At 43.3% G+C, this 288,358-nt stretch overlaps 2 protein-coding genes and 2 long non-coding RNA genes across 15 annotated transcripts in view; 1 reads left to right on the forward strand and 3 right to left on the reverse strand.

Annotated features, from left to right (window-relative positions):
• Nucleotides 1-1,466: 1,466 nt before the first annotated feature.
• On the reverse strand, nt 1,467-124,370 carry rc3h2 (ring finger and CCCH-type domains 2). Of its 10 annotated transcripts, XM_085965702.1 has the most exons (22): nt 124,130-124,370; nt 90,734-90,820; nt 76,320-76,496; nt 75,802-76,112; nt 68,263-68,380; nt 63,834-64,067; nt 62,526-62,701; nt 60,316-60,516; nt 57,849-57,981; nt 56,596-56,714; nt 55,969-56,081; nt 46,399-46,707; nt 44,780-44,988; nt 42,956-43,386; nt 40,694-40,867; nt 32,381-32,539; nt 26,039-26,243; nt 20,931-21,027; nt 19,359-19,440; nt 15,836-15,937; nt 13,111-13,253; nt 1,467-7,189 (listed from the first exon to the last, which is right to left on the reverse strand). In XM_085965702.1, the coding sequence occupies exons 4-22, from the start codon at nt 76,030-76,032 to the stop codon at nt 6,988-6,990; spliced, it is 3,438 nt and encodes a 1,145-aa protein (XP_085821828.1). In that variant the 5' UTR covers nt 76,033-76,112; nt 76,320-76,496; nt 90,734-90,820; nt 124,130-124,370; the 3' UTR covers nt 1,467-6,987. The 10 variants fall into 10 exon arrangements, with proteins under 10 accessions (XP_085821828.1, XP_085821831.1, XP_085821827.1 ...); XM_085965705.1 differs by lacking the exon at nt 76,320-76,496 and having other exon boundaries at nt 90,762-90,820; XM_085965701.1 differs by lacking the exon at nt 76,320-76,496.
• Nucleotides 122,875-125,460, forward strand: LOC147101776 (uncharacterized). 3 transcript variants are annotated; one of them, XR_015073363.1, is made up of 3 exons: nt 122,875-123,313; nt 124,561-124,657; nt 124,754-125,460. It is a non-coding gene; the product is annotated as an uncharacterized LOC147101776 (long non-coding RNA). The 3 variants fall into 3 exon arrangements; XR_015073362.1 differs by lacking the exons at nt 122,875-123,313; nt 124,561-124,657 and adding an exon at nt 124,373-124,457; XR_015073361.1 differs by lacking the exon at nt 122,875-123,313 and having other exon boundaries at nt 124,464-124,657.
• Nucleotides 125,461-168,166: 42,706 nt separating this feature from the next.
• Nucleotides 168,167-193,311, reverse strand: zbtb26 (zinc finger and BTB domain containing 26). The gene is made up of 2 exons (XM_085965712.1): nt 193,189-193,311; nt 168,167-170,711 (listed from the first exon to the last, which is right to left on the reverse strand). Exon 2 carries the CDS (start codon nt 170,699-170,701, stop codon nt 169,325-169,327), a length of 1,377 nt encoding a protein of 458 aa, XP_085821838.1. The 5' UTR covers nt 170,702-170,711; nt 193,189-193,311; the 3' UTR covers nt 168,167-169,324.
• A 14,628-nt stretch (nt 193,312-207,939) lies between these two features.
• The window catches only part of LOC147101778 (uncharacterized), a 102,526-nt gene continuing 22,107 nt past the window's right edge, over nt 207,940-288,358 (reverse strand). Inside the window, exons 2-3 of the long non-coding RNA XR_015073403.1 lie at nt 214,124-214,212; nt 207,940-208,336 (exon numbers count right to left, since the gene is read on the reverse strand). This is a non-coding gene — a long non-coding RNA (uncharacterized LOC147101778). The remainder of the gene's footprint in view (nt 208,337-214,123; nt 214,213-288,358) is intronic.

Here is a 288,358-nt window from a genome sequence, read left to right on the forward strand (position 1 = left end):
GAGAACTTTCAATACTTGTATTGTTATAAAACATCTGACTCACCGGAACAATGTTACAAGAAATCTGCTAATATTTTAAAAGTTTTGTATATTGCACACACCATTGGATTGTCACTTATTTCATGTACACATTTTGCTAATTGCTATTTTCATCACTATTTCCCGTCATGTCCTATTCATTTCTTATACCGAGTTCTGATTCCGATCTCCTGGCTGAGTTGCCAAGCTACATGAACGCATGGTGCCAATCTATTGATTATAATTATGCCTGATCAGCATATATAACTCTAGCACCAGGTATATTCCCTGCCTTCTTTTTGGGGAGTCATGAAGAATCAGTGAAAAAACTCCCCCATAATCATATCCACGTATTTACCCATATATACAATGAAACCTGTGCAAACAGACATTCCCAAAAAACAAACACTTGAAAAAAATGGACACTTAGAGACTCAAATAACTTAACGTGGTAAAATATACAAGAGACACTTAAACTACAGACCTCAATGCACCGAGCCCTTTTATAACTTAAAACACAGGATACGCATCAGTGCAAGGCAGCAATGGGGTTTGTGAAAGAAGCGGCTTTTGTGGAATGGGGAGCTTTTTACCCAGCATCCATAGTAGCAGAGAAACCGCTTAGTAGCAGAGAAACCGCTCTATCTCTGGGATTGAATACTTGCACCCCTCTAACCCAGGGATAGAGCGATTTCACTTATGTTATGGATGCTAGGTAAAGAACTCCCCATTCTACTGAATTAAAAAAAACAGTACAATGACCAGTTTGAAAATAAGGACAGCTGCAAAAAAGACAGCTGCAAAAAAAGAGACAGCTGATGACAGCCCCCAAGGTATCCATAATTTACAGGCTTCACTGTACTCCCTTTCACAGTAATGTAACCCATTAATGTGCATTACAAAGTTATATGTGGGTCCAAGTTGGTTTGGAATTACAAAAACAGTAAGATGGTTCAAGCAACATGTATAAACAACTTGAACTTTATGACTCCTGAACCATTCAATTGTTATTGCCTTGTTACTGTTCACAGCCATTATATACCGTCGTCAATGCATTCAGAATATCAAGTTACTAGCAGTTGTTGGATTGTCACCTATAATGGCTGCTACCTCTTGATATTAATTACATTCAAATTACACAACTGGCTATGTTTATATTTAGGAAATGTTTCCTTTAATGAATTGGACTATTGCAGTTGCATTAACCATTGTTTAATGTGTCGAATAATGTTTCCAATATATTCCACACACATACCACCACCCCTCCCCCCAACCAAGCTAAAGCCCCTTTTCACAAAAGGCTGTGTCTGTAGGAACAGCAATGAGGAAAAACGTTAATTGACAAATAACCTCGAGGGCAATTAGGGATGGGCAATAAATGCTGGCCTTGCCAGCGACACCCACATCCCATGAACGAATAAAAAAAACTTTAAGCAATGAGGAAAAACTTTAATTGACAAATAACTTTATTGTTATGCATGCAAATACATTTAAAGTACTGCAAACTGTCCCATCAATCATCTTTCAAACACTGAAATTCATGATACTCTATTCTAGTGTACAGCCCAAGCTATTAGCTCTTCAATTCAGCGCTACAGCAAACAAGGTTTTGTACACAGAGAATTCAACCTTTGCTATTCAGTATCACAAAACTAATCCATTACAGACCTAAATGGCCTAGCATTCATATTTCACCCTATTCCTAAAACAAAAAAGGTAACAGATTACCAACAATTTGGAAGTCAAATTGAAATTAACAAATGGAATAGAATTTATTCCCTATTTAATTAACCGAGCACTTTAAAAAAAAATTATACATTTTAAATATAAGCCAAGTAGGTGTAGTAAAAGTGACCATTAAATCCATCTTATCGATGGTGCCTCCTTTATACATGACGGATGTGTACCATCTTTAATTTCATTTACATTTCAATCGAACAATAGATTTGCAAAGAAAATGTCTAATACAGACGTAAAATATTCACACTTGAGCTCCACAATCGATTGTACAATTGACAAAACAGGCCTCTTTTCCCAACTTTTCCAGCTAAGCAATTTTTCTAAAGATTTTAGCTTTGTAGCAAGAAAACTTTTTCATAACTTCCAGGGAAAAGAATATGCAAAACGGCATAAATGCAGACAGCAAATGCTGCAAGCTAACCACAATGCTTCAAGTGGCTGTACAGTGGGCACGTGTAGTACAAAGAAGAACCACGTGTGTTGTATCACAACTACAGTATAATGTACTTTTATTTGCCCAGCTAAGGAACTGCATGCATTTCCATGCCTTTGATTAACCGAGGCCTTCACTGGATGGGTTTATGGGCTATGTGCAGGTGACTCAATTCTGAAGTAATGCATCTTGGGCCCATGCAGCAGAGTAACAGCATAGGAGTGGATTCCATTTAAATATCTTTAAAAAAACGAATGCTGGTTGATAATCAAAAATGCTGATACGTTACCATAGTTAACGTGCATCAGTTATAAAAAAACAAATTTCCCCAATCCCCCTCCAGCAGGGCACAAAAGAATGTAATTTTAAAATAAAAAGTTAAGGTACATACACAAGATTAATTTATGTAATATATATTCACCCTCAGAAAGCACTGAAGATGTTATTTGTAGTTTTGTAGCACAGAGGGTGGTCATTTCCCTGAGGGCTGCAATCAATTTTCAGAGGGCTATTGAGATATTCCTGGGCTCCGGTTATATCTTGGTCATATTCAAGTAACACAACTAGTAGCATATGAAAAGTCCTTTAAGATTAATATACTTAAAAGTTATCTATGTGTTTACTTTCCTGGATTCAAGCATCAATAAATAGACCCTAAACGATATAGTAGGCATTTTCATTTTTTGCGGGGGTGGGCGGGGGTTGGTTACTTCCAAAATAAACATTGGATATTTGATGGGGCCTGTGGCTGTGAACATTTATGCAACAGGACCCGTTTTCTACCACTGGAGGGAGAAAGCAACTACTGTACTTACAATTCACTGAGGCCCCATAGTGGCAGAGAATAAGTACTACTGCAGGACCTTTTGTACAATTCCTTTTGAAATTCTATATTCCAATCTGATGGTTTTGATCCAAAGCTTGATCATGTTTGCACTACCAAGATGTGGACCAATGTGCCTCAGGCAGGGATAAGAAAATAGGTTTCAACGACCTCTGTGTTCCTGTACTTTAAATTCTGTCAGTGATTATGAGCTTGACCCATATTTTTCAATACCTATGCCTGCCTGCTGTGTTGCCAGCAAGAAAGCCCCACACACAGTTAAATGTAATGATTCATGAAAAATAGATAATGAGCTCAATTAGGCATTCACCTATTACAGCAACATAGTAACTGTCATTTATAATTAACACATTCATAAGCAATAATCAGTACTGTGTGCAACTCTGGTGATTAGTGACTATTCGATTTATGGAGACCTTTAAGGTCTTCCAGTTTATTAATAATGCAGCTGGACAGCTGAACTAAAACTGGAACTTTTAGATGGAAACTACAGCACACATCACTTGAAAACATTATGTATTTTTACATAAAATTTACATTAAATATTGTTCCTATGCTACTTATTTTAATGACTTACACCACCTGCCTAAAGCTTTGGTGCATATTTTGGTTTACTCTGAATCTACATTGTTAAGAGCAGCTTTGGTTGAAAATTAAATTACTGCAATAGAAGAGTTTGTAAAACGGTCTGCAGTCAGTTTAGCTTTAGATTGCTTACTACTGTCATCCCAGTATCCAGATTTAAAAAAAAGTTAATGTGTACAAGTCCAGAGACATGGACTAAAGACCATATAAACACATAAAGACTGATACTTCAGACTAGAATAGGTGCATAGATCCCAGTATCTATAAGCTTCGGTATATGATACTGAGTACAGAGGCCCACAAAAATTTTAATGTACAATATCACTCCTTCATTACAAAAACCTATATAAATCCTATTATAAATAGGAAGAGATTTCATGATACTGCCTAATGCAATCATAAACATCAAGCAGCAATCTGTCTCATCACGCTGTGCAAATATCCTCCAGGAAAAAAAATGTTCAACCCTCAGGGAAGTGCACAAAACTGTTTTAGAAATTCTGACGCTTTGTGGTGGTATTGTGTATCACTTTAACAACTCAGACGACCAATAACATGATCTTGCAGAAGTTGTTTACCAGCAGAACACCTCCTTTGCAGCTACCTGGTGAAAGTCGCGCTTGGTTTAAAATATCCCAGTACGATTTTCAGAACAATCAACTTCACAGAAGTCATCAAAACATAAAAACGCAAAATGTAAAATCAAGACAGTAGGACAGCAAAGATAGAGACTGGAGGACACTGTTAAACATAGGCAAATAGCAAATGGCAACCCTACATAACAGAAATTACTTGCATGCAACAGCTGACTTTTTAAAAAAGGGAATTATTAACACACAGTTCTATTACTTAATTTGAAATGGTTTGATCCAAAACATTCTCATTATAAAATTAACAAGATGAACACAGGCTAGGGAATCAACAGAATTGTAAAAAATAAATGAAGGCTAAGACAGTTAAACTTTTAATCAGCTTTTATAAACAGATGCTCTTGTTACTCCTCTTCAAAAACTGACTACTGTACTATGGTCTTAGCTATGTAAACAAAGCCACTTGTTTAATTCTCAGAGCTAGCTCAGAAATTTTATTTACAATTAGCTCATTTAGAGAGTGAAGGAGAGCCTGCTTTTCCCCTCAATTTCTCAGATGTGTGTGTGTGTAAAATTGTGAAAAGAAAGTTTACACAAAGTTAAAACAAACAAAATGCCTTTAACATCTTAAGTATCACAACTGCAGATTTATGTAAACAAATGTTAAATACTTCTACTGTCAGTGCCCCAGCTATTATATAATAAATCTATCAGTCTCCCTGAATCCAGGAAGCATATGTGAAATGGCAGAGATAAATTATGCCTTGGATTAAACAAAATGCATGATTATTACCAATAGTATCTTATTCAAATAAAACTATTGATATTGTTGGCATTTACTTCTAAGTTTGATCAAACTGAAGATGGTTGTTTTAAACTGGACTGTGAGACTCTGGATTGCTTATAAATTTATTACAGTATTTTTGGGCTCTTACTGCAACCTATAACGTTCATCCATTATGAAGCAAATACAGAGAAGCCATTAAAAGTTATTAGACTAGACAGGGCAGAAAAGAGACCAGTAGAACTGGCTTATCATTCAGTGCAAACACCACACAATGCATGAGTTCCAAAATACAGCTTTCACTCTGTACTTTATATACAGCAAATGTAATGGCAGGAAAGTGTAGTAGATACTTTCTTTTTAAAAAAAAACGAAAAACATCTCCGAATATCCAAGTATTTTAAACACAACTATGATCTGCACTAAAAAACTTTGCAGTACTTTATGTAAACCAATTACAGAGATGCATTTCAGTGTAATTTACTAGTGGTGAAAGTTCATTATTGTCATTACAGAACATTTCAGTATCTGAGGTACTTTTTGTTGATAAACTCAGTAATGAAAATCTCTACAAGAACATAAGAAAAGTCAAGGACAAGACAAGGCTTTTTGATGTAACTGTTACAAAATGGAACTATTTGCAATTTTTGTCTTTGGTGTGTTTTTGGGGGTAGAAGGCAGTGGGCGAGGTTTCATTACTTACTATTCTGTATCCAGTCACTGTGCTCATTACTACCTGCTCAAGTACAGTAATGTAGGCAGTGATGTTGAACTCCCTGATGCTGCAAATCCACCAATACCAGGATGTAGCAGGTTAAATTTCTATCCTAGGAGCACCGAGACCAACAGAAGTGCCTCTAAATGAAATGCAGAAGAATCGATTTTATGCAATTGCTGCTTAGTCTGTGAACAAAGGAGATGAAAGCATCCTGCCACATGAATCAAAAGGCAAAATAATGCAGATGCTGGAAATCTGAAATATAAACCGAAAATGCTGGAAATACTCAACAGATCAGGCAGCATCTGTGGAGAGAGAAACAGAGTTAATGTAAAAGGTCACGACCTGAAACATTAACTTGGTTTCTCTCTCCACAGATGCTGCCTGACCTGAGTATTTTCTGTTCATATGCCACATTAACCAGTGCTTAGTCAGCGGTTAATCTTGTAGGATACTTTCACCTCCTTCGGAGGCACACCTTGGCTATTCAGATAATAAGTGACAATGCCACAATGCTTCAGCGATCCTACCCCATTTTTTTATATTTGCTTTATAAATTTGTTTAACACTTAGCTAGGGATATTTCTCAGTTTTTCAATCTTATGTTAACATCGCCTATGGAATCTGTTGGAAACTGTATTTTGAAACTCTATGCATTTTAAAAAGGTGAAAAGTATGCTCCTTCCACCATTTAACAAACAATACAAGTTTCCTATAAAAGTGCAACAATGCCATGAAACGAAATCTTACAATAACAGCTCGAAAATACAGTTTTCCAAGCCATTATCTTCTTACAATTTTGTGCGAATTGTACACAAAAATATATAAAAGAAATAGAAGGAGGTAAAGTCAGAGTTAGCTTTCACCAGGTATGTTGCTGCAAGGCCCTGCTGGTCAACAACTGAGTTGTTTATGTTCTACATTTGCCATTGTGAATAAGAATGGCTAAGTTACTGCACCGGCTCACAACAGACTCATAAAAGGCTGCTTTAAAGCATTAAGTAGAATGATGTCCAAATCCCAAGGTTCATTGGAATTTGAACTAGTTATCCGACTAAAGTTAATTTTATTTGTCAAAATGGTTAATGCAGGAGGGCTTTTGTAGTATCAAAAAAGTCCACAGGAATTTGATGCCCCCATATTGTTCTTTAAAAAAATACATAATATAATATACACACACACATATATACAAACTCATGTGTTATATATATTATATTATATAATATAGAAAGCAAAATTAATTGCTTTTGGATGTCGGTGTAAGCACAAAGCCCTTCAGCTCCCATTGACTAGAGCCTCGCCATTAGTTGCAGGTTTCTTGTCTTTCTTATCTTCTGACAGCTTGACTGCAGATGTTTTCAGGACCAAATTATTGATGCTGAAGGAAGCAGTCACAGCCGGGGAGGTGATGAAGCCAACTGAGGCTGTGGTGGGCTGGTTAAAGCCAGAAGTTATAGGTATCATCTTCTGTTCCTCTCTGACGGAAAGGGAAATACAAGAAAAAGCTAGTTAAAACAGTCAAACTGGTTTCCATCAATGTCTTTTGTTAAGTTATTCTGCATTTTCTCCCATTCCCTGATTTCGTGTCTCTCCATACAGGGCCCCCACTCTATAGCTGACACCGCAGGCAAGTGACTCATTTCTGGGCCTTTGCAAATGCTGGTCTGTAAACTGGGTGCTAGGAAGTGGATTCAAGCTGCTCAACTTGCAACTTTTATCTTCCTCTGTAGAAGCATCCCTCCATACAATACTTTCCACAAATGCCCTGCCCGAGACTGGGAGTACACATATGGAGGGCCACTAGTGTAAACCAGTGCCCCATCACGTGATGGCACAACACCTTAATCACACTCAATGGTACAGTATTATCGTACATAATTCATGTATTCTGCAGAAATAAAATATGTATCGGCATCATGTCGAACATACTGCCCAAATGGTTTGCTATGAATTCTTAACATTGCCTATTAAAGCAGCTGACCCGTCATAATTAAACTGTTATCAGCAGAATCATAAGTATCTTCTGATTGGAAGGGGCGGGATGGGAAAAATATAAATACAGCTTGCCCTGAAATCAGACTTGCCATCCTAGAACAGAACTACACTGAAGTGCAGTTGTGTACTACTACCCCCTAAATTGATTCTGCTGTTGATTTTTTTTCCAGTAAGGCTCATTGCTGCATTTGTCTCTCCTCAAATCAACATAGCCAGCCATTTAAAACCTTTCTTTTGATAAGTAAACTCCTGTAGGTATTGTAAGGGGAACAGATAGGGTAGATAGAGAGAAACTATTTCCGCTGGTTGGGAATTCTAGGACTAGGGGGCATAGCCTAAAATTAGGTCGAGACCCTTCAGGAGTGAAATTAGGAAACACTTCTATACGCAAAGAGTAGTAGAAGTTTGGAACTCTCTTCCGCAAATGGCAATTGATGCTAGATCAATTGTTAATTTTAAATTGGAGATTGATAGCTTTTTGTTAACCAAAGGTATTAAGGGATGTGGGCCAGAGGCGGGTATATGGAGTTTGGTCGAAGATCAGCCGTGATCTCACTGAATGGCGGAACAGGCTCGAGGGGTTCAATGGCCTACTCATGTTCCTATGAATCTACAAAATAGACAGATTAAATAGAACATTTACAGGTAGGGTTTAAATGTGTTGCCACCTGTCACCACATGAGCAAGACAGATAAACGTTAGTTGTAAATTAAAAGGTAAAAAGTATTCAATACTGAATTCTGAGGTGATTTTCTGCAGACAGCCAGATACGTCATTAAACATTTGTTCAACATTAGATGTCAGCCATGGCTCAGTGGTAGCGCTCTTGTCTCCAAGTCAGAAGGCCATGGGTTCAAGCCCCATTTCAGAACGTGAGCACGTAATCTAGGTGGACACTTGGCAGCACAGGAAATGCTGCATTGCCAGAGATATCACCTTTTTAAACCGTGGCATGTAGAATATTCATGGCACTATTTGAAGAGCAGGGGAAATTCTAGCAGTGACCTGGCCAACATTTACCCTCAGCCACCACCAAAAACAGACTATCTGGTCATTTATCTCATTGCTGTTTGTGAAAACTTGCTGTGTGCAAATTGAATTATATCAGTAATTATACTTCATTGCTGTGAAGTACAAAGAATGTACAGCAAAGAAACAGACCAATGGGCTCAACTGGTCCATGCTGGTGTTTATGCACCACACAAGCCTCTTCCCACCTTATTTCATCTAGCCCTATCAACGAGTTCTACATTCTAAGCAAGGCTATTTTTTTTTTTTTTTTTTTTTTATAAATAGTCTTATTAACCTGTGTCGCTAGTTTTAGTGATTTGTGTATCCGTACCCTTACCCCATGGTCCTTTTGCTCCTCTACCCCATTTAGACTCTTATTTTCCCCAAGGAGTATGCGGTCTCCTTATTCTTATCAAAATGCACCACCTCACACTTATCCATATTGAAATTAATTTGCCAATTACATGCCCATTCTGCAAGTTTATTAATGCCTTCTTGTATTTTGTCACAGTCTTCCTCAGTATTAACTATACTAGCCCCGAATTTGGTGTCAGCACTTTGGGACATCCTGAAAACATGAAAGACGCTATATAAATGCAAGTTATTTCTTGCTTTACTCAGGAGGTAGTAGATGTGAATGTTTTGTTCATGCACAAAATGTGAGTATAAATTGAGACATCTTTATACATTATAGGTGGATTAAACCACTTCTATGAAAAGTGCCTTTTTTCAGATTATAGATATCAAATGAGCAGATTGCTTAATTTTGCTAGGCTGCCCGAAATTAAGAAATAATCTACTGAATCTTGGAATTTCATGCACAATGATGATAGAATTATTGGTGCTCAGCATTTTTACTATTGTGATGTTTATCCTTGGGACCAGGGTGATAGCTAAGCAAGCAGTGGGAAATGTGCACCGGTCTCTAATTTGCGAAATTAAATCCTATTTTGAGTACATAACTATCAACCATTACTTCTCGTCCTGAACATTACACAAATGGTTCAGACCTTGTAGATCTTGGAGATTTCATTTATATAAAGCCCATTTTCTAAAGAATTTTCCACTTCAATTTGCTTGCTTCTGGAGACCTGGATGACAAAGAGCAAGGGACTTGCCTCTTGATATCAGAGTCACAGAAAGTTTCAGCACAGAAGGAGGCCATTCAGCCCACTGCGTGTGAGCCTGCTCTGCCAGAGCAGTCCAAAACTAATCCCGCTGCCCCGCACTCTACCCATAGCTCGGTGTCTTACTCGGCTTCAATTATTTATCACATTTTCCCTTGAAAGATGCAATGGTCTCTGCCTCATCCAATCCATCCTTTAACAATTCACTGTGTAAACAAAAACTATTGTCCTATATTATGCATTCATCTAGCTGCACCTGCACTGTCAGAAAATTATGTATTTGAACTCCCAGGCTTCCCTTTCATCATCTTCCTATTACGTGTATACTCCCATTCATTGCTTTTCCACCCAAAATGTATGACCCACATTAACTTGCACCTGCCTGTCCGTTCCACTAACCGGTTTACGTCTCCCGGAAGACTGTTAGAGTTGTCTTAACAGTTTGCCAAATCTCTGATTTATAAGTGATTAGCAAATTTCAAGATTGTGCTCCTTAAGCCCAAGTCCAAATCATCTCAAATAACCCAGAGCAAAAATGGACCTAGAACTGACCCAAGGTACACCAATTCAAATCTTTCTCCAATTTGAGCAACATTCAATTACTTTAAATCTTTGTTTCCGGTCAACCAACCAGCTTTCTAGCCATGATGCTACATTTCCCCATGGACCATATACCTGAATTTTTCTAACAATCCTCATGTGAGGCACTTTATTGAATGCTTTCTGAAATTACATACACGTTACATCTACTGCATTCTCTTTATCTAACCAATCGGTGACTTCTTCAAAAAATCTATTACGTTTGTTAAACACGACTTGGCTTTAACAAATCCATGTTTGTTGTCAGTTTGTTGAACCAGTGGGTGTGGTGTGGTGTATTTGGATTTTCAGAAGGCATTCGATAAGGTGCCACACAAGAGGTTATTAAACAAAATTAGGACTCATGGGATTGGGGGTAATGTACTAGCATGGATTGAGGATTGGTTAACGGACAGAAAACAGAGTAGGAATAAACGGGTCATTTTCGGGTTGGCAGGCTGTAACTAGTGGGGTACCGCAAGGATTAGTGCTTGGGCCTCAGCTAGTCGCAATCTGTAGCAATGATTTGGAGGATTGGGGCCAAATGTAATATATCCAAGTTAGCTGATGGTACAAAGCTAGGTGGGAATGCAAGTTGTGAGGAGGATGCATAGAGGCTTCAAGGGGATATAGACAGGCTAAGTGAGTGGGCAAGAATATGGCAAATGGAATATAATGTGGAGAAATGTGAAGTTATCCACTTTGGTAGGAAAAATAGAAAAGCAGAGTATTTTTTAAATGGAGATTGGGAAATGTTGGTATTCAGTGGGACCTGGATGTCCTTGTACACAAATCACTGAAAGTTAACATGCAAGTACAGCAAGCAATTAGGAAAGCAAATGGTATGTTAGCTTTTATTACAAGAGGATTTGATTACAAGAGGATTTGAGTACAAGAGTAAAGACGTCTTACTGCAATTATATAGGGCCCTGGTCAGACCACACCTGGAGTATTGTGTACAGTTTTGGTCTCCTTACCCAAGGAAGGATATAATTGCCATAGAGGGAGTGCAACAAAGGTTCACCAGACTGATTCCTGGAATGGGGGGATTGTCCTATGAGGAGAGATTGAGTAGACTAGGCCTATATTCTCTACAGTTTAGAAAAATGAGAGGAGATCTCATTGAAATATACAAAATTCTTAAGGGCTTGACAGGGTAGATGCAGGGAGGATGTGTCCCCTGGTTGGGGAGTCTAGAACGAGGGGTCACAGTCTCAGAATAAGGGGTCGGACATTTAGGACTGAGATGAGGAGAAATTTCTTCACTCAGAGGGTGGTGAATTTTTGGAATTTTCTACCCCAGAAGGCTGTGGAGAGTCAGTCGTTGAGTATATTCAAGACAGAGATCGATAGATTTTTGGATATTAAGGGAATCAAGGGATATGGGGATAAGGCGGGGAAAGCGGAGTTGCGGTAGAAGATCAGCCATGATCTTATTGAATAGCGAAGAAGGCTCGAAGGGCTGAATGGCTTACTCCTGCTCCTATTTCTTATGTTCTTATTAACCTATGCTTTTCTAAATGTTCACTCATTTTATCTTGAATTATGGATTTTAAGAGTATGTCTACAATGGACGTTGGACTAACTAGTCTGTAATTAGCCAGTTAATCCTCCTCTCCCACCGCACAATTTGTGGCCAGAGCCTCGGATAACACCTTTCTGCAGTCTGGGGTGCATGTCACTCGGTCTCAGTGACTTACGTTGAATAGTGCTAATTTTTCAGAACCATTTCTTTTTCTACCATTATCTCCATTAACTGTTCCATATCCTTCACTAGTTCACCGACATTCTCACTTCCATCATTATTTGTAAAAATTGACAATAGTTAATATTGCTGCCATATTTAATTCTCCATAGTTAGACTCCCTCTTTCATCCCTAAGCAGTTCTATGCTCGCTAATTATTCTTTTACTTTTTATATGCTTAAAAAAAACCTTACTATTTCCCTTTATATTAGTTGCTACCTTTATTCTCGTTTCTTTTCAGCTTTTCTAATCTCCTTGAACCTCTCCACTACAATTTTCTTCAGTATTGTTCGCCTTTATTTTATCATATACCTCCCTTTTAAGTTTCGGTTTTGTTTTAAATCTAATTATCCATGGAACTTTGATACGCCTCCTTTTTGCCAAACAGAAGTTTTTAAAATATTCTCTCTCATTTGAAGATTTTACACTGCTGATCTGTTGACCGGTTTGCTAACTTATCTGCTCAGATAACTTGGGCCAGATCCCTTCGTGCCTCATTGAGTTTTGCTCTTTTCCTGTCTAGCATCCTCATCTTTAACCCTTCACTATCCTTTTCTATTTTGACATTGAACCCAACTATATGTGGTCACTATAGTTTTCGGACTGTCACATCAGTTATTTATCCCATTTCATTTAACAGAACTAAAAAGTTAGGCAAATGCTTCTTTCCTTGTCAGTCTATAAACACAACAATCTAGGAAGGAGTCCTGAATACATTCCAAAAAGCATACCTCATTCTGACTACATGCATTACCTTTATTTCAGTCTATCTTGAGATAATTAAAATCATCCAATTGTACAACCCTGTTCTTGCACGTTTTTCTAAACTGTCTGCAGATTTCCCCTTCTATTTCATCTCAACAAGATTTACAAACCCAAATGTCAAAATACACTTTAAGGAAAAACAAAATCATGATATTCTTTAACTATATGATTCTTACGTGATAGCAATCTGCTCTGCAATCCTGCGGCCTTGCTCCTCCTGCTCTTTACCTTGATGCTTATGATGATGTCCATTTTCAGACATACTGTCATTGGTCAGATCACCTTGGGAGCCGATACCCAAATGCCGATCAAGGACACCCTGTGTGAACAAAAAAAATATTGCTTTAAGCCTGGCACTATCTTTGACCCAATGTAATTTAATATGTGGCATAAATTATACAATCTTTAAACAAATATTACAAAATATTCCAGATAAATTTGCTGCACTAAAAATAAATATTTTCTTCCAATCACCTTGCAGGCATATGAACAGGTTGCAGGACCTTTTTCAAACTCTGAAAACTGAAAGTGTTGGTAGTTTCGACAAACTAGCTATTCTCATGAGTCATCATAAACTACTGTTTCAAGCTGAGCTCACTTACATGGAGTGTTCCTCTCTTGCCTGACGCAAGGTGACCAGCAGCAAGATAAATAAAAGTTCCAACCAGCTTACAAAGGTTATATTTGAGCCAAGGTTACTACGCTGGTTCCTACAAAGTGTTGTGCATCAGATTTCAGATCAGCCCCGTGTTGCAGCAGAGCAATTTATTTCTATACGCTTTTATCCTTTTGGCTCATTCTCCACCACTTGGTCTGTTAAACTGTACAGTTCATGAATTCTTGTTTGTTAAAAGATTTCCAGAACTGTTGTTTCAGCATCTGTGATGTGATAAGTAGAAGGGATAAAGAAATCAAGTGCTACAAATGTAAATTAAAATCACTGGTGAAGCATGTGCAAGGCTCAAGGCTACTGTACAACCTGGTTCTCTCAAGGAGCTGGTTAATAGACTGGTAGACCAGAATTTGAAATGCAAAGGATTATGAATGATCCTATTCAAAGTATTACATTTCAGGGCTTAACATGTGGAAGATATATGTAAATAGAGAATTAAGACTGTTCCTTACAGGGGTAGGATGCTTCAGTCTTTGAATTAAGGCTATTCAACACATCAGAATCCCATTCAATTTGCGCAGCATCGTGTTAGGTAGTACACACCATAGGAGCTTATGCACCTCATGTACGGTAATGGATTTCTTGGTTAACCATTTTTTTTGAAGCAGAACTATAATTGTCTCTCAGATAGTACAATGAAGCTGATTAGGTTTTATGCCTGCATTCCAGCGTAAGACATTGATTAAATAAATTGAGCTATAACACACATATCGTTGTATTAACTATATCAGTTTTGTCGAATAGAAATTGCTGACTAGCCACAGGCATGAATATGGCAACACCGTTTCCACACAATCCACTAACACACACACACAGATTAATGTACATTTACTTAAATATCTACCACAATTCAGTGCAAAGCTTTGCAGTCTTTCTCTTTCAAAGTTTTGAATTCTGGCACGAATTTATCAGACATGGCACATCTTAGTGCAGCTTCTAGCTTTTTCTCCAGAAGTTGTGAGCAGTACTTTGAGTTCAGAGTGATTGCTGAAATGGTTGACTCGCACAACAAGATGCGCCAGACCCACCCCTACTCTCCATCCAGAACATGGTCGAATGCGGCTTGTTCTTTGCCATGATGTGCCCTGTTGGAGCTGCTCATCATTGGCTGGACTTGCTTTCTTCTGCTGTCCTGGAGCAGTTATTCCGAATGGTCGAGCTGACCACAATGACATGATGTACAGCGCACACAACGATCAAAAAACAATCACATGTTCTGCTTTTCGTCTTACTATTTTACCAACAAATGTACAAAAAGTTTAAAGCACACATGCATACGCTATGCGAATATAAGTATTGAGATCACCTGCCCAACAATTACATCTTTATTAATTTTTAATTACTAATAAAAATGCAATTAGCGAAATCTGGATTCCCAATTAGCCACATTAGTGGCTAACGTATTGGACAACACTGAATTATAGGATTGTTTATTCAATGCAGTTCATCCACCCCCTCATTTTTCTCTACTTTAGAGCAGTTGTGAATTTTAGATACATGTGCATTATAATGTATATGCATGAAAATTATTTGTTTGTAAAGTGCTACTCCAGTTGTTAAAACTATTAAAATGGTCAAAATAAAAAAAGTACTGGTCACAGAGGTATAGTATTTCAATGTTGTGGGAACACGGGAAAATAACCTTAACATCTAAATTAAGGACAGATGTAGCAAACAGCATACCATCCTTTCCAAGCCAATTAAAATAATACTTAGCAAAGGAATCAGGATTGCTCCATGTGGCTGCTTCACAAATCGAGAGACGGCAACTCTCAACAAGAGTTGAGCAAATGGCCATGGCTCTTGTAGAATATGCTTTAAATCACAGTACAGGAAACTTTGTGCTATCCGGCACCGACGGGACCGAGCTGTTGCCGTTCCCTAAAAACTGCCGGACACTCCAGCTCTAATGTTGAAAGATACGGAAGCTTGAGCTCCATATCTGTCAACAAACCCTACAGCTTCTAAACAGTCCAAGCGTCTCTGTAGCTTAGCAACAGCTTCAGCAGACCTTGACTGTTGAGGAAAAAAGCAATGAGAAGAAAAAAAACCTAACGAAAACGGCACCTGATTTTTGCCAGTGGCTCAAGCATTCCGAACAGTTAGCCTCCGGATAACACAAAGTTTCCTGTAGGTGCTTTCCATCTGCTAACTGGGAAAGTCAAAACATCTCCCCATCATAAACCCAGCAGGTGACCATTTCTTTAATATGTAGTATATATCCATACCTCCAATCCCTCATCTTGATCGGCATCAGTATCCAAAGCAGAAAGCTCCAATTCTATATCCCGATCAGGTCTTGCATCCGCGGAATCCTCTGAAAATTCCCTCTATTAGTGAGCAAACAATCAAGTTTATGATTGTGAATAAATTAAAATGCCTGTCTGGTACCAACAGGATAATTGACAGCAAAGTGTTAAAATATATCAATACACAAAACTCTGTGCTTGGATGAAGGAGTAGATAGTGGTATCTGCAAACTTCGATATAAAACTAAGTTGGGAGGCACAATAAGTAGTGCAGATTTGAGCAGGAATTTACAAAGAGGCATAGACAGATTAAGTGAGTAGGCAAAACTGCAGCAAATGGAGTTCAATGTGGGGAAGTGTGAGGTCACCCACTTTGGATCCAAGAAAGAAGATCGGAGTATTTCCTAAATGGCGAAAAACTAGGAACGGTGGAGGAGCAGAGATGTGGGTGTCCATCTACAAAAATCACCAAAAGCTAGTGGACAGGTACAAAAAGCAAATCAAAAAGGCTGACTGAATGTTGGCCTTTATCTCAAGGGTAATGGAATACAAAGGGGAAATTATGCTTCAGTTGTACAGAGCCATGGTCAGATCCCATCTGGGGCACGGTGTTCAGTTCTGGGCGCCACACCTCAGGAAGGATATACAGGAAACTTTTTTTTAATCTGGCACCGACGTGGTGCCGGTTCATCAAAAATTCCAGATAACCGAAAGCTATAGTAAAAGATACGGAGAGCTGAGAGCTCCGTATAAAGCAACAAACCCTGTTGCTTAGCAACAGGTTCAGAACAATGGCCACAAGTTCCAAGCGTCTCTGTAGCTTAGCAACAGCTGCAGCCACACCCTTGCACAGCAACAAATGGAGGAAGGCAAGTCATAAAAGTTACCTGAACCTACTCCTGAATTTTGCCGGTTAACCGAGATTTCCGGTTATTTAGGTGCCGGTAAATCGAAAGTTTCCTGTACTGGCCTTGGAAGGGGTACAGCGCAGATTCGCCAGAATGATACTGGGCTAAAGGGTCAAATTACGAGGACAAGTTACATTAACTTTGCTTGTACTCCCTTGAGTATAGAAGATTAGAGGGGGGATCAAATCGCAGAGCTTAAAATAAATAAAAGGATTTGAGATAGGGTAGACAGAGATTCTAATTCCTCTGGTGGGGGAAATCCAGAACAAGGCGGCATAATCTTAAAACTAGATCCAGGCCATTCAGGAGTAAAATCAGGAAGCGCTTTTCTTTTCCTTTTTTTTTTACACATAGTAGAAATCTGGAACTCTCTCCCCCAAAAGGCTGTAGATGCTGTGTCAATTGAAACTTTCAAGACAGAGATTGATAAGATTTTTGTTAAGTAAGGGTATAGAGGGATATGGAGCAAAGGCAGGTAAATGGGATTGAGGCACAGATCAGCCATGATCTAACTAAATGGCGGAATAGGCTCGAGGGGCTGAATGCGCTAATCCTGTTCCCATGTTCCCAAGTGCATTTTTATTTATTAATTTTTTATTTATTTATTTATTTTTAAACACCATGGTAACACCAGTAACATTGTATGGAGAGGGGAGCTGTCATCACGGTCAGCTCGACCAATCGTAAAAACTGCTGCAGGCCAGCGGAGAAAGTGAATCCAACCAATAACGTTCAGCTCCAAAGGGGCACCTGACGGTAATGGGCAAGCAGCATTCAACCCCATTCTGGATAGAGAGCAGGGGCAGGACTGGCACATCTTGTGCGAGTTAACATTCTCAGCAATCACTCTGAAGAAGTCTAACTATGGCTTGCAACTGCTGGACAAAAACCTAGAAGCTGCACTAAGATATGCTATGTCCGATAAACTCATGCAAGAATGCCAAACTTTGGTGACGTACATTTACCGGTATTGTTTGTAAGGAGTTATGTACGAAATGTGGCTAAAACGTCGTCACTGTGGCTATGCTAATGTGGCTAGTGAGCAATTTCTATTGGATGACACGGTTGCACAGAAACCAAAATTACCAGCAAAGCTTGGTTAAGCGGCACAGGTAAAAAATATTTTCACCATTACAAGCTACTTTTTTTTTTAAAAAAGCCAATATAATGGTTTTCCCCTTTTTCCATTTCTTCAACACTAAGTCATGGATTCTTTCCATTTGCTCGGTCAATGGAAAATACTCTTGCTGTTTATTCCTTGCCTTTTAGTTGACAGGACAGAATAATCACAAGTGTCATATATATGCAGTAAAAGGAGTTTATGTTGGTCCTGTCTGGAGGAGTAAACTCTTAAAAGGGGCAAGTACATCCAGTTTTTCCCTTGTGTGCCATGCAAAATATAACCAAATAAACAATGAATCTTAGCCAAAAATTTGAGGTGGAGTTTTGCTATAAACGTGTTGACCCAGAATTTGCTGGAGCATGGCATCTCACTGTATGCCCTGTTAGTTAGGCTTGTTCCTGCAACCATCAGCGCAAAACATTTTTTGCCCACAAAGTTGCTGGAAGTGCGAGCAAGACCAACAGGGTATCTGGGACCTTGGTGAACAATGGGACAAACAGTGTATCTCCTTAACCAATGAGATTTAAGGATTGAGAAATAATGAATTAGCGTGGGTGAATTCAATGTCAAATCAGGTACAGTAAATAGAGAGGGAAAGAAAGATTGGATCGAGAGAGAAAAAGAGACAGAAAGGAAAGAATTAAAAAAGACATTTTTAAAATCTCCAACAATTCACTACCTGAAGGAATAAGACTACACACTTTTAATTGTTCACTTTCTGGGCGAGAGGTCAATTGGAAGTCATTAACAATTATCATGTTGTTAAAAGGATATTTATACTATTAATTACTACACTTAACTTATTGCGGCAAGTTTAATGGGCAATTAATGTGCAAATGCAGCAACTTCATGAAATTCACAGGGAGGTTAAGGATGAGATCCTGTTTTCCTGAAGCCAACGCCAAAGTGGCGCAAATCAGGCAGCAACATGTGGTGATTCGTAATTCATGGGGTATCTCTTCTGTGCCACAAGTTGCTGGCCGATTAATAACGTGCACTTTTTCAGCAAATTCTGGGTCAATACTCTGCTCTAACACAGCAAAACACACAGTGTGAGTTCATTGAAAAAAAAACTGTGCACCAAGGAAGAGCCAGTTATGCTGGTCACTCACTTCTGAACCTGTAAATTTGCATAACATTGTGATGCAGTGTGAAATAGACTGAACTGTATTCAGCAATTAAAATGAAGGAATACAAAAGCAAAATAAAATACAATGGTCTGGGGACAGGATAGGATGCATAGGAAATTCATGCAGAAATGTATTATATTCTGTATGTGGTTACCAAAGTGGAACAAAGATGCTGGCTACAGTGTCAAATCTTTACCCTATGGTGAGTCTATCTCTAGGAAGTGATCTCACTTGGCGTGATCCCATGAGCACTGGGGATTTCTATAATGTATCTTTGGAATGATTTTACAGGGAGGAGTTTTATGATGTGAATTTCATGATCTCAGTCACCATGTCCTCACCTGCTGCAGTTCAATATTCAATTGATCTCCACCATTAGAACGTTTCCTATGACCAGACAGGTCTATCACTCGCAATCTGTCCCTGCAAGAATAAGTTACCAAATGTTAATCAAAGTCATCAATAATACTAATTAGCTGCTGAATGCACCACATCGTGGAGGGGCAATGGGTTCATGAGCATAACACATCAATCTCAATCATAACATTTTGGGGAGACACTGAATAAAAGTCAGGGGCTTCTCCACAATTCCTACTGACTAAAGTGTAAGAGGGGTCTGGCAATAGGTGTCCTGCCCACCTTCTCAACACAAAATGGGACTGCTACAGGGAAACCTTGAAAAACTATAAATAAAAAACCTTTAAGACATACCTTTGTAATATTGAATTTTTGTCTTCATTGTAGCATTGAATGGATGTTGCCAGTCTCAAGTCCCATTATACTTACGTGTATCAATGAATCTTTTCAATAAATTGCACAGAATATTTGAAATACCACCTGAAGAAAGTCACCTATGTAGGAAGTAAACGCCTCTTGATTCTTTAACTGATTCCTGGCAGTGTGCTAAGTTATTAAGGTGGGTAAATGCACATTCATACATTATTCATCATGCCCATTTGTGAAAGAAGACAGTGTTGCAGAGGGAAATCAATATGCTGAAGTAAGTTAATTAATGTGGTGTGGTTAAGATCAGATGAGTACTTGTATAAAGGAGATTGTTGTGTGCAATAAACTCCCTGGTTCTCCAGAATTAGGTTAAAAATAATAAAATTGGCAACAAAAAAGGCAAACCTAAAAATATGGACCAAAAATAACCATCAGATGCACCTTGATTGGTAAAATAGCAAACATTATTTTTTTGGGAGAAATTATGACAAGTTTTATAATGATTCGTACAAATGTAGCATCAGTTGTGTTCCTCCATAATTTCCAAAGAAGTCATCCAAATTTATGTGGGTGGAGGAGAGAAAAAGAGAAAGGGGAAATATCTCTGATTACAGCTTTCTCTTTTGAAACGACTGTATTTCAGTGTTTCTAAACAAAGATGCTCACCATTATTCCATATATTTGTGGTGGACCCATATGCACACGAGTAAAGCAATGATAGCACTATACAGTAATAGATAACCTATTACAGATCCAGGTTATCTATTACCGATCCAAATGCAAAAAAGAGGATTGAGCATGTAATATGGAAAAACTTCAGCCTGGAACAGATGTGAATTTGCAGCTTATTCTGGTGACCTCAAGTTTTATGAATACAACCATTTTTTATTTTTATTTTTTATAATTACACAGTAAAACAGTTTTGAAACCAGACATTCAGAATTCATAATGAAGCTCTCAGTTGCACCTTTAATTTTTTTTTTTTTAAGTAACAGTTGCATTTAAAAATAAATAGCTGTTGACAGCTTTATTTTACTCTTCAAGGAAATTTGCCAAAAATGGTTCCATTGCAATATATTTTTCCATCAAAGTCATTACATCTAAAATAGCTTGTTAATAGAGATATAGGACAAGAAAACACACAAAGTAATTAGAGACTGTTAATACTAATGGCATTTTGTTATTACCTGCTTAGGTATTGACCAGTGGTAGAATTTGATCCATAGGAAAGGGCATGGGAACTCCAACTACTAGAATCTGCATGACTCACGTGTGGACTATAATCTGTGGAAAACATTTATGTTTTACTAAATTGGATTTGGATTTTTAAAAATCACTATTAGAGATTTATGCTTGATCTTTTAACACAATACTTAATCAGAGACAACTTTTGAGAGTAAAAAAAGTGACCACCAAACTATGTTGTCACTAGTTTACGTGCATTCATAGCAAGAGGTGGAACTTCCAAAGACACATTTTTCGGTTTTAATCTCACTCCACCTTGGGAGAAATTTCCAAAACATATAGCAATACATGTGAAATGAATATACAAGTAACAATGTAGAACTTGTATTTAAATATTGCATTACATGGTTTGTCACCCAAAGAATGGCACGTAATCATTAGTGTGCTGTAGATAAGTTTATTCATTCAGATACTACTGGGTTCTGCAAGCTGATCAGTTAGCTTGTTTTTTTAATACAAGTTGCTATTGCCTCCAAAATGGACAATGGGAGCCAGCATCAAAAAAGATAAGAAAGCATTAAGAAAAAAAAACTAGCATTTTTAAAGTAAGTTAAATAAAACAATAAAAGGGATATTAGGAACAAAGAATTTCATATTAAGGTTTTAGTAATTATGTGTGTTGTATGGGGTTAATATTCCAGTAATAAAGACATAGAAACATAGAAGATAGGAGCACGAGTAGGCCATTCAGCCCCTCGAGCCTGCTCCGCCATTCAATGAGATTATGGCTGATCATCCAAACTCAGTACCCTGTCCCTGCCTTCTCCCCATATCCCTTGATCCCTTTAGCCTTAAGAATATATCTAACTCCTTCTTGAATATATTTAATGAATTAGCCTCAACTGCCTTCTGTGGTAGAGAATTCCACAGGTTCACCACTCTCTGGGAGAAGAAATTCCTCCTCATCTCTGTCCTAAATGGCTTACCCCTTATCCTTAGACTGTGACCCCTGGTTCTGGACTCCCCAGCCATTGGGAACATCCTTCCTGCATCTAGTCTGTCTAGTCCTGTTAGAATTTTATAAGTTTCAATGAGATCGCCTCTCATTCTTCTAAACTCCAGCAAGTATAAGCCCAATCGACCCAATCTCTCCTCATACGTCATTCCTGCCATCCCAGGTATCAGTCTGGTGAATTTTCGCACTCCCTCCATGGCAAGAACATTCTTCCTCAGATAAGGGGACAAAAACTGCACACAATACTCAAGGTGTGGTCTCACCAAGACCCTGTACAACTGCAGCAAGACATCCTTGTTCCTGTACTCGAACCCTCTCGCTTCGAAGGCCAACATACCATTTGCCTTCTTAACCGCCTGCTGCACCTGCATGCTTACCTTCAGCGACTGGTGCATAAGGACACCCAGGTCTCATTGCACTTCCCCTTCTCCCAATCTATTGCCGTTCAGATAATAATCTGCCTTCCTGTTTTTGCCACCAAAGTGGATAACCTTGCATTTATCCACAATATACTGCATCTGCCATGCATCTGCCCAATCACCCAACCTGTCCAAATCATACTGGAGTTTCTCGGCATCCTCCTCACAGCACACATGCCCACCCAGCTTTGTGTCGTCTGCAAACTTGGAGATATTACATCTAGTTCCCTCGTCTAGATCATTAATATATATTGTGAATAGCTGGGGTCCTAGGACCAATCCCTGCGGTACCCCACTAGTCACTGCCTGCCACTCGGAAAAAAACCTGTTTATTCCAACTCTTTGCTTCCTGTCTGCTAACCAGTTCTCTATCGAAGTCAGTACCTTGCCCCCAATCCCATGTGCCTTAATTTTGCACGCTAATCTCTTATACGGGACCTTATCGAAAGCCTTCTGAAAGTCCAAATACACCACATCCACTGGTTCTCCCTTATCTATTTTACCAATTACATCCTCAAAAAATTCCAGTAGATTACTCAAGCATGATTTACCTTTTGTAAATCCATGTTGACTTTGTCCGATCCTGTCACTGCTTTCCAAGTGCTCTGCTATTACATCTTTTATAATGGACTCTAGCATTTTCACCACTACTGATGTCAGGCTTACCGGTCTATAATTCCCCGCTTTTTCTCTACCACCTTTTTTGAATAGTGGGGTAACATTAGCTACCCTCCAATCCATGGGTACTGTTCCAGAGTCTATCGAGTTCTGGAAGATGACCAGCAATGCATCTACTATTTCTAGGGCCACTTCCTTAAGTACCCTAGGATGTAGATTATCAGGCCCTGGGGATTTATCGGCCTTCAGGCCCATCAATTTTCCTAACACCATTTCCCTACAAATACTGATTTCTTTCAGTTCCACCCTTTCATCAGACCCTGTGTTCCCCGGCATCTCTGGGAGGTTATTTGTGTCCTCCCTTTGTTGAAAACAGAACCAAAATATGTATTTAGTTGGTCTGCCATTTCTTTGTTCCCCATTATAAATTCCCCTGATTCTGACTGCAAGGGACCTACGCTTGACTTCACCAATCTTTTTCTCTTCACATATCTATAAAAGCTTTTCCAGTCAGTTTTTATGTTCCCTGCTAGCTTACTCCCATAATCTATTTTCCCTTTCTTAATTAATCCCTTTATCCTTTGTTGAATCCTAAACTGCTCCCAATCCTCAGGGTTATTGCTTTTTCTGGCCAATTTATATGTCCTCTCCTTGGATCTTATGCTATCCCTAATTTCCCTCGTTAGCCATGGTTGAGTTACCTTTTTTGTTTTATTTTTATGCCAAACTGGGATGAACAAATTCTGTAGTTCATCCATTCGGTCTTTGAATGTTTGCCATTGCCTATCCACCGTCAACCCTTTGAGTGACATTCCCCAATCAATCCTACCCAACTCGCTCCTCAGACCATCGTAGTTTCCTTTATTTAAATTGAGGACCCTAGTCTCTGAGTCAACTACTTCATTCTCCATCTTAATGAAGAATTCGATCATATTATGATCGCTCCGACCCAAGGGGCCTCGTACAGCAAGATTGCTAATTAATCCTTTCTCGTTATATAATACCCAGTCTAAGATGGCCTGATCTCTGGTTGGTTCCTCGACATATTGGTCCAGGAAACCATCCCGTAAACACTCCAGGAATTCCTCCTCCACAGTATTGTTACTAATTTGGTTAGCCCAATCTATATGTAGATTAAAGTCACCCATGATGACTGCTGTGCCCTTATTGCACGCTTCTTTAATTTCTCTTTTAATGCCATCCCCAACCTCCGCCTTACTGTTTGGAGGTCTATATACCACTCCCACTAACGTTTTCTTCCCCTTAGTATTTCTCAATTCTACCCATACAGATTCCACATCATCAGAGCTAATATCCTTCATTACAATTGTGTTAATCCCTTCTTTAACCAGTAATGCTACCCCACACCTCCCTTTCCTTTTTGCCTATCTTTCCTGAATATCGAATACCCTTGGATGTTGAGTTCCCAGCCTTGGCCATCCTTGAGCCACGTTTCCATAATCCCAACCAAATCATATTCGTTTACCTCTATTTGCGCAGCCAATTCATCCACCTTATTATGAATGCTCCTCGCATTAAGACACAAAGCCTTCAGGCTTGTTTTTTTAACGCTCTTAGACCTATTAGAATTATTATTTACTGTGGCCACGTTTGATTTAAATCGTTGATTTCTCCGGCTGCCACTTTTGTTTTTCTCCTTCCTATCTTTTGCTTTTATCCTGGTTTCCCTTTCCTCGGTCTCCCTGCTCAGGTTCCCAACCCCCTGCCATTTTAGTTTAAACCCTCCCCCAGAGCACTAGCAAACACTCCCCCTAGGACATCGGTTCCAGCCCTGCCCAGGTGCAGACCGTCCGGTTTTAACTGGTCCCACCTCCCCCAGAACCGGTTCCAATGTCCCAGGAACTTGAATCCCTCCCCCTGGCACCATTCCTCTAGCCACGTATTCATCTGAAATATCCTTCTATTTCTACTCTGACTAGCACGTGGCACTGGTAGTAATCCTGAGATTACTACCTTTGAGGTCCTATTTTTTAATTTACCTCCTAACTCCCTATATTCCGCTTTTAGGACCTCATCCCGCTTTTTACCTATATCGTTGGTGCCTATATGCACCACGACAACTGGCTATTCACCCTCCCCTTTCAAGATGTTCTGCAGCCGCTCTGAGACATCCTTGACCCTTGCACCAGGGAGGCAACACCATCCTGGAGTCTTGTTTGCGGCCGCAGAAACGCCTATCTATTCCCCTTACAATAGAATCCCCTATTACTATAGCTCTCCAGCTACCAGTTACATCCTCAAAAAATTCCAGTAGATTAGTCAAGCACGATTTACCTTTTGTAAATCCATATTGACTTTGTCCAATCCTGTCACTCTTTTCCAAGCGCTCTGCTATTACATCTTTTATAATGGACTCTAGCATTTTCCCCGGTCTAGAATTCCCCGTTTTCTCTCTACCACCTTTTTTGAATAGTGGGGTAACATTAGCTACCCTCCAATCCATGGGAACTGTTCCAGAATCTATAGAATTTTGAAAGATGACCAGCAATGCATCTATCATTTCTAGGGCCACTTCCTTAAGTACCCTAGGATGTAGATTATCAGGCCCTGGGGATTTATCGGCCTTCAATCCCGTCAATTTCCTTAACACCATTTCCCTACAAATACTGATTTCATTCAGTTCCTCCCTCTCATTAGACCCTATGACACTCCTGACATTTGAGTAGCTTTTAACCACAATATTATTGCTTTAGCACATTATGTGGGCTGAACATTTAAGAAACCAGCCAACACAGGGACAATAGGAATCCCTGGGTCTGCTTGCAGCCTGAATTAAGAGTTATGCTTATAAAAATAACTTTCTCAAACAATTAATCAAAGCTACAATGGAGGCATCCTATAGTTCAGAGACAGGTAGGAGTGATACAAAGAATGTTACCATTTTTACTTTAGTGTCACATTTCCTTCCCCTTTATCCCCAGGTTTGATTTACATAGAAGTTATCACTAATATTTATATTTGAAAACATTCTGAATATACTTAATTGTATAAAACAATGACAATCCCTTTTATTATGGAACACAGAGAATAGACCAACCTGTTACACTAATCGGCTTTGTAGCACTTCCTTGGGAAGCTGTAGCCTGGACTGGGTCTGTGTTGTGATAACCTGTGCGGGCAGACCTAGAAATTGCACCCCACTTCGAGATGATCGGTCCGTCACCAAATGGAATTATGGGATCTTCATCTTTTCCCCTTCTATGAGGGTCAAACAGATTTAGCCTTCGTTTCACATTAAGGTCCTGAAAACAGCCAAGAATGTTGTGAAAAATTAAACGTCTGAAATAGCCCACTTAAAGTTTCAATAACAAGTTTTTGAAAAAAATCTTTTTTCAACTTTATCTTTTAATGTATAATCAACATTTTAAATCCTTTCACTGTGGATAAAACCTGGGTACATTTCACTATGGGGTGGGGAACCTAGATTCTTATCCCCTCCTTCACTAAGATGTACACCAAAGATTCTTGTGCAGGTAATTAACCACTATTACAAGCAGAATTTGGATACCTAGATGAAACATTCTCTCAGCTCAAGTCCAAGATACAAAACACATACAATTAGAATATCTAGACAAGTGTCAGTCGTGGCTCAGTGGGTAGCATTCTTGCCTCGGAGTTAGAAGGTTGTGGATTCAAGTCCCACTCCAGAGACTGGAGCACAAAAATCTAGGCTGACACTCCAGAGCAGTATTGAGGGAGTGCTGCACTGTCGGAGGTGCTGTCTTTCAGATGAGACATTAAATCGAAGCTCCGTCTGCTCTGTCAGGTGGACGCAAAAGATCCCATTGCACTATTTCGAAGAGGAGCAGGGGAGTTATCCCTGGGCCCTGGCCAATATTACATAGAAACATAGAAGATAGGAGCAGGAGTAGGCCATTCGGCCCTTCGAGCCTGCTCCGCCATTCAATGAGATCATGGCTGATCATCCAAATTCAGTACCGTGTCCCTGCCTTCTCCCCATATCCCTTGATCCCTTTAGCCTTAAGAAATATATCCAACTCTTTCTTGAATATATTTAATGAACTGGCCTCCACCGCCCTCTGTGGCAGAGAATTCCACAGGTTCACCACTCTCTGGGTGAAGAAATTCCTCCTCATTTCAGTCCTAAATGGCTTACCCCTTATCCTTAGACTATGACCCCTGGTTCTGGACTCCCCGGCCATCAGAAACATCCTTTCTGCATCTAGTCTGTCCAGGCCCGACAGAATTTTACAGGTTTCGATGAGATCCCCTCTCAATCTTCTAAACTCCAGTGAGTATAAGCCCAATCGACACAATCTCTCCTCATACGTCATTCCTGCCATCCCAGATATCAGCCTGGTGAATCTTCGCTGCACTCCTTCCATGGCAAGAACGTCCTTCCTCAGGTAAGGCGACCAAAACTGCACACAATACTCAAGGTGCGGTCTCACCAAGGCCCTGTACAACTGTAGCAAGACATCCTTGTTCCTGTACTCGAACCCTCTTGCTACGAAGGCCAACATACCATTTGCCTTCTTAACCGCCTGCTGCACCTGCATACTTACCTTCAGCGACTGGTGCACAAGGACACCCAGGTCTCTTTGCACTTCCCTTTCTCCCAATTTATTGCCATTCAAATAATAATCTGCCTTCCTGATTTTGCCACCAAATAGAGAACCTCATATTTATCCACATTATAGTGCATTTGCCATGTTTCTGCCCAATCACCCAACCTGTCCAAATCGTACTGGAGTTTCACGACATCCTCCTCACAGCTTACCCTCCCACCCAGCTTTGTGTCGTCTGCAAATTTGGAGATATTACATCCAATTCCCTCGTCCAGATCATTAATATATATTGTGAACAGCTGGGGTCCTAGGACCGATCCTTGTCGTACCCCACTAGTCACTGTCTGCCACTCGGAAAACGACCCGTTTATTCCAACTCTTTGCTTTCTGTCCGCCAACCAGTTCTCTATCCAAGTCAATACCTTGCCCCCAATCCCATGTGCCTTAATTTTGCACGCTAATCTCTTATGTGGGACCTTATCGAAAGCCTTCTGAAAGTCCAAATACACCACATCCACTGGTTCTCCCTTACCTATTTTACCATATTTATCCCTCAATAAACATCACAAAAAAACTGAACATGGTCATTATCACTGTGCACAAATTGGCTGCCGCATTTCCTACATTACAGCAATGACTCCACTTCATTGGTTGTAAAGTGCTTTGGGGTGTCCTGAGGTTGTGAAAGGTGCGATATAAATGCAAATCTATCTTTCTTACATACATATTTTAAGATTAGTTATAGTTTAGTGGGTAAATGCACCATTTGATATGATACTGAGAAGTGTGTATCAGCAGGATCCCAGTTACTTGATCTCAGTCAGGGTGGTGGGGAAAGAGAGAGAGAAGAAAAAGTCAGCCACTTGTTCCCAAAAGTCACTGCATGCTCCCAGGTTAGCAATGCTGAAGCACCTGTAGGTAGTAACTGATTAGAGGGTCAATCAGCTCTTTGATAGGGCTATTCAATATCTATAAAGTCATTACCCTAGATCTCCCTCAAAGATAAATCTGGTGGACTCTTTGTGAAGGGAGTGTAACCAACTCCAGGAGGGCAAAATTACCTGATCATCAACAATTACCAATTACATAGAGCAATAAAACTCTCTGCACCAAATGGTACTAAGCACCCATCCCCTTTCAGGTTATGATGATGAGGGCGGAGAGAATGAAAAAATCCACTTTATACCATCAAATAAAATACTTGTGCATAATGTTAAGAGAAAATAAACAATTGGTGTTGACTATTGGAACAAATAATGTCAAAACCTTTTGCCTATTGTAGTCCATTCTGGTGCTACAGCTCTATATCTTCCTCATAATTCCTAAATCATGTCCATCTATATTACAATATCTTCCCATCATTACCAAATCATGTCCATCTAGATTACAATATCTTCCAATCATTACCAAATCATGTCCATCTAGATTACAATATCTTCCCATCATTACCATTCTCTTTTGCCCTTGCTATTTTTTTGGAAGACTTAGCATGCCAGCAAATCTCACCTCAAAGTATTTATTACTATTTTTGTAACAATTCCAGATAATTAAAAAAAAATGAAAGCAACTAAATGGATAGATCTTTAGAGAGCTGATGCAGATGCAATGGGCCAACTGGCCTTCTATGCTGGAAATTCCTATGGTTCTACGAATCTCAGATGCCAGAGTGATAGGAAGCAGCTGTACACCTGCAATTTTCCATAAGGTGAGTTTATACATCACTCCATGAGGAGGCCATTCTGAGTGGAAGATAAATCCACAAGGGAAAGCAACAATGGGAAGAGTTCCCAAGCAACTCCCAACAATCTCCTTGCAACCAGTCTTTGAGCAGCACAGGCAGACACCTGGGAGCAGGCCCCTTGCCTGCCGTCTCAGCTGGAGAATGTAGAACAAACAAAACTCGTAATTTCATAATACATGTTCATACTGGTCTTGTACTGCGTGAAAACACGTCGACTGTTTAGATTCTAAAAATATATGTGGCAGATCAAGCAAAAAAAGTGAAAAATGAAATTCAGCTTCCAAATGCATCATAAGCTATTTTCAGGATCTGGCATAATGCAAATGTAATCTTAACTATCATCTGTTCAAATAGTGAATGCTGAAATCCACACAACGTTGGCATTGTGTTTTCTTAGTGACAAAAGGCATGATTTAACAAAAGATGAAGCACACTCATTACTAGTTATGTTAAACAGAGACTTAAATATTTTCAACAATAAACAGAGCACATCCTAATTGTTCTACAGCTGAAAACCAGCAGGGGCTTTTTCCACAGATCTCACAGAAGAAAAAAAAATGTATTGTAAATGCCAACAGATGCTACATGACATGCTTATCCCACCCCCACCAATCTTGTTTTTCATACAAAATTCTCTACAAGCCCCACAGCTGCTGTACACCACCCAGTTACACTTTCCAAAAATAACTTCAGCCCGCACCTCCAGTGTAAGCAATTTTTTTAAAAGTTAATGCGATGATCAATGACGGCCTCACTCTTAATAGGCAATTTAGAGTACAACCCCTTTTCAGGGTCATAATCTTTGTGGCACAGAAACATTTATACTGATTAAAAAAATAAAAAAAAATAAAAAATAAAAGTAGGTATAATATTTTATTTAAAAATGTGCATTTCAACAACAACAACTTGCATTTATATAGTGCCTTTAACGTAGTAAAACGTTCCCACAGGAGCATTATCAAAGAAAATTTGACACCAAGCTACAGGAGGCGATATTAGGACAGGTGAACAAAAGCTTAGTTAAAGAGGTAGGTTTTAATGAATGTCATAAAGGAGAGAGATGTAGAGGCAGAGAGGATTAGGGAGGGAATTCCAGAGCTTAGGGCCTAGGTAGCTGGAGGCACAGCTGCCAATGGTGGAGCGATGAAAATCAGGGATGCGCAAGAGGCCAGAATTGGAGGAGCGCAGAGATCTTGGAGGGCTGGAGGAGGTTAGAGAGATAGGGAGGGGCGAGGCCATGGAGGGATTTGAAAACAAGGATGAGACCTCCCCCACTAATATTTTCATTAGAATTTTTATTTGTCCAAAGCAAAGATAATCGCACTTCATTTGAAGAAATTAAAAGCCTGGAAAATACTACATGCTCCCACTTAAAAAAAAAACTTAAAGCATCAAATTTTGAACAAACTTACAAAAGGGATCTACCATAAAATCCAGTACTTATGTCAAGCAGGTTGCTACGACCGGCAAATCTAGATGAAATTTCTGTACTAATACAAGTACAGGAAACTTTCGATTTACCGGCACCTAAATAACCGGAAATCTCAGTTAACCGGCAAAATTCAGGAGTAGGTTCAGGTAACTTTTATGACTTGCCTTCCTCCATCTGTTGCTGTGCAAGGGTGTGGCTGCAGCTGTTGCTAAGCTACAGAGACGCTTGCAACTTGTGGCCATTGTTCTGAACCTGTTGCTAAGCAACAGGGTTTGTTGCTTTATACGGAGCTCTCGGCTCCGTATCTTTTACTATAGCTTTCGGTTATCCGGAATTTTTGATGAACCGGCACCACGTCGGTCCCGTCCGTGCCGGATAAAAAAAAGTTTCCTGTAATCTTTTTCCACTTATGCAAGTGCCATCATTTTAAATTTTACTATTAAAGCGATATTTGCACTCTCTCCCTTCCTGAAGGTGTAGACTCTGACTGATGTAGGGTTCCATGATCACTGGTAGCCTAAGTATGTATTCTCCATTAGTCTAGTGTGTTTTGGTAGGCTATTGGACTGTGGGAGGCATTAAAGCTGAGCCTGATCCTGTTTTCACCCAATATGCAACACCCCCCCGCCACACACTTTCAGCAGGGATCACTGGATAATCAGAAGGCTGATTTTTTTCCTTTCTAACCCATTAGTGCTGAAGCCAACTAGTGCACCAGCTTCAGGCAGGAGGTAACACTAGAATCTTCGGGCCTGTGTCTTTGTGCCCTAATGCCACACTGGGTGATGCTTTTACTTGCTAGCCCGTCAGAGAGTAGTTTGCATGGTTTTTAATGTTAATTTTCTAGACTATAAATATTCCTTTTGGTGACTTTTTTTTTATAGTTTGAAACTATAAAAATATTAGCAGTAAAATCAAATGTAACACAGAAACTTTGCTGTAGTAAAATGCCCCCCACAAGCTTTTCAGCAGCAAACTCTTTCCAAAGATCATAACATGACCTCATAAGACTAAAAGACAATGGATTTCAAAACAAAAGCATGTATGTCAAGGCTGCAAAAATATTCTCCTAAATATCAAGGAGCAGGTAAGATTTACAAGTACTATTTTGTTACACCTGACCAAAGTTTTGGGGGAGGAGAAACTCATGTGGATAATGGTATATATTAGTAAAAGGCATGTCATGCACATTTTACTTTTGTTGGATTTAAGTTAGTCAAAAAAAAATTATTTACTTTATACAAAGACTGTACAATTTGAGTAATTATACATTTTCACCATGTACTGTGAAAAAAACGTTTTACTGATTAAAATAAGCTTTGTAACATGCCACCTTAAAATTGTGTGCATGTATTTTGTTATTTTGAAAATCAAGCCAGAAAAAAACAGGGCAGTAGAACTTAAGGATGGAAATATTGAGAACATTTTCTTTTCAGAGTTCCAAAATTGATCTTTGTTTATTTCTCATAGTACAGAACCTTTGCAGTAAAAAGTGATTACAGCCTCAGCAGAAATAATGAAACAAAGAAAAAGTGCATTATTGCTTTAGAATACCATTCCTCATCTCATTAACAATGTTATTTAAAAAGAACTCTTTTAATTTGCAGTCATAACCCATATAATACAATGTAGAATTATGAAATGTGAACTCTTTTGAAGGAGCTCAATGTGTCTTACCATTATTTCCACACTGGTGGTTGCCATGGCGTCATTTGGATCAGACTCCATTGCACTAATGCAAGAGCTGATAGTCCCACAGGACCATGGAGAATAGTGGGACATGTTGTCATCCTCAAATTTAGTGCCTACACTCAAATCACTGGTATTCTCAGAGAACTGTTAAAACATAAACAAACGGATTTACTATTACAATAGTTGATCAGAATTTTTTTTAAGTTGTAACTTCCGTGCACACACACGTTCCAATGTTATTTTCTAGGGTCCACATCAATTCTGAATAGCTGAAACAATGGCACATGGGGGGGGGGAAATAAGAGAAAGATTTCTTGTGTGCTTTGAAATCATAAACCTTTTTATAAAGCGCAGGTTTACAACTTTGTTGCACATAGTAAACAGAAGAAATCTTCCCCAATGGTATCTTTCCCGAACCAGTCAAGCTAGTCTGGCTAAATATACACAAGATGCATTTCTGGAAATTGAAAACAGTAATACTTTGTAATTGACATTTATGACAGGTTCTTCAAGACTCCCACCTCAGATCAGTCTCAAAAAGATTGCAACAGACCTGTTGAAGCAGGTTGGAGTTTTGTTAAAACAATTGCTAACTGAGCAAAAAAAAAAAAAAAAAAATTTCAGAGTAAGATATTACAAAAAAATAGAAATCTGTTACTTTTAACTACAGTATTACATTGCAGCAACTCGTAGACAAAATGCACACAACATTTTGTTTTCTGTGACCTGTACAATGCATGGTGAAACCCATCTCTGATGAAATAAGAACATAAGAAATAGGCCACATGACTAGTGCACGGAATTCCAATGAAAGGATTTTCACTGTTGTCTGAAAGAGGCAGCTAACTGAAGCATACCCTCATTATAATTTCAGCAATAAATATCTGAGCTTTTCTACAAGCTGGTGATGCTTTTTCAAGTATTCAGCAGGCATGTAGTCTACAGAGAGACAGATTGCACCATAATATTACTATTTCTCCTACAATGAACTAGCGGATACAGAGAAAGAGGAACCGCAACACCAGGGACACCGGCACCTCAGTGATGGGGGAGCCCAGCATGTGAGTGCATAAGACAAGGCTGAAGCATTTGCAACCATCTTCAGCCAGAAGTGCCGAGTGGATGATCCCTATCGGCCACTTCTTGAGGTCCCCACCATCACAGAAGCCAGTCTTCAGCCAATTCGATTCACTCCACGTGATATCAAGAAACGGCTGAGCGCACTGGGTACAGCAAAGGCTATGGGCCCCGACAACATCCCGGCTGTCGTGCTGAAGACTTGTGCTCCAGAACTAGCCGCGCCTCTAGCCAAGCTGTTCCAGTACAGCTATAATTCTAGCATCTATCCGAGAATGTGGCAAACTGCCTAAGTATGTCTTGTCCACAAAAAGCAGGACAAATCCAATCCGGCCAATTACCGCCCCATCAGTCTACTCTCAATCATCAGCAAAGCGATGGAAGGTGTCGTCGACAGTGCGGCACTTATTCACCGATAACCTGCTCACTGATGCCCAGTTTGGGTTCCGCCAGGACCACTCGGCTTCAGACCTCATTACAGCCTTGGTCCAAACATGGACAAAGGAGCTGAATTCCAGAGGTGAGGTGAGAGTGACTGCCCTTGACATCAAGGCACCATTTAATCTGAGTGTGGCATCAAGGATCTGAAGTCAATGGGAATAGGGGGGAAAACTCTCCACTGGCTGGAGTCATACCTAGCACAAAAGAAAATGATTGTGGTGGTTGGTGGTCAATCATCACAGCCCCAGGATATCGGGAGTTCCTCAGGGCAGTGACCTAGGCCTAACCATCTTTAGCTGCTTCATCAATGACCTTCCCTCCAACATAAGGTCAAAAATGGGGATGTTCGCTGATGACTGCACAGTGTTCAGTGCCATTCACAACTCCTCAGATAATGAAGCAGTCCATGCCAGCATGCAACAAGACCTGGACAACATTCAGGCTTGGGCTGATAAGCGGCAGGTAACATTCGCGCCACACAAGTGCCAGGCAATGACTATCTCCAACAAGCGAGAGTCTACCCACCACCCCTTGAGATTCAACGGCATTACCATCGCCGAATCCCCCACCATCAACATCCTGGGGGTCACCATTGACCAGAAACTTAACTGGACCAGCCACATAAATACGGTGGCAACAAGAGCAGGTCAGAGTCTAGGTATTCTGCGGCGAGTATCTCACCTCCTGACTCCCCAAAGCCTTTCCACCATCTACAAAGCACAAGTAAGGTGTATGATGGAATACTCTCCACTTGCCTGGATGAGTGCAGCTCCAACAACACTCAAGAAGCTCGACACCATTCAGGACAAAGCAGCCCGCTTGATTGGCACCCCATCCAGAACTTAAATAAAAGGGAATTACGAGGGTATGAGACGGGAATTGGGTAAGATTGATTGGGTGGTGTTTCTGGGGGGATTGACAGTGGATAGACAATGGCAAGCATTCAAAGATAGAATGGAAGAATTCCAGAACATGTTTATACCGGTTTGGCATAAAAATAAACCTAAAAAGGTGACTCAACCGTGGATAACGAGGGAAATTAGGGACAGCATAAAAGCAAAAAAAAGCACCAGACCGGAAGATTGGGGGCAGTACAGGATACAGCAAAAGAGGACAAAGGGATTAATCAGGAAGGGGAAAATAGAATACGAAAGTAAACTTGCAGCAAACATAAAGACAGACTGCAAAAGCTTTTATCGGTATATCAGGAAGAAAAGACTGGTAAAATCCCAAGTCGGTCCCTTGCAGTCCGATTCGGGAGAATATATAATGGAGAATAAGGAAATGGCAGACCAATTAAACTCATACTTTGGTTCTGTATTCACAAAGGAGGACACAAATAACCTCCCAGGAATATCGACAAACATAGGGACTAATGAGAGGGAGGAGCTGACAGAAATTAGTATCTCTAGGGATATGGTGTTGGGTAAGTTGAGGGGACTGAAGGCCGACAAATCCCCGGGGCCTGATAAACTACATCCTAGGGTACTTAAGGAGGTGGCCCTGGAGATAGCAGATGCTCTAAGGATCATCTTCCGGAACTCCATTGACTCGGGAACAGTACCTGTGGATTGGAGGGTAGCTAATGTTACCCCAATATTTAAAAAGGGGGGTAGAGAGAAAGCAGGGAATTATAGACTAGTAAGCCTTACATCGGTTGTGGGCAAAATGCTAAAGTCCATTATTAAGGATAAAATGGGGAAAGGATCGGACAGAGTCAACATGGATTTACAAAGGGTAAATCGTGTTTGACTAATCTGCTGGAATTTTGAGAGGAAGTAACTGGTAAAATAGATGGGGGAGAGCCAGTGGATGTGGTGTACCTTGACTTCCAGAAAGCCTTCGATAAGGTTCCACACAAAAGATTATCATGCAAAATTAAGGCTCATGGGATTGGGGGCAAAGTATTAACGTGGATAGAGAACTGGCTGGCGGATAGAGTTGGAATAAACGGCTCGTTTTCGGAGTGGCAGGCAGTGACCAGCGGGGTGCCGCAAGGATCTGTCCTGGGACCCCAGCTGTTCACAATATATATATAAATGATCTGGATCAGGGAATTGGATGCAATATTTCCAAATTCGCTGACGACACTAAACTAGGAGGAGGGGTGGGCTCTGATGAGGATGTCAGGAGGCTACAGTGCGATTTGGACAGGTTGGGGGAATGGGCGGATACGTGGCAGATGCACTATAATGTGGATAAATGCGAGGTTATCCACTTTGGGGGTAAAAACAGGAGGGTAGATTATTATCTAAATGGCAATAGATTGGGAGATGGGGAAGTGCAGAGGGACCTGGGTGTTCTTGTGCACCAGTCACTGAAGGAGAGCATGCAGGTGCAACAGGCGATTAAGGCAAATGGTATGTTGGCCTTCATATCAAGGGGGTTCGAGTATAGGAATAGGGATACCTTACTACAGCTGTACAAGGTGCTGGTGAGACCGCATCTGGAGTATTGTGTACAGTTTTGGTCGCCCCATCTGCGGAAGGATGTTCTTGCCATGGAAAGAGTGCAGCGGCGATTCACCAGGCTGATACCTGGAATGGCGGGAATGACCTACGAGGAGAGATTGAATAGTTTGGGCTTGTACTCACTGGAGTTTAGAAGATTGAGAAGGGATCTCATCGAAACATATAAAATTATGGCAGGCCTGGACAGGCTGAATTCAGAGAGAATGTTTCCAATGGCAGGGGAGCACAGAACCAGGGGCCACAGTCTAAAAATAGCGGGCAAATCATTTAAAACAGAGATGAGGAAGAATTTCTTCACTCAAAGAGTGGTGAGCCTGTGGAATTCCCTGCCACAGAGGGCTGTGAAGGCTAATTCAATAAATATTTTCAAGAGAGAATTGGATATATTTCTGAAGGCTAAGGGGATTAAGGGTTACGGAGAAAAGGCGGGGACGGGGTACTGAACTGGTAAGATCAGCTATGATCTCAGACGAAGATCAGCCATGATCTCATTGAATGGCGGAGCAGGCTCGAAGGGCCGAATGGCCTACTCCTGTTCCTATCTCTATGTTTCTATGTTATGCATTCATTCCCTCCACCACCGGTGTACCGTGGCTGCAGTGTGTACCATCTACAAGATGCACTGCAGCAACTCGTCAAGCTTCTTCGGCAGCACCTCCCAAACCCACGACTTCTTCTGCCCAGAAGGACAAGGGCAGCAGGTGCATGGGAACACCACCACCTGCAAGTTCCCCTCCAAGTCACACACCATCCGGACTTGGAAGTATATTGCTGTTCCTTCATGGTCACTGGGTCAAAATCCTGGAACTTCCTCCCCAACAGCACTGTGGGAGTACCTTCACCACACGGACTGCAGAGGTTCAAGGCGGCTCACCACCACATTCTTGAGGGCAATTAGGGATGGGCAATAAATGCTGGCCTTGCCAGCGACACCCAGGTCCCATGAACTAATATTACTGTGACAGAAAAGGAGTGGGATAGAATGCTATGCACCTGAACCAGGCTTGGACCAAGGTCCTAGAGGAAAGGACTTTAAAGTAGTAATTTAGGAAGAATTTCTTTACACAGAGTGGTGAGAATGTGGAACTCACTCTCACATGGAGTGGTTGAAACAGATAGCATTGATGGTTTTAAGGGAAGGCTTGATACACACGAGGGAGAAGGGAAGAGAGGGATGGGGGAGCAGGATGGTAAGAGGCAATTAGAGTGGGAGGAGGCTCGTGTGGAGTATAAACAGTGGCATAGATTCTATGGAACGACTTTTGAAATGCAATGACTTTTTATGTAGGCAAAAATTACTAACATTTCTAATAAGTAACATAATATGTGTAACGCAGGTCAACGTAAAGGGAAACTGGAAATAAAGATGTGTTTGGAAACTCTATACAAGTTAGGCATAATATGATTAGAATCCAAACTACCAATTTTTATTAAAAAAATGTAAAATCAGATTTGAATTATTACAGGTGCACACTTGAGGAGCCATAATCTAAAAGCCAGTTAGAAAACTACCATTGGAGAAAAGCTTAAAACAGTCAAGTACAGTATTTGCACTGGTTAGCTGAATGGGTAAATGAAAACTGAACATATATCACTTTTAATGGTGAGAATTGTTTGTAATGGACTGTAAAATTATACTTCAAGATAATCCTTAGTGTCCATCAGGCATCTGTGCAATATTAAATGACGTGAAATTTTGAAAGACATTGCATGCCGAGGTAAATTTACTCAGTCACACTGATTTCAACTGAATGCTAATCACCGCATTACTTAAACAGACCCTTCTTCTGGTGTCACTATATGCCTTAGGGTCAAAAGTATAGCCATTCTGCATTGAACCATCAGGCAAAAGTAATCAGGGATTAAACTTAGACGACTTACATAAGAACATAAAAACATAAGAAATAGGAGCAGGAGTAGACCATTTGGCCCCTCGAGCCTGCTCCGCCATTTAATGAGATCATGGCTGATCTGATCCTGGGCTCAGCTCCATTTCCCTGCCTGCTCCCCATAACTTCCTTATTGTTCAAAAAGCAGTCTATCTCCACCTTAAATATATTCAATGACCCAGCCTCCACAGCTCTCTGGGGAAGAGAATGCCACAGATTTACGACCCTCGGAGCAATTTTACTCCAACCTGTAGGACTTGAAATCAACAACAATTTGCATTTATACAGCATCTTTAACACAGAAAAATCATCCAAGGTGCTTCACAAAGTAGAAAAGGAATGGTCACTAAGACTTCGTGGGTGGGTTACAAAAGCTGACCAAAAGTTTGGTTGACAAGATATGTTTTGGGAAGACTTTTAAAAAAGGTGGAAAGGAATTTGTACATGAAAATGAGGATTTCAAATTTGATGAATTGGGAAGCTAATGGACATGGTGGGACAGGAAGGCAGGAGGTGGGCGGCATAATTTAAGCCAATTTGGAGTTTGTGGAGATTGGGTAACCAGCAAGGAAGATGTTGGGACAGTTAAGTCCAGAGGCGAGTGGTGTGGATGAGGGATTTGGTGGCAGTAGGGGCAGAAGCAGGCAATACAGCACAGGTGGAAATATGTGATTCTGGTAGTGAATAGGATGTGGGGTTTGAAACACATTTCTGGGTTGAACAGAACATTGAGGTAGTATGCAGTTGGGTTTGGCCGAGCGATTAGCCAGTGAGGAGGCAATGAGGGTGCAGAGTTTTTGGTAGATGTTGATAACAATAACTTCAGCTTTCTAATGTTCAATTGTAGGAAATTCTGGTTCATCCACAACTTAACAGGCAGTTGCGGAGTTGAGAGAAGTGGTGGAAAGTTAGAGCTGGGTGTCATCAGCACAAGTATAGAAACTGATCTAATGTCCAGGGCTGATGCCATGCAACAATGATCTACTGAATTGAGACTACTAGTGCTTTGAGACATTGCCTTCTACCCAAGGAGCACTATACAAATGCAAGTTGTTTTCATACTTTTAGCAATAGACCAACAACAACAGAAGCATATTTAGTCAGCCTTGGCTCAGTGGTAGCACTCCCACCAGAGTCAAAAGGTTGTGGGTTTGTCCCACCCCAGAGACTGGAGCACAAAATCTAGGCTGACACTCCAGCGCAGTACTGAGGGAGTGCTGCACTGTCAGAGGTGCCGTCTTTCAGATGAGACGTTAAACCGAGGCCCATCTGCCCTCAGGTGGACCTAAGATTCCATGGCACTATTTTAAAGAAGAGCAGCGGAGTTCTCCCCAGTGTCCTGGCCAATATTTATCCCTAATCAACATCACTAAAAACAGATTTTCTGGTCATTATCACATTGCGGTTTGTGGGGCCTTGATGTGCGCAAATTGGATGCCGAGTTTCCCACATTACAACAACAACAAGTACTATTATATAGCGCCTTTAACGTAGTAAAACGTCTCAAGGCGCTTCTCAGGAGTATTAAATGACAAAAAAACAAAATTACAACAGCGACCACACTTCAAAAGTATTTAATTGGCTGTAAAGCACTTTGGAATGTCCAGTGGTCATAAAAGGCGCTATATAAATGCAAGTTTTTTTTAGTCCAACAAAGCAGTGAACGTGCTTTTCAACCAACCCATTCTCACTTATGCTACACAAGCTGCAACTCGTACATGCTTTTCAACAATCCAAAGTACAGTGTTACATTTGTGGACCTGTAATTTTTATTAGTTTCAGATCCTACTGATCCTTGTTCTACAAACTAATCTCAAATCGTGATGGTGGGAGTAAACTAATCTAAACTCATGCTGTGTGGCAGCAAATTTAGAGACCTCCTTTATTTATTCTTCTCCTGACAATGGTGATTCATGTTGGAGCGTGCCAAAGTAGCTATTTTTCCACGTGTGGGCCTTGAAAGGGCATTTCATTTGTAGAGGGCATCACAACAGAGCCTGAACCTGTCCTCACCCAACATCCACACTTTCTGGAAGTTATTAGATTGTGATAAAGACCAGGAACCCTGGCTCATTTTTTTCAATCCTCTATAATGCAGGTATATTTAGGACCACTGCAGCACTCATACCACTGCCCTTGATGAGAATAGTTGCTTTAGCACAGACCAGAGATTCAGCCAGAAATTCTGGATCTTTATGGCCCAGTCTCAGTGGACAGTGCAACTATGTACTGAACCATTAGGAGAGCCAGGGACCTTTTAAAATGAAGGGGGAAAAAATCATATGTATGGATCTATAAACTCACTACTTTCAAAATGTGTTATAGTCTACATATTAAATGATAACAAAAAAAGAAAAAGCAACCACTATATTCAGTTTTTTTTTATACTACAAATTTAAATTCCAATTTGACATGCATACCTCTGAGCTGAAGTCTACACTGAACAAAGGGGATGGAGGAGCAGAAGGTTGGGCTACTGTGGACAAAGTAGAAGAGACGAGAGGTGGTTTCTGAGTGGAATAGTGTGTCCATTGGTCTGGTTTCCGTCTCAATAGGTCATCAAAGCCTGGTTGCTGTATTCGGCTGTATGCATCCTACAAGGAAGGGAAGAATGACAATTGAACAAACTTAAATTCCTAACTTCAAAATTCTAAAAACATTAGCTAATGTTTGCTATTCACATTTACTTTGATTAGAAGCTGCAGTTTTTAAACTCATATCCAGAATCCAAATAAAATTATACAACATTTTACCCCCTCGCCTAATGGCTCAGAAGTGTGACATGACATTGAGTCATAGGGACTGAGAAGGTTCCAGGTTCAATCCCTGCTAAAGACTTCCAGATCCCTCACAAAAGTGACTGTTTTAATTACTATAACTGCCTCTTAAGAAAAAAAAACAAAAAACCTCAATCTTGCTTATTTAGATGGTCAGTTTATCCTACAGCATAGTTTTAACTTGGCTCATTAACTTTTCAGGTCCAACACACTATACACAATTAGTATCATACATGAACTACAGGAAACTTTCTGGTATCCGGCACGGACAGGACCGGCCTGGTGCCGGTCCATCAACAATGCCGGATAACCGAACGCTATAGTTAAAAGATACAGAGCTCAGAGCTCCGTCTAAAGCAACAAACCCTGTTGAGCTTCAAAACACTCGGCACAACTTGCAAGCGACTCTGTAGCTTAGCAACAGCTTCAGCTACACGCTTGCACAGCCACAAATGAGTAAAAAAAGTAACTAAAAGTAAAAACAGTTATCTGAACCGACTCCTGAATTTTGCCGGTGGATAGAGCGTTCTGGTTATTTAGTGGCCGGTTAATCGAAAGTTTCCTGTAATATGATTTAACAGTGTTGTGATACGCGCAATACATGTTGCAAAATTGTCAGCTTTCTACTAATGGAGATAAAGCTCAACACACTGCTTACTAAAAATGTATTTATCTATATATATATATAAAGGAATCGTTCTGTCTGTCTATCCTTCTGTCGGTCTGTCTGTCCTCGGGTGTGCGTCTGTCCGGCTATGCGCTCGAAAGTTATACGGCGTACCTACGCGCGCGTTACCTCCGAAGAAAGCTTACGCTTCCGGGACACTGGTAAGCGTATTTACTTTTCGGTCGGACGAAAATTGTTCGCGCCTTATGCAAAAAACCTTCAAAATTAAACTCATTATCTGCTAGTATTGATTGACTGACGTCAAGGTTCGACCAATCCTGTGCCGTCACGATTGACCAATCCTACAGTACGGTCCCCTGATGGTTGGCCAATCGGTGTGTGTGTGTGTGTGTGTGTGGGCGGGACTAATCGTTTTCATCTCGGGGATCTGGCAGCCATTGTTTCAGTGCCATGACTTCAGCTTCCAGCTCAAACTACTTTGAAAGTTAGTATCTCTTTTAAAAATAACATAAGATTTACCAAAAACGTTTTATAAGTACTTTCACTTTCATCTTTCAAGGTATTAAGTGTGTGTGTGGGCGGGACTAATCGTTTTCATCTCAGGGATCTGCCAGCCATTGTTTCACAAAGGGACACAGACAGGGCCCCAAAGCCTGGCACTCGATTTAAACCGCCCGGCCCAAAACAGCCCTGGCAAAGCCGGGCTCCCCCCAGCTAGTAAGCTATAAAGCCACTTCACTTTGTTTACCAGTATGGAAGTACTGCCACTACAAAACTGACTCTCAAAAACTAGAGGTAGTGGGACAGAGTAAAGAACAAATTAACTTGCATTTATATAGCACCAGTCATGTCCTCAGAACATCCCAAAGCACTTCACAGTGAATTACTTTTTGAAGTGTAATCGCTGCTGTTATTGGATAAATGCAGCAACCAAGTTTTACATAGCATGGTCGAGCAATGAAATAATGGACTAGTTAATCGGTTTTGTTGGTGTTGGTTGAGGGATGAATGTTGGCAAGGACACCAGGAGAACTCCCTGGTGGTAAACAGAAGAGATAGAACAAAGTGAGAAAGAAAATGTAAAGGGAACTGAAGCAAGTGCTTCAAATGCCAGGGGTGAACATCTACCATGAGGCTTTACCAAAATCCTAATGAAACCCCATCTAACCCAAACTGTATTACAACAATAAAGTAAATAATTCTCCATTTATTGGCAAGAAAGTGAAAAATGTGATCCAGTAGTAACAGAGAAAAGCAAAAATGCTTCAATGCCTTACCCTCTGCATGCTGACGCTCCTCTGTTCATTTGATGGTTGTCCAGCCATAGAATAATATCCATCAAGTGAGCTGTATCTTTCTCGTGGTGGAGGATGGTAGGCAGCTGAAGGCACCATATCCATTGGAGGTAAAGAATTACTCCGCATGACATCATCCCGTGGGTACATCTGTGGCCTCCACATGCGCCTGCTATCATAGACTGGTGCATACATTCCAGAATGCACTGTTGGGACTGATCCATAATGTTGGGGAGGGGCTGATGGGTAAGGAGAAGATGCTAGTCGTTCCCGAGGTGGATATGCATTGTAGTGGTCAGTATATGGCACAGTGGGTGGAAGCGGGGATTCTGGCATACTGTTGGGACGTACATAGCGAGGAAGGCAGGGAGACACACCAGAAGGTAGACCAGGATGTGGGGGATAATACCCTCCTGCATAAAATTCAGAGAAAACAGAAAAGTTCATTAAATTAAATAATCTGAAATGTAAGCAAATGTCATGTTAAACTAAAATATCTCTACTCTTGCAGAAAGAGTGCAACTTTGAATCAAACATTAACGAATAAATCATATAGATATCTCACTAAACAATGCTAGTACCATAACACATTCTCTTAAACTGCTTTGGCCAATTGGAACATTCTGATTATAATGAAAGTTTATCACTGTAAATTAGAGGCTGCTGCTAATTTAACAACTGTTTTAAAAGGGCAATATTAAAACATTTTTTTAAACTTGTGCTTTCACCCTCTGCCTCCCGCCCCCCACCAAATTCAATCGTGAAAGCTTACAGCAATTTTAGTCTTTTATTGAAGCAATGACTAATTGGATAAATGGAATGCTGTACAAGGGGAAATGTAGCAGCATGGAGAGAAAGTTGGTTGACAGGCAGGGGTCATGCTGTGTCCACTTTTGTTCTCGGTGATAGGAGATATATATCATACACACACTAGGGAGTACAGTATCAAAATTTACTGACTGCAAAAGTAGGGGCTTGGAAAACAAGATGGACTATGAAAGAGTTGAGGAAGAGACAGGTTTGTGGAATGAGCAGATAGGTGGCGGTTATAATGCAAGAAGAAGTATGTGGTAGTACATCTTGGGAGGAAAAACAAGAAATGGGAGTATACAATCAAATAGAAAAATGTTAAAAGGGGTGGATGGAGTGAGACCGCTGGGTTAAAATACATAATTCCTTGAAACTGAGAGTTCAGGTAGGTAAAGCCATATAAAAAGACCAATAGCTTTTTGGGCATAGGGCATAAATAGGAGCATAGAGTATAAGAGGTAATGATAAAATTTGCACATGGCAATGGTTAGGCCACAGTTTATAATAGCGTGCAGTTTTGGGCACTCCATTAAAACCATAGGTACAGCGTAGATTCACCAAACTAATACCAGGGATGGGAGACTACAGTTATAGGGAAAGTCAAGATATTGGGAGCAGAGAAGACGAAGAGGAGTTTAATAGAGGTTTTTAAAATGATAAAGGGCTTTGATAGAGTGAATAGGGAAAGACTATTTCCTCTGATTGGGGGTCAATGAGCATCATCAATTTAGGGTGTGAAGAAAGATGTTAAAGAGTAATTTCTTTACACAAGAGAGTTGTTGAAACATGAAATGAGTAGTTGAGGCAAAGACCACTTTTAAGGAAAACGTGGTTAAATATTTGAAGCAGAGGAAGATATACGGCTACGGGGAGCGAGCAAGGCTGTGGGATTAGTTTTGGATTGCTCCAGCAAAGAATAATTACAGATAAGATGAGCTGAATGACTTTCTCCTGTGCTGCTAACTTTTATTGTTTATCGTTTTGGTTGCAGCTTACCTGGCTGATGATAAGCAGTCAGTTCATATGAAACTGGTGTCCTAGGGTCCTGATAATACACATCAGATTGCTGGGATGGGTACACCGACACTCTTGACACAGATTTTGAAGAGGGTAGTGAAGTCGCGTCTGGTCCAATATGTGATGACATTACAGCCGAGGTAGAGAGCACATGGTTGAGAATGGTCTTGGGAGGTGAGCCAATTTTACTGGAAAACAAATGTAAATGTTTGATAGCAAAAATGCAGTATCAAATTGCTGGTCCAGAAAAAAAATGTATACATCATTCGCAAAATTTTATTCATTGTGTTAAAATCTCTTAAAAACAAAGATTTCTTCTCGACACACTGCAAATGGTTCCATGGAAACATGTTCGACTAGAATACCTCCCCATTGTCTTTCAAAGCTGGAAGCTGATATAATGAAAATATTTAATCGAGCTGGCTGCTAAGATCCTGTGCATGCATACTAACATAGAAAACTACTGAAGGCTGTTCCCAGAAAATTGATTTTTAACACTATTTAGTACACCTTTTTGGAACCTACTGTAATTCAGCCTTTCAAGCTAGAAATATTTTCTCCTGGAAGGGTTACAAATATTTTATATATGAAAATAAAAAGAGTTGTGGGGATTGCAATACAATTTTAATGGGTCCAGTTCCTTTGTTAGTAACCTAACCCAAATACATCATGTGAATTAGTGAACTTAAACCTCTTACAACAGTCACATTGAATAATCCCAGCTGGCAGTGCATTCTACATTCACAAATCATAACCAGCTCCGCATCACCTTGGTTCCTTCCCTGGACTCTAGAACAGCCAAAGGTCCAGTCTTAAGCAATTTTTATTTTTAAGTGACTTCAGGAGGGATGAATCAAAATCTCAGAACTTAATTCTAATAAAAAAGGTACATACTGAAACATCAAACTACCTTTTATCTTCTGCATGCTAATTATACTGCTGCACATTTAAACCTTAAAATTACTGTTGGCAATAGAAACTGTTCAACACATTAATATGATATGCCTTGGTCTGCAATTTTCAAGGAGGAATTAATCCACTTAAAATAACAAAAAAAGCCAGTGAATGCATTCACACTGGAGAACATCCTGAGTACATCAAAAATCAGCTGCAATCAATCTTGAAGAAAATAAACTTTCACATGAGACAACAGCCAGGAATGCCCTAGAAATATCTTTTGAAGAAATAAAAAAGTCTTCAAAAGCTAATTTTAGCACAGCATGTGTAATATATACTTCTTTTGTGGGCAAACACTACAGTACTACACATGTAACTGCAACTCTTAGAAAACATCAGCTCACCGTAAAATTTTCTGCCTCAAGTTTGTGCGTAAATAGTAGGACAAAGTAACATCTGATTGTCTCCAAGCCTACCTTCCAACTGATCTGATTCAAATGAAAAGAGCTGATTTTCTTGTGAAATATAAACTGACATGTTGAAACACTGTCGACTTAAACGCCGATGGTCAGTATGTATGCCAAATCTGGGCTGTCACAATGGATGCCAAAAGTGTTCATTGTACAGGTGAGATTGTAGAATAAAAAATTGTAGGGAACTAAAGTTTTACAAAAGGAAACAGATATATAGATATATCTTACTTCTCTGGTGGTGAACCAGATAGTGATCCAGGTGTACTCAGACAGTTTTGTCCAATTTTCTTCACGTTCTCCAAAGAAGCGGAGGTATCTGCACAGCGTGGTATTAGTTGTGGGGTACTACTTTCTGGACTAATGATCCCATTTGGCGGCTGTACCATTTTCACAGTGGTTTCAGTGGATCCCGTTACAGAGACTATATTTCCTGCAGAAGTTGTGACTATATTAGTGATTCCAACTTTGTTCTGAAGAGCTTGGGGTAGAGGAAAGGGCCTGACAGTAGCATTAATCTTCTTATTCCGCATCCGATACCTGTTATCAAGGATACAAATAACTACTTTTTTTTTTGCACAATACAACCAATACAATAATACTGATGTAAAATGCCATCTATGTACAAGTGATCAACCGTCAAAATACAGAATAGGTAATACTCCCAAGTTGAACATAAACACTACCTCCACTGTGCAAAATTTGACCATCTGAAATAACTTGCTGCTATCTTTGTAAATTAAGTCTCACTATATGCTATGATCATCTAAAGCTAATCATATTCCAATGCTGTCCTGGCAGGCCTATCATTTTCCACACTTTATAAACTTAAGCTCATCCAAAACTCTGCTGCCCGTATCCTGACTCGCACCAAGTCCCATTCACCCATCACCCCGTGCTTGCTGACCTACATTGGCTGCTGGTCCACCAACACCTCAAGTTTAAAATTCTCATTGTTGTGTTCAAATCACTTTGTGGCTTTGCTCCTCCCTATCTCTCTAACCTCCTCCAGCCCTACCACCCTCAGAGAACTCTGCATTGGCCCAAACTCTGGCCTCTTGTGCAACCTCCACTTCCTTCGCCCCACCACTGGTGGCCGTGCCTTCAGCCATCTCGGCCCTAAGCTCTGGAATTCCCTCCCTAAACATCTCTGCCTCTCTATCCTCCTTGAAGATGCTCCTTGTAAGAGCCATAAAAGCTTAAGAAAATACTTTAAAATAGTGGTTAAATGGCATAATAGTTAATTTACCTGACCGACTTATTGTATTAAGAAACCCCCTATTTTCTTGCTCCAGTAGTATAGTCCGAGACACCCCCTTCATTCTTGCCATAATGGAACAGTCCCTAAGCCACACATGGGTGCAGCCATTTTACAGTTTAAACTGCACGTGGTTGAAGGAGGCAGAAGTTGTGAGGTTTGGAGCAGTACAGTTTTTGACCGTGTTCGTTTATACGTGTTTGCTTTGTAATTCCGTTTGTTAAGGGTTATAGTAAACAGTTTAAAAGACAAAGCTACGTTTGGGAACGTTTTATTTCGACACGCGTCTACTCGTTGTTAAAAACCCCACAGCTCAGTGGCTGCCTGTTTGGAAACTAAGAAGCGCCACTACATTAGTCAAAAACTTGCTCCCTAAGAAGGAAGGGACGGAATCGTCGGCGAACGTATACCCGAATGGTCACGGAGCCAGACGACAATATAAGAAAGCAAAAGGTACAGTGACTGCTACTTGCTTTGTTCATTCTATTGAGAAGCTAAATAAGAGCTGCGGGTAAAATGGCCGAGGCCTTACGGAGCCAGGAGCTTCCATCAGCCAGAAAGATTGCTGGCCAAAAGAGGGAAATAAAGCTCACCCCAAAGGCAATGGAAGAGAAGTTACATAGAAGCATAGGTGCAAGGAAGGCTAAATTAGCTCAGATAACTGGAAAAATGAAGATAATCGATCGTCTCATGGAAGATAATGCTAATATTAAGAAAGCTGAAGACATGATGTATTACGATTTCTCCAAGCTGCATGAAGAATTTAATGTACTCAATGAAGATGTATTAGCACTTCTGCCTGAAGAAGAGGGAAACGCTGATCAGCACAACTGGTTTGATCTTAAATCAACCAGCATTAAGGACTATATCAAGGCCACGGAACAGTGGATGTTAAAGATTCGTCAAGACGCTGATACAGCAGAGAAAGATAAAGTTGACGATGAAGTCGGACCAGACGATAGCATTTCAGAGACTTCCGCCAGACCGAGCAAAAATCGAAAAGGTAGCAGCTCTGTTTCTGGACGCAGGTCAGTCGCTTCTACCACAAGCTCGTCGCGACGCATGAGAGCGGAGGCCGAACGGGCGGCGTTGGTGGCGCGCGCAGCATCTTTAGCGGAGAAGCAAGCTCTTGAACGGGAAGAGGCCCAACTGCAGGTCCAAGAGGCCCAACTGCAGGCCCAACGGGCCCAGGTGCAGGCAAAGAAAGAACAGCTGGAGATAAAAACAGCTATCGAGGTCTCAGACGCCAGGTTGAGTGCGTACGAAGATTATGAAGGCTCACGGGACGGCGGGAGCCACTGCCAGTCAACGTCGTCACATAGAGTTGGATCCAGGGCACCTTCAAGAGTTACAACAGAGCCCGAAGGCAATCCCCTGGCATTACAGCGTGGAAGAGTGGCCTCTCCACTAACAGGAGCACGTGATGCTACCCCAGACGTCAGACGGTCTAGACTAGACCCTGCTGATGACCACCAGAGGCCTGAAGACACAGGGAGAAGCCTATACCGAGTGATGCAACGTCAGAACGAAATTACAGAGATGCTTGTAAAACAACAGAATCTGTTTCGACTCCCTCAAAGAGACATACCAGTGTTCCAAGGCGACCCACTCAAGTATAAGCCCTTCATCAGATCCTTTGAACAAGCCATTGACTCCAAAACAGAGAGCAGCAGTGATAAGTTGTACTACCTGGGACAGTACACCAGTGGTAAACCACAAGACCTGGTCAGAAGCTGTGAACACATGAGACCGGACCGGGGATACATAGAAGCCAGGAAGTTGCTGCAGGAGCACTATGGTAACGAGCTGAAGATAGCCACTGCATATAGCGAAAAGGCTACCAAGTGGCCACAGATCAGATCGGAGGACGGAGAGGCATTGAACGCATATGTTCTTTTCCTCATAGGATGTCGCAACACCATGGAGGATGTTGAATTCATGGAAGAGATGGACAATCCTACGACTATGAGAATCATCATCTCTAAGCTTCCTTACAGGATGAGAGAACAATGGAGAAGAACAGCCTTTGAGATAATGGAGAGACGGAAAAGTAGAGCCAGGTTTGCAGACTTAGTGAACTTCATAGACAAACAGGCTAAAATTGCTAGGGACCCATTGTTTGGAAACATCCAAGATGTCAGCCCGACCACCGATGGAAGAGTGAAAGCCAAGCCTGTTGAATCAAAGACTCTCAGGAAAGGTGGTTCCAGGGGAAGCAGCTTTGCAACTATCATCACCCAGGCCGAGGAAGAAAGGCCCCAGAACTCATCTCCCAAAAAGAGCAGCACAGTGACGTCTGCTAATGCCTTTCAGAAGCCATGCTTATTCTGCCAGAAGAATCATACATTGGATTTCTGCAGCGACATCAAAGCACAGCCACATAAGGACAGAATCGAATTCCTGAAGTGCAACGGCCTATGCTTTGGATGTCTCTCTCAGGGGCACCCGAGTAGAAACTGTAAGCAAAGAACAACATGCAGAGTGCGCACTCGGAAACATCCCAGTCTGCTGCATATCCATAAAGAAGAACAAGTCTTTAAGAAGAGTGAAGAAAACAATACCGACGAGAAGGTTGTTTCAAGTGCTCTGGTGTCGCTAGAACCAGAGACTTGTGGACTCACTGGGGCCGGTGACAGTGACTGTATTCTTGCCATCGTACCAGTAAAGATCAAGTCTAAGAGGAGCGAGAAGCTTGTGGAGACTTACGCCTTCATGGATCCAGGTAGCTCAGCAACGTTCTGCACAGAATCACTCATGCGACAGCTGAACGTTAGAGGCAGAAGAACAGAAATCCTATTACGCACCATGGGTCATGAGAAGTCAATGCAAAGTTATATCCTGTCAGACCTAGAAGTGTGTGGACTTGAAGAGAAGGACTTCATAGACCTGCCTAATTTTTTCACACAGAGGGAGATTCCGGTTAGAATAGGGAACCTAGCCCTGCAGAAGGACGTGGATAGATGGCCTTACCTAGAAAAGGTGCGTCTCCCATACATTGAAGCAGAAATTGGCCTATTAATTGGAACCAATGCCTACAAAACTATGGAGCCATGGCAGGTGATAAACAGCAAGGATGACAGACCCTACGCCGTCAGGACAGCCCTTGGATGGGTAGTCAATGGACCGGTAAGGAGAGATGATGGCCACAAGTCGAACAAGGAGGAACGACAAAACGTCACAGTTAATCGCATCTCTATCGCAAGCATTGAAGAGCTGTTGATACAGCAGTTCAACGCAGACTTCTCAGAACGCAGCTGTGAGGAAAAGACAGAGATGTCACAAGAAGACCATCAGTTCATGGGTTTGATGACAAGGTCTACACAGTTCATTGATGGCCACTATCACATTGGTTTGCCACTGAGAAGACAGACCGCGAAGATGCCGAACAATCGCTGCATAGCAGAGCAACGCGCCATCAGTCTAAAGAGAAAGCTGAACAAGAACCCCGACTTTCACGAAGACTACAAAGACTTCATGAGAAACATCATAGCGAAAGGCTATGCTGTAAAGGTGCCCGAGGAACAGTTGAACAGAGACGATGGAAGGGTCTGGTACATTCCTCATCACGGGGTGTATCACCCAAAGAAGAAAAAGATCCGTGTAGTGTTTGACTGCGCCGCCTCATTCAGAGGAACTTCACTGAATGACCAGCTGCTTCAAGGTCCTGATCTTACTAATACCCTCATTGGCGTCTTGACTAGGTTTAGACAAGAGCTCGTTGCCATGATGGCAGACATAGAATCAATGTTCTACCAAGTTAGAATCCCTGATGAAGATGCTGATCTTCTGCGCTTCCTTTGGTGGCCAGATGGCGACGTTAGTCAAGCGATGGTGGAATGTAGAATGGCCGTACACTTGTTCGGAGTCACATCATCTCCCAGCTGTGCAAGCTACGCTCTCAGGAAAAACTGCAGAAGATGGCAAAGGCAAAGCACCATCAGAGGCTGTGGAGACAATCTTCAGAAACTTTTATGTCGACGACTGTCTGAAGTCCGTGTCAACAGAAGACGATGCCATCGCACTGTCAAGAGACCTTAGAACTCTGTGTTCGAATGGAGGATTCCATCTGACTAAGTGGATAAGCAACAGCAGAGCAGTTCTAGCTTCTATCCCAGAAAAGGAAAGAGCCACTGAAGTCAAAGATCTGGACCTGAGCCACGATGTCCTTCCTATCGAGAGAGCTCTTGGTGTACAATGGTGCATCGAGTCAGACACGTTCAACTTCAGGATAATGGTGAACGAAAGACCATCCACAAGACGAGGGATTCTCTCCGTGGTCAGTTCCATCTACGACCCTCTTGGATTCCTGGCACCACTCATTCTGCCGGTGAAGCTGATGCTACGAGAGCTGTGTAGAGACAAGAGAGGATGGGATGAAGATATCCCAGAAAGGTCAAGCTCAGAGATGGCACAGATGGTTGACAGATTTGCAACAACTTTCTAGCTTCAACGTCAGTAGATGCATCAAGCCCGCGAGTTTTGGAGTTACAAAGACGGCTCAACTACATCATTTCTCGGACGCCAGTGAGGGCGGCTATGGCACGGCTACTTACCTCTTGCTGACAAATCAACAGGGCCAGAAACATTGTGCCTTCCTCATGGGGAAATCCAGGGTGGCTCCGCTGAAGCAGGTCACCATCCCGAGACTGGAATTGACGGCAGCGGTTGTTGCAGTTAAAGTTGACCAGGTGATGCGGAAAGAGTTACAGCTCCCATTAGAAGAATCTGTCTTCTGGACGGATAGCACGATGGTGCTGAAGTATATAGAGAATGAGAAGATACGCTTCAAGACCTTCGTAGCAAACAGAATCTCATCCATTAGGAGAAGCTACACAACCATCTCAATGGAGGTACGTAAACACCTCATTAAACCCAGCAGATCAAGCCTCACGAGGATTGAAGGCTGAAAACTTCATGAGGAGTGAAACTTGGATACAAGGCCCAAGTTATCTGCTGGAAACAGAGATCATGGCCAGAAAGACCAGATATGCCAAGTCAGATTGCTGAAGACGACGTCGAAGTCAAGAGATCAGTCACAGTAAATCTCATAAATACGAAAGAGAACTTTGACACAGTGAACAAGCTTGTTAACCATTTCTCAGGATGGCACCAGTTGAGGAAAGCAGTTGCATGGTTTCTAAGGTTGAAAGAGTTGCTGCTACACCTGAGCGGTAAGAGAAAAGAGTACCGAGCCACTATCAGTCAGTCTGAAAGTAACCCTGATAAGCAGAGAATGCTTCTACAGCAGTATACGCATCATCACAAGACCACATTGGGCAAGAATTCATTGACCGTGGAGGATTTGGCCAAGGCTGAGAAGGAGATAGTTCGCTTCAGTCAAAGACAAAGATACCCAGAAGAAATCGAAGCTCTACAGCGAAATACTCCAATCAAGAAAGGTAGTCATGTCTACAAGCTGGACCCTACACTGCAAGATGGAGTACTGAGCGTGGGAGGGAGACTAAACAAATCTGCTATGCCAGAGGAGGCCAAGCATCCTGCTATCCTTTCTAAGGACCTCCGGGTTGCTACCCTCATTCTTCAGCATATACACCAGAGTATTGGACACAGTGGGAGGAATCACGTGCTTGCGAAGCTAAGACAAAGATACTGGATTCCAGGAGCTAATTCCGTAATAAGAAAAATACTCTCTGAATGCATTGTTTGCAGACGGTTACACGCTAGAGCTGGGGAGCAGAAAATGGCAGACCTGCCTGAAGACCATTTGTTACCAGACAAGCCCCCATTTACAAACGTAGGGGTGGACTATTTCGGGCCTTTCGAGGTAAAGTGAGGACGGAGCCTTGTCAAGAGATATGGTGTGCTTTTCACTTGTTTGGCCATCAGAGCTGTTCATATTGAGGTGGCACACACGCTTGACACTGATTCCTGTATTAACGCCTTGCGGCACTTTGTCTGTAGAAGAGGACAGGTGTCCATTATGCGTTCTGATAATGGCACTAATTTCGTCGGAGCGGAGAGAGAACTACGGGAAGCTATTGAAGGTTGGAATCAGCTTAAAATAAAGGAAGATCTGTATGCCCGTCGGAAGTGGAGGCAAGTTCAGTATATGTCAGACCTTTTCTGGACCAGATGGACAAGAGAATACTTACCTCTGCTACAGGAGCGTCAAAAATGGTCCAAAATAAAGAGGAACTTCATTGTCGGAGACATTGTCTTAATTGTGGACGATTCAGCCCCTAGAAATTCTTGGTTGATGGGAAAAATAATTAAGACCATGCCAGACTCCAGAGGCGTCGTTCGTCGCGTTTGTTTGCAAACCAAGACCAGTACCCTGGAAAGACCGATCACAAAGCTCTGCCTGCTACAAGAAGCAGCGTGAAAGGTTCCCGAACGAAAAAAGTGGACACTTATATTGTAAATATGTTGAACTCATTAGTTTATGACTCTTAATGTTTGAGTAATTGATATGCTTCATGTGCCTAGTCAATTAGGGGCCGGAATGTAAGAGCCATAAAAGCTTAAGAAAATACTTTAAAATAGTGGTTAAATGGCATAATAGTTAATTTACCTGACCGACTTATTGTATTAAGAAACCCCCTATTTTCTTGCTCCAGTAATATAGTCCGAGACACCCCCTTCATTCTTGCCATAATGGAACAGTCCCTAAGCCACACATGGGTGCAGCCATTTTACAGTTTAAACTGCACGTGGTTGAAGGAGGCAGAAGTTGTGAGGTTTGGAACAGTACAGTTTTTGACCGTGTTCGTTTATACGTGTTTGCTTTGTAATTCCGTTTGTTAAGTGTTATAGTAAACAGTTTAAAAGACAAAGCTACGTTTGGGAATGTTTTATTTCGACACGCGTCTACTCGTTGTTAAAAACCCCACAGCTCAGTGGCTGCCTGTTTGGAAACTAAGAAGCGCCACTACACTCCTTAAAACCAAGTTTTTGGTGATCTTCCCCGGTATCTCACGTGGCTCGGGGTCAAATTTTGTTTGATAACGCTCCAGTGAAGCACCTTGGGACGTTTTACTACATTAAAAAGGTGCTTTATAAATACAAATTGTTGTTGTTGTTAAAACCTATCTTTGACCAAGCTTTTGGTCACCTGACCTAATTTCTACTACTTTGGCTCAGTGTCATTTTTTGTCTGATTATGCTCCTGTGAAGCGCCTTGAGGTGTTTTACTATGTTAAAGGCACTATATGAATGCAAAGTTGTTATATTATCCTGAAATGTTGGCAGGCACAAAAGATGTCTTCACTGAAAAAACTATCTTACAACTTGGTACAAAACTGATGATTTAAAACTTACAATAGTATTTTTGCAACAACCTCAAAATAAGTACTATGACTCACACAGAAAACACTTAAAAATGCTTGTTTACTGTAAATAATTACTGATTTTTAATAAGCTTTAAAGATTTTCTAACAGTGAGTAGCACAAGGGGCCTAATTATTGTCATAGCTCAAACTTAACCCAGAATGGTGGCATCAAACTCTCCTCCGCGCCAGCAATTTCCCTCACAGCTGACAGAGCGTGGCTGGTGTGGGAAATGGAAATGTTCATACTAGCGTAGTAAAGATTGCACTTCTCACATTGAGGAATTGCATTGTTGAGGTACATTAAAAAGGAACTAAATGGCCCGTATGTTCTGATCCCTACAGGTGTGGACAAGCTGTGTACCCATCCGTCGGGACCTCGCAAATGCCGGTTTCAGGCATGCGAAGCGCATGCGCTGAAAACCGGCATTTCCGATCTGTCAAGAATGCTCTTGACAGATCGGACGCCTGCCCTGGAGAAGGGCCTCTGCGGGTGGAGAGTTCCGCTTTCTGCAGAACCTCCGCCTGCTGAAATCACTTAAAAATCTTACGCCTGGTAAAAGCCTGCGTAAGACCTGCTTTTACCAGCATAAGATTTTTAAAAAAGTAAAAAGTGTTCTACTCATTTATAAATATATACTTTTAAAAAAAGTTTATTTTTGATTGCCCTGTAAAAAACTTTAAACAAATTTAATTTAAAAAAAAAATTAAAATATTTAATGTAATTTTAACTAATTTTAAAAACGTGATTTAAAAAAAGGTAATGTTTTGATGTCTTTTTGGAGTGATTGCCATTCATACTTTTGACAGGTCTATCTGTCAAAAGTATGAAGGGAGATTCCCTTCTCCCATTGGCTCCCAGGGACGCTTGCGAACTGCATGCACCCCTGGGATACCTGCGCCCTGCGTATTTCGTCATGGAGAGGCCCAGGATCGGAAATGGCCGGACCTCAGGTAAGGGTGTAGATTTTTTCCAGATCAGAGGCCTGCGCACGCAGGAAGCCTCCGATCGGAAAATACGGGCCATTATTTCACCTGGCCACGCTAGATTGAACCTGAAAGTACGTGATACAACACCGCCCAAAAGTGGAAAGTTGTTACATTTCTCAGCACGAACATTCCTCATCAGAGCACATTTTCACGACTGAATTTGTAGGGGGAAAGAAAGGAAGCAGAGAGTGAGAAAATAGACTAGTTTCCCACAATGACTAATACAAAGACATAATTTGAAAGACACAAATAATTAAAAATACATACTTTTCCAGCTCCTCTTGGGAGTGAGCAAAGGTACAGTTGGCTCCACGAGGACAACCTCCTTGTTGTCGAAGATCTCGGCACATGCTGGTTTTATATTTGCTGTTTGGCTGTGGCTGAAAGCAGCAATGAATCAAGTACTTTTATAACAATGCAAGTCTGGTTTTTGCCATGGCTTTAGCAATTACAATTCACCATCATCAATATCAATGAATTGTTCTAGTTCAATACTGATCAACAATTACACATTAAAATTTTTGCTGTGAAACAATGAAAAACTATTTTCAATATACAGCCTACTCATTTAAATAGCAAATTACATCAATCTAATGAGAAAGTTAAAAGCATAAGATCAATCATGCACTGAAATTTATTTTCAAGAACAGAATTGAGGGCAGAGTGACTGGAAAATTCTTCAAGAAATTTTTCTTTCTTTCTTGAAATCATTTGAAAAGCAATAAATAATAATTCTGTGCACGTCTTTAAACTGGTTTTGAATAACTTATTCTCTTGACGATCACAGGTAGTTCCAATTTTGTTTACATTATTTTCACTCATTTAAAAAAAAAACTAGGACTGCAGCAGCAAGGAGCTCCATTTAAAAAAACATCACAAAACAGAAGGTCTTACTTGTGGTGCTTCATGACCTTTTTTACTGAAGTTCTGGATGAAATCCACAAGTCCGTGAACTACTGTCTTTACAGCTACCATTGCATTCTCTAACTGTTCCCATGTTGGAGGTGCTGCATCTGAAAGACAAAGGCATAAATAGTATATTTTCTCTCTGCAACTTCTGAAACAATATACAGGAAACTCTCTTATCCAGCACCGACGGGACCGGCGTGGTGCCGGTTGATCAAAAAGTCCGGATTACAGACAGATATACTTACTAAGGCACGAGAGCCCCATACATGGCCACAGGTGCAGGGGCCCCGGTTACACGGCCACAGGTCCAGGAGCCCCGGTTACACGGCCACTAATATATAATAAAACTTACCTGAACCTACTCCTGAATTTTGCTGGTTAAGAGAGATTTCCGGATATTTAGGTGCCAGTTAAAAGAGAGTTTCCTGTAGTATAATCTATTAAAGATTCATAAGTTATATTGAAACACTGGTAACTGTTGCTTTAGATTTCTTTGGCCTTTTACAAGTTGCAAAATTTATTTTTCTCCTCCAATTTGCATTCGGTTTTCCTCCCTTACCCCGCCTCTCTAAATGCAGTAACTCATACACACATATATGGTTCCACCTGTGATAAGCAACTTTCTGTGGTAAATCATCCAAAATGGTGCAATCCAGGATGGTGACCATTTTTGGTTATTCATTGTGGAATTATCGTAGACAAACCTACGCCTATCCTAGTAAACACACTTCCAGCTGGAATTATTGGATAATGATCAGAAGTGTAAACCCATCCTAGACGAAGGCCAATTTTAGAATCTTTATTGCTGCTCTAGTAGAAGTCGGCTAACTTAACATAAAGCACCAAGAATTAATTATAGGACTTTCCTGGGTTGTATGGCCCAGGGCCTTTCCAACTGAGCCATTCAGGTCCCATTGAAACAACCATGTTCTAAAAGAATAATGCTTAATAAAAATAAAATACAACATATCTTCCCATGAAAACAGGAAAGTGTCATTTAAGAAGTTGGCACCAAGCAATCTAAAACACTGAAAAATGTACTGCTTAAGCAACACACAGGCAGACAGTGAGAGTAATGGGCACAATGTTACTGGGACCCAATTACTGTTAGTTACCTGGAAGAAATAAAGTAGCTCTATAAAATAGCCTGAAAACATCAAGAGATACATATATACACAACATATTCCCATTTAAGTGTGTCTGTCTTCTAGTTTAGAAACATATTAAATCATACATACCCGGGTTAGGATCTATATTTGCCAAAAGTTCGAGATGGGATCGGAGTCGGTTCAGGTTAGCTGGATCTGTTGTCCGTTGCAGGACAATCGTCAATTCCTGGACACTCTTTGCAAAAGATTCTGGGGATTGGAGCTAGATACAGAAACAGAAAGAGAGAGAGAACAGAAAGAAAAAGAGAGAGAGAGGTAAAGACTTGTTAAAATAAATAAGTATGATTTCTGTAATTTCTAAACAAAATTATCTGTTGCACAATTAGTTTACTAGGTACAGATCAGCCATGATCCAATTGATTGGTGGAACAGGCTCGAGAGGCTGAATCCTATGTTCTACACGCAGAGAATAACATTTGAAATTTTAATTCCCTGAAACACACAGTGACAGCCAAGTGTAATGTTACAACCATAAAATGGGTTACGATTACATGTACATACAATTTACAGCCACATTGGGGATGAAGAAGGGTTCAGGGTGAATCACTTTACACCGACTTCATAAAAGGTAGTGATTTGTTTTTTTTTAAACCACGACTGGCCTGATCAGTCAGCTCCTCTGGGCGTTGTATACAGCCCCTCGAGCCTGCTCTGCCATTCAATAAGATCATGGCTGATCTTTGATTTCAACTCCAATTTCCCGCCCGATCTCCATATCCCTGGAGTCCAAAGATTTATCTATCTAGCTCAGCCTTGAAAATACTCAGCGATTCAGCATCCACAGCCCTTTGGGGTAGAGAATCTTCTGAAGAAATTCTTCCACATCAGTCTTAAGTGGCCGACCCCTTATCCTGAGACTATGTCCCCTAGTTCTAGATTCTCCAGCCAGGGGGAACAACCTCTCAGCATCTACCCGGTCAATCTCCCTCAGAATCTTTTGTTTCAATGAGAGCACCTCTCATTCGTCTAAAGTCGAGAGTATAGGTCGAGTCTACTCAATCTCTCCTCATAAGACAACCCTCTCATCCCAGGAATCAATCTAGGTGAACCTTCATTGCACCATCTCTAAGGCAAGTATATCCTTCATCAGATAAGGAGACCAATACGGTGCACAGTACTCCAGGTGTGGTCTCACCAAGGCCCTGTACAATTGTAGCAAGACTTCCTTACTCTTGTACTCCAACCCCCTTGCAATAAAAGCCAACATGATATTTGCCTTCCTAATTGCTTGCTGTACCTGCATACTAATTGTGTTTCCTGTACGAGGACACCTTTGAATCTCTTTGAACACCAACTTTTAATAGTTTCTCACCATTTAAAACATTTTGTTTTTCTATTCTTCCTACCAAAGTGAATAACCTCACATTTCCCCACATTATACTCCATCTGCCACCTTATTGGCCACACACTTAACCTGTCAATATCCCTTTGCAGGCTCTCTGCGCCCTCCTCACAGCTTAATTTCCCACCTAGCTTTGTATCATCAGCAAACTTGGATACATTACACTCTGTCCCTTCATCCAAGTCATTAATATAAATTGTAAATAGCTGAGGCCAAGCATTGATCTTTGTAGGACCCCACTAGTTACAGCCTGCCAACCTGAAAATGACCCATTTATCCCTGCTCTCTGTTTTCTGTCAGTTAACCAATCCTCTATCCATGCTAATACATTATCCCCAACCCCATGAACCCATATTGTGCGTAACAACCTTTTATGTGTCACTTTATCGAATGCCCTTTGGAAATCCAAGTCTACAGCACCACACTGATATTGTAAAGCCACAAACTACACTCATTCTAAATTGCTCAGTTCAAGTCAGTTTGGTCAGAATTTCTGCTTTTAGAGGGAATAAAGTTCAAACATTTTTCAAAGGAGCAAGACTACAAAATATATATATATATATAAAAAATCAGATATTATATATCAGAGATATCATTATTGCAAGAATGAGTTGTCACCGAACACATCTGAACAGCAGCATCAGGTCCCTTCATGATGTGCCTGTTAATGCTGAACTATTAAGACATCAACCTTGTGCAGCATTTAAAGCCAAACTGTGCGTCAAATAACTAAGAACTGATGCAAGATTACTAGAATGACTTTCTGGCTACAATACGACAGGACTGGGGGCATTAATTTACTGCTATGCCACATTTGGAGTGAAGTTGTTACGTATGAGCAACCTTAATTGGGTTTGAAAGTGTAGCTTTCAGCCATTTAAAATGCTGAACTATTAATAACGATGACTGAGTTGCCTAATAAATCTGACATACAAGAATTGAAATACTTCGGAAAAGATCATATTGTATTATTGTTGGATTACAAAAAAATGTAAGTCTTAACAAGGTAGGAATTAAATAAATCTGGCTTTTAATTAACATTTTATTCACAAACTAAACTTTTCACATCTGCAAAAGAAAATAGCCAATTTGTGTTTTACAGATCTGTTCTGGGATGAAGACAGTGTACATTGGAACTTTTGAAATTCCGCTGGTAAAAGACAGTATTGTTCAGAGGTCTTCGACAACACGCACCTTATCAATGATAGACTGCATGTGTGATTTATGTGCCAAGTCTCCATACAGAAGGGAAGACCACTGCTCAGGGGAAATGCGAAGTCCTGCCTCCATGGCAATATGAACAATTTGTGCATCATGCTCCCTGCGCAAAGCTTCATAAGTACGAAACTCTTCTTTCAGTTGCATCAGAGAAGAGTCTTCATCCCTTTTAGTAACCTACAGAAAAGCAGCCAACAATGAGTCATGGTTTTCCACATACACACTTTGTCCCTGTGGCAAATGGAGTTCAATGTGGGAAAGTATGAGGTCATCCACTTTGGCCCCAAGAAAGATAGATCAAAGTATTTTCTAAATGGTGAGTAGTTAGGAACTGTGGATGAGCAGAGAGATTTAGGGGTCCAAGTATAGAAATTATTAAAAGCTAGTGGACAGCTATGATTTTTTTTTATTTTTTTTTAAAAAGCTTAAAGTTGGCCTTTATATCAAGAGGGTTGGAATACAGTGGGCTTAATTATTGTCCTTTCATTGCTCAGAGCTGTACAGAGCTCTGGTTAGACCCCATCTGGAGTACTGTGTTCATTTCTAGACACCACACCTCAGGCAGGACATACCGGCCTTGGATTGGGTGCAGCGCAGATTCACCAGAATTATATTGGAGCTAAAAGGGTTAAATTATGAGGATAGCTTGCATAGACAAGGCTTGCATTCCCTTGATCATAGAAGATTAAGGAGTGATCGATTGAAGTGTTTAAGATGATAGATCGAGAGAAACTATTTCTTCTGGTGGGGGAGTCCAGAACAAGGGGGTATAAGCTTAAAATTAGAGCTGGGCCATTCAGGGGTGGTGTCAGAAAGCACTTCTTCACACAAAGGGTAGTGGAAATCGGGAACTCTCTCCTCCAAAAAGCTGCTGAAGGTAGGTCAATTGAAAATTTCAAAACTGAGATTGAAATATTTTTGTTAAGCAAGGGTATTAAGGGTTATGGAACCAAGGTGGGTAGATGGAATCAAGATGCAGATCAGCCATTATCAAATTGAATGGTGGTACAGACTTGAGGGGCTGAATGGCCGACTCCTGTTCCTATGCTCCCTTCCAAGAACATGCATTGTCAACTTAACTGCCTGCAAATGGTTTCTTTTGAATAACATGAAGCTGTAATTGTATTTAAATAATGACCTGTCATTGTAGGAGAGATTAAATCATAATCTTTCAAAATAATCCATGATGGTTTTGCTTTCCTGGCTAGGCTGAATACCAATTTGAGACCCCACAAACTAAAATGGATATTTTTAGCACTGCATTTGCAACAAATTAGCCACTATCCTTTTTAAAATGATCAATTTTTATCTTTATGTGCCAGAGACAGTGGTAGCGCTTTACTTAATATCAAACAAGGAAAATAAACCACAAAAATAACTGAAATTGCCATCAGGAGGTAGAAGAGAAAGAAAGAAAGAAAATAAATTATTCATATGAAGACAAGGAAACAAGAAAAATCATTTGCAGTGTGTATTGTTAACTATATGTTCCTTCAACAAATTCACCACCTCTAATGCTAACCTGACAAAGTAAACAATGTTTAAGCATTTAATTACCAGAATGTGCCTGGAGGTTTATATGGATATTAAGCACATATTTCCCTGTTAATATAGTAGATGATGGCAGTTTCTGATTGCAATGAACGGTGCTGCTATGAATATAGATCCTCAGCCATCATTTCCCAGGCAGTAAGTTCATAATCTGATGTACCATCAGTTGAGGTAGCAGGAAGATACTTTTCCACCAGGAGGAACACGGGGGGGGGGGGGGGGGGGGGGACAGAGAATATCACCACAGGATGTCCCTCAGCATCTTCTAGTGGCCAGTTCAAGTGTGGCACTAGCAAAGGCTTGAGAGCAGGTTGCCTGTGCCCCCTTTCTCACAATGTCATGTAAAACTTAGAGACTTAAGGAATTGTGGAAACTTAAAAACAGAATTTTTAAAAAAGCAAGTAAGAGGTTGGAGAATGGCAGTGCTTTGGAAAAACAGTAACAAACATATTCATACATGTTGTACATTAAAAAGTCAGGAGCAAAAAATATACAGCTTGCTAATGCAATTCAAGTTATACACAATCTTCTACTTGAAACAAAAGACTTGATTTTTTTCCCCTTAAAATCTAAATTACTTTGGCTGCTGAAGAGAAAAATCTAGTAAATATGGTAAATACAGATGAAGGCTGTACCTTGAAACATGAAGCACGGTACAAGAGTTGTACCACATGACCAATACTAGTTTTAGATGCCTGAGGGAACCGTGGTTCAAGCCTCTGAACAACAAAGAGAACCAGTACTTTCCTAGAGAGTGCTGACCCATCTTCCAAAGCAAGTAAGACCAGTTTAAGAGCTTCTTCCTGCATAGCTGACAAAAGAAGAATGAGAGACACAAGCATTATAATTCAGGCATACATAAACATTCTAAAAAGTATTTTGTTAGGTAAAGGTATCAAGGGATATGGAGCAAAGGTGGGAAGATGGAGTTGAGGTACAGATCAGCTTTGATTTAATTGAATGGCAGAAGAGGCTCAAATGGCCTACTCCTGTTCCTATGTATTCACTTACACTATACAATAAATATACCAACAAAAAAGAGGAATGTCTCCCCACCTGGGATGAACGAAAACCCAAACCATCAACACTTCAAAGCCACCCCATCCTTAGAGAAATAAAGTCAATCAAATACAAATGACCCTCAAAATGGACAAGTATGCACTGTTAGCCAACTTGTGGTACCCATCCTGCAAACATATTCGCCCATAATTTGCTGTCAAAATAATGGCAAAGCTAATGGCGCTAACCGTTATGTATGCGCAAATGCTACAGCAACTTCAGACGAGGGCAGATGTGCTATTAAACATGGAACTCCAAAAGTTGCTGCCTGAGATGTGAAGCTGCACAAAAATGGCATCTTGCTGTCTGGCTCACCATTGAAATGCATTGAATGGCGTGAAGTTGCTGTACGTGCATGGTAGATATGATCTGAACTCGCCAAGAAAGTTAGAGCTAGTCTGAAGTGATGCAAGGAACCTATTTTGGAGGCATATTTATTAAGCCTGGATTAGCTGCCAGAGATTCTTTTAACGATGTGCTAATTATTAATTACAGCTAATGAACCTCTCTAGCACCAAAAATTAACTATTATAAGCGTGGATTCTCATTCCCTCAGGTTTTAATCGTTGTTGGATATTTTAAAAATGTGAAATTTAAAGTCTCAGCCTAGATTTTTGTGCTCAAGTCTCTGGAGTGGGTCTTGAACCCACCACAGCCTTCTGGCTCAGCGGCAAGAGTGCTACCAACTGAGTCAGAGCTGATACTCACACTTGATATGTATATAGCTTCAGTTGCAGGACAGCACAAACTAAACAGAATAAAGGTTAGAATAACAGATTTTGATCAAAAAATTGTTTTTTTTCTTGTTACAAATGGCAATGTTAAAAAAAAACTTGCTAAACCATAACCACTTTGATGAATAGGATTTCTTTCTCACCACTTACCTGGTCCCAAAAACTGGCAACCTCGAGCCCTGACTGCTGCCCACAAATTGGCCGATAGCTGCTGGGGATTCTGATGCTGCAGAATGAGCTCAGTAACTGTCCTTTCTCCCAGTGATCTTGCTGCCCGCATTGCCCGAACACGACCTTCCTCCTCTATCAACTGACAGTTAACCAAGGTAACCAGTTTTCTCTGCATTGGTCGACTCAGTGCACTCTGATTTAAACTTGCAACACCTGAACAAAGTTAAATTACTAAATCAGTTACAAAATTGTTGAAGCTCATATTACAATGCATATCCTTTGGTTACTGAACTTCCTTTGTGCCTGTAACATGCAACAGATAAAAGTGAAAAAATGCCACACACCAACATTGAAGGAATTTGCAAGATCAAGTCTTCAACAATTAGATAAATATGAACTTAGTTGTGTGAAAAAATAGCAATTAGTTACCACTGTGGAAAAAGTTGCCACATTTGCAGCCTTTAACTTTTGACAAATGGCAGGGATTGCCACTGAAATCAGCATCAAAAATTCACAGCAACTAGTACAGTATATAGTTTTTTTTATATAGTAAACAATGTAAACTGGCATAGTTAACCATCTGTTCTGCTACAAGAAACACACTTCAAATTGAGCATCAAGAATGATTTGTGCAAGTTATCATTTTATGACCGCTTTCACAAAATATTAGATGAATAATATTACACCTGGGAATCTCAGTTAGAAAGGTCTTGATGTTGTGCAATAATCTACTGAAATGGTGTACATTTTTGTTTTTCCAATTGTAAAACACATTTTAAATACAAAGAATACCCATGAGTGAACCATCAATGGAATACTGTGCACCACTTTAAAGATGCCTACAGAACAGTTATCACATATGGCCGCGCTGGGGTATTGAGTTTAATAGCTCGAGAGGTTTTCTAAATGAGGGTGCAAGGAAAGAAAAGCAACAACCGTCCTAAAGGTCAGATCAGTAATGATGTTAATTTCCAGATAGAAAATACTGATCAATGAAATACCTTCATTTTAATTTTAATTCCTACAATACAATACATCTATCAATTATACAATAGAAACAGTGAGCGGTTGCAAGATTGTGAAGACATTGCACCTTAGTTGCACTGTAAACATAACCTGGAATAACCAACTGATTTGCAATGTAGCCAGATGTGGCAGCTCTTCACAGAACACAGGTATCCCAGACACCAGCCTTTCGGGTAAAAATCATGCTAACAAGAATATGTAAACTGTAAAAGTGAACAAAAAAAAAGTGCCACAGAACAAAAATATTCCACCCACCCCTGCCACTGAACAAGATTTTGTCCCCCTACCTAGTCCACCCACTTTTAAGCAAGATCTTGCCAGCTCCCTCCACAGCTTGCTGTTCTATGCCTCAATTCTCCTATTCCACTGATCTGAATTTCCCTTCCTCACCACTCTCTTCCTCGGCCATGGCCTCTTCCCTCTCCACCTCGACCTCTTTCTTCCCCACTCCCTTTTGCCTTCTCTCCATCCCTCCTGCTTCCCAGCTCTCCCACACATTCCCTTCTCCTCCCCAATTCCCCTCTTCCCTCCCCCCTTCTCCCCTCATTGGTTCCAATATTCCCCATCCTTTATCCCTGCTTGACTTGGAAAATTTTAAATTGGTCTGTTCCAAAATGCTTTGAAAACTTCTGAGTCAGGCTCACACTATGGCCTGTAGGCGGTGCTGTGATAGGGATCTGTAATTAAAAGTTCTGCTTTTGAGCTAACTTTATGGTGACAGGCTGGCTTCATACAGATCGCACCTAATGATTGATGTTTGTTTAGCAGAAAAGGGGATTGAAAGATCCAAAAATTGAGGAGTGAATGTGTGTAACAAAAAAAATTTGGAGCAAAAATCTTTAAAACAGTAATCATTTGCAGAAATTGGTTCACAGCAAGAAACATAAAAAAGCAAAACATAGTTCAAAAATCAGGTGATGAGAATAATTTAGGATTGTAAAGGAATAAACAAAACTTTAAAAATCAGAACCAGTAAACAAAAGAGGCATTGCTCTGTAGATGAAAATTGATGCCCCGCCGCACAAACACCCAATGACCCTGAATTTTGGTTCCAAGGTCCCATTGCGCATCCATGCCAACCATAGGCTCCAAGGTCATGGCAAACTGCAGCCGAATGAATCATGGCCAAACCATATTTAAAGTTCACTGTAATGCTAAGAGACTGTGGCTTTCCCAACAGACTGCATTTTCTGGCCTCTGCCTCCTCCCCCCCCCCCCCCACCCAGATTGGAACAATCACCGCCCTTCTCCTTATAGACCTGCTAGCCTAATTATAGGCCAATTAGCTTAACCTCTGATGTCGGGAATTTGGTATGTCAATAATTAAGGATAGGGTGACTGAACACCTCAAAAATTTTCAGTTGATGAGAGAGCCAGCATGGATTTGTGAAAGGTAGGTCATGCCTGACAAACCTGATTGAGTTTTTTGAAGATGTGACTAAAGTAGTGGACAGGAGAATGCCTATGGATGTTATTTATATGGACTTCCAGAAAGCATTTGATAAAATCCCACATAAGAGACTGTTAACTAAGGTAGAAGCCCAAAGAATTGAGGGCAAATTATTGACCTGGTTAGGAAATTGGCTGAGTGGCAAGCGACAGGCAGTAGGGATAATGGGTAGGTACTCAAATTGGCAGGAGGTGACTAGTGGTGTCCCGCAGGGATCTGTGTTGGGGCCTCAACTATTCACAGTATTTATTAACAACTTAGATGATGGCATAGAGAGTCATATATCCAAATTTGCCGATGACACAAAGATAGGTGGTATTGTAGATGAAAGCTTAAAATTACAAAGGGATATCGAAAGATTGCAAAACTGTGGCAAATGGATTTCAATGTAGGCAAATGTGAGGTCATCCACTTTGGACCTAAAAAGGATAGAAATGGGTACTTTCTAAATGATGAAAAGCTAAAAACAGTGGAGGTCCAAAGAGATTTGAGGGTCCAGGTTCATAGATCATTAAAATGTCATGAACAGGTACAGAAAATAATCAAGACGACTAATGGAATGCTGGCCTTTATATCTAGAGGACTAGAATACAAGAGGGTAGAAGTTATACTTCAGGTATACAAAACCCTCGTTAGACGGCACCTGGAGTACTGTGAGCGTTTCTGGGCACCACACCTTAGGAAGGATATATTGGCCTTGGAGGGAGTGCAGCGTAGGTTTACCAGAATGATGCCCGGACTTTGTCGAAGTCTCGACTCCCGAGTAAGACTCTTTAAACTTCCACAACTTCAAGGGTTAAGTTACAAGGCGAGATTACACAAATTAGGGGTGTATTCCCTAGAATTTAGAAGGTTAAGGGGTGATCTGATCGAAGTTTTCAAGATATTAAGGGGAACAAATAGGGAAGATAGAGAGAAACTATTTTCGCTGGCTGGTGATTCTAGGACTAGGGGGCATAGTTTAAAAATTAGAGCCAGACCATTTAGGAGTGAAATTAGGAAACACTTCTACACACAAAGGGTGGTAGAAGTTTGGAACTCTCTTCCGCAAACAGCAATTGATGCTAGATCAATTGTTAATTTAAAATTGGAGATTGATAGCTTGTTGTTAACCAAAGGTATTAAGGGATATGTGCCAAAGGCGGATATATGGAGTTAGGTCGCAGATCAACCATGATCTCACTGAATGACGGAACAGACTTGAGGGGCTGAATGGCCTACTCCTGTTCCTATGTTCCCAGGCTTGGAGAGGATTATCTAGGCCAAATAGAGAGACAGTTTGCTGACCAGCCCCCATTCCCTTCCTCTTTCCCACATTACAACAGTGACTACACTCCAAAAGTACTTCTTTGGCTGTAAAGCACTTTGAGACATCCGGTGGTCACGAAAGGTGCTATATAAATGCAAGTCTTTCTTTTTCTTTCCCCTTCCCCATCTGTCCCACTACTTTTACCCCACTTACCCTCTTCCCATTCCTCTTTCCCTCTCAATCTCCATTCCCCCTCCACGGTCCAATTATTCTCTCTGCCCTCTAACTCTGCTCAACATCAAAACTGCCCTTAGTCTTGACTCTGTGCAACACCACGGGAGAGTAACTAGTAATTCAATAAATATCCAGGAATAAAGGAGCAGTTGGAAAATTGTAGTCTGGCTTACTAGAGCTGGTTAAGTTAACCAAAACATCCCAAAGTACCAATTTTAACTGCTTTATATGGTTATATACAAACATTTTTTTTTAAAACCCTTTAAACTTGGTTGCTTTTAAATCTGGAAGGCTGGCATTGTGATTAAATATCTACAAATGGATTTTGTGCTCATATAGATGAAACCAATAAGTGCGTTTTCCACCATCTAAAGTTACAAAATGCAAGCTGAAAAAGGAAATGTTACTTCTTACGATTACTACTGTAAATCTTATTCTGTACTACATACCTTTTCCTCCACTAAGAGGTTTCAAGTAGAGTGCCAGCTCCTCCACACACTTCTTTGCAACCTCATAATGTTTATTTTCAGCCAAGTTACTCAGGTTCACAGTCTGCTGGTCTGGGACCTAGATACAGTCAAAACATTTGCAAATTGGCAAACCTCAATAAAACAGTATCTTTCAATACTGCAAGATGTAAAAACAGTCATTTTTAGCAATGCACATCAAACTGAATATTGGAAATTATTCTACACACCGAAGGTCAACAATAACAAGGTGTCAATGCAGACGTAAATCAACTAAATAACATTTGGATGGCAGAATGATGCATATGCATCATTCTGAGCGGCGAGAGCGGACCCGGTCGGGGTCAGAGCAGAGCCAGGGAAATAAAGAGCGGCAGAGAGAGAGAAAAAAAATAAATCAAGGAGAGACATCACAGGACAGCAGGTAGGTGATTGGTTGCGAGTATTCATTTTTTCTAGTCTCTAAGCTAACTAAGAAACTGTAATTTGCTATAACTTTACTTTATTAAATTAGTAACTAAAACTAGATAAACCAATTAAGTAATAAAACTAAAATAATTGATTAAAACAATTAAATAACTAATCAAATAAATAAAAAAGTTTAGATAGACACGGCAGGGCACGTGGTGTGCTGTAACTGCTGCATGTGGGAGTTTGTGGAGACCACCGAGATCCCGAGTAACCACATTTGCGGTAAGTGTCTGCAGCTCAAGGAACTTTAGCCCAGAGTTTTTTGAGCTGGAGTACGAGGTGCAGACATTGCAGGGCATGGGGGGTGGGGGAGGAAAGTTACCTGGACACTTTGTTCCAGGAGGCAGTCACACCCCTTAGGTTAAGTAGTACTTTAGAGTTCATCAATGGTCAGGGACAGGAGGGTGTGACTGCGAGTCAGGAGGTATGGGGACCCAGGAAGTAGTGATGGAGGAGCCTCGGCCCTTGACTTTGACCAACAGGTATGAGATACTTGCTACATGTGGGGATGAGAACAAGGACTGCAGGGTGGATGAGCAAACTGACCATGACACCATGGTGCAGGAGGCTATTCTTGGGGTGGGGGGTGAAAAGGAATGTGGTGGTGGTGGGAGAGGGTCAGAGGGATAGATACTGTTCTCTGCAGCTGCAACCGGGAGTTCCGAAGGTTGTGTTGCCTGCCTGGTGCCAGGGTAAAGGATGTCTCCTCGTGGCTGGAAAAGAACTTGGAATGGGAGGGGGAGGATCAAGTTGTCGTGATCCATGTAGGAACCAACAACATAGGTAGAACTAGGAACGAGGTTTTGCTGAGAGAGTTTGAGGAGCTAGGGTCGTAATTAAAATGCAGAACCTCAAAAAGGTAATAATCTCTGGATTGTTACCCGAGCCACATGCAAATTGGCATAGGGAGAAACAGATTAGCAGGTTAAATGCGTGGCTCAAAGAGTGGTGTGGGAGGCAGGCGTTTCAATTCATGGGGCACTAGCACCAGTACTGGGGTAAGAGGGAGCTGTTCCATGGTGACAGGCTCCACTGGGACCAGTGTCCTGGCGAATCGAGTAACTAGGGCAGTAGATAGGGCTTGAAACTAATGAAGTCGGGGTTGGGGGGGGGGGGGGGGTGGGGAAGAGGATTCAGAAAAGAGTAAATTCAAAAGCAGTAAGAGAAATGTTAAGGCTGTAGAGCAGAGTAGTGATCTGGATAAAACCAAGCAGAGTGGGTCAGGAAGGGACAGAACGATTAATAAAGGTAATAGGGCATTAGTGACTAAAGTGACATCAGGGAAAAATAGAAAATAGTTACAGCTAAAGGTACTTTATCTGAATGCATGATGCATTCACAACAAAACAGATGAATTAATAGAGCAGATAGAAATAAATGGGTTTGATTTAATAGCCATTACAGAGACGTGGTTGCAGAGTGACCAAGGTTGGGAACTAAATATTCCAGGATATTTGACTTTTAGAAGAGAGGCAGAATGGGAAAGGAGGAGGGGTAGCCCTGATAATAAAGGAGGGAATAAAGACAAGAGAGAGAAAGGATCTTGGTTCGGAAATACAAAATGCAGAATCAGTTTGGGCGGAGCCAAGAAACAAGGGGGGCCGGAAAACACTAGTGAGAGTAGTCTATAGGCCCCCTAACAGTGGTTGTAGTGTCGGGCAGAGTATAAATCAGGAAATTAGAGATGCATGTAACAAGGGTAATACAGTAATCATGGGGACTTTAACTTTCATATAGACTGGCCAAACCAAATTTGCAGAAATAGTGCAGAGGAAGAGTTCATGGAATGCATTCAAGATAGTTTTCTAAATCAGTATGTCAAGGAACCTACGAGGGAATTGGCTATTTTAGATCTAGTACAGTGCAACGAGACAGGGTTAATTAATAACCTTGTAGTAAAGGAGCCTCTGGGGAGCAGTGATCATAATATGATAGAATTTTATGTTGAGTTGGAGTGTGATTTTGTTAAGTCCGAAACCTGAGCAAAGCAAACTACGTAGGTATGAGGCGCGAGTTGGCTAAGGTAGGTTGGGAAACTAGATTAAGAGATATGACAATAGAAAAGCAATGGCAAACATTTAAAGAAATAATTCATAATTCGCAACGAATATACATTCCCTTAAGGAATAAAAACACCATGAGAAAAATGGTCCAACCGTGGCTAACAAGAGAAATTAAAGATAGTATTAAAGGAAGAGGTTTATAATGTTGCCAAAAAGAGTAGTAAGCCTGAGGATTGGGAGGATTTTAGAATTCAAAGGAGGACCAAGAAGTTGATAAAGAAAGTGAAAATAGAATGAGAGTAAACTAGTGAGAGACATAAAAACCAGACTATAACAGCTTCCATAGGCATGTGAAAAGGAAAAGATTAGTGAAAGTAAACATGGGTCCCTTACAGACCGAGACAGGAAAAATTATAATGGGGAATAAGGAAATAGCAGAGAAATTAAACAAATACTTTGGCCCCGATTTTCAGCTTGTGTGGGAAATGGTCGGATTTCCCCGAATGTGGGGTTTCTGACACACATAAAAAAGTGTCAGCCAGCCCCACGCAATTTTCCCTCAATTGGCCAATTAATTCCCAGCATGTGGGAAGCCTTGCTAATTGTCTAAATCGAGTCAGAAATCCCCACAGTATGATGTCATCATTCGTGGTGCTTTCAACGTCCATGGCAAACACTGCATCCTCTGAAGGCTTCCAAATGAACCATCCAGGATGGCAGAGGAGCCTGCAGCAGCTGTGGCCAGTGCCAAACCCCGAGCTGCCTTCAAATTCGACGAGGCTTCACTGCAGGCATTATTGGATGGGGTTAGGGCCCACAGGGAGGTCCTCTTCACTAGGTCAGGGAGGAAGAGGCCTCCCACTGAGACCAATGCTGCATGGATGCAGGTGTCAGCAGATGCCAACTCGCTGGGAGTCACCAGAGGAACCTTGGCATTACATCTGTAACTCCTTCCTTTACTCCCCCACAGTACCATCCAGAGCCCCCGTCCTCACTGTGGAGGAGGAAGAGGCTGTGCAGCCAGACTCCTCAGAGGAAGCTCCAACCTCTGAGGGCGCAGCGTCAGCAGAAGTAAGCGCACCCAGCACCAGCGCAGACACTCACACCTCGGGGGGACCTTCAGGACATAGAGCAGTGTTGTCACCTGGTGTTTCACAGCTGACAAGTGAGCCTCAGCAGATTCTGGAGACAGGGACAGCAGTGGAGAGTCCTCGGAGGGCGCAGGGCTCTGCCAGCTCAGCTGCGCTGCATCTCGACCCTCTGCCTCGGAGTCCATCCGCAAGAGAAGAGGTGATGGATCTCCATGCACAGATGCAGGAGTCTCTGGCAGGTTTTGTCTCCAGGGTCGCTGTGAGTGTGGAGCGAATGGAGGAGTCCATAGCGACCATGAGCAGAGCCTTTGTGGAGTCATTGGTGCATGAACGCAGCACCATGGAAAGGTTGGCAACCTCCATGGAGGAGCTAACTCGCCAGCATACGGAAAACATGGTGAGTGCTCATAAGAGAATGACATCTCTTGAGGAGCGTTGGCCATCTGTTGAACAGAGAAACCAGATCTTCATGGAAGGCCTTCGGAGTAGGACTGCCAGTGCAGAAACGGGTCCCACTGGCCCCCTAAAGCGCAGCAAGGTGCTCTCAAGCCACTTCCAAGCGCTGGCCCCTTCTGGCTTGTGCAGCTTCAGGTGAGTGAGCAGCAGCCTGGTGCTCCTGGTAATCATCCTGCTGTTCCTGGTTCTGCTGCTGCCACCTCTGCTGTTGGAGATCCTCTAATGCCAGGAAGGGAAGGTGCCAAAGGCCTCCCATGCTTCTAGCAGATGCCTCGGTTGAGGAGGTCCTGAGTTAGGGTGGTGAGAGGGGCTTCTCAGGAGCTCACACTGAAGAAGTGTGTGAGGCTCCAACTTTCTGCAGCTGCTCCTAAGGCTTCAAATAGTTCCCCCAAGCCTTGATCAACAAGGTCCTGCAGCCTGCAAATGCTGCCTCTAAATATCTTCAGCCCTCAGCGACCTGCTACTGCAAGCAAGCAAGCCAGCTGTTTTCACGCCAGCTCTCATCGGCGGGGTTCCCCGCAGGCGGGTTTCAGGTGGGGAAAGCCCCAAAGTCGCAGCGGCACGGGAAAATCGTCCTTAACAAGGTGATCATTGGTGATTAGTGTGCCGCCGAGCAGTCCCGCCAGCGGCGGGCGGGACTGAAGCGGGGCGCGTGGAAACGGCGGTCCGAAAGTCGGACGGGGCGGGGAATCAGGTGGGGGGGGGGGGGGTCCCAACCCGATTTTTCTGCGATTTTCGGACGACGGCCGCATGAAAAGCCGCCCGACAGCTGCCCCAAAATCGGGGCCCTTGTGTCTGTCTTCACAGAAGATGCAAAGAACCTCCCGGAAATAGTGGAGAACCAAGGGTCTAGCGAGAATGAGGAACTGAAAGAAATTAGTAAAAAAATACTGGAGAAATTAATGGGACTGAAAGCCGATAAATCCCCTGGACCTGATGGCCTACATCCTAGGGTTTTAAAAGAGGTGGCTATAGCGATAGTGGATGCATTGGTTGTCATCTTCCAAAATTCCACAGATTCTAGAATGGTTCCCGTGGATTGGAAGGTAGCAAATGTAACCACACTATTTAAGAAAAGGAGGGAGAGAGAGAAAATGGGGGATTACAAACCAGTTAGTCTGACATCAGTACCTGTAGTAGAGAAAATGCTAGAATATATTATTAAGGACGTGGTAACAGGGCACTTAGAAAGTAATAATAGGATTGGGCAGAGTCAACACGGATATGAAAGGGAAATCTTTTGAGGACGTAACTAGCAGAATAGATAAGAATGATGATATAAAGCTAGGTGGGATTGTAAGTAGTGAGGAGGATGCAAAGAGGCTTCAAGGGGATATAGACAGGCTAAGTGAGTGGGCAAGAACATGGCAAATGGAATATAATATGGAGAAATGTGAAGTTATCCACTTTGGTAGGAAAAATAGAAAAGCAGAGTATTTTTTTTTAAATGGTGAAAGATTGGGAAATTAATACAACATAACACTATTGCCGATATGGAAGGAAAAAAAAACTGGGTACCAAATTTACAAATCTCTGACACATTAGATAAAATAATTTTTTATTTGGTAGCTAAATGCTAATTTATACTACGGGCTCATGATTTTTTTTTTTTTTTTAAAATGTAGATTTTGCTGAACAAGAGAAATAAAGCGAACTTCTGACCAGGATATTTTGTAGAGAATTATCTGCTGGCTAAAAGTGGGGAAAAAAAATCTGGAGGCTAAACTCAACATTTTCCCAACAATGCTGAGAAGTTGGGATGCTAGGTTCTTCTTAGGCAGTCCCTTGGAACCAAGGATGACTAAAAATGAGTTCTCAGGTGACTGATGAGTCCAATGCGGGACCTACAGTCTCGGTCACAGGTGGGGCAGACGGTGGTTGAAGGGGCAGGTGGGTGGGGTGCCGTGCGCTCCTTCCGCTGTTTGCATTTGGCTTCCGCTTTCTCCCGGCAAAGAGACTCGAGGTGTTCGGCGCCTTCCCAGATGCCTCTCCTTCAGTTTGAGCAGTCTTGGGCCAGGGATTTCCAGGTGTGGTTGGAGATGTTGCACTTTTTCAAGGAGGCTTTGAGGGTGTCCTTGAAGCGTTTCCTTTGCCCAGCTGAGGCTCTCTTGCCGTGTCAGAGCTCCGAGTAGAGCGCTTGTTTTGGGAGTCTTGTATCGGGCACGCGGACAATGTGGCCCGTCCATCGGAGCTGATCGAGTGTGGTCAAAGCATCGATGCTGGGGATGTTGGCCTGAGCGAGAACACGGACGATGGTGCGCCTATCCTGCCAGTGGATTTGCAGAGGTAGCATTGGTGATACCTCTCCAGCGCTTTGAGGTGCCTGCTGTACATGGTCCATTTCTCTGAAGCATAGAGGAGGGCATGTATCACTACTGCTCTGTAGATCATGAGCTTGGTGCCGGGTTTGAGGTCCTGGTCTTCAAACACTGTCTTCCTCAGGCGACCTAAGGCTGCACTGGCACACTGAAGGTGGTGTTGGACTTGGTCATCGACGTCTGCCCTTGTCGACAGTAGGCTCCCGAAGTATGGAAAGTGGTCCACGTTGTCATGGATTTTGATAATCAGGGGACAGTGGTGTGGCGGGGGCAGGTTGGTAGAGGACCTTTGTCTTAGAGATGTTTAGTGTACGGCCCATGCTTTCGTACACTTCGGTGAAGGTGTTGACGATAGTTTGGAGTTCGACCTCCGAGTGTGCGCAGATATAAGTGTCGTCTGCATACTGTAATTCGATGACAGAGGATGGGACGACCTTGGATCTGGACTGGAGGCGACGGAGGTTGAACAGTTTCCCGTTAGGTACCCAGCTTATGAATAATAGGTGGTGAAGAAGAAAGTAATAGTGGGTCACAAGAGGATCTACAGATACAGTAGTGTATAATTTCATTTAGCTGTCCATTGATCCATCGTCGATAAAAATATTGTTTCTCATTTGTGAAACAGTTAAGTTTATTTCTGGTTACACAACATAGCAGCATCTGGAGCAGAATGACTAATCGACATTACTGTAACTGAAAATAAAACAGAGCCTTGAACAAAGTGGTTATTTCATACGGATGTCGTCATTTCGCATTCCTATTGTAACAGACTTCCCAGGAAATCCTATTAAACAAGTACTTTCAACACTGGCATGAGTTTACAAAGTCGTAGCATAAGTTTGACTTTTTCATATATGCAGGATAACTCCAGATCAGTTACAGCATAACAAACATTTATACCCGTACATGATGCATCCTGGATAGGGACATTATTGTTGTTTACCAAAGTCTTTGAAGTAAATTAGTAAGTAGATCATCACAAGGATTTAACACTCCTACATTTGTTGAAGGTTGATTTAATCAGATCAGTAATTCAAATTTAGACAGCACATGTTGGTACATTAAAAACATTCCTATTTTGGAATTTCAGCATCACAGTCTACAGCTCCAAACGTCAGCTCCAAAGATGCAATTATACTACAGTGAAACCTCAGCATTTGATACAGTTTAAGTAAAATTTACCTGTGCACCGACTAACTGCAGAAGTGCAAAATTCACAGGAAGAACATCGATGTCCGTGTTGATGGCGGTCTGGTCAAAGGGACACGCCTTGCGGTGTAGTTTGTTCAGGCAGGTTTTGCAGACAGTATGCCCACAGCCCAAACTAATGGGTTTGTGCACGTTCTCATCAAACTCGTTGTAGCAGATGGGACAGGAGAGGAATTCTGTCCACTGCGACGCTTGCACAGGCATTCTGAAAGTTGGTCTGGGTTCTGTTTCAGTGCTAATGGTTGACTAGCATAACGCTATTGTACTGTCAGAGATTTAGACAGCTGCAAGGAAAAAAGAACAAGCATTTACAAAACTGTAATCCACAGCTAAAATATTGGTAATAACTCTCCACTCTCTTTTCCTTCCTCTCTTCCTTCCCTCCCTCCCACCCCACCCCAAATGTGATCCTGGCAGCAATACTGGGTCATTACTCAGTCTTTAGAGAATGCAAAGATCCATTAATGAGTATTTGTTTTATTGTAATATACCTGTTCAGGATTGCTAATATTTGGCCCTCTTTTACTTCCCATTTGTAAGTCAATGATCAAGTGGATGTCATCAAAAGTTGAGACTGAGAGGTCGCCCATCCATCTGCACTCTGCAAGGGTTGCAAACAATGTGGAGCTATAAGCATTCAGCTTCTGGGTTGAAAAATCATATTTGATCTACAGTGGGGCAAACAAATGATGAGATGGATGGAATCCTCAAGAAAAGAGAGCCCAACATGTCACCACAGAAGAGAAGAGAATAGCCACATTTTGTTCTACTTAGTACACTGCAGACATGCAAACCTTGTACTAGATCAAATAACCTGCTCCATATCAAAGCCCATTCTCCCAAGCATCAGAGATGGGGCCAGGCAGCCATTTCCCTATATCATGATTGCAGCAGCACCACCATAGGAATTTCTGGCAGTGAAGCCAGACATTTTGTTTATGCTAGGAAGACAATAGCTGTGCCTTTGCATTGTGCAACGAAAAAAAAGTGCCGTAAACTCCAACAGCACACAATCGGCTACAGCTTTGTCCCTTATATCCAGAAAATTAAATGTAGAGTTAACAACTTGCTGAACCATGCATGGGAAATTGCTTGCTTCTCATTTTCGCAGTACAATTCCCCAAGTCTTGAGCACTCAGCAACTATCAGAGTCAATTTCATCAGACATCTGTCTTGTTGCAGGTGTCATTGGCTGCACCCAATGATACCATACAAGATGTAAAAACTTCAGTTGCACAAAGATACAGGTTAATTCTTCAAGAATGTTACTATTTCATATTGGGAACATGCTTAGAAGGTTCTACACTATGTAAAATAATTTTTTTTAAAGATTGCCATGGCTAAATCTTAAGGTCCCCCCCAAAAAATATATGTAGCTGCCCCATACTAAACAATCATTTCATATTTATTAGCTAAACATCAACCAAGGAAAAGAAAATTAAGACTGGATATTGAAAAGCGAGTTGATGCTCATATTATTGTTTCAACTCCTGTACCATTATGCCTCAAAATATGTCAAAAATATCTTCGGTAGATATTTTCACTTTTCAGGATTTATGAATTTGGCAACACAGCGTCACAGCTACAAACACGGGGGCCCGGAATTTGCGGTTAGGGCGACGGCGCACTGGCAGCGTTCGCGGTCATTCTGCTTTTGAAACTGACCACAACTTCAGGATTTGGCGCATGCACAGGCGGAAATCACAAAGTTGCAGTCAGTCACTGACAGCTCCAAAACAGGCTGCGCTGTGCTCCCACTCCCCCCCCACAGAGCCGGCAATCTGTGTAATCACCCAAATCAGGGAAACTGACGAAAAGTTTGGCTCTTCCGCAGTAATCACGCTGTTAAATTCCCTACTAAAAGTTAGACCCAAAGGGATTAGGGGTAACTGGGGTATTAACAGCATATTGACTGCTAAGCAAATGTTAAGGGCCTGGAAAACTAATTTTAAATTTTGTTCAATGTGAAACTTGTCCATTTTAATAAAAGTTAAAATTTAAGAAACTTTTCAAAAACATTAAAAAAAAAATTTAAGTTTGTCCATCTTTATTTCAGGTTTGCCTTTTCCCCGTGTGAGCGCCCCAATTTTTCTTTTGCTCTCTCTAACATTTTAAAAAAGTTAGAATTTTAAGAGCTTACTCACTTCCTTGTTCGCTGTGTGAGAATTCTGCCTTTTGACTGGCTGCTTAAGGCAACCTGTTGACGTCACAGCAGCTCGCACAAGGGGATCCCCACTACAGTCCGTTGAATTGAATTGAAGGTCGGAAAACCCGATGTTCTCAATTGTGAGATCCTTGTGCACGGTGTAATTCAGGGCCAGCAGCGAACGCCTTCACTTCGCTGCCGAGCGCAAATTCTGGGCCAGGATCTCTTTCACAGAGTGCAGGTTATGTCCACAATTGTTATTGAATACCATCTGCTAATCAACCTGCGTGTGTTTAATCAAACAAAGGCTAAATACAAGACTCTCTCCTCCCACCAAACTATATTCAGTTACAGCATCATATACTCTCAATTCAGACTAGAACAAGTAAAATAAATGCAGAGCTTCCTATGCATCACCCCGACCACTCAACAGTACCCTTCAAAAGTGCCGAATATATTTCCTTTATTAAACATATATCTTTATGCTGAGCAAGATTAGATAGTTTGCTAAACCATAAACACATTAAATTCTGGCCAATTCAACTTCCAATGGAGTTCAAGGTGAGCATGATCACGGCTGTTGGTGCGCCACGTATTTCAATGGATTAATAAAGCAATCAGTTCTTATGTAGGGGTTTCTCCCAGGGTCTGATGTATAAATCAGTTTAGGATATTGATATAGTGAAGAATAGTGGTAAGAATAAAAAGAATTAGTAGTTGTATTTATATAGCACCATTCACAATCTCGGGATTTCCCAAAGCGCTTCACAGCCAATGAAATTCTTAAGTATAGTCACTATGGTAATATAGGAAAACATGGCAATCAATTGCCACACAAAAAGGTCCCACAAAACAGCAATGAAATAAATGACCAGATAGTCTGCTTTAGTGATGTTGGCAAGGAGACCGGAAGAACTTTTGAATAGTGCCATGGGATCTTTTACATCCGCTTAAGAGGTCAGACAGGGCCTCAGTTCAACATCCCATCTGAACGACGGCACCCGAGACAGTGCATCACTCCCTCAGTACTGCACTGAAGTGTCGGCCTAGGCTATGGGGAATGGTAGCATAGTGGTTATGGTACTGGACTAGTAATACCGGGGGCCTGGACTAATGAGCCCGAGACACGAGTTCAAATTCCACAATGGCAGCTGGGAGAAATTAAATTCAGTTTGTTAATTAAATAAATCTGGAATAAAAAGCTAGTATCATAAATGGTGACCATGAAACTACCAGATTGTTGTAAAAACCCATCTGGTTCAGTGCCAGCTTTTGGGTCACCCCTCCCAATAGCTCCGTGATGTGCAACAAGATGTTTTTCTATATTAAAAGCACTATACAAATGCAAATGTTGTATGAGCCTAGACAGACACTGGCTGGACATTTGACCATGGAGGGCATCACATTAGAGGCTGATTTATGTTCTCACCTGCCATCCTAGTGTACTTTACAGAAGGAGTCACTGGATACCAAATCAGGAGTGACTGAATGCAGCTGTAGTGCCCAACTGGAGCATCTTGCTTAGCACAGTCACTGGATTTAATCAAGGCCTGTATACACAGCAGTGCCATTGCCCATTAAGCCATCAAACAGTTCAGGATCTCAGCATTTTTTTTCTTTTCTTCTTCGGATGGTGATTTACCTAACATGGTAGGCTTCTTTTAGTTAAACAGCAAGGAAAATTTCCCACTTTGCTTAACCCTAAACCGCATCAGCTCCTTAAATACAGTAGTTTGACATAGACACAATCTCCACTCTGCACAAGTTGCTGAAACGTGCACAGTAGTGAGTCATGGACTAACAGGAGAGCCTGATCATTAGCACTTCAGAAAAAGATCCTTCTGCAGTCTGGACTTGGTATTAATGAAAACCTCAGGATTTTGAAAAAAAGGGCCACATAATGAGGAAAGACAGGAAAAAAAATTAACAGAACTTAAAAACATCACCAGCAATTTTTTGTGATGGCATGCAGACTTTACGCATATTATGGCATGAGGAAAACAGCTTTAAAAAAAAAAAGCTGAAATGTTTCTGTAATCCTTTAAAAGTCATCACAAATTTGGAATTTTAGAAGTGTGCACATTAATGTAAAAGCCAACAGTTACAATTCCATTTCTCCATTTATATTGGAAAATTTCCGTACTCGATGAAGTGCGTCAACCCTCTTTCAGTAGAGAAGCTTTTTACAACACCAAGTGATTTTTCAATTTCCTTCACCAGCCAACCCTGGGGTCTTCCTGAGTAAGATTGCCAAGTTACATTACAACAGTGACTACACTCCAAAAGTACTTCATTGGCTGTAAAGCACTTGGAGACATCTGGTGGTCGTGAAAGGCACTATATAAATGCAAGTCTTTCTTTTTTTTTTTAAATACCAAATTTTGTAGTTCTATGCTGTGGACTCATGCAAAGTAGGAACAGAGTTGGGAATGGCAAGATCTTTTTGCATTGGCTCCTTATAGTCAGAAGAGGGGAGAGATTTGCACCTAGCAATCTACGTTGATTTTAAGTTAAATCAGAGATTAAACAATAGTGATTTTAACATAATCCCATTTCTGTAGACCTTAATTTTTTTGTGGAATAAAAGACTAAAACAATTCCATATAGAATGAACTCAAAATGCTAATACCACAAGAAACATTGTCACTGGTTACAAAAATGCCATGAAGAACAACCTCTTTGATTAAAAAAAAAAGTAATAAGCTATGAACAGTTTGCAGGGGTGAAAAAAACCTCTTAAATCAGCCAAGCATGTTAAAAAAACAGGACATCCGCTTCTTGTATTTTTGGGCTCAAATCCTAATGTTAACAGCCATGAACAGCCTGTCATATGACGGCCATTATGAGTTTTTGGCTTGTTTTAGAATCCAAGGATCCAACAGGAAATCAAAGGGGAAAAAAAAGTGATTTGCAACCTCCGATAATTATGGGTTGGGTGGGAGGGTAGGAGATGAAAAACAAAACAAGTTACATACTTCAGCTAGACAAGAGGAATTGGAGAACAAATGTCTGTACTAAAGGTACCCTGAGCGGTCGACGGAGAAATGCTTGGAGGGAGATACACTGCAAATCCATACAAGCATATAGATCTGCACTCATTTTTTCCTAAAAAAAAGAGCTTGGTACATTAAAATCTATCAAATTTTTAAAAATCAAAATAAGCGATTTATCATTCTTAAAGAGCAACACTTGCCAGTTTTGTACTTTGTGGGCAGTTAGTGATACTGGCAGAGAACGCAGAATGGAAGGTAGTGGCGAGGAGAACCAGTACAATGATAATGCTCTCCTCCTTAATCTGTGACTGTAATACGAGTTCTGCTTGGCTAAAACCATAGCACACATAGCACTTTCTATAGGTTCTACTGCTTGATCAAAAATATGTCCACGCTAATGCAAGCTTCATGTTCTATTACTGAAGACAATTTGGTCGCTACAAATATCATCCATGCAGCCAGAATATGTAAATTACATGATCTTTGAAATCATAGAAGAAAACATCACATCTTAAAACCACGGAACAATGTTGGCGTTAACAGATCACAGCAAAAATCCAGTCAGCACTCTCGCACTGTTTTGTATAGCTTCGCATCTCGGAGCACTTTGCTTTTACATCGTATTTCAATATCTGTTAACTGTGAACTTTTTAGTCCCTAGTCCTCAAACTACCCCTCAATCCATTTGCTTTATCCCTCAACTTAACTTCGGTTTAGTGACCCCCTCCTCAATTTCTGTTGGTTCTGTTATCATCCCACATGATGCATGGAAATGTATGGAAGTTGCATTGTGTGCAGAAAATTCACTAAAGCCAATATTCTGGATTAAGCATTGTACAAAATTAGAAATTATAGAATTTTATAGCAGGCAGCTATTCAGCCCAATACGCCTGTACCTCTGAAAGAGCTATCCATTTAGGTCCATTCCCCTCCCCTTTCCCCATACCCTTTCAAATTTTCTTTTTCAAATATTTATCCACTTCTCTTTTAAAAGCCATTATGGATTCTGCTCACACCCATTTCTGTTCGGACATAGGATGTCCTAACAACCATTCATGTAAAAATAATTCTCCTCAGCATTCCCATCTAACTTATGTTCTTAATTTTATGCCCTTCAGTTACCAACTCCCTGACCAGCGAAAATACCTTCTCCCTATTTACCTCGTATAAACCTTTCACAATTTCAAACATCTCTATCAGATTTCCTGAGGAGTTGGCCTTTGGCTTAGTGGCAGCATCCCCAGAAGGTGAAGGCTTTGAGCCCCGCTTCAGACAGCTGGGTTGACATCCAGCAGGCTGCTCACGTCCAATGGGTGCGGGTGCAGGTGCACCCGCCCCCCACCACCAACGTAAAGGGTATATGGGGTTCTTTAGCCTTGGTTGTAGCCCTAGAAGAAGGTACTCCAAAAGATAAAAACATTGAAGGCAGCAACAGGAATCCATCTCAACTAGTAAGTGGCTCAAGAATCTCATGTGTAAGACTCTGTATCCGAACTCACACCGTATCCTAATTCACACAAAGTCCCGTTCACCCATCACCCCAGTGCTCGCTAACCTACATTGTCTCCCAGTCTGGCAACGCCTTGATTTTAAAATTCTCATCCTCGTGTTTAAATCCCTCCGTGGTCTCACCCTTCCCTATCTCTGTAACCTGCTCCAGTCCTATCCTTGGCCTTAACCATGGAGAGTATAGAAGAGACTCACTGAGATGATACCAGACTATATGGCAACCAAAACTAGACACAATATACTAACTGTGGCCTAACGAAAGATTTGCAGGAGTCTAGCATTACCTCTGCCATGGCTCAATGGTAGCAGTCTCGCCTGAGTCAGTAGGTTGTGGGTTTAAGTCCCACTCTAGAGGTTTGAGGACAAAATCTAGGCAGACACTTCAGTGCAGTGCTGAGGGAGTGCTGAACTGTTGGAGGTGCCGTCTTTCAAACGAGACACTAAATCGAGGACCCGTCTGCCCTGTCAGGTGACCGTAAAAGATGCCATGGCACTATTTCAAAGGAAAGCAGGGAAATTATCTCCGGTGTCCTGGCCGATAATTATCTCTCAACCAGCATCACTAAAACAGATCCTCTGGTCATTATCACACATGTATTTTTCCCTCATTCTTTTCCCAAAATGTACTACCTCACATTTCTCCATATTAAAATCTAGTAACATCTATCTCCCTAATCTGTCTATATGCTCCTGAAATCACTTAGTCCTCTTCACGGTTAACAATACTCCCGATTTTTGTCATCTGCAAATTGTGATATTGATCTTCCTATAACCAAGTTTAGAACATTTATATACATCGAGAAAAAAAATCCAGAGCCTTGGGGATCGCCACTGTTTACACCTCTCCAGTCTGAAAAATATCCATTAACCATTCTTTTCTGTTTTGTCCTTTAACCAACTTCCTATCTATGGTGTCAGATTCCCTTTAATACCCTGCTTCTTACTCTCGTCAACAAGCCTCCTATCTAGCGCCATATCAAATACATTTTCTAAATCCATATAAACGACATCCACTGCTTTTCCTTTATCAATCCTTTCCATTACTTCCTCAGATAATTTTCTTATCAGACACACCCTGCCATCTACAAATTGGTGCTTGCTGTCCTTAATTAACCCATATCCTTCTAAGCAAGCATTGGCCCGGATTTGCAGTCAGCTGCGAAGTGATGGCGCTTGCCGCTGACCTCGAAGAAAGCTGCCCACAAAGATTTAGCGATCTCTGTGGCGTCGATTTCACCTCTCCGGACGTTAATTTGATTCTGGCACCAAGTCTAGGGGATCTCTAATGTCCAGCAACAGTGATGTCATCAAGCTGGCTAAGCAGCCAATCACACTGAAAAATTCTCAGATAGCAAACCAAGAAGTAAAATGCACTGGGTATCCTTCACTTTTTAATCATTTTACAGAGAGCAAAATAAAGATTGTGACATACACATGAGATTAAGGTAGAAGCTAAATAGCAAACAAACTTTAAAAAAAAATTAAAAACCATGGAATTATCAATTTTTTTTCAGGGCCAGTACGGTTGTTCAGCAGTAGTTATGACTCAGTACGCCGTTAAAAATCCAGTTACACCTCACTGAACAAGGTTCAACTTTTTGGGAGATTTTTAAACAGTGTTATTACAGTGTAAAAGGGGAAGTTCTCATCAGTTCAGTGATTTTAATTGATTGCTGCTGTGGAGAGTTCAACAGCGCTCTCTGTGGAGGAGCAGGAAATGACTGACAGCACCTTCTGGATTTCTGCATTTAACTGCGCATGTGTGGACGCCAGAAGTTGGAGTCAGTTTCACAGTTGTAATGACGACGAGCGCTGATAGTTTTGCCGTCATTACAACGGCAAATTCCAGGCCATTGATTTTATCCCGTGTTATGGCCTCGAAATGCTTATCCACTAACATGATAGGACGACTAATCTCCCTTTCTGAATATTGGCAATCCTCCAGTCCTACGGCACAACTTCCATGTCCAATGATGTTTGTGGAGAGCCTCTAATTTCCTCTGACTTGGTTCAGCATTCTTGGGTACTCATCAGCAGGACCCGTTATCTTTTACATTCAGAGTTACACCAATTGTTTAATATATTTCATAGTTTTTAAGTTATTCTATCTAATTGCTTCACCTCCTCATTTTATACTCCTTCATTCCGATTATCACTCTTTTGTGAAAACCAAGACAAAGGGTACTAGCAACATAGAGATCAAGGCCTAGAAATTGGGTATAGCCCCGCTTGGGGCGTTAGAATTGGCACAGCGCAAAGTTTATAGCCAGACACAACTTATCGCCACCTGGCGCGATATTGGGTTGCATCGCCCCTAAAGGTGATTGAGGCGCGAATTCAGGCGTTACACGGGACTCCTAAGGCGCTAAACTTCCGGCGCAACCCAATATCGGAGCGGACGGGCGCAGCGCAGGTGCTCTCAATTACCAATGACCACGAGACTTCCAGGCGCCGACCAGCTCTTAAAGGGGTGGGTCAGTCAGCTTCAGCATCCACACACTGCACCTTGCAGGCCTCAGAGTCGGCGCAGGCCCTTCTCTGGCGCTAAAAACTTGGACCGGATGGAGAAGGTGAGACAGAGAGCAGAGCGCTTCACCAATGAGGCTCTGGAGCAATTGGTGGCCGCAGTGCAGCACCGGCGAGATGTTCTCTACCCAGACAATGGCAGGAGGCCGAATCATAAGGACTACCGACGAGCTTGGAGGGATGTATACCAGAGGGTCAACTCCAGCAGCATGGTGACCAGGAGCCCTGTCCAATGCAGAAAGAAATTCAACGACTTCACTCGGGTCGTGAGGGTGGGTGTTGTTTCTGCAAACTTCTGCATCCCTTCATTTGCACCTGACTTTAATGGCTACAGGGTGGCCTGTACCACATTGGCCATCTGCCAGCAAGCACCCATGGCACTTTCTGGGCACACACATGCACATTTGACTCAAGGCGTCATGCAAGGGCTCTTGCACCATGGGGGGCATGAGATGATCACTCACGGCATCAGGTAACATAACTTCCCCTCCTTTCCCCTGCAGTCCAAGCTGGCGAGGATTGGCAAAGACCAGCTTCGCACCGGTGGAGGACCTCCACAAGTGGTCACTCTCACGGATCTCGAGGAGAGAGTCCACCAGATTCTTGGAGGACGTCTGAGTGGTCCTGTAACCACTGCAGCTGCCGACCCCATTGTCGACAGCGATGGTAAGGTTCTCATCTTTTACAACTGTCTCCTTCCACTTGTTCCCCCCCGCCAGCATGCTTTCTCACTGTGGACCCATGTCATAGCCTTGCCGCAATCTGGCATCCCTTGCTGCCAAGCTGTCCTTTTGCTAAAGCCACTCTTCCACCTCCCTGCTTTCAGATGCTGAATCACCAGCTTGGGAGCCGGGCCCTCAAGCTGCCAGTGCCAGTGCCTCCAAAGGCTCAATGAGAAAAGTACTGTCCAACAGAAGGTCAGCAACTCTCTCCAGCAACAATCAGAATGGCCAGCCCAAATGGCTGCAGCTTTTATACTAGTGCTGTCCCCTTTAAGTAGCGCCCCCCCGAGTCCGAGAAGGGCCTGGGAACACTCCATCCAACTGTCACTAATAGCGCCAGGCGGAAAGGTTGCGGGCGCCACCGAATATCCGGTCTGGGGCGCCAAAAAGGCGTTGCACACTGAAATGACGTCATGATCTGCCTGCGCCCGCGCGCAAAGAGTTAGCGCCGGCGCTAAAAGGATACTCAATATGGGAGGTGGCGCTATATTCACTGCACCCGCCCAAAAATTGGGTAACGCCCCAATTCTCGGGCTCTTTAGGCGCTAATCGCTGGCGCTACCAACCAAATTTCTAGGCCCAAGCATTCAAATCCCACCATGGCAAATTGTGAAATTGAATTCAATAAATCTGGGCTAGCACTAAGCAAAAAACCAGGTCATAAAAACCCAACAGGTTCACTAATGTCCTTCATGGAAGAGAACCTGTCACTCCTAACCAACCACTCTGATCTACAAGTGACTCCAGTCCCACACTATGTGGTTAACTCTTAATGCCCTCAAGGCAACCAGGGATGGGCAATAAATACTGCCTTGCTAGTGCCAACCACTACCCAAAAATGTGGTTTTTTTTTTTTTTTTTTAAACTCAGCTTGCATCGCTGCCTTTCCTTCATTCTCCATAAGATTTCCTTTCTAGCTCCAAATCAGCCTTATCCTTTAAATGTGCTTTTACATAACATTCCTTATAAAATCCTTTATTATTTCCCTAGCAGTCTTTCCTTGTACCCTCTCTTAGCAGTTCTAATATTTTGCTTCCTTGCTATATTTTATCCTCTGAGGAATTTTATTGTGCCATTAGGCCTAGATTTATCATATGCTTCCAAGTCTCATTTTAAATTTCACTGTCTCTACTCATCCAAGGGATTTCAGTCTTTGCTGCACCCCTTTTACTTCTTGTGGGAATACATCTAGTTTATACCCTAAGCATCTCATGTTTGAATGTTTCCCATTGTTTTATCTATTTTATCTTGTTCAAATTGTTTATTGTTTATCATTATCTCCAAAAACAGATTATCTGATCATTCACTGGCTGACTGCAAATCGACTGCGATATTTGCATACATAATGGCCCAGATAGTCCGATCCCTACGAGTGGGTACGCGCGGTGTACCCACCGGTAGGGACATCGAAAAGGCCGGTTTCAGGCATGCACAGCACATGCGCTGAAAACCGGCATTTGCGATCTGTCAAGAATGGTCTTGCCAGATCCTTAGGCTGCCCTGGAGAAGGGCCTCTGCGGGCAGGTAGTTTCGCTTTTTGGAGCCCCTCTGACATGAATCAGTCATTCATGAAAGAAAGACTTATGAAATACTACTGAGCAGCTTATGGGTGGCGCAGGACATTAACAGGAACTAGTGAAGGACACAACTAGACCTCCATGTTGTAAAACAGTTGATTAAAGCTTTGTTTAACGCTTAGACCAAGTGCCTAGTAGTTTTCTTACGTCACCCTTTGCCCGCAGAAAACCCTTACAATTCTTACACCTGGTAAAAGCAGGCGTAAGGCCTGTTTTTACCATAAGAGTTGAAAAAAAGTTAAAAAAAAACATTTTCACTAATTTATCATTTAAAAATACTTTAAAAAAGGTAAATTTATTTTTAGCCCTGTAAAAAGCGAATTATTTTTTTCAAAAAATTTAATTGTTGTTTAAAATGCTTAATTTATTGTAATTTCAAGTCATTTTAAAAATGTGATTTAAAAAAAAATGTATTTAAAGTTTTACTATGTTTTTGGGGTGATCTCCATTCATACATTTGACAGGTCTTCCTGTCAAGTGTATGAAGGGAGATTCCCTTCTTTGATTGGCTCCCCATTGCCCATGTGATCCCAGGGACGCTGCGAACTGCCTGCGCCTCTGGGATACGTGGGCCCTGCGCACTGGCAGTTTGGAGAGGCCCAGGAACGGAAGCGTGTGCGTCCCAGGAGCCCTCAGGTAAGGGCGTAGATTTTTCTAGATCGCAGGCCTCTGCCTGCGATCAGAAAATACGGGCCAACATATCTAGGCAAGTTTGCTGCATGTATAGGGATAAAACCTCCACTTTATTTCATCACATACTCTCATGTAATCTTCCTCATCTTCAGAAGGAAGGAGAATAACACTATAGTGGACTGTGACAGACAAATTTAAACAAAAGAATAAGTGAACAGCAGCAGTAATACTATAGATTTTACAGTCGTTAATTTTATCAAGTATGTAGAAAATAATGAATCATCACAGATAATGCACTAAAACATAATGTACATAATATTCTCAATAAATATTGATAACTAATATATAGCCATCCCACAAGATGTTTATATTCAAATTAAATGGCTTGGCCCATCTTGGATACCTGGCTCAGGCATGATGTTTAGTTTTAAAATCAAAATAATCTAGGGCATGCTGCTCTGTGAATTAAGCTTCTTTAAAACCCTTTGTATATTATGACACAATTAATTAAGTCAATACTACAATATATTGTATATAAAAATACTTTCTCATAGACACTTTAATCAATTTTTAAAGAAAATATTGTAACTAAAGGAATGCAGACCGACAAAATTAGAGAATGGGTGCCTAAGAATGATTAAACAATCATAACCTAATGAAAAAAGCTCAGGTTACACATTGCATGTGCAAAGCTTAAGCAGTTTATTATTCATCTGAAGACCAAGATTATATTCCATTCTGAACTCTGTCACAGTTATAAATATATACTATGCTATCATTACTGTCTGGAATTAATGTATGGCTGAATATCATGTAACTTCTTGTTCACTTGATTTTAATTTAACACAGGAAACTTTGGTTTATCCGGAGGTTGTATGGCCGGAAACCTCGATCTAACGGCAGAAATCAGCAGCTGTTTTGTTAGGTTTTTTTTCTTCTCCTAGCATTTTTTTTAATTTTTTTAAAAACAGTCAGTCTCTGGAAAGCCTCTCTGAAGCTGTTGCTAAGCTACAGAGACGCTTCCAAGGTACGGGCCGACTGGTTACAAGCCGACTGGTTACAAGCTGTTGCTAAGCAACAGTGTTTGTTGTCAGATAGAGAGATGAAAACCTCTGTATCCTTCAACATTAGCGCTGGTCTGTCCGGAAGTTTTCATAGATCGGCATCACGTGTCGGTGCCGGATATCGCGAAGTTTCCTGTATATAGCAAGAATAGAATAGAGCTACTAGCTCATGAAGTAGAAAAAAATTGAAGGAATAAAAACATTGGAAACCAAGGGACAACTACATAAAGCAAGTCAAAAGAATGAAATGATCAGTGTTTAGTAAGAACAAATAGCAATGTATAAAATGCAACGTGCACATGCAATATACAACATTCCTTAATACCAAATGTTATGTTGCTAATCTCGTTTGGAATTAATCTAAGAAACTGAGATCATACATTTCAAGATCCCAGGCCTCTATATCGGCCCTGTTCTCAATTTTGAATGGAGCTCAACTTGGCCACCCCTTCCAGTTTCTCTATTACCTACACCATCACCCCCAGCCTCTAAAACCACATCATACGTGCAGAACATTTCACAACTAAAATATGCTAACCATGTAGAGTTTTATCAACACTCACAGGCTGATCATTCCCTCACCTGCAATAAAGTGAGATTCAAAACAAAAGAGAGAAAATGAGCTGAGTTCAGGAAGTTGCTCAGTCTCTGAAAAATAGTATAAAGTTAGAAGGCACAGAATATGCACATCCATTAACTGTTTCAATACTAGATATTTCTAGTGACATTCACATCATGGTAACATATCTGCTAATGTACAGAATCAACAATTGCAGATTGTGCCTTTAACAGAAAAATATCACGTGCTTTACAGAGGGAAAAAAACAAAACAGGTGCTAAGCCAGAATGAGAGCTGAACAAAAGCTTCAGTGAAAGGTGAGTTTTAAGCAAGTTGTTAGAGAGGCAGAAGGCTTTAAGCAGGGAATTCTAGAATATGGCCAAGGCAGCTGAAGGCTTTGGTACCAAAGGGGGGCAAGGGGCTGGAAAGGACGCACAGGAGGTCAGAATCGGAGGAGGGGCAAGGTTGCAGGAGGCTACAGATGTAGGTTGAATGAGGTTTTGCATCGAGAGGAAGGTGAGGATTTTAATATCAATGCACTAGGGCACAAGGAGCCACTGTAGATCAACAAGAATTGGTGGCAATGGGCAAACCAGATTTAATACAAGTAGGTAGCCAAGTTAATGGAGGATGGAAAGCCATTCTCATTGGAGAAATCAAGTCTAGAATTGTGAAAAATATGGATAAGGGTTTCAGTGGCACTAAGTAGTGGTGCAAGTAAGCAGTCTTTGAAGATAGATAGGAAGTAGAGTTCAAAAACTCATTTCCAGGCCACACAATGTTACCGACTATCCAAGAACAATTTAAAAAATGAATAAATGAAATTGGTCTGTGCAGGAAACTAATTTTCTTGTATTTCTGATCATCCTCCAGATTGGTCTTCCTATATGGTCAGTTATCTAAAATCTAAATTAAAACTAATAGTCCCTGGTTTCAATCACTGGGTATTTAATGCATCTGACTACTTCACACTCACACAGAGAAAGTGTCACGGTGTGGGGATGGGAAAAATCCTCCTCTTAGGATTTCTTGGTTTGATAAACTGGATTTCTGGCAGTAATTTTTCACACAATTATGCCATCAGGCAGATGTTGAATATATATATATATATATATATATATATATATATATATATACACATGGGGGTGGAGCAAAAGAAAGGTCCTTGGACATCACCTGGGGCTGGTTACAAAGTGGCACTGACCAAGGTTTGGACCAGGTCTCCTTCTCATCTCCCTTCATCTGGGTCACAGGGTGCAAAATCTAAGAGGAGGAAAGAAACACATTTAAAGAAGAAAAAAAAATCTGTCCATAATTACAGCGGTCCCCTGCTGCACAGTACAGTACATCTGCAATATTCAGGCATTTTGCCAAAAATTATCTTCCTTCCCTCCCTCAATAAATACTGTTATTTAAAAAGAGGTCACCTCTCATCTCATCTGTAGGTAACTTGCGTAATTATTTTAATTAATCGGCGTAGGTGGGCTGGGGTTGCTAGGCTAGTGATGCCAGTGATCTATTTTAAGAAAACCACACCGTAGAACCCACTATCATCAGGTACCAAGAACACACTCCCAATAACAGCAACACCCAGGAAGCAGAATTGGGTGGGCATCATGCCAGATCTGCTGATGTCTTCCAGAACATTAATTTTGAAGTGTCTTTAGTGTGCAGGAAGCATCTTTGTCAAAGTATCTGATGTTGCTTGAATGTTTTCTTATTTAAAAAAAGGACGTGCCATGTAATTTGTATACAACTAAACTTGGTAATCAGCCTGATCACTTCCTTTTGGGGCTGTGATGAAATATGCCGTTCATCAGGCACTGTATTCTCTGTGTTTAGTTTAGTTTCAGTTTCATTTCCCCTCTGGTACTGTATTGTGTGTAGGGCTCCGCCCATACCTGGCCACTACTTAAGCAGGCTGCACTGTCTCACAGACAGTGCAGCAGATCTTTGGATGGGAGACACTTCTCCACTGTGTATTACTTTCTTAGTTAATAAAAGCCTTGCTTTGCTCCGTTAACGTCGAGTCTCGGATTCATTGAGGCACATCAGGGGCTAAGAAGATGGAGATCCAGGATGGGTCAATAATCGCTTACTGAAAACGCGAAAACATTATTCCGTTAACTAAACTACTCGGAAATAGAACTACTCTGAAACTTCTATGTTCAAAGACCACAGCTGCCTGGTAAGACGATTCTGACTAATTCAAAGAAACAAAAGCCTTTCAATTAAGGGTGCCCTTTGACAATATTTCTTGTCTCTAAATCAGACAATGAAAATCATACTGCTGAAAGATGTTGGAATCTTCCCACTTATTAGTGGCTAAACCAGAGGCTAACAAGATTGTTGCTGAGATGCTACAACAGGGAGTCCAGGAAGGCCTTTTTTCTATTTTTTGTTCTGGGTTAGTAGTTAGTATATTTATCAACTGAAGGAAAATTATTTTACTTCAGCATGCCCTAATGGCCTACCACTTTCAGGAGAGGGGAGAGGGAGCCAGTATAGCTTTTAAAGTAATGAGTGATTTTTAAAATGTAATTCTCTGATGCAGTAAGGCCAGCATTTGTTCATCCAAAGTTGTCCAGCGAAGGTAGTGGTCTACCTTCTTCTTGAGCCATTGCAGTCCATGTGGTGTTCTTTTGATGCAACTGAGGGGCTTATGAGGCCATTTCAGAAGGCAATTAAGAGTCAACCACTTGGTGCATTACTGAAGCCACATATAGACCAGACCAGATAAGGACGCAGGTACCGTTCCCTAAAAGGACATTAGTGAACCAGTTGGGTTTTTACAACAATCCGACAGCTTCATGGTCACTGTTACGGATACCAGCTTTTTAAAATGGAATTCAATTGATCAAACTGGCCTGGTGGGATTTGAACTCTCATTCTCTAGATGACTAGTCCAGGCCTCTGGATTACTAGTCCAGTAACATGACCACTACAGCACTGCCCATGTTTTTGTAAATTCAGAGTTTATGATTAGAAAGTGTCTAACATAATCCCAATCTATTTTGAAAAATCAAAATACATACTAGGAAAAAAAATAAGTTTAAGCTTACTAAAAAAATTTCAAACAACCTTGGAACATTGTGTAGTGTCCGTGTGTTGATAAAGACACTGAAGACAGGAGTTGGTTCATAGGTATTTACTAAGCAAAGTCTGGGGGAGGGGGGGGGGTTCTAACGGATATACACAATACACAGGCTTATATAGACCGAGTGGCAATCACCGGCACCACAGCACACCTGGGGCTCTTCAAGGCACATACACTACAATTCCTCCCCTTTTAGCTAACCAGTACATCATATTTTAAGTAATTATTAATTACATGTTATAAGAAAATAATATACACATTGCTGTAGTTAATTAATTATAAGTCAGTCTCTCAGGAGGCTTCCTGACTCGGTCCGGATAACGCCTCGGGGGTGTAGTAGTTTCTGGTGGTGTAGTAGGTTCTTCTGGCAAGGCTGATTCAGCTCGAATGCCAGTGTCGGGTTCATCGGGTTCCAGTATCACCGGATCGGAGGTAGATATGGGTATCTCTACTTCATCGTTAGATGTATAGAGTGGTGGTGTAGGTTGTCCCTTTTCGGATGACTTTATGATTTGGTCAGCATGGCGCCTTATTATGCTTTCTCCGATGTCCACGGTATACATCAGTGGTCCTAGTCGTGTGCAGCTAGTTCCAGGCTGCCATTTCTCGGTACGGTAGTCCCAGTTTGGTTGGTAACCATATGTGTTGCATTCCTGTATGCGAATAAGAAGTTATCCACCTTGTGCTGAAGTTATGTCTTCATTACCCATGGCCTTCTTGAAGGTCTGGACAAACCTTTCAGCCAATCCATTGGTGGCAGGATGGTATGGGGCGGACGTGTAGTGCTTAACCCCATTGTTTTTTTTTTAAATTTTTTTTTAAGAACTTCCTGAATTCTTCGGACACAAATTGCGGTCCATTATCAGAACAGATCTGTTCCGGCAGCCCATTCCTGGCAAATATGGTCCTTAATACTGTGATGGTTTTTTCCGTGGTGGTGGAGGACATCTTTATTACCTCCGGCCACTTGGAGTATGCATCAACCGCGATTAAGAACATTGAGTCCATAAATGGACCAGCAAAGTCGATGTGTACCCTTTGCCAGGGAGATGAGGACCACTCCCATGGATGTAGAGGGGCTTGTTGTGGAGCGTTTTGGACCTTCTGGCATCCTAGGCAGCTCTTGGTCATTTCTTCGATGTCTCCATCGATACCTGGCCACCATACAAATGCCCTGGCTAGGTTCTTCATTTTCACTCCACCCAGATGCCCCTCATGAAGCTCCTTTAGCACTTTATCCTGGAGTTTGGGTGGAATCACCACTCTAGATCCACACATCAAGGTTCCTCGGCACACTGACAGCTGTTCTCTTCTTTGCGAGAATGCTGGCAACAGTGGTTCGCCATGTGCTGGTCATCCCTTCACTGTTAAATCGTAGACCCGTGAAAGAGTCGGGTCATTTCTCGTTTCCCTTTCAATGGCAGAATTTGTTACTGGTAGACATTCCACTATGGTAGAGTGGAACATCTCCATTGGGTCTACTGTAGGTGCCTCTTCTACCGTTGGCAGCGGTAGGTGCGATAAACCGTCAGAATTCCTATGCTGTTTTGACCCTTTGTATTCTATGTTGTATTGGTGTGCCCCTAGAAAAAGGGAGCACCTCTGTAGCCTTTGCGCTGTCATAACGGGAACACCCTTTTTAGGGTTGAATATGGAGACGAGGGGTTGATGGTCAGTCAACAAGGTAAATTTTTGTCCGTGTAGGTAATGGTTGAATTTCTTTACTCCTCATACCAGGCTGAGTGCTTCCTTGTCGATTTGGGCATAGTTACGCTCAGCTGAGTTCAATGAGCGTGACGCAAAAGCTATAGTCCGTTCCGAGCCATCAGGGAATTTATGCGATAATACTGCTCCTATGCCGTAAGGGGATGCATCGCACGCCAGTCTGATTGGCAGTGATGGGTTGTAATGAGCCAAAACTTCTTTGGATGTGATTAAGTCTTTGCATTTATGGAAGGCACTTTTGCAGTCTTCGTTCCATTTCCAAATTACTCCTGTTTGTAGCAGTTCATTAAGAGGGTGTAGAAGAGTTGATGCAGTTCATTAAGAGGGTGTAGAAGAGTTGATAAGTTCGGTAAAAATTTATGATAGTAATTTATTAATCCCAGGAACGACCTTAATTGTGAAACATTTTCAGGTGCTGGGGCTTTTATGACTGCCTCAATTTTTTCAGGTGACTTATGCAACCCTTCCTTATTTATTATGTGGCCACAATATGATATTTGATTTCGGAAAAATTCGCACTTGGGGCGATTTGCTCGTAGGCCCCGTTCTCTCAGCCTAGTGAGCACCTGCTCTAAATTGGCAAGGTGCTCGTTGTAGTTTTCTCCTGTTACAAGGATGTCGTCTAGGTAGCATTGAGTCCCCGGAATCCCTTGGAGGACTTGCTCCATAGCTCTTTGCCAGATAGCTGGAGCGGATGCTACTCCGAAAACCAGTCGATTGTACTGGTACAGACCTTTGTGTGTATTTATCGTGAGATATTTTTTTGAGAGGACTCTTCAACCCCCATCTGTAGATATGCCTGTGCCAAGTCAATTTTGGTGAAACGTTTCCCTCCGGTTAGTGAGGCGAAAATATCTTCTATCCTCGGAAGAGGATACTGTACCGTGTGAAGGACCGGGTTTACAGTCACCTTGAAGTCTCCACAGATGCGAATTTTTCTTTGTTCTTCAGATTTATCATTCTTCAATGATTTCTTCATGACTGGGACGATGGGTGTTGCCCACTCGCTCCAATCTATTTTAGATAATACGCCTGCCTTTTCCAAATTCTCCAGCTCTGCCTCGACTGCTGGACGAATTGCGTATGGCACCGGTCTTGCCTTAAAAAACTTGGGAATTGCTGCATCTTCCACTTTTATTGAGGCGGTGATGCCTTTCAAGGTTCCTAGTTTCTCTTGAAACACTTCCTTGGCGTTGGCCAAGATGTCTTTTAATCGTTCAGGTATGACGTCATCATCATTTTTTTCCTTACTGGTCACCGTCAGTGCCTGAATGGAGTGCCAGTCTAAATGTATTTTTCTGATCCATTCACGTCCCAACAGCGGTGGACCACCATCTTGTAGAACGTATAAATACAACTTCTGTATTTCCTTGCCGTTGTATACAACAGGCACCCTTATTTTTCCTTTGGGGTATACTTTCTGCCCCGTATATGTTTTCAAGATAATGGATGTGCCTTTTAAAGGTATATGCGGAAATAGCCGCTCGTAATCCCGTCGATTTATGACGGTCAGAGCTGATCCTGTATCTAGCTCCATTTTAACTGGGGACCCTGCTATTGAGGGTAACCCAAATGGTCTGGTAATCTTCTTTGGCAATTACATTATGTAATTTGAGAGAGCTTAGTCTCTTGTTCCCGGAGTCGCTATCGCTCTTCTGGTCTTCGGAGCTACTGTCCGTCATCATTTGTGCCTTTCTGTGCTTTTCCTTATTGATTCTTTTCCTGTTAGTGGATTTTTTGTTTCCAGATCGGCACACACGTGGAATGTGTCCCATCTTTCCGCATCGCCTGCATGCTTTTTCCTTGAACCAGCAGTCCCTCTGGTCATGGGTGGATCTGCCGCAGCGATAACATCTCTCGAAACCCCGTGTCATTTCATGGGTGCCGAAGTCCTGTGGCCTTTGCTGTATCTCTGCAGCTCCTATTGCACTGAAAGCCTTGTCCAGTGTTAAATTTTTCTCAGAAGATAGCTTTTTTTGTGTTTCTACACTTAGGGAATCGCAGATGAATTTGTCTCGCAGAGAATCTGCCAGTCCTGCCTCGAATTGGCAATGTAGGGTATCAACAATCTCCTCAAAATTCTTGTCCATCGGTTCAGCTGGAGTGATTAAGTTTCGTAACAGCTTGTATATCTTTGCGCCCATTAGATCCAGAAGCACTGAAGCTTTTTTTTCATCTTCTATTCCATTTGCGGTGCAATATAACCTCCACTCTTTCCATATATGTGGTCCAATCCTCTATCTCGTTATCAAAAACATCAATATTGCCAGAATTAGACATCTTAGAAAAGATATGGTGCTTCCTGCGCTTTTCTTTCTTTTCTGTAGAAAAGATATGGCGCTTCCCGCGCTTTCCCGCCGCTGCTGCCGATGACAACGCTGTTTACTGCGGTTTCCGTTTGTTTTATTTTTTTATTTACTGTTGGAGACTCGTTCCCGCCGGAGTTTTTGGTCCAGGTCTGAACGCTGACCTGCTTGCTGCGCCGGCCATCTCCCGAGTGCTCCCTCCCAGTCCGTTATTGCTTTCCTCCGATTTCGCTGCCTGTCTCAGCTGTAGAGCCAGCCGCTGGAGCCCCAGCCTGATGCCCAGGAAGGATTTAGCGCAGTACCTGCCACCAGCTTGGCCAGCTGATGAAACCACAGCTTCTCTCACTTCCTTGAGTCTTCAGGACGCCCGAGGAATTGCAGGCAAGTCCGTTTCCACTTCGTCGCCACTGTAGTGTCCGTGTGTTGATAAAGACACTGAAGACAGGAGTTGGTTCATAGGTATTTACTAAGCAAAGTCTGGGGGGGGGGGGGGGTTCTAACGGATATACACAATACACAGGCTTATATAGCCCGAGTGGCAATCACCGGCACCACAGCACACCTGGGGCTCTTAAAGGCACATCCACCACACAATGTGTGGTGGAATATTTGGAAAACTATAATTTAAAGGCCATTCAACATGGTTTCAGGAACGGGAGATCATATTTAACTAATCTGGTGGAGTTTTGCAAATATTACTAAATTAGTGGGCAGGTGTAGTGCACGTGATATTACAAATAGGTTTTTCAGAAAGCTTCTGACAAGCTTCCAAAATAAGCGATGAATGGCTAAAGCAGGAGGCACGGCGCAGTTGTTGAAATATGGTGCTGGATAGATTAAGAGGAAAGTTAGGTGCAACTTTTTCATAAAGTTACCAGAGAAGGCCACTGACATGGACAGTGTAAATAAGTTCAAAACACAACTGGATGAGAGAAGGAATGGTGATGTGGGAGAAGACAGGTAGGTAAGGGAAGAAATAGGTTAGATGTTTGGTGGTTCTTCCTTTCCCAGAGAAGAACAGGCCTGTGCAACAGGTTGCCAACTTGTGTGGCGAGTGCTGATTCACTATGCAACTTCAAGGGAGAGGTGGAGCAGTTCTTGGTTGGAGCGGAGATCAAATTATACAAGAGGTAGTTACCAATTAATATAAATAGTGGTCAATGTGGTCTCCTGGACTAGTTTCAACCACCTAGAGAGATGGGAGGGGAATTTTGCAGAATCTTTTTCCTCCTAATTGGCCTTGGGTTTTTGACCTAGTTTTTCACCTCTCCCAGAGGTTACATGGCACATAGAGGGTGGGGAGATTCTTGATCTGATACATAAGGCATCACAACTGATGGACCAGGAAGAAAGAAGGGAAGGAAATAGTACCCTTTTTTGGGGGTCTACAACTTAAATGCCTGAAAAAAAAGAGGGTAAGTTAAACTGCAATGTGTAACTGTACTTGGATGAAGTAGGGAGTAAGCCTTAAACACTGCCAACTTTGATAAATCCTGTTGTTTATGATGGAGTGTACAAGATGTTTGAAACACTATTTACCAGATGTATTTTCAAACATAAATATGCTTTCAGCATCCTCAGAATAATTCCCCATCCTATTTTCTTTGAAGATGGTGGTCTTGCTAGGATAGTTCCACAGGTGCCAATAGCCCTCAGGTATCTCATTCAATAGCAGTGTGTTTAGACATATATGAGCCTCAACAGCAAGTGTCACCAGCCTATTTGCCTAGGCTGCCCTGTACAATCAGGTTCTCTCAGGACCAAAATGGGCCAACTCAACAATTTATAAAAGTTACTGACAGCTAGCTGTTAGCCAACACTGAATATTTAGACCCTCTAAACACTGCTGACCTTTTCAAATTATTGTTGGGTTGATTAATGTGTACATAAAAATATTTGTGGTCTACTTTTGTATTTAGTTCATTTTTGCCTGAAGTCAAGAGGCACGTCCTCGTTACAATGGCGAACACCAACATTATGTATGAACAGTAGAATCTGACTGTATATGCAAATGTTATCAAAGTAAGCAAGTCTACATGTATGCAGAGGCAGTGTAAATTAACAATTTATCCAGGGTGACATGGAGATGCTGCATTACATTGTATACCATATTACATGAGTTAGTATTACTCCTAGAAATGATGGCACATGTGGAAATTTATACATTAAATAATATGCAGGACTACAGGAGACTGAATTAATATGCAGTTCTGTTCTTTACAATTACAAACCCAACATGAATGATCAAAGCTCAATGCAGGATACCATCAAGGTTAGAGACTGAAAGAGTTGAAGTAAATCTAGAAGTAGTGATTAGATGATGACAAGGTTGGGTTTTAAAAGTCTGAAGATTGCAGAAGGAAGGATAGAAAGACTGAGGGAAGTATAAAGTTCTAGTTTTGAAATCCTAGGAAAAGAATGAGTTGGAGTAGAAGACTAGGTGTTGAGTCTCAATTTCAATACAGCAAGGATGTCAGGAGGAGGGAAACATGTGCGGGAAAACTTAAAAGAAAGACAGAAACATTCAGAACAGCACTGACCATAATTATATCATAAAACAAAAGACAAGATAGATTGCGATGGAGGGAAAGAAGTTGGAGGTTAGAGACAAGAGAGGGATTAGTCATCAGATGATGAGCATTTTCTTTCATCCAGTCCAAGAATAAGGGGTCCTGGAAAAGAAGCCCTAGATGCATTTTATAAATCTTCAAAACAGTTAAGTTAATTACAGGTATTCTGTATATCAATAGTACTTGAAAAATTGAAAATAAAAAAAAGGTACTGAATGGCTTTCTGTTGTTTAGATTAACTTACACCTGATAACTAAAATCCAGAGTACAACACAAAACAGACTAAATTTCTAATAATTGCAATAGAAGTTACATGGTATATGAACAGATTCGGAGAGCCAATTTACTACTTTGACAAAAAAAATGATCGGGGCAGTTATAATCCAAACAAGCAGATTTGAGTTGCAGTAGCACAGGCACAATAATGTACAGGAAACTTTCTGGTATCCGGCACTGACGGGACCGAGTTGGTGCCGTCCCATCAAAACTGCCGTATAAACCAGCGCTAATGTTAAAACATAGAGCTTTTCAGCTCCGTGTGAATCAACAAACCCTGTTGCTTAGCAACAGCTTCAAAAGAGTCAACTGCAGCTGCAAGCGTCTCTAGCTGAAGCTGTTGCTTAGCTACAGACCTTGCAGAGCCTGACTGGGGAAAAAAAAAAAGCAACGAGAAGTAAAAAAACTTATAGGAAACTGCTCCTGAATTCTGCCGGTAGAGAGAGCTTTCCGGACTTTTAACCTCCGGTTAAACGAAAGTTTCCTGTATCTGGAATTTGTAGGCAGACAAATTAATAAAATTGATTTTCCTTTGAAATAAACAAGGAAGTTGGCTAGTAATCATCAGCACACTACATGCAGTTATTACTCATGTGGCCTCACTCTAGGTTAGCTACCATACGGTCATTGGTGGTTAGATTATCTGCAGCTATTGGAGCCCTGTGCCAAATGTGCCAGTAAACTGTATTTATTAAAAATTTACCTAATTGAATTCTCCCATGTGTTTCAAGAGCATTTTTCCAAATTGAGTACCATGTTTAAATTAAAACAAAATATTAATCCAAACACCAATTACAGAGGGAATTCACTTCATTAGCTCAGCTGTTGCAGCACAGTATTGCATAAAATGCAGAGCGCTTATACCCTGCAGGCTTGAATGGACAAACGACATAATTTACATAGTTTTCTCTGCAATTACTACTTTATGCTCAATTAACTCCAGTGAATAAATTATAATTTTTTGTCCCTCTGACCACTTTTTCTACCCTCCTCTCCAAACTGCATTGACTCTGCACTAGGGTACTGTTCTATAGCGCCTGTCATCATTACACTCCTCTCTTGTACCTCATCTAAGTGACCATTATTCATGTGTGTGCCTTGATAGGTGAATAGTCTGCAGGCATGCACTATGGGGGACGAGAGAGGAGTGGAGCAATGCAGGTCCCACCAATTGCTGTACAGACACATTATTTAATAACAAGCAGTGTAGCTCAATTCTTTTTTCTCTTATGGGAGGCAAGGGGAAAAAACAATTTTCCGTATAGTAGGGGGATCAACAGGTGGAGATAGAGTTGGGGAAGTCAATATTAGACTAAGTAAAAGGTATAAGCAAAGAAATTGGACTTCATTGCATCCATTTTCAGGGAAAATCTCATGGACCAACCTCCTGTATGCCAAGGATGCATGAACTGCATCTACAGTGCATCTTGTAGATAGTACACACTGCAGCCACAGTACACTAATGGTGGAGGGAGTGGGTATTTAAGCCAGTGGATGAGATGCCGATCAAGTGGACTGCTTTGTCCTGGATAGTGTTGAGCTTCTTGAGTGTTGTTGCAGCTGCACCCATCCAAGCAAGTAAAGAATATTCAATCACATTCCTGACTTGTGCCTTGTAGGTGGTATAGAGGGGCTTTGGGGACTCAGGAGTTGAGCCACTTGCTGCAGAATACCCAGTCTCTGACATGTTCTAGTAGCCACGGGCATTTTTGTGGCTGGTCCAGTTCAGTTTCTGGTCAATGGTGACCTCTAGGATGACAATGGTAGGGAATGGATGATGGTAATACCATTGAATGTCAAGGGAAAGTGGCTACATTCTCTCTTGTTGGAGATGGTAATTGCCTGACACTTGTGTGGCACAAATGTTACTTGCCATTTGTCCCGATCTTGCTGCATGCGGGCATGGACTGCTTCATAATCTGAGGAATTGCAAATGTAGCTGAACACTGCAATCAGCCGGACTTCAGACCATAGAGGGAAGGTCACTGATGAAGTAGCTGGATATAGTTGAACCTAGGACACTGCCTAGGGTACGTAGTGTAGTGGTTATGTTACTGGACTGATAATCCAGAGAACAAGTTCAAATCCCACCATGGCCGTTTGAGAATTTGAATTCAATTTATAAAGCAAATGTGGAAATTAAAAGCTGGTACCAGTAAAAGTGACCCATAAAGCTGTCAGATTGTCAGAAAACCCCAACTGGTTCACTCATGCCCTTTAGGGAAGAAAACCTGCCATCCTTATCCTGCCTGGCCTACATATGACGCCAGTGCCACACCAACGTGACTGACTATTAACTGCTCTCTGACATGGCCTAGCAAGTTACTCAGTTCTAATGTAGGGCTAGAAAGAAATTGAAGAATAAAACTGGACGGACCACTCGCCTGCGACCTAGGCATCGAATCAGGACATGACAAAGGCACATGCAGCCCAGTTGACCCTGCAAAGTCCTCCACACTGACATCTCGGGAGTGGTGCCAAAGTTGGGAGAGCTGTCCCACAGACTAGTTAAAGAACAGCCTGACACAGTCATACTCTCAGAATCATACCCATCAGCCAACATCTTCGACTTCTCCGTCACCTTCACCGGGCATGATCTGTCCCACCGGCAGGGCAGACCTACCAGAAGTGGGGGCACAGTGGTATACAGTTGGGTGGAGTGGCCCCGAGAGTCCTCAACATTTACTCCATCACAAAAACCCATGACTTCAGGTCAACCATGGGCAAGGAAACCTGCTGATTACCACCTACTGCCCTCTCAGCTAATGAATCAGTACTGCTCCATGTTGAACACCACTTGAAGGACATACCGACAGTAGCAAGGGCACAGATGTACTGGGTGTGGGACTTCATAGCTTTCAGACTGGAATTACGGCAGGTGGTGAGAGAGCCAACACGAGGGAATAACCTACTTGACCTCGTCCTTACAAATCTATCCATCACAGATGTATCTGTCCATGGCAGCATTGGTAGTGAACTGGCACAGTCCTTGTGGAGCCCAAGACCCATCTTCACCAATGTTCCCGGTAAGCTGCGCAGCGGCCTGAAGGACCCGCGCAGGCCGCTCAGCAGCTTTTAAATGGAAAAAAACGTGCACGAATGGAAAGTTGAATGGGCCACGCAGCCCATTAAAGGGGCCGTGCACTCAAAAAAAAATTACTGGGAACATTGGTCTTCACGCTTCTCTACGCACCCATCTGGTTATCTCTGGAGTCCCCCAAGGACCTATCCTTGGCCCCCTCCTACTTCTCATCCACTTGCTGCCCCTTGGTGAAATCCAAAGACATAACATTAGGTTCACACATACGCTGAGGATACCCAACACTACCACACCACCAATGCTCTCCACCCCTCCACTGCCTCTATATTGTTAGACTGCTTGTCCTGGATGAGCCAGAATTTCTTCCAATTAAAACATTGGGAAGACCAAAGCCATTGTCTCAAACTCCATTCTTTAGCCACCGATTCCATCCCTTTCCCTGGCTACTGTCTCAGGCTGAACCCGATTGTTCGCAACCTCGGCGAGTCTAGTTTGCCCATCTATCTGCTAAATGGTTGCTTTAGGGGTTAGGGGAGAATGCTACATTTTCTTTACTAACAATCTAATCTGTTTTACTTAGATTCAATAGAATGGCGCACTAATACCATAAAAAGAACAAAGATATTAATGTCCTGTGGAAAACATGAATTGCCAATGGATACCATTTGAAGAAAATGGAGAATCGTACATAAACTTAAAACATTTATGGGACAAGGTTTAAAATTGGTATTATGTTCACTCAGAAAAATGCTAATACCATTAGTACATTTTAGACCAAGATGAACTACTGTATTTGCCCTCCTCCAATTTCTTTGTTTCATCAGAAATCAATTTTTCTTAAAAGTATATAAAATTTCCACTAAAGGTAAATCAAATAAGAATTCATCCTTAGTATATCAATAATGGTTGCAAGGAAACAAAAAGTCTCAGGATAAAAAGCAGCGCCATCCAGGCTTCCCGTCATTTCTAAGTCTGAATTCTGGTTACCAATATGTTCATAATCAACCAAGGCTATTATGGACCAAAACCTACATCCTTATAAATGTTGTGAATGGTTTAGTGTGCCCAGTTTAAACAATTACCCTCTAATTACTCATTGGAGAATGCATGGAGTGCCCACCACGTTCTCCTATCCGTTCTGAAAGGTAGAGAATGGCATGCCTTCAGACCTTGGTAAGCAGGCTAAAACTACTTATTTATTGGTCAAATAATAGGCAAGCTAAAAGGGAATGCTACTGAAACAACACAATACTTAGACAATAAAATTAGAATCAGTCCACAAAAGGTTTAATATACCCTTTTTAGAATGTGTTTCCAAGGAGTCAGATGAGCAATAGGGCTTTAGAATGAAAATCAGATTTCTCCCTTGGTAGTCTTCCAAATTGGAATGTTGTACGTGGACAATACAATTCTAATTCACCCGCAGAGTTTGGTTGCATTTACTAAAACTAAAGCTTAGCTGCCACGACTATGATTTATGCCATGACACATCTTTCGTATTATAACCTTTTTTAAGTAAACAGAGAGTTGAACAGTTCTTACTAGGTTATGATATCAGGTGTAGTGTCTGGATGTTGCCAATTGCTGCATCAATTTTGCATAGATCATAGGTTCCCAAATGTTTTATGCGGAGCTCGACCCCCGTCCCCCCTTCATAGATTCATGCCGCATACAACCCCCCTGCTTTTTAAGAAACAGCGGAGGTGAAATTAGTCTTCGACAGTAGCACGAAACGTTTGAAAGAATTGGCAGCCTGTTTTACATCACGTATGACTTTGTTTTCCATTGAAGTCAATGAAAAAGAAAATGGGTGCGATGTAAAATGGGCTGCTGATCGCTGTGAGCCTGTTTTGCGGTACTGGCAAATACCTAATCTCCCCCGGGAGAAATGTTTAATTGGAGCACAGGGAGAACTTCCTGCTCTTCATCGAACCACTGGAATAGGTAGACAGCACCTCGGTTTAACAGCTTATCTGAACGGTAGAATCTCTGCAACACTCCCTCAATATTGCACTGGCACATCAATTTAGATGATGAGATCAAATCCTTGGTGTGGAGTTAGCCAAACTGGCACATAAAATAAAACGCTTGTGGTGTATAAATACATCAGGCGTCAAAACATTTCCAAAAGTTAAAAAGGTCCACAAGGTTATGCATAGAAATCCATAAATTAAACTTAATGACACTTCAAACTACAGAGTTAATAATAGACTGCCATAAATTACAGTAAATACCGATTTAGCCGAGTCATTTAAAAAGTGAATTTGGTTCTTGATTCAGTGTGGAGTAATAGTATATGGGCCTAGGGTAACAAAGAGATCAGTGTAGGACCTGAAAAAGAACCATATAAAATGCCAGGTGAGCCACAGTGGGACTTTCATTGTCTGCCATAGAGAGCACTCCCTATTCCACCCGGCACCCCCCCACCACCGTGGTTAATGGAATTGCTCTTCTTTGCTGAGTCTTTGAGTATATTCACGGCCGAGATCAATAGATTTTTGGACTCTAGGGGAAACAAGGGATATGGAGATCGGGTGGGAAAGTGGAGTTGAGGTGGATGATCAGCCATGATCTTATTGAATTGCAGAGCAGGCTTGAGGGGCTGTATGGCCTACTCCTGCTCCTATTTCTTATGTTCTTATTTAACAAGGAGCTTACCTCATGGACCAATTCAGCAGATGAGATTAGTGCATTAATAAAATGTACTCCCCCCCACCCCCCCCCCCCTTCTCCCCACCGCACAAGCAACCCTGTTGGACCCATCCCTTCTTATGCTCCCACCCCCAGTTCCATGGCACAAGCATCCATCAAGCAGCCATTCCTCACCTTTGAGCCTATGTGACCACAAGAAACATCACTGCTAAACTCAATGCTATCTACACATTTTTTGTCAGGACTTACTGGTTAGCAAGCAGGGGATGGGACCACCACCCAATCTTTTCACTCCCTAGTCTGAGGATCTGGAGACCAATTGTATTTTAAAATTGTAAACGCATAGGAATTAGTATATTAAAAACCCTAAAAACTGATAAAGCATAAAATACAGATTAAGAGATTTATTGATTCTAAGCGAAGAGTAATTGGTCTTCGGGATTTCCTCAACTTCAATACTTGGTTAGGAGGCATTTATTACTGTATATAAATTAAAACAAATTACACTAACCAACAGTGCGTTACTTAATGGCACAATTCTAAAATAAAAACGCATGAGAACTCCTCCATATAGCCTGTGGTTTGAGAATTGTGAGTACAAGGATCGTAGAAGCAAGTCCACAAGTATAGAACACACCTGTAATACTCTTCCATTGGCAGAGAAATTATGTAGAGTTGTTGAAACACATTAGTAATAACTGGTAACAACAGTGTTATGTTGCTTTTTCTAGAAGTTAAATATGAGAGGTAACCTTAGCATGATTCAGTTACACGATGTAAACTTGACTCAGAACAAATAAACCCTTCCCTTTGCTGAGCAAACAATAACTCTCTATGGTTGTACAGTTAGCAGAAATACAAGCTTCAAACATGCATTGACTAGCAGTGTAATGTTTTGCTTTGGCAAGATGCCAAAAATATTCCTGCCAATAACATACTGCACTGTAAAGGCTTCACATTCCATGCCTTTGATGACACCCAGATACAAAGTTCTTGTTGTGAAGACTGTTGCCAAAGTTAGTGCTGAAAGCAGGTTTCCATCCTTATTGAGCATGTCAGGACCTGTGGCCAGAGGTAAAACAAATGGTGATGTGACACTAGTCGGTCACTTCAGCACCACTTGTCCAGCTTCCGAGCAGCAAAGAAATAACAAGGGCCAAGTTCTAAAAAAAAAATGCAGGATGAGGTGGGAGAGAAGGGAAGATCTCTCATGTACCTATTCTTCAAATTAACATTTTTGACTTAATTTGAGATTTGTAACTTGTGTTAATGCATTAAAAGCCTACCAAAGACTTCCATAACAGTCAAAATAAAAGTCAAGACCATACAAGCTGGAATAAAGGAGGAAAGAACACAGACTAGGTCAACCATTCGCACATGGCGACTATAAAATATCCAGTATTTGCAGAACCAACATGAGATATAAAATGTAATAGGGATATAAAATCATTCCAAAATTAGTAATTCCAATGTACCAAGTGCACACGAAAAATGCTGGATCGACTGCATGGCTCTAAAATTTAAATTTAACAAGAAAAGGAGACAAACTACACTGAAGTTCACTAACTCGATATTCATGGGCAATGCCAATATTTTCAAAACTAATTCATAATTGCGCAAATAGTGGTAAGACAGGTTTGAAATTTTGTCATTGTTTAATTCATATTAACTTTAGGCAGGAAATTCTTCTTCACACACTGAATGATCAACATGTAGAATAGAATAAACTTCCAGATGGGGAGGGTGGGGGGTGGAGAAGAGAGAAAGTTGGGTGGTGTGTCTGCAGGTGTTGCCCCCTGGGTATATGTTCTTATAGGTCGAAGATCAGCTATGATCTTATTGAATGACGGAGCAGGCTCGAAGGGTCGTATGGCCTACTCCCGCTCCTAATTCTTATGTTATGTTCTTAGGAGTTAGGATGAGCCAAAAGCTCTTCTGCATTTCGATCTGCCTTAGCTTATGAAGTGCATGGGGCTTAAAGTTTGGACTCTATAGCCAATCTACTTTATGCCTTAATTAATTTACAGCACTTGCATTTTACTGATGATAGTAAACAAGTCAGAGAAATAAAATAATTGTTGCACACAGACCAAGAAACTACAAAACTACACTACTTTACTGTAAACAGAAGCTAGTTCAGGGCATTATAATGCCTTGTTTGGTTGTTACTGCTGTTTTTAACTTTAAGTTTCATATATCAGATTTAAAAGGGAGGGCAAAACAATGTGTTTAGGCACATTATAGAGGGCTGTTAAAAGGTATTATTTTCATTGTCTTGCACAATGGAGTAAGAGCAGTCCATTTTTAAAGCTAAACTATCCAAGCACAAATTCAAACAAGAGATGACAAACTGCATACAATTCTATTCAGTGCAAACACAACACAGCACAGCAGGTAAAAAAGTGAAGATACTGCATGCTATGGCACAAGGCAAAGCCAACAGTAATTCTGAAACTGATCTAAAGTTTAAAGACATTTGATTTTTGAATTCCAGCCTGTTATAAGTGACTGATCTCAGCCAGTGCAACAGTAGGGAGACTACAATTGGCCTCAGCGTCCCTTGGCCAGGGAGGGGAAATGCGTTACGGTTACTTGATGACTATCAAATGACTTTTGCTGGAATTCCACATGTATGGACATCAGGTAAGGACAGGATCAAGACTAGATGTGATGTGCCCCCCTCATTCTCCTCCTCCTCTCCCCCCCACCCCCGAGTCAACATTCATCGTCAAGGCTCACAGCATAATGTTTAGCAGGGTAGGGGAGAAAATTGGCAAGACAAAAAAAAAAAAATTGGCATTTGATTATCAATTCAAAAGTATATTTATATAAATAAAGTCTTGCACCTAAAATGTGTTTGTAGCATTACACCTCTGAAGGGTGAAAACAAATGAACTGACTCCGATAGTGGTTATTTGAGCCGGATATCCAATTCACATCATGAGAAATGAAAAGCAGTTCCAGTCGCTCAGCAACTACCATATGGTACCAGCGAGGAAACAAGCAGCACAAAACCGAGCAAACAACTTGCTTAACGTTTCTTCCCCCCACCACCCCAGTTGATGATAGTCAGAGATGGTTACACCTGTATGCGGGACAATTAGGAGGCTGCGATTTTTGACGCCTAGCAGAATTTTGTTTCTGCAATAAATAAAGTGAGGAGCTTGGGAGACCCAACTATTTCTGAAATCATAAAATTAAAGTCATGTTGTACTGCAATAAAGTAGACTAATAGGCAGTGTTTAGCCTGATACGGGTCCTGCTTGGGGGCTCTTTTGGGACATCTTGGGCAGTAACTGTAGTGTAAATTTGGAATTAGGTCCGTGACTACACGGAATAAACAACAACATTTCTTTACTGCTTTCGTTCAGCTATCCAGCGCGTTTTGAAATCAATAAAGAACAGAAGGAAAACTACCATGTGCACAAATTCCTGACTTTATGCACTCATTTCAGCAGCCACTTTATACCTTCCAGTCTATACACCTCCCAGCTTCCCAAACTCCAGCCCTATAAAAACCCGCCCCAAGTCCCAGAAGTCACGCCTTCTCCACAGCAATAATAATTAATGCAGTTATAATGCATGGAGTCCACAGCAATAATATACAAACTGAAACTGTATATCAATAATGTAAATTAAAAAAATACAACCAAAATAGGGCTTAGAGACAGCAATATTAATCAATACAGCAAGAGCAACATCTCCAAACTTTAATTTCCCACTCACTCCCAACCCAGCTCCTTCGCACAAATGTGACAGAACCCTAACCATACATTCCAAGAAAAGGAGGGAGCACATAAAATGCAGGGAATAAAAATGACAGGAAGCGAAAAAAAGAGAGAATAGGAGACGGAAAGCTTAAGAGGGGCAAAGAAGTGTCAAGGCAGGAAAGAGTATTTTTTTCATAATTTCTGTCTGAATAATACAAATGGAGATCAACCATATTATAATATGCATTTCTTGGTATAAAATTCCGATTATAAATGTATGCTCAAACTTAGTGACAACACCATGGGAGATCCACCACTAATTTCACAAGATTTACTTAGGCACTAAAACATCAGGTTTTGCTTTTTTTAAAAAAAAAAAACGGTTTCTATCAGATGAAAAATCAATTTCAGCTTTATTTTAATCATACAGGCCACGATGCTACACATTGATGGTGGCGGGGTAGGAGGGAGGAAGAATAATAAATAGCAAAAGGGTAGTCAGGAGCAATGTTGGCCCTTTAAAAACTGAAAGCGGTGATATTCTCAATGATAATAAGGAAATGGCAGACATGTTGAATAATTACTTTGCGTCAGTATTTACAGTAGAAGAGGATAGCATGCCGGATATCCCAAGGAAACTAATATTGAATCAGGGACAGGGACACAATAAAATTAACTTAAGTAAAATAACAGTAATGAAGAAAATAATGGCACTAAAGAGTGACAAATCCCCAGCGCCAGAGGGTTTCCATCCCAGGGTTTTAAAGGAAGTAGATGAGCACATTGCAGATGCCCTAACCTTAATCTTCCAAAGTTATCTCGCTTCAGGAACCGTTCCTTCAGATTGGAAAATTGTGTACGTCACTCTGCTATTTAAGAATGGCGAGAGAGAGAGAGAAACCAGGGAATTATAGACCAGTTAGCTTAACATCTGTTGTCAGGAAATTGCTAGAGGGTACAGGTAGACTATCCTTTATCCGCACTTCCAAAAACCGAAAACCTCTAAAAACCGAAAGTTTTTTCTCGTGGAGCGTAAGTCATGCGCACGACATGACCCAAGTGGCGCCAAACATGACAGGAGTGGTCCGGGAGCTCTGCCTTTCCCTGTGAGCAGGTACAGAGGGTCACAGAGTTCCCTCCTGTGTAGGAGATTGCAGGCCGAGCCAGGCAGTGTGAAGGAGGTACCGGAAGAGTGAACCCAACAATACAGCGGCCCGTCCGATAGCTGCAGCGGCCCGTCCGATAGTCTTTTCTCCCCCCCCCACCTGATTTGCAGGCCAGCTTAGTGTAGGAGTCAGCCGATATCCGGCTTTCCCACAACTGGCGGCGGCAGTCGAGCCCCAGACCCCCGCTAAGTCAAGGAATTCAGATACGGAGCAGGGGGAGCCGGAAACCTCGATCTAACGGCAGAAATCAGCCGCCGTTTTGTTAGGTTTTTTTTTCTTCCCCTAGCATTTTTTTTTAATAAAACAGTCAGGCTGTGGAAAGAGTCTCTGTAGCTTAGCAACAGCTTCAGAGAGGCTTCCAAGGCAGGGCCTGAGTGTTTACAAGCTACAGTGTTTGTTGTCAGATACGGAGATGAAAACCTTCTGAAATCCGAAAAATTCCGAAAACCGAAACACAGCTGGTCCCAAGGTTTTCGGATAAAGGATAGTCTACCTGTACTTTCTAAATTGTGGAAAGCTAAAAACAGTGGAGGTCCAAAGAGACTTAGGGGCCCAGGTACATAAGTTAAAGTGTCATGAACAGGTACAGAAAATAATCAAAAAGGCTAATGGAACGCTGGCCTTTACATCTAGAGGACTAGAATACAAGAGGGTAGGGGTTATGCTGCAGCTGTACAAAACCCTGGTTAGACCACACCTGGAGCACTGTGAGCAGTTCTGGGCACCACACCTTAAGAAGGATATATTGGTCTTGGCAGGAACGCAGCATAGGTTTATCAGAATGATGCTCAGACTTCAAGGGTTAAGTTACAAGGAGAGATTACACAAATTAGGGTTGTATTCCCATGAATTTAGAAGGTTAAGGGGTGATCTGATCATTTTCAAGATATTAAGGGGAACAGATAGAGAGAAACTATTTCCGCTGGTTGGGGATTCTAGGACTGGGGGCATAGTCTAAAAATTAGAGCCAGACCTTTCAGGAGTGAAATTAAGAAACACTTCGACACACAAAAGGGTGGTAGAAGTTTGGAACTCTCTTCCGCAAACAGCAATTGATGCTAGATCAATTGTTCAATTTAAATCAAAGATTGATAGCTTTTTGTTAACCAAAGGTATTAAGGGATATGGGCCAAAGGCAGGAATATGGAGTTAGGTCACAGATCAGCCATGATCTCACTGAATGGTGGAACAGGCTCAAGGCCTACTAAGTTCCTATGTTATTAAGGGAGACAAATTGAAGGGAGGAAAAATGAAAAATGCTCATCTACCTGCCTTATCGCATACAACCAAAATGAAATGCCCAAAGTAGAACAAAAATCCTTCATAAATTTCTAAAAAGGCTGACATTAAGCAACCAGTAACACTGATTTGATAAAGAAAAAAAGGACCCAGAAAAGGTAATTTGCTTCTCCAAATAACTGGATCTCTTCCCTTGAAGCATTCCAAAGATAGAAATTTAAAAACATTACCATGTTGGATCATTCGTTTTGGTTCCACTTTAAAACTGCAGCTACTGCAAGTTGGCTGTGTTAGGATATAATACTGTTTTTAGTGAATGAATGTCAGTTTCAGCCCAAGGCTTATGGTACAATTGAGAACATGCTTCTACGCCTACAGCTGCAGCAATTATGTAGACTCCAGTTCATTGTTGTAGGGTTCCACATTTAAGATTTACATAATTGAATAGCATTAATGCCTAAAGACAATATCCCTTTTGGACTATTTATAATCAAGTTCAACACTCAAACCACTCAACATAACTCCAACAAGTTATATAAACTGAAAGAACAAGCCTGTCATTTTAAAAACAGCCCAACCATTGAAATATATCTGTAGCCAACAACAGATATGGTCACACGCATGTGCACACTAACACATGAACAGACAAAGTAAGTAACCATGCTCCTTCAGCTTGCAGAAGACACTGTACTTCTACCACGTGTAGTCAGCCTTGGCTCAGTTGGTAGCACACTCGCCTCCGAGTCAGAAGGTTGTGGGTTCCAGCTCCCACTCCAGAGACATGAGCACACAAACAAAACAAAAAAATCTAGGCTGACACTCCAGTGCAGTACTGAGGGAGTGCTACACTGTCAGAGATGCCGTCTTTCGGATGAGACGTTAAACCGAGGCCCTGTCTGCTCTCAGGTGGATGTAAAAGATCCCATGGCACTGTTTCAAAGAGGAGCAGGGGGGTTATCCCTGGTGATATTTATCCCTCACTAAACATCACAAACAAAAACACAGATTATCTGGTCATTCTCACATAGCTGTTTGTGGGCGCTTGCTGTGCGCAAATTGGCTGCCACATTTCCTACATTACAACAGTGACTACACTTCAAAAAGTACTTAGTTGGCTGTAAAACACTTTGGGACGTCTGGTGGTCATGAAAGTCACTACATAAATGCAAATCTTTCTTTAGATATATTTCTTAAGGCTAAGGGGATCAAGGGATATGGGGAGAAAGCAGGGGCAGGGTACTGAATTTGGATGATCAGCCATGATCTCATTGAATGGCGGAGCAGGCTCGAGGGGCCTAATGGCCTACTCCTGCTCCCATCTTCTATGTTTCTATGTTCCAAGCATGGAGCAGCATTATAGCATCACAACTGTGAAGTCTACAGATTGTGTTGCATGGTGAGTGATTCATCAAGCAGCAAAGGAGGGCAGAAAAAAGATAGGAGGGAAAAAAATTCAGCTAAAAAGTGGCATTTATCTAATAATAGCATGGCTTTACTTTTGTTTACACATACTGCAATTTGTGATCTCAATGCTTGATGCGATTACTACTACAGAGCGGCTGGAGAGTGCCAAACCTCGGGAGATTTAAAGATGAGCCGGAGCAGCTGGAGAGCGGCAATCCTCGGGAGATTTCAAAGGTGAGCGAGAGCGGCTGGAGAGCGCCAAACCTCGGGAGATTTCAAAGGTGAGCGAGAGCGGCTGGAGAGCACCAAACCTCGGGAGATTTCAAAGGTGAGCGAGAGCGGCTGGAGAGCGCCAAACCTCGGGAGATTTCACAGGTGCGCTGGGGCTACCGGTGAGTGTAAAGAAGTAAAAAGTAATCGAAGTGCGACATCACCAGAAAGCAGGTAAGTGATTGGTTGGTGAGTATTTCTCTCTTTCTCGCTTTTTTCCAAACTTAATTTTTGTGCTTTATAGTTTCTACGGTCTCTGTTGTGTAGCGGGGAGTGCTAGTAAACAAGGGCCCTTGACTATATCATTTAATTGTAGTGCAATTGGTGGTATTGATTTGATTTAATTTAATTTGAATTAATTAAAGGGTAAGTCATGGCAGGACAGCTCGGCCCCATGGCATGCTCTTCCTGCGCTATGTGGGAAATCAGGGACACTTCCTGTGTCACTGACGACCATGTGTGCGGGAAGTGTATCCAGCTGCAGCTACTGGCAGACTGCATTGCGGCGCTGGAGCTGCGAATGGATACATACTGGAGCATTCGCGATGCTGAGGACGTCGTGGATAGCACGTTTAGGGAGTTGGTCACACCGCAGGTAAAGGCTGCACAGGCAGGAAGGGAATGGGTGGCCACCAGGCAGAGTAGTAGGCACAGGCAGGTAGTGCAGGGGTCCCCTGTGGCCATCCCCCTCTCAAACAGATATACCGCTTTGGATATTGTTGGGGGAGATGGCTTATCGGGGGAAGGCAGCAGCAGCCAACTTCCTGGCACCATGGGTGGTCCTGCTGCACAGGACAGGAGGAAAAAAAGAGCGGGAGAGCTATAGTGATAGGGGATTCTATTGTAAGGGGAATAGATAGACCAGTAAGCCTGACATCGGTAGTGGGGAAAATGCTAGAGTCCATTGTAAAAGATGTAATAGCAGAGCACTTGGAAAACAGTGACAGGAGCGGACAAAGTCAACAAAGAAAGGTAAATCATGCTTGACTAATCTACTGGAATCTTTTGAGGATGTAACTGGTAGAATAGATAAGGGAGAACCAGTGGATCTGGTGTATTTGGACTTTCAGAAGGCTTTCGATAAGGTCCCGCATAAAGATTAGCGTGTAAAGTTAAAGCACAAGGGATTGGGGCAAGGTACTGACTTGGATAGAGAACTGGTTGGCAGACAGGAAGCAAAGAGTTGGAATAAATGGGTCTTTTTCCGAGTGGCAGGCAGTGACTAGTGGGGTACCGCAGGGATCGGTGCTAGGACCCCAGCTATTCACAATATATATTAATGATCTAGACGAGGGAACTAGATGTAATATCTCCAAGTTTGCAGACGACACAAAGCTGGGTGGGCGTGTGTGCTGTGAGGAGGATGCAGAGAAACTCCAGTATGATTTGGACAGGTTGGGTGATTGGGCAGATGCATGGCAGATGCAATATAATGTGGATAAATGCAAGGTTATCCACTTTGGTGGCAAAAACAGGAAGGCAGATTATTATCTGAACGGCAATAGGTTGGGAAAAGGGGAAGTGCAACGAGACCTGGGTGTGCTTGTGCACCAGTCACTTAAGGTAAACATGCAGGTGCAGCAGGCGGTTAAGGCGGCAAATGGTACGTTGGCCTTCATAGCGAGAGGATTCGAGTACAGGAGCAAGGATGTCTTGCTGCAGTTGTACGGGGCCTTGGTGAGACCACACCTTGAGTATTGTGTGCAGTTTTGTCACCTTATCTGAGGAAGGATGTTCTTGCCATGGAGGGAGTGCAGCGAAGATTCACCAGACTGATACCTGGGATGGCAGGAATGGTGTATGAAGAGAGATTGGGTCGATTAGGCTTATATTCGCTAGAGTTTAGAAGAATGAGAGGGGATCTCATTGAAACTTATAAAATTCAACAGAACTAGACAGACTAGATGCAGGAAGGATGTTCCCGATGGTTGGGGAGTCCAGAACCAGGGGTCACAGTCTAAGGATAAGGTGTAAGCCATTTAGGACTGAGATGAGGAGGAATTTCTTCACCCAGAGAGAGTGGTGAACCTGTGGAATTCTCTACCACAGAAGGCAGTGGAGGCCAATTCATTAAATATATTCAAGAAGGAGTTAGATATATTTCTTAAAGCTGAAGGGATCAAGGGATATGGGGAGAAAGCAGGGACAGGGTACTGAATTTGGATGATCAGCCATGATCTCATTAAATGGCGGAGTAGGCTCGAGGCTCAAGTCAGTACCTTGCCCCAATCCCTTGTGCTTTAACTTCACACGCCTATCTTCTATGTTTCTATGTTACGTAAAGCACATCCTCTGTCTGCCAAAACTAGAACGTATAACCCAATGCCCAGATTCCTGCTGTTACTCGGGATACAGAGGAACCTAAAAATTATGAATGACGTCAACAATTCAAATCTCAGTCTTGGGCACATTCCATTTTAACTTTTGCTTCCAGATACATGTGGTAGCTTATAAACTATTACAGTTATGATTATACAGGAAACTTTCGTTTAACCGGAGGTTAAATGTCTGGAAAGCTCTATCTACCGTCAAAATTCAGGAGCCGTTTCCTATAAGTTTTTTTTTTACTTCTCGTTGCTTTTTTTTTCCCCCCAAGTCAGGCTCTGCAAGGTCTAGCTGAAGCTGTTGCTTAGCTACAGAGACGCTTTTAAGCTGCGGCCGACTGTTTTGAAGCTGTTGCTAAGCAACAGGGTTTGTTGATTCACACGGAGCTCAAAAGCTCCGTATGTTTTAACATTAGCGCTGGTTTCTACGGCAGTTTTGATGGTACGGCACCAGCTCAGTCCCGTCAGTGCCGGATACCAGAAAGTTTCCTGTATAACCAGATTTTAGAAAGGTTGAAACCTTTAGTTTCCCAATTTTTCTTTGCCGCATAGGACCTCTCCTGGCTTGTGCTTCCTGCTCTTAGACCACTAAGCCAGCTGCTTAAACGGATCCACAGGACCTTCCAATCTTATTTTCCACCTCCCACCCCTTCAGTGGAGATATCCAGTATACTCCCAGCATCTCCCCATGCAGCATGTTTCAGACTGAGAACTCAAAACAGTAGTTGGCCAATCCTGCATACTTCTGTTCCACGGCATTACATCCACATTTATGCTCTCAATATACAGTGCAACGATTTTTTTTTTTTTTTTTTTTTTTTTTTTTAAATGCTCCTTGAAATCCACCTTTACTAAAGTTAGCTACTTATCTTGGATGCAGAGCCACACCCAGTAGCTCTCTGGTACCTTAACCTAACAAACATTCTTTATTTGAGAGTTGTGAACCAAGAATGTTGCCAAGACATCCGAGCCCAACCCTGCCCATACTCAAGATGTACACATACATTTCCAGCAGAGTTCACAAGGCATCAACCAGAAGCAGGAACCCTGGGCTATTTTCCTCCCCTGCCTGGCTCAGGAAGCTGAAGCCAAGTCACAACAACCCTAATGCATCCCAACTGAAATCATCCAATTCAACACAGTTCACCCCAACTGAAAAATCATTTAACATCCCCGACCCCGCAAAAAAAGTACTAGTGTCAGCTGTGGTTCAGTGGGTAGCACCCTCGCCTGAGTCAAGTAGGCTGTGGGTTCAAGGCCCACTCCAGAGGCTTGAGCACAAAAAAATAAATATAGGCGGACACTCCAGTGCAGTAGTGAGAGAGTCGGAGGTGCCACCTTTCGGATGAGACATGAAACCAGGCCCTGTCTGGCCCATGGCACTATTTCGAAGAAGAGCAGGGGAGTTATCCTCCATGTCCTGGCAAATATTTATCCCTCAATCAACGTAACAAAAACAGATTATCTGGTCATTATCATATTGCTGTTTGTGGGAGCTTACTGTGCGCAAATTGGCTGCCGCATTTCCTACATTACAACAATGACTACACTTCAAAAAGTGCTTCATTTGCTGTAAAGCGCTTTGGGACATCCAATGGCTGTGAAAGGCGCTATCTAAATGCAAGTCTTTCTTTCATGTCCCTAAAGGAACAGTAACACATCAGCAATAGAATCTATGCTTTAAACTAAAAGACCTCAACATTCAGATTTTAAAGATGCACCTACGTAATTAATAAATTGACAATGTCAGCTTGGATCAGTTCATAGCACTCACCTTGGATGTAGAAAATTATGGGCTATGTCTCACTAAACTGACACTTCAGTGCAATACGAAGAGTACTGCATTGTCAGAGGTGCTACCCTTCAATCGCACCCCCCCCCCAAACATATCTGCGCTCCTCTAATTCTGCCCTCGAGGATCCCCGATTATAAATCGCTCAACCTTTGGTGGCCGTGCCTTCTGTTGCCTAGGCCCTAAGCTCTGGAATTCCCTGCCTAAACTTCTCTGCCTCGCTACCTCTCTTTCCTCCTTTAAGACGCTCCTTAAAACCTACCTCTTTGACCAAGCTTTTGGTCACCTGCCCTAATTTATGTGAATCAGTGACATTTTTTTTTGTCGTAAAATACTCCTGTGCAGCGCCTTGGGACGTTTTACTACGTTAAAGGCGCTATATAAATACAAGTTGTTGTTGTCCAGATGAGACGTTATACCGAGACCCATCTGCCTGTTCAGTAGAGTCAAACATCCCATTACAACTATTTGAAAAAGTACAGGAATCACTCCTGGTATCCTGGACAACATTCTTTCTCAGCCATCATTGCTGTTTGTGGCTTTTATGCACAAAATGTCTGCTACATTTGCAGTAATAACAGTGGCACTTCAAAGTAATGCAATGTATGTGAAGCACTTTGGATATTTCTGAACTGTACAAGTGCATGTTCTTTCTTTATAAATTGTAGATGCTTTTATAAACTTGAAATGGGGCAGAAGAGGAAGCAAAAGGTCCTAAATATATAGATATACTATTAACTCTAAGTAAATACCATACCCTTCTGATCTGGAATTGCCATCTGGTACATTTGTCATCTGATTTGCAGAAGCTCAGAAAAACAGTGTCTCCCCTGAGTTTATCAGCCAGCAAACTACATACCAGCATCAGGTGCCACCATTTAGATTTTACCACTATATATGTTGCAAATGTAATCTTTCACTCCTGATGCAATACTTTACAGTGTAAGCTAGTGTAAAACCGTGGTATAATCAAGTATGAAAAAACATCATTTACTAGTTATACACACACACAAGAATTATACTCCTGTTCTTTCTCATTCTCCTGTTCTTTCTCATTGAAGTTAAACAGCCTGTTCTTGTGCAAATGCCTGCAAAGCCTAAACAACAACAACAACAACAACAACAACAACAAGTATTTATATAGCAAATTAACGCAGTAAAACATCGAAAGGTGCTTCACAGGAGCGTTATCAAACAAAATTTGACCCCGAGCCACGAAGGAGATATTAGGGAAAAGGTCAAAGAGGTGGGTTTTTAGGAGCAGAGCGGTTTAGGGAGGGAATTCCAGAGCTTCGGGCCTTGGATGGACCAATGGTGGACCGATTAAAATCAGGGATGCGCAAGAGGCCAGAATTGGAGGTGCGCAGAGATCTCGGAGGGTTGTAGGGCTGGAATAGGATATAGAGAGAGGGAGGGGCAAGGCCATGGAGGGATTTCAAAATAAGGATGAGAATTTTTTTTAAACCGAGGCCTTGCTTAACCCGGAGCCAATGTAGGTCAGCGAGCACAATGAAGACTGACATGTCAAAATTACATAGCATGATAATGGTAATTAGCATTTCTAGTTTATTTTTAAAACTATTTGATACGGACAGACAGTCTAATGTACAGCTTCACTTACCGCCCCCCTGCCCCCAAAAGCATGCTATGGTGCCACAGATGGTGACAGCCTTCAAGTACCCCACCAAAGTGAACAATTTCTACATTTGGTCTGGACTGCGAGTGCTGGCATTTCGGCATGGGAGGTGCGATGGTGGGGAAGTATAAAGAGAATCAAGTTAAACGTGATCGTGTGCTCCCAGAAAATCCCCACCTGCATTCTTCCAGCAAGTGTCACTGATAGCATTCGGAGCAGGAGTCATGGCTGGTTATTCCCTTCCCTAGTCAAGAGATGCTGAGACCAATTAGGAATATGGACACTAACTGTAGCAACCCAAAGAAATCAAATCTGGGGCCTTCCTAGTCTATAAATTGTTCAATACTGTACTATGCAGTGCATTTTATCAATTGAGTCATCAAGGGAGTTAACTACTTTAAAAAAATTGAAGAAGCATTTAAGGATGAATGCTAATATTTCCAGAAGCACATCAGATTTTTGTAGCTTTCTTGTTTACATTCTATAATTTACAAATAAAATTGAAAACATTCTCTTTTTATTTAATTTCTCTTCATTTATCTCTTTACCTACCCACCTTTTAGCTGCCTTAACTATTTATAATTTCTACCCTTACCTTCAGTATGAACTGGTTCCATAAGGGGGGTGGATGGGGAGGGGAATAGATAAAACAGAAAAACCTACAAAAACACAGCAAAATTAAAAAGAAGTGTCACAGAGCAGCATTACAAGTGCTCTGAGAGTTGGTTTCCTGCCACCAGGCACTATTTTGCAGCAGAGACTCAAAAAAATCATCCCTAAACGAAAGCAAAATAACTACTCAAAACACAAGGTTAATTTTAAAGCAACTCAAGTCAAATAACAGGAAACAATTTCTTCTTTGTATACATTCCTGACTATTGCGAGGCTACTTAAGTTATTCCAGACTTATACAGGTGCAACAAGACAACCCACGAATTAGCCATGGTCTACTACATTCAAACTTTGTTTCTGAACAATAAATTGATACCATAAAGTTCTACATCACCATAAGAGCACCAAATCATGGTTTTAAACAAAACTCACACACCACTACATAATTTAAGCTAAAAAAAAAAGCCCCAAGAATCATTTACAGAGAAGAAAGCAATGCCATTCAGTGAAAGGAGAGTTAGCACGGTCAAAGAGAGGTTTCGATGAGACTTCTGACGAGGAGAGAAGTAGTGAGGTGAAAGTATTCAGGGAGAACCAAAATTACCATAGGTTCTGACCCTAATGGTGGAGTGGGGGAATGAAGGATAGAGAGGGAGAGGTGCATGGGGCCAAATTTAGACAGCCAAAAAGCACAGACTGAGATATAGGGCTGGCAGAAGCTTCAGAGACAAGGTGGAGTGAGGCTGTGGAGAGATTACTAAAATGAAGATAAAGATTTTTTTATTCAGTGTGTTGGAAAAAATGGAGCTAGTAAATGTTGGTAATTAATGGGCAAGTGGGACTTTGTGCAGGGCACAAGGCTGAGTTGTGGACAAATTAGAGACTATTTAGGGCGTCACTCAAGCGGCCAGCAAGAAGGGCAATTGAGAAGTCGAGCCTAGTGTTAACAGAAATGTGGATAAGGGCTTTAGCTGCTAGCAGGTGGGGAGCTGAGACAGAGGTAGAGGTAAGGGCAGAAATGATGTTGCAAAGATGGAAGGAAGTAGTCATGAATAGGATAGTGCTTTATAGCTCAGCTCAGTTGAACATCTTGTAAAGGAATAGAAATAAAACTCTCCTCTAGGTGGTGGGTATTCCACCCATTTTGAATAGAAAGCTTGTAACTATAGTTATTGATATCACTGCTACTCTGGCCTCTGAAATCCTCATGAGAAGCCTCTATTGTATTAACTCTTTACATCAGTATTCAGAGTCTATAATATTTTGAATTCAGGCCAGATTATTACTAGGAATTTTTGAAGGTTGAGCTCAGTGTACATATGCCTAATCTGGAATGCAATTACTGTATTGAAATCGTAACATGATGCCCAAATGTCAGTCAACTATGTTGTCACACATTATGGTGCTGCCATGTTTGAACTATTGTAGTAATTTGTTTTCTATAAACACCCACAAGTACACACATCTGTTTTACATCATCTTTTATATCATGGTGTATAACCTATAAAAAGGTCAGCTAACCAGAAATTCACTGGTATGTCAGATAGAGAACTGTCTGCAATTCTGCACAAACACTCACAATGTAGAAGCACAACATCACAAAATCACAGCCACTGACAGCCTCCACAGCTGTGTGCTGAAAGAAATTTTTAATGGGGGGCGGGGAGGAAAGGAGAAGGACAGTAAGGGGGAATAAAATCACTGGAAGTGCCTCATATTATGCAAAATAAATATTGCAGAATGAATTGCACTTTTATACTGGGATTGCGCATGAATTCTCAGCACATCAACAGGACCCAAGCTGCATATACGTTTAGCGTATCCATAATTCACCAAACCATATTATTCTACTTTAGGCTATTTTGTCAATTATATGAAGCCACCACGTCAACTAGGAAATAACTTTCATACTGTTGTGAAAACCCAACTGGTTCACTAATGTTTTTTAGGGAAGGAAACCTTCCATTCTTACCCAGTCTGGCCTCCCACATCAATGTATTGACTCTTAATTGCCCTCTGAAGTGGCCTTGCAAGCCACTCAGTTGTATCAAACCACAAGAAAAATTCAGCATTTCAAGAAGGCACCCCACCACCACCTTTTCAGAGCAACAAGAGATGGGCAAGAAATGCTGGCCTTGCCAGCAATGCCCACATCCCGAGAATGAATTTTAAAAATGCTTCCAAATACAGCATCCATTAACAGTAACAGGAAGACAAGATGTCTGCCAATTTGCAACTTTCAATACTTAAATTATGTACCAATGCAAAAATGTGTCCAACTATTTACCAGTTACGGTTTATTTTTTTTTAACCCACTTCAAATTACTTAAAATTACAAATAAAACACACCAATGAAAAGCTTTCATTGGTCATATGCATTTAACATATAAACAAATCTTTTAAGTCCCACTTTATTTACTCTGTATTGTCAATAGTGGTACAGCCAGGCCTGATGCGCACATTTTAGGTTTTTATTCTACGTAATGGCCCAGAATTTGCAGTCAGCGGCGAAGCGACGGCGATCACCACGGACCTAGAAGAAAGCTGCCCACAAAGACCTAGCGATCTCTCTGGTGTAGATTTCAGCTTTCCCGACCTTCGTTTGAATCTGCCGCCAAAATCAAGCGAAACGCCAATGTCCAGCAATAGCGATGTCATCAAGCTGGCTAAGCAGCCAATCACACTGAAGAATTCTCACAGGCAGCAAACCAGTAAGTACAATGCACAGATTCTAATTTACTTTTTTATAAATTCTAGAGCGCAAAATAAAGATTGGGGCCTATACCGTAGGATGTTGATGTTGAAATATCAATTCATTAAATATATTCAAGAAGGAGTTAGATATATTTCTTAAGGTTAAAGGGATCAAGGGATAGGGAGAGAAGGCAGGGACAGGGTACTGAATTTGGATGATCAGCCATGATCTCATTGAATGGGAGCAGGCTCGAGGGGCCGAATGGCCTACTCCTGCTCCTATCTTCTATGTTTCTATGTTTCTATCATAAACAAACATTTTTTTTTTAAACATGTAATTCTTAATGATATTTGTGGAAACATTTTACATTCCACAAATATAAAGTTAGTTTTTCAGGGGCAGAACGGTTGTTCAGCAGTCAATACGCCATTGAAAACCCAGCTACATCTCTTTCAACAAGGCTTAACTTTTTTTGGGGGGTGGAGGGACGGTTAACAGCGATATTCCAGCATAATGGGAGAAGTTTTCGTCCTTTTGTGTGATTGCATTGATTTTCGACTCTGGGGAGTTCCACAGGGCAACCTGTGGTGTAGCAGTGAATGAGGGAGCACAACTTCAGGATTTCTGCGTTTATCTGTGCACTAAATCCTGAAGTTGCTGTCAGTTTCAGAGGAGTAATGACGGTGAACGCTGACAGTTTCGCCGTCATTACCACCGCTGAATCTTGGCCAATGTATTGTACATAAAAAACAATTACAGTGTAATAAACTGAGAGACTTTTTCCAAAGTCAATATGACCAGCTTTTCCAAGATTAGAAATCTGCACTACTCCATCCACCCACTTATGTTAACCGAGAACAAGTAGTAGCAACATGGTGACGGCAGTTACATTTTAAATTCATCTACATAAGCCCAAAATATGAAGTCACAGGAAACCTGCAGCAGCTGGTCTTCAAACTGAGTTGAAACCAACAGAGCAGGTCTTTTAGGGCCGGTGCTTCTTATATTTGAACGTGGGAAGGGTGTGACTTTAAATGAAGGAAACCTCGAGTCAGGTCAGCTGTGGCTGCTATAATAAACAACAGTGAATACCGTGTACCACTGCTCTTAAATCAAAAACAAACTGTGGTGCAAGACTTATCGTCCTCGAGCCTGCCCAACCCGATCTAAAAGATAGAAAACCAGAAACGACACATGTCCAACCACTGTGCGAAGTACAAGATATGACAATCTTGATTGCAGGTTTGTGCGCGCTTATTGCGCAATTTTACGTACTCAATGGAAACAAATAGCGCCTACAAGATGATGGCAATGTTTTAGTGCTAATTCTGAAATAAAACACAAACCTAGGACGGTGTTGGGCTTTTTTTTTTGGAGAGTAAAAGAGTGTCAAAAATGTTCCCGATTAGAAAATCCGTGCCTTTCCAGAGGAGCAGCCGTTTAAAGCACCTCGTCCCCTCAGACCCGGGGTTCTCATCGCCCAGCCCGAAAGGGGTTGCGCTCTCGGACAGGGCGCGTCACATCGATCTCCAGGCCGAAAACATGGTAAAAAGAGACGACGGAGACTTCAAAAACCTGTTCCCTTCCTCCATCAGACTCGCTTGTCAGAGCAGCACAACACACCCTTGGCCACAGCCGCTCAGCGCTGACACTTCGGGAAAACATGGCGATTACACTTGTCATCGTGTCTGGGAAGCCCGGCCCGTGCGCGGAAGCGCGCTGGTCACACGGTCACTTTTTCATTAACCATAAATTCTCCTGGTCCCACATTTATTCGGCGCAGTGTAAATATTAATGTCAGGTTAAAGCAGCCGCGCACGGCGAGAGGTGCGAATCTCAACCTAACCTGACAAGAGGCGAGCGCCCCCCCCCTTCACACACAGATTGACGTACGGCTACACCAATCGCAGCCAAGCTCTGGGTTTGTTTGATCGACCACCCGCCAATCAGCAGAGCCGATGGCCAGGAGAGGGCGGGGCCGTGCGCCGCCAGCACGCTGGGTTGTCGTTTGACAGCTGCTCCCGCAGGCACGGCGGCCGGAAAAACTCTTTTTTTTACCTTTTCTGTAGGCACTAAGAAGAAGTAACATCCATCTTTCCATCGAAGAAAGAAAAACTTTTTAAAATAAGTTAACTTCACAGAAGCAATTAATAAATACATGTAGACGGCGGCTGAACCGCGGGTCATAAAAGCCGACGGGAGGCCGAGTCGCTAGCGGTGCAGCCCTGCTCCGGCTCCGACATTTTGCTCCGTATCGCGGCGACTCCCCGTCAGAGAGACCTTAACAGGAAGGCAGTATCCCTCCGCGCAACCGTCTCTCTCCAAAAAAAAAACCGACACGGCTCTCCCGAGCTACGGAAGCTTCCTCATCACCCCACCGTTCGTGGTTGGTGTGAATTTTTTTTCTCTCTATTGCGACGTGACATTTTTTTCTCTTTTCTCTCTCTTTTATTGTGTGTGGCCCGGCGCTATTTTCTGTCCGATGGAAGGATGCGAGAGAGTTGAGCGGTCGAGCCGGAACGAGCCGCTTTTTTTGAGGCGGAGGCTGCAGTTAAGTGAAAGAAGCTGCTGCTGCTGCTAGTGGTGGTGAGGGGAGACGGTGTACTCTTTTGATAGGTACATAAACAAATTATCTGTAAATTAATAAAACTTAACAAATTATATTAAAATTTGGTCTGCCAGGTTGATGATGCACTCCCCAGCGCCCACTGGTCGCGGAAAGCCTCAAGCGTGCCGGCGGACACCGCGTGCTCCATCTCCAGGGCCACCCGGGCACGAACATGGCTGCGGAAGAGAAGCAGGCAATCGGGCCGAACGACCGCCCGCTGCCTGGACCAATTGCTGGATTTTTTTGGCCAGGCCCAGGAGCAGTCCTATAAGGAAGGGGGAGACGGTGTAATGTTATCAGGGGGAAGAGGACATCAAGAGAATGATAACCGGGAGCCTTCCACACGTCTCACCTATTGACCACAATTGCGCTGCACCTCTTGTTGGTTTTTATCTCCCTGTGAACCATTCACAGATGACCACCTTAAGTGAATAGTGTTGACATGCTTTTTAAAAAAAAAAAACAGGCCAAAGTTGGCTAATAGAGTTTGCACACACACTGTAAAAAAAAACAATAGCGTATTTATAAAGCCATGGGGCAACATAAAAAAATAACAATTTGCTTACACCTCCAAAGCCCCTTGGGACGTTTTTCTTCGTTTAAAGGCACAACGTAAAATGAAAGCTGTTGTAATACCCAACAAGGGAGCACAATCATCAAAACAAAATGTTCACAAAAGCTACAAAGTAATAATGAATGTCACTGTTCTACAGCTATAAAGGCTACTCCTTTACAAGTTGTTAATTTCTGGTCATTGTTGTTATTAAATTATAATACAGTACTTTGCAGCATTATTTGGATCATTGAATGTGTACATTTTGGCAGCCGAATCGCTAAAAGTGAAATAATTGAAAAATCACAATAAAACTGTTATATAATGAACTCAGAATTTTGCAGTAATCAACTGCAGCTTATTTCTGAATAATAATTCTATCACACAAAATTATCCCTGTGTGTTTCTGTCTATCTGCAGGGATGACATTCGGTGCACTAAGCTGTTGGTGTCAGCTAGCACCTGCTGCCAGCACAAAGACAAAAAAGTACAGTAATGAACAAATTAAATCCAAACAGTATACATTACAAAGAACAATACCAAGGAGTGGTTTCAAGGCTTGGGGTTTCAGAAAATAATCCAAAACATTCAAGTTTTGCTGTTCTGATTTATTGATGGCCTCTCATTACGTCATTAGATTACTTACTTGTAATCACCAGTCGCTAGCTTATTTTACATATGGTTAAGAAAAGGAAGACAAGAATAGATTGCCACCTGTGCCCCTCTCATGGGGCGTTAATGTAAGGCTGCATACATCATAATCCATAAAGTTGTCTTGCATAAATCTTAATACACTTTGATAACACTGAACTAACACACATTCTGCTTCCAATTCTCTGGTCTCCCTGCACTACAAGTGATGTTAAACCAACATGGGAGTAGGGGTGGGGAAGGAAAGCAGATGAACTGCTTAAAGGCCTCAGCCACTCCATAACTAATTATTAAAAGGTACACGAGAGCAGTCCATCTCTCCCACAAATTGTTCCTTATTCCTTAAAGCATTGCCAGAATTCCATTCAACACTTTCCCATGACAGCACCATTGACATAGTCAACTAAATATGCACAGAATCATGGGAAATTTTGTCCATGTCATTGATAATTAATCTTGATAGTAAAAAAATTTGGACCACTTTGGGAGGAAACTAGTGGTGGGTGGGTAACACACTGGCTTTTCACTTCTGGGAACTGAGTCCAAATTCACCCCAGACTCGGAATGAAAGCCTCCTCTGTCTGCTGGCTGTAAGGGTCCTATGTGAAATGACTTTGGGCAGTTGTAACGTGCAAGAGCAGGAGATGCAACACCTGCCCTTTTACCTTCTCCCTTCCCACTGTCCATGGCCCCAAACACCCCTTCCAGGTGAAACAGCGAAATATACTTCTTGCAATTTAATATACTGTATTCGCTGCTCACGATGCGGTCTCCTCTACATTGGGGAGACCAAACGCAGATTGGGTGACCGCTTTGCGGAACACCTCCGTTCAGTCCGTAAGGGTGACCCTGAGCTTCCGGTCACCTGTCACTTTAATTCACCGCTTCACTCCTACTCTGATCTCTCTGTCCTCGGCCTCTTACATTTTTCCAATGAAGCTCAACGTAAGCTCGAGGAAAAGCACCTCTTTCGATTAGGCACTTTACAGCCTTCTGGACTCAACATTGAATTCAACAATTTCAGACTATAACCCCAGCCCCCATTTTTCAGGCTGTATGATTTTGCCATCCCCATTTGCAACATTTTATCTTTCCTGCCTCCTACCTCAGCACAGAATGTTCCTTCCTCCCCTCCCTCTCCCTGCCTCTGCATCTGTTACATCTCCAGCTTTTTCCAGTTCTGATGAAGGGTCGCAGGCCTGAAATGTTAACTCTGTTTCTCTCCACAGATGCTGCCTGGCCTGCTGAGTGTTTCCAGCATTTTCTGTTGTTATTTGGGCAGTTGTAATCCAGTTTTAGTGGGCATAGGCCTAGAGCACAAAACTCAGAAGCCACAGGCTGGCTGGTGTGGGAAAATGGAAAATATGTTGCTCTGGGCTGCTTTTCTGAGATTGCGGCTGAGGCACATTTTGGGGCATGATATGGGAAGTTTAATCTGTATCTGGCTGTGCTCCATTTGACCTACGAGCTGATACTGGGTATCTGAAATGGGAAGAATTTCATTTTCCAGTGCTAAAATCCCTCATGTTGATGAGCACAAAAAAAATTAAAGAAAAAAAAATTAAACTTGTGACAGAAGCAAAAAGCTTTTTTTTCATATATGACATGAGCAGGTAAAATATTGTGAATTTTAAAATTGACTTTAATTAGCTATATTCTTTGTTTTTGTGAGCAAAGAGACAATTCACAAATATTGTCTGGAGAAATTTACAACCCTGATTTTAACCCCAGGGCAGATGTTGGGTCAGTGGGTAGCGGAGCGAGTTCAAAACTCACCTGCTCCACCAGAAAACACGCCCGGGATATTTTACCTTGTGGGCTGCATTACAATCTCATGGGTGAGTTTCCCACCCAATTCGCTGACACAACAGGAAACCTGCCCACTTTGTCAGTGCAATTTGTCTTTGCCATATCTATCAGCCAGAAGCCTATTTAAAGTGCGAATGCACCTCTTAAAGCGAGATTACATTCCTACCTGGCTGATTTTGCTGTGGAGTGGTGGAGGAAGAAAATATGTCGGGATATGTCACAGGCAACACCCCAGGTTCTTTGAAGCCTCCCTGGAGGTCCTGCTGGAAGATTTGTGGGTGTAGAGAGCAGTTCTCTTTCCAGCCAGCGGGAGGAGGATCCCAAAACACCAAGTACACCAGGCATGGAGAGAGATTGCTGAGATTGTCACCTCCAGGAGCATCACCCCCATGATCAGGAAGCACTTCAATTACTTCAAAGGAGTAGCAAGGGTGAATACGGCCCTTCATTTCTCACAACAACACATGGCAACAATTCCGTCCCACCATCACATCCTTCATCACCCAACACAAGGGCACACGACACCACTGCTCATTCTCATTACAAACAGATTCACTTCTTCCTTGCTTCATTCACAGCCCCCACTAACAGCACTCGTGACTCCTTCCTCACATCAAACTTCAGACACATGCTTTTCATTCAACATTGCCCCATCCTGATTCCAACTACTTCTTCTCACTCTCAGCATCTGCACAACAAGCAGAAGCCCTACAACTGTGTACTCTTCTTTGCAGGAGATACTCACTCTCACCCCTCTTTCTGCAGGACAAGATAATGCACAACACAAGGGAGAGGACTAAGTGAGGGAAAACCAGCCAACATCATGAATCTCTTCAGGCTGGAGCAGCAAGCGCTAGAAATCAGTGACCTCACTAGAGCTGTCAGAATAGGACGTTTGGAGGCGGGGGGCTGCTCTGAACTGGATCTCTGACAGTTACTTGCACCCCTTAATGAACCTCAGAAAAATATCAAGCTGCATTGTGATGCCTGCCATTTGCTACTGTGCAGCTTCCAGTGCCATGTTAACTTGTGTCCCTTTTCTATTTCTTCTAGTTCCTTCTCAACAGCCACAGCCACAGAAGAAGATACCTCAGAGGAAGAGAATCCTTCTGAGGAGGCACCGCCACACCCTGTATCACTCCCAAGCACTCGCGCAGAGATTGGCACCCCGGCTGGGTTAGAGAGTGAGTTAGAGCTGTCTGCACATGGTGATGCACCCAGCACGAATGAGCAGTAGCAGGTACTGGTGGTAGGGACAGCCCAGGAGACAGCTCTTCAGATGGTGAGTTCCTTTCCCAGCTCTCCTGAGGAGGACAGAGATGTGGAGTTCAGGGGCCCAGCAATGAGAAGAAAACTACTTGCTTCACACAAGCAGTTATGTCAGGTATTGGCAGGCCTGCCAAGGAGTTTCACCACCATGGCTGAAAGTGTGGAGCAGTCCATTTGCAGTCCTTGTCAAGGCATAGCATCAGCACTCTGTAGGCTACCTTGGAGAGTGTAGCCATCTCCAATGATGCTGCAGAAAGGCCTTCCTACAGGACTCTATCTTATAAGTATTGTGTGGTACCTTGTAAAAAGCAATTTTGAAAATCAAAGTATACAATGCTACTTACACATCCAGCAACATAGTAATTTCCTCAAATAATTCAACCAAGTCACTAAGGCATGACGTTTTCCAGAACCCACATTGACATTCTCTAATGATGCCTTCTAGCAACTTGTCTATAATCTTAGTTAAACTAATGAGCCTATAATTTCCTGTTTCTAACTTGTCATTTTTCAATATTGGTGCTGGTCTTAACCTGTGAAATTTGCCCATACAAGACAATTAACAGCCACATTACTATGTGGACCACTTCATCGCAGAGTGCCAGCCTACATGTTTTGTTAAGTATTAGTGGAGAATTTTTTTTTTTATTCGTTCCTGGGATGTGGGCATCACTGGCAAGGCCAGCATTTATTGCCTATCCCTAATTGCCCTTGAGAAGGTGGTGGTGAACCACCTTCTTGAACCGCTGCAGTCTGTGTGGTGAAGGTACTCCCACAGTGCTGTTAGGGAGGGAGTTCCAGGATTTTGACCCAGTGACGATGAAGGATCGGCAATATACTTCTAAGTCAGGATGGTGTGTGACTTGGAGGGGAACTTGGAGGTGGTGGTGTTCCCATGTGCCTGCTGCCCATGTCCTTCTAGGTGGAAGAGGTCGCAGGTTTGGGAGGTGCTGCCGAAGAAGCCTTGGTGAGTTGCTGCGGTGCATCTTGTAGATGGTGCACACTGCAGCCACGGTACATCAGTGGTGGAGAGAGTGAATGTTTAAGGTGGTGGATGGGGTGCCAATCAAGCGGGCTGCTTTGTCCTAGATGGAGTCGAGCTTCTCGAGTGTTGTTGGAGCTGCACTCATCCAGGCAACTGGAGAGTATTCCATCACACTCCTTACTTGTGCCTTGTAGATGGTGGAAAAGCTTTGGGGAGTCAGGAGGTGAGACACTCGTCGCAGAATACCCAGCCTCTGACCTGCTCTTGTTGCCACAGAATTTATGTGGCTGGTCCCGTTAAGTTTCTGGTCAATGGTGACCCCCAGGATGTTGATGGTTGGGGATTCGGCGATGGTAATACCATTGAATGTCAAGGGAAGGTGGTTAGATTCTTGCTTGTTTGAGATAGTTATTGCCTGGCACTTCTGTGGCACGAATGTTACCTGCCACTTATCAGCCCAAGCCTGAACATCGCCCAGGTCGTGTTGCCTGCGGGCATGGACTGCTTCATTATCTGAGGAGTTGTGCAGTCATCAGCGAACATCCCCATTTCTGACCTTATGTTGGAGAGAAGGTCATTGATGAAGCAGCTGAAGATGGTTGGGCCTAGGACACTGCCCTGAGGAACTCCTGCAGTGATGTCCTGGGGCTGTGATGATTGACCTTCAACCACCACAACCATCTTCCTTTGTGCTAGTTATGACTCCAGCCAGTGGAGCGTTTTCCTGCCGATTCCCATTGACTTCAGTTTTACTAGGGCTCCTTGATGCCACACTCAGTCCTATGCTGCCTTGATGTCAAGGGCAGTCACTCTCACTTCACCTCTGGAATTCAGCTCCTTTGTCCATGTTTGGACCAAGGCTGTAATGAGGTTGGGAGCCAAGTGGTCTTGGAATGTGAGGTTATCCACTTTGGTGGCAAAAACAGGAAGGCAGATTATTATTTGAATGGCAATAGCCTGGGAGAAGGGGAAGTGCAAAGAGACCTGGGTGTTCTTGTGCACCAGTCGCTGAAGGTAAGCATCCAGGTGCAGCAGACGGTTAAGAAGGCAAATGGTATGTTGGCCTTCGTAGCAAGAGGGTTCGAGTACAGGAACAAGGATGTCTTGCTGCAGTTGTACAGGGCCTTGGTGAGACCGCACCTTGAGTATTGTGTGCAGTTTTGGTCGCCTTATCTGAGGAAGGACGTTCTTGCCATGGAAGGAGTGCAGCGAAGATTCACCAGGCTGATACCTGGGATGGCAAGAATGACGTATGAGGAGAGATTGTGTCGATTGGGCTTATACTCACTGGAGTTTAGAAGATTGAGAGGGGATCTCATCGAAACCTATAAAATTCTGTCAGGCCTGGACAGACTAGATGTAGGAAGGATGTTTCCGATGGCAGGGGAGTCCAGAACCAGGGGTCATAGTCTAAGGATAAGGGGTAAGCCATTTACGACTGAGATGAGGAGGAATTTCTTCACCCAGAGAGTGGTGAACCTGTGGAATTCTCTGCCACAGAGGGCGGTGGAGGCCTGTTCATTAAATATATTCAAGAAGGAGTTGGATATATTTCTTAAGGCTAAAAGGATCAAGGGACATGGGGAGAAGGCAGGGACAGGGTACTGAATTTGGATGGTCAGCCATGATCTCATTGAATGGCGGAGCAGGCTCGAGGGGCCGAATGGCCTACTCCTGCTCCTCTCTTCTATGTTTCTATGGAACCCAAACTGGGCATCTGTGAGCAGGTTATTGGTGAGTAAGTGCCACTTGATAGCTCTGTCGATGACACCTTCCATCACTTTGCTGATGTTTGAGAGTAGACTGTGACGTAAGAAAACTACTAGGCACTTGGTCTAAGCATTAAACAAAACTTTAATCAACTGTTTTACAACATGGAGATCTAGTTGTGTCCTTCACTAGTTCCTGTAAAAGAATGTCCTGAGCAAGCTGGGCCCATGCCCGAGTATTTATACTCTCCCTGGACAGCGCCACCAGCAGGCCACCCAGTATTATTTCATAAGTCATTTCCACATGAATGGCTGATTCATGTCAGACTGATGGGGTGGTAATTGGCTGGGTTGGATTTGTCCTTTTTGTGGACAGGACATACCTGGGCAGTTTTCCACATTGTCGGACAGGTGCCAGTGTTGTAGCTCTACTGGAACAGCTTGGCTAGAGGCGCAGCTAGTTCTGTAGCACAAGTCTTCAGTACGATAGCCGGGATGTTGTCGGGGACCATAGCCTTTGCTGTATCCACCTGTATCCATCTATCACCCAGATTGTGTCATATTCCTAGTTAAAGAACAGCATGGAAACAGGAAGATAGCAAAAGGGATAAAGTAGGAGTGAAATAATATTTTTGGATATTTATTTCATTTTCCCCCTTTTTGCCATTGTGATGTCTTCTGCCACACCAGATCTCTGCCAATGCTGCTGCGTGAGTAGTGAAGGTGGCTGGTCCTCTGATTTTCCCAGCTTCCCTGGAAGGATACAATTAGGCCTCCACAATGTCTGCCTCCACAGTAGTATGGTTGAAAATGCAACTCACCATGTAAGGAGATCGCAGACACATACCTGTATCCAACTACTGTAGGGCCTTCTGGCCTTCAAGCCCATCTTAAACACAATTTCACCTTGGGGCAAAATAATAAATTGTAGCAGAATGCTCCTGTTATAAAATATGTATTAATCAAACTTACCACAAGCAATGCCACGAGATCTGCTGGTGTAAAATGAAAGTTAAACTGCTAAAACCAACAAAAAAAGGAAAGAGAAAAATGAGAAAGGGAGCAGAATTAAAGTTTTTAAAGTATATTAATTGTAATATTGTTATTACAGCAATAAAGCTATTCTCGAGAACTGTGTAACATAACGACTATTTTTTCTCAATTTTGTGACTCCTCTTTTGCAGGTGTTGACTTGTCCTGGGATACAGTTCCACAAGAATCAGCAGACCTCACAGTCTGCCGTGGCTCCGTGGTAGCACTCTTGCCCCTGAGACTTGAGCACAAAATCCAGGCTAGAACTAAGTGCAGTATTGAGGGAGTGCTGCACTATCAGAGATGCTGTCTTTTGGATGAGACATTAAACCAAGACTCCATCTGCCCTCTCAGGTGGACATAAAATATCCCATGGCACTATTTTGTAGACGGGCAGGGGAGTTCTCCCCAGTGTCCTGGCCAATATGTATCCGTCAACCAAAATCACTAAAAAACAGATTATCTGGTCATTATCACATTGTTGTTTGTGGGACCTTGCTGTGCACAATTTGGCTGCCAAACTTCCTACATTACAACAGTGACTGCACTTCAAAAGTATTTCATTGGCTGTGAAGCACTTTGGAATGTCCTGAAAGCTATTATATAAATGCAAGACTTAAAAAATGGACATTTGGTTGTGTTTTTTTTTGTGTGGAAAAAAAACTTACATTTATATAGCATCTTTCACGACCTCAGGACGTCCCAAAGCACTTTACAGCCAATGAAGTACTTTTTTTTGGAAGTGTAGTCACTGTTGTAATGTAGTCCTGCGTCAGGTAATAATTTAACCCGTTGGGGGAGCTTTGGTGCATTAATCGATTTTGCACCTCATAGTGCAATAACTGAAATTTTAAAAATAGTCAGCCCAGGGAGAACATAATTCCCCGGAACTGGAGTCTGTCTAAGGGTCAAGTCATTGTCTTGGTCTTGCTGTTTCTGCATCTTTTTAAAAATCTTTTAAAATCTTTTAAATTACTATTTTTTAAATTTCATTTTACATCCAATTTATTTTAATCTTAGCTTTTCTAAAGTTTGTTATTGTAAAGCCATGCTCACATGTAATATTTCTGGCCCCAGCAATGTCAAAAATCTATTTGTGCAATGATCCCCAGAAAACAAGTGCTCACCACTTCCAGATTACTAATTCCTGAATTATCCTAATATTGTGTGTGTCCCATTAGCCTGCTTCACACGCTGTGTTATTACCTATATAAAATTGCTTATGCTTTCCATTCTCCCTCTCATTTGTCCTAGATCTGTCTAGTTTAGCTCTGAGATTTTGAAATCCCCTATGATTACATTACAACTCCCCGCAGCTCTCTTACTTGCCTAAATAACTTGTTATGTACTTGCTCGCCTTCAGCTGGCAGTTACCAATTATTACTTAGCTGTCCTTATTAATTTCTACACAAATTGCTGCTGTCATCTCCCCTTCCGTTGTTAGTTAAACCCTTTTGAGAGTGGTTATGTCATTTTTAACCAATAATAGTACTTCTCTACAGTGTAAAATATGTCTCTTTAAAAAACATTTTATACCCTTTTTGCTCAAAATTGCATCCATCCTCTGGTTACAGTCCACTTTATGAATGCCAGTATCATTAGTTTTGCTATCTTTTCTTCAAATAACTAACTTCCAAGCCTTTGGCATTGGTATAATGGCCATTTTATCTTATCCGTCAGACTCTCCTAATCCATCTAAATTTACATTCCCTTCTTTACCATCCATCTTTCCTCCTATGGTGGGGGCAGGGAAGCTCGGTCTCCTTGGGGTCAATTTGACATGCCTGGTGAGGTGAGATTGGAACTATCAATCCTCTGTGATAGACTTAGTAATCCGATACATGAGCCAGATCAGTACTACTCCATGGTGCTGTGGATGATTGTCTAGTCATCTAGGCTCATTCATGGGACCTAGAGGGGTAGGCCTATTACAGTGGACTGGGACTATTCCCAATTGGCTCCAGATAACCCTGCAAACAAAACCCCTAATGAGTAGGGTCGTCCTAACTGAGCATGAAACGGTAAGTGTACCAATGCTCTGTTCTGAGCAGCACAGTTTTGGTTGGCTGTACCCCTGTACACACTTGGGGGGTCCCTAAATCTTAGCTGTTGCCAACCTCTGCCTAATTTTTTGGACTTAGTTAATTAACATGTGTCCTTATGGGGGGGGGAGGGAAAGTGTACACTCCATATCAGGCAAATAGCAAGAGACCCCGCTTACCTCCCTTCTGTACCCCCACAATGAGAGGAAAGATGGAGGCAAACAAAAACTTTCCTTTGCCTTTGGAGGTGGGACAGTTGGTAAAGAAGAAAAAATTGAGTGCGGATTTGGAACCCACTTCCAACCTGCCTCTGCTCAACTTTACCGGAGGCGGGCTTCAGGAGTGCGATTCGGTCCAGTCTCCAAGAGGCGGGATAGGCAGTTAAAACCCTTACCAAGTGCTTAAGGGTCTCTTTAATCCTATTTTGACAGGCCTTTGTTATCTTCCCACATTTTCATCATGTTGCACGCCGCTCCTAAACCACGGCAGCTAATCCTGGCGGGTTGACAAGTGGCTGGCCTCCTCACAGCTGCAGCTCCACCATAAAAACGGAGCTTTCAACAGGGATCACTTGGAGGTGGCAGAACTTTTGTTGCACAGGTCTTTGAGCACTTTTTCCAGGCCTACTGAAGTCGGAGGTGGTGAAGCTGAGATCCATCAACTTTGGGACCTCCTGGGAAAACCCTCTCCCCACTTGGACTGAGCGCTTCCCCAACGGAGGTATCTACCAGCTGCATGGGAAACATTTATTTCCTTTCATCATGGACCTCAGATTCGGATGAAGAGCAGCCACGGCAGCAGCAGAACAGGAGCACCAACCTCCTGCTCACCCACCTGATGCTGCACAGGGCAGAAGGTGCCAGCGCATGGCAGCACCTCGCTGCAGGAGATACCCCCAACATAGGGTTTACAGTCAGAGGATGAGCTTCCTCAACATGAGTGAGAAGCAGTGCCAAAGGAGGCTGAGATTTCGCGACAGATTGTCGGAGACATCTATGATATGCTGCACCAACATCTGCAGCCCAGAGGAGTGGGTGGACACCCTTTACCAGTGGCTGTCAAAGTCACCACCACACAACTTTTTTGCTTCAGGCTCCTTCCAGGGATCATCAGCGGCATCTCCCAGTCGGCCTCACACACTTGCATCACGCAGTTTACTGATGCCCTCTTCGCAAAGGCGCACAATTATATCCACTTTACAACTGATGAAGCAAGTGTAACCGCGTGTGCGGTTGGATTCGCAAATATGGCAGGCTTGCCTCTGGTGCAGGGCATCATAGACTGCACGCATGTGGCCCTTGGGGCACCCCATCACAACCCAGCTATTTTTGTCAACCGCAAGGGCTTCCACTCCCTCAATGTACAGCTGGTGTGTAACCACAAGGAGGAGATTTTGCATGTTTGTGCCAGGTACTGTGGCAGTTGCCATGACTCCTTCATCCTGCGGCAGTTTAGTGTGCCTCCGCTCTTCAATCCGCCAAACCAACTTAACGGATGGCTACTTGGAGACAAGGGCTACCCCCTGAAAAAGTGGCTAGTGACGCCGATTAGGAGGCCAGCGAATGAAGCTGAGGAGCGCTACAATGCCAGCCACATTTCAACCAGGTCCATCATCGAACAAATCATCGACTTGCTGAAGATGCGATTCAGATGTCTTGACAGATCAGGTGCAGCCCTGCAGTACTCAGCAGCCAGGGTCTCCAGAATGGTCGTCTGCTGTGCGCTGCACAACAGCATACAGCATCGTGGCCTGCAGCTTCCTGAGGAGCAAATGGCACAGTACATAGCCTCCTCAGATGAAGGGGAGGGGGAGGAGAATGATGACCGAGCGGGTGCGCTTCTACCAGCAGTAGCATGCGAGCACGTTGCTGGCCGCAATGCAAGGGATGCACTCATCTTGGCCAGATTTGCTTAGGTTACCCATTCTAGCACATGTGCTTGGCTCCTTCTTAGCACAAGATAGACAATAGACATCACTCTCTGGCTTCCTCTCACTCTGACCACCAACCTGGCCAAGCAAGTCTAGCTGAGGCCGCAATGTGGAACCTCCAAAACCGAAATCACAGAGGCCATAACGTCAACAGTTTGCCATCACCAGAGTTTAATACATTAACAAAGAGATGGCATTTAATCATTAAACACAAAAAAACACCCAAGTGATTGCCCGTGTGACTACTTGTGCTTTATCTTCCTCTTACGCATGCCCCTCCATGGTGCTTCCCCTCTGGCTTCAGCAGAAGTGGAGGCCCCTTGCTCACTTTCATGCTGCTCCTGCTTTGACACCTTTGGCGGGCGTCCTCTGGGATTGAGAGCCTGTGAGGGCTCGACAAAAGTCTGCTCCTCCTGTGGCTGTGCAGGGGCTGAGACGCCCATCTCAGCTGGGTGAGGACTCTGGTGGGGCTCTGACCGAGGGCAACGCAGTGGCATGGAAGTGTAAGTGCTTGGAGAGGAGCCCCCACTTGTTGCCTGCCACCAACATCCCTCTCATGGGTCAACCCCACCTCAGCGCTAGCAAGTGGTGTGAGAGCACCTTGCTGCACATCAGGGAAGCCATGAGGACCCGTCTCTGCACTGGCAGTCCTACTGCTGGGGACTCCATGAAGCTCTGGTCTCTCTGATCAATAGCTGGACATCGCTCCTCCAGAGATGTCAGTCTATTTTGAACATTGACCATGTTTTCAACACTCTGGCGTCTTATCTCCCCCATGGCCATGGCAATCGTCTGCAGAGAGGCAGCCATCGATACCACGGAGGTAGACATCGCTTCCACAGAGGTAGCCAACCTTTCCGATGAGATGCGCTCATGCGCCAATGACTCCACAAAGGCTCTGCTCATATTCGAGTTGGACTCCAACATCCTCTCCACAGACACAGTGACCCTGGAGACAAAACCTACCAGAGACTCCTGCACCTGTTCCTGGAGCTCCAGCACCACTCTCCTTCTGGATGGACCCGGAGGCACAGGGTCCACATGCAGCTGAGCAGAGCTAGGAGAGTCCTGCGACCTCAGACAAGGACTCTCCACTGCTGTCCCTGTCTCCACCACCTACTGATGCTCACTTATGACCTGTGATACACCAGGTGACAACACTACTCTATGTCCCGAAGGTCCCACCAAGGTGTGCGTTCTGGTGCTGGGTGCGCTTACATCTGCTGACGCTGCGTCCTCAGAGGTTGCAGGTTTCTCCGAGGAGTCTTCTGCCTCAGGCTCTTCCTCCTGGACAGTGGGGAGGGTCTCTGTCGATGGTCCTGTGGGGGAGTAAAAGAATGAGTTAGAGATATGACGCTAGTGTGGCATGCATATGCAATAGCGCAGATGATCAATTGCCATTCTATAAATGTAAATCAGCAGCCATTTTAGTGACTCATGCAATGTAAAAGAGAGAGATGCAAACCTATTCTGTCACCAGCTTGCTCTGCTGCGCCAGTCTGTCCATCCCCCACTTCCACGCCAACGATTTCCAGGGCCACCTCTTCAGCTTGGGTCAAATGGGCGAGGGAAGGTGGCCCTCCTCCAGTCATCGCCCTTTCCCTTTTATTGTGGGCTCTCTTTTCCTGCAATGAGGGAGGCAAGTGGAGTTTGAGTGAGAATGATGGAGAGAGTGTAGAGAGTCCAGAGCATAGATGCTTAGAAGAAGACAAAGATGGAGTGAGGTTCCATTTCCAAGGGCCCTCCCTGTGTGTTGTTAGTCATTGTCATTGCATAACATTGATAGGGAGTGTGAGGGCAGCATAGTCGAATAGCCAAGTGATTGTGTTCATAGAGTGAGAGGGATGGTTAAGGGTGCAAGAGTTGTAAGGGTAAAGTGGGATGAGTAGGAGGAGGTTGACAATGCAGAGTGCTGGTGATGAGAGCAGAAGGGGAGCAGAATGAGGATCAAGCTGATGGTCGACTCACCCTGGCTGATCTTACAAGGTCATTGAACCTCTTGCGGCACTGCAGCCATGTTCTGCTGCACACAGACCTGGCGGTTACATCCCGTGCCAGCTGCACCCAGACAGCCTTGGTGTGTGCGGGAGGCTTCTTCCTCCCAGATGAGGGGAAGAGCACCTCCTTGCTTGCTCTTACCCCCTCAACCAAAATACTCGGCGAATCATCCGAGAACCTCAGGGAGGCCTTGGCTCTGGAGTTGGCCATTTCTTATAACAAACCTTGGCAAGGTGTGCAGCATCCACAAAACAGCAGTGAAATGAGCCAAGGCAGCAAGCAGCCCTTAAATGAAGCTGCATAAGTGATGTCAGCAGAGGCGCGTTTCAGTCCAAAGAGAGTAATTGGCCCCGGGGAACCCACACGCCCAGAATTAATTGGGCAATTAGGGGAAAATCCAAACTTTCTCCCACCTGACAGTGGAGGCGGGTTCGGAACCCGCCCACCCCCGAATCCGCTCCCAACCTGCCTCCAGTGGGAAAATCACCCCCTATACTTCTGGTGATTTCTCAGTAGTTTAATTTAGAACCCCCGAGTATGGTGATGGTTTTGTGTGTGTGACAGACACATGACTAACCAAAACAAAACCTCTTAGTCAGCTTTAACTAGTTGTTAGCCTGTTTATCAATGTTATATTATTTCCCTTTGCCATATCGATCTTTAATTAATTAGGGGTCATAAGTATAAGATAGCCACTAATAAATCCAATAAAAAATTCAAGAGCAAAGTCTTCACAAAAGAGTGGTTCGAAGTGGTTAGTGGTTCCCGCACGGAGTAGTTGAGGCGAATAGCATAGATGCATTTAAGGGGAAGCTAGATAAGTATATGAGGGAGAAAGGAATAGAAGGTTATGATGAGAAGGTTAGAACAATGATAGAGTAAGATGAAGTAAAGTGGGAGGAGGCTCCTGTGGAGCATAAACCAACATAGACCAGTTGGGCTGAATGGCCTGTTTCTGAGCTGTAATTTCTATGTAATTAATCTCAATTACTTTTTAATGTTCAAAGCTTATAGTTATGTGCAGATTATCCATCTGAATAAATATCCTAGCTATAAATGCCTTCCTATGCTCACCATTTTAGTAATACCTCGTTGAGACAATTTATTCTGCTGTTTTGCTTGACCTCAAATGACATAATTAGTCTGCCAGCAGCTTCAATGGAACTCCTGTCTGTCTGGGCCAATTGTTTTTTAAAAGTTTTCAGCTGTGATAGCTCCTTTATTTTAGTTCAGTTTCACACCGTAGAAATGTTCATAGTTTCAGTTGTATGAATCCTAAGAGTTTTAATCTCTCTAAACTTAACACGGTACAAATGCCTGCAGTATGCTGAAGCTTTGATATCGCAGTTATACTACTTTATTGCATTGCTGTGAAGTTGTTACTGTTTTGCATGTATGCAAGAGGAGCAGTATATCTGTGGCCAAACTAGTGACAGATCAGAATTTTGTACTGGGTATAACTGCAACTGCTTCAAAGCAATCTTTTGAAACTTTTAAACCAGGTAGTCCTGTTAGATTGTCTCAATTTCTGAAATTAGAAGAAAACTGATGGGACAATTGACTCTTTTATAACTTTAGAAGTTCACTGGTGGAGGATCAGTGCTTGGGCCTCAGCTATTTACAATCTATGTCAATGACTTAGATATGGGGACCCAGTGTACTGTAACCAAGTTTGCTGATGATACAAAGCTAGGTGGGAAAGTAAGCTGCGAGGAGAACGCAAAGAGATATAGACAGGTTAAGTGAGTGGGCAAGAAAGTGGCACATGGAATATAATGTGGGTAAATGTGAAATTATCCAATTTGGTAGGAAGAATAGAAAAGTAGAATATTTTTTAAAAGGTGAGAGACTGGTAAATAATGGTATGCACAGGGATTTGAGTATCCTTATACATGAAACACAGAGTTAACATGCAGGTACAGCAGGCAATTAGGAAGGTAAATGGTATGTTTGCCTTATACTGCAACCCCCTTGCAATAAAGAGTAAGGACATTGTGTTGTAATTATATAGGGCTTTGGTGAGACCACACCTGGAGTACTGTGTACAATTTTGGTCTCCTTACCTAAGGAAGGATATACTTGCCATAGAGGGAGTGCAACGAAGGTTCACGAGATTCATTCCTGGGATGGTAGGACTGTCATATGAGAAGAGATGGAGTAAACTAGGCCTGTATTCTCTTGCATTCAGAAGAATGAGAGGGGATCTCATTGAAGCATACAAAATTATTACAGGGCTTGATAGGGTGGATGCTGGAAGAATGTTTTCCTTGGCTGGGGAGTCTAGAACCAGGGGCCACAACCTCAGGATAAAGGGTAGGCCATTCAGGACTGAGATGAGAAGAAATTTCTTCACACAGAGGGTGGTGAATCTTTGGAATTCTCTACCCCAGAGAGCTGTGGAGGCTCAGTCATTGGGTATATTCAAAACAGAAGTCGATAGATTTCTGACTAGTAAGGGCATCAAGGGATATGGCGATAAGGCCGGTGAATGGAATTGAGGCAGAAAATCAGCCATGATCTTATTGAATGGCAGAGCAGGCTCGAAGGGCCGAATGGCCTACTCCTGCTCCTATTTCTTATGTTCTTATGTATTAAAGTCAGACTTGCTATTGAAGTGGTGGGTCTGTAGTTGGTTGTGTCTGCTTTGTTGCCCTTTTTGAAAATGGGCACCATATTAGCTTGCTTCCAATCTATTAAACTTCTCCAGTGCACATTGTTTCCCTCAATGATTGTGAATGCTTTATGAATCTCCTCCCTGATCTCTCTCTCAGTATTCCGAGATACGTGCCTTCCTTCCATGGAGATGTATTTATTTTGAGCCCTTCTAGCTTTTCTAGGATTTCCAACTCTTATATCAATCATTAATTCTACTTAGGTTATCACTACTTAAGGGAAAATATGAACATCATGCTCTCCTTATGAATACCTGGAGCAAATCATTCAGAATATTAACGCTATGCTCATCTTCTATTTTAGCCCTCTTTGCATCTTTTATGTTCTCAGTTTTTCTCCGAGGGGCCTTACAGTTAAATTACTGAAAAAATAATCTTACTGCAATGTTTTGTATCTAGAGTAATGCTCTTTTCTAGGTCTCACTTTGCCCTACTGACCACCCTTTGAACGTGTTTCTGCATGGTCCTACATTCATTTCAATGAACCCCTTTTGCTTTCTTCATGTAGGATTTGTAATTGGTTCTTCCTCCTTATTTCACTTCTGATTAATTTGTTAATCAGTTTAGGCTCATGCTTGTATAGTCTACACATGCTGATTCTCGGTATTAATTTAGCCTGCACAGACTTTTGAGTGCTCAACTTATCCTCGTAAGGCATTGCATTGTTGGTGTATAAGGCCACATTTGGAGTAATGACACCTAACTATAAGAAGAATATTATTGCCTTTGAAAGGGTACAGAGACAAGCAACAAAGATAGTTCCTGGAACTGAGGAATACAGCAAGAAGACCCGTAGATGGGGTTGACTTGTGTTGTGGAGTCATTTCAAATCACTCAACACAGGTCCGAGATCGAGAATCCAAACAGCCTTTATTTGCACCTGTGAGGCGGCCACCAGTGGGGAGACAGCCTGCTTCCACCTTAGCCAAGCTTCTCCCAATTGTTACAGCAGTTAGTAGATATTTATACATACAATTTGATGTGCTATACATTGTTCCCGCCTACCTTCTAGAATGTTCTGCGTTATATCATTTAGCTCTTATCAGCATTTGTTTACTGGCCCTTTGTCCTCGTCCCAAGAATTGTTGACTTCGTGTCTGCTTCCTGATCTTGGGATATTGTTAGGCCATCTGGTTTCTAGGGTGGTTACACATCTTGAGCATACTCTTTATCTTGCAATATTAGCTCTTTCACTCAACTTAATTTCTTGCAGCATTTGCAGTTCTTTGCCCTTGATTATATCTTGTAGCCAGCGCAGTCACACGATTGTGAGCTAATGCTATACACTGCCTTTCCTGACCATTTTTTGTATAGAACCAAATTCCCATCATGCACTACCATTCTACACTAACTTTTATACATCTTCTTTCCCCCTTTCACTTGCTTGGGCTTAATACCTTTTCCAGTTCCTAAAAGTTCATAAATTTCAAAGTTCTTTTTTCCAACAATATTCAACGGTTTAAACAGAAAATAGCTGAGATACACTAACTTTCCAAATATTGTGCAATGTATCTAATATAAATGAAAATAAAGGCCAACATGTTTGCGGTGCTTTTAATTAGTTTAACCTACAAACAGCTGGATATTTATTTCAGGATTTAATATGCTGAGTACAGAGGGTTAAGATACAAAATACAACCACAGAATTGGCAGGAAACTTTATAATCAGCTTTGAAAGGACATTCTAGGGAGGTGAGTGGGGGAGAGGAGGAAATGGGACTTCTTGGCAGGGAATTAAAGCTCCTGTTTGACAGGAAGCCAGCTGCATTCGTATTGTGTTGCTCGACTATTAGACCACATTTACAAAGAGTTACCATGATACTGTAAGAAACTTCCTGAACTCAAATTCTAATAACACATTTCTATAAAATAGTTCTGTTTAGTTTTCCCATGAATTTGATGTAGAACGGTAGATTGTTTTCTTGGTATATGTGTTACTATGTGTACATATTAAACAAAATGACTGACACAAAAATTAAAACAAGTTGTAGCACAGTTAGTTCAAACCTTCAGGTTATTAGTAACACATAGTATGTGTACATACAAGAATTCCTCCAGATTGATTGTCTGGTTCCTTAAGTCAATCCGTTGGGTAATTTTTTTGTTGCAACTATTCTTTGCAAAGTTGAAATGTGTATATTCTCATTGGCAGACCATTCAACACTAAGTGGTACAGCATTATAGAAATATAAAAAATGAATTTCTTTATTCAAAGTTAAAAAAATGAATGTGGAGTAAGAAATATTATACAAATACTTCATAGTGAAGAGGTTCTGACTGAAATGGTTGTAGAAATCATTTTTAAAAATCCAAATTTAAGACATGCAAATATCATTTGTGTAACAAACTCTGGACTCAAGGTAATGGAAATTTAAGAGAGTGAATTACTTTCAGAATGCAGCTTTGAAAAGCAAATTTTTTTTAATGTAAAGATTTCCAAAGTATTTTAATATTCCAGCAGTGACTCACTCGTTTCTCCTTATAAGAGCCCCTGCTGATTTTTATATAATAAAATAGCAAAAGGTCACAGATGAATTACTAAAGCTATATGTGGTCCTAAATTGGTTTTGGGTCAGTACACAAACTGGTAGTAAACAGAGTGTACAGCTATCATGGGTGCAAGAGAACAATGGATGTATATGTCAGAGATGCAAATTCACAAAGAAAGCTGCATGTTCTGATGTCTCAACATACAGCTGGCAGATTGCTCTTCAGTAAATACAAGAGCTACAGCAGTCTTTGTGTGTATACGTTATATAATAAAAGAAAATGTAATTATGTTTTGCATATTATAAGTGATATTTAAGTCCAATTTAAGAGGCCTGTAAAGGTAGAATCAGATATAAGCTGTAGGGCTTAAAAAAGTGGGGCTAGATTATAAAGCTGCCAGTTCATAGCTACCCGAAATGTTTCAGAAATTTGTTACTGATTTGAATACACAAGGACTTATATATAGAAACATATACAAGTATCTCACATACAACTATATCCTCCGGAAGCCATTATTTGGCCACCTTTGGTTTGAAATATCCAAATATTTACACTCAGGAAGTTCTTCAGGAAGCCCTTGTTTACTGAATCATGAAAGAAAAGGACTATAACATCCTGTAACTAAATGAAATAAAGTATTTTTTTTACCCGAATTGTTATTGATACAATTGAAGTAAACAATTCTCCACAACACTTAGTTTGCTACTTTATTAAATCTGTAAAGTTGAATAGAGCTTTCACACTGCTTTTCCTTCCCCCAGCACACATTGTTTTCACTGTTGACCTTTTTACTAAATATAAATGTTTACTAAATATCCACAAATAATATTTCCCCGCCCCAACATCACTAAGAATAGTTAAAGATATTCTCAATCCTTCCAGCAACGGAAGTTTATTTCCTCTCCCAGTTTTCTGCTGGCTAATATTTAGCCGTGTTGCTGGGACACTAATGGTAGAGCATGCTCTGGGTTGGCATATTCCACAATGGGAATCGTTGTTTAAAAGGCTGAGGTGAGGTCCAATCAGTGATTACGTTTTCATGTTGCCAGAACATTGTGGCAGGGTTTTGGAAAAGCTTTCCTCCCAACAGAGGCTGCATTTTATTACATTAGGGCAGAATATTCTGCTCGTTCATGTGCTGTATCTATGGTAGGAACCAAGGAATAATAGTAACTGGAGCACAAAATATACCTGTATCTGAGACGCAATAGCCAGAGAAATTTAATGCATTGGTAAAGACTGTTAGCAAGGTGTTGAGATTCATATTATCCTCTATTAACAGGACATTTCTACTTGCACCTTGTACACGGTCAGCCTGGTTCCTGTAAATTGAAGGCCAGAGAGTGAAAGTCTGCTCTTATTCTTCTTCTTAGGCAGCCCCTCGGAACCGAGGATGACTTGCTTCCACACTAAAAATGAGTTCTCAGGTGACTGATGAGTCCAATGCGGGACCTACAGTCTCTGTCACAAGTTGGGCAGACAGTGGTTGAAGGGGTGGGTGGCTCACTTAATCTAAGTTAAGGTGATGGCTCACTCAAAGCCTGGTTAAGGTTGAGCTGAAAGCAAGACAACTAGAAAATCACAGTGGTCACGACAACTGACCGACTCCAACCAGAACATCCTATGCTACAATCAGTGGTTCCGTCATCATGGTCAACAATCGCCGGTGAATGCACCAAAGCACCCAAGAAGCCTTTGATGGTACAGTCATCCTCATTCTGAGAAGTAACCATATTATATATGTGGCTGTGGCTTGTTACAGTAAAATTCCTTAAAGTTGAACACTTGCTAGGAATCTGCCTCTGAAATATATGGAATATACTCTTAGGTAGTAGCTGGTGCATGTTTTTCAATCCTGGGGATTTGGCAGGGGGGAGCAGAAGTTCTGAGTGGAATGCTGCAGGGATTGGTGTTGGGACTCCTAATGCTCTTAATTTACATCAGTGACTTAGATACTGAAATCAATGGAACTTGCCAAATTTGCAGACCATATCAAACTAGGAGAGGCAGTTGAATCCGAGGAGGCAGTCTGGGAACTACAGAATAAGTTAGAAAAAGTATATAATTGATGGGCAATGGCAGATGAAATTTTAATACTAACGAATGCAAAGTATTCCATACAGGAAGAAAAAAAATGGATGTAGTACTTCATGAATGATGTCGAAATAGTTAATCGTGAAGTTGAAAAAGATCTAGGGGTCTTAATTGACTCCACACTCAATTTGCGGAATGCTTAAACTAGTTTGACAACATCTTGAGTACTGTGTTCAGGATAGAGGGAAGAGCCCTAGAATCATTTAATAAACTGGTGGAGGGGAGGGGGGGACGGGGAGTTGGTGGTATAAATAAAAGGAGCTGAAAGATTTTCTGGATGGATGTGTTAGGAGGGAGTAAATGACCCACATGTTGCTGTTTCATCAGTGGTGCCTCAAAACTAAATGGCTGCCTATCATAGAGGTGCCCAGTAACATTCAATCAACTTTAAACTTCCCACTGTTAAGTAACATAAGACAAAGATATCGTGAGACAGTATGGAAATATATTTCCATTCATAAAATCCAAAGCTACTTCTTAGGCAGTCCCTTGGAACAGAGGATGACTTGCTTCTACACTAAAAATGAGTTTTCAGGTGACTGATGAGTCCAATGTGGGACCTACAGTCTCTGTCACAGGTGGGGCAGACAGTGGTTGAAGGGGTGGGTGGATTGAAAAACATGCACCGGCTACTACCCAAGAGTATTCCATATATTTCAGAGGCAGATTCCCAAGCTACTGATCTTAGTGGAATTGAAGGGATATACTCTTGCTATAAAATAACAGCTATTGCCACCTTTAAAATTTAAATACCTATCACAGCATCATCTATGGACCAACTAATGAGTTTTCAATAAAATGTGTGCTCCACAAACTGAATTTAATGTGCAATAGATAATATACAAATAAAACTTTGAGATATCTTCTGTAAGTAGAAATGGATTTCATCTGAATTTCTCAACAAATGTGTGAATTGTCAGTATTCAGCATTAAAGTTGAAAAATGTTCACTGTAGGATTACAGCATTTTTTCCCTCAAATTTATTTTGCCAAGCTTTTGGCTTACTTGGCTGTAGGTTGGTTCAGGATAAAAATTGCTCATGTTCTGGATGCTACTCTTGCATGATCTTTTTTTCCCCAAGTGGGTGCATGCTCACCTATAGTGGAGGATGGGGGGAGAAAACATTTCCCTAAACCCCACAAATTCAAATGCCAGTACCAGCTGTAGCTGAAATGATATATTTTAATGAACAATGCCGAGAAAGTGAAACATTTGAATAACCTAATTATTAGCCTTGCTTAATAATACACGATTTCCTTGTGCAATCAAAATGTTTATCCAATTTGAAATTTGACTGTAAATGAGAACTGATGCATTGCCAACAACGACAGGCATAATTCAATACTCAGAAAGAGATCCGTCAATCTGGCTGTGTGCCACACTAGTGTTCACAACAGTTGTTAAGTTCAACCTGCTTCTGGGTCAATGAGGTACAATATCAGTGAAGTGAGCCTTTTCTGCATAAATTGCAGGGGCATTTATGAATTTTCATTGTGTTGATGTATCATCTCCTGAAGGCATCTGAGCACAATTAATAGCCTGCCCAGATGTTATGTAACCAAGAGTGATGAATCCAAATAGCATTAAAACAAGTTACACAAATTCCCAATATTCTAAACTAATTACATTTTAAGCCAACGACCCCACACAAATATTTAATAAACAATGTAACTGGTAGCGATTTATGAAATTACAGATCAAAAACTAGAGAGAGGAGGTGAGCCCGGTATAAAAACCGGCGCGAAGACCGAGGCCCGACCAGTTCCAGGGAGCAGCGGCAGCAGAGAGGAGGTGAGCCCGGTATAAAAGCCGGCGCGAAGACCGAGGCCCGACCAGTTCCAGGGAGCAGCGACAGCAGAGAGGTGGTGAGCCCGGTAGAAAAACCGGCGCGAAGACCGAGGCCCGACCAGTTCCAGGGAGCAGCGGCAGCAGAGAGGAGGTGAGCCCGGTATAAAAACCGGCGCGAAGACCGAGGCCCGACCAGTTCCAGGGAGCAGCGGCAGCAGAGAGGAGGTGAGCCCGGTATAAAAACCGGCGCGAAGACCGAGGCCCGACCAGTTCCAGGGAGCAGCGGCAGCAGAGAGGTGAGCCCAGTATAAAAACCGGCGCGAAGACCGAGGCCCGACCAGTTCCAGGGAGCAGCGGCAGCAGAGAGGAGGTGAGCCCGGTATAAAAACCGGCGCGAAGACCGAGGCCCAACCAGTTCCAGGGAGCAGCGGCAGCAGAGAGGAGGTGAGCCCGGTATAAAAACCGGTGCGAAGACCGAGGCCCGACCAGTTCCAGGGAGCAGCGGCAGCAGAGCGGAGGTGAGCCCGGTATAAAAACCGGCGCGAAGACCGAGGCCCGACCAGTTCCAGGGAGCAGCGGCAGCAGAGAGGTGAGCCCGGTATAAAAACCGGCGCGAAGACCGAGGCCCGACCAGTTCGAGGGAGCAGCGGCAGCAGAGAGGAGGTGAGCCCGGTATAAAAACCGGCGCGAAGACCGAGGCATACCAAATCAACAGCAGAGGAGAGAGGTAAAAAGTAATCAGAGTGTGACGTCGCCAGGGAGCAGGTAAGTGATTGGTTGGTGAGTATTTCTCTTTTTTAAACTTAAACTCTGTAGTTTATAGTTACTAGGGTCTTTTCTGGTGTAGCAGGGACTGTTGGTAGACTATACAAGCGCCTTAGAGATATTTTTAATTGGTGATAGTAAATTAATTTAAATTAAGTAAAGGGAAGGTCATGCCAGGTGAGCACAGCCCCGTGATATGCTCCTCTTGCTCTATGTGGGAATTCAGGGACACTGCCGGTGCCCCTGATGACCACGTGTGCCAGAGATGCATCCATCTGCAGCTACTAGCAAACCGCATTGAGGCGCTGGAGCTGCGGGTGGATGGGTTGTTGAGCATTCACGATGCTGAGAGGTTCGTGGATAACACGTTTAGTGAGTTGGTCACACCGCAGGGAAGGGCTGCACAGGAAGATAGGAAATGGGTGACCACCAGGAGGAGCAATAGAAGCAGGCAGGTAGTGCAGGAGACCCCTGTGACCATTCCCCTCTCAAACAGGTATGCCGCTTTGAATACAGTTGAGGGGGATGACTCACCAGGGGAAGGCAGCAGCAGCCAACTTCCTGGCACTGGGGGTGCTCCTGCTGCCCAGGAAGGGGGGAAAAAGAGTGGGAGAGCAATAGTGGTAGGGGATTCTATAGTAAGGGGAACAGATAGGCGTTTCTGTGGCCGTAGACGTGAATCCAGGATGGTTTGTTGCCTCCCTGGTGCCAGGGTCAAGGACATCACTGAGCGGCTGCAGGGCATTCTGGAGGGGGAGGGTGAACAGCCAGAGGTCGTGGTCCACATTGGTACCAACGACATAGGTAAAAAGAGGGATGAGGTCCTGCAGCAAGAATTTAGGGAGCTAGGTGAAGGATTAAAGAGCAGGACCTCAAAGGTTGTAATCTCTGGATTACTCCCGGTGCCACGTGCTAGTGAGTATAGGAATGGGAAGATAGAACAGATGAATGCGTGGCTAAAGGGATGGTGCAGGGGGGAGGGCTTTAGTTTCCTGGATCACTGGGTCTGCTTCTGGGAAAGGTGGGACTTGTACAAGTTGGACGGTTTACACCTGAACCAGAGGGGAACCAATATCCTTGCGGGGAGGTTTGCTAGCACTGCTGGGGGGGGTTTAAACTAACTTGGCAGGGGGATGGGGTACAGAGTGGAGCTATAGCAGGGGGTGATTTACAGCCAAATACAGAGAAAAAAAAAGGCAGAGCAATTATGTGAAGGCAAAAGGGAATATGGCAGGGCTGGAAGGCATTTATTTTAATGCAAGGAGTCTTGCAAATAAGGTGGATGAACTGAAGTTGTTGTTGAACACATGGGAGTACGATATTGTTGCTATCACGGAGACATGGTTGAGGGAGGGTCAGGACTGGCAGCTCAATATTCCGGGGTATAGAATCTTCAGGCGAGACAGAGGGGGGGTGTAAAAGGGGAGGGGGTGTTGCAATATTAATTAAGGAGTCAATTACTGCTGTAAGGAGGGATGATATATTAGTGGGTTCCTCTAATGAGGCCATATGGGTAGAACTTAAAAACAAAAAGGGGGCAAGCACTTTGCTGGGAGTGTACTATAGGCCCCCAAACAGCCAGGGGGCGATAGAGGAACAGATATGTAGGCAAATCTCAGAAAAGTGCGAAAATAATAGGGTAATAATAGTGGGGGATTTCAACTTCCCCAATATTAATTGGGATAGTCAGAGTGTGAAAGGTTTAGAGGGTGCAGAATTCTTAAAGTGCATCCAGGAGAGCTTTTTGAGCCAACATGTAGAAAGTCCTACAAGAGAGGGGGCGATACTGGACCTAATTCTGGGGAATGTAGCCGGGCAAGTGGTGGAAGTGTCAGTAGGAGAGCATTTTGGCGACAGTGACCATAATTCGGTGAGATTTAAGGTGGTCATGGAAAAAGACACAGACGGCCCGGAAATAAGGGTTCTAAATTGGGGGAAGGCTGATTTTAATATGATAAGGCAGGATCTGGCCAAAGTGGACTGGGAGCAGCTACTTATAGGAAAATCCACATCAAGACAGTGGGAGACTTTCAGAAGGGAAATAGAGAGAGTACAACGCCAACATGTTCCTGTAAAGGTCAAGGGTGGGACCAACAAGCAAAGGGAACCTTGGATGACAAGGGATATACAAAAATGCATTAGAAATAAAAGGGGGGCTTTTGGCAGTTACAAAAGACTAAAGACGGAAGAAGCCCTAGAGGAGTATAAAAAGTGCAGGGGCATACTTAAAAAAGAAATTAGGAGGGCGAGGAGGGGCCATGAAATAACACTGGCGAGCAAAATAAAGGAAAATCCTAAGATGTTTTATAAGTATATTAAGGGCAAGAGGATAACCAGGGAAAGGGTAGGGCCCATTAGGGACCAAAGTGGCAATCTGTGTGTAGAGCCAGATGATGTAGGCGGGGTTTTAAATGAATTTTTTGCATCTGTGTTCACTATGGAGAGAGACGATGCAGACATAGAAATCGGGCAAGGGGACTGTGACATACTTGAACATATTAGCATCGAGAGGGAGGAGGTGCTAGCGGTTTTAGCAGGCCAAAAAGTGGATAAATCCCCAGGCCTGGACGAGATGTATCCCAGGCTGCTGTGGGAGGCAAAGGAGGAGATTGCAGGGGCTCTGACACAAATTTTCAGAACCTCTCTGGCCACAGGGGATGTACCAGAGGACTGGAGAACAGCTAATGTAGTACCATTATACAAGAAGGGTAGCAGGGATAAACCAGGGAATTACAGGCCAGTGAGCTGAACATCTGTGGTAGGGAAATTATTGGAAAAAATTCTGAGGGACAAAATTAGTCTCCACTTGGAGAGGCAAGGATTAATCGGGGATAGTCAGCATGGCTTTGTCAAGGGTAAATCATGTCTGACAAATCGGATTGAATTTTTCGAGGGGGTGACTAGGGGGGTGGATGAGGGAAATGCTGTGGATGTGGTTTACATGGACTTCAGTAAAGCTTTTGACAAAGTCCCGCATAGGAGACTGGTCAAGAAGGTAAGAGCCCATGGGATCCAGGGTGCCTTGGCGCGTTGGATCCTAAACTGGCTGAGTGGCAGGAGGCAGAGGGTGATGGTCGAAGGTTGCTTTTGTGACTGGAAGCCTGTGTCCAGTGGGGTACCTCAGGGATCGGTGCTGGGTCCCTTGTTGTTTGTGATCTACATAGATGATTTGGATGAGAATGTAAAAGGTATGATCAGTAAGTTCGCAGATGACACGAAAATTGGTGGGGTGGTAAATTGCGAGGAGGAAAGCCTCAGGCTACAGGACGATATAAACGGGTTGGTCAGATGGGTGGAAAAGTGGCAAATGGAATTTAAGCCTGAAAAGTGCGAGGTGATGCATTTTGGATGGACAAATAAGGCAAGGGAATACACAATGAGTGGTAGGACCCTAGGAAGTACAGAGGGTCAGAGGGACCTTGGTGTACATAGATCTCTGAAGGCAGCGGAACAGGTAGATAAGGTGGTTAAAAAGGCATATGGGATACTTATATTCTATGCCTTGGCTAATGAAGGCAAGAGCAGGGAGGTTATGATGGAGCTGTACAAAACGCTGGTGAGGCCACAGCTGGAGTACTGTGTGCAGTTCTGGTCGCCTCACTATAGGAAGGATGTGATTGCTTTGGAGAGGGTGCAGAGAAGATTCACCAGGATGTTACCTGGGATGGAGCGCCTCAGCTATGAAGAAAGACTAAACAGGCTGGGGTTGTTTTCCTTGGAGCAAAGAAGGCTGAGGGGGGACCTGATTGAGGTGTACAAAATGATGAGGGGCATAGATAGGGTAGATAAAGAGGAACTTTTCCCCTTAGTAGGGGGGTCAATAACAAGGGGGCATAGATTCAGGGTAAGGGGCAGGAGATTTAGAGGGGATTTGAGGAGGAACTTTTTCACCCAGAGGGTGGTTGGAATCTGGAACTCACTGCCTGAAAGGGTGGTAGAGGCAGGAACCCTCACAACATTCAAGAAGCATTTGGATGAGCACTTGAAATGCCATTGCATACAAGGCTATGGACCAAATGCTGGAAAATGGGATTAGACTGGACAGGGATGGATGGGCGGCGCAGACACGATGGGCCGAAGGGCCTCTTTCTGTGCTGTAAAACTCTATGACTCTATGACATATCTCACTCATTAACCTTTTACAGACTATTCTTAACTCAAATTCTGAAAATTCAACTTTACTATATTATTTAATGTGCAATTCAAATTATTAGTGAAAGAAATTACATCAGGAGTAGAATGTATTTGTCAATCAGTTATATATGACTATTCCAGATGGGTTAATGGGTAAATGTATTAGCCGAGCCATACAGACCAGAAAGGTACCAGATTTTAATTCAGCTCCCGTTAGCTGATCTCAGTCAGGGTGGCAGTAGGAGTTCTACAATTAGTCGCAACACCCCTGGGTTAAGACATTAGGAGAACACAGGACAACGTCGACTGCAATACATTTCACAGACAAATAGCCAGCCCACATTCAATGTCTAGGCTTATACATGAAGCACACCCACTTAGACAAAGTACGAGAGGGCTGCTACCATCACTGGAACCGTACTTAAGATCATTACAAATAAAGAAGGCCAATTGACCCATCTTAGCTCATCCATCCAGAATGACCCCAAGGTTGTCCCCTCCCACCATTGCACTACCCAATTGGTTCTTAAATGGTTTGGGGGATTTTGCCTCCATTACTCTATCTGGGAGCCAGCCTTGGCTCAGTGGTAACTCTCGCTCCAGAGATTTGAGACATAACCTACACTGACACTTTGGTGCAGTACTGACGAAGTGATGTATTCTCCGAGGTGCCATCTTTCAGATGAAGCATTAAACCAAGGTCCATCTGCCCTCTCGGTTGGACGTATCGAGTACTGTGTACCTGTTGGATAGGAGCAGTGTCTGCTGGACTTCCTTCACTACCTCTCCTAAGTTCCCCTTATCTAGCTGACTGACAGTCATACTCTCCCCTTCCTGCACCTGTGCTTTACTCTGGAGTAAATTATCCAGTAATTCCTCCTCCTCCCTGATGTGTCGGAGTGTCTCTAGCTCGGACTCCAGCTCAATGACTTTGAGCCAGAGTGATTCGAGGCAGAGATATTTCTTGCAGATGTGGCAGTCTGGGATAGCGTCATTGTCCAAAAACTCCCACATACCAGTCCCATATACTACAATATAACTATTTATATAGCACCTTTAATATAGTAAAATGTCCCAAGGCGCGTCACAGGAGCATTATAAAACAAAATTTGACACCGAGCCACATAAGGAAATATTAGAGCAGATGACCAAAAGCTTGGTCAAAGAGGTAGGTTTTAATGAGCGTCTTAAAGGAGATAAGAGAGGTAGGGAGGCAGAGAGACGGAGAGATTTAGGGAGGGAATTCCTGAGCTTAAGGCCTTGGAAGGTGAAGCAATTAAAATCGGGGATAAGAACTTGAGAACATAAGAATTAGGAGCAGGAGTAGGTCATACGGCCCCTCGAGCCTGCTCCATCATTCAATAAGATCATGGCTGAACTTCTACCTCAACTCTACTTTCCTGCCCGATCTCCATATCCCTTGATTCCCCTAGAGTCCAAAAATATATCCATCTCAGCCTTGAATATACTCAACGATTCAGCATCCACAGCCCTCTGGGGTAGAGAACTCCAAAGATTCACAACCCTGTGAGTGAAGAAATTCCTCCTCATTTCAGTCTTAAATGGCCGACCCCTTATCCTGAGACTATGGCTGGAGTTTTCTGGGGTGTCGGCGGGAGGTTGGGTGGAAAAGGGTTTTTTGTTGACAACGGGTTGGGAACCCGCTGCAACACGCCTTTCCCAATGTCGGTTCTGTCAGCGCTGAGCAGACCCAACAGGCAGCAGTGGGCAACCCAATTAAACTAATTATAATGTACTCACCAGACCCTTAACAGGCTTTTTGACCTTACTTTTTAACTTTAATTTCATGGCCACGGGAACCACGCTGTTCAGTGACCACGTCTGTCAACTAGAGGCAGGAGTTCAGTAGCCATTGCTACAGCTGATTACTTGACAGCTTCAAATGTACAGTAAAAGCTCTCACCTGATAGATGATCACTTTCCTCAGCCACAAGCTGTTCCTCACTGCATTTTCACAACGGATTCACCATGCTGCAAGTCTTTCCACAAGTCTCCATCCAGTCTCACCTCATTACCTCTCTCACCATTGATAGATCGCTTGTCATCAGTATTTCACCTGCCATCTATTCCAGCATCATGGGTGCCATTTATAGTCTCTCACCTTGGTCCTCAGAATTGGACCACGATGAGCCCAAACACCAACAGCAACACCAACCTTCTCTGCAATCACCTGATGCTGCACAGGACATAGGGCATCAACACCTGAGCACATTGCTGCCCGGGATGGCATCATCATGGCCAGATATACTTCACTTGATGCTGTACACCCTGGCTGCCACATAATGCGTCAGGTTGCTACCACCACTATAAAGCATCCCTACAATGACCAAGCCATTCCTTTTACACACATCACCATTGGAGGGGGGGGGGGCGGGAACCGTTATATCTCACCATTCAGTGCAACTCACTAAGCCACTTCCAAAGGTGCACACAAATTTGTCCAAGACCGGAAAGTGTTGAAAATAAAGTTTCAATGTTTGACAGCACATTAATAGAAACTTTAGTGGCTAGTGAGATGGGGATGTGATAATGTAGATAGAGAGGGATGGGTGGAGGTGCAAGGGAAGTTGGTGTGAGTAAAGATGTGCAGGAGTAGGGTAGGGAAGGCAGAGTGATGGGGATGTGATGAGAGGCACAGCAGGATGAGGTTGAGTGTGGCTTTGTAATAACATTTCGTGATCTAATGAGATCATTGAAATGTTTGCGCCACTGCACCCAGGTTCTCCTGACCACATCCCTGCTTATGCCCTCCTGTGCAACCAGGCTGTTTTGGCCTCCTGGGGAGGTGTCTTCTGCCCATCAGGAGCGAGGACCTCTCTGCATGCTCTGACTCCCTCCATAAGCATATGGAGGGAGTCATGGGAGAACCTGGATGCAGCCCTGCACCTCTGAGCAGTGATCATCCGTGTTTGCAGCACTTCAATGCTGTAGAACACAGACAGCACAAATGTCAAAAGAAAGTGGGCCCTGGTCCCTTTAAAGAAACTGGCTGATGACGTGTCATGAATGAAGTCAACAGACCCGCCTCCTCTAATTGGCCCAGGAAATGCGCTAGGCGGGCTTAACAAGCCCCATTAACATAACTTCATTTTAGACAGCGGGATGGAGCCAGCAACGGGGCCACGACCTGCCACTGACATCCCCCGCCCTGGACCCGCCCAGGTAAGGAAAATCCCAGCCCATATCCCCTAGTTCTAAACTCTCCAGCCAGGGGAAACATCTCAGCGACTACCATGTCAAACCCCCTCAGGATCTTAGATGTTTCAATGAGATCACTTCTCATTTTTCTAAACTCTAGAGAGCATAGGCCCAATCTACTCAACCTCTCCTTGGAGGACAATCCTCTCAACCCAGGAATCAATCTAAGGCAAGTATATCCTTCCTCAGATAAGGAGAACAAAACTGTCCACAGTGCTCCAGGTGTGGTCTCACCAAAGCCCTATACAATTTTAACAAGATTTCTTTACTCTTGTACTCCAACCCCCTTGCAATAAAGGCTAACATGCCATTTGCCTTCCTAATTGCTTGCTGTACCCGCATGCCAACTCTATTTTTCCTGTACGAGGACACCTAAATCTCTGAACACTGGCCAGAATTAGAGGAGCACAGATATCTCGGAGGATTGTGGAGTTGGAGGAGATTACGGAGATAGGAAGGGATGAGGCCATAAAAGGATTTGAAAACAAAGATGAGAATTTTAAAATCAAGACATTGCTTAACCGGGAGCCAATGTAGGTCGGCGAGCACTGGGGTGATGGGTGAATGGGACTTGATGAGAGTTAGGACACCGGCAGCAGAGTTTTGGTAGATCTCAAGTTTACGGAGGTTAGAATGTGGGATTCCAGCAAGGAGCGTGTTGGAATAGTGAAGTCTAGAGGTAACAAAGCATGGATGAGGATTTCAGCAGCAGATGAGCTGAGGCAAGGGTGGAGTTGGGCGTTGTTCCAGAGGTGGAAATAGGTGGTCTTAGTGATGACGCGGATGTGGTCAGAAATTCATCTCGGGGTCAAATATGAGACCAAGGTTGAGAACAGTCTGGTTCAGTCTCAGAGTTGCCAGGGAGAGGGATGGAGTCGGTGGCTAGGGAACGAAGTTTGTGGTGGGGACTGAAGGCAATGGCTATGGTCTTCCCAATAACAGGTTACAAATGACCAGAGACCACAGATAAATAAAAGGAAAAAAATTGAGAGTTTGGAGCGAAGAGTACCATACTGGTTTTAATTCAAAACTGATGAGTTTGTGCAGGAAGTACTTTACGAGACAGTTGAGGGGCTCAAATACATGTTTATGGTTTATCTAGGTGCCTGCTGGAACCATATTCAAATCTTCTGTACAACATACTAGCAGACCTCATATGACATTGTTCATGGCATACCAGAGGAAATACTGCTTTATAAAGATAATAAGGAACATTATACCATGTTAAGTACAATGTATTGTTTTGCTCTTATGGGGAACAGTCCCTTTATGGCCACAAAGTCTTATTGATGTAAAAAAATATCGTGAGATCAACTGAAGCCTATCTGCTCTTAGGTACATCCCGTGGTCAAATTAGTAGGTATCTTCCATTGCTGTGGAAATTTCTCAAACTAGGAGAAAACTCGTCTTAAAAAAAGAAATGTGTGTGCGACACGTGAAAGGTGCATCTCAAAACTTTTGTATACTAGCATAGCTTCTGTGACATAGCTCATGGCAAGTTGGATACTCAATAGGGATGTTCATCAGGGTTTCTGATTTACAGTAACAAAGTCAAATTCCATTTTTATTATAGTCTCTTGGTATTTTTACTATTGAGGATTACATTCTGCATCTGTTCATGATTTTTTGAAAATTGTTAAGGATTATATATATTCCTTGCTATGTAAAAGATGAGGATGCACATCAAGATGGTATGCGAGGTGTAGCAGTTAGAAGTAGGTATCTGGATTGGGGGGGGGGGGGGGGGTGGGGGTGGAGGAGGCAGATTTCTGTGGGGATTCTCTCCATGGCTCTTCTGCTGAAGTTATCTCCATATGAAGCACTACTTCCAGAACCCTGCAGTACTTTGTAGATTTCAGCACGAGTCAACCCTCTTGAAACTATATTTGTTTCACCGTAGAACGCCCAATGTCCAATTTTTCCATTGAAATCAGTACTTACTTTAATTAGTTCAATGTTTGTTGCAGCATCGCAGGTGAGACATTTGAAGGGAACCCCCGCCGTCCACACAATTACAGGAAACTCTTTTTTATCCGGCACCGACGGGACTGGCGTGGTGCTGGTTGATCAAAAAGTCCGGATTACAGAGAGGTATACTTACTAAGGTACGAGAGCCCCGTACACAGCCAAAGGTGCAGGAGCCCCGGTTACACGGCCACAGATCCAGGCGTCCCTGTTGCATGGCAACAGGTGCAGGAACCCCGGATACACGGCCACTAATATGAAGTAAAACTTACCTGAACCTACTCCTGAATTTTGCTGGTTAAGAGAGATTTCTGGTTATTTAGGTGCCGGTAAAAAGAGGGTTTTCTGTATATGTTTTTTTTTGGAACATGCAGTGGTATCGTCTCCAAATGTGATTGTTTTGTGCAGCAATGACTCTCCAGCATGCAGCCTGATTGCTGCAGCCACGTCAGCTCATACGCCTGTTGCATGTAGGTGGGATGCTTTGTTGCACATAGTAAATACGAGGCTCAATAACTTCATTTACAAAGCAGTTTATTTTTAAGTGAACTTGTTTTCCAGTGAATAAATTTGAACACTGCTATTGTTAAAAAAAAAATCCCGTCATTGCAGTAATATTACACCACCAGGAATGTGTAAAACCAGGTATTACAGAAAAGAGGACTTTTATTTTTGTCAGTGCATCTGTTAGAGTTAACTGCTAGGATAAAACAAATAGAAAAAGTTATAATTGATTTATTCACATAACATATGCAAAAAAATAAAAAAATAAAATCTTTTAACATTTGTGTATACACTGAACCGTAAGGGAACTACCTTTTCAACCTTTTTTTTTTAAGTACTAAAATGTGCCTCAACACAATTGTTAGATGTATTTTTGATATACAGTAGCATTTTTTGTTTTATGATTTGAAAAATAAAGGTTACAAGTAACTTTTGTCCTGAAGAGACTTGTTTTATTTTTGTCGTTCTCAGCTAGACGTTGGAGCAAGTCAGAGTTCAGCTATCAATGCACATTGTACTCCAGCAGACTTCCAGCTAAACTTTAAAAAATGTAATGTGGTTGAGGATACAGCTGAAAACAAAATCAATACAATTCTGCAAGAGGACACCTAGACATTTTTAAAGTAAATGCACTACTAATCTACTCGAGAATGACAGCAAAGACAGTTAATGACTTCAAGTACCTTGGAATTAATGGTTGTAACAAGAACGGACCATGAAAGCCACACACCTCTAGATAATGCTGCATCCTTAAAATTTATCCATCTGCAAATCCCAATCCAGAAGGTAGTATTTTAAAAATATCAAAACTGTCTGTTCTGCTAGATGACTGCAGGACAAGTACTAAAATCACAGCTTAGAAGATTTCTCTCTAACTTCTACGCAATTAGGCCAAGTGGCTAGTACATCACCAGGTGTACCAAAATTAGCTGAGACAGCTAGCTATATGTCAAGTAGGCCAAATAAGATCATCTCCAACTAGGCACTATACCAATCAAAATACACAGAGTGCAGCAAAGGGACAGCCAAGCAAGTTAAAATACAATTAATGCATTGCCAAATGTATTAGCAAAAGCCCAGCTGTTCCTTGGCAACGTCTGAAATATTGCCTAAAGATTTGTGAACTGGGTACAAATTGTATAATCAGAACAAGACAATTACATTATTTTGGTTAAACCAAATTTATATTTTTCTTTTCCATTGGAAGTAAAATATTGGATTATTAAGTACCGGAATGGAAACTGTCCCATTCTCAACTATAATTTTAATGCCATTCTGAAAGTTTGTTTCCAAGAAAGAATTGTAAAATTTAGCATTTAGCACTGATTAGCTAACATAGATAACAGCCTTTGCTGCAATCTTATATTGTTTATCTTTGTTTTTAAGCTATTTTATTTTCTGCCTCTGCAATCAAGGAAGTGTGCTTGTGCCATGTAGCCAGATGGCTAAGCTATAGAATAGGGAGGGGCAGCTGATTACTCCTTTTCCAGTATTTCCCACCTTCCAGGTGCCTTAGGTCTGAGAAATGTCACCTTATTAAATGGGAAAAATCATAGATCTGAAGACCCATCCCATCATTCTGTGGTATGACAGGTTTTTAGATGCATTCTGATGTCTATAAAGACTATCTGGTGATCTCCAGAAATAAGGGATACTCTACAGATTTCTTTTCCTCTGACATGTAGTTTTTCTTGGTATATTATGCACATTATAAGTTTTTTTTAAAAATATAAACTTTAAACATTTGGACATGAACTTTATTCGCCTTTTACCTGGCCTTGGTTAAGGTTGTAATATATAGTTATTAACAAAACTGGTTCACCCCACTGCTACAGTCACACACATCCATACTTGGTGAGAACCGAAGGGTTTCACAGCCGAGAAAAATGTTACAACATTCTAAAGCTACATAATTAGAAGTACACGTATAAATATATGTCACAAATACTGTCCCAAATGAGGTATATGCTATTGTGCTAGGTAACCCAAAAATCTAATTTCAGGACCAATAGTGTCAAAGGATACTGAAATAACGGTAGTCGGCTCTTGTTGTGACATTGCATACAGTACTAGAAAGATGCATACAAACTATTAAAAACAGTACTATTTAACTGCTGGTAAAAATAGAACACACCTTTATCAGTTTGAAAACTTTGAATAAAGTCTTGTGTGGACTAGATGCTACACTTTAGAAAAGACCCAAAATGGTAATTCTTTAAATTATGTTTGCAACTTATTACACAGTAAAATCCAATTGATAAACCACTTTGTCGTATGATTTGAATCTGCAACTTACAAGTCTACTAAATATTAATCATGACTGACAATTTCGACGAACTAGAAGTACACATTATTCACACATTATTATTTTGGCGAGATAAAGCTCGTGCCAGATGCCACCTCAAGGCACAGTCTGCTAACACCAATCTCCTCTGTATAACCTCACGCTCAAGAAGGAATTTATATTCAGTTTATGTTATTTGTATACTATGTTTCTTCATTCCTGTGCCTAGGGAATTGCTATATTAAAATTCAGGAAATCTTGATCATCTACCAATTTCTGTTATCCACAGCCCTCCTCCCCATTGTGATGGCTAATGAAGATTGTGCTGCACGTATTAATCTCTAGGTGAGTACAAAATAAATTAAACCAGTAGGAAGCTGATGTACATTTGTGATACTGGTTTTTTTTTATTTTTAAACTCCCTCAAATATGATAAACCAGGAATTTAAACTAGTACTGGTTTTCAACATTTGGAACAATTTTTAAAAAACCGAATTGTCCAGTATCATACGATTGGAATTATATGAAATAATTTTCTATTTGAAGAATAGTCAGATCATTCTATTTCCTCCCAAGCACTGCACTTAACATTGTCCCTCAGTTCTACAAATCTCCATTCCACAACCAAGAGGTGATCAAAGCAATCTTTGCAGGCCTTTGTAGCTGCTCTAATCTGAAGTGGTGGAAGGTAACAGTAATGCTAATTGACACACTTCTCCCTCCCCATCCCTATAAGTGGCACCTCACACTATGACACTGACTGTGATCAGGAATTCTTCAAAGTTGGGGAAAATCTATATCCTGCAACACACTGATGAGTGTATCAGTGCACTGCGTTAATATATTACTGAGGCAAAAAAGGAGAACCACTGAGCTAAAACTTCTCAAGCGTACAAATAAATCAACCCATTCATTGATTCACTTCTGGGGGGAAAAATATGAGTAAATAAGCTCTCTAGCTCTGCAGGGATTTATCCATAATCCCTTCAGCAGATTTATATTCAATGTCCAAAAGTAATTGCATGGGAAGAGGAGGAGGGAGAAGAGGTAGGAAGAGGAGGAAGAACATGCTAATTCTTTAAGTACATGATTTTAGTAATTAAGTGACTCTAAATCTCGGTCAACTCCTTTTGGAGGCCTGGATTTGAACGATAGCTTCAGCAGCTACTCAAGCACTCCAAAAAAGCAGTGTTGTTGATCCTACAGTTTGGCTGGAGTGACCTGTGATAAAATGCTCAATTGCTTTGGGGTGGGGAAAGCAGAAACAGGGGAAAAAAATGGCTGCATGGAGATCTATCCCACTCTGCTAAATGCCTTTATTGGCCAAGACAGAAAACCACCGATTGTGCCAGTGGACGAGTCCCAGTTCACCAGTCTCACTCCCTAGGACAATATAGGCATAGCCTAAAAAGGCAGAATTACTGAAGGGAGAACTTTTTTTTTTATAAAAACCCAAAAATTATTCATCTGGGCCTGGAGTTGCCGCTTTGGGCACAATCAGCAATCGGGGCGAAAATTGCACCCAAAATGGCGCTAGTTTTGAGAAGTGTTTTGTTTTCTCAAGTTTCCGTTCTAACTCATTTGCATATCACCGAACGCAAAAGCTGCTATGCACCAGTGCAATCAGGCAGCGTTTTAGAATATAATTTAAAAAAATATTCCATATGTTTAAAAGTGATAACCATGTGCATTTGACTAATACAGCTGAAAATGGGTTTATCACAAAAATTAAGCATTTTTAATCGGAGTGTTTATTCTGCCACCTGTGAGTTACCCGATTTTAAATAACTGGAAATGACTTTATAACTATACAGAACCATTCACTAGTTATAGTGGTGTACAGGAGTCAGTTTCTTAGCAAATAAAAAAAATTATATTCAAAAGCTTTTAAAAAGTGTCTTATTAGTGCCCTTGTGCTTAAAAAAAGCCTAATTTTAAGAGCCTCCCTGAAGGCCCGCAAACGGGCACAATTAGTGGAAACTCCCAATGGTGATTGATTGGATCCGGGGGCGTGGCCAATTTTCAACACAATGTTTTTAAACTAGCACAAAAGATCGTGGAAACTCAATTTGCACTGGACATAATTGGCGCTTGAAATTCCGCAATCTTTTGCGCTGGTTTGGCCGATTTCAGGCGAATTGCACTGAATAAAACAGCGTCACCTAACGGAAACTCTAGGCCCCGGTGTGTTTTTTTTTAGGACTGCTTAATCATTCAAGTACATCAGGGGAAAAGGCAAAAACACGAGTGTAAGACCATTGGTTTCTGAAAGCTGTACAGGAAACTGTGCGCTATCCGGCACCGAGCTGTTGCCGTCCCATCAAAACTGCCGGACAAACCAGCGGCAATGTTGAAACATACGGAGATTTTGAGCTCCGTATCTGGCAACAAACCCACAGCTTCTAAACAGTCGGCCGTACCTTGCAAGCGTCTCTGTAGCTTAGCAACAGCTTCAGCGAGACCTTGCAGAGCCTGACTGGTGAAAAAAAAGCAACGAAAAGAAAAAAAACCTAACGAAGCGGCTCCTGATTTTTGCCGGTGGCTCGAGCATTCCGGACAGTTAACCTCCGGATAAACCAAAGTTTCCTGTACTAAGATTAGTAAAGACATAGGCACAGCTGAAAAATTGGATTCGCTTTTTCGTCCTTATTTTCAAGGGAACAGGACAGTATAGGAACTACAACAAAATGAATGTTCCAAGAAAGCCAGATTGAGGCGTGTAATGAAATTAGCATCACTACAGAGTTGGCAGCTGGATACTTAAATATCAGAGTAAATTGAGCACTTGCGCTGGGTGGGATTAATCCAAGAGTTCTTAGGGAGCAGTGTCAGCCGTGGCTCAGCAGCACCACTCTCATCTTGAAATTGGAAGGTTGTGGGTTCAAGTCCCACTCCAGAGACTTGAGCACAGTGTAGTGCTGACGGAGTGCTGCACTGTTGGAAATTCAGTCTTTCGCAGGAGACATTAAACCCTCGGGAGGATGTAAAAGATCCCATGCCGCTATTCCAAGAAGAACATGGGAGTTCTCCCTGGCGTTCTGGCCAATATTTATCCCTCAGCCAATATCATCAAAACAGATTATCTGGTTATTATCCCATTGCTGTTTGTGGGACTTTTGTGCACAAATTGGCTGCCGTGATTCCTATATTACAACAGTAACTATGCTTCATTGGCTGTAAAGCACTTTGGGACGTCCTGAGGTCGCAAAAGGCGCTATATAAATGTAATTCTAGATACGCTGGCAAAACCAGACAGAAATATTCAAGATTCATTAAAAAAAGTGGATGGTAGTAGAATACTGTAATGCCCTTTTTTCTTTAAAAAGGATTGGGGGGGGGGGGGGGGGGCGAAATGATGGGAACTATAGACCAGTTAGTCTCACATTGTAGCATTCTAGAATCGATGATCAAGAAGAAGCTGGTGAACCATTTCAGGAGATAAACTAGTTTGAAAGGGTCAAAAGGGAAATCATGCCAAACTAATTCAATAGAATTTTTTCGATAAACTAACTCGGGATGTAGCTAGGGGTGACAGTGTAGACGCAGATGTTAGTCAAGCTTTTGTAACATGTTCTGGCACTTTGAAAGGGCTATTCAATTAGACCCATTCCCTTGCTCTTTCTCCATAGTCCTGCAAATTATTCCTTTTCCAGTATATATTTAATCCCCTTTTGAAAGTTACTATCAAGTCTGCTTCCGCCACCTTTTCAGGTAGTACATTCCAGATCGCAACAACTCGCTGCATAAAAAAAAATTCTCATTTCCCCCCCACCCCCCCCTGGTTCTTTTGCCAATGACCTTAAATCTGTGTCCTCTGGTAACTGACCCTCCTGCCAGTGGAAACAGTTTCTTATTTACGCCATCAAAATCCTTCATAATTTTGAACACCTATTAAATTTCTCCGTAACCTACTCTGCTCAGAAGGAGAACAATCCCAGCTTCTCTAGTCTCTCTACATAACTGCAATGTAAAGTCTCACACTCAAGCATTCAAAGGTACATCGAGGTTAAATATCAACACATCATTGGTTACAACTACGAGAATAGCAGGAAGGCGGATTAAATAGATTGATGATCTTTTCTGGCTTTGAGATTTCCTATTTCAGTAGTTATTCCTGACGGGGTACCTTACTTACTCAGCACCCCTGAAATAAGTAATTATTCTAATAAAGCCTTCCCATGGGAAATCTGGTTACTTTGCTTTGAGAGAAAAAACAAAAAGGACCCCAAGTTGGAATACAGTAGCGTTAATAACATAAAACATACATGATAGAGACTGGGTAGCAGAGTGGCTCGGAGTACGAAACTGTAAATCAAGACAGTTCAGACCTTAGAGCGGATGGTCCGATATCCGTGGTAGCCGTGCAGAGTGGGCACAAGGTCAAAACATCTAGAGATGGACGACAGCAACTTACAATGAGACATTACTACTGGCATGAGCTATTGTAACCGGTCCTTACTCTGACCTAGAAGGTGCTATGGAAACTGGATATATCAGAGGCTTGCAAACTCCCATTGTGACAGATTTCAAATGCAATGAGGCCTGAATATAACACATATGCGTGTGATGAATTTGCCAATGTTCTGAAATATGTCTTATTACGTTACCTTTCTACTTGCATTAGCTTGGTAGTTCACGTGGGGGGGGGGGGGGGGGGGGGGAAGAAAAACAGCCACGGTTTCCACTTCTGATCACAATCTAGCAATCCCTGCGTGGACATAAAGTGAGGACAGGATTGGAGTCACTGATGATTGCCCTTGTGAATTTCCACACTCACTCTCAAGGCGCACACGAATAGCTACTTGAGGTGAATACCAGAGTGCCTATCCTCTGTAAAACTATGCCCCATAAAAGGAGTTAACCCTTCAGGAGAAAAGGGGAGAAAATTGGTGAGAAACCGCTCTTCCAGATTCAGTGGGAAGATGGCAATACTATCTTTGACTGTCTTTTCCAAAACCATGGGCTCTATTTTAACTATCCCCGCCTGGCAGAAATCAAGTGAGGGTAGTTAAAATAGAGCAGGACATTTACCCACTGCTTTCCTGCCCCGATCTGGCAAACTGCTCCAGCCCAGTGAGGTCCTCTTTAAATGTGCCGATCGGGTTCCGATGATGTCACCGAGGCCTGATCTGCCATTTTAACCAGAGCCTTGTGGGGTAGCAAAACCTGCCAGGAACAGCAGTCAGTAAGTTTAAGAAACATTTTTGTTTAAGTTTTTATTGTAGGGCCCAAGAGAGTGCCCTTCTGGGCCTCGCAAGGAAACCCTAGGGCTCCCCGTCCCAGGCTTCCTCCCCCTACCCCCGACTAGGATTTCGTTGTGCAGCAGCCTCTTGCTGGGCACCCACTTCCCAACGACTTCCTAGCTGCTCTGATCGGTAAGTCGGAAAGCGGCATCCAAAGGAGGCCCATCCATTAAACTCAGCCAAGCCTACTTGCTACTGCACCCGGACGGGCACGCCGCCTGCTATGCCGTGTTCCCGCCGGGGAGCTAAAATTGAGCCCCATGTTTCTATAATGCACATTTTCTCTGTTAAGTTAAAAGTGGCACAATGAAAAGGCCTACATCATTATATATGTCAAAAATAGAACGCAATGATAAAACATCTGATGTAGTGAAACCTCCCTGTTTGCAAAAGATATGCTCCCACACTACTTTACAAATAATTTAAAAGATTGTTCTTGATGTGGCACAATAGCTGTATGTGCACATAGCCTAAATTGTCAACTGGAGTGTGTCTATTCAATTAATAAGACTGCTCACCAAACTATCCTGTTAATAAGCATCATGTAGCTGATTTTTCCTTGGGGGGGGGGGGGGGCAGGCAAATGGGACAAATTGCAAAATAGTCCAATATTACCAAATCTGGATTATACAAGAAGTCAAAATCCAAACTTCTAATTGAGACACAAACCATGTAACAATTCCACACACAAGTCTCTCCCCAAGTCAGTTTTATGTAATTCCGCTATGCCCACAAGAAATAACCCATTATTCATTGGTGTTATAAACTTCAAGGAACGTGGTAACAGGGCACTTAGAAAATAATAATAGGATTGGGCAGAGTCAACACGGATTTATGAAAGGGAAATCCTGTTTGACAAATCTATTAAGAGTTTTTTGAGGTTGTAACTAGCAGAATAGGTAAGGGGGAACCAGTTGATGTGGTGTATTTGGATTTTCAGAAGGCAATCGATAAGGTGCCACACAAGAGGTTATTAAACAAAATTAGGGCTCATGGGATTGGGGGTAATATATACTAGCATAGACTGAGAATTGGTTAATGGACAGAAAACAGTGAGTAGGAATAAACAGGTCATTTTCGGGTTGGCAGGCTGTAACTAGTGGGGTACCACAAAGATTAGTGCTTGGGCCTCAGCTATTCACAATCTATATCAATGATTTGGATGAGGGGACCAAATGTAATATATTCAAGTTTGCTGATGATACAAAGCTAGGTGGGAATGTAAGTTGTGAGGAGGATGCAAAGAGGCTTCAAGGGGATATAGACAGGCTAAGTGAGTGGGCAAGAACATGGCAAATGGAATATAATGTGGAAAAATGTGAAGTTATCCACTTTAGTAGGAAAAATAGAAAAACAGAGTATTTATTAAATGGAGAAAGATTGGGAAATGTTGGTGTTCAGCGGGAACTGGGTGTCCTTGTACACCAATCACTGAAAGTTAACATGCAGGTATAGCAAGCAATTAGGAAAGCAAATGGTATGTTGGCCTTTATTACAAGAGGATTTGAGTATAAGAGTAAAGACATCTTACTGCAATTATATAGGGCCCTGGTGAGACCACACCTGGAGTATTGTGTACAGTTTTGGTCTATTTACCTAAGGAAGGATATACTTGCCATAGAGGGAGTGCAACGAAGGTTCACCAGACTGGTTCCTGGGATGGGGGGATTGCCCTATGAGGAGAGATTGAGTAGACTAGGCCTATATTCACTAGAGTTTAGAAGAATGAGGGGTGATCTCATTGAAACATACACAATCTTACAGGGCTTGACAGGGTAGATGCAGGGAGGATGTTTCCCCTGGCTGGGGAGTCTAGAACCAGAGGTCACAGTCTCCGAATAAGGGATCGGCCATTTAGGACTGAGATAAGGAGAAATTTCTTCACTCAGAGGTGGTGAATCTTTGGAATTCTCTACCCCAGAGGGCTGTGGAGGCTTAGTCGTCGAGTATATTCAAGACAGAGATCGATAGATTTTTGGATATTAAGGGAATCAAGGGATATGGGGGATAGTGCAGGAAAGTGGAGATGAGGTAGAAGATCAGCCATGATCTTACTGAATGGCGGAGCAGGCTCGAGGGGCCAAATGGCCTACTCCTGCTCCTATTTCTTATGTTCTTATGAATGACATAACAAACTAAGTGCTGTGGCCTGAAATCGAATATATAACTATTAAACACAAAACTAGAGTAATGTGTTCCCAACTCACATGGTAACAACAGCTATCATAGCACATAATCTTGTCACTTAATTTTCAGACACCTAGGTGGAGCAGCATATATTGTATCACCATTGCTAGGAGCAGAATTACTAGTAGAGCGATTCTAGTAATATCAAGTTACAATGTACAAAGTTTGGAATCACTATTCTTGAAAAGAACTTTAATTGTAGACCTGCCATTTTAGATCTATGCTGAAGACACAGCAATGACATATTCTTGCCCATTAATAGTCAGTCTTCATTTCCCCAAAGAGCATATTCTACAGATACAAATCTGGAAACGAGAGGGAAAGACAGGACCAGATGGACTGAAGGAACAGTGCCCTAACCATTTGAAAATAGATTTTAAAATTATGCAAAAAAAAAAGCCATCACCTCAAAGAAATTGAAAAATGGTAAACATAGGGATGATCTACATGAGGTGTTTAAAATTATATAGGGATTCGATAGGGTAGATTCAGAGAACTATTTCCTCCGGTGGGGGAATCCAGTATAAGGGGACATAATCTTAACATTAGAGCCAAGCCATCTAGGACTGAAATCAGGAAGCACTTCTTCACACAAAGCGTAGTGAAAATCTGGAACACTCTCCCCCAAAAGGTTATGGATGCTAGGTCTATTGAAATTTTCAAGACTGAGATCAATAGATTTTTGTTGGGTGAGGGCATCAAGGGATATGGAACAAAGTCGGGTAAATGTAGTTGAGGTACAAATCAGCCATGATCTGACTGAATGGTGGAACAGGCTCGAGGGGCTGAATTGCCTACTCCTGTTCCTATGTTCCACAGTGTCATAAGGCAAAGCTTCACAATTTAGGTATTAGTCCTGGAATATTAGTTAACTAACCAGGTGCTCTCTATTGCCTACATGCAAAGAGCATTATTGTGCCTTATTCTGAACATAGCCCTATACGAAAGAGAACAAGACATATGAAAGGTTAGGTCACCTGTTCATTGATAAATGCGAAGTGGCCAATTGGAATGCATTCAGTTCTTTTAACAGTTTAAAGTACTGAATTGCATCTTTAAAATTACACAAATTCGAGCAAACACCTATTAAAACAACTGTTAGTTTATAACGCTCTATTTCATCAGAGAGAAAAGAAATCTACAGAACATTTCTTCCAAGTGCAGTGCTCTGCATATTTACTAACCCACTGATGAGATACCATTATTATTTTGATTTGGTGCAAAATTTCTACCACCCTCCCCAAAGTGTTTAAAATTACTGCTTGCCCAAAGAGGTTCAGTTGGCCTAACAAGATATTCGATCTAGAACCGCATTATCGCAGTCATTCGATAGTATCTACTTCCAGAGTAATTTCTTGTATGCTTCCTTCAGTGACATTATCTACACATTTCTTCCCGTGCTGTTCTTTGAGGTGCCGCCTGAGTGCGGGCTTATGTGCAAAGCCCACATCACAGTAGTTGCACTTGTGTGGTCTGTCACCACTATGGAGATTCAGGTGGTCCTGCAGAGAACATTTCTGAGTGAACGTCTTCCCGCAAATTGTGCACTGATAGGGTTTGATTCCTGTGTGTACTCGGATGTGCCGTGTCAGGTTACTTTTTTGTGTGAAAATCTTGCCACAACGCAGGCACAGGAAAAGTTTGTGTGTTTTCAAGTGACTGATGAAGTTTTCAAGGTGCTGAAAGATTTTACCACATTTACTGCAATGGTGGGGCTTCTGAAGCCATTTGTCTTGCATTTTAAAATGGTTGGTATACATAGTTTTGTTGGCAAACAGTTTTGTGCCCCTGTTGCGCCTGAACAAAAACCCACCTGCAGCAGCCATTTCCTCATTTGGAAAGCTACTCAAACCTTGCAGCTCAAACTCATTGGCTGCCAGCATAAAACTTGTACCATTGACAACCTCCGACAATCTGGGGGGGTCAGCTACAAAATTCGGTAAACAACCATCTATCACTTTGCTGCTTCTAGAATCAACGGTTGAATTAATGAGGGAGTGCTGCGATTCAGGAGAATTTGCAATAGCTCTTTCAACGCTATTGCTGAAATTATTCGAGAGGTGGCTCAAACTGTCACCATTCTCGCTCTCTTGAATATCACTCGTCAGAGATTCCACTTTAACGATACGAATGTTGCTGTCTTCGGAGTCGGTTTCACATTCGGAGACATCCCTAGTTTGTGTAAGGTCTTCCATTTTGTTCTTTCCAGAGTCAGGTGGAGGGCTTTCTTGTGGCCTTTCTGAATTTTCAGGAAATGCAGCTGAAATGCTGCTTTCACCCATGTTGTGCGCTTGGTCGTCAGACAACAGCTTTGGCTCAATGTATTTAGAAAGGGCCTGCGTGCACCGTTCCACAATGTGGCCCATTTGAAGGTAGCTTGCAGCAGTTAAGTAGTTGACCAATTCCTTCACGGGGAACTCCAGGATACCAGTGTAGCACGACAAAAGTATCTGTTCTCCAACCTCGGAACTCTGGAGAAGTGAAATTCTGACGTCCTTTGAATCATTTAACAAAAACTGGTCCCTCAAAAAGGGAGAGCATGCTGCAAAAATTATTTTATGCCCCAGAAAGGCCACGTTGTTGATTCGGATCGTGACATCACAGAATCGCTTTTGCTGCCTCAGCAAATTCATTTTCTGCAGCATGGAATCTCCATAGCTTGTAAACTTAAAGCGAAGGATGTCAGAATTTGGAGCCATGTTTCCAAACCTAGAAAGAAACAGAAAGAACATGAGCAATTCCACTGTAAAAGAATAAAGATCATTTGGGATTTTAAGTCACTTTTATGGTATATTGCCCAGTAACATGCCATAAGAGAACTCATTTCACACACCGAGTTCAGTCCCAAGGTTGCCGGACACTTGAAGCTCTCTACCTGAATTATAAAATGCTACAACAGTAATTTCTGAACTAGTTTACTTACTTGGTAAAACCTTAACTCTGACTCAAAGAATATCAGTTCAAGCCCCATTCTAGGAACACTGTACATTATCAAGGCAAAGCTTTTCGTCTTTGGGAGCCACATGGATGCATACCATAGAACTCTGTGGCCCATACAAAAAGTTTAAATATATGTTCTCATTAATTTACATCCATTTCAAGCTACTGATACTAGGCACTTGGATTTAGGAATTATTACTGTTGCCTCAATGATGCAGAACAGCCCTTTCCAAACTTCCAGGCCGAGCCAACGGATGAGCAATATTAAGTACAAATAGAACATTGTCTGGACTTTGAGGGCTGGATTGCCAGGGCTTGGAGAAAGTACATGGCCCATTGGCCACAGTATGGACACCTCCAAGACTCGTGTACAATACTGAGCTGTGTCAGATATATAACTACCATTCCTCAGGTGAGATGTTAAACTAGGGCCTACTGTGTCGGTTTTGATGGTCCAGGTAGACATTGAAGATCCTTTAGCATTTGAAGAAAAGCAGGGAAATCTCCCAGTGTCTTGGCTAACATTCTTCTCGCAACCAACACCACCAAAAACAGATGAACTGGTATTATTGCTTTTTGTGGGATTTTGCTGTATACAAAATGACAGCCACACTTGCCTTTGTAACAATAGTCAAAGCTCTTCAAAGTAAATCATTGTATGTGCAGTACTCTTATCGTGTCATAGAAACATAGAAGATAGGAGCAGGAGTAGGCCATTCGGCCCTTCGAGCCTGCTCTGCCATTCAACGAGATCATGGCTGATCATCCAAACCCTAGCACCCGGTCCCTACACCGACAGCCATCCCACCCAAGCCCTATCCCCGTAACCCCACGTATTTAATCCCCCCTAACACTAAGGGTCAATTTTTATCATGGCCAATCAACCTAACCCGCACATCTTTGGACTGTGGGAGGAAACCGGAGCACCCGGAGGAAACCCACGCAAACACGGGGAGAATGTGCAAACTCCACACAGTCACCCGAGGCCGGATTTGAACCCGGGTCCCTGGCGCTGTGAGGCAACAGTGCTAACCACTATGCCACCATGCTGCCCCTCAGAAATCTCTCAATGTATAATAAAAATGCAAGTCTTTCATGTCTTTCTTATTTGGAAGATTGACTTTCAAAAAGGGATGGACCAGTGTGCTACTAAGTCATCTTAAATAACACCAGCTTTAGATGACCAGTTGTCCAGGTTTAACATACCTGTCTGGGTGAATCACAGAGCCTGTTTACTATCATTGGATAAGCAGAGTACTTGTCAAGTACTATGGTCATTTCAACACTGTTTGAAGAGATAACTGCTTAACTATTGCACAGTGATTTTTTTTTGTGTGTATCCCATTAAATTGCAAGGAATGTATCCCAGTGTCCTGGCTTTACAATTGCAGATATGGGCAGTATACGCATGTAAGGGGTTTTGTCCTAGAGAGGTTTCCCTGAGGTTTCTCTCTCTAGAGGCCTCTCTCTCTTGCACAGTAAACCTTGAGTGGTTCGACCCACTCGCCCCTTAGATTCTATACTCTGGACTTAGGCGCAGGAACTACAATGTAGAGAAAACTCGTGTAGACAAAGTTTGATGAAAGAAAGTGAAATTTTATTGCAAATGGAAAAATATCAAATCAAATGCAACACAGATAAGAGAGAGAGAGTACATGGGACAGAAAAACAAACAAACAAATCATAACGACACAGTACTAACTAAAGCAAATACAGGCATCTTATACTCTACAAAGATCATTATGAAATAAGGAAACACACGGAACATCGAGGGACAACAACTCATGTTAATTGTACCCTTAAATCCACCCCCTTATTAAACCTATCTAGATCTGATTGTGAAGGGCCAGAAACATGCTCACCAATCCCACTAGGGAGTGCAAGGTTTTGAAATCGAGTCTGCGTTTGGTCCTTTTAGGCGTTTTGTCTCCACGTGGATCCCCCTGCGAGCTGCGCCACACCTCTCTCCGGAGGTGGGGGTCGGGGGCGGCTGGACACCGGCGGGCCTGGATGTCGGCGGGGTCGAGGATCGTCGGCTCGACCCTGGTCAGGGGAGCCTTGGGCTGGTATGGCCCCTTTGCTTTCGGCTACGGCCCGGGGATGGTCGATGATCTCCCGATGGTTTTCCCTGGGGCGGGACGCTGGTTTCGAGCAACTTTCTTTATACAGTCATAATTATCTTTCTCCTCAGACGGTGGAGAGGAGTCCGCTAATCTTTCCTCAAGCCAGCTCCTCTTTGCCCAGCTCAAAAGCTGGACCGGCTGCTGGGGCTGCAACGACTGTCCGACTGTAAACTGTCTTTTAGCTCGACTCTCCTTGTGACTGTTCAAGCTTGCATTGCCTGAAGCTCACCTCGTGTCTTCTCGTCCCTTCGTGTCCAGAAGCTACTGCCGTCTCCTCCAAGCTCGTTGAGTGCTTGCGTGTAGCTCCGATCTACTGCTGTATCAACTGCCGAAAGGTCTCGCCAGATATACCTTTCTTCCAGAGGCTTCACTTCCCGCCCAAAATCAGGTTAGTCTTTGTTTTAATTTTGGCGGGCTGCGAGCACAGTGGGGTAGTTATTATATTTAAAATGTCTTAAACGGCTGGTAACAGGCCCATCTCTGGTTTGGAATTACCTCCATTGTTCTGAATGTCCTGCTGATCTCGTTATCTAGCCCTGGGTGCTGTTCTCATGAATATGAAATTGTCCCCTTTTGTCTGGGGCAACATTTTGATGGCCTCTGTCTCCAGGCCGATCTTGACTAGATCTGCATCTAATCCATATGCATCCCTGTGGGTCTGGTTTCGTTCTCTCAGGAACAGCTTCCAGAACTTACTGTGGGTTGAATCCACAAAACTGTCTGAGGTTGCGCAGGAACCATTTTAAAGTGTCCCAATAAGCTGATCACATGGTATGGTGGCCATTTTGTATGCCCCTTTTTCTGGGCTTCTTTTAAAACAGTCTTTAAAATCATGGCCTCTTCTGCCATTTGACCCATATTAATACAAAGTCCAATTTTGCGGATCCTACACGCAAGTCGTTTTCAAACCATGTGTGATGAAATATGCCATTCATCACTCATCTGTATTCTCTGTGTGATTGTGCCTGTGACTGTGGTTTAGTTTCAGTTTCATTTCCCTTACCTCAGTTCCGTTTCCTCACCTTGTATTGTATTTTGTGTAGGGCTCCGCCCATACCTGGCCCCTATGTAAGCAGGCTCAGCGTGCCTCACATCCAGTACTGCAGACCTCTGGATGGAAGACACCTCTCCACTGTGTGTTACCTTCTAAGTTAATAAAAGCCTTGTTTTGTTCCGCTAACATTGAGTCTCGGATTTATTGAGGCACATCACCGTGTGTGTGGGGGGGGTCCCTATAAGTACTTGCACACTTGCAGCAAGTCCCTGTGCCAACTTTCCAAAGACAATGTCAGCTACTCAAAGGAAAACAAGCAGTGCTGCTATTGCAGAAAATGTTTTATTAGTAAACAGTAACAGAAATAACATGCCAACAAGTACAAAAAAACCCAGAATTTTCAAGTTTTGTTTGTTGTGCACAATCAGATCCAAAATTCAGATTTTTTTAATAAAGTGGCACATGACAAAAAGTCTCTTCAATACGAACAAAGTTTCTATTTTTTTAATATATATATGTGCATATTCCACCTTCAGTAGCTGATTACTTTTTTCCCCCCCAAACTCATAATTTATAAAATTGCGTCATAATAAACAAAAGCTTGCACCTTATAAACTAAAACTCAAATCTCACGTTCTGTTGCTTTTTGAAAAATCCCACAAAGATTGCTTCACAACTGTCAGCCTCAAGTAACACTCTCGTCTGAGCCAGAAGCACATGGATCCCATTCCAGAGACAAGCACATAATACAGGCTGGCATTTCAGTGCTGTAGTGAAGGAATGCTGCATTGTCAGAGGTGCCGTCTTTCAGATGAGGTTAAACAGAGGCCCAGTCTGTCCCCTCAGCTGGACGTAAAAGACCCTATGGCACTATTTGAAGAGCAGGAGAGTTCTCCCAGTGCCCTGGTCAACATTATCCCTCAGTCAACGTCACTACACAGATTATCTGGCCACTTAACTCGTTTCTGTTTTCTGGACTTTTCAACAATAACGACAACTTGTATTTACGTAGTGCCTTTAATGTAGAAAAATGTCCCAAGGCACTTCACAGGAGCATTATCAAAGATAGTCTGACACCAAGCCATATAAGGAGATATTAGGGCGGAAGAGGTAGGTTTTAAGGAGAGTCTTAAAGGAGGAAAGAGAGGGAGAGAGGTTTAGGGAGGGAATTCCAGCGCTTAGGGTCTTGGTAGCTGAAGGCATGGCCGCCAATGGTGGGGCGATTAAAATCGAGGATGCTCAAAAGACCAGAATTAGAGGAGCGCAGGTATCTCATTGGGTTGTAGGGCTGGAGGAGATTAGAGATACAGGGAGGGGCGAGGTCACGGAGGGATTTGAAAACAAGGTTGAGAATTTTAAAATTGAGACGTTGCTTAACTGGGAGCCAATGTAGGTCAGAGCGCACAGGGGTGATGGGTGAACAGGACTTGGTGCGAGTTAGGACACGGGCAGTAGAGTTTGGATGACCTCAAGTTTACGGAGGGTAGAACGTGGGAGGCCAGTCAGGAGTGCGTTGGAATAGTCAAGTCTAGAAGTAACAAAAGCATGGATGAGTGTTTCTACAGCAGACGAGCTGAGGCGGGGGCGGAGACGGGCGATGTTACGGAGGTGAAAATAGGCAGGGACCGAAGACAATGGCTTCGATCTTCCCAATATTTAGTTGGAGAAAATAAAGCAGCGACTACACTTCCAAAGTACTTAATTGGCTGTGAAATGCTTTGGGAACATCCAATGGGGATGAAGGGTGCTATATACATGCAAATTCATTTTTGTTTTAATTTAGTGCAAAATTCCACTTTTAAAAGCTACTTTTCCCTTCTTGGGCTCTCTGCACGGCACATTAACCTAGTGCCTGCCAATCCTACTTTGAAATCGGCTTCCAGTAGATGCTCAACATCAGCCGCAGGGAAGCATCTGAACTCTTTCCACTGACCCACAGTGGCAGAGCGGAGATCAAGAACCAGGTGTGGGGAAAATTTCAGATATTGTGCCCCATCCTGCCTGATCTAGGACTAAGACCAATCATCTTTTCTTCTCAACCCACCCACAAACACACACAGGATTGTGATATTTCTGTTAGATTAAAATAGATACAGATGCAGGATTGTGATATTTAAAGTGTATTTTACATACAAAAGGTATGTGTTAAAGCATATTTTATTCACACAGATGCAGTTGTGTCCATGGGATGAATACAGTACCATACTTGGAAAGCTCATATCATGTATCCTCTACTTTTTCCCCCCCTTACACTGTCTAGTTTTATGCATGAAGAATGGTCACTTGGGCATGGCTGCCTTCTAGATAGCTAGACCTGTGAAACCGTACCTCATGGACGAGTCGGAGTAAATGATCTCACTTGGGTTTCATTATCCACTTACACATTGGCTTTCATTCAAAGAATAGATTGAGGTACTTGTCATTTCTCACTGGGTACAGGTAGACCCCATAACTCATTTGAGACTGCTGCTTATTCAGTTAAAAAATGCCATGGAATCTTGTATATTCACCTGAACAGGCAGACAGGACCTTGGTTTAAAATATGTATAGCAGCTCTTCGGTACGGCACTTGAGTATTAGCCTAGTTTCATGTGCTCAGGTACTGGAGTGGGATTTGAATTCACAGCTTTCTGAGTCAGAGGCAAGACTGCAACCAAGCAAGTCAAACAGACACCCAAGTGTTTGAAAGCGTCTTCACACAAAAGTGTCAAGTGACGATCCTACTCTGTCTCCTGCCAAGGTCCCCAACTTAATAGGTCCCAATGTCTAGCCAATTCGTGTCGCTCAATGTGGCATTAAGACGCACCCGAGTACACTGGACACAGCAAAGGCTATGAGCCCTGGTAACATCCCAGCTACAGTGCTGAAGACTAGTGCACCAGAACTAGCTGTACCCACCCCCACCCGCCCTGCCCCCAGTCAAGCTACTCAGTGCAGCTATGATCTTGGCATCTACCTGACAATGTGGAAAATCCTCAGATGTCTTATCCATATAAGGCTCTGATCCAGCTAATTACCTCCCCAATCATCACTAAAGTGATAAAAAGTATTAAAAAAAGTAGCAATCATTAGTGCCATCAAGCGATACCAATAACCTGCTTGCTGATGCTCATTTCAGGATCCATTAAAGCCACTCAGCTCTTGACCTCGTCACAGCCTTGATTCAGACATGCATATAACAGCACGATGCTACAGGAATGGCGTTTTCAAACTGCGCTTGAAATCAAGGCAGCATCTGATAAAGAGTATGGCACCAAGGAACCCTTAGGAAAACTGAGGTCAATGGGAATACCCTTCAGTAGCTGGAGTCATTCCTGGCACACAAAAAGATGGTCGTCATTGTTAGAAGCCATTCACTGCAACCCCAGGACTATCAGAGTTCCTCAGGGCAGCGTCCTTGGCCCAACCATTTTCAGCTGCTTCAATTACCTTTGGTCATAATGTCAGGAGTGGGGCTGTTTGCTGATGATTCTACAACATTCAGTCACATTCACAACTGCTCTTTAATAATGAAGCAGCCCATGCCAGCTTACAGGAGGACCTAGACAACATCAGGTTTGAGGTGATAAGTGGCAGAGAGCATTCACGACACACAAGTGGCAACAAGATATGGCCCAACCGCCTCCTCCTGATCTTCAATGTCACCACAACCCCATCAACATCCCCCTTGGGTATCGCTGCTAACTAGAACTTAACAGGACCAGCCACATGAACAGCAGTGTAGAGGCTAGATACTCTGCAACGTGTGGCTCATCTGACTCGTCAATGCCTCTCCATCATCTACAAGGCTCAAGTCAGGATTGTGATGGAATATTTACTGCTCACTTGGACAGGTACAGCCACAACACTCAAACAGTCCATAAAAAACAAAACAGTCTGAGATTGCTGCCCCGCCAGTGAAAATATCCACTGCTGGCACTCGTTGGCTGCAGTATGCACTATTTACAGGACACATTGCAAGAAACCTCTCCAAACTTTATTTGACAGCATCTTCTAGCCCTGCGATCTCTACCACCAAGGAGGTCAAGAGCAGCAATATCATATGAACACCATCACCTGCAAGTTCCTCGTCAAGCCATACACCACCATGACATAGACTTATACCACTTGTTCCTCCAATGTCACTGTGTCAATACCCTGGATTTCTGTAGCCAACACATTGTAGGAGCACCATCGCCACATGTACTGCAGTAATTCAGGAAGGCACACCATCACCTTCTCCCAGTGATGGGCAATAAATGCAGCCTTGGCCACGTCGCCCACAACCCAAGAACAATTGTTTAGAAAACCACACACAGGATTGCGATATTTAAAGTGTATTTTACACACTGCAAGAAAGGCGAGTTGCTGAAAGAAAACTTCTCTTAGATAGTTCCTTTCACCATCCCAGAGGAGTAAACCCCCAATAAAATATGATGAAAGAAAAGGAACCTTAACTACAAAGCACCAGGCGATTATTTAACCCCTCTACCTTAACTTGTCATTAAAGAATCATCGAAAGGTTTAACACCCATACCCAGGGATCATCAATGCCTGGTTTGCCTGAACCTCTTTTTGCAGCAACCAGTCCCGATTATACCAACTGTTAAACAAACCCAACCTCATTTTAGAATACCAAGTACACTACTGAATGAATGGACTACCCACTTCTTGCCAAATCAAAAAGGAAGCCATACAATGGAATCATGTACTAACAGTTTTATTAACATGATTAACATCGTCTTAGTATCAGCACTGGAGAGTATGCAGAACACTTAAACAGAAGCTATTAACTATACAATGACAGCTATACAATTCTGTCAGAACAGCTTTAAATACATTAAATATAATGTCTACTTTGTACACTAACGATGTACTCTACGTCAAATGTGAAACATTTAATCTGATCAAGGGTCAGACTTTGTCATAAATACTCTGGTGGAAAACCAAGGGAATAGTTACCAAATATTTATTTTGAATACTGTTGAGCACAGTCTCTGACCAATCCGGTTAGGTCTCTCAGACTTCTTGCTCACAGTTGCTTTTTAAATACCGTCAGTTTTTGTCACAAAACTCTGGGACATTTTTCTTTCCAAGCAGTATTTCAGTGAGGTTGAAATTGGTTTGGTTATTAAAATTTGACACATAAATGGACATAAAAAAGGTAGAACAATGAATCAAATCCTTCTCTTAATCTACAATCTTGGCTAGTCAGTTTCTTAGATGAAATATAACTTGCTGCTAGTTTCTTCAGGAAACAATCTGTTATTCAGTCAGTTCTGCAGATTACTTCCTGCTTGTTAGTTTCTGAGAGGAATGACCCGTGTCAGTTTCTACTCTCAGCTTCTCATGAAGTAATACTGAGGTTCTTCATAAATACTCTGGCTCCCACAAACTGTCACAGTTTCAGGGCTCTCTCAGACTCTCAAGGATTAGCACTATCAGTCTACAAGGCTATCTCAGTTCCAGCCTCAAGCACTAGGCAAACTAATACTCGATCTCAGTGAATTAATCCTCAGCCAGTTTTGAGCAAACTAATCGCTCCCACCAAATCTTTCTGCTTTTATAACTCTCCAATCTCGCAGGTAGCTTTATCGCTTAAGATGTTTTAAGAATCTCAGGACAGATTGGAGTGGACGTGGCTCAAGATGTTTCTAGAATCTCTAAGCGGATTTGCGGTACGTGCAGCTTAAAATGTTTGTAGAATCTCAAGCCAGATTTTGTGTGTGTGAGGCTTAAGATGTTCAAATATCTCCTGGAGATATTTGAAGGGAAATTATGTCCTTTAATTCTAATCTTATGAGCCAATTCCTCTAAAGGTATGTTTTAGACCTTAAAAAGGTTCTCTGGCAGTCTGGCTTTACTGTACTTTGCTCCTTGCCCATGTCTTCAGAAGTTCAATAGTCAGGGATAGTTCCCTTAGACTGGAAGCTAGCTCATGTACTGTAGTTCCTATTTTCAAAAAAGAAAAGGGTACAGATCAGTGCCAGGGAACTACAGGCCCATCAGCCTGACATCCATTATTGGGAAGATGCTAGAAGGGATTGTAAACCCCTTCTATGATCACTGGGAAAGGGAAAGGTCCATTAGAAATTCACAACATGGCTTAGAAAAAAATAGATCATAGAATCTATTCGGCCCATCGTGCCTCTTTGATAGAACTATCCAATTAGTTCCATTCCCCTGCCCTTTCCCCATAGCCCTGCAAATGTTTTCCCCTTCACGTATTTATCCAATTCCCCATTGTAAGTTATTATTGAATCTGCTTCCACCACCCTTTCAGGCAGTGCATTCCAGATCATAACTCGCCGTGTAAAAAATATTCCCCTCATCTTGTAAGGGGTTTTCCTCGAGAGGTTTCTCTCGCTAGAGGCCTCTCTCTCTTGCACAGTAAAACTTTGAGTGGTTCGACCCACTCACCCCTTAGATTCTATACTCTGGACTTAGGCGCAGGAACTGCAATGCAGAGAAGACTCTTGTAGACCAAGTTTGATGAATCAAAATGAAATTTTATTGCAAATGGAAAAATATCAAACCAAATGCAACAAAAGATAAGAGTACGGTACATGGGAGGGAAAAACAAATACAAACAAATCATAACGACATTACACTAACTAAGGCAAATACAGGCATCTTATATTCTACAAAGATCATCATGAAATAAGGAAACACACGGAACATCGAGGGACAACAACTCATGTTAATTGTACCCTTTAATCCACCCCCTTATTAAACCTATCTAGATCTGATTGTGAAGGGCCAGAAACATGCTCACCAATCCCACTAGGAAGTGCAAGGTTTTGAAAACGAGTCTGTGTTTGGTCCTTTCAGGCGTTTCGTCTCCACGTGGATCGTGGAGCCCCTGCAAACTGCGCCACACCTCTCTCGAGGTGGGGGTCGGGGGCGGCTGGACACCGGCAGGCCTGGATGTCGGCGAGGTCGAGGATCGTCGGCTCGACCCTGGTCAGGGGAGCCTTGGGCTGGTGTGGCCCCTTCTACCTTCAGCTACGGCCCGGGGATGGTCGATGATCTCCCGATGGTCTTCCCCAGGGCTGGACGCTGGTTCCGAAATGACTCTTTATACAGTCAGAATTGTCCTTCTGATTTCTCCAACGGTGGAGCAGAGTCCGCTGATCTTTCCCCAAGCCAGCTCCTCTTTGCCCAGCTCAAATGCTGGACAGGCTGCTGGGGCTGCAACGACTGTCCGATTTTAAACTGTCCTTTTTCTCGGCTCTCTTTGTGACTGTCCGAGCTTGTTGATTCAAGCTTCCTCCAGCGTCTTCTTCCAAGCTGTTTCTTCCTCCTCAAGCTGCGTGTCCGGGGTGCTGCGCTCCGTGCTTCAACTGCTGAAAGGTCTCTTCAGTTAGGCCTCACTTCCCGCCCCAAATCAGGTTAGTCTTTGTTTTAACTTTGACAGGCTTTGAGCACAGCAGGGCAGTTATTATATTTTAAATCATTTTAAGCGGCTGGTAACAGGCCCATCTCTGGTTGGAAATGGCTTTCATTGTTTTGAATGTCCTGCTGATCTCGTTATCTAGTCCTGGGTGCTGTTCTCATGAATATGAAATTGTCCCCTTTTGTCTGGGGCAGCATCTTGATGGCCTCTGTCTCCAGGCCGATCTTGACTAGATCTGCATCTAATCCATATGCATCCCTGTGGGTCTGGATTCGTTCTCTCAGGAACAGCTTCCAGAACTTACTGTGGGTTGAATCCACAAAACTGTCTGAGGTTGCGCAGGAACCATTTTAAAGTGTCCCAATAAGCTGATCACATGGTACGGCGGCCATTTTGTATGCCCCTTTTTCTGGGCTTCTTTTAAAACAGTCTTAGAATCACGGCCTCTTCTGCCATTTAACCCTTATTAATATGAAATCCAATTTTGCAAATCCTACACTCTCACTTCTGGTTCTTGTGCCAATTACCTTAAATCTGTGCCCTCTGGTTACCGACCCTTCTGCCACTGGAAACAGTTTCACTTTAGTTATTCTATCAAAACCCTTCACGATTTTGAACACCTATCAAATCCCCGCTTAACCTTCCTTGCTCTAAGGAGAGCAACCCCAGCTTCTCTAGTCTCTCCATGTGACTGAAGTCCCTCATCACTGGTACCATTCTTGTAAATCTCCTCTGCACCCTCTCGAAGGCCTTGACATCCTTCCTAAAGTGTGGTGCCCAGAATTGCACACAATATTCCAGTTGGGTGTCTAACCAGTGTTTTATAAAGGTTTAGCATAACTTCCTTGCTTTTGTACTCTGTGCCTTTCTTTATAAAGCCAAGGATCCCATATGCTTTCTTAAACAGCCGTCTCAAATTGTCCTGTTGCCTTCAAAAGATTTGTGTACATACACCCAGAGGCCTCTCTGTTCCTGCACCCCCTTTAAAATTGTCACATTTAGTTTATATTGGCTCTCATTCTTTCTACCAAAATCCATCACTTCACAGCATAAAATTTCATCTGCTCATTTCACTAGTCTGTCTATATTCTTCTGAAGTCTACTGCTATCCTCCTCACTGTTTACTACATTTCCGAGTTTTGTGTCATCTGCAAACTTTGAAATGATACCCTGTATACCCGAGTCCAGGTCATTAATATGTATCAAAAAGAGCAGTGGTCCAGTTGTCATGGTCCACGTAGGCACCAATGACATAGGTAGGACAAAGAAAGAGGTTCTGCTGAGAGAGTATGAGCAGCTAGGGGCGAAATTAAAAAGCAGAACCAAAAAGGTAATAATCTCTGGATTACTTCCTGAGCCACGAGTGAATTTGCACAGGGTAAACAAGATCAGAGAAATGAACGAGCGGCTCAAAGACTGGTGTGGGAGAAATGGGTTTCGGTTTGTGGGGCACTGACACCAGTACTGGGATAAGAGGGAGCTGTTCCGTTTGGACAGGCTTCACTCGAACCATGCTGGGGCTAGAGTCCTGGCGAATCGAATAACTAGGGCTGTAGCGAGGGCTTTAAACTAAATAGTGGGTGGGTGGGGGGGGGGGGTGGAAAGGAGAGCCAGGTGAGCAGGAATTTAAAAAGTCAATGAGAAATGATAAAGCAATAGAGCAGGATAGAGATGGGGGAAATAATAATAACTAGAGTGTGACAGGAAGGGACAGAATGTTTAAAAATAAGAGTGCAACAGAAAATGGGGCCAAAACAAGGAGAAATGGTAAAAAGGCAAAGTTAAAAGCTCTATATCTGAATGCACGCAGCATTCGTAACAAGATAGATGAGTTGACGGCACAAATCGATACAAAAGGGTATGACCTGATCGCCATTACAGAGATGTGGTTGCAAGGTGATCAAGGCTGGGAACTGAATATTCCAGGGTATTTGACAATTCAGAAGAATAGACAGAAAGGAAAGGGAGGTGGGGTGGCTTTGTTGGTAAAGGATGGGATCAGTGCAGTGGTGATAAGTGATACTGGCTCAGAAGATCAAGATGTAGAATCAGTTTGGGTGGAGATAAAAAGTAATAAAGGGAAAAAGTATCTGGTGGGCGTAGTCTACAGGCCCCTGAACAGTAGCAATACTGTTGGACAGAGTATAAATCAACAAATAATGGAGGCCTGTAAAAAAGGTACGGTAATAATCATGGGTGATTTTAATCTCCATAGTGATTGGACAAATCAAATTGGCCATGGTAGCCTTGAGGAGGAGTTCGTAGAGTGCATCTGGGACGGTTTCCTAGAAAAGTATGTAATGGAACCAACCAGGGAGCAGGCTATCTTGGATCTGGTATTATGTAATGAGACAGAATTAATAAATGATCTCATAGTAAAGGATCCTCTAGGAAAGAGTGATCATAGCATGGTTGAATTTCAAATTCAGTTGGAGGGTGAGAAAGTTGTATCTCAAACCAGTGTCCTGATCTTAAACAAATGCAATTACAATGGCATGAGGGCAGAACTGGCTAAAGTGGACTGGAAAAATAAATTAAAGGGTAAGACAGTTGAAATGCAGTGGCGGACATTTAAGGAGATATTTCATAACTCTCAACAAAAATATATTCCAGTGAGAAAGAAAGATTTTAAGAGAAGGGAGCACCATCCGTGGCTAACTAAGGAAGTAAAGGATGGTATCAAATTGAAAACAAAGGCATACAATGTTGCCAAGATTGGTGGGAGACCAGAGGATTGGGAAATTTTTAAAAACCAGCAAAGGATGGCTAAAAAAAAAGCATTATGAGAGTAAACTGGCAAGAAACATTAAAACAGATAGCAAGAGCTTCTACAAGTATATAAAAAGGAAGAGAGTAGCTAAAGCAAAACGTTGGTCCCTTAGAGGATGAGACTGGGGAATTAATAATGGTGAACAGGGAAATGGCAGAGACTGAACAAATATTTTGTATCTGTCTTCACGGTAGAAGACACTAACAACATCCCAATAATGGATAATCAAGGGGCCACAGGGAGGGGGGAACTAAAGACAATCGCCATCACTAAGGAAATAGTACTTGGTAAATCAATGGGACTAAAAGATGACAAGTCCCCTGGACCAGATGGCCTGCATCCCAGGGTCTTAAAAGAAGTGGCTGCAGAGATAGTGGATGCATTGGTTGCATTATACCAAAATTTCCTGGACTCTGGAGAGGTCCCAACGGATTGGAAAACCGCAAATGTAACACCCCTATTTAAGAAAGGAGGGAGACAGAAAGCAGGAAACTATAGACCAGTTAGCCTAACATCGGTTGTTGAGAAAATGCTGGAGTCCTTCATTAAGGAAGCAGTAGCAGGGCATTTGGAAAATCATAATGCAGTCAAGGAGAGTCAGCATGGTTTTATGAAAGGGAAATCATGTTTAACAAACTTGCTGCAGTTCTTTGAGGAGGTAACGAGCAGGGTGGACAAAGGTAAACCAGTGGATGTGGTGTATTTGGATTTCCAGAAGGCATTCGATAAGGTGCCACATAAAAAGGTCACTGCATAAGATAAGAGCTCATGGAATTGGGGGAAATATATCAGCATGGATAGAGAATTGGCTAGCTAACAGAAAGCAGAGAGTCGGGATAAATGGGTCATTTTCCATTTGGCAAAAGGTAACTAATGGGGTGCCACAGGGATTGGTGTTGGGGCTTCAACTATTTACAATCTACATTAATGACTGAGTGTAATGTAGCCAAGTTTGCAGATGATACAAAGATGGGTGGGAAAGCAAGTTGTGCAGAGGACTCAAAGAACCTGCAAAGGGATATAGACAGGCTAAGTGAATGGGCAAACATTTGGCAGATGAAGTATAATGTGGGAAAGTGCGAGGTTATACACTTTGGCAGGAAAAATAAAAGCGCAAATTATTTAAATGGAGAGAGATTACAAAATGCTACAGTTCAGAGGGAGCTGGGGGTCCTTGTGCCTGAAACACAAAAAGTTAACATGCAGGCACAGCAAGTAATTAAAAAGGCAAATGGAATGTTGGCCTTTATTTCAAAAGGGTTGGAGTATAAAAGCAGGGAAGTCCTGCTACAGCTGTACAGGGTATTGGCGAGACCACACCTTGAGCACTGCGTACAGTTTTGGTCTCCTTATTTAAGGAAGGATATACTTGCATTGGAGGCAGTTCAGAGACGATTCACTAGGTTAATTCCAGAGATGAGGGGGTTGACTTATGGGGAAAGGTTGAGCAGGCTGGGCCTATACTCATTGGAATTTAGAAGAATGAGGTGATCTTATTGAAACATAAGATACTGAGGGGGCTCGACAGGGTAGATGCTGAGAGGATGTTTCCCCTCATGGGGAAATCTAGAATGCAGGGGTATAGTTTTAGAATAAAGGGTCGCTCTTTTAGAACAGAGTTGAGGAGGAATTTCTTCTCTGAGGGTCGTAAATCTGTGGAATTCTCTGCCCCAGAGAGCTGTGGAGGCTGGGTCATTGAATACATTTCAGGTGGAGATAGACAAATTTTTGCAAGATAGGGGAGTGAAGGGTTATGGGGAACAGGCAGGGAAGTGGCTTTGAGCCCAAGATTAGCCATGATCTTATTGAATGGCGGAGCAGGCTTGAGGGGCCAAGTGGCCTATTCCCGCTCCTATTTCTTATGTCCTAATACCGACCCCTGGGGAACACCACTGTATACTTCGCTACCGTCTGAAAAACAACCGTTCACCACTGCTCTCTGCTTTCTGCCCATTAGCCAATTTTGTATCCACGCTGCCTTTGCCCCTTTAATCCCAGGGACTTCAATTTTGCCAACGAATCTATTATCAGTCTATACTTTATCAAACAAACAATTCAAATTCTCAAACTGCCATGGTGGGACTTGAACACATGTTCTCTGGATTATAAATCCAGGCCTCTAGATTACTAGTCCAGTGACATAACCACTATACTACTATATCCTGTTTATACTATTTTCAGACGGTAGCGAAGTATACAGTGGTGTTCCCCAGGGATCGGTATTGTACCCAGTCATGCCATACAAATTTGATGAGTTTTTTGAGGAAGCCACTAGGGTAGTAGACTTATGAGGAAAGGTTGAGCAGGCTGGGCCTACACTCATTGGAATTTAGAAGAATGAGAGGTGATCTTATCGAAACATAAAATACTGAGGGGGCACGACAAGGTAGATGCAAAGAGGATGTTTCCCCTCGTGGGGAAACCTAGAACGCGGGGGCGCAGTGTTAGAATAAAGGGTCGCCCTTTTAGAACTGAGATGAGGAGGAATTTCTTCTCTCAGAGGGTCGTAAATCTGTGGAATTCTCTGCCCCAGAGAGCCGTGATGGCTGGGTCATTAAATACATTTCAGGTGGAGAGAGAGGGAGGGAGGGAGGGAGGAAGGAAGTGTTTAATCATGATGCTCCGGCCATCATGGTGTGTGGGCAGGCTTGATGGACCAGCTGATCTTTTCCTGCCGGTCAATTTTGTATGTTCGCACTGAAGAATCCGGTTACCGGTTTTGAGTATCTTATTAAGCTTGGCGCTATAGTCAATTCCAAACTAAACTCTTATCCTTTTTGATTCCTTTCAAAATTGTCTTAAATTTATCAGGCCCTTAAAGTCAACTTTCCTACAACACACACACAGGATTGTGATATTTGAAGTGTATTTTACAAACACTGGATTGTGATATTTTATTAAATAAACAGCAAGTTAAAAGTAAATGAGTACTGTTCTATAGATATATGCAAGAACACTCAATGGTGACATGAAGTTGAAATTTATTTTGGAAATCTCAATAGACTAAATTTCAATTTGGACTTTCAACAATAAATACTTATTTTAATGAAATCCAGTTGAGTTTAAATAAAACTCTCTTTCCAATTATAACTGTTACTAAAATTTATATACAAACAAAACTGAATTTCAGGATTTTCCTGTTGATTAGATCTGATGCATGTTACAACACGTGATGGTTATCTGTGAGGGTTGGAATAGATTCTAATAGATCAGAGTATGTAATTCTGAGGTTCTTCTAAGTCACTGGTAGCAAGCTATTTTTCTGCAGCATTATAAAGATCTCTCCTATATTATCCTTTTCTGGTTCATGTCTCGTTTAAAAAAAAAATCAGAAACAAGGTGAAAGATCAAGGCCCATAAGGGCAGGACAACACAAAGGTTGAAAACAGTAAAAGAGAAGATAAGGTAAATCAGAAAGTAGTGACTAGTTGACACCAAGCTTAGGTTTTCAAAAACACGAACACTGTAGAAGGAAAGACTGAAGTAAAGTAAGCAGTTCCACAGGTACGAGGCCCTGAGAAGGAATGAGTTGGAGTCAAAGACTGCGCATCGAGTCCTGTATTCAACACATCTTAAAAGAAAACAAATTTCAACAAACTGAAGAAAACTAGCACCTCATAAGCTAGGTGTACAGTATTTGTCTACCACTGTAATGGCAAAACAATCTCATGTTCCAAATGCTACAGATATGAACAGTAAATCATTTATTAAATCAGGCTGCATGATTGCCTTTTCAAACCACAAGCTAGAGTCCTGAAAGTTGTCTTGATACAAGTCTCTAGTACAATCTTCAGAAAATCAATGTGGGTAGTGGGTCTGACTAATAGTTTCAGCTTGTTTATTATGCGTTCCAGACTTAGGCCGAAAGGGATAAATAGTTGTTTCTATTTCTCCAGTATTTTGGACTTGGCCCAATATTATAAAAGGAAAGAAGATCAAGTGAATTACAGTGCGATGGCATAGTACCATTAATCCTTTCCCTCAGAATTGGGTCACACCAGCCAGCTAATTTCAATAAGAACTAATAGAAAATATTAAAATCTGTGATAGTAAAAGGAGAACCGAGAGTCAAAACAGCATTAATACTATGCTCTATATATAGCTAGATGAATACGCTACTTTTTAAAACCATCCCAGCTAGACAGTAAAAGCCATTTCGAAGTGGAAGCTTCTGCTTACCAAACAACAACCATTAGATCATTTGAAATCATCAACAGCCAGGTCACTGAAGAATGTCAGGTTTACATCCTCACCGCTCACAAAGTGCCGGTCCTTCCATAGTGAATTACATCTTCACTTGCATGTCTTTCAACGGGGCAATAAAAATCCTGTTTCTTTGAATTCTTCAGATAGTTTTTTTTTTAATGCTTCTCACAAATTATCTTTTTATCTTTGATGGTTCCAACTTTAGTCCTCCTTCATATAATTGACATTCTTGGCTTCACCATTTTCTTTGATCTCAAAATGGAACTCCTACCACCTCCTCGATTTCTAAAGTTGCCTCCAGGAAGCCATTTCTCCTTTTGTGCCAAACATTTCCCCCCCCCCTCAACAACACAACCCTCTATAAAGCCCAAGTCCGTCCAAAAATTGAATACTGCAAAGGCTATCCGAGGAGGCTCTGCTAGCACAACTCATACTCCAGGGCAGGATACAAGGAAAAGCTGATTATCTGTTGAGCGATATCACTCTCACTTCCAAGCCTCCAATCTCTCACTTCATCATAACCTCTCTCAGTTTTATCAATAGTAGTAACATGTTCAGTGCTCCTCTGAACTTTCCTCTCTTCATAGAACATACCATCAATCAGGTGCTTCCTTCTCCCTACAGAAAACAAGGCTCATTGCACAGCCTTCTACTCAAACTCATTCCTTTCCAGGGCCTCAAATATCAGACCTTTCCTTTTTGCTACATTTTTCAGGCTTTTAGAACCCAAACTTGGTGTCACCCAATCACTACTTTCTGATTTACCGCCATCTTTTCTTTTATACCTTTCCAAGTGTCCTGAACAAGGGACCATGACTCTTCACCCCATTTCTTAATTTTTATAACACTACTCGTTACTAGGTAATACATACGTGAAACTGGAAAGGGCTTATATAGGAGGAATCTTTATAACCGTTCATAAGAAATGGCTTACTAAAATGTCCCAGAAGAGGAATTGTGTACCATATATACTCACATATAAGACAACCTGTGTAAAAGACAAGCCCACAAAATTCCAACATGTACAAGACGCAGGTTACAATTACAAAGCTTCTATCCACCATAATTACCATTATTTTGTCAGCAAGCATCCACAAATAATTTTTCTTTCCATTCTTAATTTAACCATTACATTTCTAACAGATGCTTCATTTTGCAGTGCTATGAAGGTGACACTCTCTCTAGGCCTCAGTCCCAGCTCCCACTTCTGATTTTTAAACCGCTTTGCCCTGTATCTATTCTGCTGTTATCTCAGATTTTAAAAATCAACAATCTTGGCTTCATTATCAGTTCTGACCTTAAATGTACCCCCTGCCATCTCATTTTCTAAAGCTGCCTCCAGGAAACAGTTCTTTTCTGGCAAATGTTTATTTTTGCTTCAACAACTTTTAACTCTCTTATATAAAGCCCAATTCCATCCAAGACTTGCATACTACTCCTGTAATTTTTGACGGCTCTGCTAGCTCCTCTCTCATGGAGGAAGAGTTGCCATGTATATCACAGCCCTCAAGGACTGAGCGACAGCTGACAGCAATTGATGATTATAATGTGCTGATATGGTGTTGCAGCTGGGCCTACCATCTTTGGAGATTTCTCAGCTAGGAGGGAAAGCAGAGGGAAGATGTGACCCTGGTACAAGGCAAACCCTATATTTTTAGCTTCAGATAGGGGCACAAATTTCTAGTCATGTGAATATATACAGTATACACTCATTGTTAATTCTCCATTGACAAACTGTACACTTGTCACACAAGTAACGACTAACCTTTGATCATCTAGGACAAAAAAACTATGATTAAAGCTAATGGAAATATCCATTTAAAAAAAAAAAAAAAATAGTACACAACCATAGCTAGCAATGCAAACCTTCACCGAGCACTTCAGAAGGCACCACAAATGAGCCATTATCTACCGACTCCCTCTCGACTTTGATTTTTCATTGTGGCAGATTGGGCAGTTTGACAGATGGGTCCAAAGAGCAATCTAGCATCTACTGTGGAGGATTTGCAGACTCCCTGGGATTTGTTTCCTTGTGCAGAAAGGCCAGATGGCCTTTTTGAATGCTGTAGCAAGTATTGGTGGGGGGTGTCAGAATTTCAATATAGTAAATCTGGTATCTTAAAACTTTCTAAAGGGGCTACATGTAAATTTGTGTTGGGGAAAAATTAAACCTAGGCTTTTGTGGTTTCAAACCAACAGTAATAAGGTTTTAGGTGTCATTGTTCCCATAACACCAATGTACACAGAAATACTTAGCCATAAGTAGTATGTACAGACTTGGATATTTTCACATGAAAGGCTGAGGTGAGGTAGTTGGAATAGGAGGAGACTCGTGTGGAGTATAAAGACCAGCACAGACTAGTTGGGTCGAATGAACTGTTTCTGTGCTGTATATTCTATGTACATAATAGTTCATTTTCACTTCTGCAAGTTATCACTAGTGGGGACTGTGAAAATAAAGGTGATGGATGTGTACACTTTTTTTCCTAAAAGTTGCAAAAGCTGACTGGTAGCATGGGGGAACTAGGTAAGTGGGGACTTAAATCAGACTATTTACATCTGTTGGATTGCTACAGGTTTAAAATGGGGCAGGTTTGAAAGGGAATACCTAGAGTATTCAGCAGAGTCAAAACTGTAGCAACCCACAATTCTTTTAACATTTCTACTGAGATTAATACAACACTGCTCTATGAATTCATTTCAGCTCACAATAATGTTTATTCCTTTCCAGGCTGCAAAGCACTGTAGGAATTAAAATGAAACATTTACCAAAATTCAGCAGCAGTAATGTGAAATACTGCAAGCATTTTCCACAGCAGCCCTCATTCAAAAAAGTCAATGTTTTACCTGGAGGGCATATGAAGGTGAATGATAAACGTAGCGTTCTGATGCAATTAACGCTTTTCATTTTGACAGAACCAGGACAGAATTGTTCTGCAAGTAAAATATCTACGCCCATTCCTTTTCTCCCCCCTCCTCACTCAAAAACCCCCCAGTCCTTTCTTGCTTCAGTTCTGCAGGTATTAAAGGTTTTGCCCCACTTTCATGTGTCTTTTCTGATTAAAGAATTTGTCTTTTCTGATTAAAGAATTTCAGTGTGAAATGTTTGCATCACCAGAAGACCACAACAGCACACTCACCTCGACAGAAAAACCTGTTTACAAGCTATTTCATACATGAAAAAAACAGAAGGCATGCTTCTTTCAAAAGTGTGGGCAGATATTAGAAGAGAGTTTAAAGTTTTGTTTAAAAAAAACTAGCATTGATGAGTCACTACTGCTGTAATCTGCACTGTTTAAGAAGTGCATTATAATCACTACAGTGTTACTGGGGCTCTTTGTTTATTACAAGTACAACAGCCTCTTTCATCTCAAACACAAGTGATTAGGTATAATGAGGACAGCTGTTTATCCGAAAACTCAAATGTTTAAAACCCATCTAACAACATAGTAATTTTATTACACACTGCTGATTGAAATAGGTGTGAAGAAACAATCTCAATTTGTCCTTAATGCCTAGCCAACAGAAATTTCTTGGAACTATGACACAATAACAGTTATTTATAGTGTCTATGTCTCTTTTAATTATCTTTGTACTTAAACCACTATCATCTACTTGTGCTGAAATGCCCCATTTTATTATTTTTGCTGTTGTTCATTGTGCTCCACAGGACTAACTAGATGAAGCATACCCAGTGTAGCCTGGTGATAATACACTGAAATCAGTTATCAAGTGCAATACCAAAAACCAATGACTGAAGCAAAACTGGACGAGTTAAGAAGTGGAACGAGTTTGAGATTTTTGACACTATGTACACCGGATAAACTGAACAGCACATACATAAAAAGCGCTCTGATGCCACACAATACACAGCAGCACGACAAATAGAAGGAACTAAGGACATTAATTTGCAGCATGTCCAGCTATTTTAAAATGTATCGGGGAAAAGTACTTGCAGCAAGAGGGACGAACTAAAAATAAACATGTACAGATCAGTGCAGTGGTACTTTAAATAACTTATCCTGCATCTGTTGTGAAACATCAGAACGTGGGATGGGGGTGGGAGGAGGAGGAGAGTTCAATTTAGGATACCAATTCCTAATCTCAATAGTCCTGCAAGTAGAAAACAGAACGAAATTCCGTACCAAGTTATTGTACAAATAATTTTCGAAGCAAAAAAGTGTAAAGTATTATGTGGGAGTCAGCACTTTGTGTGTGTGTGTATATATATATAATATATAAATATGTATGTATGTGTGTAAATGGAGCCAGACTGCAGCCTTCTTGGGCCTAGTACTATAATGGAACAAAGCCAAGCCTGCTCTAGGTTTGCCCAATACAGAGTTAACACACAGACAAAACACAAGAGCAACACGGGGGGGCGAGGGCTGCTCCAGAAATCGCACGCCAGCGCCAACTTCCACCTCAACATTACGTTTTAATATATAATATATATTTTTTCCCTTTTTTAATCGCTTCCGGCCTCGCTAGAGAGAGAGTGTATGTATGTGTGTGTGTGTATCTAGGCGGAGCGCTAGAGAGACGGTTCTAGCGAGAGAGAGAGAAAAGGGAAAGAGAAAAAAAAATCGCCGATCTAGCATTGTGATAGCGGGAGGAGCGAGCGAGCGCCCCAAACTGAGCAGAGCAATCCAAGAGAAACAAGTCCACAAAACCCCCCACCACCACCCTTTCTGCGGGGTGGGGAAAATGAGGGTTGGAATTAAACAGCGGGGCGAGCAAATGAAAGGGGGAATCGAGATCTTATATAAACACGGTACCTTCCCCCTCCTCCGGATTCTTGAAGCTCCAGCACTCGCGTCTCTGCTCGAACACGGGAGCGAGGGCGGACTGGATTAATCTAGACAAACACTGCAAGAACCCCGTCAATCATCCTCACTTAAAGGGGCCACCCCACCCTGACCCCCCGCACCTCCAACTTCTAATTTAATCACTCCCATTTGGATTTTCTTTTGAGTGGTGTTTTTAAAATATATATGTAAACTTCTCCAAAAAAAAGCACTCACAAATTAAATTTAACCATGCTGAGATTTTATTTTTTTTACAAAGCAAAGAACTTGCATTTATGAATCACCTCAGGACTGAGCCCCAAAGTACTGGAAATGTAGTTACTTTTGTAATGTAGGAAAATGCAGCAGCCAATTTATGCATATCAAAGGTGCCACAGGGAACAAAAAAAGAGGTTACTGATCAGATAATCTGCAGGGTTTTTTTTAGTGACATCGTTAAAGGATTAATATTTGCCAGGGCGCCAGGGGGGTCTCTCGTGCTCTTCTTCAAATGTGATATTTTATGCCCACCTGAGAGGGCAAACGGAGCCTTGGTTTAACGTCACATCCACAAGGTGGCACCTCTGACAATTCATCACTCCTTCAATCTAGATTATGCGCTCAAGTCTCGAGAGTGGAGTTTGAACCCACTGCTTTCTGACTCAAAGACAAGAGCTTGCCATCCTGGAGATGAAACCTGTAAGAACACAAGTAAACAACAACAAAAGGAGCTTAACAATTTCGCTCTCAAGATAGTTGGGAAAATGAGGGACACAATAGTGACAAGTGAAATTCAGTATATTACATCCGCACAGCAGCCCAAATCTAGCTGGAAAAGTGCGGCATGCGGCATTAGTTAGACATTTTTCCTGCACCCGTCAGCTCAAAAATTTTTTGCTCTAAGTTGCTGGAAATGCGAGCTGAAAATGGGTAATTGGATATCTGGGACCTTAGTGAACGATGGGACCAAGAGTCTATCTCCTTAACCAATGAGATTTAAGGATTGAGAAAGAAACAAGTACAACAGAGGAGGAGGTTGAATTGGTCTCAAATCAGGTACAGAAAGAGAAATAAAGAGACAAAAAAGGAGGCAGAGGGGAAAAGAAGAGATTTAAAAAAAAATGTAAATCTCAAAAAGAATTTAGCACATGGAGGAATGAGACTCAACAGTTGAAATAGTTCTCTTTGTGGGCTAGAGAGGTTGATTGGCATTGCATTAACAATTATCACGATGTTAAAAGGGTGCTTACACTGTTAATTACCTGCTCTAACTTTCTGCGGGGAATTTAATTTGAGTTTAATGTGAAAATCCAGCAAGTTCTTAAAAAGTAATGGGGAGGCTGAGGGTGAGCTGTAGTTTGTGGACTCGTTGTTATTTTTCCAAGCAAGGTTCAGGCTAGTATTTCAGACCCCTGCTAAAAATTAAATTATGATGTTGAATTTTATGTTCCTGCTTAAATCTGTTTTTGATGATAAGGTGTTAAGTTCAGTTTTGTAAGAAAACAAGAAAAGTTGAATTATTTCAGATGGTTAGTTGGCAACATAAAGATTACAGTGGTCTGTCAGCCATGGCTCATTGGTAGCTCTCTCGCCTTTGAGTCAGAAGGTCACGGGCTCATAGTCCCACTGCAGAGACTTGAGCACAAAATCTAGGCTAAAACAGTACAGTACCGAGGGAGTGCTAAACTGTCGGGGGTGCTGTCTTTCGGATGAGACGTTAAACCGAGGCAGCATCTGCACTCTCAGGTGGCGTAAAAGATCCCACAGCGCTATTTGAAGAGCAGCAGGGGAATTCTCTCTGGTGTTCTGGCCAATATTTGTCCCTCAGCCATCACCTAAAAAACAGATGATCTGGTAATTTATTTAATTGCTGTTTGTTGGACTTTGCTGTGCGCAAATTGGTTGCCAGTTTTCCTACCTTACAACAGTGACTACACTTCAAAAGTACTTGATTAGCTGTAAAGCACTTTGATATGTCCTGAGGTCATGAAAGGCGCTATATAAATACAAGTCTTTCTTTCTATAATGGTGGCGAATATAATTTTAGATTGGATTATTAGTAAAAGTTGAAATATTCTGTTTACATAATAGGCTTGAGAATAATTTTGTTCAAACTATTTTAAAGAGGCTGTGTGGCTTTTATTTCTATAATTGCCAGTACTGGTTTAATATTTATGCAGATTATCTGGTCATTTAACCCATTGCTGTTTGTTGGACCTTGCTGTGCACAAATTGGCTGCCACATTTGCTTACAAAGCCACAGTGACAATACTTCAAAAGTACTTCATTGCCTGTGAAGTGCTTTGGGATATCCTGAGGACGTGAAAGGCACTATAAAAAATTCTAATTTGTTCTTTCATTGTGCTCCAAGGTACCAGTGGAATACACAGATGGAGAGTCAGCATTAGTCGAGATCAACACATGAATAAAAATAGAAAATAAAGAAAAAGAGCAAATGGTGATAAAGGAGTAAATAAAAGGGTAATCCTGAGAACTATGAAATATGCAGACTTTTCTTGAAATTGCAATGTCTGGGCCTATGACTTGAAAACCAGGACCAGCAGGTTAAGCTTAATGGATCAGGACCAGCAACCAACAATAAAAAAGCCCCCTATTAAATCACATTACTGTTGGTCTCCGATCTTCCATTCCCAAATGTGGGGAGAAGCCTGGCTCTCGTCTACTTCCCCTTGTTGACTGATTACTTACCGTGAAGGGTTTTGTGTGTTCCAATGTATTATTTCAGATTCTATTTCATAGCCAATATTATTATTTCATATTATGACTGTATTGTGATCCCTCAAATTGCCACAGCGAACAAGTTTGGGGATCCACCCAATTTCCTCTTCATTTTCCTCATTCCCCTTTGTTTTTCTCCCTCTCTTTCTCTCCAAGACATTCCTTGACTCCTCTTGTGCAATACCTCATGGATAGCTGAAAATGCCTGGGTTGTTGGCCAGGCCAGGTTGGATCTACCAGGTGTCCACCCAGTCCCTTGCTTCTTAAAATAAATACCCATAATTCTATCTTCTACCCTTTTTGCCCTGAGCAAATGATATTGTGTGGATAGTAACTACTATAGAACCATAGAATAAAACCATAGAATAGTACAGCACGCAAGGAGGCCATTTGGCCCATCGAGTCTGTGCCAGCTCTTTCGATGAACAATACTGTTAGTCCCATTCCCCCACCCCCTCCCCATATCCCTGCAATTTTTTCTCCTTCAAAGATTTATCCAATTCACTGCCTACTATGCTGCCTCTGTAAACCTGTCTTATTTCCTGATATACAACAGTATCTAATACCCTCGCTCTTGTCTCTCTGATTTCAACCAGGTGTGCTTATATGTTCACTTATCCTTTATGTATGTTAAAAGGTGTTAACATGAGAGGATAGTCTGCAGGTTTAATTCAGCAAATTCCTGCAAATTTGACCTCCCTTCGTTGACAAATAATTTGTTAAACAACATAAAATTTTAAGACAATAAACTTAAATCCAATAAGGACAGCTAGAATCTCAGAGAGGAAAATGCCATCAGTCCAGAGAAGCAATGCACTATGCTTTGTAGAGTTAGATGGATAATTATTTTAAAAAAAGAAAAATAATAAATTAACTCTATGAAACCTGAAGATAAAAGGTAACATTGTCGAAAATAATAAAATAACAGAGAGAGAAAAATTTAATTAAAGAATATTGCCAAAGGAAAGATAGATTAAACCAAATGAATGAATTAGAATTCACTCGAAACAAGTATCAGACAAAGGTTTGCAGCCTGAATTGTTTTGTGTATGGTCGGTTGATGGTAACTATACACAAACAACACAAAGTTACCCCACAGTCATAAGAGCAGTACTTTACATGGGGTAATTTACTACCAATGATAAGTTAAGTCTTCTAGTCAAAAGCTCAACAGAATTATGCTGTTTAGTAGCAAAACAGTCGGAAATTGACTGCTTGACCTTTGTTGATGAGTGTGACTTAATATCATTGGCAGTAAATCAAAGAAAGTGGGAGGCAACACAAAATCACTCAGAAACCACATTTCAGGAAGAAAGAACTTTCTTGGCATATACTAGCCAAGTAATTTCTACATTTAAAAGGAGAATTTAATAGGTTCACCAAACGTATGCCAACTACTCCGGAGTGTCAAAGTACAACTGCTGAAAATAGGCAAAATGCCCATATTACAAGTGACGTTGAGGAGTGTAAAAGTGCCTGTATGGCCTTCAAAGGGTAGAATGCTTACGGATGGTGCAATGTAAAGGTTTGAAAAGGAAAGGCATGTTTGAAGAAGTTCTCTTACAAAAAAAATGAACATCCACTGAAGAAAAATTGAACTTTTTTTAAGGTTGTGAAGAAGAAAATCATATTCAGTGAACCCTTGTATTCCAGCAAGTTATTTCATAATTGTGTGTATCCAAATAATGTAGTATGGGCACCAAAATCACTGCACTTACCATGTTGCATTTAATATGTATTGCCCAATGGTATATGCATTTTAAAATGTTTTAAATGTGAAAATATACTCATATTCATAACCAATGGGCAGAAAATCTGTGGACTCTCTGAATGAGATTGCCAATTAGTTCTGAATTAGGAGCAGTTTTATGCTGTAGGCATATGCGCATTAGGAACTAGATTGGAACTGCCCAAACACATATCATAAGGACCACAAAGCAAACACAGAAATCGCTGGAGACACTCAGTAGGCCAGGTAACATCTGCGGGGAAACACACAAGTCAGCTGATGTTTCAGGTATAAGCACTTCCTCAGAATCTGTGTCTCCAGCACGTTTTGTTTTGCTTTCTGATTTTCAGAATTCCCTGCATCTGTAGTATTTTGCTTTTTATTCACATAGGACCACTATAGGTGACAGATGGAGGAGACTTTCCAACCATCAGTTTGGCCTGGATTTGAAACCAGGTCTTTGGTGATAATAGGCTAGTATTTAATCCATTGTATCATCTTTAAATATGTTCCCCAAGTTCTGTCCATTTCCTTCTCTTGGCTGAGACTGTCACTCTTTCTTTGCTCAGTTTCCCTTACTGTTCTACCTCTCTTACTTTTTTCCCCCCTGACTTAGCCTGTCTCCATTTTTGCTGCTCAATTTCTCTTAGTTTTCTAGTCACAGGTCTTTCCTTTATTTTATGGATTACTTTCTCTTCCATCTTGGGTTCCGTCTCTCCCTTTGCTATCTTTGTTTTTTTTTCTTTTCTTACTCAGACTCCCTATCTGTTTTGTGCCTTACTGTTTCTGTATCCTGCCTTCTTGTTTTCCTTTCCTAGATTGCTCTCTGATTGCTGGATTAGAATTTCCCTTTCTTGGCTAGATTGCTCTTATTTGTGAATTGATATCGCTCTTTGCGAGATTTGTCTCTCCTGTTCCTGGATGCCCCTCACTGAGTGGCTCCTCTTCACTCCATGCCTCCTATTTCTGGTCACAGTCTGTCCCTTTCATGGGCTAGACTTCTTTCTTTGCTCGTTCTTATATGCTCTGTCCTGTTACTGAGCTTGGTCCCATTGTGTCCTAATTTGACCCGTTTTGCTGTTTTCCCTCTCAGTGTGAAACATGACAGCTTAGCAAATAATGAGATACAACAACTTACATTTATGTAGTGCCTGCAACGTGTAAAACAATCCAACGCACTTCACAAATGGAAATAGACAGGGAAACGAACACACCACAAAGTTCAGCTTACTGTATCTGTGAGCATAAAACATTCATTGGTTTCATGGAGATTTTGTAAATTATATTTTAAAAATCAAATTACACAAAAAATTAAATACACCAAAAATATAGACATCAATGGGAAAAAAAGGTGGATTCTAAACAAAAGGGTACAGCACAGTAAAATAAAATGAAAAAAAATTACATTTTTTGAAAGAATTGAAAATACCGAAAGTAAGAAATCAGATGTGGTGTACATACCAACATGTGTTAGAATCCAGGTTCTCCTCAGTGAGTCTCTGATTTCAGCTAATCTGTTAGGAGGGGGGATGGAACACCAAACAGAGGTAAAGCTCCTCCTCGCAAACTGGGTGGGAAAATAAGAGGGCAAGTTATTAAGCAGGCTCCTAGCCATGTCTCTGTGGCTGGTTTCAAAACTGTATTGGTGGAGACTATGGAGAAAGTTGACAGTGTCCACTCTGATGCAGAATCACACATGGACCTCTAAAGGAGGCAAAAAAAAGCTAAACAATTGGGGAAAAAAGGTAGAAACTATTAAATTAAAAGCAGCAGTACTTCTTATCTACTTGTTAATTTAAGGCAAATTCAGGAGCCTCCATATTAGTTCATGATCGTGCACTACATGAAGGTACATGGATTTCAAATTTCAAACTTAAACTGGCATATGGTAGGTTTATAGTAAAGTAAGATGACTGCAATGTTGTTACACAACATTCTTTTGCTGTGAGTCTGATTGATTTCATCCTTATAGGGGTACAACTTTGCTGATTTCATCTCTTTGTACTTGGGTTTCCTTCAGATTCCAGAATTGCAGCAGACAATAAGCATGTTACAGTCAGCATACCTTACTCTAAAGCTACAATATGCCAACTTACATTTGAAGTCACTGTGCCTTCATATATAGTATAAATATAAAAACTGGTTAATTGGATTAATAAGCAGATAATTGGTTAATCGTCATCACTGAGCTGCAATACATTCCTTCAGGCATAACTATGTGTAAAATTTTACATATGCATTACATATAAAAAACCTAGACAGGTTGAAAATGTCAACAATATAAGAAAAGCATATTGTAAAATACTATGAAATGAATGTTAAAAGTGCAAGAAATAAAGGTATTTAAAAATGGTTGGAGCATCAAGTATAATCTCTGGAACTGGTGAGGATTACCCCGGTCATGCATGTAAAAATGGCAAGGAATAAGATGTGAAAGGTGGTCATTAAATATATTTCACAGACTAAGCTGTAGCCCTGCAGTTCAAATGAAGCTAGAAAGCCAGTTAAAGAAGTGTTGTAGGTAGTCTGGGTTATCAGGAAGAGGAAATAACACTATGGATTATCCTTGTAGAATTTGTAAATTGATTAACAGTATACAGTACAGCCTGATGTATAAATACAAATGCAATCTCTAACTCACTCTTCTTTTCTAGGAACTCATTCCTGTAAAGTGTTCAGTTTCCTTGTGCCTTACAAGAATTCTTGGACTCTGGATTTACAGGAACAAAATATACACGACACAAAACTGTAAGTTTATTAAACCAACAAACCACAGAAAAAAACCCTTAGAGACTTGGCTGAAACTTACAATCACCCACGCGGCTGGTCGTTACCGATGTTGATTGTAGACCTGGATCTGGAGATGACCGGTCCCCCGTCCTTCTTCACCTGACTGCAGCAGTATCCACGGGTTGATGACGTTCCTTCTTATAGTTCTTCAGTCACCTAGTCCCATAGCTGGGCCTCCCCCAAACAGTTTCGGTTGTCGGTTTGCTGAACTGCCCGACAGTCACACCTCATCAACCTGTAATTCAATCACCGGAAGTATACACAGCTGTGAGAGCAAAGATAACTCCTTATCTGCTTTCCCGCTCTCTGTAACACATATACAATGTGATTTCTATTACTGTTGATGGGCGGTTAGCTGATGGTCTGCTCAGGACTAGTGTGTCTTCCATTCATGTCAGGAAGTCGATCATGACCCCATTGTTTTAGTTAAACTCAAAGCGTTGTCCAGATGATAATTTTTCCCATCAAAACCAATCATGATTCAAGGCCTCACAGTTCAATGTCAATGTCCTTTTCAGAGTTAATCATGAGTCAAAGCTTTCATTGTCCAGTGTCAATGGCCCGTATTTTCCAATCGCAGGCCTTCCGCGGGCGGAGGCCTGCGATCTGGAAAAATCTACGCCCTTACCTAAGGGCTCCCAGGACGCACACGCTTCCACTCCTGGGCCTCTCCAAACTCCAAATGCGCAGGGCCCACACATCCCAGGGGCGCATGTAGTTTGCAGCATCCCTGGGATCATGTGGGCCATGGGGAGCCAATCATAGAAGGGAATCTCCCTTCATACACTTGACAGGATGACCTGTCAAATATATGAATGGAGATCACCCCAAAAACATAGTAAAACTTTAAATAATTTTTTTTTTAAATCACAATTTTAAAATGAGTTGAAATTACAATAAATTAAGTATTTTAAACAAAAATTTAATTAAAAAAATAATTAAAGTATTTTATGGGGTTAAAAATAAACTTATCTTTTATAAAAAAGTATTTTTAAATGATAAATCAGTAAAAAAAATTGTTTTTTAAAAACTTTTTCAACTCTTATCCTGGTAAAAGCAGGCCTCACGCCTGCTTTTACCAGGCGTAAGAATTGTAAGTGTTTTCTGCGGGCGGAGGGTCTCCAAAAAGCGGAACTATACGCCCGCAGAGGCCAATCTCTGGGGCAGCCGGAGGATCTGTCAAGATCATTCTTGACAGATCGGAAATGCCGGTTTCCAGCCCAGCTCTGTGCATGCCTGAAACCAGCATTTCCGATGTCCCTACGGGTGGGTACACAGTGTGTACCCACCCGTAAGGATCGGAATATCTGGGCCAATGTGTTCTCCAAGAACTGATCATGATTCAAACTTTAGATGACTGGCACCTTTTCTGTGCCTCAAAGTTTAACCGTTTCATGCCCTTCAGCGCTGGGGCCAAACTGTTCCATGAAACTTACATTCCCTCTCTTTCTCTTGCTATGTGCACCAGTTAAAAACTGGCATATTCTTACCAAATACAATAATGCACAATTCTGCAGTGAACAAGCTACCGTATGGTATTTGAAAATTGAGTGACTTCAAATGTAAATTGGCCTATTGTGGTTTGAGAGTAAAGTACTGTAACATGCATGCATGGGAGTGTCTGCTGCAATTCTGGAAACTAATGGGCATCCAAGTACAGAGCAATGAAATCAGCAGATCTCTACCCCCTCCAAGGAAATACAAGGATTTTTATCTAAGCAGAAATAATTACATGTGAACTGCTTTTCAGAAGACTCCCAAGTTATTTTTAATCATTCGGGTCTTCAGGGCCAAGTGTTATCACACAGAATCACAGAATCCCCACAGTGCAGATAGAGACCATTTCGGCCCATCGAGCTTGCACCGACACATATCCCACCCTATCCCCGTAACCCCACGTATTTAATCCCCAACACTAAGGGTCAATTTATCATAGCCAAATCAACCTAACCCACACATCTTTGGACTGTGGGAGGAAACCGGAGCACCCGGAGGAAACCCACACAAACACGGGGAGAATGTGCAAACTCCACACAGACAGTCGCCCGAGGCCAGATTCGAACCCGGGTCCCTGGCGCTGTGAGGCAACAGTGCTAACCACTATGCCACCGTGTCTTGTGTCTTAGTTGAAAGTTGGAAATAGTAACTGTGGCATATTTTTGTACCCAGACTCATCACAAGCATGCAAAGCGCATAGGCCACCAGATAGTTCAGTCAGTGGGCGTGATTCAACGATGCGTGGCATAGTTTGCATTTGTCTGCAAGGACATTTATCGTCATGATAAGGGGATGTTCTGAGCCGCGTTGTCCCTGTCCAGTTTCAAAGCGGTTGAGAAATGCCCAACTGAAACCTGGTTGATGTTCTGTAGGGTCAGAGATGATATGGAGATTTACAGGAACATCTGCTTTTTACTCTTCACGCCAGCAAGTTGATGAAGAAAAGTCAAAGGAATCAGGAAAGGTTGGCCATATTGAGTGTTTCGAAGAGAGCTGCACTGTTTGTGGATAGAACAAATCAGATTGAATTGGCAACATGATTTTGTCATAAAATCTATTCACCAATTTTGCTACTGTGTCTGAACTTTGTTGCAAGTTAGGATATTTAGCAATAGTGTAGGGTGTTTTTGCGTGCCCCGTGTTTCTATGACTCTCCCTTGAGTCGACCCGTGCATTAAAAACTCCCCGGTTTGGGTTGTTTCCCTTGGACGGCAGGGGCTTTTGCCAATAGTCCCTGCCTAGCCCATCGATTAGCGGGTAATCCCAAAGAGAGAGAGAGACCAAGGCCAGATAGGTCTTCTCCTATGCCCGATGCGCAGCGTCCCCAGCGGGATTACGGTGTAACCCGGCCTTGACCGGATGCCACCGGTTGGCCTTCCGAATTATACTGCGAACCACAAGCCCCACAACCCCCAAGTTCGGACCCAAGGAGTTACTATGGATAGATTATAATTGACTCAGACAAAACGAAACAGTTCAGGTTGGTCAAAGATCGATTCCTTTTATTACACTCACAAAACGACAACCCCTACTCCTCTCACTTACGGCATAACGAGTAGGTGACCGTGGACACTAGCTTATAACCTTAGACTAAAGTACCCACTCTGTCGGTTATGCCAAACCAACCCCTTCCCAGAATCTAAGCCTAGATAATGGAAACATTCTTCTAACTAAACCCCTCTCCCTGTTTGGTCAGAACCCACACTTGGAAGCCTCCTCACACACTCTTCATCTTTCATAGGCAGTCCCTCGGAACCGAGGATGACTTGCTTCCACATTAAAAATGAGTTCTCAGTTGACTGATGAGTCCAACGCGGGACCTACAGTCTCTGTCACAGGTGGGGCAGACGGTGGTTGAAGGGGCGGGTGGGTGGGGTGTTTGGGTTGATGTGAGCTCCTTGCGCTGTTTGCGCTTGGCTTCCGCTTGCTCCCAGCGAAGAGACTCGAGGTGTTCTGCGCCTTCCCGGATGCTTCTCCTCCACTTTGTGCGGTCTTGGGCCAGGGATTCCCAGGTGTCGGTGGGGATGTTACACTTTTTCAAGGAGGCTTTGAGGGTGTGCTTGAAGCGTTTCCTCTGCCCACCTGGGGCTCTCTTGCCGTGTCGGAGCTCTGAGTAGAGCGCTTGTTTTGGGAGTCTCGTATCGGGCATGCAGACAATGTGACCCGTCCATCGGAGCTGATCGAGCGTGGTCAAAGCTTCGATGCTGGGGATGTTGGCCTGAGCAAGAACACTGACATTGGTGCGCCTATCCTGCCAATGGATTTGCAGCATCTTGCGGAAGCAGCGTTGGTGGTACCTCTCCAGTGCTTTGAGGTGCCTGCTGTACATGGTCCATGTCTCTGATGCATACAGCAGGGCGGGTATCATTGCTGCTCTGTAGACCATGAACTTAGTGCCGGGTTTGAGGTCCTGGTCTTCAAACACTTTCTTCCTCAGGTGACCGAAGGCTGCACTGACACACTGAAGGCGGCGTTGGACTTCGTCGTCGACGTCTGCCCTTGTTGACAGTAGGCTCCTGAGGTATGGAAAGTGGAGGAGAAGCATCCGGGAAGGTGCCGAACACCTCAAGTCTCTTCGCCGGGAGCAAGCGGAAGCCAAGCGCAGGCAGCGCAAGGAGCGCACATCAACCCAAGCACCCTACCCACCCGCCCCTTCAACCACCATCTGCCCCACCTGTGACAGAGACTGTAGGTCTCGCATTGGACTCATCAGTCACCTGCAAACTCATTTTTAATGTGGAAGCAGGTCATCCTCGGTTCCGAAGGATTGCCTCACACACACACACACACACACACACACGTGTTAGCCTGCATCTTGGACACTTGCAGTTCATCAGCAGCCAAACACGTGGGCGGTCCTGGGGATAATGACATCGAGGAATACGCATCCACAATGCTATTCTACATTAACAGCTGCGTCGAGGTCGTCACGACCCATAAAAATATCAGGACATACCCCAAGCAGAAACCCTGGATGAACGGAGAGGTCCGCTCACTGTTGAAAGCACGCGACGCAGCATTTAAATCTGGCGACGCGGCAGCTTACAGTGCAGCTAGGACCAACCTAAAAAAGGGTATCAGGACTGCCAAAAGGAAACAGACACTGCGGATAGTGGATCATTTCCACAACAACTCGGACCCCCGGCGCATGTGGCAAGGCATCCAGTCCATCACTGACTACAAGGGCAAAAACACCAGCCCCCGGTTAGCGATGCCTCCCTTCCGGAGGAGCTTAACAACTTCTACGCTCGCTTCGACAGGGACAACAGGGAGCCGGCTACCAAAGCCTTGCCACCCCCGGAAGACCAGGTGCTCACTCTGTCGACCTCCGACGTAAGGGGTGTTCTACGCGGAGTGAACACACGAAAGGCTGCTGGACCGGATAGCATCCCTGGACGGGTACTCAAGGAATGTGCTGATCAGCTGGCTGATGTCTTCACCGCCATCTTCAATCTGTCATTGGCCCAGGCAGTAGTCCCTACATGCTTCAAGACCGCTACCATTATTCCTGTGCCAAAACAAACGGCTGTGACGTGCCTGAACGACTATCGACCTGTCACACTCACACCCATCATAATGAAGTGTTTTGAGAGACTGGTCCTGGCTCACATCAAAGCCAGTGTTCCCGCCTCTCTTGACCAACACCAGTTTGCCTATTGTGCAAACAGATCAACGGAGGATGCAATCACAACTGCTCTACACTCGGCACTGAATCACTTAGATGGTAAGGAGACCTACATCAGAATGCTGTTCATAGACTACAGCTCAGCATTCAACGCTATCGTCCCCAACAAGCTGGCCACCAAACTCCAAACTCTTGGCCTGAACACTTCCCTCTGCAACTGGACCCTGGACTTCCTAACAAACAGACCCCAGTCTGTCAAATTAGGTAACCACACCTCCCCCCCCCCGACCCTGAACACGGGGGCCCCACAAGGATGTGTGCTGAGCCCCCTCCTCTACTCCCTCTTCACCCACGACTGTGTGGCTGTTCATGGTTCCAACACCATCATCAAGTTTGCGGATGATACCACGGTAGTAGGCCAGATCACCAACAACAATGAGTCAGCCTACAGGGAGGAGGTCCAGCATCTCGTGAAGTGGTGCGCCGATAACAACCTGGCCCTGAACATCAAGAAAACCAAAGAAATCATTGTGGACTTCAGGAAGTCTAAAGGCGGAAGTCACACCCCATCCACATCAATGGGGCTGTGGTGGAAAGGGTGGACAGCTTTAAGTTCCTCGGAGTCCACATCACGGAAGACCTCTCCTGGTCCCTCAATACCTCCTCTCTGGTGAAGAAGGCCCAGCAGCGCCTATATTTCCTAAGGAGGCTGAAGGGATGTAACCTGTCACCCCTGATCCTCTCTAACTTTTACCGCTGCACAATAGAGAGCATCCTGACAAACTGTATCACAGTATGGTATGGCAGCTGTAGCTACTATGACCGGAAAGCCCTGCGGCGGGTAGTCAAAACTGCCCAACGCATTACCGGCACCCGGCTACCGACCATAGAGCACATATACCAGAAACGCTGTTTACGGAGGTCACGGTCCATCATCAAAGACCCTACGCACCCCAGCCACAGTCTGTTCGCCCTCCTGCCATCTGGGAGACGCTACAGATGCATTCGCACCCGTACGACCAGATTTAGGAACAGCTTCTTTCCCAGGGCTGTCATCCTACTGAACTCCACAAATAAACTCTAAAGCCTGCACATCTGCCAATGCACTTTATTATGGTTATGTTTATGTTAATGTATTACAAGCCAAATGTATGTTGAATGTTTAAATGTCTTAATCTAAATGTACACTCTCGGGAGCCGCAAGCCTACATTTCGTTGTACTGCACTTGTGCACTAACAATGACAATAAAAGTTGATTTGATTTGATTTGATTTGTAGAGGTGTATGCTTGATATAATTACCAGCCCTTGTCATTGATTCATGTGGTCCAGGGTCCGTTCAACTCCAGAGACAAAACCGTGCCTAACAGAGGCATGCGATGAGGCCTAGAGAGTTACGTTCAGGCGGTATGGCGAGGCACTAACTTCAGGCGTTCCTGGAGAGTTGACGGACGTGTAGCTACGTGGAGAACCCCGTTCCAAATGGTAGAGAAAAGTAAGTCCTGAATCCCCAAAGTTCACCATATTTATATCCCGTATAATACACAAAACTGGATGGGCGATTCCTGGTTACCATGGTCGCAGAGATGCTAGTTGGTCTTCCTGGTGAAGTCTCTGTCCCGGATTGGTCATCTTGATGAAAACGATAGTAGGCCATTACTGTAGATGAGCAGTTCTCGAAGTGCTAACTGTTTGTTAAGTTCCTGACTGCTCCTTCATTGAAAGAGTCCAGAGGTGTTACGTTTGGCCTGCAAACCTCATTATCCATCCAGACATCCCGGCTCCATGGACAAAAGGTGTTTTTCCACAAATCACACAAGTTCGAATATGAAAAGGCCCCTGCTTTTCACGACGTCCGCGTTGAGACTTGTCCCATGGCAACCCAAAAGACAGACAGTTCCTGCTATCTTCACAGAAACCAAAAGTCAGTCCTTTTTTTTTTAAAGTGGAGAAGTCCAAACTCCATTTTGTAACGCAGCCCATGTGCGTCTCCATTTTAAAAGGGTACATATCCATTTTAAAAGTCCAAAGATCCTTCAGGCCCATGCACCCACTGATGTTGGCCAAACCCTACAATAGTAAAGATGATGGCAGATGCATTCTGGTCAAAAAAAGGATTTTCATGTCTGTATGTTATACAGACACTGATACTGTTCAAAATTACATTTAATGTAAAATCTCACTGGAGTTGATCTGCCAGCTGCATTTTTTACTTTTACTGAACATGTTAAGGTAGCAACTAGAACCCGATTTATGGTAGTGTTTGTCAACTGAGGAACAGACATATATAACAGGGCAAACACATATAACGAATATCTTTTAAAGGACAACATCATTCTGTTTCTTATTGTAGAGGACATGATTCATTTTTCTTTGTGCACATTTCAAAACAGATGTTGCTGTTAGCAATAAGAGCTTGTGGCATTTTTGGACAGAAAGGGAAAGTCAGTTTGCCTTTCTTCTTTAGAATCGTTCTAGGAGGTTTCTTAACAAAGCTAAACATTTGACCTTGCTAAATAATTCCTATTGATCCAACAAATCACTAAACATTTTTATGCTTAGAGTGCTTTAAGTGAAAAAGAGATTTGTAGAAAAGGAAACAAAAACCTTGTTGACCTATAAATAATTCTAATAATTTATTTGCACTGTACAACATCAGAGTTGTCCCAACCAGCAGATGTCACTGTTGCTTCACTTTCAATTCAGAAGATTCAGCTTCTCAATTGTAATTGTCGCTACATCCTATAGCTGTAACACAGTCTGGAAGAAGAGGAAGAGAATAAAACCATTAATCAGGTACATTAAAAGGAACAGTGTGGTTTAAACTCGTTGCACTTCATTCATGTTAACATTCCCGAGTAATTTATATTTAATTTGTTGCGTCACAAAATAAATTGCTCAATTTCCTTTTATTGCATATCTAACAGATCCACTGTAGATGCTGCATCTTGAATTTCCATATGGACAGGCATGTAAAATGATGAGATAGACACTGACGCACTCTGCCTACAACGTAAGCCTTATGAAATCAGCCAGTTTGCTAAGGGTTCTAATTAGAGTACTTTAAGTCTCTAGCAAAGACTTACGAGGCATCAAAGAAAGACAGACTTGTGTTTGCCCTGCACAGAGTCTGTTCCTCAGTTGTCAAGCACGACCATAAATCGGGTTCTAGTTGCTGCTTTAACATGACCACCGGACGTCCCAAAGCGCTTTACAGCCAATGAAGTACTTTTTGGAGTGTCGTCACTGTTGTAATGTGGGAAACGCAGCAGCCAGTTAGTGCACAGCAAGCTCCACAAACAATAATGCCAAGATAATCTGTTTTTTTAGTGATGTTGATTGAGGGATAAATATTGGCCAGGACACTGGGGATAACTCCCCTGCTCTTCTTTGAAATAGTGCCATGGGATCTTTTACATCCACCTGAGAGAGCAGACGGGGTCTCGGTTTGGAGTGTCAGCCTAGAGTTTTGTGCTCAAGTCACTGGAGTGGGACTTGAACCCACAACCTTCTGACTCAGAGGCAAGGGTGCTACCCACTGAGCCATGGCTGACATTGAAATAAAATACCTTATACGAACATACGAATTATGAGCAGGAATAGGCCACTCAGCCCTTCGAGCCTGCTCCGCCACTGAATAAGTTCATGGCTGATCTAATTACTCCACATTCCCACCTACCCCCGATAACCTTTCACCCCCTTGCTTATCAAGAATCTATCTACGTCCGCCTTAAAAATATTCAAAGACTCTGCTTCCACTGCCCTCTGAAGAAGAGAGTTCCAAAGACTCAAGATCCTCAGAGAAAAAATTTCTTCTCATCTCTGTCTAAAATGGGCGACCTCTTATTTTTAAACAGTGACCCCTAGTTCTAGATTCTCCCACAAGAGGAAACATCCTCTCCACATCCACCCTGTCCAGACCCCTCAGGATCTTATATGTTTCAATCAAGTTACCTCTTACTCTTCTAAACTCCAGCGGATACAAGCCTAGCCTGTCCAACCTTTCCTCATAAGACAACCTGCCCATTCCAGGTATTAGTCTAGGAAACCTTCTCTGAACTGCTTCCAATGCATTTACATCCTTCCTTAAATATCTTATTCCCTTTTTTCTCACTCATAGTTTTCTCCAGACTTTGGACCTCCAGCAGCCAAGTGGGTAGCCTGATCCCAAACCACTGTCAATGCTGCTCAGCGTTCGTGGGCGTCTAACTTTCTATGCTCCGTGAGGAGATGCCCGATCTTCATTTTCTAGCTCTCTATGCAGCATAATTGAGACCCAAAGAATGGGGATCAAACTTGCGTCCTGCCACATTGTGATGCAGCATGCTGGCACTCCCCATCTGTGTAACTAGGAACCTGCTACACATTTTTATGGCTTTCTGCGCTGTTTATACAAGCTCATTAGGATTAGACTGAGTGCCAGAATTCATTCACGGTAAAAGAGTGAGATCCGTATTGGTGACCATTGATGTATCTTGCAAGAAACATAACCACGTTTCTAAATGGTGGTATTTCCAATGAGAAGACTGGTACTCTGCCGAAGTTGGCACGGCAGTAGCTATAGTATCTGTGGGAATGCAGATTTGTTTAGGTGGCCCACACAGTAACGTTCTCACAAAATTTTGAGCACAGCTTTCCCAGGAATTTGGCCTTCTTGAAGTGCTCACAATATGGAGACCACAGCCTCTAAAACCAAGGATCCACCTTGGCCCAGTGGGTAGCACTCTCGCCTCTGAGTCAGAAGGTCATGGGTTAAAGTACCCACTCCAGAGACTTAAGCATAAAATCTAGGCTGACACTCCCAGTGCTGCACTGTCGGAGGTGCCGTCTTTTGGATGAGACGTTAAACCGAGGCCCCATCTGCTCTCTCAGGTGGGTGTAAAAGATCCCACGGCACTATCTTGAAGAAGAGCAGGGGAGTTATCCCCGGTGTCCTGGCCAACATTTATCCCTCAACCAACATCACCAAAACAGATTATCTGGTCATTTATCTCATTGCTCTTCGTGGGACCTTGCTGTGTGCACATTGGCTGCCGTGTTTCCCTGCATTACAACAGTACTTCAAAAGTACTTTGTTGACTGTAAAGCGCTTTGGGATGACCTGAGGTCGTGAAAGGCGCTATATAAATGCAAGTTCATTCATATCATAAATTATATATAACCTTTTCAGTCAATTCAAGCAGCAACTACCTATTATCAAATTGGAACATTAGGAAGAGGAGGAGGCCATTCAGCCCTTCGGGTATGTTCTGCCATTCAATTAGATCATGGCTGATCTGCACCTCAACTCCATTTTACCGGCTTTGCTCCCTATCCCTCGATACCCTTACCTAACAAAAAATTATCCATCTCAGTCTTGAAAGCCCCAATTGTCCCAGCATCCACAGCCTTTCGGGGAAGACTGTTCCAAATTTCTACCACCCTTTGTATGAAAACGTGCTTCCCGATTTAGCTGCTGAATGGCCTTAGCTCTAATTTTAAGGTGATGCCCCCACGTTCCTGATTCCCCCACCGGAGGAAATAGTTGCTCCGTATCTACCCTATCAAATCCTTTCAACAGTTTAATGCACAAATGTGCAGAAATATATTTTCACATTTATAAAATCGTTGGTAAAATTATAGGGATATGCAAAGAGCATATGCTCAAGAATATGACAATTTTAAAATCAAAAAGCTTAAACCAGGGAGCCACCACGGTTTAAATAGCCCACTGGATCCACCAGCAGGAACTGGGCAGAACTGCAGCATTTATAAAGCATGCAAGCTAAACACACACAGAATCTAATGGCTGTAAATTGACCTTAATAAAAACAAAATGGGAAGTTTAATAACCATAAAAGCTATGGACTTACGCCAGGGGTAGATTTTGACTGCAGGTGAGTTTCGGGTGGCCAGCTGGCAGGGTGTGCCCATTGGGACGGCTGATAGTGCCAATGGGAGGTCTGGTCTATTTTGAGGACCGGATTTTAGTTAGCATAGGGTCGGTGGGCTGTGGGTGGAAAAGGAGCACCCCGCCCCCACCACAGGCAGCCCGCTGGCTCTGGGCCACCACATTATCGTCGGCCCGGCTCCCTAGGTTGTTTTTGTGGAGCCTGGAGGAACAAGCCTGCTCCTCCCAGCCCCACAGAAATATTTGCTGGGCTCCTCGTCGGCTGGACTTTCAGCAGAAACTATGCTGTGTGTGGACGACGCATGCTTTGCCCCGTTGTGTCCTAAAATGGCAATTGGGGTCCTATGTGTAATCATAGGACACTGATTTGCATAGAAGGAAGGCCTACCACTTGACTCAGGCGGGCACTCCATTCGCCCAGTGCTAGACCCTGGGGAAGACAGGATTGGCCCCACCGTTGGCAAGAACAGGGTGGCAAGTCATTTCCCATTATTCCTGGGATGCTACTGTCCCATTTCTGCTGGTGGGAGGCCTCAACAACTACTATATAAAAAGGAGTTGTGAAAGGAGATTTATAACTTGCAGCAATATGAAGCATTCCCCCCACCCTGCCCCACCCCCGCTCTCGTCTGATTGTCAAGCTGCCTGCCAATGCTCATTGAGTGCTGACAGTTCACCAATCCTATTCAAAATGAGGTCCAACCATGAAGCTGGTTCGGCCTTTTCACTCGTGCCATCGGGCAGGTTGTGCGGCTGCTCGCCCGATGTAGGGTCTGTATGAAAATCGGTCGTTGTGTCTGTTTTTCCTGCAACTACTTCTCTGCTTCTATTCCACTCTCTATTTCTTTGTGACCTTCTCTGTCTTTGTGTTTGCATTCTTCACGTTTTCTCGTTCTCTGTATGGCTTTCATACTCATTCTTTTTCTGGTATCTGTATCTGTTTGTGACTAGTTTTTCTTTCCCACTTTCCTCAATCTCCCTTCCCTTTTGTATGCATCTCAATAATCACTACACATTTCTCAAACATGTTCCTTTATGATGTCTCAGTTTCTAGTTTTACTTTTTCAAAATCCTAAGCGTGGCGTAAGATGGAAGGCAACATGTTGGAGAAAGGTACTGGATTACGAGGCGTGTGGCTGTTGGGAAATTGTGGGTACACACACGAGAGAGGTTGGGTCAGGCTGGAAGTGATTGAGCTGGACTGTGGTTGAGAAGGACTAAGGTGGCTGTGGTCAGGAGGAAGTGCGGGTTGCGATTCACACATGGGAGAGGGTGACCAGAGAATGGCGCAGCCCGAGAGAAAGTGGAGGGCTGGACCTGAGAACAATCAGAGGAATGGTCTTTGGGAACAATCTTGGTGCATTTGGTGGGGATGTAGACCGAGGTCTGGGAGTAATTTAAGCCCTGGGAACACATGCATTTGCTGGAGTCCGAGGTGTGGGAATAGTGGCTAGGATATGTGGCATAAGAGGCCTGGTTGAATGTAGATTAGCTGGGAGCACTCAAGTGATGAGGGTCTGGGAGCATTGAGATGGAGACTGAAGTCTGGGCATTCAGGGGAGTCCAGGGATTGGGAACAGGATAGCAGTGATCTGGAGTAGAGCCAGAGTGTAATTATTGTAGCTTCCTGTCTTTCAGGCTATTAATGATCTGGGCTTTGTTGGTTCTTGAATCATGATTAAAATGTGGTCACCAAGATGGTAATTTTCAATGTAATTGCCTGGGCAGTAACCTGAAATCGGGCGGGTTCTACATCAGGTGGGCGCTCCAACAAGTTACTGCCCAGGCTGTGAGGCTGTAAATTATCTCCCACATCACTCGGAGGATGACATTGAGTTGGCAGATGCATGGAGAAACAAAACAATTGAGAGAAGATCACACATGACAAAAGCATTGGTAGGGAAGGCTCAACATAAATATCAAAGCCTCGTGAATGGAGCAGAAAGCAAGTTCAAACCCAAGAGAAAGGGGAAATCTGTGTAGGCAGAAGGTACTTTAAGTATTGGAAGGTGGGATGGTGAGTTTATTGGTAACTTTTGTGATTTTTTAAGACAATTGTTGATTTATTTAATGTGCATCATGTTGTATAGGGTATGATGTAAACAGACTGCTGAGTGCTTGGTTTGAGTATAAAACAAGGCTTTAATCAACTGTTTCACAACCATGAGATTCTAGTTACATCACTAGTTCCTGGTTACAGAAACATCCTGAGCAAGCTGGGCCCACGCCCGAGTATTTATATTCCTTGGACGGCGCCACCAGCTGGCCGCCCAGTGTTAGTTCATGAGTCATGATAAGATTCATGACAGGGTATACCACGGATTAGGTGGGAGATCAACATGATCTTTTAGAATATTTCAAATTCTTTGATTTGATTGGTTGCGCCTGTGGTGGTTGCTGGCTGTTTATATTACTGTAATTAATTTTAGTGAAAAATTTTATAAAGAGATTTAGTAACTCCTTTTTAGAGACAGTGGTTTTTGATTGTTTTTGGCCAAGATTGGGGCATTGGAGCTAATCAGCATGCTTCATGTCTTACAGTTTCCAAAGTCCGATGGACACATTTACACTTAGGACATTTGTTGGACACAAAACTTTTGATTATATATAGATACACTGGAGGGGACTGTTAATGTTTAAAATTTAAGTCTACTTACTGTTGGTGCAGCGATTTCACCAGCGGAGGCGGGATCGTAGCGGGAGAGCTGGTTGGCGGGTTCCGGTCACGCTCCTGGCTGCAGCCACTCTGTAAAAAGGATTTTTCATTAATAGGGCTTGTTAAACCCGCCCTGCGGGGTTCCCGGCCAATTGAAAGGAAGCAGGTCTGATGACGTCATTTGATGGTGCGCCATCAGCCGGTTTCCTTAAAGGGACCACGGCCGCATTCATTTTGACAGTTGTGCTGTCAGTGTTCTGCAGCATTGAGGTGTTGCAAACACTGACAAGCACTGCACAAAGGTACATGGCTGCACCCAGGCTCTCACATGACTCCCTCCATATGCTTATGGAGGGAGTCACAGTACGCAGGGAGGTCCCCTTCCCTTCCAATGGGCGGAAGAGACCTCCCCAATGTGATGAAATATTCCATTCATCACTGCCTGTGACTGTGGTTGGTTTCAGGTTTCCCCTCACCATTGTATTGCCTGTGACTGTGGTTGGTTTCAGGTTTCTCCTCACCATTGTATTGTATATTGGAATGTATGGAATGTGTTGTGTGTAGGGCTCCGCCCATACCTGGCCTCTATGTAAGCCAGCTCAGTCTGGCCTCATATCCAGTACTGCAGAGCTCCAAATGGAAGATACCTCTCTCCACTGTGTGTTATCTTCTAAGTTAATAAAAGCCTTGTTTTGTTCCGCTAACATCGAGTCTCGGGATTATTGAGGCACATCAATTTTATTAACTTATTTTTCAACACAATGGATCAACTCCTGAAACCCGAACGTTTGGATTTGGATCAGCATGCTCCGGACGCATCAGCACGCTTCGGACACTGGTTTATGTGTATGGAATTCTTCCTGGACAATTCCGCAGCCGTCAAAGACGCTACGGACGCTGCGAGTATGAAACTCGGAATTCTGCGGAATTGGGTAAGCCACCGGGTTTACCCCCTCATCCAAGACGCCGACACGTACCTGGCCGCCTGCGACATCTTAAAGGCGCATTACCAGCAGCCTACGAATGAGGTGTATGCTAGGCATCTGCTCGCCACTCGCGCACAGCGACCTGGGGAATCGGTGGAGGAGTTCCTAGGCACCCTGAAAATGCTTGGCAAAGACTGCAAGTGCCGAGATGTAAAAGCCGCAGTGTACACCGACGAGCTTGTTCGCGATGCCTTTATCACAGGCCTCAGCTCCACTTACATCCGGCAAAGACTGCTGGAAAAAACGGGATTGGACCTGAAACAGGCTGCGGACACCGCGCGATCCCTGGATGTGGCCCAGAGAAACTCGGACGCCTACTCTTCAGCCCGCGCCGTCCACGCCGCCACGTGTGCACCAAGGGCGCCGCCATCTTGGAAGGCATCTTCCCCGCCCGGCAGCCCGACACCGTCGGGGCACCGCTCTCCCCCCACCCAGGACACCAATGCAGCCTGGTTGCACATTGTACAGGAGGGCAAAAGCAGGGATGTCATCAGGAGTACCAGGCTGCAGTGGTGCAAACCTTTCAATGATCTCCGTAGATCACGTAATGTTACTGCAAAGCCACACTCAGCCTCATCCTGCTGTGTCACTCATCACATCCCCATCACTCTGCCTTCCCTACCCTACTCCTGCACATCTTTACTCACACCAACTTACCTTGCACCTCCACCCATCCCTCTCTATCTACATTATCACTTCCCCATCTCACTAGCCAACCCTCACACTCACCCTCATCCTAGTCCAATCATACCAACTTGCTAGGGTAGGCACTTTGGTGTTTTATGCAATGTTCATGTAAATTTTCTGTTAGTGTTGTCAAACATTGAAATCTTTATTTTCAACACTTCGTGTTCTTGGACAGATTTGTGTGCACCTTTGGAAGTGGCTTTGTGAGTGGCAGTGAATGGTGAGACATAACGGTACCCCCCGCAATGGTGATGAGTGTGAAAGGAATGGCTTGGTCATTGTAGGAATGCTTTATGGTGTTGGTGTGGGGTGGTGTTAACCTGGAGCATCATGTGGCAGCCAGGGTGTACAGCGTCAAGTGAAGTAAATCTGGCCATGGTGATGCCATCGCTGGCCTCCCGGGCAACAATGTTGTTAGGTGCTGATGCCCTGTGTCCTGTGCAGCATCAGGTGATGGCGGAGAAGGGTGGTATTGTTGTTGGTGATGTTGGTGTGCCTGGTGATGTTGATATTGTGGCTGATCGTGGTGGGATTCTGAGGACCAAGGTGAGATTTTTTCAAGGGCACCGATGTTGCTGGAATAGATGGCAGCTGAGGTTGAGATGACAGAAGCGATCTGTCAATGGTGAGAGAGCTTGCTCCAAGGAGATGACAGTGGAGAGTTTACTCCAAACACTTCCAAACTGCATACAGCTCAAAAGTGTCTTCCAAGTCCTGAAGGCTCAAGCTTCTGACATTGGAAAGTGACCAGCTGTGAAATGGCAGCTTTCATCCCACTTTTGCAGCTGTCACTTATTCACAGCAATGGGGAGACACAGAGAACCCGACCTACTTACCTGACATGATCTCCAAACAACATGAACCCCGTTAAAAATGTGGTAAAATAGAAAAAGGCTGGCAAAATAGTAGTAAACAAGCACTTAACAGGCAGTTAAATATCTTAAATGCCTCCCCCGCCGCTTGGTGTTGGGTCTGTTTGGAAATCGCAGACCTGACACTTTGGAAACTTACATGGAGGCAGGTTCGCAGCGGGTTCCCAACCCGCTGTCAATCATTTCGATTTTGACAGCGGACCCGCCTCCGAACCCACACTCTGAGCGCTGGTAAAATTCAGCCCTTTGTGTTTATACCGGTTATAGTTTTTGTTTGATTTATTTTATGTTCCGTGACACAGGAGGTGGAATATATTCCAGGAGACAAAGTTAAGATCTATGAAAATAAATTATTTTTGAAAGTACTTGTCAATGTGTTCTGCCAGTTTCTGGATGGCCACATTTTTGTCAGTCACATCAAGAAAAAGGAAGCTGTGTGTGATGTTTAATCAAGACAGATGACATTCATATGACCTTGTGGTATGGTACATTAGATGATATTAATTGCCTATAGATGTCCCTTTTCAACTGAAAATTTTCACGTCATATTTGGGAATTGTACTAATTAGGAAGGAAAGAATTAGATGAATCCAATTCATTACACTAAATCTGCATATAAAATTTTGTTAATTAAAAAGAGGCTCAAAATTGTGAATTGTATCTTTATGAAAGTTGGCTATTTATTTTTATTCTGTAACTGGGAAAACATATTAATTATTCTATTTAGCCCTACTTTATACATGCGAATTAGATTAATTACATCACCCAGCCAAAGTAATTAGATTAATTATATTATACAAGCAAAGCACCATGGTATCACTGTTGTCTGATGAGTGCCAACAAATTACTGCATATTCATGCTTACTACAAAATGCATACACCGCAAAACACTCCACACTCCTCCTGCCTGCATTAGGTACTGAAAATAAATGCTGTCAAGTCAGATGGTAGAAGTTCTTACTGGCACTGTTACTTAAAACATAAACTAACTTTATACTCTGTCAGTATATTGCTGCCACTTTTCTTGTATGGGAGTCATATCTTATTCTCTGTAGCATCTTAGGAATTCCAGTATCACTGCTTTCAACATCATAAAATATGTTGACGTTCCCAGTGTAACATTAGACTAGATTAGATTAGATTAGATTTATTTGCCATATATAACAAGTACAATGGAATGCTTGTTCCCCGTAGGGACGCGTCAGCTATACAACATATCTAAATATGCTGAATATATTTGCTATAATATGCAAATAAGGGTCCTATGATATTATAAAACCCTAACATTTATACAGGATATTTTATCTCTATGTCTAAACCATACTCCTTTAAACTGCACATCCTATTTTGAGAGGGTGCAGATGGTTTTCCTGTAAATCGGCACTTTCAGTGTCACACAACCCTTGGTCCCCACAATCATTTATTGTTATATCTTTAGCACCTTGTTTGTTCATTTACCTCACTCTGATACAGCACTGGGCAGTTTTACAAGTGAAACCGAAAGGGAAAGTATGTCATTTACAGAAATAACAGTGCTCAGGCAGTAAACTATAAATATTGTATGGAGTACCTTGTTGGTTTGGATCTTGGGTCGAATTCATAGTTTTAAACTTGCCCACCTACTGGTCCAAAAGCATCCATACAATTGTGTAGCTCCCTGCTAGCCATCCATTATTCCACAGGTAAAAAGCACACACAGAGCGTGCAGGTTACTTCCATGTAACCGTTTCATTTTTGAGGTCAAATGCCAGTGAGATGTTACAATTCTGACATGGTGGGTCTTCATTCCCAACAGTCTGATCTCTGCACTCAACTCATTCCAGTGCTAAACCATTAACTTTTCTTTTTAAACACAGGCAAGGAAAAATAATCAAACTTCTGTATGACTGTATATTGTATCTAACTGAATTGTACATTACTAGATGGTAAAAGATAAATAACAAGTGTGTAAGGAGCCTGTGTGTGCTTTGAGCTTAGTGTGTACTGGCCCCAAAACCAATTTGTGATGACATACGCAGCTATCGTTTACCTCTACCTTCCATTATACAATGAGTAATTATCACTGTCTGATTTGATTTCCAACAAATTAACATAATTATGTGCTACAGTGATTTTACTACCATTGCATGGTAATGCCGTACTCATTTAAAAGACATACAGAACAATTGTGTACTAGATTAGAAACAGCAGTGTTCATTTAAAAAATGAAACACCAAACAGTAATTATAATAGGGCCTATCTTTGTTAAATACATTTGTGTTGCTAATTGCATCATTTCCAAATTTGTTCCCTGGTGACTGGAACTAAAAGGTCAAGAAATTGGTGACCTTTGCGCCTCCCGTTATCACCTCTGGGGGGCGATAATGGGGCGTTAACCACTTACCGCCCGGGCGCGGCGAGAATATCGCCTCCCGTGAAATTCGGCGGGAGGTTTGAGGCAGCGGTATGGTGTTGCACCCAGATCTCCTTCGCCCGGAGATCGTGACATCATCGCCGTGCGCATCACCACAGTAGCGCCCCAGACATGAACTTCAGTTTTGCCCCCTACAGCATTGCCAAGCGACAACACCGACAGCTGCAGGGGGCGTTCATCAGGAGGTCGGGCACTTCAAGGGGCGATACTTAAAGGTGAGGGGGCCGAGGTACGGAAAAAAATAATCAATGCCCGTTTTGTGTTTTTATTTCCTTTTTTCCCCCAGCGCTCGATCAGCTCGGCACCCTGCTGCAGTGCATCGGGCTGATCGGGCTGGATCGCGGCTGCCGACGGGGACCAGGTAAGTTTTCCCCTTGCAGAGCCTGCAGCGATGACCCTTCCCTTTAAGGGATGGAAGGAGTTTGCACATTCTCCCTGTGTCTGCGTGGGTTTCCTCCGGGTGCTCCGGTTTCCTCCCACAGTCCAAAGATGTGCGGGTTAGGTTGATTTGGCTGTGATAAATTGACCCTTCGTGTTAGGGGATTAAATACGTGGGGTTACGGGGATAGGGTGGGATATGTGTCGGTGCAGGCTCGATGGGCCGAAATGGCCTCTATCTGCACTGTGGGGATTCTGTGTGATTCTGTGTGAAGGAGCCTTCCAACTCGGTACGGCCCATTGTGCACCTACCGCCCCGCCTGCTGCTTGTTGTGCTCCAGGAAGGAAGTGGAGCACTTGATTTAGCACCCCACTTCCTTCCTAGAGCGCAAAACCTAATTTTTTCAAAGTTTTTTAACTTTTAAAAGTTAGTGCCCCAAATGGGGCTATAATGAATTTTCCCCCCAAAATGTTTCAAGGACAGGAAATGGTTATTAGACTCAACAAGCATGTCCCTTTCTGGCAGATCAAACCCACCTACTGACCTTCTTACCAGATCCATTAATCCTTTCTCTCTTCAAAAGCACTTCAAAAACCCCACCATGGCAAGATGTGAAACTGAATTTGTAGGCTTCCACCCAGAAAAAAAGTCCATGAAAGCTGGTGGATTATTGTAAAAACCCAACTGGTTCACTCAGGGAATGGAACCTGCCACCCCTACCAGGTCTGGCCTACATCTGACAGCCCCATACTACGTGGTTGACCCTAAACAAGCACTCCACTTGGAGCTCCGACATGGCAAGAGAGCCCCAGGTAGGCAGAGGAAGCGCTTCAAGGACACCCCCTCAAAGCCTCCTTGAAAATGTGCAACATCTCCACCGACACCTGGGAATCCCTGTCCCAAGACCGCACAAAGTGGAGGAGAAGCATCCGGGAAGGCGCCGACCACCTCGAGTCTCTTCGCCGGGAGCAAATGGAAGCCAAGCGCAAACAGCGGAAGGAGCGCACATCAACCCAAGCACCCTACCCACCCGCCCCTTCAACCACCGTCTGCCCCACCTGTGACAGAGACTGTAGGTCCCGCATTGGACTCATCAGTCACCTGAGAACTCATTTTTAGTGTGGAAGCATGTCATCTTCGGTTCCGAGGGACTGCCTAAGAAGAAGGTTGACCCATAATGACCTAGTGACCTCTCGGCACTCAGTTTTAAAAACAATGGGCCAGAAATTCGGGTCCCCACGGGTGAGTACGCGCTGGGTACTCACTCGTAGGGCCAACGAAAGTGCTGGTTTCGTGCATGCACTGCACATGCGCTGGAAACCGGAACTTCCGTTCCCTTGAAGGAAGGGGTTCACAAGTCGAACGCATGCGCCAGAGAGGCAGCGCATAGTATTGCCTGGAACTTCTGATTTTTTTACAGGTTTCTCCGGGAGGGTAAGTCTACATCAGCTACACTTTTAAAAAGCAGGCGCAAGGCCTGCTTTTAACAAGGTAAGTGGTGAATTAAGTAAAATTAAAACATTTTTTCCACAGGTTTATTATTTTTAAATACTTTAAAGAAAGGTAAGTTTATTTTTAGCCCCGTTAAAAACTGTAATTTTTTTTTTCCAAAATTTAAATTATTGTTTAAAATAGTTATTTTATGTAATTTGTAGTTATTTTAAAAATGTGATGTTTTAAAAAAAAATTATTTGAAGTTTTAGTTAGGTTTTGAGGCCGATCTCTATTCATAGATTTGACAGGTCTTCCTGTCAAATTTATGAATGGAGATTCCCTGCTACCATTGGCTCTCCATGGCCCACGTGATCCCAGGGGACGCTTTGAACTAACTGCGCCCCTGGGATACGCAAGCACTGCGCGCCGGCAGCTGGAGCAGGCCCAGGATCGGATTCCATGCGGGCCCACAGCTCAACGGCCGCGCGCTAGGTAAGTGCAGGTCGGGGGCTTGCACCCGCGGGAAGCCTCCGTCCCGAATTTCTGGGCCAATGGCTATGGAAGGACTGCCAGCACCTACTCAGGGCAATCAATGATGGGCAATAAATGCAGCCTTTTCAGTGTCATCCTGGAAACAAATTTAAAACAAATTCGAATAGTATTTATGAACACATTTATGATTGTGCTGAGAATATGAGGGCAATTTTCTTCAACTACTTTTTCGTTTCAATAATATGCAAATTTCACAGTAACATGCAGCTTTTTGAAGCCAAGTTTTTTTGAAAGTACAGGAAACTTTCTGGTATCCGGCACTGATGGGACCGAGCTGGTGCCATCCCATCAAAACTGCCGTAGAAACCAGCACTAATGTTAAAACATACGGAGCTTCTGAGCTCCGTGTGAAGCAACAAACCCTGTTGCTTAGCAACAGCTTCAAAACAGTCGGCGTAGCTTGTAAGTGTCTCTGTAGCTAAGCAACAGCTTCAGCTAAACCTTGCAGAGCCACGACTGCAGAAAAAAAGCAACAAAAAGAAAAAAAAACTTATCTGAACCGACTCCTGAATTTTGCCGGTGGATAGAGCTTTCCGGACATTTAACCTCCGGATAAACGAAAGTTTCCCGTATCATAATTTCTGAAGTAATTAAGAGAAAGATAAAAGACAACAAAGTTTGTGTTTTCTCTCCCTCCTTTCTTGAATAGCGGTGTTACATTTGCAACCTTCCAATCAGCTGGGCCCATTCCAGAATCTAGGGAATTTTGGAAGATCAAAGCCAATGCATCCACTATCTCTTCAGCCACCTCTTTTAGAATCCTAGGATGTAAGCCGTCAGGTCCAGAGGATTTGTCAGCTTTTAGTCCCATTAGTTTCTCTAGTACTTTTCATCTACTTCTATTAATTACATTAAGTTCCTCACCCTCATTAGACCCTTGGTTTTCCACCATTTTTGGTATGCTTTTTGTGTCTTCTACTGTGAAGACAGATACAAAATATTTGTTTAACGTTTCTGCCATTTCCTTATTCCCCATAATAATTTCTCCTGTCTCAAAAAGCCTCAAAGGGACCTTTGCTACACTTAACCTTTTTACATACTTGTAGAAACTCTAACAATCTGCTTTTATATTTCTTGCTAGTTTTCTCTCGTATTCTATATTTTCCATTTTTATCAAGTTTTTGGTCAACCATTGCTGGTTTCTGAAACTCTCCCAATCCTCAGGCTTACTATTATACTTTGCAACATTATGAGCTTCTTCTTTCAATCTAATGCTATCCTTAACTTCTTTAGTTAGCCATGATTGGATCTCTTTTCCTGTGGAGTTTTTGTTTCTCAATGGAATGTATTTTTGTTAAGAATTATGAAATATTTCTTTAAATGCTAGTCACTGCTTATCTACCTTTTAATCTATTTTTCCAATCTACCTTAGCCAACTCGCCCCTCATACCTATGTAATTGGCTTTATTTAAGTTTAAGACTCTAGTTTCTGACTTAGGCAAGTCACTCTCAAAATTGTGAAATTCGATCATATTATGATCACTCTGCCCCAGAGGATCCTTTACTATGAGATTGCTAATTAACCAGGTCTCATTACACAGTACAAGATCTAAAATAGCCTGTTCGTGGTTGGTTCCATGACATATTGTTCTAGGAAACTGTCCTGAAAGCATTCCATAAACTTGTCCTCCAGACTACCTTTGCCAATTTGATTTGTCCAGTCTACATGAAGGTTTAAGTCCCCCAAGATTATTGCATTACCTTGGTTGAAAGCTCCTACTATTTCTTGATTAATATTCCGTTCAACGGTATAGCTACAGTTATGGGGCCTATATACTACTCCTACCAGTGTTTTCTGCCCCTTGTTATTCCTTATCTCCACCCATACTGATTCTACTTCTTGATCTTCCGAGCCAAGATACTTTCTCACTACTGTCCTATGTCATCCTTTATTATCAGGGCTCCTCCCCCTCCTTTTCCATTCTGCCTGTCTTTTTGAAACGTCAAGTACCCTGGAACATATAGGGGGAAAAATTCAGTTGGTTTGCGCCTTCCGTTAGCGCCTTAAGAGGGCGCTAATGGGGCGCAAAGCAACTAGCGCCCGTGGGCGGCGATGTTTGTGCCGCTCGCGAAATTAACTAGACATTTTGCAGCGGCGCTAAACACTACCGCCACGATCACCTGTGCCGGCAGATCGTGACGTCAGTCGAGTGCGCAACGCCCCAGTAGTGCCCCGGACTGGATATTGAGTGGGCCCCCTGCCTTACCGCCTGCCGCTAGCAACGACAGGTTGAGGGGAGCGTTTTGCAGTCAGGAAGGGACTGGGGGAGCGCTATTTAAAGGCGACCGCTTCCTGCCTTTTTTTGTTGGTGACATTTTTGCACCACACATTCTGAGAGAGAGAGAGAGAGAGACTTCCGGAGAGATTCAACGCTGTGTGAAGGAGTTTTGGGTACTGAGCAGCACTTTGCAGGTTCATTTTGATTTGCCCTTTCTTGTATCGATTTAGAAGAGACTGTGGGGGCTGCACTCTGAGCTCTTTCCCTGGGCCTCTCCATTGTTTTTTCCAGCAGATTTGATGTACAGGTCTCTCCAGGCCGAGATTGAAGGCTACAATGAGCAGGATGTGGATGGAGAGCAAAATCAACCCTCCCCTTTAAGAACTGGCCGGCGCCAGTGTGTCTGTGTTCCATTGCTGACTGACATCACATGAGCTTCGCCAGCGCTCTGAGGTAGCGTCTCGCTCCTCGGCCTTTGCGCCTTAAGAGAGGTGTGTAGCGCCTGATTTAGCGCTTCAATCAACTCCAGGGGTGATAAAAGCCAAGTTTTCAGTTGGAGGCAATAATTAGCGCCAGGCGCTAAACTTTGCGCACGGCCAATAATCGTGCCCCAAACGGGGCGATACTGAATTTTTCCCCCATAGAGTGGTGATAATGGGGGACTTTAATTACCCAAATATCGATTGGGATAAGGCTAGGGTAAAGGGAAAGGAGGGGGTAGGAATTTCTGAAATGTGTTCAGAAAAATTTCCTTGACCAGTATGTTCTTGGCCCAACTAGGAAGAAGGCATTGCTGGATCTGGTGCTGGGGAATGAGGTGGGCCAGGTCGACCAAGTGTCTGTGGGAGAACACTTGGGTACGAGTGATCATCCTATCGTAAGATTTAAATTAGCAATGGAGAGGAGCAAGGAATAATCTAGAGTGGAACTTCTAAACTGGAATAGGACTAACTTCAATGGGATGCGAAAGGATCTAGCCAGGGTAAAATGGAACCAAAGACTGACAGGAAAAACTGTAACGGAACAATGGGTGATCTTTAAGGAGGAGATGTTCCAAGTACAGGCTAGGTACATTCCAACAAGAGGGAAGGGTAAGGGAACCAAAGCAAGGGCTCCTTGGATGATAAGGGAGATAGAGAAGATGATGAAACAAAAAAAGAGGGTGCATGATGCATGTCAGGTGAATTCTTCAAGGGAGAGCCAGACCAAATACAATAAGTTGAGAGGGGAAGTGAAGATGAAAATATGATTGGCAAAGGGAGAATATGAGAGTAGAATGGCAGTTAACATAAAAGAGAACCCAAAAATCTTCTACCGGCATGTAAACAGTAAGCCGGTAGTAAGAGGAGGGATGGGGCCTATTAGGGACAAAGAAGGTGATATATGCTTAGAGGCGCAGGGCAAGGCTAGAATACTCAATGAGTACTTTGTATCGGTGTTTACTAAGGAGGTGGATGCTGATAAAATATCGGTGGAAGTGGAAAAGGTAGAAACAATGGAAGGGGTGAAAATTGATAGACAGGATGTACTAGAAAGACTGGGTGTGTTTAGAGTGGATAGGTCACCTGGTCCAGATGGCTTGCATCCCAAGTTGCTAAGGGAATTGGGGGAGAAGGTAGCGGAAGGGCTTGCCATAATTTTCCAATATTCCCTAGATGAGGGGGAGGTGCCTGAGGATTGGAAAGTGGCAAATGGGACACCATTGTTCAAGAAAGGGTGTAAGGACAATCTTAGTAACTACAGGCCGGTCAGTTTAACATCAGTGGTGGGTAAAGTTTTAGAAACAATAAATCAAGGAAAAAATTAACGGGCACTTGGAGAGGTTTAAGCTAATTAAGGAGAGCCAACACAGATTTATAAAAGGCAGATCGTGTTTGACTAATCTAATTGAATTTTTTTATGAAGTAACAGGGAGGATTGATGAAGGGAATGCAATGGATGTTGTCTACATGGATTTTAGGAAGGCGTTTGACAAAATACCACATAGAAGGCTATTTAACAAAATTGAGGCTCATGGAATAGGTGGGTCAGTAGCAGCTTGGATAAGGAATTGGCTTAAGGATAGAAAACAGCAAGTTGTGGTAAATGGCTGTTTTTCAGACTGGAGGATGGTGGACAGTGGTGTTCCCCAAGCGTCAGTGCTGGGGCCACTGCTTTTTTTGATATATATAAATGACCTGGATATTGGAATACAGTGTAGAATTTCTAAATTTGCCGATGACACCAAACTTGGGAGTGTTCCAAACAGTGAGGATGATACCAATCGACTGCAGCAGGACATAGAAAGGCTAGCAGAATGGGCAGACAAGTGGCAGATGAAATTTAATACAGAGAAATGTGAGGTAATGCATTTTGGCAGAAGGAACAGGAAGAGGCAATATACACTTAATGGCACAGTTTTAAAGAGTGTGCAGGGACTGAGGGCCCTGGGAGTTAATGTGCATAGGTCCCTGAAGGTGGCAGGACATATTGAGAGAGTGGTTAACAAAGCATATGGGATCTTGGGCTTCATAAATAGAGGTATTGAGTACAAAAGTAGAAAAGTTATGCTGAACCTTTATAAAGCGCTGGTTAGACCACAACTGGAGTATTGCGTCCAGTTCTGGTCACCACACTTTAGGAAGGATGTGAAGGCCCTTGAGAGGGTGCGGAGGAGATTTACCAGAATGGTTCCAGGGATGGGGGATCTTAGCTACAAGGACAGGTTGGAGAAGCTGGATTTGTTTTCATTAGAGTAAAGGAGATTGAGGGGTGATTTGATAGATGTGTACAAAATTATGACAGGTTTGGATATGCTAGACGGGGAAAGGCTGTTCCCACTAGTTGATGGTACAAGGACTAGGGAACACAGATTTAAGGTTTTGGGCAAGAGATACAGGGGGGATGTGAGGAAAATCTTTTCTACACAGCGAGTGGTGAGGACCTGGAACTCGCTGCCGACTGAAATGGTGGAAACGGAGACAGTCAAAGTTTTCAAGGGGAGACTAGATAGGCACTTGAGGGAAATAAACTTGCAGGGCTACGGGGATAGACGGGGGAATGGGACTGACTGCATTGCTCCACAGAGAGCCGGCACATACTCGATGAGCCAAATGGCTTGCATCTGTGCCGTAATGACTCTATACCATTTCCCTTCCTAATTTCTTGCTGTACCTGCATGTTAACTTTATGTGATTTGTGTACAAGGACACCCAAATCCCTCTGAATACCAACATTTACGAGGTGATTGGAGATGTAATCATGATTAAGTAGCAATATATTCCCAAAATGGCAACAGTATCACTGTACAAGAAACTGCAAAAGAAAGAACTTGCATTCATATAGAATCTTTAATGTCCCCAGGACATCCCAAAGCACTTCATAGCCAATTAAGTACTTTTAAAGTGTAGTCACTGTTATAATGAAGGGAAACACAGCAGCTAAATTTCTCACAGGAATGTCCCACAAACAGCAATGAGATTAATAACCTGATAATGAGTTCTGATGATGTTGATTGAGAGATAAATGTTGGCCATGACAGCAAGACAACTCTCCTAGTCTTCAATGGAACATAGGAATTGCTAGACAACAAAAGACCAAGGTCTATCTTGTTCGCCTTCTACTATCCTGGTAGTCACATGCTACTATGATGATGGTGTTGTTGACTAATCGTAGCAATCAAGCTTTATCAATTAGTCTATAGCAGGCCCAGAGATAACACAAGGAAAACCTCAGTGGTGGAGCGCATAGGGAACCATAGGTCCAAAGTCACTGTTTTCCTCCCAAGCACTCTTCTTCGAATAGTGCCACCAGAGAGAGTAAACGGGACCTCGGTTTAATACAGCGGAAAGATGTCACCTTCAACAGTGCAGCACTTCTGCAGTACTGTGCTGAAGCGCCAGCTTAGAGAAGATGCTCAAATCTCTGGAGTGGAGCATGAACCCACAACATTTTAACTCTGAGGCAAGAGTGCTAATATTGAGCCAAGGCTAACACAGAAATGAAATGATCAGATAGAGGAAACACTGAATTGACTGTGTGTTGGGAGCAAAAAACGTGTCTTTGAAACAAGGGTGTAGATTTTCTGATCTGTCTTCCAATGTTAGTCAGGCAATGTGCTATTAACACTTGTTTGACTGTTAGTACGTTAACTCCGCCTGATTTTGCATGGTAAGCTTCATTCAGGTAATGTGGACAACCTCCCTACCCATTTTCAGTCTAGCGTTGAGAGCTTGCCAGTGGCGAGACAGGAAACGACATGAACAGCCCTTAAAAGGACTGATGGGTAGATTTAAAGGGATAATTACAAAGGATGATAGATTAATTCCAAACTCTGTCTCCTCTGGCTCTCCATCCACCACTGACCTCCTAAACCGTCCTCACGCTTCTGCCTTTTATGCCTTTGTTCTCACCAAGTGACCCGTGTTTCCTATTTTTGTTGTTCCCTTAGTAAATTCCCAATCTGTGTTCTCCCAAGTGCAAGGGCCACAAACCTGAAGGCATATGGTGCACAACTGGTCTTGTGATTCAATGCCAGATCTGGCTTGATCATGCCCAGCATTACTACACCTTGCTTGCTGAGCTTTAAATTGATGGAAATCTGGGGTAATGGATCTTTGCTCAGAAATCAATTAGTTATGCCCATGTAGCTAATCAAAAAAAAAACTAAGATCACAAGCTTGACACAGATTGTAAAAAAAAAAGGCAATTATGGATCTTAGTTCATCCATTAAGGATATGCACTTCCCTCCCAAAGAAACCCAACCTTTTCTTGAAAGTTTGTAGCAAGTTTGCCTCCAATTCCCACCCAAAAACCCATTTGATGTATTTATTGTTCTTTGTGTGCATAACAGTTTCCTGACATCCATACTAAATTTGACTTATGTTTATTTGAACCTGTACTTCCTTGTTCTGCTGTCTTAGAGTTCCAGATTTATATTTTTGATGCAATTTACGATTAAATATACTTTAATAGGATCAGCTCTCAGACACACAAGACAAGTATGGCTAAGGAAAGCTATTTAGCCCATCTTAATTCCTTCCAGAAAGATCTAAATTCCTCCATTTCATTAACTTTCTTTAAAGATTCCTGCATTGTCACCTCCACCTCTCTTCCTGGAAGTATAATCCATTTGTAATTGCTCTTTGAACCAAGACGAATTTCCTGACATCAGTCCTAAATTAACCATTTATTCGTTTGAAGCTGCATCTTCTTGTCCTATTCTTGCTATTTACATTTCAAGGAAGAAAATCGCAAATTTCTCCAGCCTTGAAGCAGTCATGCTCAAAATGTACTTACTTGGACTCTGAACAACTTGGGTATTCCCAGGTTTTACTTGGTTGGTTGAAGCCTCCCATTGAAATAACTTTTGTTTTCACATACACTTCTTATCTCTTCATAGAGCAAATTGTGTCCTTATTCTGATTTTGTGGTCTGTAGCAAGCCACTAGTTTTGGCCTTGCCCTTTTCATGTTAAGGATGACCAACCAGGGTAATTCGTTGTACACGTTTCCATCTTCCAATAGATCAACTTCTTTAACTTTCCATTGCGACCCTAACCTCCTTTCCTATCTATTCCATCTTTTCTGAACACTGTGTTCCCCTATATGTTGATAGGTTAATAAGAAACTGTCTGTGAGCGACTGATTTGGGACCATGTCTTCTGGGACATCACACCAACTTAACTTTGAAACTATGAACTTATGTGATATATTTTCCTTTCATAAAATCCTTAATTTTAGTTCAAACACTGATCGTTATTTTAAGAGAGCTTTATTATAATTTAAGACCACAATTAGGAACACACACACTCCAACAGACTGTGAAAATATTTTAAGTGAGAGGAATGCTTGCTTTGAAAGAAAGCAATATAGGAACATAGAAAGAGGAGTAGGCCATTCAGCCCCTCGAGCCTGTTCTGCCATTCACTGAGATCATGGCTGATCTGTGACCTAACTCCATATACTTAATAAATTTGGTTAACAGAAATCTATCAATTTCAGAATTAAAATTAACAATTGACCCAGCGTCAATTGCCATTTGCCGAAGAAAGTTCCAAACTTCCACCACCCTTTGCACGTAGAACTATTTCCTAACTTCACTCCGGAAAGGCCTGGCTCTAATTCTTAGGGTATGTTTCCTAGTCCTAGATACCCCAACCAGCGGAAATCGTTTCTCTCTATCTACCCTATCAGTTCCCCTTAATATCTTGAAAACTTCGAACAAATCACTACTTAATCTTCTAAATTCCAGGGAACACAACACTAGTAATCTCTCCTCGTAATTTAACCCTTGAAGTCCAGGTATCATTCTGGTAAATCTATGCTGCACTCCCTCCAAGGCCAATATATCTTTCCTAAGGTGTGGTGCCCAGAACCAACACAGTACTCCAGGTGTGGTCTAACCAGGGCTTTGTATAGCTGCAGTATGACTTCTAACCCCTTTTATTCTAGTCCTCTAGATATAAAAGCCAGCATTCTATGAGCCTTTTGATATTTTTTGTACCTGTCCACAACATTTTAATGATCTATGTACATGGAACCTCAAGTCTCTTTGGACCTCCACTGTTTCTAGCTTTTCGCTATTTATAAAATATGCTGTTCTATCCTTTTTAGTTCCAAAGAGGATGACCTCACACTTGTCTATATTGAAATTCATTTGCCACAGTTTTGCCCATTCACTTAATCTATTAATATCTCTTTTGTAATTTTAAGCTTTCACCTACACTGCTTACAATGCCGCCTATCTTTGTGTCATTGGCAAACTTGGATATGTGGATTTCTATCCCATCATCTAAGTCGTTAATAAATACGGTGAATAGTTGAGGCCCCAACACAGATCCTTGCGGGACACCACTAGTCACATCCTGCCAGTTAGAGTACCTGCCCATTATCCCTACTTTCTGTCTCCTGCCACTCAGCCAATTTCCAAACCAGGTCAATAATTTGCCGTCAATTCCATGAGCTTCAACTTTAGCTAACAGTCTCTTATGAGGGACTTCATCAAATGCCTTCTGGAAGCCCATATAAATAACATCCATAGACATTCCCCTGTCAACTACTTTAGTCACCTCTTCAAAAAAATCAACCAGGTTCGTCAGGCATGACCTACCCTTTACAAGGGTAGTATAGGGTTATTGTAGACCTTGCAGGAAGACTAGGGCCAGACAATATTGCATACCTGCAGTGTATGACTGTAAGAATATGAAACATGAAAAAAATGCATGTTGTAAAACAAAATTGGATGGTACTTTTGGGTGGTTGTGATATATGAGATCATCCTTTTGCAGCTTATCTTCATGAAATTGATAATCCCTTTATCATCAAGATTTCAATTAATTTTAGGTAACTGAGTAAACAAGGTATCATTGTCTTTTTTGAATATAGCCCTGAGGCATATCCTGTACAAGTGAATACTATCAAACCTAGACCAAAGCAACCTAATTCTGGCAGAAGAAATACTGATGTTAAAAGGAACAAGTAGGTCATAAGTGCAGCGTGAAAGTATTAAAATTTGTGTTTATCCTGGAGGATCCAACAACCTGCAGCCAGAAATATCAATCTTAAACCTTTGTCAGCACTTATGGGATCAAAGAAATATATGTAATTAAACAAAATTGAACATGTTCATCAAATGGGTGTGATTGTGGGCTTGGCCTTTGAAATTGCTATGTAAACAATTTCAGGCAACAGACTTCAGAGTTGTTATGCACAACTATGAGAACATTGAAAACCAGGTTTACAGTAAATATCTTGTCTAGTATGTTATTACAGTTTTTCCTTGCCATTTTTTTCTGCTAAATGTAATTCTGTTCCTCCTGAAGGTATTGGCGCCATGCTGAGGTATGATGGCATCATTCATATGTGAGGCTTGACGATGAGTGTTTGCAGGCCATTTGATTCAGGGGCATTACAACCAAGCCTGATCTTGTCCTCACCCATGTGTAATTTTAGAGGGGTGCTGGAGAGCGATAGGGAATGGGAACTCTGGTTGAATTTTCCCTTGTAACCGAAAGATGTTAAGGTCTATTGTAGCCGTCCTACCACCCTGACTGAAAGCAATTAACTCAGCACAGATTGGAGATTAAACCTCAGAATTTCCTTGTCTGTATAGCTCAATTACTCAATCACATAATCAACACATTAAGGGTGAACATAAGAACATAAGAACATAAGAAATAGGAGCAGGAGTAGGCCAATCGGCCCCTCGAGCCTGCTCCGCCATTCAATAAGATCATGGCTGATCTGATCCTAACCGCCAATCCACTATCACAGAACCATCTCCTGAATCTAACAGAATTAGACACACGAAATAGGAGCAGGATCAGGCTACACAGCCCCTGGGCCCGCTCCGCTACCCACAGGGCCATGACCGATCCGAACCTAGACTCATGTCCAAATTCCTGCCCGCTCCCCGTAACCCTTAATTCCCTTTACTTCTAGGAAACTGTCTATTTCTGTTTTAAATTTATGTAATGATGTAGCTTCTACAGCTTTTTGGGGCAGCATATTCCATGGACCTACCACCCTCTGAGTGAAGTAGTTCCTCCTCATCTCAGTTTTGAAAGAGCAGCCCCTTATTCTAAGACTATGCCCCCTAGTTCTAGTTTCACCCATCATCGGGAACATCTTCCCCGCATCCACCCGATCCGACCCCTTCACAATCTTATATGTTTCAATAAGATCGCCTCTCATTCTTCTGAACTCCAATGAGTAGAGTCCCAATCTACTCAACCTCTCCTCATATGTCCATCCCCTCATCCCCGGGATTAACCGAGTGAACCTTCTTTGTACTGACTCGAGAGTAAGTATGTCCTTTCTTAAGTATGGACACCAAAACTGTACGCAGTATTCCAGGTGCGGCCTCACCAATACCTTGTACAACTGAAGCAATACCTCCCTATTTTTATATTCTATCCCCCTAGCAATGAAAGCCAACATTCCATTGGCCTTCTTAATCACTTGCTGCACCTGCATACTAACCTTTTGAGTTTCGTGCACAAGGACCCCCAGATCCCTTTGTACTTCAGTACTTTCCAGTTTCTTGCCATTAAGATAATAACTTGCTCTACGATTTTTCCTGCCAAAGTGCATAACCTCACACTTTCCAGTATTGTATTCCATCTGCCAAATCTCTGCCCACTTACTTAGCCTGTCGATGTCCCCTTGCAGGTTTTTTATGTCCTCCTCACTCACTACTTTCCCTCCCATCTTAGTATCATCTGCAAACTTTGATATGTTACACTCGGTCCCCTCCTCCAAATCGTTAATATAGATTGTAAAGAGTTGGGGACCCAGCACTGACCCCTGCGGAACACCACTAGTTACTGATTGCCAGTCTGAGAATGAACCATTTATCCCAACTCTCTGCCTTCTGTTAGATAGCCAATCCTCTATCCATGCCAGAATATTACCCCCAATCCCGTGATTTTTTATCTTAAGCAATAATCTTTTGTGTGGCACCTTGTCAAATGCCTTTTGGAAGTCTAAATACACTACGTCCACTGGTTCCCCTTTATCCACCCTATACGTTACTTCCTCAAAGAACTCCAGCAAATTTGTCAAACATGACTTCCCCTTCATAAAACCATGCTGACTTTGTCCTATTAAATTATGATTATCCAAATGTCCTGTTACTGTCTCCTTAATAATGGACTCCAAAATTTTACCTACCACAGATGTTAGGCTAACCGGTCTATAGTTTCCAGCCTTCTGTCTACTGCCCTTTTTAAATAAGGGTGTTACATTAGCAGTTTTCCAGTCTGCCGGGACCTTTGCCGAGTCCAGGGAGTTTTGGAAAATTATTACCAATGCATCCACAATCCCTACCGCCACTTCCCTCAAGACCCTAGGATGTAAGCCATCAGGTCCAGGTGATTTATCCGCCTTGAGTCCCATTATTTTACCGAGTACCACTTCCTTAGTGATTTTGATCGTGTTTAGCTCCTCCCCCCCTTTAGCCCCCTGTTTGTCCAGTGCTTGCAGGATATTACACATTGACATGTATGATTATTTTTCAAACACCAGCTAAACATTAATGAAATGAATAGCATTCATATCTATGTATGCACGAAGCATGGTTAATAAGGTTGGCGTGCTGTAGGCGCAAATAGCCATGTGAGGATATGATGTAGGGGCTATAACTGAGACTTGGCTGGTGGAATGGGTGGACACATGGCAGATGAAATTCAATGCAGAAAAGTGATTTGGTAGGAAGAATGAGGAGAGCTAAATGATACAATTTTAATGGGGGTGCAAGAAGAGAGAGACCTGGGGGTGTTTGTGCACAAATCTTTGAAGGTGGCAGCACAGGTTAACAAAGCGGTTAGTACAGCATATGGGATCTGGACTTTATAAATAGAGGCATCGAGTACAAAAGCCAGGAAGTTATGCTAAACCTATATAAAAACACTAATTCGGCCCCAGCTGGAGTATTGCGTCCAATTCTGGGCACCACACTTTAGGAAGGACATGAATGCTTTGGAGAGGGTACAGAAGAGATTTGCTAGAATGATTCCAGGGATGAGGGATTAAAGTTGCATGGATAGACTGCAGAAGCTGAGGTTATTCTCCTTAGAGCAGAGAAGGATAAGAGGAGATTTGATAGAGGTGTTTAAAATCATGAAGGGTTTAGATAGAGTAAATAAAGAGAAACTGTTTCCAATGGCTGAAGGGTGGATAACCAGAGGGCTCAGATTTAAGGTGACTGGCAAAAGAACCAGAGGCGACATGAGGAAAAACTATTTTTACGCAACGAGTGGTTAGGATTTGGAATGCACTGCCTGATAGGGTGGTGGATACAGATTCAATAGTAGCCTTCAAAAGGGAATTGGATAAATACTTGGAGAAAACATTGCAGGGATATGGGGAAAGAGCGGGGGAGTGGGACTAACTGGATTGTACTTTGAAAGTGCTGGCATAGACTCGATGGGCTGACTGGCTTTTTTCTGTGCTGTACAGTTCTATGATTCTATGTAGGCTGTTTTGGGCTGATGCTCACGTGGTGCTATCTACTGTGCCCTGTACTCTGGGGAACCCTACCACCTGGTAAAGGTTCTGTGCTCTCTGGCTGACACCTCCTTTCCAGAGGGAGAGTAATGAAGGTCTTTGCTCTTGCAAATAATGCTGAATGTATTTGTGAATAGCAGACTGATTGATCTGGCAGGTGCCCCCTGCAGTGGTCCTCTTCACTAGTGTGCCTAGCTCCACTCAAGATAAACTACAACTCACCCCGAACTCCACCACCTGCACCCTATCTCGTCACCTATCACCCCTGTCCTCAGCAGCCTCCACTGACTCCCCATTCCCCTCTGTCATGATTTCAAAATATTAATCTTTATTTACAGTTACTGGCCATGTGCCACTCCACCCTGCAACCTTCTCCAACCCTGGATCCAAGCTTGCACCTTCTTCTCTTCCAACTCTGCTCTACTGTCTGGGGTCTTCAGCCACAATAATCCCTGCACTCTGGAATTCCATTCCTATACCTCTCTGCTTTAGTGCATTTCTTTCCATCTTCAAAAGACTTCTCAAAATGTACCTCTTCAACCATGGATTCAGTCACCTACTCTTAACTCTTCATCCAACTCATGCTTGGTATCCAACTCTCTCCCCCCTCCACCGAGTGGCATTTTGATATGTTAAAAATTACTATATAAATGCAGGTGATTAATTTTTTTTGAGATGTGAGCTCATCCCTATGATTCCCCATGTGCTGGATTCTTGATTTTGGCTGAGACTTTGTGGGTAAGAGCTGAGTGGAAGCCAGATACTTTCCCACATGGAGACAAAAAGGGACAGTTAGCCTTAGATTACTCTCGTGCACTTCCTAGCAGTTGGCTTTAGAGTGGCATTAGTAGAAGCCTGGGAGCAGGTCGCCTGTTAGACCACAGATGATGCTTGGAAACCATGAAGGCTTCAAACGGGACAGCACCTTACCTGCAACAATAACTATATATATTATTGTTAATCATAGTTAAATCACTTCTGTTCTCATAATTGCATTATGAATGGGTAGGTAAAACCTTATACAATGAACGTGATCTCTCCAAACACAAAAGATTCATAACTTTATTTAGATACCAATTATCTCGGCCTGATTTAATAACTTAATAGGGTTGAATGCATGACCTTGTGATGCTTCAATTTGCCACTTATGAGAAATTGCACTTTTACAGATTCACATTACTTATGGGATTTTTTGCCAAAAGGTAGTAAAACTAACATTTAGTTACATAAAAAAGGAAAGAAACAAATAACTTGCATTTATATAGCCCCTTTCATGATCTCAGGATATCCTAAAAAGGCTTCACAGCCAAAAAGTACTTTTGAAATGTAGTCACTGTTGTAATGTGGGGAAACACGGCAGCCAATTTGCAGACAGCACAGCCCCACAAACAGCAATGAGATAACTAACTGCATAATCTGTTTCAGTGGTGTTGGTTGAGTGATAAATATTGGCCAGGACACCGGGAGTACTCCTCTGCTCTTCTTTGAATGGTATCATGGGATCTTTTACATCCACCTGAGAGGTTTAACATATCATTTGAAAGATGGCACCTCCCACAGTGCAGCGCACCTCCCACGGCGCACCTCCCACAGTGCAGCGCACCTCCCACGGCGCACCTCCCACAGTGCAGCGCACCTCCCACGGCGCACCTCCCACAGTGCAGCGCTCCCGCCATACTGTACTACAGTGTTTATATGATGTCTTCAAATCTCCAAAGTGGGGCTTGAACATAGAAATTACAGCGGTGGAAATATTGTGTGTGGTAAAATAAAACAATACCAACAGCTTCAAAGATCCCAGGTGTGGTATGGTTCATACCTCCTTTGAATTGTCTGCATTGATCGATTCACCAATGCGCTTGTTTAATAACTCAAAGCTGTATTTGTTTTGTGTGTTTTTGTTTAAACTTGTTGGCAGATACTATGGATTCTGTAGCCAGATAGTCCTTTATTTGCCAGATCTGACTTTAAAGAGATGAATGCGAAAGTATGTTTGTCACGCACTGGGACATTCATAGGAGTTTGTGGCTTTTAATTCGCTAATCTAGGTAATGGTGTCATCTTGGATCAATTAGCAGCAGTTTTGCCTTAGAAGCCAGAAGTTGTGGATTCAAGCCCCACACTAAGATCTGAGTGCGTTACTAGGCTGACACTGCAGTGCAATTGTTTCGCTCTCACACCTGGCAGCTATCCCTTGCCCTGCCAGTACACTTTACACCCAATCTCAGCCTATTACCATCTCGTCTAGCTTCTAACACCTTTTATTGTCTCTTTTTTACTTCTTTTGTTTCTTTTATTCTTTTGTCCGATCGCAGCCCTGCCTCCGATCTATCTTTTCTTTCCAGTTTTGAAGAAGGGGTCGACCCGAAACGTCAACTCAAATTTCTGTCCATGGATGTTGCCTGACCTGCTGAGTTTTTCCAGCATTTTCTGTTGTTATTTCGGATTTCCAACATCCGCAGTATTTTGCTACACTACTACATTGTCGGAGGTCCCGTCTTTAAACTGAACTCTTGCCGGGTCAGGAGATTGTAAGAGGTAATACTTGAAGAAAAACAGAGCTTCCCCGGTGCTGTAACCAAAATTACTCTCTCAACACATACTACCTAAAAACAGTTTAAAAACATTCATCTATTGCGGTGTGGATGGTGTCGCTAGCTCAGAATAGCTGCTATGTTAACCTTCATAATGGCAATCACTGGACTCCAAAAGTAATCCACTGTATGAAATGTTTTAAGGATGTTGTAGGCTATTATATAAACACAAGTATTTTTAATGTGGCATCAGCTGACGTGATAAATGTCCAATTTAGGATAGCTGTGGAAAGCTTCTTTTTCTGCAAAATAAATTACATTTGAAAGGATTCTTCCAATTGGATGCTGCAACTCTCTCATGAAAGAATCGGTTTTCACCAACTAAAGATCCTATTCAGGAATCAAATTGTTTATTTGCAACAGTCAACAGAAATCCAGTCATTTTTTTCTTTTGGACACGTTCCAGTTGTGCATAAGAACAGCTGTACTTGTGTTACCCTAGGCTGCTAATGTTCTCTCCATACTCTACTCAGCCTGCCAAATCCACCCCAGGCTTGAGCACATAATCTAGGCTGACACCCCAGTACAGTACTGAAGAAGTGCTGCATTGTTAGCTGTGCCATTCTTTGGGTGAGGTGTTCAAAGTCCTGTCTCCTTGTTCTGGCGTGTCAAAAGAACATTAATGGGCTGGAATGTGCTGTCTCCGTGACGACGTACTCTGAGATTAGGCTGTTGTATTCCCTTTCAAAGGCCCCGCAACTTCTGGGTTTCGGCATGCGCTTGTGCCTGCCCGAAATCCGGAACTTGCGATCTGTCAAGGTACGCCTTGACAGATCATCTGAGCTGCACGGAAGCTCAGTATTGCTGGTGCATGTTAGATCCGTGTATCTTGATGTTGTGTGTCCTTCAATAACTAGACAAGAGACTGCAGGGAACAATCAACAGGTGTTTACTGGATGAGGGTTACTCTAAAACTAACTATACAGATCCCTACTCAGGGTTTATATACAGGTGTGGTCACTGCCGATACTACAGTATACAGGAGCTGTAAAAAGTAGTTCTCCCCTTAAAGGTACATACACTACAATTCCTCCCCTTTTAGATTAACAGTACCATAACATTCATTTAACAATTAAATGTCAACTAATTACAATGAACACTTTTAACATGCAACATTAACTGAAAATAGTCCATTTATAAATTCAGTCTTTGGGGCGGCTTCCTGATCCTTTCTGGATAGTGCCTTTCCTGAGTGTCTTGTTCTTGGTGCGGAGGCGATTCTGGCCCCCTGTCGTCGGTTGGTTCATCAGCTTCCGATGCTACTGTTTCTGGGGTAGATGCTACCTGTATGTCGGGTTCATCACCAGGTACACGAGACATGGGGTTGCCTCGTTCCTGTGACTCTAGGATCTGGTCGACATGGTGTCTCACAATGTTCTCCCCAACATCCACTGTGTACATTAGTGGCCCCTGCCGTGTGCATATCGTTCCTGGTTGCCATTTCTCTGTTCGGTAGTCGCGGGCCAAGACTGGTTGCCCTACATTGAAGCTCCTTGTCGGCTTCTCATTGATGTGCTGGAATTGCTTATTCTCAACATCTCTTCGTACATTTGGTCTGAGCAAATCCAGACGAGATCTCAACCTTCGGTTAAAGAACATCATGGCCGGGGTCTGGTTGGTGACTGCATGTGTCGCATTTCTGTAGGCTAACAGGAAATTGTCCACCTTATGCTGCAGTGGAATGTCGTCATCGCACATGGCCCTTACTGGTTTTTAAAGGTTTGTACGAACCTCTCAGCCAATCCATTTGTGGCTGGATGATACGGGGCGGATGTGTAATGCCTTACCCCATTTCTTTTCATAAATCTTCGAAACTCTTCGGACACAAACTGTGGTCCGTTATCAGAGCAAATCTGCTCTGGCAAGCCGTTCCTGGCAAATATGGTCCGTAGGACTGCAATAGTTTTCTCCGTGGTGGTGGAGGACATTTTGATCACCTCAGGCCATTTCGAGTGTGCATCCACGGCTATTAAAAACATTGGCCTAGAAATTCAGTTGGTTGCGCCAGCCATTAGCGCATTAGGAGGAGTAGATGTCGGGCGCTAGGCGGCTAGCGCCTGGGTGCAGCGCGATCTGTGCCTCGCCCCAACTTCACTAGAGATTTAGCGGCGGCGCAAAGTCTTTGCGCGCGCTCAGCTGCGCGCGCAGATCATGACGTCATTTCCTCGTGCAACGCCCTTTGTGCGCCCCGAACCGGAACTTCAGTGGCAATGCCCCATTGTGCGCCTGGTGCCCCTAGCGACTGTTAGAGTGGAACGGTGCTCAGCCGATGCGGGGCGCGGGGGGTGCAAATTAAAGGGCACTCCTCCTGCACTATAAAAGGCTGCCATTTCGCAGCACTCCTTCTTGAGAAACGGATCTTTGGAGAGAGACCAAGGTAGATAGCTTTCTGCTTTGGCCCAACACTCGGACAGGTACTTCTGGCTTCAGGCCACAGCTTTCCACTAGTCTTTGCTTTCATTGACATCTCATTGTTTGCTAGCATATTATGGGGGCTGCAATGGGTGTCAACGCTGGCTTTCTCAATTACATCCAAAGGGCTCACAGACGCCGTGAGAGAGTGGCAGCCCTGGCTAGACGGAGAGGGGGCAACAGGCGTCGGCAAAGGAGGCCTTACCCACCCAGGGTATACCGCCAGCAGTTCTCCTATCTCAACATGTCTGAGGAGCAGTGTGTTCGGAGGCTGCGATTCAGAAGGGACGTGGTCACAGAGATCTGCCAGCTGCTTGGCGGTGATCTGCAGCCACAGCTGAGGAGCAGGACGTCTCTGTCGGTGGCAGTGAAGGTGACGGTGGCTCTCAACTTCTATGCCACCGGCTCCTTCCAATCCGCTACTGGGGACATTGCCAACATCTCCCAGTTCGCCGTGCATTGCTGCATCCGCCAGGTGACCAATGCCCTTTTCAAAAGGTGACGTCAGTTCATCTCCTTCTCCATGGCCCTTGCCAAGCAGCAACAGCGTGCAATGGGCTTTGCAGCATTCGCGGGCTTCCCCATGGTGCAGGGCGCCATTGACTGCACGCATGTGGCTTTGCGGGCACCTCTGGAGAATGCCGAGGATTACCGCAACCGGAAGGGCTACCATTCGCTGAACGTCCAGCTGGTGTGTGACCACAGGCAGCTCATCCTAGCTGTCAATGCCCGCTTTCCAGGCAGCAGCCACGATGCCTTCATCCTGCGACAGACTTCTGTGGCAGACATGTTCCAGGCACAGCCTCACCCACGAGGATGGCTTATCGGGGACAAAGGCTATCCTTTGTGTACCTGGCTGATGACCCCGCTCCGTGCGCCAAGCACCCCTGCTGAAGAGGGATACAACGAGAGCCATCAAGCGACCAGGAACATCATCGAACAAACAATCGGTGTCCTGAAGCAGCGGTTCCGCTGTCTGGATCGTTCCGGTGGAGCCCTACAATATTCGCCGGAGCGAGTCTCCCATTTCGTGGTCGTTTGCTGCATGCTGCACAACCTGGCTATCTGCAGGACTCAGCCACTGCCATCAGAGATTGGAGGACCACCTCAGGAGGAGGAGGAGGAGGAGGAGGAGGAGGAGGACCAGCACAGGAGGGAGGCAGAAAGTGCAAGGGCTGCCCGTCGCCGGCTTATTGAACGTCGGTTCTAGGCCCCCTCTCAGGGAATGGCTTGTGCCAATGTCAGCAGATGAATGTAGCCGCTCCACAAGCCCTCAGCCGAGCAGGGCAACCAGGACTTAACCAAAAAACCATGCACAGTGCAATTTAACAACAATAATTTATTGAAAACCTCTGCCCTTCCCACATTACATGCTCATGTGGAGAAGCCCCCTCCAAAAACACAAAACTACCAGTCTCGGCCTTACAAAAAGAAAGAAAGACACCAGTCTCGGCCTTACAAAAACACAACACTACCAGTCTCGGCCTTACAAAAAGGAAGAAAGACACCAGTCTCGGCCTTACAAAAACACAACTGCACCAGTCTCGGCCTTACAAAAAGAAAGAAAGACACCAGTCTCGGCCTTACAAAAACACAACAGGCATTTGAGCATACCTTCTACTTTTTGCCCTGCAAGGGCGATGCCTTTCGCATCCTTGCCTGGCCCCTGCCCGCCCTGCAGCTCCTCCTCAATGGGAGCCCAGTGGCTGCAGCAAGGCTGGGGGAAGGCTGCTGAGGGGCAGATGGCATGACGGCAGATGCCCTTGGGGGTCGGCCTGCACCAGCTCTGGCCTTGGAGTGGCCGGCTGCTGACTGCTCCAACTCTGGCTGGGCGGCAGCAGTCTGTCCAGCGGCTCGTGGCAGCTGCAATGGCGGAGTGGCAGTGTCGGCTGCAGGAATGGTGCCAACCTGGCAGATCGCAGGTGCTCGCTGGTCGCCTGATACAGTGGCACTCGCACGGGCCAGCACTGCAGCATGCGCAGCAAACAACTGAAGGACAGACTGCTGGGCTGCTGCTGCGCGGCGGGTGCCCTGGCGATGCCTGGCTGATCCAGCGAGGGTGGCAGCAGTTAGTGCCCGTGTGGCCCTGGTCTGTGTCCGCATGACACCAGCCAGTGAATGGACGGCACGACTGAGCACTTGGCTAGAAGCCGACTGTGCTGCCGCGAAGTCCTGCAGACTCCTGGCCTGTGCTGCACTGAATTGTTCCAGACTCCTGGCCTGTGCTGCACTGAATTGTTGCAGACTCCTGGCCTGTGCTGCTCCGAATTGCTGCACACTCCTTGACAGAGACTCTATGGAGTCAGGCATCCTTGCCACTGCAGCCATGAGCTCAGTGTGCCTGCGCTCAGACTGGACGGCCATTTCCTCTAGGAGGCGCACCTCCTCTGCGCTGACCGTCGCAGGACTGGAGGCCGCACTCACCCTCTGGGGAGAAGTCCGGCGAGCTTCCCCACCCCTCCCGCGTTGCTGCAGGCCGCTGGGCCCCGGAGCTTCACTCTCCTCCGACCCTTCCCCCCGGCTCCCCTCCAGGGAAGACGTGTCCCCTACATCGCCATGGGCTGGCGCGGCTGAGGGTGGCACTGATGGGCCGGCTTCCTCTTCCTCCTCCTCGTCTTCCGAAGGGCTGACAGTGGCAGCTTGAGGGCCCGCCTCCTCACCTGGCGATTCACCATCTGAAAGCAGGAAGGCACAAGAGTAGCTTTAGAGTGAGGACAGGGCGGCAGCGAGGGAGGCATGAGTGCTGCCATTCACCGCATTGGTCGGACAGTGGCAAAGGATGGTGATCTCATGCGCAAGTGGAATGAGAGAGGTCCAACAGGTGATGCCCTTACCATTGGTGCCCAGAACAGGGTCGGCATCTCCACTGGTGACGGGGCCAATCAGCCGGCCTGCCATAATGCGCTCCACACGCTGGTCGAGGTCGGAGAGCTCTTTGAGGTCAGGACGGCCTCCCCCGGTCTCAGTTCGGTTGCGCCGGTTGTGCGCCACCTTGGCCTGCAAGAGAAAGGACGGCCTCTAAGTACAGTGTGTAGCCCTGATCTTGTCTGCACTGCCTCCCATGGTCGAATAGCTTGTACAGTGTGTAGCCCTGATCTTGTCTGCACTGCCTCCCATGGTCAAAGAGCTTGTACAGTGTGTAAAGTGCTGAATGTGCAAGTGATTTTCATGCCAGTCCCATAGCTGCTGGATGAGGGCTGGCCATTAGGGCTTTCAGGTCCCTTTGCCCATAAAGTGAGGTGCACATGCAAAGATGAGGCGGACACTGGAAAGGGTACTCACCCTGACAACCCGAGTGAGGTCGTTGAACTTTTTCCGGCATTGCACAGGAGTCCTGGCATCCACGCTGTTGGAAGACACCCTGTTGGAGACCTCCCTCCAGGCTTTCCGGTAGGCGCTGGGCAGCGGCCTTTTGCCACCTTCTGGAAACAGAACATGGCGCCTGCGCTCCACTCCGCCAACCAGCAGCCTCAGGTCACCGTCGCTGAAGCGCTGCGCTCTCTCCCTGGCCTTCTCCATAGCCCTGGGCGTTGTGCAGGTGAAGCTGAAGTGGTCAGGCCTAGGTTGAGGGCTGCAGTGTGCAGGGCGTGGCAAGCAAACAAATCGACCCTCCCCCTTTAAGAGCTGACCGGCGCCAGAGTGTCTGCCGTCAATCAAGAACTCGCCGCACCGGCGCTGTGCCCGGCCTCGGGGCTATCGCTCAGCACCGCCGGCTTAGCGCCTAAAGATAGTCGTGCATCGCCTCTTTTAGCGCAGCAGCAACCTCTTGGGGCGATGCGACTGAATATCGGCGAAGGGGGCGCGACTTGGCACCGGGCGCAAACTTTAGCGGCCGCCCGACTTTAGCGCCCCAAAAGTGGCTATACTGAATTTCTAGGCCATTGAGTCCATGAATGGACCGGCAAAATCAATATGCACCCGTTGCCATGGAGATGAGGGCCACTCCCATGGGTGTAGAGGGGCATGTGGTGGTGCATTTTGGACCTTCTGGTATCCTGAGCAGCTCTTTGTCAGGTCCTCGATTTGCTGATCGATCCCCGGCCACCACATTTAAGCCCTAGCAAGGCTTTTCATTTTCACCCCTCCCAGATGACCTTCGTGAAGCTCATTGAGCACTCTCTCCCTTAACTTGGGTGGAATTACCACTCGGGATCCACACATCAAGGTCCCCTGGCATACTGACAGCTGTTCTGTTCTGGATGAGAATGCTGGCAACAGTGAGTCGCCATGTGGTGGCCATCCCTTCACCATCAAGTCATATACCTGAGACAGTGTCGGGTCATTTCGGGTCTCCTTCTCTATATCAGCATTAGTTACTGGCAAGCGTTCAATTGTAGTCGAATAAAATATTTCGACAGGGTCCACTGCTGGTGCTTCCTCCGCAGTAGGCAGTGGCAGGCGTGATAGCCCATCAGCGTTTCCATGCTGTTTCGTGCCCTTATACTCGATTTCATATTGGTTCGCCCCTAGAAAAAGGGACCATCTTTGTAGCCGTTGCGCAGTCATCACCGGAACGCCCTTCTTTGGATTAAAGATGGAGACAAGTGGTTGGTGGTCAGTCAGCAAGGTGAACTTCTGCCCGTGCAGATAGTGGTTGAACTTTTTCACTCCCCACACTAGGCTGAGGGCTTCCCTGTCAATCTGGGTGTAGTTACGCTCGGCTGAGGTTAGTGACCGAGACGCAAAGGCTACCGGCCTCTCCGAGCCGTCCGGGAATTTGTGCGACAGCATCGCTCCAATGCCATAGGGTGATGCATCACACGCCAACTGAATTGGTAGTGCTGGGTTGAAATGAGCCAACACCTCTTTTGATGTGATCAATTCTTTGCACTTCTGCAAAGCTCGTTTACATTCGTCATTCCACTTCCATGGTACCCCCGTTTGCAGTAGGGTGTTCAGTGGGTATAGTACTGTAGACAAATTCGGCAAGAACTTATGGTAGTAGTTCACCAGCCCGAGGAACGACCTCAGTTGTGACACATTTTCCGGTGCTGGAGCCTTGACTACTGCCTCAATCTTTTCAGGGGACTTATGTAACCCCTCTTCATCAATAACGTGGCCACAATACGAGATCTGCTTCTGGAAAAACTCGCATTTGTGGCGATTAGCTCGGAGCCCATATTCCTTCAATCTAGTAAGCACCTGCTCCAGGTTGGCGAGGTGATCACTGTCATTTTCGCCCGTGACCAGGATGTCGTCCAAATAACACTGGGTCCCTGGAAGCCCTTGCAGGACTTGATCCATTGCCCTTTGCCAAATCGCCGGAGCTGATGCTACCCCGAACACCAGCCAGTTGTATTGGTAGAGACCTTTATGAGTGTTGATCGTGAGGTACTGTTTCGAGGCTTCTTCTACCTCCATTTGCAGGTACACCTGGGCCAGATCAATCTTAGTGAAGCATTTCCCTCCAGATAGCGAGGCGAAAATATCTTCAATGCGCGGAAGCGGATATTGTACCGTGTGAAGGACTAGGTTCACTGTCACCTTAAAGTCCCCACAGATGCGAACCTTCTTTGGTTCCCCAGGCGTATTACTCAACGACCTCTTCATTACAGGAACGATGGGTGTAGCCCACTCGCTCCAGTCCACTTTGGACAGTACTCCTGAACGTTTCAAACCTTCCAGCTCTGCTTCGACGGCTGGGCGGATTGCATAAGGCACCGGTCTGGCCTTAAAAAACTTTGGGCTTGCATTTTCCTCTATTTTGATCGTTGCTGTTATGCTTTTAGTGTTCCGAGTCCCTCCTGGAACACTTCTTGTGCGTCAGTTAGCATTTTTGACAGTCGTCCAGGTGTGACATCGTCATCCTTTTTGGCATCTACAGTCAATGCTTGTATGGAATGCCAATCTAGCTGTATCTTCCGGATATATTCACGTCCTAGTAGTGGTGGTCCTCCATCTGGCAATACATATAGGTCCATTTTTGGTGTTTCCTTGCCGTTATATATAACGTTCACCCTTATTTTTCCTTTGGGGTAGACTTTTTGCCCCGTGTACATTTTCAAGACAATCTCTGTATCTCTCAAGGGTATATGTGAGAATAGCCGCTTGTAGTCCCTTCGGTTTATGACTGTTAGGGCTGATCCTGTGTCCAATTCCATTTTCACTTGGACTCCAGCTATCTTGAGCGTGACCCAGATAGTTTGGTGATCCTCCGTTTTGATCACATTATGTAGTTGTAGACAACCCAACTCCTTGCTTCCGGAGTATGTATCACTTTTCTGTTCATCTGAACTACTCTCCGTCACCTTATGTACCTTCTTGTACTTCTCCTGTGGAGATTTCTTGCTGCTGGTTTTCTTTCCCGACCTGCAGGCTCTTGCTATGTGTCCTACTTTTCCACACCGTCTGCACACTTTGTCCTTGAACCAGCAATCATTATGGTCGTGTGTTGTTCTGCTGCAGCGATAGCACTTCACTGTTCCGTATGACATTTCATTTGTGCCATATTCTTGTGGTCTCCGTTGTATCTCTGCAGCGCCCCGTGCGGCTGCTTCGTGTGATACTGCCATGCTGAAAGCCTTGTCCAGCGTAAGATCCTTTTCTGATAGAAGCTGTTTCTGGGTTCCTTCACTTTGAAGCCCACAAACAAACTTGTCACTTAAAGTATCTGCTAGTCCCATTCCAAACTGGCAGTGTTTCGATAGCTTGCGCAGTTCCGTTAAATACTCAGCTGTGGCGTACCGATCACAGAAAGGACACAATCCGCTTTCCGGTCCGTAGACTATAAATCAGGCGTCATGCTTTTAAGAAGGATCACACCTTTAAGAAACTCGATCTGCAACATAGTTAAGCCCAGAGCGGGGGAGGAGTGGTCGAAGCTGTGCACTGATGAAAGGCAATTGTACTTTGTGTAGTCTCTGACTCCATTTTGTGTTCAGCATGCAGCCTCAACAATTAAACCTTTTCTGTTGAACCTCTCCGAGTTCAGTATTTTTTGCTAGGAGTACGTAGACTCCTACATTGGTGACCCCGATGCTCAGGACGACTCCTAAGCGTAACCATGGCTGACACAAACGCAGTTTCTGTGAAGCTGCCGGAGTTCTGGGAGAACCTGGCCACCGCCTGGTTCCTTCAAGCCGAATCACAATTCCGACTCCGCGACATCACCGCCGACGCAACGATGTACGACTACCTCCTCGCCTCCCTGGGCAGCTCCACAATCACGAAAGTCTGGACAACACTACAAAACCCTCTGGAGGAAGGCAAGTACGCACATCTCAAGGCCGCGCTCATTAAAAAATTTACAGCCTCCCAATTCTTGCGCAAATGCCACCTCCTCGACCTCCCGGGCCTCGGTGACTCCACGCCGTCAGACTTGCTCTCACACATGCTTGCTCTGACCGACGAGAAAGCGCCCGGCTCCCTCTTCCGCATGCTCTTTATCCGCCAACTACCTCCCAGCATCCGCCCGGCGATCGTGGCGTCCAGCCTCACGGACCTCGAGTCCCTGGCCGACGAAGCCGATAAGCTCCTGTCCGCCAGCTCCAACCACGCTGTCACCCCCGACCTGGCCTCCGCAGCGTCGGCGCGTGCTCCACCCTCTATCGCGCGGCCGCACAGCTCGGCCACGAGGACCCCCAGGCCCCCACATCCCCCAAGCCCTCCGACCCAGGGCTACTGCTACTTCCATACCCGGTTCGGCGCATGGGCACGCCGCTGCAGCCATCCCTGCACGTTTCCAACCGCCCCCACACCGGCCTACACGGTGGCCGTGGGGCAAGCAGGCGCGCTGCTGTACATTACGGACAGTGCCTCCGGACGCCGTTTCCTATGCGACACGGGCGCGCAGCGCAGCATCATCCCCGCGTCCGCCCTCGAGATCCAGCGAGGCGGCCGCGGCCCTGCGCTGGCTGCCGCCAACGGCACCGACATCCAGACGTACGGCACCCGCGCCGTCACCATCGACCTCGCAGGCCGCCGCTACCACTGGGAGTTTATCACCGCCAAGGTGCTGTCCCCGCTCCTCGGTGCGGATTTCCTGTGCACCCATGGCCTGTTGGTCGACATGCCTCGGCGCCGCCTCGTGGACATGAACACCATGTCACCTATCCCGGGCGCCATGGCCCCCCCCCAACCCGCTGAAATGGCATGGCAGTGCCGCGCCCGCTCAACGGACGACTACTCAGCACTCCTGGCTGAGTTTCCAGCCCTCACCAACCCGACCTTCTCCGCGAAGGTTGCTAAGCACGGGGTAGAACACTTCATCCACACCACAGGCCCACCGGTGTATGCCCATGCCCGCAGGCTGGACCCGGCCAAGCTGGAGATCGCGCGGGCCGAGTTCGCCACAATGGAACAGCTCGGCATCATCCGCCGCTCCAACAGCCCCTGGGCCTCCCCACTCCACATCGTCACCAAACCCGACGGGGGATGGCGCCCCTGCGGGGACTACTGGTGCCTAAACGACGCCACCACGCCAGATCAGTACCCCATACCGCACATTCAAGACTTCTCGGCTAGACTGGCCGGCCGCTCAGTCTTCTCCAAAGTCGACCTGGTGCGCGGTTACCATCAGGTGCCAGTCCACCCCACGGATGTTCCCAAGACGGCCATAATCACCCCTTTTGAGCTATTCGAGTTCCTCCGAATGCCCTTCGGCCTCGGTCCTCCGGGACCTGAAGTTCCTCTTTGTCTATCTGGATGACATCCTGGTAGCTAGTTCCTCTAAGCAGGAACACATCGAGCACCTCCGCACCCTGTTCCAGCGGCTCAGTGAGCACGGGCTCATCATCAGCCCAGCCAAGTGCCAATTCGGCCTCAACAGGATCGAATTCCTCGGCCACCACATCACGCAGGACGGAGCCATTCCCCTGCCCGCCAAGGTGCAAGCCGTCCAGCAGTTCCCCCGGCCTACCACCATCAAAGGCCTCCAGGAGTTCTTGGGGATGATCAACTTTTACAACCGCTTCATTCCTGGAGCGGCCTCCCTCATGCGGCCCTTATACGAAGCCCTCCGGGGTAAGAAAGACAGAATGGCGATCGAGTGGTCGGCGGACATGTTGACCGCTTTCGACTCGACCAAAAAGGCGTTCGCTGACGCCACCATGTTCGCTCACCCACAGCCCAACGCCAGGGTGGCCCTCACCATGGACGCCTCCGACCACGCGGTCGGCGCCGTGTACGAACAGTGGGTCGACGGGGCCTGCCATCCGCTGGCCTTTTTCAGCCGCCAACTGCACCCCCCGGAGGCCAAATACAGCGCCTTTGACCGCGAGCTCCTCGCACTGTACCTGGCAGTCCGCCATTTTAGATTTCTTCTGGAGGGCCGCCCCTTCAAACTATACAAACCCCTGACATTCGCGATGGTGAAATCTGCGGACCCGTGGTCAGCCAGGCAACAACGCCAGCTCGCCGCGGTGTCCGAATTCACCACGGACATCCGGCACGTCTCCGGTCGAGACAACGTCGTGGCCGACTGCCTATCCCGCCCCGCCGTCCACAGCGCCCACCTGGCAGTGGACTATGCTCAACTGGCAGCGGAGCAACGCACCGACCCCGATCTGCTCTCCGCGCCCACAACCCTCCCAGGGCTGCGACTGACTGACGTCGCCTGCGGCCTGTCCGCCGTCACAGTCAAATGCGACACCTCCTTGGCGCAACCCCACCCCGTAGTCCTGGCGTCCTGGCGAAAACGGGTGTTCAACATCGTCCACGGCCTCTCACACCCCGGCACCCGCGCGTCCATTAGACTGGTGGCCAACCGATTTGTCTGGCGTGGCCTGCGCAAAGATGTGCGCATCTGGTCCAGATCCTGCATAGCTTGCCAGCGTGCCAAAATCCACCAGCACGTCAAAGCCCCACTCGAGGAGTTCACCGTGCCAGAAAGAAGGTTCGACCACGTCCAAATCGACCTCGTCGGCCCCCTGTTGCCATCACAAGGTCACACGCACCTGCTGACAATCGTGGACCGTACCACCCGCTGGCCCGAGGCCATTCCACTGACGTCCACCACCACCGCCGACATCGCGAGGGCGTTCATCGGTACCTGGGTCGCTCGGTTCGGCGTCCCCTCCGACATGACGTCGGATAGAGGCCCGCAGTTCACCTCTGATCTGTGGGCCGCCACCACCCGAAACCTCGGGGTGGCCGTTCACCGCACCACGGCTTACCACCCCCAAGCCAACGGACTGTGCGAGCGATTCCACAGGTCCATGAAGGCATCCCTCCGCGCCAGCCTCGAGGACGAGGCTTGGATCGACCGCATCCCGTGGGTGCTACTCGGCCTACGCTCTGCGGTCAAGGAAGACCTGCAAGCCTCGGCGGCGGAACTCGTGTACGGCCAGCCGCTGCGCGTACCCGGAGAGTTCCTGCCCACCGCCACGACCCCCTGGTCGGCTGACCAGCAACACCGCGCTTTCGCCAACCGAGCACAACAGTTCGCTCCGGTACCCACCGGCCGGCACGGCGAACCAGCAACTCGCGTACCACCTAGCCTGCACATGGCCAAATTTGTTTTCGTGCGCCATGACGCCCACCGAGGACCTCTACGGCCCCCCATACGACGGACCCTACAAGGTACTCCAGACGGGGAACAAGTTCTTCCTCCTCGAAGTGGGCGGCAGAATTGACAAGGTGTCGGTCGACCGGCTCAAGCTGGCACACCTAGAGCCCGACGAACCCGTTCAAGTGGGCCAACCCCCACCGCGGGGCAGACCGCCTAAGAGCCCGACGCGTCCGACCGCCCCGCTCCCGACACCAACCGCCAAGAGCCGTTCCGGCCGTGCCATCAAGCCGCCACGCCGGTTCGTACACTCCCTACTAGCGGATTCTGGGGGGAGCTGTGTGGCGTACCGATCACAGAAAGGACACAATCCGCTTTCCGGTCCGTTGACTATAAATCAGGCGTCATGCCTTTAAGAAGGATCACACCTTTAAGAAACTCGATCTGCAACATAGTTAAGCCCAGAGCGGGGGAGGAGTGGTCGAAGCTGTGCACTGATGAAAGGCAGTCGTACTTTGTGTAGTCTCTGACTCTATTTTGTGTTCAGCATGCAGCCTCAACAATTAAACCTTTTCTGTTGAACCTCTCCGAGTTCAGTATTTTTTGCAAGGAGTACATAGACTCCTACACAGCATTACTTTCCTCTTTATGCTGGTTCCTTTTGTGAAACTTAAATCTTTCTGCTATCAGCAGCGGTGTGGGGTTTAAATGGTCCTGTAGGATTGACACTGGCCTAGAAATTCCCTTGGGTTTGCGCCCATTTAGGGGCGCAAGAGTGGGTTGCGCCGGAAGTTGCGTCGCCGCTGAAATTAGGTGGGCCTTTAAATCGGCGTAAGCCGGTAGCGCTGTGCCGGCACCGATGACGTCATCGGTGTGCGCAGCGCCCCGGTACCGCCCGAAACCACGCCGATCCCCATCTTCAGTAGCGGCCGCCTCTTCCCTGGCGGCCGCTAACAACGTTTTGAAAACCTGGCCGTGCTGCAGCCTTAGAGGCGCTATTTAAAGCGGAGGTGCGGCCGGCCGCTTTTTCGGCGGCCGCCTGCCCGCACCTCCTTCCCCGGCCTCCTCCACCCCCCCCCCCCGCGGCATTGCCGGCTGGTTTCCGTGGAGCCCGGCACTTCGCCGTTGTGCCGGGCTCTTTTGCCGGCACTTTCAACGGGGCTCCGGCCGTTGCAGGCACCTCCCCCTTAAGAGAAGGGGGAGGCCTGCAGTACAGCAGCCTGCCACTCCGCATCGGGTGGCGCAGCGGGACCGGCAGCGCTGAAATTCACTTTCAGCGCCCCAAGCGGGGCGGGCACACCCTGTACCAGCGCCCGCTTCCGCTTTGGGGCGCTGAAAGTGAATTTGGGGCGGGCACAACTGGCTCGGCAGCGGGCGCTAAATTTCCGGCGCAAACGTGCTGGCGGGGCGTCACCGAATTTATAGGCCACTATGTTTTCAAAATCCTTTTCCACTGGCTTCTCTGGGGTTACTAGGTTTCGCAGTAAGCCGTACGTTTTTACACCCATTGAATTCAACAATACCAGCGCTTTCCTGTCATCTGGCACTTCATTCGCCTTGCAGTACACTTCTATGCGTTCGACATATGTCGTCCAATCTTCGACTTCATTGTCGAACGCTGTGACACTGCCACTCTTCGGTATCCCTGGGTGTGGTTAGACTGGCTCAAAATGGCGTTTTCCCACGCTCTCCCTTCTTCTCCGCTGTGGCTCAAAATGGCGTCTCCCGCGCTCTCCCTTCTTCTCCGCTGCGGCTCAAAATGGCGTCTCCCGCGCTCTCCCTTCTTCTCCGCTGCGGCTCAAAATGGCGTCTCCCACACTTTCCTTTCTTCCTCGTTGACGCTGCTCAGCCCTTGAACACCAGCTGCGCTCTGCGCGTTTTCCTACGCGCCTCTCTCTCTCGTTGATGCTGCTCGGCCCTTGAACACCGGCTGCGCCCTGTGCGATCTACCCTCTCTCTTCTCCCGTCGACGCCGCTCGGTCCTGAACACCGGCTGCGCCCTGTGCGCTTTACCCTCACTCTTCTCCCGTCGGCGCTGCTCGGCCTTTTTCTGTGCCGTCGGTCGCCTCTAGCCACCGCTGTCTGTGAAGGGTCTGCGCCGTACCTGTTGCCAGCCCGTTTCGTTGGACCACCGTGACTGGAGAACCAAGCCCAGCTCTCAACAGCCTCCCCTGCGATGCTCAAGTCTCTGCTGGATGGTCGACGCCCGTGCTTCTGGACTCGGCCTTCTTCTTTCACTGTTCTCCAGGAGCGAATCTCTGGGAGGTGATGCAGAGTTGCAGGTAGGTTTGAATCTTCTCGTCGCCAATGTTAGATCCGTGTATCTTGATGTTGTGTGTCCTTCAATAACTAGACAACAGACTGCAGGGAACAATCAACAGGTGTTTACTGGATGAGGGTTACTCTAAAACTAACTATACAGATCCCTACTCAGGGTTTATATACAGGTGTGGTCACTGCCGGTACTACAGTATACAGGAGCTGTAAAAAGTAGTTCTCCCCTTAAAGGTACATACACTACAGTGCAGAGTTGGGCTATTTGCCCAACAACTGCCCTCAAAACTCTTATGGCTGGTAAAAGCAGGAGTGGGGCGTAGGGACTGCTTTCATCAGCGTAAGAGTATATACAAGCCTTAAATTAAACATTTAAAAATCAAAAATTATGCACATACACAATAAATTAGTCGGAAGGTTAAGATGTTTAAAATTATTTATCAAAAAATTAAACTTTTATTGAGGTTGGTGTAATGAAGAGACTTATGAATAAAATTGAAATTCAGTACATTTATATTTATTAGAATTGTGTAAATTGTTTAATTATTTGGGGATTCCATTGCATCTCATTAGGGCATTTCCTTCGTAAATGACTGCAACGGAATCCTCCTTTGTGATTGGAGGACCGGACCCACGTGATCCCGGGACGTTTCCGAACCACTTGCGTCCCTGGGATCCATGGGCCTTTACGCAGACGACCGCCTGGAGGCCCGAGGCTGGAAATCTCCGCAGCCTGGATGCCGTGGGGGTAGGTTCAGATTTGTTTTGTGGGTTGGAGGCGTACTCCGGAGGTACGCCGCCGACCACAATTTCTAATCCAATGTTCTTTGGCGCTATTGGAAGAGTCGTGAGATCCCCAACCAATATTACTCCCTCAACCATAAATAAATAATCTGGCCATTCATCGCTTTGCTGTTTGTGTGAACTTGCTTTGTGCAAAATGGATGCTGCATTTGTCTAAATAATTAATTACAAGTGAAATGTTTTTAAGCAGTCCTGAGAGATGTGGTAAGGTGCAAGCCTTACCTCAAGCTCAGGCTTCTCATTACATCTGAAGTAAGTCTGAATCAATTAGACATCAACAAGGACCAGCGATGTCACTTCTTATGAATCAATGTCCAATCTCTGAAAATGTCATCTGATTTTAGTCCAATTCATCCCTGACATTTTTATTGGGTGTCATCATTTACACACTGCTTGATCAGTGGAATTAACACCTTTTGGATTTCGATGGCAAACAATTTCAACCTTGAACTATTTATCAAAATGTTTCAAATTTTCTTTATCTCCTAACTCCTGAAAGGGTAAATTCATCAATTGAGTGGAAAGCATAAGCCTCATAGTGCTTAGTACCTGCTAGGAGTACAAAACAGTACAAAAAGATCAATAAAATATTTTGGGATCGCATTCCAAACTGAAGTAGAGCATATTTGGTATGAGACCACATTTATGCCACTAACTGCAAACAAACAGCCACAATGAATCTTCTTCCCAAGCATTAATAAAGAATACAGTTCAATGCAATAGATTGTGCTATAGACATTTTCATAATATTCATCCTTTCGAATGCAAGTTTTATTTTGCTGTTAACTATATTAGTCAACAACAACTTGCACTTTTACAGTACTTTTCATAGAACAAGATGTCCCAATGCGCTTTACAGAGGGACTGGGGATCTAAGCACGAAGAGCATGGGGAGGTGGCGGAAAAATGGTTTTGATGAGGCTGCTGAAGTTAGGAGGAGAAGCAAGACAGAGGTTTTGGAGGAGAATTCAGAGTGCAGGAAAGTACAACGTAAAATTATGTGTAAAGAGGGGCAAGGCTTCAAAGATGGTACACATGTGGGCGTCAGGGCTCTTCCTATCAACCCCCGAGGCTCCATAAACAGAAAGCATTTGCACTCAGTTAATCTGCAGCTGGTACCTGATCACAGAAACATCAGTATGCATGTCAGTGGCCATTAACCAGGAAGCAGCCATGAAGCGTTCATTTAGAGGCAGTCCACAATGCCCGCATTCTTTAGAAGGAGGAAAAACACTGGAGGGATGTTTCTTCGGAGTCAAGGGCTAACCTCTCCTTCCATGGCTGCGCAACCCTCTTACATCAGTGTTTCACACTGGCAGCCTGAGCATGTTTGCCCATACCATCACTTCCATCTTCAGCTTTTGCACAATAAAAGTGAGTGTGCAAATTGCCATTGTTTGTATTCAATGCTTTATGGGCCCCATAAGAAATGTGCATAAAGGTGAAGAACACATTTACTTTTGCCTTACTCCTGATACCAAACAAACTTCTTCCTCATCTGCAGCCAAGTATAAGGGACCTGGCTGAGTCATTGACCTGGTCGGCAACCTTCCTCCGCAACCTACACTTTTGCTGGAGGCTGGCATTCCTCCCTACATTAGGGCCACACTCCTTTGGTATACTTCTGGCTGCAGAATCTTCAACTCTTCAGCCTTAAAGGCAGCAGAGTTGCCCACATCTCTACTCTACATTGTGAACAACTAGTCCACTCTTTGGTCATCTTTAATGATGAGCTGTAGCCCGTCAAGGGATGCCGGATTTTTACACTCTCCAGCCAAGTGTGCTACAGACCAAGCTCTCTTCTCATGTACCAGTGGCCTATCTAATTAGAGGGAGGAACTCCTGTTATAAAATTTGGCATGGCCTGCCCCCTAAGCCTCTGGTACAGCCGAGTCTATGCAATGGGCCAGCACAAACCTATTTTTGCAAAATTGCCATTAATATCTCTAAATGCACATATCCGGCAAGATTGTTCATTAGCAATCAGGGGTGCCCATCATGACCAACTTGTTTTCTCCCCCCTTCCTAACCTGGAGATACTAAATCCAGTCACGTATGAAGGATCATTCCAGATTTTAATACTTAAATTTTATAAAATATGCTCGGCTGCTATTTTATTATAGTTCTAAGAAAATATATGGGTCATGGTTAAATTACATGATTAAATTATTTTGCTGGCGTTCTGTTACCAGGCAACTGAGGTAATGATATGAAAGAAATTCTAATAATGGCGAGATCTATCAATTGCTTTCAGTCTGTGCAGATTCCATTCACCTTGGGTTACGCTCCTCCAGGGTTTTTACAGAAGCCTACTCCTAATTATATCATGTTCTGGGAGGTGTTAAATTCCCTGCCTAATGCACAGTTAATGGAGGTTTGTGGGTGGATTGCACTTTGAGGTTAACACATCCTTTTATCCAGGTGGAATGCAGGATCGGTTGCAATAAATAAACAAATTATTTACCACAAGACAAAGAGGTAATTCACACTTGCACAATACCACACACAGCCAACAGAGAAAAATAGATTTGGGGTTTATTTCCCACATAGTGAGTTGCACTGCTTTCATGCCAATGAAAAGAGATTTGCACTTGCCGCTGGTCTGGACAGGTACTTACATGAGGGTTCCTGGGGTCAGCTCATTTGCACCTTCATTGAGTATATTCAAGGCTGAGATCGATAGATTTTTGGACTCTAGGGGAATCAAGGGATATGGGTATCAGGCAGGAAAGTGGAGTTGAGGTCAAAGATCACCCATGATCTTATTGAATGGCGGTGCAGGCCTACTCCTGCCCCTAATTCTTATGTTCTTATGTTCATTGGAGTAGTGATCGGTGTAAATCCCATATAAAATTACTGCACATTAAACATGGATAATGCAATTGGGAATTATTGAGGTACAAAGCTACTGATGGGCAAGTCATGTTCCTGTTTTTTAGAAGATGCATACTTCACCAGTCCACCGTAAAGTAACATTCACTAATCTATTAGTAGCAGCAGTTTCTGCAGTCAGTGATTCGTGTGATAACGTACAGTATTTGAATGCCAGCTCTCTCACCCCCTGGACTGCAGATCAATACCACAAGAAGTTTAATGACCTTACCAGGGCAGGTAAGGTAACAAACACATTGGACACTGGGCATAAGCACATTATACACCCCCTAAAAGGAACACTTATCCAACTAAACCTTCATAATGCACTCTGGTTACGGGGGGAGTGCAAACTCGGGGTCTTGCACCATGGCTACCCATCCCTCCTGACAGCAATTACTTACATGCACAAGCCTAAAACCCCTTCTTTTACATTAACAGTGTGATACCCCCACATCTCTCCCATGCCACTTAGTACACACTGCTCAACTGCCAACCTTCCCCTCATCCATTCAATCTTATTGCAGGAGAAATTGGCGTACAAAGTACAATGTCCACGAGAGGCAGGCATCCTCACCTTTAAACACCTTATGCAGAAAAAGCCATCTAGCTCATGGGGTGGAAGATGGTGAGGTCAGGAGCATATTACTGGTGCCAGGTTAGCGACAGAACAACTGCAGTCACCTTGGCATCCATATAAAGCACCACACCCACATAATCTTCCGCTCCCTTCTTTACCCCATTAATCCCAAGGCGGTAATGTTCATCCATTCTTACCCTCCTTTCTTGCAGATCCACCATAGCAATGGGGAGCACAGGCTGAGGAAGATGCTGATAGTGATGAGGAAGACCAATTGTGAACTATGATGACGAGGACAACGATGAGGATATTGATGATGATGAAGAGTAAGGTGAAGATGAAGTCATGACCACCCAAGAGTTCCTGCAGAGACCTCTTGCCCCATGTTTATTTGGCCCAACTCTCTACAATTCACCTACTGCATCACTTACTTCCTCATTCCCAGCCTCAACTCAGATACTTACACTCGTTGGGTGGGATGGGGGGGGATTAAATAGTGTTAGTGAAGAGGTAACACTGGATTCACTGAGCATGAAGGAGCCAGAGCAATTGGAAATGTGTGAGGATGTGCCACCTTCCCAGCGGAGGCTGAGGAGAAGGCTGTCTATGGCTTTGAATTCATGGGACCCAGATCTCATGGGTACTCACCTGAAAAGGATGTTTGAGGATCATCATACCTACATGTCGGCTGAAGGTCTCCGAGGTCAGTCTCCGAGGATGTGTATCAAATGACAGGTTTGATTCTGGAGTCTACAGCTTTCATTTGCAGCAACATCAGGGAAGCCTTTTCTTTGTTGCAGGCACCAATGGAGTGTATGGCAGCTTCACTGGAATAAGCAGCAGATTCCGACCCAAGTGGTAGTTAGAGACCAGTCGGTGTCTCCACCTCTTGGGCAGCACTGGTGGCAATAGGGGCCAGAGTAGATAGAACCCTGCATAATGTCTTTCAAACCATGGCAGCTGCGATGTATGCTGCTGCCTCACAGGGCTTTCAGGATCTGAAAACTGCCATTGGACCAGCCATCAGGGCAGAGACCCAGGGCTCAGTTGAATGGTGAGAGCTGGAATTGCCCTGCCTGATGCTGCCGTCTCTCAGGGCAGCAGCACATGCTAGGCCTCCAGCCCAGAGCACCACGCCAGTAGATCACGAGAGGTGACGCCAGGCTGCTCAGGAGCAGGCTCCAGAAATGCAACGAGTGACACAGTTCCCTGCCAGGAACAAGCTGCCATGAGAGGAGGGCCACCTCACCCTCATCCATCAGCCTTTTGTAGAGCATGAGCAGCCAAACCTCTCTGGCCTGCAGGTTGCACCCAGGAGATGCACCAGAACAGGTGAAAGAAAGGCACATGTAGCCACGCAGGGTAAGCACGGTGTTAGGAAAGAGTAGGTTGACAGCTGTTCACTTTGATTAGATGGATTATTTTGGAAAAAGTAACAAGACAGGTAAGAAGCTGGGAAGCTACTTAGAATATTACAATAATTAGGCACTGCCCAGTAATACAAAAGGAAAGTAGGTCTTAGCAGTTAGAAAACTAGGGAAGATAGCTGAGATAAAGACATAGACAGAAAAGCACAGATAAATTGTAGTCATAGGGGACTCTTTGTTGAGGAAGGTGGATAACCATGTGTGTCATAAATACAATACCTGCAAGATGATGAGTTGTTTACCTAAAGCAATGCACGCTGGAGAAAGGTTAGAAGGGCTACTGAAGCGACAGGAAGGGAATCGTAATTGATGCAGGGGTAAGTGACAAAGGGAGAAAGAATGTAGTCACATATGCAAGGTTTGCCTTCAAAATCAAAGGTAAGGGATGCAAAGCAAAGTTCTCTAGTATACTTGTGGTGTCTGGCAAAGGAGAGGAATTCATCAAAGAAACTGAAGGTTGTAAGTAAGTTGCCAGCAACCTGGTGTCCAAATAATCAGGCTATCCTTATAAGTAACTGGGAATATCTGAAAACAAAAGGATTGTTCCAGAAGAGGCAGGCTGTACATAAACAAAGCAGAAGCAATGAGATTCGCAAGGGACAGTTCTTCCACTTCTGCTGTTTCTATTTCCTTCAGTAAGAATAATACGTGAATTATGATGCAAATTATTTTAATATCATTGCTCTCATCTTATGAAAAGATATGCCAGCAGTATTGGGGTTAAATGGAAACAATTTCACATAGAGTAAAAGTAAATTATGCACAAACGATCATTGCCTTGTCTGTCAACACGAGTATGTTTACTGTATGACAAGGTTGTATTTTAATTTAGCCTCACTGTCATTTTAATAATGTGGCATATTTTTCCATTGTTTGTAGTTCATTCAACATACCTTTGAAATCACCTTTAAACAAGCTGAGCATCAGTCTGTCCCTTTTAATAAAACTGACTTAAAAATGTAATGCACAGAAAAAGGAAACATTTTCCTTTCACTAGTTAAGTAGGTGTCAGGAAGCCATTATATATTTGATATGTGAGCTTGTTAATATCCCTGAAAAAATACAGATGCATTAGGGCCATCTTTGTCCAAACGCTGGGGGGGTGGGGTGGGGGAGGTATTCCTGTCTAATTTCTATTTGTGCTATTTTTAAATAAATAGGTTAATGTCTGTAGTTAGTGAGCTACTTTTTCCACTTGCTTTTGTTTTTTTTTTGTAAAACAGGTCAGCAAACACCACTGGAGTCCTGACCTGCTGAGAATAGGAATCAGCAACATTATAGTTTAACAGGCAAATTGATAACCTTTATAATTATAATAATCTAGAATCTAGAATCTGGAACACGCTTCTGTGGAGAGGATGATCAAACTGAAGCTGATGATCTACATGCAAAAACTAAAATGGATGGGTAGATTCATACAGAGATGCCACCTATTCAGTTTTGGCCTCATTTTTGAACTGACTGTCAGAAATTTGTAAATTGGAATCTGGACACGAAACAGAAGTGCTTTCCCCACTTATTTCTGTGCCTTATGACATCAAAAGATTAGTTACTCGGATTTCCGATTAAATTTTAATCAGCTTCATTCCCTAAGCTAACAATAACATATTACCACGAGAATTCAGGAAATGCGGAATATGGAGCGACTGGTGGTACCTTATTTTTCATCCACTGTCACTGCTGCTGGTGGAAATACGGTAGCATTTATCACCAGCATAAGATTCATGGATTATTTCTGTTAATATAAACATCAAATGATTTAACAAGCACAGATCTTAAATGTGTCGTTGCACTGCATCAATTTGATGTCTGTAGAACGACAAAATGCCATTCATCTGGAAAGGCTGCTCTCTAGCAAAGCTTTGCTATTTCTGAAATAATTTACAGTAGATTTAACAACACATTTGCTGATATTTATGTTATAAAGAATTATACAATGCAAGTTATGCATTTGATTCAGGAGAAAAAAAACTGCATTGGGCTGAATTTTTTTTTGGTGGGGGGGTGGGCAGTATGTTTCCTGCAAAATTTTGCAATGGTTTTACCTTCAATCCACGAGGTAAAAATGGTCTTCTGCTACACCTAGACTAATGCTATTGGGTTACTGCTGGTGTGGGTGGAACAGGGTAATTGTGAGAAAGTTCACATTTGGATTTTCCGGCCATAGACTAGGAATGGGCATAAATCTAGTCCTTGTGTTAGGCAATCAATAACACAATGGGCACACCCCCTGCGTGAGAACTCACTGGCTGCAAACACATTTTACAGCACCTGACACCTGGTCTTGCCAATGCAAATTAGACTCACGGCCAAAGGCAGCACTTTGATACAAGTTTAACAATCTATCATTTTGAAAAAAACAACTTTGTTACGTTCTAACCGAGAGGTATTCATTATAACAATGACTAAAACTGTCTTGTGGAGGTGGAAACTATGAATTATCTGTTAAAGTTATTTTAAACCTGCCAGGAACTCTCAGACCCATTTTTTAACACTTGAATGACTGTCACTGGTGCTCACATCGGCCTCGCTAGCTTTTTGTATTGCTACATGGATTCATCGATCATCCTATTCATAAAACATGGTGGAGTGGTAATTAAAGCATCTGGGTATGAGGAATAAAATGCTGGGGCAATGTTTGCACTGGAGATAAATCGTTTTTTAAAATGTATTCACGGGATATGGGCGTCGCTGGCGAGGCCAGCATTTATTGCCCATCCCTAATTGCCCTTGAGAAGGTGGTGGTGAGCCGCCTTCTGGAACCGCTGCAGTCCGTGTCGTAGCAATTTTTTTTGATACATTCCAGAGGGCAGGTAAGAGTTAACCACATTGCTGTGGGTCTGGAGTCACATATAGGCCAGACCGGGTAAGGACGGCAGGTTTCCTTCCCTAACAGACATTAGTGAACCAGTTGGGTTTTTACAACAATCCAGTAGTTTCATGGTCACCTAGCTTTTTATTCCAGATTTATTTAATTAACTGAATTTAAATTCCCCAACTGCTGTGGTGGGATTTGAACTCACTTCTCCGGATTATCAGTCCGGGCCTCTGGATTACGAGTCCAGTATCATAACCACTATGTCCCGTACCCGTATTAGATGTTTGCTTCTAAGACCCAGGATAAAAAGCATTTGAGTAAAATCATCATTGCTTGAGGGTCCACAACTGTTGGAGGTAGATGTAAACTTTTCAGTTGATGTTTTGAGGTCTTTCAGCAAAATGACATTTTGGGGAATTTCCCCAATGTTCACCAAATAACCATATTCATACAGGGGTTCAATTCCTGAAATCAGTACTGCACAAATAGCATTTCATTTTTTGCTAAAATGTATTACTTTCAACTCCTCTCTTGGGTTGTTGCACAAGTGTGCCTATCTCTCATTTCTAAGACATCAACAAATGAGGTTTTTGGATGTGTGTTTATAAGACCCAGGAGAAAAAGCATTTCAGTAAACTCATCAATGGAACTTGGCTTCCCATCAATGCCAGGCCCCCGACACCCAGTTAGACCTTAGAGTTGACTGCTGAAGAGGCATTTGCCGGCACTCTGCTTAACCCTGACAGGGACATTCTGCTGCTATTGTCACACTTTTGTTATGCTTTTGAGTCAACTTTTTCATTATAAATTCTTCTGTCCGCTATTATAATGAAAACCGCACAGGTAAGCCTGTCGTGCTGTAACTATATTTACCAGTGGTGACGACATAGTGTCGCAATTTTGCATCTCCAAGCTGCTCAGCCTGTACTACAAAGAAACTCTTATGCTCCAATTAACTCTACTTCTCTGCTTCTGAAATTGCCATAAGTTTTGCTTTTTAACTATAAATAATATCAAAGTAGTATATATAGGTAAGGACAGGCTTTAACTGCGCACCCCAGCCCAATTATCCCCCGCTTGCTAATCCTGCATCACTTAGACTAACACTTGGTCTTCACTCCTTATGTGCAACACAACAGAAGATGAATTAGTAACCTGATATTAATGCATTGTGCTGAACTTGCATGGCACATAGTTACCTCCCTCTCACATTATGTTACAATTAAATGTTTGCCATGAATTCACATTATGCAGCAGGGTACACTTTGCAGCAGCAGCTTCCCCTACAAGTATTCCTTCACTCTCATCCTTAAATGTGTTTCCCCCAGACAAATCCGTTCATGCAAGTGCAAGTGCACGATGCGTGGCCATGTAATAGGCTGCATGGTGGCACATGGGTATCCTTATACGGGCCTCCTGACAACTCTGCTTGCAGGAGAAAACAGCACATAACAAGAGGAACCCCTTTCCCCAGTTCTCTCACAGTGCTAGGAGGCAGCCCTGGAGATTCTGGGAAAGACACCATTGAAGTATCAGTAGATTTGGAAGTAGGATGCCTGCCACCAGTATGTCTAGCCTTCTCTTGCTCTTTCTTTTCAGCCCATTCATTGATGCGCTCCCTGGCACCAAAGGGTGCATTGAAGCACACTACTATGTCACTTGTTCTATTCTTCCGGTGTCCTGGCCAACATTTATCCCTCAACCAACATCACTAAAACAGATTATCTGATCATTATCACATTGTTGTTTGTGGGATCATGCTGTGTGCAAATTGGCTGCCACATTACAATAGTGACTAAACTTCCAAAAAAAAGTACTTAATTGGCTGTAAAGCGTTTTGGGACGTCCGGAAATATATAAATGCAAGTCTTTCTTTAATAGATCTGAAGGGTTCTCGTAAGGACAGCAACGTAGCATATGTTCCCCATCTGTTTCTTTAGGTAGCCCAGTGACACTGAGCAAAGCAATACCTCACAGCATGCAGCTCACTGTAACCCTACAAAGCATCAATTTAGGAACAACCCTCGCAGTAGGAGGGGGTGACCTTGAGGTACAAGAGGTTGCGTTGGATTTTACACAATTGGGTAGGAGCGGGTGGTGGTGGCTGAAAAACAGCAGGAGCCTGTTTCCAGAGGGCTATAGCTTGTGTCTATCCTCAGCTAATGAGGCCACAGGTCCAGACCATTGGAACCTGCTTTCTTTAAATTAAAAAAAAAATGCTTTCTGAGCATTAAAGACTGTGCCAAGCAAGCTTCAACACGTGGCAGCTAGTGTCGAGGAGTCCACCAACTGAATTGATGTTGTATTGATGGACGGAAAGCAACATTGCAGTCCACCATGGAGATGTGGCAAATCCAGGGGTATCTGTGGCAGAGTCCTTTCCTCCCAATCCCCACGTCGGACGACCGAAGGTCAGTTCTAGCATCAAACGTGAATAGTCAGACCTCTTACATAGAGCTCTTGGACTCCAATGTGCAAGAAGCTTTCTCCTCCAGCTTGGACAGGCTTGGGGATAGGCTTGGGGATGGGAAGGAGAGAGCTATGCCAGCGTAAAATTGTTATTGCTGCTATCAGGTATGCTGTCATGTGGATCAGTGGGCATGGTGAGAGAGTTCCTAGTAGCAGGCGTGTAGCTGGAATGGGCACAGATGATGTTACTGTATTTCACATCACATAACCTCCCTCTGATAGCTATAAATGATCCAGAAATAGGCAGGGCTTTGTCTGTTGAGGAAGCGCTCAGTGAAGGTGGCGAAAGGGGTTTCCCAGGAGGTCACACTGGAGATGGTTGTCAGGCTGCAAACTTCCAGAGCTGTGGGTATGCCTTCTGAAAGATCCCCCAGACCTGAGAGAGCAAAGTTATGCCACCTGCAATTAAAGCCTGTTCAAATCTGCCATTTAATGGTTGAGCTGCAGCTGCTACTCCGCAAGCCAGTTGTGCTCCCGCCACGTTTCAGATGTGTGTTTCCCACCAGGCGTGTTTCACGTGGGACAACGATTAAACTTGCAACTGGTTAGGAAATTGGGATTATAGAGCCAATTGAGGGCTTGTTAAGGGCCTTAAGGGCCTATCCCGCCTCCTGGAGGCGGGACGGAGTCGGGACCAGCAGACACGAATTTAGGAAAATTGCGTGGAGGCGGGATGGAGGCGGGTTTGGGCCCGCACGCCAGTTTTGCGATTTTTATCCCCCACACGCCTCCAATCCCGCCTCCCTGGCCCTAGCAAAATCCAGCCCTATGTATTTGCCTGGTGTGTAGATCAGTTCAAAGTCATATCTTTGCAGCTTCATCATGAGTCGTTGAATCCTTGGAGACATCTCATTCAGGTTTTTTTTAATGATGGCAACCAGAAGGCTGTGGTCTGTCTCAACTGTGAAGGTGGGAAGTCCATATATGTAGCCATGAAACTTTTCTAGTCCAACTACCAAGCCTAGACATTCCTTTTCAATCTGGGCGTATCGACACTCAGTATCAGTCATAGACCTGGAGGCATAGGCAACAGGCTTCCAATCTTCACCCTCTGCTTGTAGCAAGACCGCACCTAGGCCATCTTTTGATGCATCCGTTGACACTTTGATTCTTTTTGTTGGGTCAAAGAAGGTGAGTACAGGTGTGGTTGTCAGCACTGTTTTGAGGTTCATCCACTCTTGTTCATGTCTTTCTGTCCATGCGAACTCATTTGTTTTATGTAGCAGGTCTCGCAGACAGGCTGTCTTGGCTGACAAGTTAGGAATGAACTTTCCAATGAAGTTTATCATCCCCATGATGCGTAGCACTCCTTTTTTGTCAGTGGGTCGGGGCATTTTGAGTATGGCGTTTACTTTTTCCATATCTGGCTCTATTCCTTTACCAGATAGATTATCTCCTAGGAAAGTGACTTCCTGGATGCCAAACTGACACTTGGCTTTGTTGAGCTTCAGTCCATTCCGGCGTATGCTCTGTAGCACTTTAGTCAGTCTCTCATTGTGTTCTTTCAGTGTGGAGCCCCAGATGATGATGTCATCAACATAGACCCGAACTCCTTCCAGACCTTCAATTATGTGTTCCATCGCTCTATGAAAAATTTCAGATGCAGATATTATCCCGAAAGGCATTCTGAGGAAACAATACCTGCCAAATGGTGTGTTGAAGGTACAGTATTTGGTGCTCTCTTCACCCAGTTTTAGTTGCCAAAATCCTTGTGAGGCATCGAGCTTTGTAAAGTATCTGGCACCTGACATTTCACTGGCGATTTCTTCTCGCTTGGGAATCTGGTAGTGTTCATGTTTTATGTTTGCATTTAAGTCCTTTGGATCCATGCATATTCTTAGATCATTGTTCTTTTTCTTTACACATACCATGGAGTTAACCCAGTCTGTTGGCTCTTTGACTTTCCTGATGACTCCTAGTGTGGTCATTCTGTCCAGTTCATTCTTGAGCCGGTCACGCAGGGGTGCTGGAACTCTTCGTGGAGCATGTACCACTGGCTGAGCATTCTGCTTTAGCTGGATCTTGTAAGTGAATGGTAGAACTCCAAATCCTTTGAACACATCCTGGAAATTATTCACTACAGAATCCACGGAGTCATCTGGTCTGCTTATGGCACAGTTTATACGGTAGACTCTTTTGACCAGTTCTAAGTCCTCACAAGCTTTGTCACCCAGTAGTGAATCAAGCCTTTCAGCCACAACAGAAAACATGAGATGATGCACTTTGTCTTTGACTGTCACTTTAAGTCTGCATACACCTAAGCTATCTATTTTCTGTCCATTATAGTCCTTCAGTAGTACTGACTTTTTCTGTATTTTGGGCTTTTCTTTCATATTGTTAATGTCACTCATACTGATTAAGTTTGCTTTTGCCCCAGTGTCTAGTTTCAAGGTAACTAATACTCCATTTACCTGCAGTGGGATCATCCATTTGTCCTCTTTTACTGCATTAACTTTATGTTCAGCATTGTCAATTTCTGAGGGCTGCACATTTTCTGTATCCTTTTTGATATTGTCACATGACACCATTCCTACAAAAAATGTCTCACTTAAATCAGTGTCCTCAATTACATTAACTCGTTGCCCTTTCTTAGTTTGTACTTTTGAAAAGCATTGTTTGGCAAAGTGATTCTTTCCATTACACTTTGTGCACATTTTTCCAAACGCTGGGCATTGTCTTAACTGGTGTTTGTAACCACAGCGTTTACAATTAAAAATGTCATCCTCCAATTGCTTTTCATTTCTGTTCTGCCCATGTTTCTTCCCCTTATAGGACACAGCACCGACAGCAGCATTATCACTCATTACAATCGCATCATTATTGATTTCACTGAAAGTCTTTGCGTGCTTTCGAGCTAGCTCGCTGGCTTGGCATATTTTCACCGCATTTTCCAAATTTAGTTCGGTTTCTCTCAACAGACATTTCCTGACTTTTTTATCATGAATACCAAACACAATCTGGTCACGAATCATGGATGCTTTGAGCTCAGAGAAATTACATGTCTGTGCTTTCAGTTTCAGATCAGTTATAAAGCTATCAAAAGTCTCATTTTGCTGCTGTGTCCGAGAACAGAAGATGTATCTTTCATAGGTCTTATTCTTTTTGGGAGAGCAATGTGCATCAAATTTTTTTAGCACATCTTCTAATTTTTCACTGTTCTCCTCTGGATTAAATACAAATGTATTAAATACCTCTATCGCCTGTGGGCCTGCAACCTTGCGTCTGGCTTTGTAGCGAATCCGATGGCTGCAATGTAGAGTTCGAATTGTTGTTTAAAAGTCTGCCAATTGTAGTTGATTTTTCCTGTGAGTTTCAAACGCTCTGGTGGCTTCAAATTCTCCATGTCGCTTTTCACAATTTTTAGCGGATCTTCACCATCCTGGTACCATCTTATGCTCATTAATAAATAGACATTCTTATTATGAACACAGCTAGCTTTTGCTAGTTACTTTATTGAGCACATGTGGACTAGGTACAGTATCTGTAGAGGCTTCCATCTTGACTGCTGCCTTGTGGGTAGCCTAGTGCCTCATGGGTAATGTAGTCTTAATATACATACAGCTGGGTAGTGTAGTCTTATACATATAGCTATATACAGCTCTACACAGCTCTACGGCTCCACCTAGTGTCCACTATAGAATGACATGTTATTGATCATTACACTTATGGCCTTGTGAACTTTGGAATATAAATAAATTAGTCAGATTCCAAGATACAAAGGCTATTCGTGATCATTTGGCTGGAATTTGGAAGCAAAGTCAATTGTATAAATTGTTTCGCCTGACGTGAACATGAACATCCCTTATTGACAGAAGGCAACAGTGAAAAAGGAAACAGCCTGCGAGGTAATTATATACCAGGGAAGTTATATTTTAAACAAGGTAAGACTAACACCCATTGAGAGTAAGATCTCAAAATTCTGAGACACATTTACCCCATACAGGGAAGAATCCCAATGTAAAGTTCAATTGAGTTATTAAGTGTTTATTTTTTTTAAACACGTTCTTAAATGGAGCTTTCCCTGATCGTGAAACCCGTCCTTCATCTTGTAATTAGGAGTGCTTTCACCAGTGGGCACGAAGATCTTGGGTTCGAGCCGCACTCCAGGACTTGATGGCCCTATATGGGCTGACACTCTAGTACAGTATTGAGGGAGTGCTGCATCGTCAGAGGTTCCATCTTTCAGATAGGATGTTAGACTGAGGACCCACCTGTCCATTCAGGTAGATGCAAAAGAATCTCTGTTACTATTTAAAGAAGAATAGCGAGTTCTCCTGTTTCTTGGCTACCATTCCTCTCGCACCCAACACCACCGAAACTGGTGATTTAACTGGTTAATTCTCTCCTTTACTGTTTGTGGGGCATAGCTATGTGTAAATGGTCTGCCATGTTTGCCTCCATAACAGTCACTACACTTCGAAAAGTAAATTACTGGATGTGAAGTAATTTGCTGGATGTGAAGTAATTTACTGGATGTGAAGTAATTTACTGGATGTGAAGCGCTATGAGATGTCCTGCAGATATGACAAGGTGTTATATGCATTCTTTCTTCAGTAACTATCATGAATCAATAAATGTTGTTGCTCACGGACAGTTATCTTCTAATAGATTAGAGCAGGTGATGATTTTGTCGAGAGTATATAGCAGTTTATACCGAGCCTGGTAGCTGCAGTTAGGGTTCAGGCCAGGCAGAATTCTGGGGCCAATATTCCTCAGCCCCAATGGTGCTTCAGCAGTGCAAGAAGGGGCAGGAGGCCCAACCGAGGTGGGATTACTGGCGGAACCTGGGGAGACACTGGGCTGAATTTTCATTGAGGAGGTGGGTAGGAGGCGGGACTACAACTTTCGGGGTTGTAGTCCCACCTCCATTGAGTTGTAGCCAACCCACGCAATTTTGACTTGATTGACCTTGTTGAGCCCGCCCAGCGGGCTCAGCAGGCCAATTAAGGGCCACCTGGCAACAGGTGACGTCGCAGATTGATATTTCATCTGTCAAGACCTTTTGACAGATGAAATATCAGCGTTCGACAGCTGTTTGAAGCTGTCAAACACTGACAATCTATACTCCAAGTTAATTCCTTTCTCTCAGGATGATTTAGAGATCTCTCCGGAACAGAAAGCTGAATGCTGCAATTTTTGACAGATCGCGGCCATTCTGCTTTCTGTGCCGGTGAGATGAGGGACTCCTGAGACCTGAAGGAAGGAAGTAAAGGTAAGTAAAACTTCTTTAAACACTTTAAACACACCAAACACACTTACTTCTGCACTCATGCACCCATCACTCACCTGAACACTGGACATCTCGACCCCTCCAAGCCCTTCAGCCCGACGGCCCGCCTCACTAACTTGGCGTGGTTTGGAGTCGTCGGGAATCCCACACGTCAAGAATGAAAATAGGGATTAGGCTAAAAACTGCCTGTTAACAGGCAGTTAATTGGCACTAATCCCCTTCCCGCCTCGGGGAGGCGGGTCCCAGTGCGGGTCGGGTACCCGCCTCCTTCGAAACTGGCATGGAGGTGGGTTGGGGGCGGGATGGGTTCGTGCCCCCCGATTTTGAGATTTTAACCCCCCACACGCCTCCAATCCCGCCTCCATGGCCCAATGAAAATCCAGCCCACTGTCTCCGGTCAGATACTTTCCCGCTGGGAACGTGCACAGGGACCAGGGGAGGCAGAACTTCTGTCCTCTCCAAACATGGCTGCTAATGTCAGAGAGGTTGGGGCCAATGGGAGGGGCTCCTGACTGCCGAGTGACCTAGATGGACCTGCTTAAAGGTCTGCTCAGCAGTACAAGTGGGGCACACTGGGATGTCCAGGCTTGCGTCACGTTAGACCACGTTTTGAAATATCCTCCTGCCTGTGGTGCTGGCTGGTCAGTGAGTGGCTTGTCACTTTCAGTGCTAATCAAGTGACCTCCCCTGACCCCGGATACTCCGTGGGTCTACCTCACTGATACAGATACTACCTCACTGCCGCCTGCTCCAACTGCACCTCCGTTTCGGCCTCTCATTTATATTGCTTGGATCCTGTCTGGCTGGAATTTTAAATGCTTAATTGAGGAAACAGCCCTGCTAGATACAGATGTGCACAGAGCTCTCCCCCAACAGTTAGAAATGTAAATGTTCAGGGAGCAGGGAGGAGGGAATCCTGCTCTTTAAACAGTTAAGTTGAGGTCAGTGGGTTTAAACAGGGTCCAGCGGACCCCTTGATTATTTTATAAAGAAGGTTTGACACTGCACTGGATTTATACTCCATGTGGTGCCAAGCTAGTCCCACCCTGGGAGTGTCACACTGCTTTGCTCAGGAGTTGGCCCAAGCCCTGATTCTAGACTTACACGGCAGGTTTAGTATTGTTCAGAACATTTTGTCCTGATGGTAAACTTGCAGAGTAAATGCACTCTATTTCGAACTAGAACAATACGTGGGCGAATACACCAAAATAATATGGCTGATTTTCCTGCCCCTTGCCCCTGTGGAATGGCCCTTTCCCTGGAGAAATAGGTCAGCAAAAAAGGGGCAAAAAACTTCTTTGCCAAAACTCTGCTCCTTTTACTTTGCCCTAGGAACCATGGTTTTCACTGATAGGGAATGGGGAAGGGGGGGGGGGGAGGAAAGAGTGGGGTGATGTTGAGCTAAGCCTGTGCCTACAGTAGGTGCAGGTCCAACGTACCAGTGCAAATATGGCAGGAGGAAGCCTTCCTGGCTTCACGGCTAATTTTCACGGAGGAGTGCTCACTGGTCAACCCAGTGCAGAGAGGCCCAGAGAAACAAGGTGCCACGGCCTGCCCCTGGGCCCCAGCCAACTGAAGGGTCCCAGAGGAAGACTGAAAGAACTTGCATTTATTTAGCACCTTTCATCACTTCAGGTTGTCCCAAAGCGCTTTACAGTGTTTCCCTACATTCGGTACACGTCCTGTACTTACTGTTGTAACGTAGAGAAACGCAACAGCCAATTATCGCACAGCAAAGTTCCACAAATAACAATGTGATAATGACCAGATAATCTGTTTTATTCATGTTGGTTGAGGGTAGATATTAGCAAAGACTTAAAGGTGAGTAAAACGTCTAGGGGTAGAAATTGGTGACCTTTGCGCCTCACGTTATCACCTCCAGGGGGCGATAACAGGGCACTAACTACTTACCGCCTGGGTGTGGCAAGAATATCGCCTCACGCTAAATTCGGCGGGAGGTTTGCAGCGGTGGTATGGCATTGCGCCCCGATCTCATTCACCCGGAGATCGTGACGTCATTGCCGTGCGCATCACCCCGGTAGCGCCCCAAACCCGAACTTCGATTTTGCCCCCTACAGCATCGGCGGGCGACAACACCGATAGCTGCAGAAGGCGTTCATCGGGAGGCCGGGCGCTTCGGGGGCGATACTTAAAGGCGAGGTGGCCGAGGTACGGAAAAATATAATCAATTGCCGGTTTTCTGTTTTTTCTCCTTTTTTTCCCCAGCGAGCGACCAGCCCGGCACTCTGCTGCAGTGCATCGGGCTGGATCGCGGCTGCCGTCGGGGACCAGGTAAGTTTTCCCCTTGCAGAGCCTGCAGCGATGGCCCTTCCCTTTAAGGGAGGGAAGGAGCCTTCCAACGCGGCAGCGCTGCTCACCTACCGCCCCGCCTGCTGCCTGTCGTGCTCCAGGAAGGAAGTGGACGCTTGATTTAGCGCCCCACTTCCTTCCTGGAGCGCAAAAATTAATTTTTAAAAAGTTGAGAAACATTAGCGCCTGGCGCTAATTTTTTCACCTTTTAAAAGTTAGCGCCCCAACCGGGGCTGTAATGAATTCCTCCCCCACAAAGTTTAAACCTCCTTCTGTACTGTAGAGAGATTATTGGGAGCCTCTGGCTGCTCATCTCCGAAGCTCTGACCTGGGGGACCAGACATGCAGCTGTGCTTAAATTGGTAACATTTCTGGCAATGCTAGGATGTGGCAGGAGGATAGGCTGAGACAGGAAATCCCAGCACTAGTGGGCCTAGAGGGGACCAGGAAAGTTAGTGTTAATGATTGTATATATCTTATATATACAAAACTGCGATATGGTCTGTGGTGCTTTATCTGAATTATTCACACTTGCATGCGCCTGCACACACACACCCGCCGCCCCCAGGACAATAAGCTCTTCTGTTGAACTACTGGCTCCCAATACATATTTGCCTTGTCTAGCTTTTACGTAGCTAATGATGACAATCTATTTACCATTCATGAAGCGGCATTGCTCTGCGGTAAATATTAGCTGTCAGTTGACAGATTTATAAACAGATGCATGCAGTAACAGGATTGTGATGTGCTGAAATATCTCGGAAATAGTAATGATTACTTCACAATTCACAGAGGCCCCCACAGAAAAAAGACAAACTGAGGTAAGCACTGCTTCTGCTGAAGTGCTCACCACCAAAACAGGCCATTTTGCCTGGCACTTCAGGCAATCAAACATCATACAGAAAGTCAGAGACAGGGTCAGCCACAAAATATGGCCCGTGTCTGTAGCACTCTCACAATGTACAAGTCCTGTAAAGGAGTTTTGCAGTTGGTGGCCTGCATTGATCTTCCATTCTGCTGCCAACTGAACATTTGCAAACAGTGAACGTGAAAACAAATGTGCAGGAATTGATGGTGCCTCAATACTCCTCAAAATCCCTTTCGTATGCACCTTCATTTTTAAGTATTTGACAGTGTGAAGAATATCTATTACTGAGGTATGAATACAAATCAAATAAAGTATAAACGATATTAAAGATCAGATAACATGGTTGTATTTTGGATATGTTGCCAGTGTCTTTTCAATATAATCTGAACTAGTTTTGAGGCTGTCAGTGGTTTGAGTCCATGTCTGAGCTGTTCATACTGTCTTGGAAACTGTTCCCAACTACTTTAACTTCTTTTATCACATGTATATTTTGAGGCCTACGGTATAATTCTACACTTGGTGCATAAATCTGCATCGGATTGTTAGAATCGGCTCCTTTTAACAAACACTGTCGCCATGTGCTAAACCAAGTATAAAGCCGGACTTCTTACTCTTTGTTCACTTGGGCCTGCTCTAGTTTGGGGGATTGAGTGATGGCCAACATGTCTGGAAGCATATAACGACTGGCCTTGCAGAACGGAATGGAATATGCGTGCATCCTTAGGAGTGGGCAATAAATGCTGGCCGTGCCAGCGACGCCCAGATCCCATGAACGAATAATAAAAACAAATCCTACATTGTAAAGAAATATCAGTCTGGTGGTATTAAAGGTCCCAGATTAAAACTCTCTTTGTGGATTCTGTCGCAATCACATCATTGTCAAACTGGCCCCAACATGAGTCAGGACCAACGTTCCCTTCAAGCTGCGTGGCCGCACAGCCGGCTCACTGGCTTTTAAATAGGGAAAACCGCACACGCGTAGTATATTGAAGGGGCCGCGCACCCAAAAAAAATGAAAGGGAACATTGGTCAGGACTATTATAAACATGGCATGGAAGACACTGACCCAGAAATTCAGGTCAGGGGCTTCCCGCGGGTGCAAGCCCCCAACCTGCACTTACCTTGCGCGCTGGCAGTTGAGCTGTAGGGCCCCTTAGAATTCCGCTCCGGGGCCTGGCCCAGCTGCCGGCGCGCTGCGCTTGCGTGTCCCAGGGGCGTAGTTAGTTCGATGCATCCCCCGGGATCACGTGGGCCATGGGCAGCCAATCGGCGCAGGGAAAAGCCCATTCATAAGTAGTGACAGGAAGACCTGTCAAAACTTATAAATACTACGGCCCCAAAATAGTAGTAAACCTTCAAATAAATTTAAAAAATCATCACACTTTTTAAATAAACTATAAATTACATTAAATAACTATTTTAAACAATAATTTAGATTTTTGAAAAAAATAATTTTATATTCTAACAGGGCTAAAAATAAACTTACCTTGCTTTAAAGTATTTAAAAATAATAAACCTGTGGAAAAAATGTTTTAATTTTAATTAATTGACCACTTACCTTTTAAAATGCAGGCCTTATGCCTGGTTTTTACATTTCTAAAATCTAAAGACTTACCCTCACAGAAAAACCTGTAAAAAAAACGTAAGTTCAAAGCGCTCGCGCAGACTCCCGCGCGCACGCGTTCGACCTCTGAACCCCTTCATTCAGAGGAACGGAAGTGCCGGTTTCCCACGCATGCGCAGTGCATGCAAGAAACCGGCACTTCCATCGGGCCCACGCGCGAGTACCCCGTGCGTACTCACCCGTGGAGACCCGAATTTCTGGGCCAGCATGTTTACAAACACAGGGAAAGCAGTTTGAACAACTTAATGCAAAGACAATGCCCTTCAAAAGCTTTGCACCATTGTACTTGCTAACATAGTATGACCACCATAACTCAGGAATAACCCAAATAGATTTTCTTACCAAGTTGCCATTTTCCATGTTGGAATTAGATTACTTTATGGAAAACTTTAAGTATTGAAGCTTATTCTCTAGCCCTGATTTTTTTTGTTGTAAAACTTATTTAACATTAAATGTAGAACAAAAAATAATACGTGACAATCAATACGTGACAATCAATGTGCTGATGCACCACAATGTCCTTTTTACAGACACATTGAAGTGAAGGGAAAGGTTGTTAATTTTTACTATGTGTGTCACAGAATAATGCCAGACACCTATTTCCCATACAATTAAACATGTAGCATTGTCATTACAGTCTGGGTGTTACTTCAAAAGGTGTTATTTTGATGTCTGGTTTGTCTGCACTTCTACAAACTACATTTTTTGAGATACAGTAAACTGTGTCTATAAAGACAAGCCTGTGCTTCAGGCTCTTCCTGACACTATGGCCAAGATTGAGCACATGTGAAGATTGGTAGCTGTGTTCAGCACATTGATGCCAGTATTGATTTTGCCCTGCCTAACTCAGGAGTGCTGAAGCCAATTATAATGTCACATCGTCTTCCTGGGCGAGATCAGTGAGCTCATCACAGACCTGGGATTAAACGTAGAACTCTCTTGGGAACATCCTGGATGTGTCTTTTTTTAATAATGAGTTTCCTCATTTTTGATGTTGTGGTTATTTATAATCCTCAGATCTGTAAAGTTAATCGACAGAAAGTTGCATTGCTTCATTGTTCTGTGGGAATTTTATTTTAATTGTGCCCTGGGTGGATTGGTTATCAAGAGCTCAAACTAATGAGAAGCTATTGATTTGCAAGTTCATAAAAAATATTTGTTCCTTTCTTTTGGACGAAGCATCAGTAAATTATTTTAAATTTAATAACTGCCATATATTATTAACACATTTGAATTGAAGGGAATGATGCAAGATAAAAAGAAAATCCACAAATGCTGGATTTCAGAGTAATTGTTAATATAAGATCAATCGAGGACAAGAAAAGCTATTCAGCTATTGAAGCTTAGCCCTCTTGTGCCCTAACTCTCCCTGTGTAGCATTTAATTACATTTTGAATGTACCTGTGCCTTTGTCTGTATAACTCACCTGGCACATCATTCCAACATTTACCATTCTTTGAGTAAAAAGATTGCTAATAATTTACTTTTTATTAATTTAAATTCATGTGCTCTGGTCCTACTGCCATGGTTTACCTTCTCTGCACTGCTTAACACTGGAAGTATCTCAATGAGGTCATATTGTATGTCTACGATTTCTGTAGAGCGAGATTTCTCTGTCAGCACAGAGAGCCACTCGTACGTCAGATTCTCACCAGACCTTCTACTTTCCCCAAGAATTAGCTTAATCATCTTTGTTTTTCACCCCAATTTTCCGGTCTCCTTGCTTGAAAGATTTGATTCCCTCGCTGGAATACAGTTCAATTGGCATTTATTTTATTTTTATTTTTTAAAATTCGTTTTATGGGATCAGGGCGTCGCTGGCAAGGCCAGCATTTATTGCCCATCCCTAGTTGCCCTTGAGAAGGTGGCGGTGAGCCGCCTTCTTGAACCGTTGCAGTCCGTGTGGTGAAGGTACTCCCACAGTGCTGTTAGGGAGGGAGTTCCAGGATTTTGACCCAGCAACGATGAAGGATCGGCGATATACTTCTAAGTCAGGATGGTGCGTGACTTGGAGGGGAACTTGGAGGTGGTGGTGTTCCCATGCGCCTGCTGTCCTTGTCCTTCTAGGTGGAAGAGGTCGCGGGTTTGGAAGGTGCTGCCGAAGAAGCCTTGGCGAGTTGCTGCAGTGCATCTTGTAGATGATGTACACTGCAGCCACGGTACGCCGGTGGTGGAGAGAGTGAATGTTTAAGGTGGTGGATGGGGTGCCAATCAAGCGGGCTGCTTTGTCCCGGATGGGGTCGAGCTTCTTGAGTGTTGTTGGAGCTGCACTCATCCAGGCAAGTGGAAAGTATTCCATCACACTCCTTACTTGTGCCTTGTAGATGGTGGAAAGGCTTTGGGGAGTCAGGAGGTGAGACACTCGCCACAGAATACCTAGCCTCTGACCTGCTCTTGTTGCCACAGTATTTATGTGGCTGGTCCAGTTAAGTTTCTGGTTAATGGTGACCCCCAGGATATTGATAGTGGGGGATTCAGCAATGGTAATACCATTGAATGTCAAGGGGAGGTGGTTAGACTCTCGCTTGTTGGAGATAGTCATTGCCTGGCACTTGTGTGGCGCGAATGTTACCTGCCACTTATCAGCCCAAGCCTGAACGTCGCCCAGGTCTTGTTGCATGCGGGCATGGACTGCTTCATTATCTGTGGAGTTGTGAATGGCGCTGAACACTGTGCAGTCATCAGCGAACATCCCCATTTCTGACCTTATGTTGGAGGGAAGGTCATTGATGAAGCAGCTGAAGATAGTTGGGCCTAGAACACTGCCCTGAGGAACTCCTGCAGCAATTTCCTGGGCTGTGATGATTGACCTTCAACCACCACAACCATCTTCCTTTGTGCTAGGTATGACTCCAGCCAGTGAAGAGTTTTCCCCCTGATTCCCATTGACTTCAGTTTTACTAGGGCTCCTTGATGCCACACTTGGTCAAATTCTGCCTTGATGTCAAGGGCAGTCACTCTCACCTCACCTCTGGAATTCAGCTCCTTTGTCCATGTTTGGACCAAGGCTGTAATGAGGTCTGGAGCCGAGTGGTCTTGGCAGAACCCAAACTGGGCATCAGTGAGCAGGTTATTGGTGAGTAAGTGCCGCTTGATAGCACTGTTGATGACACCTTCCATCACTTTGCGGATGATTGAGAGTAGACTGATGGGGCGGTAATTGGCCCGGTTGGATTTGTCCTGCTTTTTGTGGACAGGACATACCTGGGTGGTTTTCCACATTGACGGATAGATGCCAGTGTTGTAGCTGTACTGGAACGGCTTGGCTAGAGGCGTGGCTAGTTCTGGAGCACAAGTCTTCAGCACAATAGCCGGGATGTTTTCGGGGCCCATAGCCTTTGCTGTATCCAGTGCGCTCAGCCGTTTCTTGATATCATGTGGAGTGAATCGAATTTGCTGAAGAATGGCTTCTGTGATGGTGGGGACCTCGGGAGTAAGCCGATATGGATCATCCACTCTGCACTTCTGGCTGAAGTTGGTTGCAAACGCTTCAGCCTTGTCTTTTGCACTCACGTGCTGGGCTCCACCATCATTGAGGATGGGGATATTCTTGGAGCCTCCTCCTCCCCTTAGTTATTTAATGGTCCACCACCATTCACGACAGGATGTGGCAGGACTGCAGAGCTTTGATCTGATCCGTTGATTGTGGGATCGCTTAGCCCTGTCTATAGCATGCTGCTTCCACTTTTTAGCATGCATGTAGTCCTGTGTTGCAGCTTCCCCAGGTTGGCACCTCATTTTTAGGTATGCCTGGTGCTGCTCCTGGAATGCTCTTCTACACTCGTTGTTGAACCAGGATTGGTCCCCTGGCTTGGTGGTAATGGTAGAGTGAGGGATATGCCGGGCCATGAGGTTACAGATTGTGTTGAAATACAATTCTGCTGCTGTTGATGGCCCACAGTGCCTCATGGATGCCCAGTTTTGAGCTGCTAGAGCTGTTCTGAATTTATCCCATTTAGCACGGTGGTAGTGCCACACAACACGATGGAGGTTGTCCTCAGTGTGAAGACAAGACTTCGTCTCCTCAATGACTCTGCGGTGGTCACTGCTAACAATACTGTCATGGACAGATGCATCTGCGACAGGTAAATTGGTGAGGACGAGGTCAAGTAGGTTTTTCCCTCGTGTTGGTTCACTCACCACCTGTCGCAGGCCCAGACTGGCATTTATTTCCTTCAGGACTTGGCCAGCAGTGGTGCTACCAAGCCACTCTTGGTGATGGACATTGAAGTTCTCCACCCAGCGTACATTCTGTGCCCTTGCTACTCTCAGTGCTTCTTCCAAGTGGTGTTCAACATGGAGGAGTACTGATTCATCAGCTGAGGGAGGGCTGTAGGTGGTAATCAGCAGGAGGTTTCCTTGCCTATGCTTGACCTGAAGCCATGAGACTTCATGGGGTCCAGAGTCAATGTTGAGGACTCCCAGGGCCACTCCCTTCTGACTGTATACCACTGTGCCACCACCCCTGGTGGGTCTGTCCTTCCAGTGGGGCAGGACATACGCAGGGATGGTGATGGAGGAGTTTGGGATATTGGCTGAAAGGTATGATTCTGTGAATATGACTACGTCAGGCTGTTGCTTGACTAGTCTGTGGGACAACTCTCCCAATTTTGGCACAAGTCCCCAGATGTTGGTGAGGATGACTCTGAAGGGTTGACCTGGCTGGGTGTGCCGTTGCCGTGTCCGTAGCCGGTGCCAAGGTCGATGCCGGGTGGTCCGTCTGGTTTCATTCTTATTATTTTGTTTCGTAGCGGTTAGTTACAACTGAGTGGGTTGCTCGGCCATGTCAGAGGGCAGTTAAGAGTCAACCACATTGCTGTGGGTCTGGAGTCACATATAGGCCAGACCGGGTAAGGGCGGCAGATTTCCTTCCCTAAAGGACATTAGTGAACCAAATGGGTTTTCACGACAATCTGGTAGTTTCATGGTTACCATTACTGATACTAGCTTTTTATTCCAGATTTATTTAATTAACTGAATTTAAATTCCCCAGCTGCCGTGGTGGGAGTTGAACTCTGGATCGTTAGTCCAGGCCTACTAGCCCAGTGACATTACCACTATGCTATTTATGCGAGAGCTCTGACAATGCGGTTAGGTGGGCTATTTGATATTGCAGTAAAATTTGATCCTGTCCTTATCATATAGGTGCACTTTCAGCACAGGTCACTGGGTAGTAATCAGGAATGTCCCGGGACCTCTGGTTGATCTTGCTTTCAACTCAGGGGCACTGAAGCCAATCCTACTGTGCCAACTATTGCCTTGGCTGAGATCAGGAAGTTCATTGTGGGGGTTGATGCAATGTCAGCAGTTCTTATTAGTTATTGGCAAAATTGCTGTGGAGACTTATACAGCAATTTCACTTCAACTAACTTGTAGAGTTCAACAATGTCAGATCATAACCACTGCTCCCATTCGCATAGGTGCTGGTAATGATTCTTCTGTTGCCATTTATAGCTCCTCTAAACTCATCTCTTGTTTCTTTACTTGTCTCAGTGCCTTGCATATACCTTGACATGAATCCGTCATTCATGAAAGAAAGACTTATGAAATAATACTGAGCGGCCTACGGGTGGCGCTGTCCAGGGAGAGTATAAATACTTGGGCACAGGCCCAGCTTGCGCAGGACATTCTTAACAGGAACTAGTGAAGGACACAACTAGACCTCCATGTTGTAAATCAGTTGATTAAAGCTTTGTTTAACGCTTAGACCAAGTGCCTAGTTCTTACGTCATACCTCTTTACCTTCCATTACCTCTCATACGCCTTGCACCATCATACCTTTTGTCATTTAATCACTCCTGCCATCCATCACAGACCATCCCATTTGCTCTTTCCTCCCCTGCACCCCCACTTTTCCCTGCCTCTGTACTTGTTTAAAAACTGGTACATCTCTAACATTTTCCAGTTCTGACAAAAGGTAGTTGACCTGAAACGTCAACTCAGTTTCTCTCTCCACAGATGCTGTCTGAATTACTGAGTATTTCCAGCATTTTCTGTTTTTATTACTTCTATTCATTTCTATCTCATGTACTTACCCAGCTTCCCCTTAAATGCATCTATGCTAATCGCCTCAACCACTCTATGTGGTAGCGAGTTTCACATAGGATCAGGAAACAATAACGAAACATACTACAGCTGAGAAATTCTAGAAAGCAATTTTGTATTTCAAGTGAGGAAGAAAAGGGTCAAAAGAAAGAATAAAGAAGCCAAGAACAGAAATAAAATTTAAACATAGACAACTGGTTAAATAAAACGCAGAGACAGAAACAGAAAATGCAGGAAACACTCAGCAGGTCAGTCAGCATCTGTTGAGAAAACAGACAAGTTAACGTTACAGAACACTTAAAAAAATGCAGTGTTGGTGTTACATTGACCCAAGGTGTAGTTTTTAATGAAGACACACCTGGTAATGTGAACCATAGGCCTGCCATGGATATAGTAAATACAAAAGAAGCTGCAGAGAAAGGATGGAAATCAATTACATTTTCTGGCCGTTTCTGTTAAGAATATGCTACTCTCTTCAGAGGTGATTTACTACACCTCTTGGGTGTAGCACCGCCAAGAATTAACAGTCACCTTTTCTGTAGATGTTTGAGGTTCATTCTCATCAGGTTTTAGCGGAATGCATCAATTGAAAAGATCTTACTGTTTTGATTGCCTTCGGGAGTTAGGAGTAAAGAAAGAAGTCAAGCAGAACTATTTCACCCAAAGTGTAACGGACTAATGGAAGAAAGGTTTCATGGAATGTTTTGGAAGTGAACAGGATAAATGGGTTGAAGAGAGAATTAAATGCATTACTGGTGAAAAAAGGGATTCACAAGAATTAAAAAGGTAAGTATAGATGAGGGAGATCATTTATCCCATCTAGCTCATCATTCTATAGAAGTCTATGGTTCCTCCACATCACAGCATCTAATTGCCTTGTAAATGACTTGAGAGTTTTTACTTCTAGTAATCTACCAGATTAATCATTCTCTACATGAAGAGATGCTTCATGACCAGAACTTGCCTTTTCTAGTTTGTATCTATGTCTCTTTGCACAGCAGCCAAATAGTGTTCCAGAAGAATCTTTTCTAGTCCACTCATGATAACTTTACAGAGCTGTGCAAGATACTAATTTTTCTAACCTTTCCTCATAACACAGTCCTCTGACATATTTAATGCTCTTCTCTGTACCACTTCCAATGCTGCAATACTTGCCTTGCACCAGAACCAATTACAGTCGTTTGCTGGCAATAATTCTCTTGAATCACACCAGTCAACTTAACCTCATATATGATATGTACTGGATATAGGAGACTGCAGATCAATTTGCAGTGATAATATCACAATCTTTAATCTTTGTATATGAATGTTATTGTAAATCAATGACACAAAGCACACAGGCAAGGAACTGCTGGCACAAGAACTTAGTAAAACACTCGTAAGAGTGTAGATAATAGTTATAAACTGCTTGAACTTGACAATCGTAATTTTTGATCTCTGCCGAATTACTGCCTTGTAATAGCAACAACACCAACAATAACTTGATTTACTTTAATGTGAAGAAGTGTCCCAAGTTGATTCACAGATAGGTGTAAGGAAACCAGGGGTTGAATCTGGAAGGAAGATGTTGGGAATGGTGACTGAAAGCCTGGTTGAACAGATGTTTCTTGAGGAGGTTTTTAAAAGGTATAGAGAGAGGTGGAGAGGCAGAAAGGTTTAAAGAGGTAGCTCCAAAGGACTGAGACGGCTAAAGGATCTATACCAGTGCCAGGGTGAAGGGAGGACGGATGCACAGAAGGACAGAGTCAGAGGAATGAGGTATTTGGGATGGGATATAGGGCTGGAGGAAATTGCAGAGATAGGCTGCAGCAAGGCCATGGAAGGATTTATTAATGAGGGCAAGGATTTTTAATTTAATACATTGGGGATGGGGAACTAGCAAGGATGGGGGTGACAAGTGGGACTGGATTTCTATGGTAGTGTTTTGGAGTTTAAAGTTTATGGAATATGGAGGATGGGCGAGCAGCCAGGAGAACATTAGCATCGTTGAGTCTAAGTGAATTGCATTTGGGACAGTTTTGACTATAAAGGCAAGAATCATAATTCTACATCAAGCTTCACTCAGAGAAAGATGAAAGAAAGATCTTTCTCTGAGAACTTATATAGCACCTTCCACAAGCTCAGGATGTCCCAAAGTGCTTTACAGAAAATGAAGTACTTTTTAAACTGTAGTCACTGTTGTAATGTAGGAAACGCAGCAACCAATTTGCGCACAGCAAGGTCCCACAAACAGCAATGAGATTAATGTCCAGATAATCTATTTTAGTGATGTTGGATGAAGGAAAAGTGGTGGCCAGGATACCAGGGGAACTCGCATTCTGTTCTTTCAATAGTGCCATGGGAATCTTTTACGTTGACCCGAGGGGGAAGATGGGGCAGACTCGGTTTAGCATCTCATCCAAAAGTTGGCAACCCTGACAGTGCACCACTCCCTCATTACTGCACTGAAGTGTCAGCCTACATCAGTAACTCAATTTTTCAAAATGGCAGCTGGTGTCATCTCAGTTGTAGGAGTGAGCTTGCTTTCCTTTGATTAAAAATCAGTTAAGTTAAATGTGCTTTGAATCAGATGTGAACTGAAATTATCCAACATTGGAACGTTTGAATTGTGTTGAGTCCCACTTCTAGGTGATGTATGGTCACAGTCCTCGTCAACACCCAAACTCGTAAAGTTCAGTATGGAATCAGATTTGCATAATTAAGATGTGGTAAAATGGGTTGTGCAGGCCCACAATGAGGCCTCTTTATCTATCCCCGCCCCAAAATTGCTGTTGAAAACTTGAATGCAGATGAACTGCGAGCCATGCCTCAGAACATTAGAAGAGACAGTAAAAAAAAAGAGTAAAGAGATACAGAAAGAACAAAAGAGAAAGAGAGACATTGTACCCCAGCAATCAACATTAATAAAAGAGATTATCTGGTTATTATCACATTGCTGTTTGTGAGAGCTTGCTGTGTGCAGATTGGCTGCCACGTTTCCTACATTACAACAGTGACTACACTCCAAAAGTACTTAATTGGCTGTAAAGTGCTTTGGAACGTCCGGTGGTCATGAAAGGTGCGATATAAATACAAATCTTTCTTTTTATTGTTTGCATACTATTGAACGGATCCTTTCTAGTTACAGTTCTACACATTCCTCATTATCAAGTACTAACACACTTTTTCAATATAAAAGGTAAAAATGACAATCTAAACCGTTCCTTTAGATTGGAAAATTGTGCATGCCACTCCGCTATTTAAAAATGGTGAGAGGGGGAAACCAAGGAATTTAAGACCAGTTAACCTAACATCTGTTTTTGGGAAATTGCTAGAGTCTGGATACAGCAAAGGCTATAGGCCCTGACAACATCCCGGCTATCATGCTGAAGACTTGTGCTCCAGAACTAGCCGCACCTCTAGCCAAGCTGTTCCAGTACAGCTACAACACTGGCATCTATCCGACAATGTGGAAAACTGCCCAGGTATGTCCTGTCCACAAAAAGCAGGACAAATCCAATCTGGCCAATTACCGCCCCATCAGTCTACTCTCAATCATCAGCAAAGTGATGGAGGGTGTCATCGACAGTGCTATCAAGAGGCACTTACTCACCAATAGCCTGCTCACTGATGCCCAGTTTGAGTTCCGCCAAAACCATTCTGCTCCTGACCTCATTACATCCTTGGTCCAAACATGGACAATGGAGCTGAATTCCAGAGTGAGGTGAAAGTGACTGCCCTTGACATCAAGGCAGCATTTGACCGAATGTGACATCAAGGAGCCCTAGTAAAACTGAAGTCAATGGGAATCAGGGGGAAAACTCTCCACTGGCTGGAATCATACCTAGCACAAAGGAAGATGGTTGTGGTGATCAAAGGTCAATCATCACAGCCCCAGGACATCGCTGCAGGAGTTCCTCAGGGCAGTGTCCTAGGCCCAACCATCTTCAGCTGCTTCATCAATGACCTTCCCTCCAACATAAGGTCAGAAATGGGATGTTTGCTGATGACTGCATGGTGTTCAGTGCCATTCACAACTCCACAGATAATGAAGCAGTGTATGCCCGCATGCAACAAGACCTGGACGCGTTCAGGCTTGGGCTAAAAAGTGGCAGGTAACATTTGCGCCACAGAAATGCCAGGCAATGACCATTTCCAACAAGTGAGAGTCTAACCACCGCCCCTTGACATTCAATGGCATTACCATCATTGAATCCCCCACCATCAACATCCTGGGGGGTCACCATTGACCAGAAACTTAACTGGACCAGCCACATAAATACTGTGGCAACAAGAGCAGGTCAGAGGCTAGGTATTCTGCGGCGAGTGTCTCACCTCCTGACTCCCCAAAGTCTTTCTACCATCTACAAGGCACAAGTAAGGAGTGTGATGGAATATTCTCCACTTGCCTGGATGAGTGCAGCTCCAACAACACTCAAGAAGCTCAACACCATACAGGGCAAAGCAGCCCACTTGACTGGCACCCGTCTACCACCTTAAATTTTCACTCCCTCCACCACCGGCGTACCGTGGCTGCAGTGTGTACCATCTACAAGATGCACTGCAGCAACTCGCCAAGGCTTCTTCGGCAGCACCTCCCAAACCCGCGAGCTCTTCCATCTAGAAAGAGAAGGGCAGCAGGTGCATGGGAACACCATCACCTCCAAGTTCCCCTCCAAGTCACACACCATCCTGACTTAGAAGTATATCGCCATTCCTTCATCATCGCCGGGTCAAAATCCTGGAACTCCCTCCCTAACAGCACTGTGGGAGTACCTTCACCACACAGACTACAGCGGTTCAAGGCGGCGGCTCACCACCACCTTCTCAAGGGCAATTAGGGATGGGCCAGCGATGCCCACATCCCATAAACGTATAAAAATAAAAGTCTATAATTAAGGATGACTGGGTAATTAGGGTGACTGAACATCATGAAAATTTTCAGTTGATCAGAGAGAGCCATGGATTTGTGAAAGGCAGGTCATGCCTGACAAACCTGATTGAAGTTTTTGAAGAGGTGACTAAAGTAGTGGACAGGGAAATGTCTATGGATGTTATTTATATGGGCTTCCAGAAGGCCTTTGATAAAGTCCCACGTAAGAGACTGTTAACTAAGGTAGAAGCCCACGGAATTGGGGGCAAATTATTGACCTGTTTAGGAAATTGACTGAGCAGCAGGAGACAGGCAGTAGGGAGAATGGGTAGGTGCTCAAATTGGCAGGATGTGACTCGAGGTGTCCCGCAGGGATCTGTGTTGGGGCCTCAACTATTCACAGTATTTATTAACAACTTAGATGATGGCATAGAGAGTCAAATATCCAAATTTGCCGATGGCACAAAGATAGGTGGTATTGTAGGCAGTGTAGATGGAAGCATAACATTTCAAAGAGATATCGACAGATTAAATGAATGGGCAAAACTGTGGCAAATGGATTTCAATGTAGGCAAATGTGAGGTCATCCAGTTTGGGCCTAAAAAGGATAGAACAGGGTACTTTCTAAATGGTGAAAGGCTAAAAACAGTGACAGTCCAAAGAGACTTGGGGTCCAGGTACATAGATCATTAAAATGTCACGAACAGGTACAGAAAATAATCTAAAAGGCTAATGGGATGCTGGCCTTTATATCTAGGGGACTAGAATACAAGGGGGTAGAAGTTATGCTGCAGCTATACAAAACCCTGGTTACACCACACCTGGAATACTGTGAGCAGTTCTGGGCACCACACCTTAGGAAGGATGTATTGGCCTTGGAGGGAGTGCAGCGTGGGTTTACCAGAATGATACCCGGACTTCAAGAGTTAAGTTACAAGGTGAGATTACACAAATTAGGGGTGTATTCCCTAGAATTTAGAAGGTTAAGGGGTGATCTGATCAAAGTTTTCAGGATATTAAAGGGAACAGATAGGGTAGACAGAGAGAAACTATTTCCACTAGTTGGGGATTCTAGGGCTAGGGGGCATAGTCTAAAAATTAGAGCCAGACCTTTCAGGAGTGAAATTACGAAACACTTCTACACTCAAAGGGTGGTGGAAGTTTGGAACTCTCTTCCGCAAACGGCAATTGATGCTAGATCAATTGTTAATTTTAAATCGGAGATTGATAGCTTGTTGTTAACCAAAGGTATTAAGGATATGGGCCAAAGGCGGGTATATGTAGTTAGGTCGCAGATCAGCCATGATCTCATTGAATGGCGGAACAGGCTCGAGGGGCTGAATGGCCATTTAGGACTGAGATGAGGAGAAATTTCTTCACTCAGAGGGTGGTGAATCTTTGTAATTCTCTACCCTCAGAGGGCTGTGGAGGCTCAGTTGTTTAGTGTATTCAAGACAGAGATTGATAGATTTTTGGATATTAAGGGAATCAAGGGATATGGGGATAGTGCAGGAAAGTGTAGTTGAGGTAGAAGATCAGCCATGATCTTATTGAATGGCGGAACAGGCTCGAGGGGCTGAATGGTCTACTCTTGCTCCTATTTCTTATGTTCCTTAAATGGAACTTCATTGGAGAGCCAGATGGAATGTTTAAGCTTCATTGACCTTCCCTGGTAATTGATTCCTTGGGTCTTAGTGTAAAACTATTCTGCCTGGACTCCTCATTTACGTCTAATTATCTCATTCTTAAATTATATTCCCTAAGTTTTGATCCCTTCCTAGGCTCAATTAGAATCAAGCTGTTTAATCTTCTTCAAAATTTTGGAAACTTCTGTTAAATTGCCTTAAAGTTTTCTCCTTTCCATCAAGAACAATACACTGGCTGTCGGGTCTCCATGTATCAGCTTGGGTCAGTTACTAGCACTCTTGCCTTGACTGTGGGCTCAAACCTAATTCCAGGATGCAGGTACAAAATAACATCTACAGTAATGCTAGAATCATTAGAAATAAGATGACAGAACTGAAGACTCTTGTGACAGTAGGGAATTACGATTTGATGGGAATATCAGAAACAAATATCCACCAACCAACCAGTTGTAACTGTTTTTAGGACTCACAAATTTGCTCGTACTTGTCTTCTAATTGTATGTTATTTAATTATAGACTTCTTGCATTGTTTATTCTACCCGATCCCTCCAAATTTCCGATAATACCTGTGGTTCAAGGTGAGGTGCCTACAGCACAGAAACAGGCCATTCAGCCCAACTGGTCTATGCCGGTATTAATGCTCCACAGGAGCCTCCTTCCGCCCCTCTTGATCTAACCCTATCAGCAGATCCTACTATTATTTTCCTCCCTCGTGTGCTTATCGAGCTTCCCCTTAACTGAGTCTTGGATTAGGTCCAAGCTTTTCAGGCAGGTAGGTAGCAAATATTTTCTAATGAGACGGCAGAAAATTACTGGAATTAAAGAGGTGAAAGAACGGTTCAATTCTCTTTTATGGGTTAGAATGTTGTGATATCAGCAGTGTTACTTGTTATAATTTACTAGTGAAAAATCAAGCCAAAACACAACTCCTTGTTCCACTTCCCCCTTCTGAGGAAGGATGTTCTTGCCATGGAGGGAGTGCAGCAAAGATTCACCAGACTGATACCTGGGATGGCAGGAATGACGTATGAGGAGAGATTGGGTTGATTGGGCTTATACACGCTGGAGTTTAGGAGAATGAGAGGGGATCTCATTGAAACTTATAAAATTCTAACAGGACTAGACAAACTAGGTGCAGGAAGGGTGTTCCTGATGGCAGGGGAGTCCAGAACCAGGTGTCACAGTCTAAAGATAAGGGGTAAGCCATTTAGGACAGAGATGAGGAGGAATTTCTTCACCCAGCGAGTGGTGAACCTGTGGAATTCTCTACCACAGAAGGCAGTTGAGGCCAAGTCATTAAATATATTCAAGAAGGAGTTAGATATATTTCTTAAGGCTAAAGGGATTTAGGGATATGGGGAGAAGGCAGGGACAGGGTACTGAGTTTGGATGATCAGCCATGATCTCATTGAATGGCGGAGCAGGCTCGAGGGGCCGAATGGCCTACTCCTGCTCCTATCTTCTATGTTTCTATGTTTCTATGACCTGCAGTTTACCTTTTCTGCCTAATATCTAGTCATACAACAGTGTAGCCCGGGGCAGACCAATAAACACAATGCGGCTAATTGTTTTTTTAAAATCAGGCCTTGCTAATGATGCACCAACCAAGTAACATTTGATCAGAGGCTCCATCAGAAAATCTACCCTGCTGTGTCTGGATTAGATGGAATGAATGATTATCATAATCTAGTGACTCAAAACCAATGGGTTGTTCAGGCCTGCATGTTGCTCGTGTATATCCAGTGCATATCTGGTGGCCACCACATAGGGGGACAACATTTCTTTCCCACTGACTGAAAATACTTTTTAAATATTGGTTCGTCTTTTCACAGGCTTCAGGGACTGAAAGAAGCGGCAGGTAAGGGAATGTGAAGGTACAAAATAGAATCCATGCTCAAGTGGAAGAACGGAACAGCATCCAACCCTTTGTTTGATAGCTGATGAATTGACCCATGTCTCACCTGCTGCCCCAGTGCATAGCACTGAATCTACTCCATGGTACTTGTACCGCAACATACACGCTTAACAGGAGGTGGCTATGGTTTTGTTCCAGTGATTGGGCTCACTGAAATACAGTAAGTGAATAAAAATAATTATGCTTACACTTACATTGTGCTTTATCAAGTTAAAATGTTTCAAAGAGCTACCAATGAAATCATGCCAGGACAATATACTGAAGTATTTTGAAATACATATTATTATATGTCAGCACAGCGGCGATTTAAAAACTTTTGTACAAAAACATGTGCAGACACAGAAAAAACAAAGTACCCAGGGGCTTGGGAAACATTCCCACACCCAACAGAACCAAGTGTCTTCATTATGAAGTAATTATATAGCTTTTGTGTGGCTTTTCTTATCTAAGTGTCAGAATTGCTTGATTTTGTCATCGCTGAGTCAGTGGACTTTCATCGTTATCGGCAGATGCATATTTATGTGC

The sequence above is a fragment of the Somniosus microcephalus genome, chromosome 23, assembly GCF_052327205.1.
Source record: "Somniosus microcephalus isolate GS21.2 chromosome 23, FLI_Smic_1.0, whole genome shotgun sequence".
In the NCBI taxonomy this organism is placed as follows: domain Eukaryota; kingdom Metazoa; phylum Chordata; class Chondrichthyes; order Squaliformes; family Somniosidae; genus Somniosus; species Somniosus microcephalus.

What these genes read in the sequence shown, in the direction of transcription:
- rc3h2 (XM_085965706.1), bottom strand. Translation starts at nt 76,032, where the DNA reads ATGCCTGTGCAAGCGTCGCAGTGGACAGAATTCCTCTCCTGTCCCATC. An exon ending in GGAGCGTCAGCATGCAGAGG is followed by an intron (nt 40,868 to 42,955) that starts GTAAGGCATTGA and finishes CCTTCCTTGTAG; the next exon opens with GATGCATACAGCCGAATACA. An exon ending in ACTGGTCAATACCTAAGCAG is followed by an intron (nt 19,441 to 20,930) that starts GTAATAACAAAA and finishes TTATTCTTGCAG; the next exon opens with GGACAGATTGCGAGTGATAG.
- zbtb26 (XM_085965712.1), bottom strand. Translation starts at nt 170,701, where the DNA reads ATGGCTCCAAATTCTGACATCCTTCGCTTTAAGTTTACAAGCTATGGA.